This window comes from Anolis carolinensis, chromosome 2, assembly GCF_035594765.1.
Source record: "Anolis carolinensis isolate JA03-04 chromosome 2, rAnoCar3.1.pri, whole genome shotgun sequence".
In the NCBI taxonomy this organism is placed as follows: domain Eukaryota; kingdom Metazoa; phylum Chordata; class Lepidosauria; order Squamata; family Dactyloidae; genus Anolis; species Anolis carolinensis.
The window spans coordinates 35373744-35618638 of record NC_085842.1 but is presented as its reverse complement, the minus strand read 5'-3'; the positions used below and the strand labels follow the sequence as shown (position 1 = coordinate 35618638).

The 244895-nt window shown below is 40.4% G+C and overlaps 4 protein-coding genes, 1 long non-coding RNA gene and 1 pseudogene across 7 annotated transcripts; 4 read left to right on the top strand and 2 right to left on the bottom strand.

Annotated features, from left to right (window-relative positions):
* The first annotated feature begins 11482 nt into the window (after positions 1-11482).
* Positions 11483-61409, top strand: LOC134295971 (uncharacterized). Of its 2 annotated transcripts, XR_010002505.1 has the most exons (5): positions 11483-12678; positions 16063-16124; positions 35316-35486; positions 38991-39186; positions 60959-61409. It is a non-coding gene; the product is annotated as an uncharacterized LOC134295971 (long non-coding RNA). The 2 variants fall into 2 exon arrangements; XR_010002504.1 differs by lacking the exon at positions 60959-61409 and having other exon boundaries at positions 38991-40477.
* LOC100560507 (monoacylglycerol lipase ABHD6) lies at positions 18804-31116 on the bottom strand. The gene is made up of 9 exons (XM_016991692.2): positions 30503-31116; positions 28013-28165; positions 26036-26192; positions 24636-24749; positions 23890-24022; positions 23132-23292; positions 22214-22268; positions 21840-21940; positions 18804-19006 (listed from the first exon to the last, which is right to left on the bottom strand). The coding sequence occupies exons 2-9, from the start codon at positions 28132-28134 to the stop codon at positions 18833-18835; spliced, it is 1017 nt and encodes a 338-aa protein (XP_016847181.1). The 5' UTR covers positions 28135-28165; positions 30503-31116; the 3' UTR covers positions 18804-18832.
* Positions 41685-41768, top strand: LOC134297212 (U2 spliceosomal RNA; annotated as a pseudogene).
* A 273-nt stretch (positions 61410-61682) lies between the features above and the next one.
* On the top strand, positions 61683-86844 carry LOC100557615 (monoacylglycerol lipase ABHD6). Its single transcript, XM_062969635.1, has 9 exons — positions 61683-62184; positions 70942-71092; positions 71400-71556; positions 75237-75350; positions 76038-76170; positions 76916-77073; positions 79837-79891; positions 80910-81010; positions 83670-86844. Exons 2-9 carry the CDS (start codon positions 70971-70973, stop codon positions 83844-83846), a joined length of 1017 nt encoding a protein of 338 aa, XP_062825705.1. The 5' UTR covers positions 61683-62184; positions 70942-70970; the 3' UTR covers positions 83847-86844.
* A 7563-nt stretch (positions 86845-94407) lies between these two features.
* Positions 94408-111765, top strand: LOC107982480 (monoacylglycerol lipase ABHD6). Its single transcript, XM_062969636.1, has 8 exons — positions 94408-96085; positions 98782-98938; positions 103044-103157; positions 105177-105309; positions 106374-106531; positions 106632-106686; positions 108041-108141; positions 111158-111765. Exons 1-8 carry the CDS (start codon positions 95973-95975, stop codon positions 111332-111334), a joined length of 1008 nt encoding a protein of 335 aa, XP_062825706.1. The 5' UTR covers positions 94408-95972; the 3' UTR covers positions 111335-111765.
* Positions 111766-120216: 8451 nt separating this feature from the next.
* On the bottom strand, positions 120217-231486 carry prkar2a (protein kinase cAMP-dependent type II regulatory subunit alpha). Of its 2 annotated transcripts, none has more exons than XM_008105436.3 (11): positions 231044-231486; positions 185641-185676; positions 156111-156163; positions 155541-155624; positions 142582-142688; positions 136403-136556; positions 130509-130610; positions 129750-129824; positions 128104-128169; positions 126585-126723; positions 120217-124140 (listed from the first exon to the last, which is right to left on the bottom strand). In XM_008105436.3, exons 1-11 carry the CDS (start codon positions 231306-231308, stop codon positions 124007-124009), a joined length of 1215 nt encoding a protein of 404 aa, XP_008103643.1. In that variant the 5' UTR covers positions 231309-231486; the 3' UTR covers positions 120217-124006. The 2 variants fall into 2 exon arrangements, with proteins under 2 accessions (XP_008103643.1, XP_062825704.1); XM_062969634.1 differs by lacking the exon at positions 231044-231486 and adding an exon at positions 230714-230878.
* Positions 231487-244895: the final 13409 nt, after the last annotated feature.

Sequence of the window (244895 nt, the reverse complement as noted above, 5' to 3'; positions counted from 1 at the left end):
GTCTCTGTTATCCTTACGTACAATCTGAGTAGATGGAGGGGTGGTTCTCTCTACTATTACCTTTGCTGCAATTTATTACTCACAAAATGAGAGTAGAAAGTCCTAATTTGGATAATAGTTCCCAGAAAACTTTGACATTGATGAACTTTAGCCAAACTGGCCACAGTATTCAGGACACTAGATTCCCAAACAGGAACTTTTCTAAATTATGAAAATAGACATGAACCTAATCTTAGGTCTTATAGTCAGGAGCTCTAACAATATCAAATATAATCTTTTATCTCCTTTCTGGGCAGACTTTTTAGACCTCTCCAGTGCAAAGTCCAAGTACAGCCTTCATGATAACATGAGTAAGATCAGAGCTCCCACCCAGATCATTTGGGGAAAGGATGACAAGGTAAAGGTCCTCAAGCCACCTTCTTGCCTGAAAAGTTTCTTCTCTATTTCATCCCATCCTTATTGTATTGTATTATATTGTATTGTATTAGTTTCTGAATCCCAGTTCGCAGGGAATGGACATTACAACATCAGAAGCAGAGGAACAATAACAATCCTGTCTTATTGTTTTTCAGGTGCTTGACCCTTCAGGGGCTGACATTTTAGCCAACGCTGTCGTCAATTCCCAAGTCCATATGTTGGAGAAATGTGGACACTTCATAGTGCTAGATAGGCCCAGAAAATCTGCAAAACTCCTCTTGCAATTCTACCACTCAGTCTGTGGCAACGTGGACAGTAAGATATGGACATAAACACCATTAAAGAATCAAAGTGATAGCTTTTTCGAGAAACATTTCTCCTCTGGAAAGAAAAATATGGATAAAGCATTACTGAGCTGGTTTTTATCACTTGTCACAAGACCATATTTGAAAGCTGTTCTTACCCATTTTGGATATCTGTTGTCAAGCCAATTTATTGCTTGGGTGTTCACCAGCGTAGGAAAAGGATTAAGATCTTAGCATCTGTTGACAGGTATCATTGGGATCTAGTAAAGCCCTAAAAGTTCAAAGAAGAGGATTGTTAGGGAAAGCAGTGAGCGGGCACATTAATATAGCTTTAATATACCTTCTCCTAAATGCTTAGGACCAGAAGTGTTTCGGATTTTACATTTTTTAAAGGTTTTGAAATACTTGTATTTGCATATACATATACAGTAGAGTCTCACTTATCCAACACTCGCTTATCCAACATTCTGGATTATCCAACGCATTTTTGTAGTCAATGTTTTCAAAACATCATGGTATTTTGGTGCTAAATTCATAAATACAGTAATTACTACATAGCATTACTGTATATTAAACTACTTTTTCTGTCAAATTTGTTGTATAACATGATGTTTTGGTGCTTAATTTGTAAAATCATAGCTTATTTTGATGTTTAATAGGCTTTTTCTTAATCTCTCCTTATTATCCAACATATTCGCTTATCCAACATTCTGCCGGCCCATTTATGTTGGATAAGTGAGACTCTACTGTATAATGAGATAAATTATAGCTGGGGCCCAAGTCTAAATATGAACTTTACTAATGTTTCACATACACCTTATATAGAGACTGAAGGCAATTTTATACACAACATTTTAAACAATTTTCTTCATAAAACAAAAATTGTGTCCATTGAACTATCAGAAAGCAAGGTGTCATGACTTCAGACACTCATGTGAACAATTTTGAACTTTGGAGAATTTCAGGTTTCCAAACAGGAGACGCTCAATCTGACCAAAGAAAATAAATCTCAGCATGTTGCAGATAATTTCTCATATAATTTCATCCCTACTAGATATAAAGCAAAGGATTAAGATTTTTTTAAACTCACTATCTACTTCTCTTTGTTTTATTTTTAACTATAAGTTTGTCTTCATGTGTTTCATTACCATGCAAACCATCTTGTAATGCAAGGTACCCTGCAAGGGGGAGTTTTACATTTCTGAAATAAAATAAGATAAATCCTATGTTAGTATATTTGAATTTACCTAAACCTAGAGTCATAGAGTTGAGGCCATGGTAGCACATGTTAAAGTTTTAGCTGCAGGAAATCTGTCCACTGGAGGGTTAGCAGTTCAAAGCCACGAGTCAGAGTGAGCTCCTGACTGTCAGCCCTAGCTTCTGCCAACCTAGCAGTTTGAAAGTATGCAATGAAAGTAGATCAATAGGTACCACCTTAGTGGGAAGGCAAAAGGGCACCCTGTGCAGATATGCAAAACATGCCGGCAACAGATCGGAGATATCTACGGATAAAAGGCTCATAGGCATGGAAAAATGGAGCACCTCCCATGGCTGGAAGTTGAGCATCACCTCCAGACACTGGAGATGAAATAGGGGGAAGACTATTACCTCTGTCTGTGTATTCTGTGTTGTTGTGTAAACAGCATTGAATGTTTGCTTCATGTGTTTTTTAATTCGCTCTAAGTCCCTCCGGGGAGATAGAGTAGAATATAAATAAAGTATATTACTATTATTACTGACACAAAGACATAGTATGGCACAGCAAACAAGATAAATATGTTGGATTTCGTATCACAAAATCACAAGTCGAACACTTCCCAAGCATTTAGGACCGTGTGATGTATTTTTGGATGATGCGTTCCTATTATTATTTGAAACACAACAAGATGAGTCCACAGCAGACACTCTGCTGGCTGTTGTATTGGATCACACGTCGGACACTTCCCAAGTGTCTAGGACTGTGAGATGTATCGGCAAATAATATGGGCAGATCCCAGTAAGGTGGCCTTCTGCAGCTGGCAGCTGGTAATTTTGTTAGAGCCAATTGTGTTTAAGTGCAGGCCAAGGTCTTTAGGCACTGCACCCAGTGTGCCGATCACCACTGGGACCACCTTGACTGGCTTGTGCCAGTATTTGCAATTCAATCTTTAAATCCTCATATTGGGGCCGGGCTGTGGCGCAGGCTGGTGAGCAGCTGCTGCAATAAATCACTCTGACCATGAGGTCATGAGTTCGAGGCCAGCCCATGGCGGGGTGAGCACCCATCAATTAAAAATAAAATATAGCCCCTGCTCATTGCTGACCTAGCAACCCGAAAGATAGTTGCATCTATCAAGTAGGAAATAAGGTACCTGTTCTGCCTCCATGCTTAATTAAATGAACTGGAAGGACTCATAGCACGAAGGACAGATTGGAGACTGTAGTTGTGAAACAAAATATTTTATTAATAGACAAAATTGATCTCTTTTCCTCTTGATGCCACTATGAAGTCTCTTGTGAGGAAAGAAATCTTTGAGTCTATGCAGTTCTGGATAGATATTGCCACAGAGTATAAAGTCTTGTTATGACTGGATTCTTTGTATCTTTGAGATGATTTCAATGCAGTGTTGTTGACATGGCTTTCTCTATTGCTGTAGTCTATGGCTTTTTAATCTAATTTGAATACAGTTCCAACGTGACGTGAATTTCTGTGATCCTTTTACTTCCTACACTTCCTTCCAGTGCTTCACCAACTGACAAATTCTAACTGACAAAAAATAACTGCCATTTCAGGCTGGCAGGGGCCAAGGCTAAGCTCCGCCCCTTTGGAACCTTAAAGAGACAGGGCAGCAGGTAATGTTTTGCCTGCTCGTGGCATGACACTCCCCACCTAAAACTTATCAATAAGTTTTACCCCCTTATTAATAACAAATAACTAATACAAACTATCAACTAATCTAAAACAAACTATAACTGTTCTAACTCGTAGATTCATCATCCCTTGGACTTTCTCTGGTGTTTCATCCTTCAGCTCTCCTACAATCTCTGCAGATTGATCTGGATGAAATGGCGGGATGAAGTATGTGGTTGGCCTTTCAAAGTCCCACACTTCGATGTCCTTGTGATCCTCCTTCATGTGGACTAAATCCTCTTCGGTCAAAGCTTACCTTTAATTCTGGAACATGGAAGGCAAACCTGTTCTCTGCGATGATGCAACACCCGTTCAGGCTCCCCTGGACTGGTACAAGCTCTTGTCCCAACTCCAATACTTTCGCTCTCTGCTGGGCACTCCTCCGAAAGCTCCGATGATCCTGGCACTGCTGCTTCATTCCATTTAACTGTTGCTGCAGTTTGGTTACAACTGCTGCTATCTCCTTTAGCTTCTCCTCAGAATATGAAGGCTTTATTTGAAGATTAGCAACCTGCTGTTCTTTGACCAATAGCCTTTTATTAGATAACTGTTTCTGCTCTTTTAGCTGACCATGAGCTTCTTCAAGTTGATACTTTGTCTCCGGAAGTTTTTGAAGTTCTTGCTCATATACAGCAACTTCTCGGGGTTCTTTGGCAAGCTCAGCTCTTAATCGATTGGTGGTAGCCTGTGAGGTCATATATTCTGCTTGCAAATGATTACACATATCTGAGACATCAGAGTGGAAGTTTGTATGACTCACTATCATTTGTGATAATGCAGGATCACTTCCAGTGTTCTTGTGGCCATCTATATTATGCTCACTGTCCTTTTGAAGTTGTACTTGGCTATAATTTAGACAATTAATACTCTCTTTGTGATCAGCCATCCATTCTTCTTTGGTAACCTTTGCTGGTAGGGCGAAAATGTCAACACCAACATTGGTGGGTGGTTGCACTATTGGAGATATCATTGCAGCATCTATAGCTTGCTGTACAGACTCTTGAGCTTCCAGATGGTCAAAAGGTATATCTGATTCTACCCTCTGAGTTGAGGAATTGGTTTGAAATGCAGTCTGCGATGTGGACATATCTTCATTTTCATCTTTTATGACAGACTTTGAAGCACTAGGCTGCTCTGAACTTCTATTATCAGTATGATTGTTTTCTTCATATTCGATAATATATGACTTGCCTGCTGGTTCTGGGGCGCTAACACTGTTTGCATGTGAGAGGAAACCTACAAGAAGTTCCTTCTGTTGATTATTTTCTTTGGACAAAACTATTAGATTATCATGAACTGTAGTCCTAAATACTGAAGATTCTGAACTCTCGGTGTTTTGGAAACGTATTTGGATGTGATTCGGACAATCTAACATCTGTATAGGATGTCCATTTGGCATGAAGCCTGTGCAAAAGGTTCGAGCATGAGAAGGCAACCTTTTGCGGTTTAAACATACTGGACCTAGGATAGTCCAGCCTATCTCTAGTTCTTGAGCTATTGGTGCTCCTGGTCGACCTTTTATTTGCTTTTTAACTGAAAACAAGTCTGGACAGTCTATACCAATAAGCAAAAGAATCTTTGCGCCAGGATCGAATCTTGGTAACTTATGTGCCATGGATCTTAGGTGTGCATGACTCATAGCTATTTCTCTTGTAGGGATTTGTCTTTCATCTTTAGGTATATTTTGGCATTCTATGAACGTTGGTAACCTAAATTGTTTCATGCCATCAATAGTCCGGAGGATGAATCCAGATGCTACTCTCCCCACCATGACCTGATCTCCACCACAAGTAGTCATAACGTATTCTACCTCTTTTGATTGAATTTGAAAGATGTTAAAGAATTCAGGTGTTGCTAGGGAGGTGTCACTTTGAGAATCTAAGGCAACGTACATGCGTTTAACTTGATCTGGAGAGTTTTCAGGGTAGACATCTACCAAGCAAATAGGATGACATGTTCGTTCTTTTCCTGCTTCTCCACACAAAGCTGTGCAAGTTGATGTTGCTATCTTAATCTCCTTAGGTTGTGGTGTTTCCACAAGAATACATTCTGACTTTTCAGAGTTCTTTCCTTTCTGATGAGGTGTTGTTTCGCGGTGTAGTGCAGAGCAATGTTTTTCACTAAAGCATTCTTGACATTTCACTTTTCTCCTGCACTCCTTGGCTATGTGGTTTCTGAAAGTACCACATTTAAAACAAAGTCTTTGATCTCTGGCAAAGGTTAAACGCTCTTCATAAGGTTTGCTCCTGAATTCTTTGCAGTTATTCAGATCATGTGCTATTTGGTGTACTGGACATATTACTCCTGCTGATGTCTTTGTGTGATGTTCAACTGATTTGACCTTGGTTTCAGTTTTTCTAACTGTGACTTGTGGTTTGCTTTTGGTTTCTATGAAATGTTTCTTATCCTTTTTATTACTTTGATATAAAAGAGGGAACCCCGTTTGCAAATCATTCTTCTCTCTAGCTGATCTTAAGAGAAACTTCACTAAATGTGTAAATGGTGGGTATTTCCGTTGATGAGTTTCTTTATAAGAGAAAACTTCCCGGCCCCATACCTCCTTCAGTGAGAAAGGCAGTTTATCAATAATCTCTTGTTGTGTTAAATATTGATCTAAACATGCAAGCCCTGGTAAATCTGGATTTCCCTTAGCTGCCTCCAATTCTTCAAGCAAATCTGCATAATCCCATAATTTCTCATATTCCCCTTTTGTAAATGCAGGAAACGATTTAAGCTTTTGCAGAAGCAACGTTTCTATCTGTGCAGATGATCCATAACGTTCTTTGAGACGGTCCCACACTCGATTTAAGGCTGCATGTGGGTTATTTATGTTTGCTGCATAAATTCTCTTCACCTGTATGGAAGAAGCAGGTCCCAACCAAGCGATCAATAAATTTAACTCTTCCTCTACAGGCAATTTTAGTTGCTTGAGAGCTGACTGAAATGTATTCTTCCACAACATATAATCCTCTGGCTTATCAGAGAATTTCTGAATGCCTCTGTCTGCTAAGTCCCTTCTTGGGTTTCTGTAGGAGGTGTAATTTAAAATATCAAGTGGGACTGAGGACTGTTGCAAAGTTGTTTCAGAGTTAGTTTGGATCTGGGGGTTTTCTGGAACCCAACTAGCTGCTTTGGGATTGAGACTGAATGCAGTTGTTGGCATTGTGTAGTTTGACTGTATTGAATCCTGTGTGTCTACTGGAAAACTGTGCTCTAACTTGGTTTGAGATATATCATGCAATGGAACTGCTGCTTGACTTGCTACTTCTGCATACGGCAAATAATGTTCTTTGGGTGCAGAAACCTCTATAATTTCTGGTTGTGATACAAAAGAATTATTTGCTACTGCACTTTCTCTTGTTAGCACAGGAGGGGCTGCAATATTGATAATTTGGGTATTTAAATAAGAATCCACTTTTGTGACAGGATCTTCTGTTGTAACATCTGGAGGGAATGTATTTCCTAAGAGACCTTGCTCTAGGACTGAGGCCTTTACTTGTAACACCTCAGCCTTTGCAACCTGTGCTAACGTTGCTAGAGCAGCTTCTGTTTTAACTTGACGGGCCTTATTTTCTGCATCCATACCTGCTTGCTTGGCAGCGGCTGCTGCCTGCTCGGCGGCAGCTGCGGCATCCAGTTCTGCCTTCTCTGCAACAATTTGCTGTCTTTTCTTAAGAAACTCTATTTGTTTTACTGCGGCAGCTGCCTCGGCCCTAGCCTTTATGACCAGACTAAGGGATTGGCCAGAAGAACCACTATGAACAGAAGTCCCTCTTGTTCTTTCTGTTCTATGGGATGTGTGAGATGATCTTGATTTGCCTGCTAATGTACACACAGACCTGTTTGACTTTGTATCTGTGTCTTTACTAAACATGTGTTGCACTTGTTCTTCATCAACAGTTTCCATAAGGGAGGCAGGATCTTCTTCTGCCTGACCTTCTGATATTTTGTTAGATAAATCATTCATGATAGTATCAAATTCTAGTTCCCTTCTCTCTCTCTCTGACAACATTTCTTCCTTATTTATTAAAGATTCTGAAGTTTTCATATGCTCAAGCAAAGAGATTATATTATCTGAATATGTTATCCATTCACAGTATTGATGTTGTAATCTTTCCTTACAATCTAATATTTCTTTCTGCTGCCTGAAGCGATGGCTTGCTTGACTCATATCTAAAATTCTCTGCCATGACTTCTGATATTTAGGTTTCAAGGAATCTAGTTTATCTTGCCAGAAGGACAACATTTTTGAGGTAGGTTTAGATATCCTGCTCTTTTGTGAGGAAGAAGCAGACATCTTTAAGTCTTCTGAAGTTTGTGTCACTTTATATTAGACTGAATTGCTTTTGGACAGAAAGGACTGAATAGCCTATTCTCCGTTACTTTGGAATGTAGGTCTTTATTCTCCTGTTGCTGTCCGTTACTAATAGTCCCTTAAATAAAGTGATCACTAACTTTTAAGATTCTCAGTCCTTTTACTGAGACTTAAAGCTTTTTAGACTTAAAAATAACTATTGTGGTCCTGAAAGCCACATTTTCCTCCGAAAGGGCTTCCCTCAGGTTCCTTCAAAATGGCGCTGCCCTCTATGACTGCACTCTCTCTACAGTCAAAATGGCTGCTTAACTCCTTCTTCTTCTGAGGTAGTTTTCACTTCTCCTCAGGAAGGTCAAAAGAAAGAAATCAACTGCTACTTGGGAAGCTTAAAGAAAATACACTTTTACTGGGGAAGCTCAAAGGAAAATAAATTCACTTTTATTCAGGAAGCTTGAAGGAAAGAAATTCACTTTTACTTGGGAAGGTCAAAGGAAAGAAATTCACTTTTACTTGGGAAGGTCAAAGGAAAGAAATTCACTTTGAGAAATTCACTTTTACTGGGGAAGCTCAAAGGAGAGAAATTCACTGTTCTGCCTCCATGCTTAATTAAATGAACTGGAAGGACTCATAGCACGAAGGACAGATTGGAGACTGTAGTTGTGAAACAAAATATTTTATTAATAGACAAAATTGATCTCTTTTCCTCTTGATGCCACTATGAAGTCTCTTGTGAGGAAAGAAATCTTTGAGTCTATGCAGTTCTGGATAGATATTGCCACAGAGTATAAAGTCTTGTTATGACTGGATTCTTTGTATCTTTGAGATGATTTCAATGCAGTGTTGTTGACATGGCTTTCTCTATTGCTGTAGTCTATGGCTTTTTAATCTAATTTGAATACAGTTCCAACGTGACGTGAATTTCTGTGATCCTTTTACTTCCTACACTTCCTTCCAGTGCTTCACCAACTGACAAATTCTAACTGACAAAAAATAACTGCCATTTCAGGCTGGCAGGGGCCAAGGCTAAGCTCCGCCCCTTTGGAACCTTAAAGAGACAGGGCAGCAGGTAATGTTTTGCCTGCTCGTGGCATGACAGTACCACTTATAAAAAGTGGGGAGGCAAGTTAACTAATTCACAACGTTGGAATGAGGAAGTGAGGAAGTGCTATCAGAGTGGATGATGAAGCAGCTGCTCCCCCCTGTGGCCAGAATTGAACATCCCCTCAGGAGAAAGTTAAATTGCCTCTGCTTCTGTCTGTCTGTCTGTCTCTGTTCAATGTGTTTATGGGCATTGAATGTTTGCCCTGTATGTGCATAATGTGATCTGCCTTGAGTCCCCTTCAGGGTGAGAAGGGCGGAATATAAATACTGTAAATAAATAAATAAATATCGTGTCAGCTTTTGTTTCTCTTCAATCCTACTGTCACCTGAGATTGCAACGTCGACAATCCTTTTTTTTTAATTTCTTCATACAGATAACAAAACTATACACTGCAAACCTTTGCCATCTAAAAGATAACACAAAAACTGATTACAAACTTTATGCCTGGGATACAGGTTCCAATTGTGATTCCCTTTACCATATATCTTAATTAATTGCCCCTTTAAACCCCCCATCCCACCCACCCTTACCACCCTCTTCCAACCCCCCCTCCCACCCCCATCGGGGTTACTTGAATCAATACATTGATTTAATTGTCTGGAAGGCCTGATTGAAAGTTCTGTACCTATCTTTTCCTTCCGTTTTGTCGAATAAACAAGACCATTTCCTATGCCAATCTTGTCTTGACTGAGCATTCAAATATTTATTTTTCTTTTCATGGATGAAATCATTAATTAAATATTCAGAGAGATACGACCACCAGGTTTTCAGGACAATCCATACTTTGTTTTTGAACACGATTGTGAGGTCAGGTGTATTGTGCTCCAAAACTCTGTCTGTCTGAATTCGGAAGTCCCAGAGTAGCTTGACATGTTCATTCTCTGTAACTTTTTCTGGCTTGTGATCCCACCAGTTCTTTGCTGCAGGCAAATGGTATTTATGGACAAGTTCCAATGAATCATCTGAGCAACGGTGTTATACCTCTGCTTGTAGTCTGTCTGTGTGATCTTCTTGCAGCAGCTGAAGATGTGATCTATTGTTTCATCGGCTTCCCTGCAGAGTCTACATTTGGGATCTGTCGTCAACTTTTCAATTTTGGCTTTGATGGCATTGGTTCTAATGGCTTGTTCTTGGGCTGCCAGAATCAGGCCCTCCATCTCCTTTTTCAAAGTTCCATTTGTGAGCCATAGCCATGTTTTTTCTTTGTCAGTTGTTGTTGTTGTTGTTACTATTATTATTATTATTATTATTATTATTCATAAGGGCCATCCAGCCCAACTCCCTTTTGCTATGCAGGACACACAATCAAAGCACTCCTGGCAGAGGGCCATCCAGCCAATGTTAAAAACCTCCAGAGAAGGAGACTCCATCACCCTCTGAGGCAGCATAGTCTAGCATGGAACAGCTCTTATTGTCAGGAAGTTCTCTTTTCTTTCAACTTGAATCTATTGCTTTGTGTCCTAGCCCCTGGAGCAGCATAAAACAAGCTGGATTTCTTCTCCATTGTGATATCCTTTCATTTGTTTAAACATGGCCACCATGTGCCCTCTTAACCTTTTCTTCTCCAGGCTAAACACACCCAGCTCCCTAATCTGCTATCCAAAGACTACTTGCATGAAGTATACCGGAGTCTATACCAAACAAATCTACTGGAATAAAGAGTAATCTGAATACAATTGATATTCCCAGACTGAATCCAACCGTTGAATAGAATTTACATAAGAATTAATTGATTAAATTCCCATTCATTGAATTGGATTATACCAGTTGGCATTAGCTCCAGTTGGGATTAAGACAACTCATGCAAACATCAGGGTTCTTAAGAAATTCAAATAGACCTCCTGTGCTAATAATAGATAGACAATGAATGAGAACTCAAAAGTGGCATTGATGATCCAGGTTTCATGTTGTTTAATCATGAAACTAACATCCAAGAGGTAACTGTAAATAGGAGTGGCCCATATAAATAGGAAAACCAGGTGCCAGAAGTTACCTTAGGAGATCAAGGCTGGATATGATGCAGCAGAATTTACTGGATGCAGAAAGAAGTTGCTTCTGAAGATGTCTTCTGTACAAAGTGATGGGATGCAAGAAAATCCTGGCACTAGTTTTGAACACTCAAATGACAACAAAAGTAGAGTAGCCAAGACCCGAAATTAACTATTGGCATCTGGAGTTCAAAACATGATCTGTGATGCAAACCTTTAGACTTTGTTATATACGATAGAAATGAACAGATTAATTATAAGGTTAGATATCCGATATTAGCATAAAGTATTTTAGGGCCTTAAAGAGATGCATGTCTGTAATATTAAGAATCACATATAAAGGCTCAGATTGAGACACAAAAGCAGAGAATGCAAAAGGTCCTGTGTAGCAAAATGCTTAAATTATAATGTAAATTTTAAATATGTTTGTTAATGTTGGAACATGACCTACCTTGCAAGCGGCCATTTTGTGGTTCTTAGAAGGTAGCAGCAGGAGAGGAGCCAATTTGCATAAAGGCGACCTGATTGGCCATATGCAAATGAGCGAGTGCCAGGATTTTAAAAAGGAGTTAGCCAAGGATGACAGTTGAAAGAAAAAAAAACTGAACATTCTATGGGAGAAAAAGTCAGTTAGGAAGAGATGGAGCTAACTGCAAGGTCATGGTAGTTTAGTTGTCGGTGAATAAGAGTCAGGGACTACGTTAATAAAGAGTATTTGAAGAAATAGTCAAAAGAATAAGTGCCACATAGTCAAGAGTCTGCCTCTATGTAATAATAAGCAAGTCTTTCTGTGTGTGAAGAAAAGATTGAAGGAAAGATGTAATCAGAGAATGTTACTCAACCAAGAAACTGTAGGGGCAAAGATGTAAAAATACTCCTCTTAATCCAAAGTCAAAAGCAGGAGGCCCCTTTTCTGTGGAGAGGGCGAGGAAAAACACCACAAAAAGTTGGATCTTCAAACTGCAAAAGAACTATTTATTGCGTGGCCATAGCAATACGACAAATACGTGCATTCATGCAATCAAAGGATTTGTCCAATTTTCAAAATGGTTGCAAGGGTTTTTATCACTTCCACAGAAAATAGCAAGCATATCCTTATTGGCTTACAAAGATTATTTACCCCATTCGTCTAATATTGGGTACGTCACAAGCATCTTAACCATCATGCAATTCCATTGGTTTTCTATGCTGTAACAACATGTGACTCTTTAGACAATGGTGCTTTCATGTTATTGACCCTGACTTGTTGCAAGTATAGGTTCAAAACTGTATGAGAATCCTAGGGAGTAGTGGGTAACCAGTTCTGACTTGATGTATTGTTATTATTGAAAGTAACTTCTTTTTCTCTGGAACAACTCTTTTTCCAAACATCAGCATTTTTTCTCAAGCGCAGGCCTTTCTCAAACATAGGCCTTTTGCAAGTTAGGTCAATCAAAACATATGGGACTTGTAGTCATTACTGTTTCTCCACACACTTAATACAATTTAAAGAGTCACAGAAGGTCCCTGCAGGCTTCGTTTAAGAACAAGTGTGCGTTCCATCCAGCCCTAAACTACATTTCCCAGAATTCTGCTTACATCAGAAAGCACCAGTCAGGAAAGGGAAGAGAGTTCCAATGAATGGCTGAATCTGCAAAGAGGAGGACTGACTGATACTTCTAGTAAGTAATAATAATAATTTTATTATGGGCTGGAAAGAAATCCCTAAATCAGTGGTTCCCAACCAGCAGTGGACCACACAAATGAAAATCCAGTCCACAAACCACCTTCCTCCTTATTTATTTTATTTTATTTTATTTTGTTTCCACTCCTTTCCGCAATTTTCTGAATCAGCACCCCAAATAACCAAACCAAATCTAAAGTTGACCAAAAACTGATTCATAGCCCTTTTGGTACTAATGTTGGAGAGTGGTCCCTGGTCAAAGAGGTCAAAAAAGGTTGGGAACCACTGCCCTAAATGGATGACCCTTGGAGGTCCCTTCCAACTCAATAGGAGAAGCATATTAGTCAATTTAGAGGCCACCTGTTAAGAGAGTTTTGATGGTCCCCTTCTGCCTGGAAGAAAATGGTAGGACTAGATGGCCCTTGGGGGTCCCTTCCAACTCTAAGATTCTATGAACATGTAGAATTGGTTAATATTGGTTTCTATTGGTTCATATGAGAGACAGTCAGTGAGATAGCTGTTGTGGCTTAAAAACGTTTTTGTCAAAACTTTTAAAAAATCCCTAAAAACAGTAGATGTATAAATATTTCTGAAAGTTGGAGTTGTGAAGGATTATAAAAGAGACTCCATATTAGAAGATGAGTTAACTGGAAAGGACTTGATGTTGGTGATAGCTGATTGGCTGAGCAAGCCAGGATTCTGATTGGCTGAGCCAGCCAGGATTCTGATTGGCTGCTGCATCTAGCATAGCACGGAGACCAACGGTTTTCCAACTGACACTTCTATTCTGGAGAGGAAGAAAGTAGCTGACAGGAATTTGGTCAGGAATAAAATGGCTGTCATGCTCTCCTAAGATTAATTATTTAAAGAAGGAATGAGGCATATTTAAAAGGACTGTTATATACAGTAGAGACTCACTTATCCAAGACTCGCTTATCCAAGAATAAGAACCTTATTCAAGGTTCTGGATTATCCAAAGCATTTTTGTAGTCAATGTTTTCAATATATCGTGATATTTTGGTGCTAAATTCGTAAATACAGTAATTACGACATAACATTACTGCATATTGAACTACTTTTTCTGTCAAATTTGTTGTATGACATGATGTTTTGGTGCTTAATTTGTAAAATCATAACCTAATTTGATGTTTAATAGGCTTTTCCTTAATCCCTTCTTATTATCCAAGATATTTGCTTATCCAAGGTTCTGCCGGCCCGTTTAGCTTGGATAAGTGCGACTCTACTGTACTGTTGCCCTGTGTGTGTTTTGAACCTGAATAAAGATATTGTTATTGTTACATTCAAGCCTAAGTAACAATCTTATTACACAGCAGAGTTTATCTTGATTTAAAGACTGGGATAAAGCTTTTATTTACCTATTTATTTATTTCTACAAACAATCACAGGGGGAAGGATCTCCTGTTATCTTGTGTCATTGTATAGAACATTTAAGGAGATAGCTCTTGTAGTTTTTTTCAAATGTTGTTCATAAAAACTTTGAAAATTCCCCAAAAATCCATGGATAAGTGAAATGTTCTGAAACTTGATGGGCCAGTGGTAAATGTGTTCTACCACTGTAGGAAGTTTCACCCCAATAGCTATAAAATGAGGGAGAAAGGAGCCCCTGAAGTTTCCCCAATTATAGTAATTATTAAGCTCATTACTATAACGAAAAAGTAACAATATTTCATTATTCTTGTTATAGTAACAGCATTTTCACTAACCATACTTTAGAAACACTTTGGAAACAAAATTTTATAATGACTTTTGAAACATTTTTATCTATCGCACATACCTCATATTTAAGCAACAAGTTCCAGGCCTTTTCAGAGCATCTCCACTGAGAGGTGCTCTTGAGACATTTATACAGATAATAGTCCATAATTCTGGTTCATAGTATGTTGAAATGCCCACATTATTCATAGGAAAGTGCCATTTATTGCTAAAAGATAACCTGAATTTTTCCTTTAATCAACTGCAGGCTTTCTTTTCTCCTTTCTATTTTGAGATGGTGTTCATGGTTTAACAAGCAATAAACACAATTCATTTCTCAAGCAGATAGACCAAATAAAATATGACTGAGATTCCTGTAAGGATGGCTGTTCTTCACAAATTCAGTGTCCATGAACTTCTTAAAATTAGATTAGCAAGAATGGTTGTTAAAAGGAGATTCCACCTAAACATTAAGGCCCCTTCTCCACTGCCATATAATCCAGATTATCAAAGCAGATAATCCACATTATCATACTTCAATTGGATTATTTGAGTTTTCACTGCCATATAAGCCAGTTCAAAGCAGATAATCTATCTGGATTGTATATGACAGTGTAGAAGGGGCCTTTGACAATAAGAACTATTTGATGGTGAAATTTACTTCCCCAGGGCCCTTCCACACATCCATATAACACAGAATATCAAGGCAGAAAGTCCCACAATATGTGCTTTGAACATATTAGGTTATCTTAGTCTATACTGCTATATATTCCAGTTCAAAGCAGAAAATGTGGGATTTTATTCAGCTGTGGCCACCAGGGGCGTTTAGTGGCGTCTCCTTCTCTGGAGATTTTTAAACAGAGTCTGGATGGCCATCTGCCAGGGATGCCTTGATTATGTGTTCTTTGCATGCTCCTTGCATGGCAGAATGGGATTGGATTGGATGGCCCTTGTGGTCTCTTCTAATAATATGAGATAATTCTCTTATCTTCCATACATGTTTATATTCTTTGCCACAGATGTATATCATGGTCAAATTCTACAAGTACCGTGTTTCTTGTAAGATATACTATCCTTAGAAACTATACACTGAAACTATACATTGTTTGTGAAAGGCCAGTAATTTCAAACATTTGAAAAAATTCAGGAATTGCTATTGTACTGTTGTGATGAGTGTCATTAAATGTCTTAAACTCTTTTTAAAGAGAGACTAATAGGTGTGTTTCTTTGTTTGTTTGTTAGTTTAATGTTACTTATTCTGTATCTAGTGAGAATTTACCATTTTGGTCAGAAGAACATCCACATTCTTATGGGAAATGTTGATGCTCTGCTACCAAAGAGCTATCCCTTCCAGATCCCTATTTACCATGAAGTCTCAGCTGCTGCCCATTTCAGCAAACCGTCTCAGGTTTCCTTGAGAAAGGAGGCCAGATGAACCCTTTCCAAACTTGCTGCAATACTGGTAAGAGTCTTCCTCTGCTGGAGACCTGCCTCCCAGCGGCAGCTGAGCCAGACCAGCCAAAGTGCTGGCCATGACAGTATGGGTGAAAGAGAGGTATACGCAGTATATTGTGCTGCTTTTAAATAGAGTGATATGTTATATTGCAAATGAAAATTATTGCTTTTACAATTTGAAAACAAATCTAACAAAAAACCTTGCTATTTTTAGGAAGGCTTTGATGTAGGAGCCCCCGGTGGCACAGCTGAGCTGCTGAACTTGCTGACCAAAAGGTAGGTGGTTCAGATCCGGGGAGCAAGGTGAGCTCCTGCTCTAGACCCAACTTCTGCCAACCTAGCAGTTCAAAAACATGCAAATTTGAGTAGATCAATAGGTACCGCTCCGGTAGGAAGGTAACGATGCTCCATGCAGTGATGCCGGCCACATGACCTTGGAGGTGTCTACTGATAACTCCGGCTCTTAGAGTTAGAAATGGGGATGAGTACCAACCCCCAGAGTCAGACATGACTAGACTTAATTTCAGGGAAAACCTTTACCTTTACCTTTGATCTACATCAAAGGTATCTTTTAGGAGATGATTGATATATATTTTTTCATACTTGTATAGCCTTGTTAGAAAAAGTTGAAAAGCCTTTACAAATAAAGTCTCTAATTTTTAGATATGACAGGATTGCTCTTCACCAGTAGTTATGAATCTTGAAAATATACTGTCCTTGCTATACTTTTGAAGTATGTTGCACTTCACAGACATGTATGCCTTACTTTATTAATATAAATGCTTCCTTGGCTATAACTTCGATAAGACTCCTTACTTGTCTATCAGTAGACATGCATATATGCTGGATTGTAACTTTAATAAAAATATATTTGGCATAAGAAAGAAAGGCTCGTTGTTTTAGGGAGTTAGTTCAGGCGTCTACAAAGATTTGTAACTTTCTGTGAAGGGAGGGACCAGCCCCAATGAAAGGGGAGAGTATAAAATTATGCTGAGTTTTGTATGTGTTAGAAATAATGAGGTGTCCCACCCATTTCTTCAGAATCAGGTGCTCCCAACTTGGGAGCTGATCAACATTTATGCCAAATAATGTCTCTAATCATTGAGACGGGGAGGGGGGAGAGAGAAAGTGACTATTTTTTATTATTTTGATGAAGAGGGAAATCTGATAGCAGCCCTGGCTGCAATTGTGGCCCCAAAATGCATTGCTTTCCCCATTTCCTCCTCTTTCCACTGACACAGGTGAGAAGCCATATAAATGTATAGAATATGGAAGGGGCTTCTCTCAGAGTGAACATCTGCACTATCATCAAAGGACCCATGCAGGGGAGAAGCCATATGGATATATACAATGTGGAAAGAGCTTCTCTCAAGAGTGGATATCTGTATTCCCATCAGAGCACCCACACAGGGGAGAAGCCCTATAAATGCATAGAATGTGGAAAGAGCTTCTCTCAAGAGTGGATATCTGTATTCCCATCAAAGGACCCACACAGTGAGAAGCCCTATAAATGCATAGAATGTGGAAAGAGTTTCAGTTCAAATGACCTTCTGTGTTCCCGTTAAAGGACCCACAAGGGAAAAGCCATAAAAATTCATGGAATGTGAAAGAAGCTTCACTAAAAGTGGACATCTGTTTTCCCATCAAACAATCCACACAAGCGAGAAGTCATAGAAATGTTTAGAACACGAAAAGTGGTTTTGCTAGACTAGCAATCTAAATTTACGTGAAAGAACCCATACTGGTTCACTTGGTCTGCCTCACTCCAGGTGTGAGTCATTCCAGCTTTCCTTTGCTCGCTTGCCCTCTTCCTGGCTGCTGGTTGACTCTCTCCGCTTCCCTCTCCCCTAATGCTAGCCCATCCTCCTCTTGCTGTCCCCTTTCCTCTCTGGGAATCCAATCCCCTTTATCTAATCCAGTGGTTCTCAACCTGTGGGTCCCCAGATGTTTTGGCCTTCAACTCCCAGAAATCCTAACAGCTGGTAAACTCTCTGGGATTTCTGGGAGTTGTATGCCAAAACACCTGGGGACTCACAGGTTGAGAACCACTGATCTAACCCTTCCTTACCAAACCCTGAGTTTTCTCTTAGGCTGGATCTACACTGCCCTATATCCCAGGATCTGATCCCAGATTATCTGATTATCCCAGATTATCTGGCAGTGTAGACTCATATAGCACAGTTCAAAACAGATAATCTTGGATCAGATCCTGGTATATAGGATAGTGTAGAAGGGGCCTTAAAGACCTCAAAGAGGAGCAACCTCAGCCGCAGATACGACACCCCATGAAATGAAGAGAGGCAGGAGTTTGTGTTAATTTGATTTGTTTTAAGTGGTCTTAATACTATTAAAAGTGTAGATTTTACATTCATAGCTATTACGATTTTCCTGTGTTTTGCTGTGTTTTCTCTACTCCCTTTCTGCCATCAAGCAACAGCATTTTCACCCGGAGGGGCCTTTGGTTGTTAACTGCTTGTGAGAGAAGGTCCTTTTTACCAGTCATGGTGTGCTTTTCGCTTATCTACTAAGAACACTATGTAGGTAATTAAGTATCTGTTGTTTGAAACCATTAGAAATAAATGAGTGCTTGGGACAATCTCACTAGAAGAGTAATTAGTTATCAGCTTGACTTGGAGTGCATCCTCACTGTAGAATTAATGGAGTTTGATACCACTTTATCTGTCATGACTCAATGCTAGGGAATTTTGAGTTTGGTGAAGCACCGGCACTTTTTGGCAGAGAAAGCTAATAGCTTTGTAAAGGTATAGCACCCCAAACAACCAAACCAAATCTAAAGTTGACCAAAAACTGATTTGTAACCCTTTTGGTACTAATGTTGGAGAGTAGTCCCTGGTCAAAGTGGCCCCTGGTCAAAAAAAAGTTGAGAACCACTGTTATACACAATCGATCTAACACAATCACAGTGACATTTCAGTGTTTATTCCCTTTAGATCATTTGATACATGAAATGTTTGATTCTTGAGTTATACCAATTTCTTATCCATTGTGAACCAAACTGAAGTGTGGAAGTCCATGATAAGGTCTATGGGTATTTTGGGCAAATCAGATAATATGAAATGTCCACAGTTATCCAATAAGTGCACTTGCGTACCAGGAATAGCTCTGGCTAAAATTTCTGCCCCAGACGGATCCAATATCTGAAGAACAAGAATTGAAATACAGGATATTTCAATGACAGACTAGAGAGATGGGCCAAAACTAACAAAATGAAGTTCAACAGGGACAAATGCAAGATACTTCATTTCGGCAGAAAAAATGAAAATCAAAGATACAGAATGGGGGACGCCTGGCTTGACAGCAGTGTGTGCGAAAAAGACCTTGGAGTCCTCGTGGACAACAAGTTAAACATGAGCCAACAATGTGATGCAGCAGCTAAAAAAGCCAACGGGATTCTGGCCTGCATCAATAGGGGTATAGTGTCTAGATCCAGGGAAGTCATGCTCCCCCTCTATTCTGCCTTGGTCAGACCACACCTGGAATACTGCGTCCAATTCTGGGCACCACAGTTGAAGGGAGATGTTGACAAGCTGGAAAGCGTCCAGAGGAGGGCAACTATAATGATTAAGGGTCTGGAGAACAAGCCCTATGAAGAGCGGCTTAAAGAACTGGGCATGTTTAGCCTGCATAAGAGAAGGCTGAGAGGAGACATGATAGCCATGTACAAATACGTGAAGGGAAGTCATAGGGAGGAGGGAGCAAGCTTGTTTTCTGCTGCCCTGCAGACTAGGACATGGGACAATGGCTTCAAACTACAGGAAAGGAGATTCCACCTGAACATCAGGAAGAACTTCCTCACTGTGAGAGCTGTTCGACAGTGGAACTCTCTCCCCCGGGCTGTGGTGGAGGCTCCTTCCTTGGACGCTTTTAAGCAGAGGCTGGATGGCCATCTGTCGGGGGTGCTTTGAATGCGATTTCCTGCTTCTTGGCAGGGGGTTGGACTGGATGGCCCATGAGGTCTCTTCCAACTCTACTATTCTATGATTCTATGATTCTATGATATCAGTACTTGGTGGCCATGTATTTTTTTTTTAAAAAACTTTTTTTATCCCAAAGTATCTGTGGAATTTTATAATGTGTCTGTCCAGATGGCATTAGCCTCCATATGATTATTAGTTTCAACCAACATAGACCCATTAAATCAACAAAACTGACATAAGTGTGGCCCTGAACCTGTATTGGGAGATGTTGCTACAAGATGTACAGTGGCAGTATCCCCACAAACCCGTCCATTTCCTGGTCAATGGACAGCAGGGAGCATCAAACAACTACGGAGAAGTGTAGATCCAGCCTCATATAATCTAGTTCAAAGCAGATAATCTGGGATCAGGTCCTGGGATATAGGGCAGTGTAGATCCAGCCACAGCCACCCATGTGGATGATTTTGTAGCATTTGGGGTTTCAGAATTCTGGATAAAGGGATGTAGCAAATTCACCTATAATGAATCCAGACTACCTCAACGCCTGTAAAGACTTCCACATTAACCCCAAGTGGCCTGAGTTTGATCATCAAAATCCACCAATATGACGCCAGTCACTATATTCATAGGAACCAACTCCATAATACTTTCTGCTTAATGACCATGAAGCTGACCATGTGGAACCACTCCAGAATATGAAGATCTATGTGAGAGCTTGGAAAATGCTTCTATTTAGATGACTTTTCCCAGATTTTTGCAGTCAGCATGGCTGCTGAAACTGAAAAATAACTTTTCAAACTTATGCCATGTACAGATTTTGCAAACAATTAATGCGCACCCTATATGATTTTGTATATTAAAATGCCTTTTCAACTTGTTCCTTTTGAGGAAGTTTCAGGTTTGATGATTGCGGGGAAGAAGATGGAGATATAAATTACTGAAGTCCAGCTATGACCTCTTTTACACTGCCATATAATCCAGATCATCTTCTTTGAAGTGGATTATATGGCAGTGTAGACTCATAATCCAGTTCAAAGCAGATAATGTAGATTATCTGCTTTGATAATCTGGGTTATATGGCAGTGTAGAAGGGACCAATGTCTTTTTTGGGCAATTTCATTATTTGTCAATTGTAAAAATGGTTGACTTTAAAAAAAAATAATATTGACATAGAAACTTGTAAATCCTGCATAAAGATTTTTAGCTGGCAAAGGTTCAAAATTGCTTCTGGTTAGGCCAGAAAAAGAAGTTAGGTTCCTCGGGAGTATCTTTCCCAGCTGTCAAGGGAAATGGCCTGGCTCTGAGAGCAAAGTGTCCTCCTGCATCCAAGGCCCCTTCTACACAACTCTATAAAATCCATATTGAACTGGATTATATGGCAGTGTGGACTCAGATAACCTAGTTCAAAGCAGATATTGTGAATTATCTGTCTTGATATTCTGGATTATATGGCTGTGTGAAAGGATCCCAACTGAGTCTGACTCAAGATTGCTCAGGAGATCCTTCCTTATCTCCACCTCCACTACCACAGTTATTGACTCATCCCACCACCCTATTATAGAAATGTTGCAAATATGCTCATTTTGGAGGTCGAGTGGGGAAGTGGATCCTTGGGGTCAGAGAGAGAGCAAGAGAAGAGTTCATTCCTCAGATCCTTCTCCATGCAGCAGTCTGGGACAGCAGGCTGGAGGCAACTTCATGGATGACCTGTGGTCATCAACCATGTTCTTCACCCACCACACAAATCTGGTGTTGCTGAACCAGTGTGGGAGCTCTCTGAATTCTCTCTCACCCCTCTCCCAAATTTGGAATCTACTCTTAGCAGTCCTGGTTATTCCTGTCATTACAAAGTTGATAAAAATAAAAGAATGTGGTGTGTGTGATTGTAAGTACAAAATAGAATAAAGCCCTCTGTTCAATGTCACTCTTTTAGACCCCAACACTCCTTTAAGAAAGGAATTGCCAATTGAACCAAATATTTCCCTGATATATAGACGTTTTTCCTGTATATCAGTCTCACAACTAAGATGTACTACAGCTTTAAATAACTTACAATGTCATCCTTTCCCCAGATAACCTGCATTGGAGTTGTGATCTTGTTTATGTGGTCATGAAGGCAGTACAAGTTGTCATCTTGGGCCAAGTCTATAAAACCTTTGCAATAAAAAGTAGATTTATTATCAAAAAGGCTTACATAAAATTTCATTCAAAGTAGTCCCATAAGATCTCTCACATTTTCCTTTTCCCTTTCTCAATTTTTCCCTGAGCTTATCTGGACCAACACCACAAAATAAAAAACATAAGCGCCCCACAAAAATGGGAGAGGGGGAGAGGACGTGAATTTTAAAAAAACCATAATTTTGTTTGGAACTAAGAGAACACAACTTTGTGTCTGCATTCTCACATCACTCCAATTGTTGTACTTACATTTTGAGTAAAATTGGTTGTCGTATTCTCGCAGTTTGACTAGTCCTTTCAAAATCTAGGAAGGAAAAAGTGTGCATCATGGTCAGCTAAGATTGGGCAATTCATATGTAGGGTTCTTATTTGACATCAGTGGTCAAAATCCTAGATGAAATCAAGTGAAGTGTAGCCCTCCGCTGATGCAGCTTCGCCCCTTGCCTCCTAGGTGGCTACCAGGCCCTAGGGCAGGCATGGGAAAACCAAGGCCCTGGGGCCAGATGTGGCCCCCTGAGTGATTATCTCAGGCTGCCTCGTTTTCCCTGTCCTCTTGGCAGAAGGACATGGCAGCCTGCCATGTCCCTCTGCCAAAAAGATGGAGGAGGAAGGTATATAACAGCTAAGAGCCCTCTGAAGCGTTCTCAGCCACTGCCAGGAGGACAGCTCGAGGAAGGCATGCGGCAGCTGAAAACTCTCCTTGGCACTTTCAGCCACCATGTGTCTTGCACTCCTCCCAGATTAGAATGGTATGAGTGGCTCAACCTTATGCCAGGAGGATGGCTCGAGGAAGGCATGCGGCGGCTGAGAGCTCTCTGGAGCACTCTCAGCCGCTGCCTGTCTCAACCTCTTCCCACCCAGCATAATGACAAGAGAACAGCCTGAGGATCGGGAGAGGAGGATCAGATTGGGGCAGTCACCATGTGTCTTGTCTGTCAGCAGTCCTTCTGGCACAAGGCTTGCCACTGTGCCACCAGGGGCTCTGTTAGAGTTGATGGGAGTTGCAGTCTCCTACATCAACTAGAGTGCCAGATTTGCCCACTCTTAATCTAAAGACCAGCCTGCTTACCTTGAACTGTAATTGGGTTAGATGCCTTATGAATTTTAAAAATAAATCCACAATCCAACAAAGAGCAGCATGATAATCTTTACATTCTTGATTTTTACCTGATAGGGTATGAACATAGACCTGAACATGCCAGTTTTGAAAAGGTGTCTTACTCCCTTTACATCCAAAGGTACCAAAGGATTATCGCAATCAAGTTTGTGGTTTTTATTCAACTCCTTCAAGTGCTTCATGAACACATTATCTTCTGGATACTTCACACCTAAAAAGAGAAAAATGAAAAGGAGCTGAGGACAAGTAAATACACACAATCACAATGTTTAGATTTGTACCCAACTGAGGGAGGGAAATATTCTGTATGTTCTGGAAATAGGGTGCTTCAGGGGAAATTATTGCAGCCAGGTTCTCTTTTAGTGAACTGCTCTCTTTAATCTCCCTCCTGAGTCTCACCTTTGCCATGCCAATTTCCTTTGACTACAGGAGTATAATCTAGAGCAGGTATGGGCAAACTTCGGCCCTCCCAAGTGTTTTGGACCAACTCCCACAATTCCTAACAGCCAGTAGGCTGTTAGGAATTGTGGGAGTTGAAGTCCAAAACACCTGGAGGACTGAAGTTTGCCCATGCCCAATCTAGAACAATGTTTCCCAAATTCTTCTCCAAATGTGTTAGACTTCAGCTCCCACGATTCCTAACAGCTGGTAACCTGGCTGGGATTTTTGGGAGTTGAAATCCAGAACACCTGGAGAAGTCGAGTTTGAGAAACACTGATCTATTGATTACACCAGACATTTTGGCTCCTTCACCTAGAAATAAAGTGTTCCAGGAGTCCCTTGAAATAACTGAACTGAAGATACTCACCTGCTGGGCAAAGGAGGGACAATGCACAGAGGTCTGATGGATAGAGAGCAGCATAAACCCCAGCAATCATTCCGCCCATGGAGATGCCAACTAGGTGGAAAGGCGTTCTGCACAAACCCGTACACTCAACAAACTGAAATGCAGAATACAAATGAAGAGATGCATTGCACTATCTCGTAGCTATAAAAAGTAATTTTCTGTAAAAGCTTTCATCAATCTCTTTTGCATTAACAAATGCATTTTGCATTTGATACAATTTTAACAATTTTACTTCATCCTCTAAAATCCAGGGATTTGTAGATTTGTGAGGTACTTAAAATTCGAAGCCAGGGAGCTCTAGTATCTCTCCAAACTACATGATGATTTTATAGCCTAGAATCATGACAATTAAAGAGGAATTATGACACCATAATTATGTAGTATCAAAGAGACCTTTTGCTTTGAAGCAACTGAGAAGGACAGAGAGGGAAGAAGGCAGCAGATGGTGTGCCATATCCTCACTCCTTCATAAAACGAAGTGACATGAAATGGAGAAAAGTGTGTGTGTGGGGGGGGGGGGGGAGGGTTGCAACATGTCCGGCCCAAGATTTTCTCTTCTTACCACAGAATAGCTTCCAGAAACACCCTGTTGCTAGAAAAACCCATTTCCAGGAGTATACAACAACATGCCGTTTCACTTTCCCACTCCATTGAATGGTAACCTAATCGATCTCAGTCTTGAACAGGGTTTGAGATGAAGGACTTACCTGGTGTAACCTTTTGGCTTGATCCACTGCCTTGTAACGGTCTCCTGGCAAACAAGACGTTTCCCCATGTCCGGGCAAGTCCACAAAGATCGAGTGGGTGCCCTTAGGAAAATACTGAAGAGGAGAAAACACACAGAAACATTGCAAATTGGGATTTTTGGAAACAAAGTGGTTATAATTTTCCAAAATTATCTTTTCCCGAAAATAAGACATCCCCTGAAAATAAGACCTAGTAGAGGTTTTGCTGAATTGATAACTATAAGGCCTCCCCTGAAAGTAAGACCCAGCAAAGTTTTTCTTTGGAAGCATGCCTGCCGAACAGATCACCAGAGCATGCAGAATCGGTAAATGTACATACCATAGATTGTTGTACATGGAAATAATGGTAGTAACAAAAAAATCTTGATAGGATTCAATTTGTCTGGTTATGCTGGTTTGTGATGACAACTACTGTACAGCACATAATAAATTTTCATTTTTTTTGTTCAACAATAAGTGTGAATTCTTCTTCATGGAAAAATAAGACATTCCCTGAAAATATGACCTAGCGTATCTTTGGGAGCAAAAATTAATATACGACACTGTCTTATTTTCTGGGAAACACGGTAGTACAAAGCAGATTATCTGGATTCAGAGGAGCCTTCTACACTGCCATATAAAATCCAGATTATATGCTTTGAACTGGATTATATAGCAGTGTGACTCAATCCAGTTCAAAGCAGATAATGTGGATTATCTGCTTTGATCATCTGGATTAAATGACAATGTAGAAGGGGCTTCATATAATCCAGTTGAAAGCAGATAATCTGGGATCAGATTTTGGGATATTGGGACAGATAAAAGGACAATGTAGAAGGGGCCTTAGAGTGGACTAGCATGAGGCTAAGTACAATGTGTTCAGCCCTGGAAATATAGCTGGGGAGGAGAAGACCAAGTAAATGTCACAGTTAAACAATGTCTGCAAATCAGCAGTGACTGGTACTTTAAAGACCTCTACACACGTGCCATTTTAGCAGCAGGCTCCGGTGAAAGGACAGGTGTGCGGGGCACCTTGTGGCGCCCTGTGCACCCTCGCTCCTTTCCCCATTACATGGTGGGGACGGGACAAGGTGCGTTGGTGTTACCCTTTCCCCCATCAGATGGAGGAAAGGACAACAAAATGCGAGTAGCTGCAACAGATAGATACACACTTTCCTCTCCGTGTAGCTCCAAAATACACTTTCCTCTTCCGGGTGGCAGAGGAAGCATCTTATGACACTTCCCCTCCACTTCAGGAGGAATGGGGACAGGGCGAAGCCAGCATCATCTAAATGGCTCTCGTCCAGCCCCATCCAAAAGAGGCAAAAGGGGCAATTTGAACCCCAATGTGATGAGGTTGTAAGAGAAAGAAGGAATCATACTGGCATGCTCATTAGCCACATGTCCTTGTTGAGCGAGAAGCCGTGCAGCAACAGGATGGAGGGCTCGAAACCGGGTTTTCCTTGGGAGTAGTAACAGAACTGGTAACCCTCATGCTTGACATAGTTCTTCTTTAACCCATATTTCTGAGATAAGAACCTAAAGACAAAATGAATGTCCAGATACATGAACACAAGAGCATAAACATATGGCGCCATTATCATCCTCAGAATTTGGAAAAGATAGTGTTTGAATTCCCATTTACATAATCCCTTTGCCAGCATTTTGCTGAGCCTTTGTTGCTTTGTTCCAATTCCGAAGCTAAAAAAACAACCATTAAAAACTGTACAGTTGGCTGTTTTTTTAAAAATTGAGTCACTACTTCTCTAGGAATGTTCGGGTTCTTCACTGGAAGCTGTCCATCAAATGGCACTTAGAGAATCTATGGCCCCTTCTACACTGCCCTATATCCCAGGATCCAGTCCTAGATTATCTTCATTGAACTGGATTACATTTATTTATTTACATCATTTCTATCCCGCCTTTCTCACTTGAGGGGACTCAAGGTGATTTACATGGCAGTGGAGACAAATGTAATCCAGCTCAAAGCCTAAATGCAGCCAACATTCCACCTTTGTGAGTTTAATTTTTCCAATTTGATTAATACGGTCTCTGTAGAAATCACTAGGTCTTCTAGTACAACTCTATGGTCAGCTTCTGCTGTAAATGCACAAAAAAAATCACATTGAAGAACCTAGAGATTCTCAGGCTGGATCTACACCACTATATAATCCAGTTCAAAGAAGATAATCTGGATTCAGAAACTGGATTATATGGCAGTGTAGATTGGGTCTTAGAGAGGTGTTCTATCAGCTCCTAAACCCACGTTTTAAATCTAAGACAAAAAATTCTGGGACTTGACTGCAGGTCCCCACACAGACCTGTTAATTCTGGGATTGGGTTCTCTGCCATCCTCACAGGCTTCCTCTGTATCAGAACAAGATGGAGAGTGGACAGAAGAAATCCAGTGGAAGTTTTTTTTTAAAAAAAAATCTCTATTATGCGCTAAATTGTATGTGCACACATGTGAATATCTTGATATAAATATAAGCCGATTTGCATGTGCGCATATGAAATCCAGAGCATAACGAAGGGATTTTTTTTTAAAAAAACTTCCATCTGATCTCTCTCTTCTCCCAATTGTTAATTCAAGCTCTGATTAAGATTATAAACTGTAAAATAAAGAGTTTCAGTGAGTTCTAATTGCTTTCCATTTGTGCTTTTTAAAAGCACATGTGCACTGGAGCAGTCTACACAGGGGAAGGAAGGAAATCATGTGTTTTGCATGACTGCAGGGATATACAGTGATGCAACTATGCACATTTTCCAGCCAGAACTGGGATATAAGCGAATCTTTTAAATGCCTTTTTTGTCTGTTGCTGTAAATCAGTGTGAATTTACTGGTAGTGTTATTTAGCCACCCCTCCCCCCCCCACACACACACACCTTTTAACCGGTAACTTCCATATTTTAGGGCCTGTGTAGAAGGGCCCTAAAACTCCCCCGATCTTCTACTGTGACTGGAGGAAGTTGATGATAGAATGACATTGGAGGACCTAGAGTTTCCTGAAGAGGCATTCTCTCTAGAAAGAAGTCCTCCAACATGGTTAGAAAAAGTTAACCATAGAGTCATGCTGGAGGATCTAGAGGTTCTGAAGCAGAACATATTAAGTAAAACACCCGAAAAACACTTACCCAAGCATGGTGGCCTAGGAAGCATCTTGTGATGCTTTCTCAGCACTTCCAGGATCAATGGTCTGTCCTCAAAGTGCTGCAAAGGGGCAAAATGCCCCAGTGTAATGAAGTGGTAAGATTGGAGAATGTACATCCTTGTCTCGCAATACAAAAAGATACACAAAAAAAATCTGCACTCCCCCAGCATTCTTTACAACACTAAACCCTCCTAGCTAACCACTCACCAATTTGTCATCTCCATCAGCTTTGAAGGCCACAGGAAATATATAGTGAGAAGACTAATCAATAATAAAGTGAAGCATGTGACCAGGTTGATGAGAAATATTTTGAGTAAAATGAGATCCATTCTGCCAAGTTAGTATATTTCTTGAGCCTCTCTATGGAAATGAATAACAAACAAAAATAAATCTATAAATAAACAGTAGACATTCTCTAGATTAAAGGTAATGAAACATGGTCATATCGAAATCAATAACTTTAGCCCCCAAACCAGTCCTCGGTTTATACATACAGTAGACTTGTAGAAGAGTATATAGGGATACTTTGAAAAGAAGTTACTATTGGTTTCATCTGTAAACTTCATTGTTCTCGCTCTCTTTCCAATCAATCCAATGAGCTTAAAATGCAAAAATGCTCTGCTAGAGAATTACATCTGTAGTATACTGTACACGATTCCTTTGCCTTACTTCCCTAAACAAAAAGCCAGGCTGACAAAATGAGATATCACATTGAAGGGCTTGACAGACAGAATTTGGAGAATTTGCTCACCACCATTTTAGCTAAGCATAGAATCACATATGGGTAGACTGGGGCCCCTTCTACACAGCTGAATAAAACCCCACATTATCTGCTTTGAACTGGAATAAATGGCAGTGTGGACTCAGATAACCCAGTTCAAAGCAAGATATTGTGGGATTTTCTGCCTTGATATTCTGGGTTATATGTCTGTGTGGAAGGGCCCTGGGAAAACTACGTAGTATTGATCACTGACTGGAGGAGAGAAAGTGGGGCAGAGTCGAGAAAAAACAGAAGAATGCCACTCTTTGGAAATGCAGATCACATATAAACTAATACATCCTTTGTCTGCCAAGACTGCAGGCTCTGTGAATTATTATCACACCTATATGCAAAGTTTTGTAACAAATTCTTGTTTCCTAACCATCATCTGTTGGGGAGGTCACAAAAAGCTCTCAACATTAAAAAAACATGCCACAAGTAGAAAGTTGCCGGTTTGTAAATTTGCATCGGGAAGCCTGAATCACCAGACCAAACAGTCCATAGCAAATGAAAATTCTCAGTAGCATCCAATCATCTTGTGCTTCCCTGTGGGCTACTGGAAGGACACTTCACCCATCCCCAAGCTGCTTTTCCATCTATAGGGGGAAATATGGGGTTCAATCCACAGCTGCACAAAGATTACTGCAGACGCAGACTGCAGCCAGGAAATCAGAAGACATTTAATTCTTGGGAGGAGAGCAATGACAAATCTCAATAGAATAGTGAAAAGTAGAGACATCACACTGGCAATGAAGGTCCACATAGTTAAAGCAATGGTATTTCCCGTAGTAACCTATGGATACGAGAGCTGGACCATAAGGAAGGCTGAGCAAAGGAAGATAGATGCTTTTGAACTGTGGTGTTGGAGGAAGATTCAGAGAGTGCCTTGGACCGCAAGAAGATCCAACCAGTCCATACTCTAGGAAACAATTCTCAACTACACACTGGAGGGAAGGATATCAGAGGCAAAGATGAAGTACGTGGACCACATAATGAGAAGACAGAAAAGCTTGGAGAAGATAATGATGCTAGGGGAAATGGAAGGAAAAGGGAAGAGGGGCTGACCAAGGGCAAGATGGATGGATGGTATCCTTGGAGTGACTGGTTTGTCCCTGAAGAAGCTGGGGGGTGGCCACGACTGACAGGGAGCTCTGGTGTGGGCTGATCCATGAGTTCACGAAGAGTCGGAAGCGACTGAACAAATAAACAACAACCATGGTTGCACATCCTCATCTCACATTTTCTCTTCTAGGATGCTTTTCCTCTTGGGTGAGCTGTGTTACCGAATCAACAGGTTGTAGAGCTGTTTAAGAAGAAGTGCTGCAGAAAGATTAAATTGTAGGTCTAGCAAGGAAGCTTATAAAAATGGGAATCCCTGTACCTTTTTGTTTGTTCCACGATGATGATAATGATTGCAGTGCCACTCCTCTCTTCCCACACCTCTTAAGCCTTGTTTTAATTCTGAACTTTTGGCACCAACCTCAAATGAATGCCCCAAAGGTCAAGTACTTAGACGAGTAGGTTGCCTCTTCCTCATACAACTCTCTACCTTGTTTTCTTCCTTCTTTCCCCCAATTCTTACAAAATCTTTTTCCCCCCAAACCTTTTACCCAAATTCACACATTGTTCCACTCCCTTCTTTTTAAATTTGCCCTCCCATCAGCTCTGGCAAGGGATCTGCTTCATTGCCTGGGTGGAGGCAAATAGATCAGATGTAATCCATGAAGCAGTGCACATATCTCATCTTTTCCTGATGAAGTTCATGTAATGTAATTTTTTCAATTATCTTAATATTTGTTTCCAAGCTTTTACCAGGCAACTTAAAATTGAGTTAGAGTCTTGGTATTAACATTTCTATTCCTTTTTTTTTATAATGTCAATTCAACTGTCTTTACTCAAGTGGAGCTTCATTGTCAGAGATAACAAAAGTTACTTACCTGTAACTATTGCTGCTGTTCAAAGGATGCTGTGGACTCAATATGCATGACTGATTACCTTATAAGTGCTGAAGGTGTGGTGGAACACCTTTAAGAGGAACTAACTAGATTTTGTGATTGCGGTTTGATCAATGATTATTCCCGTAATAGGGGTTATGGTGTTTCATCACAGCTGATGATTGTTGCAAACATGTGTGAGAAATGCCATCTCACTAGAGCAAGTCCAGAAACTATACACGTGTACAAATTCTTCTATGATCCCCTAGCTTAAGAACATCCTCTTAATTCCTGTGTTAGACCCCTTCAACACTGCCATAAAATCCAGGTAATCAAATCAGATATTCCACATTATCTGCTTGAACTGGATTATATTAGTCTACACTGCCATATAATCCAGTACAAAGCGGTGTAGAAGGGGCCTTAGATTATAGCAATCTTTCAGTTTTGCTTACTGCTACATTTGACATTTCTTTTTAAAGCTCAAGGCCATTTTGTCCTAAAGAAGTAGTCTGCAATTTTTTTGCAAGAAACAAAAGTGAAAATTTCATTTATCTATAATGGCCAAAGTTAATAGGTATGGCTATTTGGGGGGATAGAGAGATCAATAGTTTGTCTGCCTTAAAATTACACTTCAAAGACAGTGTGTGGTGTAGTTGTTTGAGTGTTGAACAAAGATTCTTGGAGTCAAGGATTCAAATCCCCAGTTGGCCATGAAAACCCACTTAGTGGCTTTACACCCTCTCAGTAGGCAACAATATATTTGGAACACAGATATCTATAACTAAGATACACAAAATATTATGTTATTGTTATGTTATTATGATATTGTTATCCTTGAAAGATCAAATGTATTATCGTATGACACGTTTATTGTTTATAAACACAATATAAAGTTACAACTTATCTCTATCCTGAATAAATGTTCGTATTCATATAGATTTCAAATGGGAGACATGAATCTCCTCTACATAAACACAATAGCCCAATATATTGAAGATTTTAAAAGTCACTTATAGGTATCTTGAAGGACCATATGTGACATCTGAGGTTGTGGTTGTGTCAGAGAAGAGTTCTACACGGTGACCAAGGTTACAACAAGGTATCCCAGGTAGTTTTCCTTGTTTCGGTGTTTGGAACACCTTCTTCAGGTGATTGATTCTTCTCTGTTCCTTTAGATATACCTTAGTATTCCAGTAAGAGATAAGTCTCTGGCACTATATTTACATGTATAAAAAGAACAACAACATACATAAAATAGATATGCCATGTGGTCTTGTGGGCATCATTTTCTCCACTTCACTTCTCTATTCCCGAGCTGTAGCCATTCAACTTCTTGGAAGCAGGTGGAGAGGACCTCCAGCTACTACATAGTCATTACTCCCTGCTTTTGCCCTTTTTAAATTATTGTTGTTGTTCAAGGTAACTGTGATTTCGTAGTTTTATCCTAGTGCTGATATGGATTCTATTTGTTGTATAAAAGACCATATGGCTCCATGTGGATCACAGTCACTACAGACCCACCGCCAAGACTCTTTAGAAGATAACCATACTTGGCGACGAGTGATCACCTATGATGATGATGATGATGATAAACATTCCTATATTGGTGGAAATATGGCTGAAATATACTTTTAAAAGCCACTCCTTTGTGTCTCCAGCTATATTCACACATGTGCTAACATTCTGGTTCCCAGTGTGGGACACATGCGCCATGGGGGGGGCAATTATATTTTAAGGGGGCAATTTGAGAATGAGTTATTAACAGTGTTTTTTTAAAAAAATTCTTATGATTCTAGAGGCCTCATATATAGTACATAAATATATATTGTGACATACACATTAAAAAAATTAAAATCAGAATATACAGGGCAGTCAGCCGGTGACAATGGAGAGGGGGAAAGCCCGTTCATAAAGAGGAGTGGAGAGATCACAGAGGGAACTAGAAAGTGCATTTGCCCAGAAAAGTGAGGCAACTTTCATTCCAAACACCCCACTCCTCTCGGTGTTCTTTTAACATTACAAGCTATACAAAACAGATTAAAATGATTTTTTTTTGTTCTGTATATGAATCAGTGGAAAAATCCAAAGCACAATTATTACTTTCATAGGTAACTGAGTATTTTTGTACGAAAAAAATTAAATTAAAAAAAGATTATCAACCACAAGAAAAGTAACGTCAGGTGACAGAATATTCTTGCATATTCTCACCAAATATCCAGTCAAGGTGGTCCCAGTGGTGATTGGTACACTGGGTGCAGTGCCTAAAGACCTTGGCCTGCACTGAAACACAATCGGTAAACACAATTACCACCTGCCAGCTGCAGAAGGCCACCCTAATGGGATCTGCACGCATTATTCGCCGATACATCACACAGTCCTAGACGTCTGGGAAATGTCCGACGTGTGATCCAATACAACAACCAGCAGAGTGTCTGCTGTGGACTCATCTTGTTGTGTTTCTAATAATAATAATAATAATAATAATAATAAAATAATAATAATAATAATAATAATAATAATAATAATTTTGTGATATGAAATCCAGCATGTCTATCTTGTTTGCTGTGTCATACAATAAAATAATAATAATAATAATAATAATAATAATAATAATAATAATAATAATAATAATAACAACTTTATTTATATTCCACCCTATCTCCCTGAGGGGACTCAGGGCAGATTCCAGCATAAACAAACACAAAGGCAAACATTTAATGCCTGGAAACAACCATAACACAGATAAAGGTAAGAGCTTCCCCTTTTGGCTCTGAGGAGTGGTGCTTATCTCCGACTCTGGCATGGAGCGCCATTACCTTCCCGCCGAGGCGGTACCTACTGAGCTACCCACATTTACATGTTTTTGAACTTCTAGGTTGGCAGAAGCTGGGGCTCACAGCAGGAGCTCAACCCCATCCCGCGGATTCAAACCACCAACATTCCAGTCAGCAAGTTCAGCAGCTCAGCGGTTTAACCTGTTGTGCCACCAAAGCCCCTATACAATCAATAAAATCAAGTTACCCTGAACACTTAACACTTAAGTTATTCTGAACTCAGTGCAGGTTACGCAGATCAATTGTGCCTATTAGTGCCGACGTCATAGTTGTTCTGTTTCATTTTTTAACTTTATCAAGTGCAAGTGTTTTCATTAGCAAAACCAGTATTTGTCAGGAGCAAGCATAGAAATCTCACATTTTCCATTCCTGCAAATTTTACCTGATATCTTGCTGGCTATTAAAATACTTATGTAATTTTTTAGGGAAAAGGACTTTTTGAGTAGACAATGAGCATAGAAAGAATGTCATTAACTATCAACAAATGATGTCGACCTTAATGTCAGAAAACCCACAAGCTGTAGTTTTGGACCTAGCTGCACTTCCTGTGTCTCTTTATGATAGAAGAATACCAAACGTGCCATTGAATTGCTAACAAAAAAGACTTCCTCTACGTCAGTGGTTCTCAACCTATGGATCCCCAGGTGTTTTGGTCTACAACTCCAGAAATCCCAGCCAGTTCACCAGCTGTTACGATTTTTGGGAGTTGAAGGCCAAAACATCTGGTCTACGTGAGTAAGAGTTTACTTTTTAAATAATAAGAATTATATACTATGACAGGTGTGTGTGGGGGGGGGGAGGGGGAATCAGGATTTTAAAGATGCTTAAGTGGGGCCTGGACAAAAAAAGATTGGAAATCACTGTACTATTAGCTTGGATTGCCTTTTGGATGTGAACACACAACTAATTGTGATGTTTGTGTTGTATTCAAACTGCCAGACATTGTCACATTTCCAAAACAAGGTTTGGCATTGATAACTAGAGGATTGTAATTAGTTTATTTATATCCGTATTTATTATGCTGAGAAGTGTAGAGAGATTTACATGTATGCGGCACCCAGGAAGTGTGTTACTCTGCAACTGTGAAATGGTACAGTAATGAAAACATGAAATGGTGGGCGCTCATGATAACAACCTAAATTACCAGTTCTTCTGGTAAAAAAAATAAAATAAGGAACATGATATATGAAGGGCAATGCACAAGTTGAGAGGAGTAGTCTATGAGAAGGTGAATTAAGCAAAAAGCACAATCTGTATTTGAGATAGCTATTAGGACAATTGTGTGATACCAAGAAGGGGGATATACCAGAGTGTTTTACCTTTCGACAAGGATGGGTTTGCAACATCTACATTCGCTATCAGACTGTGGTGCATTAATGTCCTCAGAATGAAAGAAGATCAATGTTATACCTGTTCTGGACAATTCTTGCTAAGAAAATCCTTGAAGGCACACAATAACAACAACAACAACAACAACAAGCCTAGTAATGTCGCTACTTGAATGGATAGAGATGACCTGTCACTCCCTTAGTTATACTTATTTCAATTTCTTTCAGCCACCTGATAATTAAGGTTGTCAATTACCTTTTGATGTTTGGTCATGGCTGAGAAAATCTTTCCTTATGATGATAGGAGCAAGGATTTCAACACAAGCCTTCAATATGTACTGGGTTGCAATTACTTTGAGTACCAGCTGTCCAGAAGCCGATTAGAAGATCAATTTGCAGATTTGCTTGGGGCTGTGAGGTCTATCAATGTGCAAATCGTTTTGAATGTCTTCATCTATGAGTCTTAATTTTAAGGTTCACATGAGATAATTTCACTTCCTTAATATGTATTTTACAAGATAATTTCAAGACACTGACCACTGGTTACATATTGTAATAACTGGACAGACACCGTATTCCAGGTGAAGTCTGACCAAAGCAGCATAGAATAATTCTATTTCTTCTTTCTATCTTGATTTTTTTTCATGTCAGGAGTGACAGAATTGGCTGTCTGCAAGGACATTACCCAGGGGAAGGCTGGATGTTTTGATGTTTTCACCATCCTTGTGAGAGGCTTCTCTCATGTCTGTACATGGAGCTGGAGCTGATACAGGGAGCTCATCTGCACTCTCCCTGGGTTGGATTTCACCCAGCAACTTTCAGGTCAGCAATCCAACCTTCAAATCAGCAGTCCTGCCCACTTTTTAGTCCAACATTTTGCACCTTATCGCTATACCATTCCACAAGAAGTAATGCATTGCACCTTGTTAACCTTATTCCTCGCCCTTAGTCTGAAGATTGAAGTACCAACTCTACCGCTCTAGGGCATTTAAAATGTTTTAATTGTTTTAAAATTGTTGTAGTAGTAGCTTTTTTCATGTATTATTTGCTTTGTTTGGATTTGTTTTTACTGTTGTATTTTTATATTGTTTGGGCATGGTCTCTTTGTAAGCTGCCCCAAGTCTCCTTCGGGAGACGGGGCAGGATATAAGAATAAAGTATTATTATAATATTATTATTAACCTACTGTGTCACCAAAGGGTCCGGTAATGCTATATTTCTGTTGATGCAGCTTACTTGCATTGGTTATTTTGACTGATATACGACACTGTTAGCTTATGTTTAACTTTTCTTTTCTCAATGCATATCGTCTTGTTATTCATCACCTGACAATGGACCTCCTGGTATGTGATACCTTCAGAAAAATCTGCTTGCACTATGTAATCAGTCTGAGACTTTATAGGACAAGAATGCATTAAACTTGTACTGCAATATGTTATTTAATGAAACAAGCATATAATCTTCAGTGACAATACAACCTGGATTGCTGAATTAATTAAAATTCGCCTAGTATACCATTCCTTCTTGAACTAATATTTTATCTCTTTACCTTAAGGATGAGGAAGATGCAACTTACAGGTCAAATGCATATCCTGGGACCCCATTTTGTGGCACAAGAAAGAACCCAAGAAATTGCTCAATCTCTACTCCCCTTTAAACATTGACTCATTTCCCAGTCTGAACTGTCCCCACACTACCACAAAACATGGCAGTTTGCATCTCCTTACTATCTGATTCTTTTAAAAAGTCCTGGAAAATTGGCCTTTTCCATCCAATACCTAGAACTGGAAGCGATGTGATGTTACTTCTGGTTGCACCTGCAGCAATTCTGTGGTCAAGAGATCCAACTCTGCTCTATGGGGACTACAGCACTGCCATAGGGTTGATGGGAGGATGTGCTGCTCTATTTTTCAGTTGCCAGTGTTTCTTGAAGCCTTTCTATCCAGAAATTATACTGCTCTGTCTACTGCCAACTTCAGATCCAAACATTTGTCAGATCCAAACATTTTCTAATGAACCTCCTCAACACTCATTTTTCCCCCACCACCTTTCTACAGTCATACCTCTCTTCCTCTGGCTTTAACAATTTCTATTTCCTTGCAAGGCAGTTCTCTCGGCAGTGCTTTCCTAGGCAATATTCTCCCTGTCATCCAATTCAAATAAAACTTCATGTATTTGCAATGTAAGTCAATAATATTTTTTTTCTATATAAGACCGAGAGCTTTAGAAACATACTTACATGGCGACAGCACCATCACCACCTCATTGCTAGTTATGGGTGATGCTGAGAATCACACTCCAAAATCAATGAGTTCAGTTTTTGACAAGCTTTGTCCTGGTCTTGGCTTCCTTATCTGAACAACTTGTTGGCCGAGAAGCCACGAAGCACTGGCAACTAGTTTCTGCTTGTGGAACAATGGTTTCCCTCTGGAATTTCATCTGCATTGCAATGGAGCTAACCAAGATATATCCCAAAAGCTACATCCCAAAAATGTGATATGCACTTTGCATATTATTTTTGAAGTTCAGACTTGGAGTGTGTTCTCTGCCCCAATGACATTGATGTCAAGAGTCACTGACATCAATCCCTCCAATCTGCTGTTTTCCAGAACCTGGTCCCCTCTCACTTTAACCACATGTCTTGTCTTACTGATCTTGACCTACCTATGCTTTTCTGGAGTTATTGGGATTCAGAAATGAAGGAACAAATGAGCTATTGATAAATACATATGCAGTGCTTCAACATAGTTGTAAAAATAATGGACACTTTTATGGAAGAAGGAACAAGATTCACAGTTGAAACAGGGTCCTGTTCTAAGGTGTGTCTGCCTTTCATTTTATTTCCAAAACTAGGGCAAAGCCAGATAAGTAGAATACAGAGGTGGGCCTATGAACCTCATGTGACACCAGGGCTACATCTGTGGCATCTAAGAGATTTTTTAAAAAGTTAAAAATGTTCTGAAATGCCCCTTAACAGTGTCGAGTGAGCATAGGGGGATTTTTACTGTTTAGATCCCAGGACGTAGGAAAGCTTTTTCTTCCTAAAGTAGAAAGTGATCAGGAAATGATGCTCAAATGATTTCTTCTTGCAAAAGAAGCTTCTCCTCAGCCTAAAATGGCACAGATGGCAAAAATATCGTTTGAAAAAGAGTGTAATCCTTGGTAGTTTGAGAGTATTTGGGGAGAATTTATCTGGTGGTAGGATTCAGTAGCATACATTCACCCAAGTTCTCCTGGGAGACTAATGTAGCTCCTGTCTCCCCAGCACCGACCTATTGTTGGTCTACAGAAATATACTGAAGCCAGGTATATCCTGCAGACAACTGGGCCACTGAAACATTTCATTTGATGCCATACCTGTCTTCTACATCAGCAGATCACAGCAACCACATATTCCCATGTCCAGGGCTCATCACTGAGTATTCAGTTTGCATCACAAGCTATATTAAATGATTATCTGACCTAAAAAGATCAATATAATCATTGTATAATCAGAGGTCAGCAATCCGTAGTTTGTTTGCTTGTTTGCGCAAAAGTTGCTTAATATAAGAGGGAGAGCTCTGTCATGTGGAATTTTTTTATGGCAGCCCTGGACCTTGACCTGTCCTCCACCTTATTTCCTGTACTCAGTTGTCTTTTCCTGGTTTCATTATAAGGCTCACATGGACCCTAAATAGTATATTGTCTGAATGCAGCAGAATCATCATATTCTGTCTGACGTTGAAAGCCAAGTTTTTTCCATTCTGCTTAGCAATTTAAAGAAAAAATGCTACTCAAAATGGTGGTCCACAGACTGATGGTGGTTCACTGGCTCTCTGTTTCTGGTTCCAAGGAAGGAAGAATTGTAAACAATGGGCACAAATATGGCACATCCCTTTGGATCTGCAAACGCTGGGTTATCTGTAACCAGGGCCGTAGCCAGAAAAATTTTTTGGGAGGGGTTTTGAAAATTTCGGGGGGGGGGGGGTTAACCCCTAGCACACACCCCTCCCCGCTACAAAACTGTCAATATCTGCTTGAAATAGTGCCTGGAGAGACTCTTAATGTTTAATGTTTAATGTTTAGCATGGGGATTTGGTTAACCAGTTAAAATTCATGAGTAAACCAGGTTTTTTTTTATAACCTGAAAAATTTCGGGGGGGGGGGGTTGAACCCCTAACCCCCCCCCCCTCGCTACAGGCCTGTCTGTAACCCTCCTTTCTCCTCCACATTCTTTTCAGTCAATCCCTAGCCTATTCTCATGAGAATTGCTGTCTGTTTCTCTGACAATAGATCTACCCAACACGTTCCCATCATCTCAAAAAACACTTTCGCTTTCTCCCACAGAAACACCAGGCTCAACCAGAAAATCCATATCCTTATCCTCAGAGGCTTCACAGGCCTCAACACAAATTGAAGTCCAAGTCCAGAAATCAAAGCCAGGAAGGCAGTCCAAGATTCAGATTCAAGCGTTCCAGAAGCAACAAGGTCCAAGACAAGGTTACAGGAATGGCAGAGTCCAAAACAGAATTGCAGGGACAAGGTGAGACTCCAGAGTTCTAATGCAGGGACCATAGGCAAGGTCAAAGACATGAGTACCAAACTACGATGTTATCTGCTACAGAAGAACTATCTCTTCTAGATCCCTTATTTTTCCCGAGACTTGAGCTGCTGCTCATTTCATCTAGCTTGTTCATCACAGAAACCTGTGAGGCGTTCCTCAGGGAGGTAGGTCAGTTTGACTCCTTCCATGCACACCACAGCAGCTGAGTCAGGTCAGACAAATCACTGGCCGTCACAGTCAGGCACATTGGGATCTAAGGATATTACCATTGATAATCTTCTGGTTTTTTACTTGTAAACATTGGCTATTCCTCTCTGGGTGGATATGTGCATAGTACACAATCTTTCAGGCTCCTAAACTGTTTCAAATGTTGCATTATTGCACCATCACCCAAACTGAAGTAAAATTCAGTCACCCAATCTATCTTATCTCTATCGCTGGAACTGAGAAGGAATGCCATCTTATCTTTTGCCTCAGGCAACACAATATTTCAGCAGTAGCTGGTTGATCAGAGACAGGAAAAGATATAGGATAAAATGTACTTGTCTTATCTGGAGAGTTGCTGTAGTCTAATTGAACTTTGTCACAGATTAGGTAAGTGATAAGAGAAAGAAAGTGGGAAATTATCTTCTCCTTCTAGTGTGTTTCCTATTTTATATTTTATATTATATGATCCTCTCCTCCCCCCCCCCAAAACTACAATAAAATAAAATTTAAAAGAATTAAAATTAAATTCCTGCCTTCCCATATAAAGACATCTTTAGTGCACCATTGTGTATCATCCCATTTATCATAATGGGTTAAAATCTTTCATTCTATTTTTTAACTTCAACAATTTATTATAATAATTTAATCTCCACATGTGACTTCATATTTTTCCTTTTTAACCTAAGTCATAAAGTGTCCCCGTCATTTTAAAGATTGTCTGTTTATTTCCCTTTTATCAAACAAAAAGTTTATTCATTTTTCCTATTACCATGTAATGTAATATTTTAGCAGTCAGCCTTTCAGTCTGTTCATTCAGTAAATCCAAGGATGATAAGCCTGGCCAACAGCCAAAGGATTTGGCTGGAGGAAAGCAATTGAAGTCCCCTTGAAAGACCAGTTAATACTAGTCTTGTGCATTTGTATGGAATCACTGCCCGTTTCTATTTGTACCATTTGTATAACCCAATTTCCGTTTCCGTTTGCCTCTTACAGAAACGGGTGCCTATACAAAGTTGGCTTTTTAGTCCAAGATCCAAAAAAAACAAAGATTTTTTAGAACTTGGCTGGCAAAGCGCCAGGGCCTGTCAGTCAGGGCCTACATCCAAGCGGACATGGCGCTCAGCTGTAGGCCCTACAAACCAGCCCTATAAGCCATTGATCACTTGATGGTTTGTAGGCCCGGCAGGCAGGACCTTCAGCTGAGTGCTCAGTGTTCGTAGGCCTGGCAGGCAGGGCCTAAATGCATTGAGTGATTGATGGCTTGTAGACCCGGCTCCCAGGGCCTACAGTCAAGCACCAAGCTCTCAATGCTCGTAGGCCCTGCGAGCCAGGCCTATGAGCGTTGAGCACCCGGCGCTTGGCTGTAGGCCCTGCCAGCCAGCAGCGACAGCCAAGTACTGAAAATCAGTTGACCAAATGGCTACCGTGCCCTCCCTTTTTTTTTTGTTTCACTGCTTTTTCCGTTTCGGAGGGGGTTGTATTGTTGCATGCTATCCAAATGGATGGACTGGTACAAAGCCATGAAAAAAAACAGATGAAACAGGATTCGAGCCCAACTCTAGTCAAAACTATGTTGACTGGTGTTTCACACGAGGCTCAGCAGGAAAGAGAGGCCTGGGCAGGAGCTGCCCCTCCCTCCTGCTTCCACCTTGGCACCCTCAATTTGGGGGTGAAGGGGAAATCTGGGATGGCCCTTACAAGTTACGGGACTTTGTGGCATCATGAGATTTTTTTTCCCCTTGGTGCTGGACTGGGGGGGGGGGGGGTCCCGTTTTCTCTTATAGGGTTTTGGGGCTCTGGAGGGAGTGCCCCTGGAATGGCCTTCCAGTAATGACCATTAAGTGGACTGCCCCTGAGGTCAGGTGTTTGTCCAGGGGTATATGAGGAGGTAGTCATTGGGTGATACCTATTCCTCCGTCATTACTTATTTCTTTGTTGCTCCCTCCAGATCAGTTTTTAGTGCTCTTGATTGCAGTTTAAATAGGTCAGTAAATGCCCCTTTGTTCCATATTTTGTCGTCTGATCTCTTATTTCACAGTGATACTTAATATATCCATTACCCACCTCCCCTCATGGCTTGAGGGGCACAACATAGTTATAATACATAGATAGAACAAAGGACCATAAAATACATACGTATATTAAAAACACAGCAGCAGCAACAACAACAACAACAACAACAACAACAACAACAACAAAAATTTTTGATTAGCCAGTTGGCCTTATCAAGAACAGACAGTACAAACACAACATATAACATATATCATACATTCACTTCTCGGCCTTTTGGCTAAGATCAAGTGTAGTATCTGTTCTTATATTAAAAACACAGAACAAAGATTAAAACACCAATATTAATAAAATACAAAGTTAAGTGCGTAGTTTAAAATTGACGGGATAGGACTGCCAAGAAGATATAGATCTTCTGTTGTGTTTTGAATGATATCAGTTGAATGATATCAGCTGTCAGAACTCTTCCTGCCAAATCTGGACAGTTGGTACATCTGAGTCACACCTCTGATTCCTGTCTTACAACAAGCCACTCCCTTCTGATCTTCCGTAAGAGACTGAAAACGTGGCTTTATGACCAAGCCACGTTTGGTACAATAGGCATATATGGAATGGTGGAATGACTTTTGGAATGGCCCGGATAACGCTTGCGGATTATGTGTTTAATTGTAATTAATTGTGAATGTACTGTTCTTACACATTAATTGTTTTAATGTATTTAATCATTCTTTTTAATACTCATTTGAATTGTACATTGTTTTTAAGGCATTGAATAGTTGCCTATGTGTAAAGCTGCCTTGAGTGCCCTCCGGGGTTGAGAAAGGTGGGATAGAAATGTTGCAAATAAATAAATAAACAGGTAATGCCAGAGTCTTGGGGCAGCCAATGAAAAGATCCTCTGGGTGACAGCCGTCAGTGGGTTCTGGCTGATTGGAATAAGCATCCCACAAAGAACCTAAGTGTCCTAAGCATAGGATTGTATGCGAGAAGGTGATCCTGTAGGTAACCTGGACCCAAATCATGTAGGGCTTTAAAGACCAAGATTAACACTTTGTACTTTGCCCCACAACCAGTGAAGTAATTTTAGTATGGATGTAATATACTCACTCCAGATATACCTGTAACCAGTTTCGTTGCCCTGATTTGAAGTAACTGGAATTTCAAAATTTGGTACAGAGGTAGCCCAATGTACAGAACATTGCAGAAGTTCAACTTTGAGGTTATCAGCACATGCACTACCACCTTTAGGTAAGAACAAGGTTGAGAAAGGTTTGGCAATGTGTTTTTTTTTTTAAAAAAATGAATCAGCTTCTATAACATGTTATAATAATTATGACCTTTAGAACAAGTTCACTACATATGGTCTCTTGATGAGCTTCACATTCCCAACAAACATTCTAAGGACCTCATCACATTGATGAGGTCCCTGTGCCAATTCACCAGCCTCAATAGCGAATCAGTGGGGCAGAGGAGCAATCCTGGCACCCCACACCCTGCCTGGTCAGCAGTGACGCTTCCTCATCACACACGGGGATACGTCGCTGCACAGCTTCCCCCCACAATAGCCCCGTTGTTCCCAATGGGACATGGGGAAGCTCCCATGTTGGCGGTGAAGCGTCATATCACACTGTCACCCCAACTGAGCAACGGGGCCCTGCCGGAAGTGAGGCAATGGCATGTGATGGGCGGCATGGAGCTCTGTTGCACAAATAGAGTGGCAGCATCCTAGAATGCAAAAATTTGTTGTATGATGAAGTCACAATATCTTGAATGCATTTTGTTAGCTTTGTCAGAATTAAGATATCCTCCATAAATCATTTTGTAAAGATTTAAGATTTCTTTTAATCACCTTTTCCACTTCTTTTCCCATCACTCTATTTCAATATTATGTCCAGTTTTGAGAACCATTTTACCATACATCCATTGACTTGTTCTTCTAATTTCTATCTATCTCTGAGGAATGTTTGCCAGTCTACCACAGAGCCCCTGTGCAGTGCAATGAACTCTGGTGACACAGTAGTCATTTAGAGCATCAGTTCCCAACCATTGGCCCTCCAAGTGTTTGGGACTTCTGTTCCCACAAGTTAGTACAACTGTCAGGATTCTGGGATCAGAAGTCCAAAACACCTGGAGGATGAAAGCTTGGGAAGCACTGAATTAGAGAGTTCACTGTTCATATGGAGTGTCAGCCAGATCCTACTGGTCCTCACCACTGCATCTCATGAATCAGAAGCATGTTTTTCGGAAACACTAATTTGCTTTTGGGGGATTGGCCATATTGGGCATGTTGGCCAGCAAACTGTGGGGCATATATTTTTCTCTACTCAATATTTACTTATTTACTTACTTACTTAGGTGATCCCTTGTTATCCGAGTATGATGGTCTACCAAGTGTAGTGTCTTGGCGGTGGGTATGTAAGTGACTGTGTAGTCCTATTCTTGACCCGCATGTTCTTCCACAGTGAAGGTATTGGATTCCAGATGGAAGGCGGTCGCAGTCAGGGTTGGCTTGGTGCACCTTCCTCTTGGCATGTTTCTCCCATTTGCCCTCCATTCATGCCTCTTCGAATTCCATTGCACTGCTGGTCACAGCTGACCTCCAGTTAGAGTGCTCAAGGGCCAGGGCTTCCCAGTTCTTGGTGTCTATGCCACAGATTTTAAGAGTAGCTTTAAGCTCATCTTTAAATCTCTTTTCCTGTCTATCAATGTTACGTTCCTCATTCTTCAGTTCAGAGTGTAGTAACTGCTTTGGGAGATGGTGATCGGGCCTTTGGACAACGTGGCCAGTCTAACAGAGTTGATGGCAAAGGAGCATTGCTTCAATGCTGGTGGTCTTTGCTTCTTCCAGCATGGTGACATTTGTCTGTCTGTCTTCCTGCAAATCACTACTCAATAAATGTTTGCTAGATTGAAAGGAATACATGCTGCATGGGAGAGACAGTAGCAATTGGCAATGGGGTCTTTCTCTGAGTTACAACTAAAAAACAGAAAAGAGTTTGCTGCAATTTTTTCTACAAACCTGGCCTGAGAAGCATTGTCTTACTATTTTGCCAGGTTGTCTCCAGGGATATAATGAGGAATCTTATCAAATAATAATAATAATAATAATAATAATAATAATAATAATACTTTATTTATACCCCGCCACCATCTCCCCAATGGGGAATCGGGGTGGCTTACATGGGGCCATGCCCGGGAAAAATACAATATAACACAATATAAAAACAACATATCATAATACAATTACAACAATACAATAAAGAATCATATACAGTAAAACACAAAATCCAAAGAACAATATAACAGGGCAGGCCGCACGAATACTCAGTTAAAACTCGGGGTGAGAAAAGGATAAGAAAAAGGATAAGAATAAAACCACAGGGAACTAAGGAAAAGATAGCAGACAGTCTAGAGGATAAATAATGGGGGGCGTAACAAAAAGCATGTAACAGTTACTCTCCGAAAGCACATCGGAAGAGCCATGTTTTTAGATCTTTCCTAAAGTCTGAAAGAATGGAGGCTTGCCTGATTTCAATGGGCAATGAGTTCCATAAACGGGGGGCCACAGCAGAAAAGGCCCTCTCCCTTGTTCCTACAAGGCGGGTCTGGGATAAAGGCAGTGGCGACAGGAGAGCCTCCCCTGACGATCGCAGAGATCGGGCAGATTTATGGTAGGAGATACGGTCACGAAGGTAGGTGGGTCCCAAACCGTTTAGGGCTTTATATATGATGGTCTGCACCTTGAATTGGGATCGGAAAATGAACGGAAGCCAGTGGAGCTCCTTAAACAGGGGAGTAGATCTCTCCCTGTAATTCGCCCCAGTTATTAATCTGGCAGCCGAGCGTTGGACCAGTTGTAATTTCCGAGCCGTCTTCAAGGGAAGCCCCATGTAGAGCGCATTACAGTAGTCCAGTCTAGAGGTAACTAAGGCATGCACCACCGTGTTCAAGTCAGACTTCACGAGGTATGGTCGCAGTTGGCGCACAAGTTTGAGTTGTGCAAAAGCCCTCCCGGCCACCGCCGACACCTGAGCCTCAAGCGTCAACGCTGAATCCAGGAGGACCCCCAAACTGCGGACTTGTGACTTCAGGGGGAGTGCGACCCCGTCCAGAACAGGTTGCCACCCAATACCCCGATCCAACGAGCGACTGACCAGGAGGGCCTCTGTCTTGTCAGGATTGATCCTCAGCTTGTTCCTCCTCATCCAGTCCGCCACAGCGGCCAGGCACTGGTTCAGCATCCGAGGGGCTTCCTTGGAATCAGATGGGAACGAGTAGTGGATTTGCGTGTCATCTGCGTAGAGATGGCAACACCCTCCAAAACTCCGGATGACCTCTCCCAGTGGTTTCTTGTAGATGTTAAATAGCATGGGGGATAGAATAGACCCTTGCGGGACCCCACAGGTCAATGGCCAGGGGTCCGAGCAGGTTTCCCCCAGCTTCACCATTTGGGAACGGCCCTCCAGGAAGGACCGAAGCCACAGCAGAACTGTGCCACCGATTCCCATCCCGGCGAGCCTCCCCAGAAGGATACCATGGTCGATGGTATCGAAAGCCGCTGAGATGTCCAAGAGAACCAGCAGGGTCACACTCCCCCTGTCCAGCTCCCTGCGGAGGTCATCCACCAGGGCGACCAAAGCCGTCTCGGTGCTGTGCCCAGGCCTGAAGCCAGACTGCGAGCGATCCAGAAAATCGGTGTCATCGAGGAACTCCTGGAGCTGCGTAGCAACCACCCGCTCCAGAACCTTGCCCAGAAATGGGAGGTTGGAAATTGGCCTGTAGTTGTTACATACAGATGGGTCTAACGAGGTCTTTTTAAATAATGGTTTTACTACCGCCTGCTTAAAGCAGGATGGAACTGACCCTTGAACCAGGGAGGCATTTATAATAGCCACAAACCAATCCAACAACCCATCTTTGGCCAGCTTCACCAGCCAAGAAGGACAAGGATCCAGAGCGCAGGTGGTCGCCCTCACAGACCCAAGAATCCCCTCCACGTCATCAGGAAGGACAAGCCGGAAAGAATCCCATAAGATCGCACAGACAGGTACCTCGGTTACCTCCGCTGGGACCACAGTTAAGCTGGAGTCCAACTCACGGCGTATCTGAGCAACTTTGCCTGCAAAATGGTGCGCGAAATCGCTGCACCGAGTTGCCAAGTCATCAGGAAACCCCTGGGCCTCGGGAGGCCGCAGGAGCTCCCCAACAACTCGGAACAACTCCGATGGCCTGTTGGCTGCAGACGCTATGCGGGCAGTTGTGAAAACTTTCCTGGCTGCTCGCAGAGCCACGGAGTAAGCCTTAATAGCGGCTTTAGCCCGTGCTTGGTCGGACACGTCCTGAGATTTCCTCCAGATGCACTCTAGTCCCCTCCTCCTACGTTTCATCACAGCCAGCTCCTCAGTGAACCAAGGAGTCGACGCGATTCTACGCAGTGAGAGGGGACGTTCGGGAGCGATCGTGTCCAGTGCCCTTGATAGCTCACTGTTATAGCGATCAGCCAGGACATCGACAGGATCGCCAGTCTCCAGGACAGAAAGATCCCCAAGAGACCTCAGAAGTCCATCCGGATCCATCAGTCTCCTGGGGCGGACCATCTTAATGGGTCCACCACCCCTGCGGAGGTTAGAAGGCACGGCGATACTTAAACAGATCAGATGATGGTCAGACCATGACAATGGAAGAATGTTTTGCTCTTCCACTCTGACTGTCCCACCGTCCACAATAAAAACAAGGTCCAAGGTGTGTCCTGCCTGATGTGTGGGCCCAGATATAACTTGAGACAGCCCCATGGTTGTCAAGGCAACCATGAAATCCTGAGCTGCTCCTGTCAATGTGGTCTCGGCATGAATGTTAAAGTCTCCCAAAACTATCAGTTGTTGGGAGACAAGGGCCGCATTGGAGACCACTTCTGCTAGCTCAGACAGAGAGACTGCTGGGTCGCGGGGTGGACGGTACACCAACAGAATCCCCAAGCTGTCTCGGGCTCCCACCCTCAGGAAAACACACTCGAACCTCGGGGATTGCGGAATGGCGCATCTGATCAGGGCGATGGACTACCGAAAGATCACCGCAACTCCTCCTCCCCGCCCCCCAACCCTGGCCTGTTGATGCACCCCGAAACCTGGAGGACACAGCTGGGTGAGATTCACACCTCCCAGCTCATCCAGCCACGTCTCGGTGATGCATGCCAGATCCGCCTCCTCATCCAGGATTCAGCTGTTTTACCATTGACGGATCTGGCGTTCAGAAGCAGGACCTTAAGGTTGGGGGGTCTGTCCTGAAGACTACCACACCTAAACCTCTCCAGGGTCGCAAAATCTCTGTTGCGCTTCTCCCTGGGTTGATAGTGACCGTGCTTTCTCCTCCCCCATATTACTTCAATGGGGCCACCTCCATGAGAGCCCTCTTCCCCCTGATGGAAGAACTGGGTGGAGTTGCCAATTGCCGGGACTAGTCAGCTGTCCTGGAAAGGAAAGCCTCCAAAGGTACTTGTTTGTTTAAAAAAGGAGCTTCTCTCCACTGATGGGAGAGAGGGGTCAGTTGATTTGGCATCATCATGAATGGGAAGGTGACTAAGCAAGAGTGGGGTCTTGTGGGACTGGGAGGTAGAACAAGCATGACTTAGAGTTGGGGAATCTTGAATATCAATGCTCAGCCCCATGTCCAAGGGGCGAATCAGTGGGTCTACTAGAACCCTCCTGAGAGTGATGCCGCATTGTTGCAGTTTGGGCCCACACAAAAACAATTTTTCCCTTAATATTTTATCTTCCAAGCCAATGATAAGACATAAGGAGCGGTTCCAGGATTGGTACTCTCTACAAAGCCAGTCGATAGTCTTGATCTTCACTTCCGACCAGCTTATGGATAAAATTTGTGCAAGAGATATCTGGACTGCTCGCTTAGAAGTCCACCTGCCTCTGTTCAATAATGAATCTGAAACTTCCACTGCAACCTTATTTGTTCGTAAAAGATGCTGAGAATTGCAGGAAGTATCCAAATATTGTCCGGCCAATTCAGAGGGCAGCTCATTGTTCGGCTTCTGCAGGACATTGTTGGTTTCCTTCCCATCCACCCTCCCCAGACCCACTCCCCCAGATAAAAACCCACCCTCCTCTCTAGTCACTCTAAGGCCTGATCCGACAACTACCTTCTGCTCCTTGAGCTTAATTTCTCCCTGGCCTTCCGGAGTGCTTAATTCCTCATTCAAGTTAATAAGCCTGGTTGGTATAGTTGTTATAGTGTCTGTAGGAAAAGGATATTTCACAATCAGGGAAATTCCTTTGAAGAGATGGTCAAGTTTCGCGTTCAGTATTTCCAGCTGCTGCAAGACGGTACCGAACGATTTTCCCAACAGATCACATAAGTGTGAGAGTTCATTATTGCCCGGAGTTTCCTTCCAACTCATTTCTTATTACCTTCTCAGAAAACCTTCCTATAGTATACCACTCTGATCTTTCAAAATTAGCACCTCATTCCTATTGTCTCTTTCCGTCAAAGCTTTCACTCAACAGTACATCCACCAACATACACAAACCATCAATTCACATTCTAAACCATCAATTACCAATCAGTAAACTCACGGTACTCTCAAATCCTATGTGATCGCTTCCTATGACATTAATACCAGGTTAAGAACCCGCTACCTATCACGGTCAATACTGTTTCCCTGAGTAAAGATAAAAACTTTCTCACTCCCGACTCTGTATAACACACATACACAAACACCCACACAAAAGGAGGGGGAAAAAATTGGCAGGCTGCAAACTGTAAGGATCTTATAGATGCTGCTTCATACAAGTCCACCCAATTAAAGATGTCTCGAGGCCACCTAGTTTGATGTAGGTTCCAGAGGCAGGAGAGCAGAGCTGGCGAGAGTGTCTTCCCCAGCAACACGAGGTCAGAAAAAGACCGGTGGAGGCCACCCGGTCCGGCGTGGCCTCCAAACGCCTGGTTCTGTTTGTGTAGCCAATGCAGCCGATGCAATGGGCCGAGGGAGGCCGCCCGGTCCGGCGCGGCCTCCAGAGGCTAGAGTTTTCTTTGTAGGGGCCAAAGAAGACTGAGGCAGGTCGCCCAGTTCGGCGCGGACCTCCAGGGCCAAAGTCTCTTCAGCGCCGTTGCAGGGGCTAGGAGGCCGCCCGGTTCGGCGCGGCCTCCGGAGGTCTAGACCCTTCTCCCCGAGCAGCCAGAAAAAAGGCCAAGGCCAATGACCGGAAGCCTCCCGGTTCGGCGTGGCCTCCAAAGTTGTCTCCACGAGGGCCGAGGGGAAGGCCCAGGGGGGGGAGGGGAGGCCGCCCGGCTCGGCGCGGCCTCCGGAGGTCTAGACCTTTCCTCCCTGAGCAGCCAGCAAAAGGCTACGGCCAATGCCTGGAAGCCGCCCGGTTCGGCGCGGCTTCCAAAATTGTCTTTATGAAGGCCAAGGGGAAGGCCCGGGGGGGGGAGGGGAGGCCGCCCAGTTCGGCGCGGCCTCCGAGGCCTAACCCTTTCCGTGGGAGCTGACAAGGGCTGAAAGAGGACGCCCGGTCCGGCGCGCCCCCCACCGCCGAAGAGAAGCCAGCTGGAGCTGAGATGGAGATAGGCCTCCCAGGTCGACGGGCCCAGGCCGGTGAACAGACCCGAGGAGGTCGCCCGGTCTGGCGCGCCCCCAAGGCCGAGGGTGGAAGGAAGCCCAGCAGAGGCCGCCCGGTCCGGCGCGGCCTCAAATACACCAACAACAACGCTGGGGCAGTCGTCCAACGCTCACCCCTCCTGCCGCTGCCAGCAACTCCACGCTGCAACTCCCCGCTGCAAGCTCAAGACGCTCTCCGATCGCACCGCTGGAATGGCGGACGGGACTCCTCTCTCCTCCTCCTTTCCTCGCCGATCCACCACAGCCCTCGGGATAGTTCCAACAGCTCTCACGGTAGGCCGAAAAAACCCCAAGGCAACGTGCCAATCTCACCCCTCTGGTTGGTGACGAGGGGGGGCCCCAAACTAGAAACTAGCAGCGGTTCAAGATCCTCCCCAGCGGAGCTGATCATGGAGGCTGTTAGCGCGCCGCCATCTTGCCCAGCTATCAAAGGATTTTCTGATAATTACAAACACACTGCACCTACAATGTTTGCTTGATCTAGCAAGCTAGTGAGAGGAGAAGTACAATTAGTCTGGTGTAAGCTGTTTTTGAGAAACCCCTGCAGGCTCTTAGTAATCACAGCATTCTTTTCTGAAAGATCATAAAGGATTTTTTGATTATGTATTTTAGAGCCTCTCCTTGAATTAAGGGCAAGCTGACCCTATTTTTTCTAGAAACACATTCACCTTCATCTAGGGATATGACTTATTCAAGAATTGTACAATTGACTGTAGAGATAAATGCTGTGAGATTACATCTGGAAGTTCTTTTAATACCCTCGGATTCAGTTCACCTTGTCCTGAAAATATGGCCACATTTAGAGTAACTAAATATTTCTCTACTGTCTTGGGATCGAACCCCCAATGTACCATTTATTCCAAAAGGATGCATGTGGCCCTTTGAGGGGTCCATAGTGACCCTTGGGCATCCCATTAGCCCCAAGGCACCATCAACCCCTTTATAGCAAAAAAGGGCTATAAAGAAGACCTAAGCAGACACAATACTGAGATGGGAGGGCTCTCCACCTCAAAGTCATCCCTCTCAAATAGTCAGGAGGATGACTAGATATGTTGTCACTTCTATCTTCCAAAAATGATGGCTTTGTATAGTGGGTCAGAATACTTTATCTGTCTGACTTAGGTTGCAACTACACTACAGAATTAATGCATTGACACCACTTTAACTGCCATGGCTTGGTGTTATGAAATCCTGGGATTTGTTGTTTGATGAAGCACCAGCATTGTTTTCAGAGAAGGTTAAAGACCTTGTAAAACTGTTAACTCTCAGGATTCCATAGCACTGAGCCATGGTAGTTAAAGTGGTGTTAAACTACATTAGTTCTATATTATAGGTGCATCCCCAGGATTATCTGTTCTGATTGGGAGCAGTTTCTCACACCCTCATTCAGTGAGAAGAACACATTCTGTTTCACTTTACCAACAGATAACACTTTATCTTCCCTCTTTCCCCCCAAAGACAGGCTGACCTTCAAAGGACCTGTGATCTATTTTTATTTTTATTTATTTCCAATATTTATATCCCGCCCTTCTCACCCAAAGGAACTCAGGGCGGCTTACAACACTGGCACAAAAGTCTTGTTGTCTATCTGCAAGCTCATTAATTTCTACATCTGCATCTGACGACTCCTCCTCAGAAAACCAATGCTCAGGAATGTGGCCTCCCTCTGTTCTGCAGAAACCTCAGACTTGAAGGCAGGCCTGTCAACAGGTTCAAAGGCAGGCCTGTCAATAACTCCATCATCCCCATTGCGATCAGACACAGGACCAGAAACCTTATTGACATCAGACACTACAACACTATGCCATTGGTTTAGAACTTCTTTCTGTGAAGCTTGTGTGTTGGTCGCTGTGCACCAATCCCCACAAATAAAACAAATCCAGGCACAGGTGTCTTCTAAGCAAAACAAAACCAACAAAAGTGATTCTTAACTTTTGGTCCTCCAGGTTTTTTGGACTTCGACTCCCAGAAGCCCTAACCAGCTTTACCAACTTTCATAAGTTATGGGAGCTGAAGTCCAAATTACTTGGGGTTGGGAACCATTGCTGTAGAGCATCTAGAGCAGTAGTTTCCAACCTTTGGTCATCTAGGTGTTTTGGACATTCCTGACAATTGGACAAGTTGGGTGGATCTTCCAGGAGCTGAAGTCCCAAACACTTGGAGGACCAAGGTTGGGAACCATTGTTTTGGAGCAGTGGTTCTCAACCTGCGGTCCCCAGATATTTTTGGCCTACAACTCCCAGAAATTCCAGCCAGTTTACCAGCTGTTAGGATTACTGGGAGTTGAAGGCCAAAAACCTTTGGGGACGCTAGGTTGAGAACCACTGTTCTAGAGTCATAAAGAGAACTAGATGCCTCTTTGCTCACCCCCTTGGCCCTTTGGTGACACAGAAATGGCTGAGTGGGAGGGGGCTGCACTGCTGCAAATGTAGGGGTGGCAGGGGCCTTTGGTGTTGCATGAACAACCATAAAAGTGATGGCATAAGGCAGACGTGCAACATCATCGTCACTGAACAAGATACCAACCACTGTCTTTTCCCAGTGGCTCCTGACTCCTTCCCTTCATTGTCTTGGTAATCCTTTTTTTTTTTTTTGGCTTGTCAATCACTAATGATCTTTTCAGCAACAGAAATCCATCTGTGTGATCAGAACTGGAAAAGAATAATTTGTTCTAGTTTCCTAGAACACGAACAGTAATAACCAAAGCCGGTACTTAGTTGGTTTCTTTATTAACCACACCAATGCTAATGCATTGCTCATGTATGTGTAATTGTGCCAATATGTAATCATGGAAGGCTATAATAACTGACCGCACAGCTGGATAAGACTTAAAAGGTTTATACAGTCACCTGCAGCCATTTCCCCCTTGCATCTACTAATATTGCCAGCAGTTTCATTGTTGCAGTTCCTAATAGCAGCACACTTCTGAAAATGAAATACAGTGTTCCCTCACTTATTGCGGGGGTTATGTCCCATGACTTCCCGCAATAAGTGAAAATCCGTGAATTAGAAGCACGGTTTTTAAAAAATATATATTTTTACTTTCTTTTAGCAGTAACAATATACAGTACACCAGCAGAGAAGAAGAATGGAAGCAAATAACTCTTTTTTATTTAAAACCTTTTCCTACCCTCCCCATCTCCCTTTCTTTCTCTCTCTCCCCCTTCTAAAACCAAAACTTGAAAAATCTTCATAAAAATATTTTTAAAATTAAAAATATTTTTGGGAAAAAATACAGTATACAGTACTGTAGACTATTTTAAGTCTTTATAAACCCTCCCTAGGTACTTCTGCTGAAGACGTTGGCATCACAGACGTCTTTATGCGAGTTATAGTTATGGGGAGTTGCTGGTGCTGCTTCTTTGCCTATTTGTATCCCATTCTTCAGCAAGTTGCTGAAGTTCTTGAGCCTTTTTTGCCAAGGTTGCAAAACGTTCAAGCGTTAAGCCAACCACCGCCTCTTCCTCATCCCGTTGTTCTTCTTCCTGCTCCTCTTCTTCACTTGCTGACTTGACCAGCTCCTCCAAGTCTTTGTCTGTCAATGGTTGACCGTGCACCTCATTCAAATCTTCGGCAGTCATATCACTAAAACCCTCTCCACCCAGTATTTTTGCCAGCCTCACAGCTTTATCGACTTCAGAATGATAGATTTCATCCAGAGAGAATCCCTTGTGATCATGCACCATTTCCAGCCACAATTTTTTCCAGCGCGCATTTAAAGTCTCAGTTTTTATCTTAGTTATGGCCTTCTGAATATTTTTCAGGTACGATGCAATCATGTAGTCATGCCAGTACACCTTTAGTGAGAAGTCTTCCTGTACATCCATAGCTTCAACGAGGCTTTGCAGGGAATTTATTGTGTAAAATGCCTTGAAAGCGTGAATAATGCCTTGATCCATCGGTTGAATGAGTGATGTGGTGTTTGGTGGCAATAATTCAACCTGGACCCCTTCATATGTTATGTCGACAGCATGGCCTCCTGCATTGTCCATCAACAGAAGAACTTTAACTCAAGACCTTTCTGTGCCAGATAAACCTTAACCTCTGGGATAAAGCACTGATGAAACCAGTTCCTTGTGAGGATTTTCGTCATCCACGCTTTGGGGTTATGTATCCAATGCACAGGCAACACATTCTTATATTGTTCTTTGAGGGTCTTGGATTTTTGGACTTATAAATAACCCTGGCTTTATCATAAATCCTGCAGCATTTTCACACATGATCAAAGTGACTTGATCTTTTTAAGCTTTAAAACCAGGGGCTGTGGCTTCCTCCTTCATTATAAAAATATGAGATGGCATCCTCTTCCAAAATAACCCTGTTTCATCCATATTAAAAACTTGTTCTGGTAGATAGCCCCCTTTTTATTATTTCCTTGAATGTGTTGCTCACGTACTCGTCGGCAGCGGCTGTATCTGCAGAGGCAGCCTCTCCATGCAGAGAAACGCTCTTAAGGCCATAGCGCTTCTGAAATTTATGAAACCAGCCCTTTCTGGCAGAGAATCCCGATGTGGTGGGAGAACCAGTCAATGTGGATGGTCCTGCCTCATCATCCCCATCGTCCTCCTCTTCTTAGTCCTCCACATTCTCTGCCTTGCAGTCGTAAAGTTGCTTTTCCTTAGTCCTTATGGTGTTCATATCCAAGGGAATATTTTTTATGACACTCATTAATCCACAACGCTAATGCAGATTCCATCTTTACGATCGACTTATTACGAGGAGTAATCATCCTTTTCGCCATCTTGTTGAAAGTCACTGTTGCCGTAGACCGGATATTCTTCTCTTCCTTCTTAATATAACAAACTGTTGATTCATTCACCCCGTAATAGCAGCCAACTGCAGCATACGATCTCCCTTTCTCGAGCATGTCGAGAAGCTTGACGTTCTCTTTTATTGTAAGCATCTTTCATTTACACTTAGGGTCGCTGCCAGCAACCATTGCCGAACGTTTGGGTGGCATCATAGGGCACACAATAGCGCACACAACACTGGAGATGGAAATGGAAGAGCAGAGCGGGGTTGCTGCATGCGCACACACCGCAAAAACCTGCAAGACAGCGAAAATACCGCAATAAATGGTAACAGTATTTTTTTAATGAATATTTTTTGAAAACTCGCGAAACATTGAGGGAGCAAAAAGTGAACCTCAAAGTGACACTGTACCTCTGAATCCAGAGAATCAGCAATAAAAATATGTCATTTCATTTACCTTTCTCCCCAGCTCTATCATGAACTGTCTGGAAGGTTTTGCTTATGTTCCCAAAAAGGGTTTGTCTTGGAGAAAGAGACCTGTACAAATCTTGCATATCATTTCATGCCATTCTTACTTTTACATGTTTATAATCAGATTTGACTAAAACTATCAAATTGCAGGTTGAGTGTGTAACTATAGGGGACTGAGGGTATTGCCCTCCTAAGTAAGATTTCTAACCTTTTATCAGATATATTGTATGACAAATCATGACAATAAATGACACAGTCCAACAAAAACAATTCTTGATGTCTTGGTTTTTAGGCCTGTTACTGGTGTTATTCGGGGTGTTGATTCAGAAAAAAATGTATTACACAGAGCCCCAGGTGGCACAATGGGTTAAACCCTTGTGCTGGCAGGACTGCTGACCAAAAGGTCATCAGTTCGAATCTGGGGAGCAGGGTGAGCTCCCGTCTGTCAGCTCAAACTTCCCATGCAGGGACATGAAAGAAGCCTCCCACAGGATGGTAAAACATCTGGGCGTCCCCTGGAGAACGTCCTTGCAGATGGCCAATACTCTCACACCAGAAACGACTTGCAGTTTCTCAAGTAGCTCCTGACACGGAAAAAAAAGATTGTATTAATTTTTGAATGTGAACACTTAAAGTAAATAATCCACCATGTTCAGCTTTGTAGGGTTTTATAGGTGACTAGCTGTGCCCGGCCACACGTTGCTGTGGCGAAGTCTGGTGGTATGGGAAATAAAGTATTGAGGAATTGGTGGTAGTTAAGGTCAAGGGTAAAGGTTTTCCCCTGACATTAAGTCCAGTTGTGTCTTACTGTGGAGGTTGGTGCTCATCTCCATTTCTAAGCCGAAGAGCCAGCGTTGTCCGTAGACTCCTCCAAGGTCATGTAGGATGACTACATGGAGCGGCGTTACCTTCCCGCCGGAGCAGTACCTATTGATGCACTCACATTTGCATGTTTTCGAACTTCTGGGTTGGCAGAAGCTGGGGCTAACAGTGGGGGCTCTCTCCGCTCCCCCAATTCAAACCTGTGGCCTTTCGGTCCAGAAGTTCAGCAGCTCAGCATTTTAACACGCTGCGCCATCAGGGGATATTATTTCCTAAAGGTTGTGAATATACAATATTTCTGATTGGGTTTTTTTGTTTGTTGGAGGCAAGTATGAATGCTGCAATTAGGAAAAATGATTAGGATGTAATGGCCTTGCAGCTTTAAAGCCTGGCTGTTTCCTCCCTGAGTGAATTTTTTTGTTGGGAGGTGTTAGCTGGCCCTGATTGTTTCCTGTCTGGAATTCCCTTGTTTTCAGAGTGGTGTTGTTTGCGATATTTTATGTGCTTCTACTGTCTGTGGCCCTGAGAAAACAGAGGATTTTCCAGACTTTGATGATGGGAATACTTTGTTGGGAGGTGTTAGCTGGCCCTGATTGTTTCCTGTCTGGAATTCCCTTGTTTTCAGAGTGGTGTTGTTTGCGATATTTTATGTGCTTCTACTGTCTGTGGCCCTGAGAAAACAGGATTTGCCAGACTTTGATGATGGGAATACTTTGTTGGGAGGTGTTAGCTGGCCCTGATTGTTTCCTGTGTGGAATTCCCCTGTTTATTTACTGGTTTTAGAGATTATATTGTTCTGCATTATTCTATCCCAGTAATTATTTCATATTAAAGAAGAATCTCACTTATCCAACATTCGCTTATACAATGTTCTGGATTATCCAACGCAGTCTGCCTTTTCATAATCAATGTTTTTGTAGTCAGTGTTTTAAATTCATTGTGATATTTTAGTGGTAAATTTGTAAATACAGTACAGTAGAGTCTCACTTTTATCCAACATAAACGGGCCGGCAGAACGTTGGATAAGCGAATATGTTGGATAATGAGGAATTAAGGATAACCCTATTAAACATCAAATTATGATTTTACAAATTAAGCACCAAAACATCATGTTAGACAACAAATTTGTCAGAAAAAGTAGTTCAGTACACAGTAATGCTATATAGTAATTACTGTATTTATGAATTTAGCACCAAAATATCACGATATATTGAAAGCATTGACTACAAAAATGCGTTGGATAATCCAGAACGTTGGATAAGCGAGTGTTGGATAAGTGAGACTCTACTGTAAATACTACATAGCATTACTGCGCATGGAACTACTTTTTCTGTCAAATTTGTTGTATAATATGATGTTTTGGTGCTTAATTTGGATAACGATTACCTAATTTGATGTTTAATTGGCTTTTCCTGAATCCCTTCTTATTATCCAACATATTCACTTATCCTGCCGGCCTGTTTACGTTGGATAAGTGAGACTGTACTGTATATTTCTAATCTTATATTATCTGCTCAGAACTGGATTATATGAGGCTCCTTCTTCACAGCTGTATAAAATGCACACTGAAGTGGATTATATGGTAGTGTGGAGTCAAGATAATCCAGTGCAAAGCAGATAATATAAGATTATAAATGGGTTATATAGCTGTGTGGAAGGGCCTTGAGTCTACACTGCCATATAATCCAGTGCAAATCTGATAATCTGTGGAAGAAGTCTAAATGAGGCCTAAATCTGCCTGTCCCCTAACTGAAACCTGGCTGTCCCTTGGTTGCTAGGCAACCAAGTGGGCAGAGATTAGCCTTCTAAATTGGCAGCAATTGGATAAAAAAATTATTGCTCTCCCTCTAATTAGGACTTTATTTTTCTTTTCTTTTTGTTGTATCAACCTTGAGGCGTGGATGATGGGTTGTGTTGTCAAATTTTGAGGTTGGAGGGCCTTTACTTTTGTTGTTTTGTGAATTGCCGTGATGAAATCACTCTTTTATATATATAGATAACCTGAACTTTGAATTGAGTCCGGAAATTCATTGGCAGCCAGTGCAGCTGCTTTAAGTAGGGGCATGGTGTGCTCCCTATAACCAGCCCCAGCTAGTTATCTGGCTGCTGACCTTTGCACTAACTGCAGTTTCTGAGCCTTTTCGAGGGACAATCGCAGCTGATGCACAAGTTTTAACTGTGCAAATACCCTCCTGGCAGAATCTGAAATTTGAGCAATCAGAAATCTAACATTGCAATAATATGTGGTTATGGTTATTAATAATTGTAGTAATATTATGAAGATTTTTTTCCTTTTATACTTTTCATTACAGTCAAAATTGAGAGGTCAGAGCCTTATTGTATACTAGTTGTATATCACTTTTCTCCTTTTTCTTGTTCTCCGTTTCTTCTATTTCTTTTTCTCTCATTCATCTTCTGTTTCTGAGTGTATATTTCTTTGGTTGTAAATTAGAGTGTTCATCTTTAAAAATAATTTTAAAAAACTAAGGCAAAGAATATGTTGTCGAAGGCTTTCATGGCCGAACTCACAAGGTTGCTGTGAGTTTTCCAGGCTGTATGGCCATGTTCCAGAAGCATTCTCTCCTGATGCTTTTCCCACATCTATGGCAGGCATCCTCAGAGGTTGTGAGCTCTGTTGGAAACTAGGCAGGGAGCAGCCAGGCTTTGAAGCTGCAAGACTATTCAATGCTAATCAAGGTGGCCAATTGCAACATTCACACTTACCTCAAACGGACAAGAGTTCTCTCTCCCACCCTGGACATTCTACAGATATATAAACCCCACTTGCCTAGTTTTCAACAATTAAAGACCTGTCTTGAAACACAAAAGAATCGATACAGCTAAAAACAGGAATAAGAATAGAAAATAAAGTGAAATATCTAGGGGTGACATTAACACAGAGTAATGCAAAACTGCTAAAAAACAACTATGAGCAACTTTGGCTAAAAATAAAAAGAGATTTGGAGAAATGGAAATATAAAAACTTCTCGATACTAGGACGAATAGCTATTATTAAAATGTCAATCCTGCCACAAATACTGTTTCTTTACCAGACAATTCCAATAATTAGAAATAACTTCCTTTTTAAAAAATGGAATAGGGAAATCACAAAATTTATATAGCAAAACAAAAAACCAAGAATTAGGCTAAAAATATTGACAGATGACAAAAAAAGGGGAGGGCTAGGCCTACCTGACTTTCAAACATATTACGAAGCCTGTACCCTGTCTTGGGTCAAGGAATGGGCCACACTAAAGAATGTAAAACTACTGGAATTAGAGGGCCATGACCTGCGCTCAGGATGGCACAATTATTTATGGTACAACAAAAGGAAAACTGAGAAAAATTTCGGTAATCATTATATTCGAGCATCTCTAGTAAGGGTGTGGGGAAAATATAAAGACAGACTGTACGCAAGAACTCCATGTTGGATATCCCCAATAGAAGCCAAACACAAAAGAGAATTAGCGACAGAAAATTGGCTAACATACAAACAAATTTTGAGAAAATCAGACAACCAAAACTTTAATATAAAGACACATGATGAACTTAAAAAAGAATTTCCAAAAATAACATGGTTTCAATACTATCAAATAAAACAGTGCTATAAAGAGGATACAGAAAAGGGATTTTCACAAAATCAAGGCCCTTGGGAAACTATAATGCAAAAAGGAAAAAAAATTATTAGGATATTATACCAGATGTTATTAGAATGGTCAACAGAGGAGGAACAAACACTGTCAGGTAAAGTGGGCCCAAGATATAGGCCACAGCATAAACATAAACAGTGGGAGGAAATCTGGAATAAAAAAATAAAATACACCATAGCCACAGAAATCCAAGAAAATTGGTATAAGATGTTTTTTAGATGGTACCTCACCCCTGTCAAACTAGCAAATTTTAACAAACACAATACGAATAAATGCTGGAAATGTTACAAAGAAGTAGGAACTTTCTTACACCAATGGTGAAAATGTAAGAAAATCAAAGAATACTGGAAAAAAGTCCACAAGGCGTCACAATCAATACTAGGACTCAAGTTCCCTCTATCACCAGAGACTTATCTATTAGGAATATCAAATGTAAAAACAAACAAGAATCAAGACAAATTACTATTTCTTATTGGAACCGCAGCAAGACTAGTTGTAGCTAGAATATGGAAGGAAAAGGAGGTACCGTCCATCAACGATTGGATTCTAAAATTGTTTGATATAATACAAATGGATATGTTAACTCAAAGACTAAGAGAAGTCAAAGAAAAAACAGACTGGCTGGGCTTCAGAGACTTCATTCAGAAAGAAGGATATAATTTAACAATAGACTTATTTGGTATGTGATATACACCAAAACTACAAGTCTGTTAATACCTGAGATGAAAACAGACTACAAGATTTTGAAACCCTCAAGAGGTCAATGGGAAGTCATCCACATTTTTTTTGTTTTTTGTTTTTTTCTCTTTTTAAATTTTTTTTACACCTATTTTTTTAAGTTTATTATTTATTTATCTTTCCTTTGCTGGTGTTATCTTCTTTTGCTATTTTGGTCTCTGGTCTCTACTTTCACCCCACTGTCTACACACAATTGTTTTCCTCGCTTTCACTGTAATAATAGATAAAAGCACAATAAAAACTATTATTTTAAAAAAAACAATTAAAGACCTGTCCTTTCCAACAAGTCTGCAATCATGTTTAGACTCTCTTATAATACTTACGAGGACCTTTAGACTCTTTTTTAGCACTTTACAATTCCAAGGTTGAATACTGCTGTTTTGTCTACAGCAGTTGCTGTATTTTATTGTTTTTACCAGAGGGTACTGTGAATTTATGGTATTGTGTTGACTGTTTCTTGCCTGCTTCACAGGCGCAACTGGCAGGGATGAGAGACAGGGCCTTCTCGGTGGTGGCCCCGCGGCTATGGAACTCCCTCCCCCAGGGAGATCAGATCAGCCCCCTCCATCTTGATCTTCCATAAGAAAGTGAAGACATGGCTCTTCAATCAAACTTTTGAAAACCTGGTGCAGCAATAGTCATGAAAGCCTCAGAATTTGATCAATGGAACGGCCCGGAACTTGCTCTTGGATCATGTGATGCTGGTGGTTTTAAGCGTGTTTTATTGTAAAATGAACTTTCTGTAATTATTTGTAATTGTTTGCCATGTTATAAGCCACCCTGAGTCCCCTCCAGGTTGAGAAAGGCAGGGTAAAAATATAGTAAATAAATAAATATGTTTTGTTTTGCACTTGTTGTATTTTGTATTTTGTGTCACACCTTGAGTGTTTTGTGAGCCTCCCCGAGTCCCTCTGGGAGATGGTGGTGAGATATAAATAAATAAATTATTATTATTATTATTATTATTATTATTATTATTATTATTACAGACCTCACAACCTCTGAGAATGCCTGGGCAAAACATCAGGAGAGAATGCTTCTGGAACATTGCCATACAGCCCAGAAAACTCAAATAACTAAGAGAAAGAAGATATTTAGTTCTCTGATCATATGGCAAAACCTTACAATCAGCACACAACACAAAAGACCATTTATATGTTAGGCATGTGCTTTCAGAACATAACCACCTTTGACCTTCTCAGTCAAATTAAGTTAGTCATGGCTTTACAACTGGAGGTGGACTTTCAATTCTGGTCCTTCCAAAAGTGTCGTAATATTCATGGGCATTGTGTTTCTCAGAATGGCAGCAAAAGTGGGAAAGGAATTTGTACTCTCTGTGGGAGGCAGAACATTATTCTTCGGTATACCTGAAAGACTAGTTTAGACTTCTCCACCCAGGTTCAAAATCCAGGTGCTAACAACAGCAGTGAAAATTTCGAATGGCAACACCTTCACTGCAGCCTGTTTCAGGTAAGATGAAATATAAAAACATATCTAGCTATCTGCATATACGTCTACATATATTAAATCTTAATTGTTGTAAAACTTTATTTCTAAAGAGTTCTAGGTGTCTCACAACAACTAGACGATTTCTCCATTCCGAACACGGTAAGAGAGTCACAATGACGAAACACCTGGCAAGGCAACAGGTATAAGGAAGTGAAATGTGTGTGTGACAAGCACCTAAGTCAGCAGAAGGTAAGCACTTTTGATTTATCTTTCTAGTTATTGATTGATATCGGTGCTCATTTCACTTATAGATAATTAAGAGAGCAGCAATGGGATCCAAATCCCAGGATGAAAGCCTTTTCAAACTTCACCTTTGCTAAATTCCACCTTTATGAGTATTTACAGGTCTTGCAGTCTTGTTCTCACCAAAAATACAGGTGGCTGTTAAAAACGGGGAAGTTTGGGAGAAAAGCAATTAAAAAGAAAGTCCTGGGTCTGTGCCAGGTATGGGCAAACTTGGGCCCTCCAGGTGTTTTGGACTTCAACTCCCACCATTCCTAACAGCCTCAGGCCCTTTCCTTTTCCCCTGCAGCTGCTTAAGTGGCTGCAGGGGAAAAGAAAGGTGCCTGAGGCCATCAGGAATGGTGGGAGTTGAAGTCCAAAACATCTGGAGGGCCCAAGTTTGCCTATGCCTGGTCTATGCTGACAAGGGCCACTGGAGAGACCTAGAGAATAGAAAGATCTGTTTATTCACAACAACAACAACAACAACAACAACAGCAGCAGCAACAGCAACAGCAACAACTTTTTATATATCAGGAGAAAGGTGGTGTAAGATAAAAAGTAAAGTGAATGATGATGACAGCAACAACAAATTATAAGCTTGGTTTTCATTTAAGGTTCAGTATAGGATCAGTCTGCGGGTCTTTACAACTCATGAATTCAAGTTTTGGATACAGACCTCAACCCGAAAGTTCCGCATTTAGTGCCATTTTCAATTCAGACACCAAGCCTTTGTGTGAATTCTTTGCATTCCTAGACAGGCTCAAACACCACCTTTTCTTTAATCATCTGGTCTTTCCCCTTATTTAAATTCTCATTTCCAGAGGGAAAGGCAGGGCTAACTCACTAATTTCCACTCACTAGGCCAGTGGTTTCTACAACTCCCAGAAATCCCAGCCAGTTTACCAACTGTTAGGATTTCTGGGAATTTAAGGCCAAAAACATCTGAGGACCCACAGGTTGAGAACTACTGCACTAGGCTATATATGTGTCTGTGGCTTCAAGTTGCCTGTTGAGGAGAAGCTTAAAGAACTGGGCATGTTTAGCCTGCAGAAGAGAAGGCTGAGAGGAGACATGATGAGGACCAGGTATCAAGATGTGAGGGAAAGGCATAGGGAGGAGGGAGCAAGTTTGTATTCTGCTGCCCTGGAGACTAGGATGCAGAACAATAGCTTCCAACTACAGGAAAGGAGATTTCACCTGAATATGAGGAAGAACTTCCTCACTGTGAGAGCTGTTCAACAGTGGAACTCTCTGCCCCGGGGGGTGGGGGGGTGGAGGCTCCTTCTCTGGAGGCTTTTAAGCAGAGGCTGGATGGCCATCTGTCAGGGGTGCTTTGAATGAGATTTCCTGCTTCTTGGCAGGGGGTTGGACTGGATGGCACATGAGGTCTCTTCCAACTCTACTATTCTATGGTTCTATGATTCTCTGTTGACGTACAGCAACACCATCAATTACTTTGGATTTTCTTGGACAAGAAATGCTCAGAGGTGTTTTTTTTTCAGGCCCCTTCTACACTGTCATATAATCCAGATGATCAAAGCAAATAATCCACATTATCTGTATAAGAACAGCGAAAACACTTGGTTTAATGCTTACAAAGCTCAGCTTGTGCTAGACCTTTGATATGTTTTAATCACCTGAAAGATTATTTATATGTATATGTTTTTACAGTTTTATAATTCTGTGTTTTACTGATATTGTAATTGCCTGAATCTGGCACTGGATTACTGTATTGTTTGTAAGCCGCCCTGAATCCCCCTTTGGGGGTGAGAAGTATGCGGTATAAGTACAGTAAATAATAAAATAAATAAATAAATCTGCTTTGAACTGGATTACATGAGTCTACACTGCCATATAATCCAGTTCAAAGCAGATAATCTGGATTTTATATGGCAGTGTAGAAGGGGCCTCGGTTCTTTTCTCTGAAATACAGGTTGAGTATCCCCTATGGAAAGGCTTGGGTCCAGCAGTGTTAAGACTTTTTTCCACATTTTGCTATACCTGTATTTGCATAAATGTATATTATGAGGCATCTTGGAGATGGGATCCTACTCAGAACACCAAATTCATTTATGTTTTGCATATACTTTCTACACATAACCTAAAAAGTATACACAATACTTGCAATAATTATATGCATGAAATGAATTTCTATATACTGAATAATCAAAAAGCGTAGGTGTCACTCTCCCAGCCACCCAGGTGGACAATTTCAGCTTTAGGGTTCTGTCATAATTTGAAATTCCAGCTAAGGAATGCTCAACCTTCATAGCTTCAACCTTCATAGCTAGTATTTGTCAGTGGGTGGCCATCCAAGTTTTACCAGGGACGGCCTTCTTAGCTTCCAAGATAAGATGGAATCAGACATCCTGTCCACAAGCCTTGTCTCTAAATCCAATCCCCACTCTCCTGCAGGACAAACTTCAGCCTCCCAGATGTGATTGTATCACAAATCCCATCAGCTCTAGTCATGGTGCCTAATGATGAGGAATATAGGAGTTGTAGTCCAACATCTGATGGGCCACATAAATGACACGGCTGGCTGGATTTGGCCTTGAGTTTGACACATGTGTACTATATATAAAACCTGTAGCGTGGCATGGATGAGTTACCCAGAAAGGCATGATTCATTTATTATCATATTCTGAACTCTCAGTCACTTTATTCTGAATGTCTATGTTCTTTTCTCCAGAGATGAAAGGCATATCCTTGGGGCAGTAAATAGGGGAGGGGGTGCAGGTGGGATTCGAAACTAAATCAGGAAAGTAAGAATGGGATTGGAGGAATTGGCAATTTATCAGTGGCTTAATTATTATTAAGCCTGCAGGTCTGAGAAATATATATTCAAATGCAAGGGTGGGGAAATTTATTTTATCTTCGGGGATGAATTCAGATTGAGATAAAAAAAAATTCCCAGAAGTGGTAGGAAGGGTGAAAGTTGTAAAGATGTAACCGGAAAAAATGAATATATTTTACTGAGTTGCTGTGAGTTTTCCAGGCTGTATGGCTATGTTCCAGAAGCATTCTCTCCTGACGTTTCGCCCACATCTATGGCAGACACCCTCAGAGGTTGTGAAGTCTGTTGGAAACTAGGCAAGTGGAATGTCCAGGGTGTGAGAAAGAACCCATGTCTGTTTGAGGCAAGTGTGAAAGTTGCAACTGACTACCTTGATTAGCATTGGATGGCCATGCAACTTCAAGGTCTGGCTGCTTCTTGCCTTTTCTTTGTATTGTTCTGTTTCTATGATTACTGTGACATTCCCCTTATCTCCTGGGAGAATGATGATTTCTGGATTTGAGTTGAGGTCTTTGATAACTTGTCTTTCTTTCCTTGTTATGTTGCTGGGAGAAGTTTTGCCTTTCTCGGGATCTTCAATGTTTCCCCTCTTACTTCCTCAGTTTCTTCCTTGAAGTGGCAGTAAATCACCGATTCGACATTGGTAATGATGTTTTCTACTGGGATCCTGGTAGTGGCGACTACACAATTGCCTCCTTTTGCTAGTATGGATACTTGGACTTCAGAGAGTTGTCTGTCTGTCAGGTTGATTATGGTCCATGATGTATCCAGCTGCAAGGCCATTTAGTGCACATTCACGCTTTTCTCAAACAGGCAAAAGTTCTTTCCCCCACCCTCGACATTATTCCACAGATATATAAACTCCACTTGCCTAGTTTCCAACAGACCTCACAACCTCTGGGGATGCCTGCCATAGATGTGGGCAAAACCTCTGTCCCTTCTGCTGATTTAATTTATCCTTGTATTTTGAACTCATTCTGCAGTAATTAAGACAAGCAAAGAAGAACGTGACAAAGCAGAAGAGAGAAAAATTGAACATTTTAGAATGAAAGTGCAATGAGTGAGGATTAATATGGAGTACAGGACAATTGGGGGTATGTTTGTGCAGCTACACTTTAGAATTAATAAAGTTTGGCACCACTTTAACTGTTACAAAATCCTTGGATTTGTAGTTTTATAAAGTCTTTAGCCTTCTCTGCCAAAGAGTGCAGATGCCTCACCAAGCGTATTCCAACAACACTACAAAAGCCAGAATTCCACTGCATTGAGCCATTGCAGTTAAAGTGGTGTAAAACTGCATTCATTCCACAGTATACATGCACCCTACGTCAGTATCTTATGGTATTTTACTGATGTGGAGTGCATTTTCTGGATTTCATTTAAGAATCTCTCCCATCTCTAAGTAGAGAACACAGAGATTAAAATTGGGACTTTCTACATGCAAATTGTGTTCTCTGTTTTTGAGCTCCACTTCTCCTTTTAAAATACAATAATATTTGTAAAAAGTCTGATCTCCTGCAAACTTTACATAATTTGGAATTCCCCACTATTCCAAATTTGAACATTATGTGTAGCAAAATTACTCATGTTGGTTTCAAGCTCTGTATTAAGTTTATAGCAACCTGACAGTGGAGCCCTGGTGGCGCAATGGGTTAAACCCTTATACTGGCAGGACTGCTGACAGACAGGTTGGTCATTTGAATCCAGGGAGCAGAGTAAGCTCCCTATCAGCTCCAGCTCCCCATATGGGGACAAGAGAGAAACCGCCCACTGGATGGTAAAACATCTGGGCTTCCCTGGGCAATATCCTTGCAGATGGTCAATTCTTTCACACCAGAAGCGACTTGCAGTTTCTCAAGTTGCTCCTGGCATGAAAAAAATAGAAATCTGATTTAAAAAAATAGCTCAGCCATCATATAAGAATCCAGAGTCCTTTTTGAGTCCTAAGGTGGAATACTGTACTTGCCAAAGGCATTATCTCTTTACCAATATAAAGGGGATGTTCCATCTGCCAAGAATTATACTCTGTTTCACCATTTCAATGACTGGTCTGATTAAAGAAGGGAGCTTTCATGGTTCAATCCATGAGAACAATAGATCTTACTATTAGAATACCTAATAACTACAAGCTTAACATACAACTGCATATTGCAATTGTGTGAATAATTCTTATAATCCTAATAATTATAATGTGATATAACAGCACAAAAGAGTTTAGGGCAGCCAGAGAAAAGGTCCTTTGAGCGATAGTTGATAGAAGTTAGACTTGAACCAGAACCTTCCTGAGTTATAGCCCAGGCACTACACCAAGCCGACCTGAATATAAGCCGAGGCACCTAATTTAACCACCAAAAACTGGGAAAATTTACTGACTCGAGTATAAGCCAAGGATGGGAAATGCAGGAGCTACTGGTAAATTTCAAAATAAAATAGATAACAATAAGATTACATTAATTGAGGCATCAGTAGGTTAAATGTTTTTGAATATTTGCCATATTTCAAAGAAAAATAGTAAACTAGCTCTGTACGTAGAATCATAGAATAGTAGAGTTGGAAGAGACCTCATGGGCCATCTAGTCCAACCCCCTGCCAAGAAGCAGGAAATCGCATTCAAAGCACCCCCGACAGATGGCCATCCAGCCTCTGTTTAAAAGCCTCCAAAGAAGGAGCCTCCACCACAGTCTGGGGGAGAGAGTTCCACTGCCGAACAGCTCTCACAGTGAGGAAGTTCTTCCTGATGTTCAGGTGGAATCTCCTTTCCTGTAGTTTGAAGCCATTGTTCCGTGTCCTAGTCTGCAGGGCAGCAGAAAACAAGCTTGCTCCCTCCTCCCTATGACTTCCCTTCACGTATTTGTACATGGCTATCATGTCTCCTCTCAGCCTTCTTTTCTGCAGGCTAAACATGCCCAGTTCTTTAAGCCTCTCCTCATAGGGCTTGTTCTCCAGACCTTTGATCATTTTAGTTGCCCTCCTCTGGACGCTCTCCAGCTTGTCAACATCTCCCTTCAACTGTGGTGCCCAGAATTGGACGCAGTATTCCAGGTGTGGTCTGGCCAAGGCAGAGTAGAGGGGGAGCATGACTTCCCTGTTTGCCAGAAGGTTTTGAGGGACTTTGTCGAAGGCCTTACTGAAATCCAGGTACGCTACATCTACGACATTCCCTGTATCGACCCAACTCGTAACTCTGTCGAAAAAAGAGATCAGATTAGTCTGGCATGACTTGTTTTTGGTAAATCCGTGTTGACTATTAGCAATGACCGCATTTGTTTCTAAGTGTTCGCAGACCACTTCCTTAATGATCTTTTCCAGAATCTTGCCTGGTATCGATGTGAGGCTGACCGGACGGTAATTGTTTGGGTCATTCTTTTTTCCCTTCTTGAAGATAGGGACCACATTCACCCTCCTCCAATCTGCTGGGACTTCTCCCGTTCTCCAAGAACTCTCAAATATGATCGCCAGTGGTTCTGAAATAACTTCCGCTAGTTCCTTCAGTACTCTTGGATGTAGTTGATCTGGCCCTGGCGACTTGAATTCGTTTAGAGCGGCCAGGTGTTCCTGGAAAACTTGTTTCCCTATTTGGGGTTGGATTTCCCCAAATCCTTCGTCCATTCCATGTTGCTGAGGTTGAAGATGGCTTTCTTTTTGTGAGAAGACCGAGGCAAAGAAGGCATTAAGCAGTTCTGCCTTTTCCCTGTCCCCTGTCGCCATCACCCCATCACCCCATCTTCTCCTCACAGAGGCCCTATCGCCTCCTTTTTCTTCCTTTTTCTACCAATGTAAGCAAAAAATCCTTTTTTGTTGTTTTTAATGTCCCTGGCAAGCCTGAGCTCATTTTGCGCTTTAGCCTTGCGAACCTTTTCCCTACAGGAGTTGGCTATACGTTTGAATTCTTCTTTGGTGATTTCTCCCCTTTTCCACTTCTTGTGCATGTCACTTTTGAGTTTTAGCTCAGTTAGAAGTTCTTTGGACATCCATTCTGGCTTCTTCGCATGTGCCATATTTTTTTTCTTTGTTGGCACTGTTTGCATTTGCGCCTTGAGTATTTCACTTTTAAAAAATTCCCATCCATCGTTAACTCCCTTGTCTTTTAATATTGGCATCCATGGAATGCTGCTCAGTACAGTAGAGTCTCACTTATCCAACATAAACGGGCCAGCAGAATGTTGGATAAGCGAATATGTTGGATAATAAGGAGGCATTAAGGAAAAGCCTATTAAACATCAAATTAGGTTATGATTTTACAAATGAAGCACCAAAACATCATGTTAGACAACAAATTTGGCAGAAAAAGTAGTTCTATACGCAGTAATGCTATGTAGTAATTACTGTATTTATGAATTTAGCACCAAAATATCACGATGTATTGAAAACATTGACTACAAAAATGTGTTGGATAATCCAGAACGTTGGATAAGCGAGTGTTGGATAAGTGAGACTCTACTGTATTTCCTTCATTTTTTGGAAGTCAGCTCTCTTAAAGTCCAGAATGCGTGTTTGACTTGTCTTAGTTTCAGCCTTCCATTGTATCACAAACTGCAGGAGCACATGGTCACTTGCCCCTAAGGATCCGACAACTTCTACTGTATTGATCAGGTCTTCCCCATTTGTTAAGATTAGATCAAGAGTTGCTGATCCCCTTGTTGTCTCCTCTACCTTCTGGACCATAAAATTGTCTGCAAGGCAAGTGAGGAATTTGTTGGACTTTGTGCTCTTGGTAGAAAGGTAGGGTCAACAAAAACAATATAGTATTAACAATAACATGATGATGATGATGATGATGATGATGATAAGAATAATAAGAATAATAACTTCATTTGTACCACATGGGGACTCAGGCCGGCTTCCAACATAGTAAAAGCCAAACATGTAATGTCCATATAAACAATGCAGATATATATCTACAATTATATATACTATTTTCACATTTGCATTTCCCCCTGAAATGTTTGCAAGTCCTATATATCATTCATATCTATCTGTCTATCTAGACATCTCTCTCTATATAATTATATCTGTATAGGATTTGCAAAGACTTGCAAACATGTGAGGTGAAAATTCATATATAAAAATAATGTATACATATAGATACAGATATACAGGTACATGAACATCTCTAGATATCTATATGTATACAGGATTTGCAAAGACTTGCAAACATATAAGGGGAAAATTCATATATAAAATTAATATAGATATATAGATACAAATATTTAGGTACATAGAGATTGCAAAGGCTTGCAGGGGGAAATGCCAACATATCTATAGCAGAGATTAACAAATATTTCAGGGGAAAATGTTTTTATAAGATTAATGGAGATATATATATATATATATTATATATTCTTCCTGACTTGCAAGGCCTTCTTTCCTTTTCAAAACATTCCCTTGGTTAAGAGCAAGGGAGGCTTTGGAAAATAAAATACACTGATAAGGGAGGAGAGAAATATATCATATACAATATTGCAAGCAATGGCCTCCAGGCTCTGCTGCCTGGCTTGACCTTGACCCTATTATAAGCTGAGGGAGGCTTTTTCAGCTCATAAAAAGGGCTGAAAACCTCGGCTTATCTTTGAGGATATATAGTATTTTTCTTGTATCCGTGTCACCCGATTTGTGCTTGATATTTTTAAAAACATAGGGGAAATAGGCATAAGAGCAAAGAACCCAGTTTTGTATGAGAAATAAAACTCAAGAAGTAGAGTGTGATTGTCTTTCTTTGTGGGCTTAAAGCATTTTACATTTCAAAGTCATACTATATCATATACCTCCCTTCATTCATCATAGTTCATCATAAGTAAAAGTAAAGTTTCTCCCCTGACACTGTCTAGTTGTGTCCGACTCTGGGGGTTGGTGCTCATCTCCATTTCTAAGCCAAAGAGCTGTCAGTTAATCATATTTGATTTAAATCTTTTCTTTCTTTGCAGGCAAGAAAGAAGATTCTTAGCTAGCAGACATGGATCTATCTTTGATACAGATACCCTTGTTGATCATGGGCTTCTTTGGAGGCATATTACTGATTTCTTTTCTTGCAGTGTACTATTTGTGGCCATCACTACTCATCAGGATTGGTATATGGTAAGTATGAATCTTAGATTACTTCCCCAAGTTAGTGCCTGAACTATACTATATATACTGTTCCATATACTATATACTTGAACCATATTATATGTTGGCTATAACTTAAGGAAGGCGATAGTTTGCCCCTTAAGAAGTGCCTAGCTGAGAGATCAGTAACTTCAATAGCAGAGTTTACCAAAACAATGTCTGAGCAACATTTGATGAAGCAACACAGTTGGCTCTCCTCATTTGCTGATTTACTTCTAGATATCTTTTCCATGCAGAATCTTTTGACCGGTCATCTTTCTTCTCCCTTTGCCTATAGGTACAAACGTCAGAAAAATGGTGCTGAGATCAAATATGCCAAGTGCAAGGACTACACATTCTGTTACCTCTGCCGAGGGAATCCTGGACCCCAACCATCTATGTTGCTGCTTCATGGGTTTTCGGCCAGCAAGGACATGTGGTTGGAGCTATTCAAAGTACATTTCCATTCTTTCCCATCCTGATTCAGCCATTATTGCTGGTGAAGAGTGTTACGGATTTTCTGTCAAGGGAAACTCCCAAAAACACAGCAGAACATCCCAAAATAAAAAAGCAGGATACTTATAGTTGAGAATTGAGCTCACAGCAAGCAGAGTGTGAAGTGCCATGTGGCTGTCAAAGAATTTAGAGCTTAGGAGGCAAAGATCTAGAGTTCTGTCTTTAAAGATTACAAAAGCTTTGTTTACAAAAACAACTACATTTCTTAATACTAAAGAAATGGGCCCTCGCGAATGTATAATTCCATCTCTTCTAGGGTTTCAAAGAGAGGGAACAATCTCCATTTACTACATCTCTCTGGCACACAAGCAGCAAGAGGTCTCAATAAACACAGCACACACAAAAACGTAACAGTAGAAAGTCAAAGATTAAAGGCATGCATTAGAAAAGTATCCATAATATAGCCAATCAGAATGAGAGCAGAAACAGAGAGGAGAAAAGAAATAGATATATTCCAACTGTCATTCAGGAGTCAGGGGAGAAGAGATTTCCCTTAGCCTATCCTAAGTTAACTAACTACTCCTCATTGAGGACTGCAGACTTGGGCAGTGTGGGGTTGAATTCCAACAATGAGAAACAACGATGCTCATGCACAGTCCTCCTTTCTTCCAATGACAACTATGCCAGAGAACTTTCCCGTGCATTGTGCTTGTACTCATTGTATACTTTTAAAGTAAATACCATATTTCTTCCATTGTAAGGTGCCATTAATTGTAAGACACACCCTAATTTCAGTACCAACAACCACTACAAAAATAGATTAGATACACCTGCGATTTTAAGACACACCCCATTTTAGATATGTTTATATAAGGAAAAGTGTGTCTTAGAATTGAAGAAATACAGTATTATTCCAGCATTTTTTTCTAACAGTTATCAAGGTGGCACACAACTCCAGATGGGAGCACGCTGTATAACAATTAATAAAATAACTCATTTTTTAAACAGCCAAAATCCTGTTAGGCTTCCGCATTGGCCATTGCATTTTTGCAGAATTATACAGCAGTGGCTATGCTATATAAATGATGACCAAGATCTACACTACTTCTGTATTCATCTGCCAGTAGAATGATATTATGGAGCCCTATTTGATTCCCCACTTAGCAATGAAAACCCACTGGACCGCCTTGGGCAAGTCACATTATCTCAGAGGAAGGCAATGACAAAACACTGGGAATGTTTGGTATCTTTATGAAGCAGAGTGCAGCAGAGCCATTGTAACATGAGCTTGTAGAAAACAGGAGAATGATACTCAGGATAATCTTGTAAGGTTAAAAAAAAGATGCAGTTATTGTTGCAGGAAATCTATCTGAGTTAGAAAAGGAGATCGATAAAATATCACTTATATTTTAGGACTTCATCATATGTAACTTAGAAGCTCTCGGTGGCACAATGGGTTAAACTCTTGTGCCGGTAGGACTGCTGACCAAAAAGTTGGCAGTTTGAATCCTGGTAGCGGGGTGAACTCCTGTCTGTCAGTTCCAACTTCCCATGCGGGGACATGAGAGAAGCCTCCCACAGGATGGTAAAACATCAAAACATCTGGGCGTCCCCTGGGCAACGTCCTTGCACACAGCCAATTCTCTCACACCAGAAGTGACTTGCAGTTTCTCAAGTCGCTAGTAACATGAAAAACTGAAAAAAGTTTTTTTCAGTTTCTACCTGTTTCTACACTACTCAAAGATGAACTCTCAGCGAGCCCATCAAATTATGTAGGGTTACTTCCAGCAGTTGTTCATGAAATCATGTTTCTGCAACATGTTGAAATGGGAGGATTTCAAAGATGGGCAGAAATTGACTCCAATTCTCTCCCTGCACATAGAAATGCCAAAAAACAAAAAATTTCCTTGGGATGGAGAGTAGTGGATTTGTCCAATTACTTTGTGACGTTTCAGTGTGGGCATTCATGTGGGCAGTCTGCTAATGCTCCCTCTGTTTCCATTAGTGGATTAAAAATAGTGGGGGTCCCATTGAAAGAAGTGTATAAAAAAGTGTGCCTGTCTCCTTTAGTGTAGGGGCCTCAGAGGAACGATCCCATGAAAAAGGGTGTTTCCCAAAGGATGCCCGTCTCCTTTAGTGTAGGGGTTTAAGGGGAACAATCACATGGAAAGTAGTGTTTCCAAAAGGATGCTTGTTTTAAAAAGTGTACTGGTATCCTTGAAATTATAGAAGGTAATCCTGTGTGATAGGGGTGATTAAATTCTCAGTCTTCTTTATGAAATGCCACACAAAGAAGATGATTCAACCCACTCTCCCCGCATACTTTGTGGGATGAAGTCCTTAGCACAAAAGACTCTAAGCTTGGCTTTCATGAAAATCGCCCTGAGGCCTGATCCAACCCTCCTTGGTCAAAGGGTCATAAAATACTAACTACAGTACATTTTTGGAAGAAGGGGAAATTACCTCTGCCAGCAGGAAAGACGCAAAAATGTCTTGAGTACTTAGATCAAGGAAAGAAACAGAGAGATCAAACAAAATGGGATGTATATGCTCCAAAACTACTCTCTGCCACTAATTATTATACACAGGCAGTGATACCTCTTTCCTTCCAACAAAATATCTCTCTGAACAAATCTTACCAAGAAAATCCCATGATGGATTGGAAATTATTTGGAGGTGCACAACCAACAATTCGGGATGCCAACATAATGCAATGTATGTGGATTAAGGGTCAATGCACATTGCAACCAATGGGCAGATAAATGGAGGTTGTGCCTTATTATGATCACAATATTAAATAATAGTCTTACATTTTTATTATGGAAGGAATTAATTATAAGCAACTTGTTATTTGTTTATGACTACAGATTGAGCATCCTTTGTCCAGAATGTAAAATCCAAAATGTTCCAAAACCCCAAAATTTTCCGCATAGGTGACTCCTGTGCTCTCTGATGGTTTGGTGTACACAAATATTATATGATGCACATTATTTAAAATTTTATATAAAATTATATCTAGACTATGCATATAATTATTGTGTGTGTGTGTGTGTGTGAAATATGAATGAATTTTGTGCTAGAATTTGGGTCCCATCTCCAAAATATCTCATTATGTATGTATATGCCAATAGAGGTATTCCAAGATGTGAAACAAAACAGAAATTCAAAACATGTCTGGTGCCAGGCATTTTGGATAAGGGATACACAAACTGTAGAACCAGCATAATGTAGCAGTTTGAGCATCGGACTATGACTGGAGACGTTCAAATTCCCATCTTGCCGTGAAAACCCTCTGGGTGGCTTTAGGCATGCTACATTTTTTCCATCCCAGATGAAAACTGAAGCAAACTCTGAACAAATCTTACTAAGAAAATCCCATGACAAGTTTGCTGCATCAGAATTACTCGAAGGCACACAACAACAATGTATTAGGCCTATTTTGTGTGTTTGTCACCTGCAGTCACGTGGAAACATCACCCCAGAACATCAAGGCTTCTCAGGACAAAAGCCTCTCCCATGTTTTGATGTGGCATATCCTTGTTCTGAAGGCAAATCAGATAGGCTTAGGCTAATCAGAATATTTAAATACATGGTATTCACTCTGCACTTCGATACTAGAAGGAACCAATTGTTATTGCTTTGAAGCCTTTGCTTCCTAATCAGTGCTATCTTTCCACAGGGCTTTCCAAAGGATCTCCACGTGGTCTGTGTTGACATGCCTGGTCATGGAGACACAACCCGACTGGAGGGTGAAAGTTATACAGGAACTGATCAGGTTGCAAGGATACACCAGGTAAGGCCTTTTTCTAGCTGCCCACAGAACATTTTGCACATTGAGGGCAGGTATTGAGAGCTCTGCGAAGAAAGCCACCCTCCCTACCCTCCTGCTCTCAACCAGCCTTTTTTTAACTTACATAATTTTATGAATGCCAAAATGACCATGATTTTGAGTTGAAGTAATTAGACTTCTGAATGGTTTCAGCATTGGACTATGGCCACTAAACCACTGACCTGCTGAATTTGCTGACTGAAAGGTCGGCAGTTTGAATCCGAGGAGCGGGGTGAGCTCCTGCTGTTAGCCCCATCTTCTGCCAACCTAGCAGTTCGAAAACATGCAAATGTGAGTAGCTCAATATGTACCGCTTCGGCAGGAAGGTAACAGCGCTCCATGAAGTCATGCCAGCCACATGATCTTAGAGGTGTCTACGGACAATAGCGGCTCTTCGGCTTAGAAATGGAAATGAGCACCAACTCCCAGAGTCAGACATGACTAGACTAAATGTCAGGGGAAAACCTTTTCCTTTATTTAGTATTTAGCAGTAGTCCAGAAGGAAAACTTTCTCAAACTCTGCTGCTATCCTTCTCATATCACCCAAAAAGTCTTACAATAGACTCAGCAAGAACCTTTCAACCATTCCCTAAATGAGTACTGAAGAAATGAAATCTCTAGCACAAATCTCCTTATTCCTTCTCTTTTCAGTTTGCTGAATGTGTTGGTCTGAACAGAAAGCCTTTTCACTTGGTTGGCATCTCCATGGGTGGAATGGTTGCTGGGCTTTATGCTGTATACTATCCATCAGAAGTGCACTGTTTATCCCTCTTTTGTCCAGCTGGTGAGTACTGAAGGCCAGAATCCTTTGCAACAGCATCCATTAAGTTCAGTGTAGTTTACTACTACTATAGGAGATCACTCCTGGCACTCAGAGTCTTGGTGAGGGGTCCACAAATGTCTGTGGAAACCTCTTCTGAATCTACATGGCCTTTGGCAATGAGGACATATATTTCCAGATGGAAGGTGGTTCCAACAAGGGTTTGCTTGACGCATCTTCCTCTTGACACATTTCTCCCTTTTGCCCTCTATGTGTGCCTCTTCAAAATCCACAACAATATTGGTAACAGCTGACCTCCAGTTAGAACCTCCAGTGGGTTGAGAGCCAGGGTTTCCCGATTTTAGGTGTTTATTTCACATTTTTAGGTTAGCTTTAAGCTCTTCTTTAAATCTCTTTTGCTGGCCACTGACATTCCATTTTCTGTTCTTGAGCTGAGAGTAAAGTAACTGCTTTGGGTGACTGTGATCGGGCATTTGGACAACGTGGCCAGTCCAGTAAAGTTGATGGCGAAAAATCATTGCTTCAGTGCTGGTGGTCTTTGCTTCTTCCAGAATGTTGACATTTGTCTGCCTGAAGCAATGCTGGTACAATCTTCATAAAGAAAGAAATGTGTGCATTACATAATGTATGAATGTGGATGAGATGTTATTTTGCAGAGAACAACATGTAGAATGGCACTAGGCACCTTCTTGTCTCACTTTTTGAATTCCTTTTCTTCAATCAGTGTATCTTGTCTCCCAAATCTTAGGTCTGCAGAGCCCAACTCCTTCTGAGTTCATGCAGCACATGAAGAATCAGGGAAAATCAAGTGCCGAGAACAATCCTCTCATTCCTTCATCCTTGAAGCAGACGAAAGATCTCATCAAGTTGGGAATCTACCAGCCCCCTCCAAAACTAGGCAAGCAGGTGTGAAAGAAGGCATCCTGTCACTAGTAGCCCTCTGCCCCAAACATAGGGGCATTTCACACTACATAACTTTTTTTTTCCGTGTCAGGAGCAACCGAAGTTGCTTCTGGAGTGAGAGAATTGGCCGTCTGCAATGACGTTGCCCAGGGGACGCCCGGATGTTTTGATGTTTTACCATCCTTGTGGGAGGCTTCTCTCATGTCCCCGCATGGAGCTGGAGCTGAGAGAGGGAGCTCATCCGCACTCTCCCCAGGTGGGATTCGAACCTGGCAACTTTCAGGTCAGCAACCCAACCTTCCAGTCACTTAGTCCACTACGCCATCTGGGCGCAATGGGTTAAACCCTTGTGCTGGCTGAACTGCTGACCTGAAGACTGGGTTGCTGTCCTAAAGGTTGCCGGTTCGAATCTGCGAGATGGGGTGAGCCCCCGTCTGTCAGCTCTAGCTTGCGGGGACATAAGAGAAGCCTCCCAGCCAACACATCTGGGCATCCCCTGGGTAATGTCTCTGTAGACAGCCAATTGTCTCACACCAGAAGTGACTTCTTACTTCTTAGGTCTGCGGAGATCTAGAATCATCTCCCAGGGAGTTCTACATTTTTTATCGCTTCTGACGCGATAAAAAATGTAGAACTCCCTGGGAGAGGATTCTAGATCTCCATCCCTAAAATGGTGTTCCACAGGGCAGAACTATGGAAATTAAAGTGGAATCATAGCACTGCAATTTATTTAGATATTTATTTATTGTTAAATATATTAACAAGACAACACCTAAAACAACTTTGAAAGCTACAGTAATGTAAAACTAGGGTTCCCAGAGACATGTTGTATCCTGGTGATAGAAACACAGTCGCCAGTCAAACGTCTTAATGGAAACTATCCCACAATTGGGGTGTGATGTGAAGACCCTTGTGTCCTTTTTCATATCTCTGCACATCTATGCTTGTCATTCTTTTTCTCTCTCCCACTTAAACCATCCTGCCTATGTAGGCAGAAGAAGCACAGATTGAAATCTGTGCATTAGAGGAAAACTGGGTCATAGGCTTTATTTGGGCAACCTCTAACCTTTCACCTGGAACTGGGATAGAGTTTGTGGGAACCAAATGGGCGCAGCCCTTCTTAGAAGCCCATTGGGGCACACTTTGATACTTGGCAGCTCTTGCATCAATCCCTGTCTTTATCTCATTATGGTTTTAGATGCCTAGCAATTGACACACCCTGCACAAAAAGAAAGGGTGGCAGACTGTCCTGTTTAAGAGCAGATGAATGGACAGCAAATGCAGTAATATACAAATTAGCATGGAATTATTAAATTGAACTAAAATCAGAATAGCTCCTCCATTTAATGTGTTCGTTGCTAGCTGTTCTCAAAGCAGAGAAAAATCCATCATGTTTCAAGAACATAATCTTGCTTTGTTTAGAGGAGAAATCAGGGAGAATTAGGACTCATTGATATGGATGTGATGATTATTATTAAGTTTATTTATACCCTGCTTTCCCTACAAAGAGACTCAAAGCGGCTTACAATATTCTAACCCAGACTAATCCTGACGTTTCTCCTCTTTCAGTACACATCACAGGTTAAATTGGGTTAATCAGGAGGAAAAGTCAGGGAATCCTCTGGAGTTTAGCTAAAACAGTGATGTAAACTTATGACTTCAGAGCAGTGTAGACAGCAGAGCTGTATCCAATTTGGACTGGTTCATTGTCCACGTAGGACATCACTCTTTATCCCCTTTTTCCTGTGTTCATCAGTATAGTGAAAACAAGATGGATTTTCACCAGATATATCTGGTGCTTTTTCACCAGATATACACAGAGCTCTAGGTGAGCTGGTTGTCATGGCTCCATGTGCTGACATTAGCAAATGCATCCATGTAATCGGGAAGAAGGTATCGAGATAGGCTCCCTCCTTCTTCCTGGTCATGTGGGCTCCTCTGTTGATGTCAACACAGGATGCCCACAAAGAACAGTGGGTCATATGAACTCTGTGGCTGGTTGGGAACAGCAACTGCAATGGTCCAGTGAAGCCAATGTAGTCTTATCCCAGCTGGACCCTTCAGACTCCAACCCCCCATCGCAGCACATTTGAGAGATACATGTGGGCACCTCCAGGGCTGGTCCAAAGCATTTCTACTCCAGACTGGTCCCATATTTACCAGCTCCAATAGACACAGCCTAAGTCTGCTTTTTAGCTGGATTTTGTAACTAATGTTTTTAAAAAACAGATTACTTATTATAAGTATTCACTGTTTGAGCCTCTTTTCATCCAATGGCATCCTCTGCCTCTCAGCCCATGATTGTTCTCTGTCCATTCCATCTAGTTCTCAGGAATGATGTTGTATATCTATCATTACAATCCAAGTAGCCTCAAATTTGTGCACTTTGGAGATGTTTTCTATTGCGTCAGATGATGTGAGAGAACTGGCTGTCTACAGAGACATTGTCCAGGGGATGCCCGAACCACGTACCATCCTGCTGGGAGGCTTCTCTCATATCTCCCTCCCCCCCCCCCCCCGGCGCAAAACTAGAGCTCACCCCGTCTCACGGATTCGAACTGCCAACCTTCAGGTCAGCAGTTCAGCCAGCACAAGGGTTTAACCCATTGCACCACTACAGCTCCTATGGGAGATGAAATACCATGAGAGAAGTAAAAAGAACCATTGTAGAAACAATGGTCCCTATTGCCTTCAGAAAGGAATGATTTCATACAATAGTCGGGTTCTTGTCCTGACACTGACTTCTATTTCTCTTCTCCTCCTCAGTTAATAAAAGGATATCTTGACTATCAAAAGCCAAATAATGCTTTCTACAAGAAATGTAAGTATTCGACTTTCGTTGCTTCAAAGAAGCAAAATGAGTTTCTCTGATAAAATCACATCAAATGAGAGATGCAATTAAGGGAAACACACATGTTTTTCTTTTAAACTTTCAGTCACCTTAACTCCTTGTTCAGAGGGAGAGGTGGGATATAAAAGTAGTTAATGAATGGGTGGATGTTTGTATGTTTGATTGATTAATTGGTTTGTGGGCGGCTTCTTTTGTTTTTGTTTTATCTTTTGTTTCTATATGTTTCAGTTTTAGAAGTGCAATTTAAAAACTATGAACCTACTTTTGCGGAGCTATTTGCTCTCTTTAAAAAAGTAGGTTATTTGAATGAAAATAACTATGAAAACTATGAAAATAACACTAGCATTTATAATTCCATAGTTCATACAGGTTGAGTATCCCTCATTCAAAATGACCAGAAGAGTTTGGTAATTTTATTTATTTATTTATTTAGATTTTGGAATACAGTACCTGTATTGGTGTAATAAGATAACCTTGGAGATGAGGCCTAAGGCTAAACTCAAAATTCAATTTTATTCCATATACATGTTATACACATAGCAGAAGTTAACATTTTAAATAATAAACAAAGTTTATGTTGTCAAAGGCTTTCATGGCTGGAATCACTGGGTTGCTGTGAGTTTTCCAGGCTGTATGGTCATGTTGCCCAAAGAGAAATGATCAAGGTGAGCTGGTGATGCATCAGCCTGGATGGTCTTTCTTGGTTTTGTTCCTTCTCCTCCTCTACTACCACTGTTAGGGTTCCCAAATTTTGGTCTTCCAAATGTTTTAGACTTCAGCTTCCAGAATTCCTGACTGTCGACAAAGATGGCTGGAGCTTCTGGGAGCTGAAGTCCCAAACACCTAGAAGACACTGACCACTGTCATAGTTTGCTAAGCTACAAAAGAGACCCACATCTGATCTCTGGTACATCTCAGGATGCAACTCATAAGTAAAACGAGGGAAACAGACAAATCTTAATTTTCCTCTCTTTTTTGACTGACAAAGGTTTTGCAGATATAAGTAGGGAAGAGTCCATATTCCTCCTCCATGACAACTTGACGAAGATCAAGGCTCCCATGCAAGTTATTTGGGGAAAGGATGACAAGGTAAGATATATGCATTCAGATTTGCTTTTTTTGTTGTGACTTTCATTTTAAATTATAGTAAAAGGTAAAGGTAAAGGTTTCCCCTGACGTTAAGTCCAGTCATGTCTGACTTTGGGGGTTGGTGCTCATCTCCATTTCTAAGCTGAAGAGCCAGCGTTGTCCGTAGACACCTCCAAGGTCATGTGGCTGGCATGACTGCATGGAGCACCGTTACCTTCCCGCCGGAGCGGTACCTATTGATCTACTCACATTGGCATGTTTTTGAACTGCTAGGTTGGCAGAAGCTGGAGCTAACAGCGGCCGCTCCCGCCGCTCCCGGGGTTTGAACCCGGGACCTTTCCGTCTGCAAGTTCAGCAGCTCGGTGGTTTAACACACTTCGCTACCGGGGCTCCATAAACTATAGTAGTATAGTATAGTATTCACAGATGTGGGTTCAACCAATCATGGCTCGAAAATACTTTTTAAAAAACCCCAGATGCAAATCTTGGTTTTGCCATTTTAATAAAGAATATTATATTACCGTGTCATTGTAAAATGACATTTCTTATATAAAATGTTCATTCATGAATTTTGGTATCCCTGGTGTGGCCTGGAACCAAACTCCTGTAAATGTTTTATCTAATATTCTTTAATCATTTTATTACATTATGAATTGCTTTAAGGCCTCTTAATTACCAGCTGGAACTTTCACATTTTGATAAGAAATCTCCAGAACATGCAGAGGCAGGGATCCCTATAAAATTGCAAAAAAAGTGATCCAATCTAAACATGAGAAACAACACACTGGCCTCCAACAGACAAGAGTTCTTTCTCCCACCCTGGACCTTCCACAGATATATAAATATCCCTTGCTTAGTTTTCCAATATACCTCACAGACTCTGAGGATGCCTGCCACAGATGTAACAATATTGTTACAGCAAGTTCATTTTATGCAATTCTATCTTTATTTGTAGTCAATTTGTTAGAAGCCAATGCTTTTGTAGTCAATGTTTTCAATACATTGCAATGTTTTGGTGCTAAATTCATAAATATAGTAATTACTACACAATATTACCATGTATTCAACAGCTTTTTCTGTCTATTTGTTGGAAAACATGAAGTTTTGGTGCTTAATTTGTAAAATCATAAAGTAATTTGAGGTTTAATAGGCGTTACCTTAATCCCTCCTTATTATCCAACATTTTCGTTTATCCAAAGTTCTGCTGGCCCGTTTATGTTGGATAAGTGAGATTCTACAGTATAAAAGGCTTGTGGATACAATGTCTGATCTTAAAATGTCCTTCAACCTATCCCCAACTACAGAACCACAAGTGCTGTTGGGTTGCAATTCTAATTATTCCTGGTCCACATAATGGATAATCGAAAGTGATGAGAGTTGCTCTTCCATAACATTTGGGGACCCAAACTGGGTAAAAATTAAAGAACACTGACCACTATGTAAAAACTATATAAATGGCCCTTAGTATCCATGGATTCTCCATTCATGGCTTCGTTGTCCTCAATAAAAGGCAACCACAAGGCAGATGTGGCCCTCAATGCACATGAGTTTGATACCCCTGTCCAAAGTTTTATTATTTTTATTGTGCCTGTGTGTACAATACATTTTTTAATAAAAACAAAAACAAAATTCAAATAGAATTAAATGAAACATACAGCATTAGAAACATACAGCATTTTCACTATCCTTTATATCAGTGGTTCTTAACCTGGGGTCCCCAGATGTTTTTGGCATTCAACTCCCAGAAATCCTAACAGCTGGTAAACTGGCTAAAATTTCTGGGAGCTGTGGGCCAAAAACATCTGGGGACCCCAGGTTGAGATCCACTGCTTTATATTGTAAATTAGGGATGTAAAGACCAGTCTACATTACAACATATTTTTGCACCAAATAATCCCATCTCTGCAAAATTGTATTTGGTGCAAAAGACATTGCATGCACACAAAAATCTGGGAATTTACCCCTCTCACAGTCTCAGAAGTCAAAATAAAACAAAAATATACAGAAGTCTAATAAACTCCCCCAGCAAAGAGAAAAACTTTTGAAATTTGTATTATGCTGTAGACTTAATGCAATTGAACATCATTTTCACTACCACGGTTCAATACTATGGAGTTGTGGGAGTTGTATATTGGTGAGGCACCAACACTGTTTGGCAGAAAAGGCTGAATATCTAGTTGAACAATAACTCCCGTAATTCCACAACATTGAGCCATGGTAGTTAAAGTGGTGTGAAAATGCATTAATTCCTCAGTGAAGATGCACCCCTACTGAAGATTTACAATAGTGTTGTTAATCTAGTTGTCACTACTATAGGAATTAAATTCTGTATTGAAATTTACTCTTGGTAACTCTCTGTTTACATCTACTCCATTCATATCTGATCATTATATCTCAACAAGGAGAGTCAAAGCGACAAAATATAAACGTCAACCTCCAAGACTGCACTCCATTTGTGCATCTGAGGATGTGTTCTGTGGTCTATGACAGCTGTCACTTTTAATGCTAACTCTTTTTCTGGGTGGATGGGGAGGTTCCCTCAATAATGGTCAAGGTCAACTGCCATTGAAAGGTTTCCACTTCTGGCCAATAGGAGTCCTGGGTCTTTCTTTTCCAAATGAAGATTTCAGACATATTACTATGCCAATTCTTTCTTTAGATCATTGATCCTTCTGGTGCTGAAGTTTTGGCAGCTGCTTTTCCCAGCTCTCAAGTCCATATGCTGGAGAGATGTGGACACTTCATAGTAGGTGACCGACCCAGAAAATCCGCCAAGCTCCTCTTGGAATTCAACAATTCCTTTTGTAATCCATCTGAGAGTAAGAAGATGGCATGATCCACACTGAAGAGCAAACATCTGGAAAATATTCAATGCAACATTCCACTCTGGAAACAAGAGGGAAATGGGAATCCACGACGTACTTCCCACTGGTTTTTACAGTCTGATTTTTGGATGTTGGATTGATTGGCCTTGACTGCCCAGCCTCAAACTGAACCTCTTTTCTTGATAATTACAACCTATACCTCTCCTGAGTACCTGGGATAAATGGATACATGGGTGGGTGACAAACAACATGAAACATATACTCCTCTGGTTTATGATCCCAGAACCACCATAGAGTAGGCAGTTGGGGGAACTTGAGTAATGAAAAATAATGTCTGGCATCTTTTCCATGAATTATAGTGCTGTAAGCCAGACCTTTGCCATCGCAACACACTTTTTATTGTTGCAGAAGTTGGAACTATGTTCTATCCATGCAGTGACCAGAATCCCCATCAAAACCTGCCCAGCCACAACAATGGCACAACCATTTTCCTGTTGTTGGAGGGAAGAAGGATAAGTAAAGAAGCTGCCGGGTATTTTCCTGCATCTGTCTACATTGCAAGGATGACATCTGCAAAGAGTTCCTGAGAAACCCTGGAGGTCTCTTGTCATTGCCTGCTGCAACTTTTCCAGCGCTGGAAAAATGTCTGGACACATCGTCACTCATTCCCTTGCTCTCCAATTTCTAATCAATTGTAATTTTAAAGGACTGCACTGCTTAAAATGTGAGATTTTTTGGGAGTCATAGGCTATCTTCCAAAAGTAGTCTTGGTGGTGGGTCCAGCTGTGAAGTCCTATTGCTTATCCACACAGCCTTTCACACCGAGGACCTAGATTTCCAAGTGGAAGGTGGTCCTGACAAGGGTTTGTTTGATGCACCTTCCTCTTCGCACATTTCTCCCTTTCATCCTCTGTTTGTACCTCCTCAAAATCCACAGCACTGTTTGTAACAGCTGGCCTCCAGTTAGAACTCTCAATAACTAGGGCTTCCCAGTTCTTGGAGTTTATGCTACATTATAAAAAATTATCTTTAAGCCCATCTTTAAATCTCTTTTGCTGTCCGCCGACATTCCGTTTTCCATTCTTTAGCTGAGAGTATAGTAATTGCTTTGGGAGACCGTGATCGGGCATTTGGATAACGTGGCCAGTTCAACAAAGTTGATGGTGGAGGATGATTGCTTCAATGCTGGTGGCCTTTACTTCTTCCAGCACACTGACATTTGTCCACCTGTCTTCCCAAGAGATTTGCAGGATTTTTCAGAAGCAACGCTGATGGAATAGTTCCAGAAGTTGAGAATGACATTTTGGGAATAGCATCAGGACCCATTGCTATTGAAGGGTAGACATGAGTCTCCCTGTAGAAGAACTTGACTAGCATTTCCAAGTTCTGTTGTGAACTTGAAGGTGCAATAGAAAGCCACCATGCCTAATGGCCACTAATCTACTCATCCAACAAAATGATCAGGAATAGAGTTGTTTCCAAATCTTGTGGCTAATGTATTCCACCAGATAATTTTGCTGTATAAAGAAATGTTATTAATCAGTTTGTTTTATTGAATTGACTGCAAATTCTGCTCTTGTAAAAATCCTCCATTTCCCTAATCACCTTCTCAATATGATATAATTACCAGACTGTGAAGCAAAACACCCTCAAACAAGTTAATCTTTGTTTATAGATTTTACCAGATTTTTTTACACAGAGGTAGAGCTCAAGTTCCAGCCTGGACACCACCCTTAGGTATTTGTCATTTGTTTCTAGGTGGCAATATTATTATTTGATCTTCTCAGTAGCCCATGAAGTCAGTGACTCCTGCTGTTATTGTATTCTGTGTGCACATCCCTTTTAGCTATCTGCATTGTACTCAATACTACATTCATTCACACTTCTGTCCATCCAGTATTTGTTCAGGGGATTATACCAAAGCTTCTTGAGCAAAACCAATATTTACAAGTGCCTGTGGATGAATGTAGGGCTATACCAAGAGTGGGGAGTTTTTAGTCCTTCCTATGTTTTCAGCAATAACATCTGGGAATGCCTTACTACTGGCCACATTGACTGGGGCTGCTGGGAATTCAAATATGGAAAATGTGGGAGCGGGATGAGGTTTCCCCATTCCTACTTTATAGGTCTAGTGTTTTGAGGCCTGGATTATTTAGGATTTAAGGATTATTAAACAGAACAAAAAGGACTACATAGCAACAACAAAGCAGGAAATGCACCTGAAAGCTGATTACTGTCATCCCTGGCACAGTTACCCTTGGGGCAATCATTATATAATTCTTATTTGCATTTTCTTGAGCTTATGCTTGTCACGTGATTCATATTCCCAATTAGCTTGAAGATCATGTATTTATGTTCTAAGCAGGTGGTGAAACAAAATAAGATAATCCACCAAGGATGCTAGGAATAGTTTGTTTAGAGATGAGATGGTAGATATCCATGGTTTGGAATTATACTAGAGAAAGGAGTGAAAAACAATAAGTAGAAAAGAATTAGAATAAACTTCTAACCTAATTTATCATTTGGAGTAGAGATTTCTTAGAGAAAAGCAAGCTTTTGATAACTGTGAGAATAAAAAAAAACTGCAAAATGTAATTAGAAATATCTTTAGTGTAAATTGGGAAGTTTGGGGTGAGTTACATATGTAGGACTCAGTTTTACATATATGACACAATTAGAGGAATCAGACAAAGGCTGAAATCAAGGATTGTCAGCCAGTCCAATGGTACTTCGCCTTTTCTTTAACATAGTCTCCTTTCAAATACGGTATCTTTTGTTGCCCTGGACTAGCAAGACTGAACTCAATTATTTTCACTGGGATCTTCTTTCATCCCTAGAGTAAATACTGAATACATAAGACAAACACTGTCTTTTTCTTTCCTGGCTTCTTTACATATCTGGTTGCCATAACAGATCCCTAGGCTGTTCATACTATTAGAATATCAAATCAGTAGAATGTCGTGCTTTTTTTCAGTCACAAAAATAAAGTGCTTACAATTTAAAAACCTGCGAGCATTGCAAAGTTTTCAGTGGATGGCTTAGAGCAGTGGTTCTCAACCTGTGGGTCTCCAAGTGTTTTGACCAACAACTCCCAGAAATCCCAGCCAGTTTACCAGCTGCTAGGATTTCTGGGAGTTGAAGGCCAAAACATCTGAGGACCCACAGGTTGAGAACCACTGCCTTAGAGAGTGATATCAAAAGATAATAACGACTGGGGTCTTGTATGATTTCCGGGCTGTATGGCTGTGTTCTAGCAGTTGCTGCACAATACCCCAGTGATTCTGGCCATGAAAGCCTTTGACAATACAGAGAAGATGACAAATTGGGGGAAAAAATTCTTAGTAAGGTAGAAGGTAGAAAGGAAGGAAGAAGATGGCCTTGCAAGCAGAAATACTCAATCAAGCCACAGCTCTGCATTTTGCAAATCCTGAGCAGGGTTATTGGTGACCGGGCCTCCTGGAGGCCTCTCATCTATGAGGTCACCATAAGTCAACTTGATGGCAAATAACAACAGGAAGAGGCATTGTTCCTGGCTTTAGTCAGAACTTTATATCAACTAACCAAGTTCTTCATTCTTGATAGACGTGACTAGTAAGATGTCTCAGGATTCTGTCCTGGACCGAGTATTGTTCAACATCTTTATAAATGACTTTGCTGCTGGGACAGCTAAATGAATTTGACTACAGTATCTAGATAGAGAGAAGTAATAGCACCACTCATACCCTGCTTTGATCAGACCTCACCAGGAATATGTGTCCATTTATGGGCACCACAATTCAAGAAGGATATTGACAGTGGAACATGTCTAGAGAAGGCCGACCAAAATGGTCATTGGTCTGGAAACCAGGCCCTATGAGGAACCAGATGTTTAACTTGAAGAAGAGAAAAAAGAGGGGATGAGAGAGAAACAATCTAACAGCATCTTTGACAATATATAATTTATCTTAGCCAGAACTTTCACAGATAGCAATCCACTTCATCACTGATGGAGAGATATTAAAACCACAAGCATTGAAGCACAGTTGCCCTGGGATAGACTGTAAGAGGATAGAGAAAGTTACAAACTGTGAACCTGACCATAAATCTTCAAAGAGCTATGTAAGATTAGACAGGTCTTTCAAGTAGCTGTTCTGTTAGCAATTCAGCAAGAAAGCAATAAATCTGCTTTGTAAATGTCAGTCAAAGGCCTTCTCCAGTTATATGAGTAGTTGGTGAGGATTTGCATATTAAATCCTACACCTTGGGGAGCTCCTTTAGAGTTTGAAGCACTGTCTCGCTGCACCATCTATAGTCTGAATTAAAACCCAGGATGGATCTATTACACCCCACCCTGGAAGGTAGCAACTGCCATGGCAATAACATGGAATTATCTGTGTAAGAAGGGCAACCCCTTTCTCTTTCACTAGACTTTGGGCTGAGTTCTCCTTTCCTTCAATGAATTTAGCAGAGCAATAAGGATAATGGGGCTGCGGAGAAACTAGTAGGCTGGATAAAGAAACACTACATATTCAATTGCTTATTCTGATCAGTTTAGCAGATTCAGGTTTTCATCACCTAAACAGCAAGTAAGAGGAATCTGTTTGGGGATGTAGGATTTTCTCCTGCTTCTGAGCAGGCGATGGTAATATAAACTATTGCTTCTTAAACGGTGGGTCCTCTTAGCTCAATGTTGTGGTCTGGAAACCTTTACTTTTAACAGTTTCTGAACATCACCTGGTGGCTGTTTTAGATATTTACACAAATCAATTAGCAACAATATGCAGTATTTAGATTGGACCCTGAAGAAGATGCTTCAGCTATGCTACATAAAAAGAAAAACCAGCTTGTTCGGCAAGCCTTGCAAATGCTCATTTCTTATCAGTAAAATGTTTGATTTTATACCTATTTTATATACCTATATACCCAGAGTTACACAAACATTTCTTGAGCACAAAGGGGTCACAAGTCGAAAAGTTTAAGAAGCCCTGATCTAAACTACCTCCACCTGACAGTTTAGCTGGGTGCCCCAGCTTTTACCTGCTCTACTAGCCAAAAACAGACACACGTTAGAAAACAAGAATTTATTAGAATCTTTTGTAAAAAATAAAATAAAAATGAGTCCATGCATTGAGATCAATCCACTAAGGCTTATATTCATGCCTTGATATCAGACTTCATCAAGGCATTCAAAAAAGAGACCATTCTTTGCTGCTTCCCACTACTATTGCTGATTTCTTTCTTCTCCCTTTCCAGTTGTTGATGTAATCAACTTTTCTTCCTTCTCCTGCATGAATTTATCAGTAGAGGTATAGGATCTTCACCTTTCCTTTCCACGTCCATTTAGCTATCTGCATTGTACTCAATACTATATTCATTCACATTTCTTTCAATCCATGAAGACCCCAGAACATGCACACCTGAATTGCAAGTGGAAACTGAGGAAACTGAGGTGTCTATCATCAGTTCATCTAATCCAAGCCCTGCCAAAGAAACCCTGGGACCATCAGATCAACTTGTGCTTGGCTGAAAACTTCTTGCTAATTCACAGTAGAAAACAACTTTATGTAACCCATAATCATGATAAAGTAAATAAGAAGAAAACAGTAGAAAACAGAACTGGGTTTAAGAGGGAGCAATGACACAGGGCCTATTACCTATGAAGAACCTTTGCACAATGATGATAATTTCAAGGCCTTGTTTTGATCTTGGGCCAGATCAGGAGACACTTGCCTGAAAAGTCAACTTGAAAGCCCAGTATACTAGTCTTCAAATGTAAAATGAACTAATACTTTGTGGTGACAAGATAGTTCAAAAATGTTGAAAGAGACAATGCACCACAGTGTTTCTCTGTTTTGGCAGATGAAACTTTGGATGTGAGTACCTCAGAACAGTCATGGCTCTTAGTAAGATACGTTGATGTTGAAGCTGCAGGAATAAAAGAAGACCATACAGGCTTGGTGAATATTGGTGATATAACAGGTGGAGGACTTTGCAGTGCCATACTTGTATTAAATATTATTTCTATCCCTTAGAATCATAGACTCATAGAGATGGAAGAGACTACATGCGCCATCCAATACAACCCCATTCTGCCATGCAGGAAAAGCACAAAGTACCCCTGAAAAATGGCAATCTAGCCTCTGTTTAAAAGTTTCCAAGGAAGGAACTTCCACCACACTCCGAGGCAGAGAGTTCCACTGTTGAACAACTTTTACAGCCAGGAAGTTGTTCCTAACATTCAGATGGAATTTCCTTTTCTGCTCCACATTCTAGTATCCAGGGCAGCCAAAAACAAGCCTTCTCCCTCTTCCTTATGACACCCTTTTACATATTTATTCATGGCTATCATGTTTCCTTTCAACCTTCTCTTCTGCAGGCTTATTCTAGTGTATATGTCTCCTAATGTATCCAATGCTGATGCATTTTTTAAAATTAGTGTTCACATTAATTCCTCTTTGAGCAAACCTTATGCACACTGTGTTGTTGAAGGCTTTCATGGCCAGAATCACTGGATTGCTGTGAGTTTTCTGGGCTATATGGCCATGTTCCAGAAACATTCTCTCCTAATGTTTGGCCCACGTCTATGGCAGCCATCCTCAGAAATTGTGAGGTCTGCTGGAAACTAGGCAAGTGGGGTTTGTATATTTGTGAAAAGTCCAGGTTGGGAGAAAGAACTTATGCACGCTTTTAGAAATATTCATTTTTAGTTGTGAAGATGTGATTGTTGAACTCTCCATTGCTCATACACTGTGCTGAATCCTTCTCATCATCCCAAGTACAATGGCTCACTTGAATCGATATGATTTACTTAAGTGTTGGCTCAGCATTCATGCACGAAGTCCATATATCTTCACTAGGAACTATCAATCAGATGTAAGCCACAGTATCTGCTTAATGGAAGGCTGAAAAATACATCCTTTTTCTAGTAACAGTCTCACAGGCCACAAATTAGATAATTTTGCTTGTATTAAATTCTATGTTAATATCCATTTTATTTCCGTTCCTTTAGTTCTTCAACATAAATTAGCAGAAAGGAAGCAAACAGATAGCTTCTCAGATAAGTGGAATATTGCTCTTCATTCGCTGGGTGTGCCCTTCTTTTAAATTAGGTGTTGTGCTGTTTAAGAGGCAGGATCAACTAGGTTGGAGGGTGTATCTCCCAATCCAGAGAAAGCAGCCAGATCGAATATCTCCATCTCTGGCCGTCTAAAAGGCACAGCATCTGTATCAGAAGATGCAATTTATATGACTTTTTGTCATCATTTTCCTAAAAGATACTTTTTATGACCTCTTGATGGGAGACCTGCATTACATACCAAAACATAACCTGTATTTCAGTTTGCATACATTTTATACTTCATCGCAAATGTTACAACCCTAAATTAATTTCTTCCCCTCCTAAATGTGGAGTAATAAAACTAATTTTCCATATCAGATGCGGCCTGATCAGTGAGCGGTAAATGACTCCTAACAGTGCCACATTTATCAAGATGAGTTAGGGTTGGGTACATTTGCCCTTTTGCTGATTCATTGTCATAATAATTATTATTGTAATTATTTTCACAATTATAATTATTCATTAATTGGTTGTGTTGTCTGCCTTTGAGGTATCATTACAGAACAAATCCTTCCCGTGTTGCCTCATCTGTTGTAATTGAGGCCTGTGTATAGATTACACTGGCCAACACACATTTTTGTGCCTCAGATGTTAGCCCTGCTTCTGGATATATTAGACCTGATGATAAAAAAAATTGCACCAGTTTCCCCCTATCAGCTCTAGTTTTTGAAATACAGAATGTATGACATCTGCCAGTCGCCATCTACTCGCCCATAGAGAATCATGATTTTTTATTTATTCATTTTGTGTCAAAAGCATTGCATAAATATATAAGTTTAAAACTAATAAAATAATGGGACCATAAGCCGCTAAATAGTTTTAGACCAAAAACGGGCAACAGTGACTGCATTGTCTGTAGCTTTAAACAGTTCTTCCTCTGTGCATGAGGCCAAGCATACAGATGCTGAGTTGTTTGTTCTGCTCCACAGTCACACAAGGTGGAGGATTCTTCTAGGTCAGTGGTTCTTAACCTGGGGTCCCCAGATGCTTTCGGCCTACAACTCCCAGAAATCCCAGCCAGTTTAACAGCTGTTAGGATTTTTGGGAGTTGAAGGCCAAAAACATCTGGTGACCCCAGGTTGAGAACCACTGTTCTAGGTAGTGCCATTTTTCCAGGTTGTCTTTTGATCTGCCAACTCCGCTTCTGAGTCTGTTCATGGACTTCCAAGTTGCCCATTTTTGGTTTGCCCCTGGAGGAAGACCCTCGTGGGAATTGTTGGAATTGCCTGATTTTGCTGCCCACAGGGATATTCTTGCTGTTGCTGGAGGAACATTTAGAGGAGTGGTAGTTCTCATGAAACTTTTCCTTGATTTAAGTCTACTGCGAGGAGGTTGATATAGTCATACAGTGGGTGGTTTTCACTGTGTTCAGCCTTATTTCTCTTGCCATTGGCAGCAACTTACCATCACGCATCGGGGAGGGCAATGCCAGCTAGCTTATAGAGTCTATCAACAAGCGTAGGTTCATGATGACCATGTATAAGAAGCTAGAGCTGATGTGGCCTATCAATGCAATTTTCTGAATCAGTGCTCTAAGCAATCCCTGGAACAGGCCTAAAAACCAAGACACTAAGAAATATTTTGCTGTTGGGCTGTGTTATAATAGAAGAGCTACAAAATAAAGGCAATTTTGTGAGTGAACCTTCAAATCTTTAATATACCCCATGAATTCTGTAGGGTTTTTCTGGGCAAGGAATACTCAGAGGTGGTTTTGCTAGTTCCTTCCTCTGGAATATAGTTTGCAGCATTCACTATTCTTCGGGACCTATCCTAACTGTGAGAGCTATTCAGCAGTGGAACTCTCTGCCCTGGAGTGTGTGGGGGGGGGGGGGGAGGGCTTTCTTCGGAGGCGTTTAAACAGAGGCTGAATGGCCATCTGTCAGTGGTACCTTGAATGCAATTTTCATGCTTCTTGGCAGGGGGGTTGGACTGGATGGTCCACAAGGTCTCTTTCAACTCTATGGTTCTATGATTCTATGAAAACCTTGGGGTGCATCTATGCTGCAGAATGAATTCACTTTAATTGCCTTGATTCAATGCAATGGGATCCTAGGAGCTGTAGTTTGACAAGGTATTGTGCCTTCTCTACCAAAGGATTCTGAAGCCTCAACAAAACTACAAATCCCAAGACTACATAGCATTGGGCTGGGCTGTCGCCCTACTGGTTAGTAGCCAGCTGCAATAAATCACTATTGACCAAGAAATCATGAGATCGAAGCCTCAGATTGAGCTCCTGACCATTTAATAGCCTAGCTTGCTGTTGACCTAAGCAGCTCGAAAGACAGTTGCATCTGTCAAGTAGAAAATTTAGGTACCGCTTTATGTGCAGGGAGGCTAATTTAACTAATTTACAACATCATAAAAACTTCCAGCAGCCTGCGGAAAGGAATGAGGAAGTATTCCATCAAGGACTCAGTGTCACAAGTGGACAATGAAGCGGCAGCTCCCCCTGTGGCTCGAATCGAGCATACCCTCATGAAGCTGGCTGGAAAATGTTAAATTGCCTTAGTGTCTGTCTATATGTCATATATATAATGGCATTGAATGTTTGTCATGTATATGTGCATTGTGATCCACCCTGAGTCCCCTTTGGGGTGAGAAGGGTAGAATATAAATACTGAAACTTTAACTAACTAACTAACTAACTAATTAAGAGTTGGCATCCTGCAAAGAGGAGCTCCAGGTGCAGCTCCTGTAGCACTTTCTCCTTTTGCTTTGGCTCAGCACTAACATGTATGATGCAAATCTAATGTGTACCCCAATTTTGGCAAGGTTGTTTAGCCAAACAAGGTGAGCATTAGATTTGAGTAAATATGGTATTTTTGCACCCTAAGGGTGTAAACTGAGGACAAGGGAGAAAGTGTGAGGAGGAGGGAGAAAGTAGCTGAAAATATGGACCAACAGAGGAGTAATCAGAAGTGTCTGTGCCAAATTAGAACAGTTGTAAGGTATATGATGGGATTTGTACTCTGGCAACCTCTGGAGGACCTCACGTTTCCACTTCTAGATAACAAAACATCCCTCTTTAGGTTTTAGGGAGAAGGTCCTTTGCCTTTAGGATTTCTTTGCTGGAAGAAAAAGGGTAGAAGCTGTACAAGACTCATAAGCGTCTCAAAGATTTCAGACTAGTCTTAGGCTTTGGAAGTTTCATCACAGAACTCTGTTGGTGTTCAAGTGGGAGGACAATGACTATAAACCAGATTCTAGGATGCTTCTTTAGTGGTCAAAAGATCCCAAATGTGGGAGGAAGAACAGGTTATCTCCACTCCTCCACCTCAATGAAGAGCATTTTTAAAGATTCCTCCACCCAGTTTCAAGATGCGGATTTGAACAGCTCTGTCGGCAGAAAAGTTGGGAGTGAAGACCACTTCATGTTGACCCAGGTAAGGCTCCAAGGAGGCAGCATAGATATTTCCAGGTAGGCTACAGATTTAGGAATGAATCTGGGTTTTTGGGGTTGCAATCCTAAACCCTCTGAGAAAGCTATTTCTGTCTCTGGAGACACTCATAGGATTGCAGTGTAAGTAATTCAGATCTGGGGACGGAAAAAGAGACTAGGAGTGTATCTACACTGTAGAATTAATGTACATTGACATCACTTTAACTGTCATGACTCGATGTTATGGAATCATGAAAGTTGTAGGTTTACAAGGTCTTTCTCTTTCTCTGCCAAAGAGTGCTGGTATCTAACCAAAATACACTAGGAGCCCCCAATGGCGCAATGGGTTAAACCCTTGTGCCGGCAGGACTGCTGACTGAAAGGTTGGCAGTTCGAATTCAGGGAGTGGGGGTGAGCTCCCATCTGTCAGCTCTAGCTCCCCATGCAGATACATGAGAGAAGCCTCCCACAGGATGGTAAAACATCAAACATCTGGGAGTCCCCTGGGCAATGTCCTTGCAGATGGCCAATTCTCTCACACCAGAAGTGACTTGCAATTCCTCAAGTCACTCCTGACACACAAAAATAACCAAACGGTGCCTCCCAAAATTCCACAGCATTGAACCAGGGTAATTGAAGTGGTGCCAAACTGCATTAATTCTACAGTATAGATATGGCCTATAATTTGAGAGTAGCTAAAGAACCCCTACTTTGTACACAGCTTTAGACAGCATTACTGGTTTTTCTTTTTTAATATTACCATGTGTTTTAGAGCTTGTCTTTTACATAAGAAAATAAATATTGACTCAACAGAGCAAAGCTGATATAAAAACTCAAAAGGATGAGATCAAAACAAAAGATGTCAAAGGAATAGTTGCATCTCAGGACAACTAGATGGAGAAGCTGAATTTTTAAGATACATTTTGTTAAGAAACCTGCTAAATGTGGTAGAGGACAAATGGTTTTGTTATCTTGGGAGTTGCCTGGAACTGTTTGTTTTGTGTGTGTGTGTGTGTGTGTGTGGAGTACTATTCCTTCTTTCTATATTTGTTTAAGATCTAGAGCAGTGGTTCCCAACCTTTTTTTGACCAGGAACCACTTGACCAGGCATCACTTTGACCAGGGACCACTCTCCAACATTAATACCAAAATAATTACTAATCTGTTTTTGGTCAACTTTAGATTCAGTTTGGTTATTTGGGATGCTGATTCAAAAAATTGCATCAGATAGACCACATCAGGTCATTTCTGATACAGAACATATGCCATCCAGTAGTCGCCATCTGCTCGCCCAGTGGGTTTGGCCATGCTCCAGAACCACTTGAACTGCTATGTAATCCCAGAAGTTGTAGTTTTACAAGGTTTTTTAGTCTTCTCTTCCAAAGAGTGTTGCTTCCCCACTAAACTACAAATCATAGGGTTCCTTAGCACTGAGTCATGAAAATGAAAGTGATGTCAAACTGCATTAAATTCTAGTGTAAATGCATCCATAATCCAATGCTCCAACCATTACAACACACTGAAAAAAAAAGGAATCTAGCCATTTAGACTGATTTATTTAAGCTTTTATGAATTTCAGCCCATTTTCTCAGATGCTGTGATGGAGTAAAATATTCAAGCCATATCTTGTATTCCACATGGTGTCAAATATAACTTGCAAGTATGGATTTCACTGTGATCAAGACAATCATCCGCATTGCCCTGAATATTGTGTCAACCTCCTTCATCACCAAATATGATAACTTGCCTTCAATGATATTTAGGTTCATGATATGGTGAGTATATGTCTAGTAGGATACATGGTATGATTATCTTCATTCTGGGTTGGCTATGGAAGTACCTCCAAACCAGGAAACAGTATGTGATTGAAGGTAAAAAAAATCTGGAAATACAGAACATGGAGCACTAACAAGGCAACATCTGTCTCTAGCTAGAAAGGTTATTTGTTGATAAGTGCCTTCAAGTGGCCTCTAATTTAGGGTAAGTCTTATCATGTGGTTTCCTTGATAAGATTTATTCAAAGGACGTTTGCCACTGTTTTCTCTAAGGCAAGAGAGCAGCTTGCCCAGAGTCACCCAGTGAGTTTCTATGGATGAATGTGGATTTGGACTCCAGAGTTTCAGAGTCCTAGTCCAGGACCAGAGCCGGTCCAACAATGAGGCGAATTAAGTGGTCGCTTGGGGCACAAAACATACAGGGGCGCAGTCGAGACTGCTTTTCTTTTTCTTTTAAAACATGATGTTTTGGTGCTTAGTTTGTACAATCTTAATGTAATTTCATGTTTAATAGACTTTTCCTTAATCCCTCCTTATTAGCCAACATTTTCGCATATCCAACGCTTTTATTTTTCAGTGATTGGTTTTTGGGGGGGGGGGTGCCAAAATCTGTTCGCCTACACTTGAAAATTACCTAGGGCCGTCTCTGTCCAGGACTCAAACCAGGACTCTGTCCAGGACTCAGATCACATTGACTCTCAGAAAGGTCTAGCATTGGATAATATTATATACAGGGTGACCAAGTGGAGCCCTGAACTATTAGAAGTCTCGTCTCTTTCTTTTGCCCCATGACTCACATAAACCAGTGGTTCGCAGCCTGTGGGTCCCCAGATGTTTGGTCTTCAACTCCCAGAAATCCTAACAGCTGGTAAACTGGCTGGGATTTCTGGGAGTTGTAGGCCAAAACACCTGGGGACCCACAGATTTAGAATCACTGACATCAGTTCATCAGAGTCCATTTAGTTTTATCTTTCCAACCCCTCACTAAAACAATTTGTGCACACACTATTAATTTGTCAAAAAAATTCTCTTTGTATATTCTTTACGCCTGTTATCCTTGCATGTAATACATTTCTATTAACTGTTACAATTTGTAGATTTAACATTCTATTGATTTCTCCTTCAATCGTTCTCCAGTATTCTTGCACTCGATTACAGTCCCATATCATGTGACTAAATGCCCCTCTTTGTTCACAACCATGCCAATACCTGTCATTTATCCCTAGTAAAAAAAACCCGAGAAAGTTGTGCAGGAGTTCTGTACCATTTTTGTAACATTTTCCTTCTTTCCTCCCGTCATTGTACTTTTCTTTTGCTATATTGCTTATCTGATAAATTGGTACAAGTATATACAGTAGAGTCTCACTTATCCAACATAAACGGGCCAGCAGAACGTTGGATAAGCAAATATGTTGAATAATAAGGAGGGATTAAGGGAAAGCCTGTTAAACATCAAATTAGGTTATGATTTTACAAATTAAGCACCAAAACATCATGTTATACAACAAATTTGACAGAAAAAGTAGTTCAATACAAAATAATGCTATGTAGTAATTACTGTATTTACGAATTTAGCACCAAAATATCACGATTTATTGAAAACATTGACTGCAAAAATGTGTTGGATAATCCAGAACATTGGATAAGCGAGTGTTGGATAAGTGAAACTCTACTGTAGTTAATATGTTAAACATGGAAATAACAAATTGCAAATGGAACGATATAGATAAAACTTATAGGTTATAAGGTTACAATAATTAAGAGGATGTGGGAACCAGTTAGGAATTATTTAGAGAATGTGCTAAGATGCAGAGTGGAAAAATTAAGACTGAGATTGATATTTCAGATGTAACTTCTGTAGTTTGCTGCATAAATTGCATGTACAAGGAGGGGAGGCTGGGAGTGGGATAAAACAATAAAAACAATAAAAGAGAGAGAATCATTGACATAAACAGTCATAGATGGCTCTTTTTCTGGCAAGAAAAGGTTTGAGTCTAAATTAGACACCTGCAGAAATAGCAATCCATCTTTCAAAGTTGTAAGAGCCACCTGCCCTGTTTAACACTTTGAAAAATCATTTCCAGTTCCAATTGTCCCAAACACACACATTTAGGGGGCATTTTTGACAGTCTGTGCACTCTACTCTGCAGAAACATCCAGAACCCAAAATAATTTAAACATAGCTATCATGTCCCCTCTCAGCCTTCTCTTATCCAAGATAAACATGTCCAACTCCCTAAGCTGCTCCTCATTCATGGGCTTGGTTTCTAGATCTTTTACCATTTGAGTCACCATCCTCTGGATACATTGCTGCTTTTCAATATTCCCCTTGAACACGGACAAGCTGGAACTTGGAAATCTTTAAACTTACCTTTTATAAGTTGAGTATCCTTTATCCAAAATGATTGGAACCAAAAGTGTTTAGGAGTTCAGATTTTTAATACCTATATCCATGTGTATATACATGCCTAATGAGATATCTTGAAACTGGGTCTAAAAACAATATTTGTAATAATTTTGTTCATGAAACAAAATCTGTTTACACTGAAGAATCAGAGCAAAGGTGTCACTGTCTCAGACAGTGGATTTTGGATGATTTTGGATAAAAGGTGTTATATCTGTACTAGAAATCACTGGGGGAAAATATTTCCAGAGCATCCTCCATCTATTAATCTTGAGTTTCTGCATTCTTTCAGGTGCAAACGTTTAAAAAGGCATGTAATACTGGAACACGCTGACCAGGAAGACTATAGTTTCAGTTACTTCTCCAGAGGGAAACCTGGACCTCAGCCATCCATTTTGATGCTTCATGGGTTCTCTTTCAACAAAGATATATGGCTTGATACACTTGAGGTAGCTTTCAATTTTTTATTCAGTTGACCCTGAAGAAGGGGAAGTTAGATGGTCACCAGGAAGTTGATGGATTCTAGGCCTCACCAACCCTACCATTGTTAGTGCTAATAAATTATGGGAGTTGTAGTTTAGCAACATCTGGAGGGTTCAATTATTTCCTCTCCTATTATAGCCCTAGCAGGGCTGGCCTATTTGAATGCTGAATTGGAGCATTATTTACTTATTTATTTACAGTATTTATATTCCGCCCTTCTCACCCTGAAGGGGACTCAGGGCGGATCACATTATATACATATAGGGCAAACATTCAATGACCATTTATTTATTTATTTATTTACAGTATTTATATTCCGCCCTTCTCACCCCGAAGGGGACTCAGGGCGGATTACAATGAACACATATATGGCAAACATTCAATGCCAACAGACATATATAGACAGACACAGAGGCATTTAACATTTTTTTCCAGCTTCACGATTCTGGCCACTGGGGGAGCTGTTGCTTCACTGTCCACTAGTGGCTGTACTTCCTCATTCCTTTCCTCGTGTTTTGCTGGCAGTTTTTATGATGTTGTAAATTAGTTAAATTAGCCTCCCGCATAAAGCGTACCTAAATTTCCCTACTTGACAGATGCAACTGTCTTTCAGGGCTGCATAGGTCAACAGCAAGCTGGGCTATTTAATGGTTGGGGGCTTAACCCGACCTGGGCTTTGAACTCATGACCTCTCGGTCAGTAGTGATTTATTGCAGCTGGTTACTAGCCAGCTGCACCACAGCCCAGTTCTATACACATAGAACCGAGAGAGAGACAGATGCAGAAGCAATTTAACCTTCTCCTGAGGGGATGTTCGATTCTGGCCACAGGGGGGAGCAGCTGCTTCATCATCCACTCTGACGCACTTCCTCATTCCAGATCGTAAATTAGTTAAACTTGCCTCCCCACTTTTATAAGTGGTACCTTATTTCCTACTTGATAGATGCAACTATCTTTCGGGTAGGGGTTATTTTTTATTTTTAATTGACGGGTGCTCACCCCGCCACGGGCTGGCCTCAAACTCATGACCTCATGGTCAGAGTGATTTATTGCAGCAGGCTGCTCATCAGCCTGCGCCACAGCCCGGCCCTACTTTTCAGCATCTACTTTTCAGCTGGTTTTAAAATGCCCCATACCTCTTTCTCACACCCCCCTCCAAATGACTTCAAAGTGGAAAAGTAGTTGGCCGTCAGTTAATTCAGCTGAAGAGAAAGAGAGAAGGAGGAAGAATTCTGCCCCTCTCCGTAGACTCAGGCAATAGGAAACTGCTGCTACCTCTCCTTGCCTGTGTTTTTTTCCTCTTTCATCACTTTGTAATCTTGACCACATTCTGGACCTCATCCCACAAGGGGGGCGGGGAAGCAGGTGGGATTGTCTTCTTCCTGTAGCATTGCGTTCCCAAAGGAAACGGAGAATTTGTTCACTTCCATCACACGGGATCGCCTCCTCCCATTTCTAGATGAACCGTCCACTTAATTTCCCATCATAGGGCAAGTGTAGTTTCCCCCAAGTCTCCCCCCCCCCCCCCCCGTTACGTGCACATCACCACAGTTCTCCGTGGAAGCAGTAACAAAAACAAAAATGCAGATATATAGGAAAAAGAAGTTTCCCATCAACTACATCCTCACCTTCCTTTTTCTCAACTATAGCAAGAAACCACTACCATGGCTGCAAAAAAAAGGGAAAGATTCAATTTAGCAAATTGGCATATATTCGAAATTGCGCCATTACAGCATTTAAAAAATAATAAAAATTGATCAGTTATTTTCCATGTCTGATGAGTAATGGCTACAGAAGGACCATAGAGAGGGATTTAAAAACCACCCACATAAACAGGCACACATAAACATTGCAACAGTTCCCATCCTACCTTGAAATCCAACAGTCCCCATCACACCTTAAAATACCTGGTTTTAGCCATTTTTAATGCATAGGGAGGCCCCGGTGGTGCAGTGGGTTAGACCGCTGAGCTGCTGAAGTTTCTGACCAAAAGGTCAGTGGTTTGAATCTGATGACTGGGGTGAGCTCCTGCTGTTAGCCCCAACTTCTGCCAACTTAGCAGTTTGAAAATATGCAAATGTGAGTAGATCATTAGGTACTCCTCTGGTGGGAAGGTAATGCAGCCACATGACCATGGAGGCGTCTACGGACAACGCCAGCTCTTCGGCTTAGAAATGGAGATGAGCACCAACCCCCAGAGTCGGACACGGCTAGACTTAATGTCAGAGGAAACCCTTTACCTTTACCTTTACCTTTAAATGCATAGGGAGAGCAGTGAAGTCAATTCCTGCCTGACTTTACAATCCTTTCATTTCCATACACTTTAAAGATGGAATACCACAAGCAACCCATGGAACTATATCATTTGTTAGGCTCCAGGGAACTCAGTCTTTAACGTGTATAAAAGAGAAGGAGCCCTGCATCTGATGAGGTCATCTGATATTGCATGAGTTCACGTGTCCTTGTTTTCATAGAATCATAGAATCATAGAATAGTAAAGTTGGAAGAGACCCCATGGGCCATCCAGTCCAACCCCCTGCCAAGAAGCATCTGTGAAGGGTTTTAAGGATGAAGAAATCAAGCTTTAATTAGTGATTACTTTGTATCCTTAGATTTATAATGAATCACAAAATCATAAAGTCACAGAATTGGAAGGGGGTGTTAGGTCCAACTATAATGCCGTTTCCCCGAAAATAGACATCCCCAGAAAATAAGACCTAGTAGAAGTTTTGCTGAATTGCTAAATATAAGGCCTCCCCAGAAAGTAAGACCTAGCAAAGATTTTGTTTGGAAGCATGCCCAACGAACAGAACACCAGAGCATGCAGGATCGGTAAATGTACGTACCATAGAATGGTAGTAATAAGAAATTTACTAGTAATGTAAATTCTTCTTCATGGAAGAATAAGACATCCCCTGAAAATAAGACCTAGCACAACTTTGGGATCAAAAATTAATATATGACACTGTCTTATTTTCGGGAAAACAGGGTATAATACCGTGTTTCCCTGAAAATAAGACAGTGTCTTATATTAATTTTTGCTCCCAAAGATGCTCTAGGTCTTATTTTCAGGGGATGTCTTATTTTTCCATGAAGAAGAATTCACATTTATTGTTGAACAAAAAAATGAATATTTATTATATACTGTACAGTAGTTGTCATCACAAATCAGCATGACCAGACAAACTGAATCTTATCAAGAATTTCTTGTTACTACCCTTATTTCCATGTACAATACTCTATGGTACATTTACCAGTCCTGCATGCTCTGGAATTCTGTTTGGCGGGCATGCTTCCAAACAAAATCTTTGCTAGGTCTTACTTTTGGGGGAGGCCTTATATTTAGCAATTCAGCAAAACTTCTACTAAGTCTTATTTTCTGGGGATGTCTTATTTTAGGGGAAACAGGGTAATAACTTTATTTTTGTATCCCACTTCCATCTCCCAGAAGGGACTCGGGGCGGCTCACATGGGGACAAGCCCAATCAACATAGATTAAAACATAAAACAACATCAACAGCGATTTAGAACCTGAACAGTAATAATTACTGGAAATTCAAAGGGTAGGAATTGCATAAAACCTCCTTTTCAATGAAAGATCTCCAGCTAAAGCAAGCCCAGCAGTTAGAGGGCAAGTCTCTTTTGAAGACATCCAGAGAAGGAGACCCTCCACCTTTCTAGGCAATTGGTTTCATTGCCAAACCAATCTAACTGTTAAGAAATTCCTTCAAATGTTCAGCCAAAGTGTATTATCCTGTAACTTCAAACCATCAGACCTGGTCCTATCCTCTGAGGAAGCAGAGAACAAGCCTGCAACCTCCTTTTTGTGGCAGCCCTTGAAATATTGGAAGAGTATGACCATGTCAACCCTCAGTCTTCTCTTCACCAAGCTGAACAACCCAGATCCTTTGACTGTTTCTCTGAAGATGCCAGCCACAGATGCGGGCAAAACGTTAGAAGAAAATGCTGCTGGAACATGGCCATACAGCTCGAAAAACCCAAAGCAACCCAGTGTTTCTTATATGTTTTGTCCTCTATACTCTGTGTAATTCCTTCTTGCTCCTTTTCCAGCTGTTTCCTCACGATCTCCATGTGGTCTGTGTGGACATGCCTGGTCATGGAGATACCACTCGCCTCCTGCAAGAAAGTTATACAGCAACTGCTCAAACTAGAAGGATACATCAAGTAAGTCTTTTATTTAGCTGTCCTAAAAGTTGACCTAAACATATGAAGGAGTGATGGAGAAGACGGTAAGGTCTGGGATCCTTTTCAGAACAAAAAACATGATATATGTAGGACCCAGAGATTTTATTCTCTTTTGTATTCCATGCTTGATTCATTGGGCTTTCAGTGGAAAAGAAATGTGTGTGGGTTACCCAGTTTTCTCAATGTAATGAGCTTGTAAGGTAGGCTAAGCTGAAATAAGACCTCACTTATGATCACCCAGAACATGTAATGACTGAGCAGAAATTGAACCTAAAGGCTTCCAAGTCAAATCTTAACGAATGATATCTAGTTAGCAATAGATATTAACTAATCCTATGGAACTGGGCAGTGGAGAATTCAGTACTTGGGAAGTATGCAATGAAAGTTAATGACACCCATGACTTTGAACCCACTCTGGCCATTACTCTGAACTTTCAAGGAAATATCCATGGTGCTGAACTTACTTTGGGGATAGGATTCAGCACCTTGGAGCCACACTATGAAGATAATAGAACAGAATAACTTTATTGCCATTGTTCATCATACAATGTGGGGTGTTCATGATGAGCATCTATGCACTAACATTTGATATTACGCTATTGTTACCCTCAAAATTTACCGCAGTACTTGCTCTTGAGATTTTTATTTTTCCCCATGGCTTGGGATATCCTGGCCCAGCAACTACTTAGACCTTTTGTTACATAACGGTAGAACTTTCTATCTGTTGGATATCATCATCATAGGTAAAGGTTAAGGTTTTCCCCTGATATTAAGTCTAGTCATGTCTGACTCTCGGGGTTGGTGCTCATCTCCATTTCTAAGCTGAAGAGCCGGCGTTGTCCATAGACACCTCCAAGGTCATGTGGCCGGCATGACTGCATGGAGCGCCGTTACCTTCCTGCCAGAGCGGTACCTATTGATCTACTCACATTTGCATGTTTTCAAACTGCTAAGTTGGCAGAAGCTGGGGCTAACAGCAGGAGCTCACCCCACTCCCCAGATTAGAACCACTGACCTTTTGGTCAGAAAGTTCAGCAGCTCAGAGGTTTGACCTGCTGGACCACTGGGGGCTCCATGTTTATCAGGTCTTGTATCTATTCAGTATAATCAGTGATGAGAATGACCATTATTACAAAGGAATAGAGATACATTTGACCTTTCGTATCTATGGATTCTGCATCCAGAATCTAGCCATCTACAGCTTGAAAGTGTGTGTAATAAATCTAAAATAAAACCTTGATTATGCAATTTTATATAAGGGGTGCCATTTTTACTACACCATCAAGTATAATGGGACTTGAGCAGGTAAAGATTTTACTCTCCACTGTGTCCTGAAACCAAAACATTGTCAATATCAAAAGCCTGCTGTATACTGGGGGTGGTCTCTAATTGCAGAGAAAAATATGGGATTGGTAATAAAAGTGAGAAGCTAAGTATACAAAGGTGATACTAGAATGTGCAAGCCACTGAGATTAATTTGCTCCACTTGGAGTGCCACCAGGGACACTCTTTTTGGGGCGGAGGTTGTTGATAAACCTTTCTAGATGCTCTTGACATCAGCTAGCATTTCCCATTTCCACAAATGAGAAATGACTTATACCAGCACTTCAGAATGTTATCGAGGCGTTGTTACAGGACCAGGGGATTCCTTCGACAATAAAAATCCTCTTCAATGAAATTTTCCTTCAATCTTCAAATGTTCAACATTCCAGAGAAAATGGCTAACACTTCAAACTCTTACATTTGCTGTGTTTGATCCCCGTAGTCCCTTTGCTTGTCCCTTTTCTTTGGTTGCCTTAACTGTATTCGAATCTAAACATTCAAGTGGAGCTTTGAGTTTCTGTAATGCTTCAAATTTGGGGAAATTGAATGGGAATTTTATTTTACGGGACAAATTCTTACACATGGGGGAGATGGAGTGTTTTAATTTCCTCCCCCCAATAGTCACTTATTATAATGTATCTCACAATTTCTCTTCATTCATGTTTCCTGTTTCAGTTTGTGGAATGGATTGGTCTGAACAAAAGCCCGTTCCACCTTGTTGGCATGTCCATGGGAGGGATGGTTGCTGGGCTTTATGCTGCTGAGTATCCATCAGAGATCTGTGCCTTGTCCCTCCTTTGTCCAGCTGGTAAGTACTTGAATCCATTTGCCATGTATACTTGAGTATAAGCCGACCCAAAATATAAACTGAGGCACCTAATTTTACCACAAAAAAAACTGGGAAAATGTATGAACTTGAGTATGAGACAAGGGTGGGAAATGCAGCAGCTACTGGTAAATTTCAAAAATGAAATTAAAAATAGATACAGTAGAGTCTCACTTATCCAACATAAACGGGCCAGCAGAACATTGGATAAGCAAATATGTTGGATAATAAGGAGAGATTAAGGAGAAGCCTATTAAACATCAAATTAGGTTATGATTTTACAAATTAAGCACCAAAACATCATGTTAGACAACAAATTTGACAGAAAAAGTAGTTCAATATGCAGGAATGCTACGTAGTAATTACTGTATTTATGAATTTAGCACCAAAATATCACGGTGTATTGAAAACATTGACTACAAAAATGCGTTGGATAATCCAGAGTGTTGGATAAGTGAGACTCTACTGTACCAATAAAATTACATTAATTGAGGCTAAATGTTTTTGAATTCTTACAAAAAACTGTAATTTAAGATAAGACTGTCCAACTCTGATAACTGTATATACTCGAAGATAAGCCGACCTGAATATAAGCCGGCCAGGACCCTCACTCAAGTATAAGCCGAGGGGGGATTTTTCAGCCCTTAAAAAGGGCTGAAAAACTTGGCTTATACTCGAGTATATACGATACTTCAAGCTCTTTCCCAATGTTATTTTCAGTGAAGGGGCCAAGCTGAGAGGTCTATCTTAGAAGCTATTGAGACATGGATGAGCAGGAGAAGGGATTGTTATACTACTCCAAATAATATAACATTTGACGAGATATAATAGAAGCATGCAAAGCTCTGCATCTCCCAGCCCTTTCTCTCCTTGACCTCTTCCAAGATCTCACATTTCCAATGGACACAGCCTATCCTTGCATGCAAACAGCATGGAGTGATGAAGTAGCCTCTGCCATGTCTTAGGGTGCATCTACACCAAGAGTTGCCTTACTATGTTTGTGATACACCATTTTGACCATTGTGGCATTCTCTCTTAACTCTTAGGGCTAAGATATCCAACAGAAAGTGAGTTCTTCGTGTTCTTAAAAGAGTTGGTCTTCTCCAAGGACCCTTCAGACAGTACTATTGTTTCAGTCGATGAAAAAGAGGGAGAAAAGTTACTCCAGATTTGTTTGTATGATCCCAGCTTTATAAAGACACAGGTGAGGTAGTGCAATTTCAAAGACTGCATTGCAATGTCTAGGACTATCTCTCCCCTACATCTCCTGAACTCTTGCTCTCTGTTTCCTCTTCCACTTCTAGCTGGTGAAGGGATATCTTGATGACCGGAGGCCACATAAGATGTTTTTTGTGAATTGTGAGTATTAGAGGGTATATGGGAGCAAAAATATTGCACAGGGAATGTGAAGAGCATCCCTCCAAGATCTAAGATACTAGTATCACTTTCTAGCCTCCCACATTTCCCACCCTTCCTTTACTACATGTATGTGCTTTAATAAGTGTATGAAATAATGTTGTGATACTTAATTCTGCATAGCATACACTTAATGGGCTTCTAGGGCTTTCCTCAGCTGGCACACATACTAAGGACCTCATCACATTGGGTTTATTCTGTTTATATCAGCATACATCCCATATTTTCTTAGGACTGGATGCATACTGTATTCAGACGGAATGCATACTGACCCCATCACACCTGATTCTTACAATTTAAAAATATTGATCTTTGACTTATCACACCACGGAAGGCTGGCTCCTCCCAATCTATTCAAATGCCTCCCTCCAATACTTTAATTATTTATTTCCCGCTAATATTGTGCAGTGACGCTAATATTGTGCAGTCTCGGACTGTTCTCACAAAATTTTAGCTGACGGAATATATACTGATTTTACGATCAGATGTAAAAACAGCACATCAGAACTGAATTAATTTTTTTTAATGATTACAATCCTGTGTGCAATTAGTCCATTTTGCAGATGAATTCAGACGGATTACTGACCGAATGGCACAAACATTATGTGATAGGACCTATTCAGAATCACGTTCAATGAGTCTCAGAAATGAAGTAAAACACAATGTGATGAGGTCCTAAGCTCCACTTGGCAATGGTTTAAAGAAGAATTAGTTTTCATGATACAGCTCCTTGAATCTAGCCACATTGTCATGTCCACATTTGGAGCAAATTCTTGGATTTAGGGCTTTTTTAAGGCAAATTTCCTCCCTCTGATTTTTAAAAAAATATTGGAATTAGAGTACTACAGTAGAGTCTCACTTATCCAACGTTCTGGATTATCCAACTCATTTTTGTAGTCAATGATTTCAAAACATATTTTGGTGCTAAATTTGTAAATACAGTAATTACTGCATAGCATTACTGCGTATTGAACTACTTTTTCTGTCAAATGTTTTGTATAACATGATGTTTTGGTGTTTAATTTGTAAAATCATAACCTAATTTGATGTTTAATAGGCTTTTCCTTAATCCCTCCTTGTTATCCAAGATATTTGCTTATCCAACGTTCTACTGGCCCGTTTATGTTGGATAAGTGAGACTCTACTGTTTTTGTAAGGTTTCCATTATGGACAAACAGAAGCTTGGGATGAGTTTTAGACAAAAAAGGGGGTGGCTGCAGAAAATTGTAACTTAGAATCATTTTTTACACATTGAGTTAAAGTTTCACTCTCAAACTCTGCTTCCTTACCGAGAAAGGCTTCTTAGATGTTTCCAGTGCCCGATCCAGGTATAGCTTTCACGACAACTTGAGAAAGATCAAAGCTCCAACACAGATCATTTGGGGAAAGCATGACAAGGTAAGAGATGGGTGTGCAATGTGGTTGTGTGTGCATGTGCATACATTTGTAGGCACAGTGTTTAGAGTTAGAGCAATGTAACAAAAAACTGTTCCAGAAATGAGTGTCAGTCCATTTAAGTACCCTTTCATGTGCAAACATCCCTAAATGTTGGGAGTGGAAACCTGCGGAGCAGGTAACTCAGGGCTTCCAGAGGTTGCTGGACTACTAATTCCAGAATCCATAGCCAACTGTGCCAAGGGTGAGGGACCATGGGAGACAGTGTGGTAAAAGACTTGGAGGAATCTAATTGCCCCTGGTGGCAAAGTGTGTTAAAGCACTGAGCTGCTGAAGTTGTGGACCAAAAGGTGCCAGGTTCAAATCCCAGGAGCGGAATGTGTGCCCGCTGTTAGCCCCAGCTCCTGACAACCTAGCAGTTCGAAAACATGCAAATGTGAGTAGATCAATAGGTACCGTCTGGCGGGAAGGTAACGACACTCCATGCAGTCATGCCGGCCACATGACCTTGGAGGTGTCTACGAACAACGCCAGCTCTTCAGCTTAGAAATGGAGATGAGCACCAACCCCCAGAGTCGGTCACGACTGGACTTAACGTCAGGGGAAAACCTTTACCTTTTAACCTAATGGTCCAGCCCTGCAGTTGTATGGCATTGTTGATGGAAGGTTTCTGTAAAGACAAAAACAAAATGAATAGCTATTCTGCCAAGATGCTTTAAAGCAGTCTTTGGTCCTCCAAATGTCACAGACTCAGGGCTGGATTAACCATTAAGCAAAATAAACCCATAAAGTGAATAGGGATGCCACAGAACTTTTTATTGCTAGATTTACCATGAACCATATGGCGAAAAGCTGCAAATGATGCAGAGAAACAAGGCCCCACAAAAAGGGGTTCCCACAAAGAAAGATTTTGCTATAGAAAAACTAGGAGAAAAACGTTTCAAATATAGATAAAATGAAAGTATACAAAAATAAACATTATTTTCCATCTTACTGTAAGTTCATTACAGTTTATTATTACAGTTTATTATTGCTTATATTTTGATTAAAATTTATATGAGAAGACAGGAAAATGTGTTGCCGAAGGCTTTCATGGACAGAATGACAGGGTTGTTGTGTGTTTTCCAGGCTGTATGGCCATGTTCCAGAAGCATTCTCTCCTGACGTTTCGCCCACATCTATGGCAGGCATCCACAGAGGTTGTGAGGTTTCGCACACATCTATAGTAAGCATCCTCAGAGGCAACCTCTGAGGATGCCTGCCATAGATGTGGGCAAAACGTCAGGAGAGAATGCTTCTGGAACATGGCCATACAGCCCAGAAAACACACAACAACCCAGAAGACAGGAAAGCATGGAGAAGATAATGATGCTGGGGGGAAATGGAAGGAAAAAGGAAGAGGGGAGGACCAAGGGCAAGATGGATGGATGGATGGTATCCTTGAAGTGACTGGTTTGTCCCTGAAGAAGCTGGGGGGTGGCCACGGCTGACAGGGAGCTCTGGTGTGGGCTGGTCCATGAGGTCATGAAGAGTTGGAAGCAACTGAACAAATAAACAATAACAAAAAGTTATTGAAGTGCTTAGGGTCTCTAAAGATTTGTGAGCCAATTATTTTAAAGGATCACTTGGACTGTGAGAGAAAGCTGGAGGCAAATTGTTCTCTCCCATCTCTGCCAATAGTTGGTCATTCAGTTGCTTTCTCAGTGATTTGAAGCAACCTGACCACAATTTCAAAAGCCCTGGTCAAGCCTTCAGGTGTCCTGGCAGAGGGAAGAGGCTGGAGAGAGAGGGAAGGAGTTGGCTGAGGAAGCAGGCAGGTTACAAATATGCAGTCCTCCCAAAAATGTGGCTCCTGACCAAAATAATAATAGTTTTTCACACATGCACTCCAATTTATATTGTTAAGTACAGTGTACTCTTATTATCAGCTAGGGTTTTGGTTCCAGAACCTAGAATCATAGAATCAAAGTTGGAAGAGACCTCATGGGCCATCCAGCCCAACCCACTGCCAAGAAGCAGGAAAACTGCATTCAAAGCACCCCTGATAGATGGCCATCCAGCCTCTGCTTGAGCATCCATGGATGCTCAAGCCCCATTATAGACAATTGCACAGTCTCCTATATAAAATGGCAATATAAAAGTTTGCTTTTAGGATTTTTTTTGCTGGGAGGTGGAATATTTTGATGCTGTGGATGATTAAATTTGTAGGTACATGGATATGGAGAGCCCACTGTATGCTGCACACCTCCATTGCTTTTTATCACCATTTCATGCTGGGAAGTGGGATTTGTAATGGCACAAAGGCACAGCTACTGATCTCTCAGATAATTCTCAGCATTTTCAAAATAACATTGGCAAGGTGGTTGTGAGTTTTCCAGGCTGTATGGCCATGTTCCAGAAGGATTCTCTCCTGACGTTTTGCCCACATCTGGATGTAGGTGAAATGTCAGGAGAGAATGCTTCAGGAACATGGCCATACAGCCTGGAAAACTCACATCAACCCAGTTTTTCCGGCCATAAAAACCTTCGACAACACATTTAACACTGGCAAAATTATTTGAGGGAACATCACAAAGGTCTCTCTAGCACGGTGGTTCTCAACCTGTGGGTCCCCAGGTGTTTTGGCCTACAACTCCTAGAAATCCCTGACAGTTTACTAGCTGTTAGGATTTCTGGGAGTTGAAGGCCAAAACATCTGGGGACCCACAGGTTGAGAACCACTACTCTAGCAGGTGTGAAAATTGATTTAATATCATGTGGGCACCTCTTAAGTGATGGAAATCTCTCAGTACAAATGAATGCTCCCCATGGGCTTCCAAACCCTCTCCTACACTAGAAGATTTCTATTGCTCCATCATAACACAGTTCTCAGAATGTTTGGCTTCTCTATTTGAAACTAGAAAGCACCTGAGAGTTGAAAGCAAAACATCTGGGGACCCATAGATTGAGAACCACTGCCCTACATCTCTTTACAAATGGGAATATCAGGAAAAGAAAACAACTTGTTTTTCTTACTCAGGTCTTTGATTCTTCTGGTGCAGACATCTTAGCCACCACCATTCCCAACTCCCAAGAGCATTTGTTGGAGAAATGCGGACATCTCATAGTACTTGAGAGGCCCAGGAAATCTGCTCAGCTCCTCCTGAAATTCTACAATTCTTTTCGTGACCTTGCAGAGAATAAGAAAGTGGCATAAAGAAAGCACTAAAGACTCAAGAAGCTGAAGAAGTAATTGCTTCCTATTCTGCAAAGAAAGTTGGAATGGACATTGTGGATGCTTGCTGATTTCCACCCATCGTTATACTATAATTGGTGATCTATTTTTTAAGGGGTGCTGCCCCAATTTTCAGGCCAGGATATAAAAAAAACATTCAAGTCAACTTTTTTCTCCCAAATATTGTAACATGGAATTAGATTGTGCTAGGAAAATTAGATTGTGCAGTACAAAATGACCAGATATACACAGTCAGCCTGATAGATAAGTCGAAAGCCGCTCTGAGTCCCCTCGGGGAGAAGGGCGGGGTATAAATGCATGTAATAAATAAATAAATTTTGGTGCCAGGATGATGGATTTTGATACAACCCATGGATAAGTCATTGTGCAGAGAGAAGAAAGCACAATTCCACCCGTGAGGCAAAAAAAAAAAAATCCAGAAAAAGAGAGAGGCTCAGTGCTTCTTTGAGATTCTCCAAGGACAGAGTAAGCTTATGCCTTTTGCCACTCTACTCAGAGAAGGATATGGTTCCTTTTATTGTTAAGAGTTACGGTAACGTACTCATATTATCCCATAGATAAGTCAACCCAGGTTTATTGGGTTGACTTTTTGATTAAAATTTCTAGACTCATACATTAGAAGAGGAAAGGAGATATTAACATGGCAGGAGATATTAATAGTACAGATCATCTTCTTCACAATATCAAATCATTTCTCACGCTGTGAATAAATAAACACATCCTGCTATTCCTTATCCTCCTGCTGTTTTCCATTCATCTGTCTAAAACTCTGGTCATTTCCTGCTTTGTCTATAGGCGGTCTTTGCCATTGTTGATCTTCCAGAGTCTCCAATGACCATGTTCAAATACTTACACTGACTGTGTTTCCAATGTACCTCTTTATACAAAAGAATAGCTGGGGATATCCTAGTTGGATTTCCTGCATGGAGCATGGGGTTGAATTTAGTGCCCTATGGGGCCCCTTCCAACCCTATGGTTCTATAATGATAAATTCTCTTTGGGATCAGAGCCACTACATACAAGTTGTTTTTTACCTGCTGTATGAGTGTTATGGGAGAGGAGAGAGAAATTATGATTGAAGCTGATCTACAAATGCAACTCAAGTGTCATATAAACTTGAATGCATTAAGAAATGCATTAGTGTAATGAGAATGACAGAAATCTCTTTTTCAATGGCTGTGGTGAGCAGCTTGCATTGTTTCTCTTTGTTTCAGCATTGTTCTTTTTCTGATCCTAATCCTAATCCCTAAAACCTGAATTAATCTCTATTTAAATACACCTCCCCGTAAATAAATAATTGGCAGTATAAAAACAGTGATATTTGCAAGTTTGAGAATATGTGTTGGGTTCGATGCAAGGCACCCAGGACTACCATGGGGTGCGGGGCCTCCAGTGACTCCGGTGAGTTTGGGATGGGGTGAGTTTAGAAATGGATTCACAAAGTAATAGAACAAAAGAGGATTAGCAATAAAGCTTGTGAGAATGTTCCCCATAATATTCTTTCAGATGTTGGTATCCTGCTGTCTAGAAGACAGTGTTGCAGTCTGGTATATCTGTAATTGATGGACAGACCAAGCGTAGAGACTGGTCAGCAATGTTTGCTCTTCATCCTGGGGAAAAGTGACTGTTAAGATGCCATAGGGTTCTTTCCTGGCCCCGGTGCTATTCAACAAATTTATAAATGATGCAAATGATTTAAAAAACATGCTTATCCAATTTTCAGAAATCACCAAAGCAGAGTGTAACTAAAATTCTGGAAGAAAAGAAGTCAAAAGGCCTTGATAAATTGGATAGTTCGTCAAAACAAAAAAAAATAATTTCTACAGGGATAAGTGTAAAGTACATCAAGGCAAGAATAATGAAATCTGCCATTATAAGCTTTGTAACACTTGGACTAAAAGCAGTACATGTGAAAAGGTTCTAGAGCAATGGTTCTCAACCTGTGGGTCCCCAGATGTTTTCGCCTAGAACTCCCATAAATCCTAACAGCTGGTAAACTGGCTGGGATTTCTGGGAGTTGTAGGCCAAAACACCTGGGGACCCACTGGTTGAGAATCACTGCTCTACAGGTCTTAATAGACCTGTCAGTTCCTGGAAGGTGTAGGACACAAAGACCAGGAACTGACAAGACCACTGACTAAGCATGAGACAACAGTATGATGGAGTAGTAAAAAAAAAAAAAAACAACCACTGCAATTCTGGGCTGTGTCAACAGGAGTATATAGTATCTAGATCAAGGGATGTAGTAGTGCTCTGGTCAGATCTTACTGGGATACTGTGTCCAGTTCTGTACACCACAGTTCAAGGAGGACATCATGAGAGTGCAAGAAAGGGAACAATTCATGAAAAAAAGGTGGTATTGTTGAAACTTCTTGTCACATTTTGGATGTGATGAAATCTTCAATTCTGGATAGAGGAACTTGCAAGATATTAGCCAATTGGTGCTCTAGTTTCTTCTGAAGTTGCTGTTGTTGTGTACCTTCAAATCATTTCTGATTTACAATGAACTCTAAGGTAACCCTATCATGGGTTTTTCTTGGCAGAATTTGTTCAGAAGTGGATTGCCATGTTTTCCTCTGAGTCTGAGAGGGCGTGACTTGCCCAAAGTTCACCCAGTGGGTTTCCAGGGCCAAGTGGGGATTAAAACCCTGGTCTTGCAGTGTCCTAGTCCAACACTCAAGCCACTACATAGTGGTTCTCAACCTGTGGGTCCTCAGGTGTTTTGGCCTACAACTCCCAGAAATCCCAGCCAGCTTACCAGCTGTTAAGATTTCTGGGAGTTGGAGGCCAAAACATTTGGGGACCCACAGGTTGAGAACCACTGCACTACATCATGATGGCTCTCTGAAACTATAAGGTAGACAAAAAGTTTACTAGGCACCACTGAACCAGTACTGAGACAATAACTTTTTTTTTTTTAAAAAAAAACCTTTGATAGATAATGCACAGGTGTGCATTTGTTAAGCCGCATAGTTATGTTTCCTGTACTGATAATAACCTAGGAATGGAGGCAAAAGACAGGTTGAACTGTACTGGATCAAAACTCCTACACAGCCAAGCAGTTGCTTAACCTGTTGAAGCTGGTTCAAAAACAAGGGCAGAACAGCATGATGAAAATGAAATAGAGGCTGAGACATAATAGACCACATACATTGGTTTTCATACATATAAAGGGAGGAGGGCGTGTAAAATGCCATTGGTTCTTGTTATTTGCCGTCCAGTTGGCTTCAAATTATGGTGACTATGAATCAGAGCTCCAGTCATCAACAGGCCTGCTTCGATCTTACAAATTGCGGGCTGCTGGGACTTGCGTCTCAACCATTTCTTGAGAGCTGCACAATCCCTAAACCTGTTGTTTGGTAGCTCAACGGACTATCGTAGGACCTTAATGGATTACTTCCCCACTACTCATTCACATTATATCAAACTTATTTTCCAGGCCCTCCAGAGTGCGAAGACCGGTAAGATATTGTTTCCTATTGATGGGACATGGCAATTGAATAATCTTAGTTGACTGATGAGACATGGTGGCTAAATAAATCTTAGTCTTAATTTAAAATGCAATTTATAAATACAAAGGATTTCAAAGCTCACATGTATCAAAGCATATACCATATCAGAGGTATCATCCCTTTCTCAAATACAAGGGTGGAATGACACTTGAAGTTAAAAGGTTAAAAATGCTTCTGTTGACAAGCACAGCCCAACAACAAAAGATTTATGGTGTCTTGAGTTTTAGGCCTGTTCCTGGGGTTATTTGGGCAATGATTCAGAAAATTGCATTGGATAGACTGGATCAGCTCTAGTTTCTTAGATATGGTTATGATTTATATTGGCAAGTAGAAAGTGATTGGTAGATGACATATGTTCTGTATCTCAAAAACTGGAGCGGATAGGGGGAAACTGGTGCAATTTTTGGAATCAGCAGAACAAATAGACCCAGAAACAGGTCTAACATTTGAGGCACCAAAATGTGTGTTGGCCAATATGATGAATACACATTATGGCAGGACTTGAAAGTCAATTAATATCAAACATTCCAATTCAAGCAAGTGATAAAACTATGAATATGTATTGAAATGCTTTAATACTATTTTATCTGCTTTTGATTGTTTTTAAAATATTATTGTGGATTTTTAATTGCTTTGGAAGCTGCTTTGCAGTCCACTCTTGGAGAAAGGCCACATACAAAAACAATAAAACAAAGCAAAATAAATAAATTGCCACTTCCTGCAAGATATAATGTGTACCCTCACATTTCGGTACAAAAGCTTTTGCATTGATATTTAAACACTTTCATAGAATTCATTTAAAGTTATCATGTGGAAGCGATCACTAATTAAATTGTCATTTTTATTTTGTTTCAGGGCAGAGAGTGAGGGCAGGTAAGTCCCTTTGTTAACGAGCATGGTTAAAGTCAAATACACATCTTTATAGATGTTGAAGTGACTAATATTTGCTCCATTTAAAAAAATAAAATTTAAAATATCTTAAAATAATATACTAAAAATTCTCAGTAGGATAAACATGGGACAAAAGATATATAACACAGTGGCCAGATATAAGAAAAGGTAAATGTTTCCGCTTGATACTAAGTCTAGTTGTGTCAGACTCTGGGGGTTGGTGCTCATCTAAGCTGAAGAGCCAGGATTGTCCGTAGATGCCTCTGAGGTCATGTGCCTGGCATGAATGCATTGAGTGCCGTTACCTTCCCCCTGGAGTGGTACCTATTGCTCTACTCACATTTGGCTGTTTTCGAACTGCTAGGTTGGAAGCTGGGGCTAACAACGGGACCTCACCTGCTTCCCGGATTCGAACCCCTGACCTTCAGCACAGGAATGATGAAATCCAAGCCTGGAAGTTCTTAACAAACCACTCTTGTTGACCCTTAGTTCTTCTAAGGATCAGTAAGGGAGGATATTAGTACTGACCTAACGTCCAAAGCTGTTGAAAGGGCTAGAACACTACATTGAACACTACATTGGATCCCTGTATCCAAAGATTCTGAACCCAGATTCAACTATCTGCAACTTAAAAATCCAAAAAGTAAATCTTTATTTTCCATTTCATGACCTACCATTACTATGCCATGTTATGTTATAGGACTGTAGCAACCATAATTTTTTGTATCCACGGCAGTTCCGGGAACCAACCCTAGACAATACCAAAGGACCACTTTATTAAGAGCTGGGCACTGAATTTTGGGGACTTTTCGATTTCACCAGGCTGCCTGCCATTCATAGCCAGAATCTGCTAGTTACTGCATTACAGTATACTTGCATAAATTATTCCCATGTTGAAGACTTTTGCTTCAAATGTTAGGTCTTGAACAGAGACGGCAACTATGAAGAGGGCAAGGACCAGACGTGATGCAATATCACTTTCAGTTGTGCCAGGAGTGATTTCACAACCACTCTGGCTCTACATTTCAGAAAAAAATAACAAAACTTATTTGAGGTGGAGCAAGGAGTGATGTTTCTGTAGTGGACAGGGGTTCCCATTCCCCTCTCCCCTCCAAACTATGTCCCCATCCTTGGCGGAAGCTAATTTGTGCCGATACTACTTTTACTCATGTGGATTTCTCTAGTTAAAAGCACAGGATTCAAACTAGTGCAAGCTTCACTCAGATATCACAGGGTTCTTGGTCCCATCGCTGCACTTCCTCCAAAATGAATTATAAAATATAACCTTTCCTTCCTTCCATCGCAATACAGGTGGACTCTTGGTCATGAGGACATATCCTAACCATGCCGATAACTGTGTGTGAATGAGTGAGGCAGGCAGACAAACTTAGAGAGATGGGGGGAATGCAACATTCAAACGTCAGTATCATGTTGGCACTTTTAATGCCCTTTCATTATATTTCTTCTCTCTACCAACAAATGATCTGCTTAGACCACCAACACAGAGCACTTACATTGGGCAAGGATCAACAGCAGACATTCAAGAAGAAATAAACAAGTGAGTATTTGTCTCTGTCCTAAGCAGCTATTTCCCTTTTCTCCAGCACACCTTCTTCTTCCACGCTGCATTATGTCTGATAACTTCATTACTTATGGCTTTATAACTGATAATAATAATAAGGAATGGTCTAATGCACATTTGTACCTAGCTGATAGAAATGATGATCTGGAACTAGGTCATGAAATGGAAGCTATTTTCGGAACTCCTGACCAAATACAATTTGCATGACATGGATACAGGTTGAACATCCTTTATCCAAAATGCTTATAATGGAAAGTGTTTTGGATTTTTTTTAATTCGAGGGGGTTGGGGTTCCTGTATTTACATATAATGAGATATTCTGGAGACAGGACCCAAGTCTAAACACTGAAATGTACATAATCATAAAACTGGAAGAGATCACGTGGGCTATCTAGTTCAACCCTTTGCCATTCAGCAAGACCCAACTCAGTCATATACACATATGCATAACCTGAAAGAAATGTTAATAACTTTGTACATGAAACCAATTGTGTGTACAAGGAACCATCTGATGGCAAAAGATGTTGCTATCTCAGTCACCCATGAGGACAGTATTGGTTTTGGAATATCTCAAGCTTTTTGAATTCCAGATAAGAGATGCTCAACCTGTGTACACAAATATATACTGTCCAGAGAATTGAATCCAAACCCAGCTTGGCATTTTGTGAACCGTAAGGTGGGTGAGGGGGGAAAAAAAACACTTGGATTTCCCAAAAAAACAAAACCCTTTCACAATCTTGTTAGGATATATTACTGAGCCAATATTTCCTTTTCATTGTTAGCCTGGAATAAAAGTACCAAGAATGGACAACCTGACCCCCGAATTCCTTCCACCCAGAATGCTTTGCATTTCCCATTTACACAAAGAAGGACTTGTAAGTCTGCATAAGCCTGGATGAATGTTTTGTATCTACAAAATGCTTTTTCACCTTCTCATCATGTTTGGTAAGATAGCCTTCACATGGGGTTGTTCCAAGACTGTGGAATCTTCCCGATTCTCCTACCCACAGCTACATTTAAAAAAAAATTTAGTCAGAACTTTGATTCTGAATACCTGTGGCAGAAGAGCTTTTAATGGAGTGTGCTATGTTTTATTATTTTTAAATGTACTTTCAACTTTTTTCATGTAATAGAATTATTTTAAACTTTAGTACTAACGAGCGGTTTTAAACTGTACTTTGTTTCAATTTCTTGTAAGCCACCTTTGGTCCTATACTGGGAAAAAGGTGGGGTATTTGGGGAATAAAATAACTAATTTTGTATTTACTGGCATAAAACGTGGTTGGCCATGGCATGGTGGCAATGGCTCTCTCCATGATACAACATGAGACACTGAACAGACCAGAAAGGAATTTTAAAAGCTCTAAGCTATGTTGTAATGTCATGTGGAGACATGGCCAAATAGAGGTAATGTCAGTTACAGCTGCCTTCTCTAATCTGCTTTGGGTTGTATTTATTTATTGTGCTTTTAAAATGCTGATGTAATCTGTCTGGGAAGCTGTGGCAGAACTTTGAAAACAAATAAATAAAAGGATCTACCATGGTTTAAAAACAATCTCGCAGTGACAGCATGTGTTCAGAATCTGGACTGCCTCACTGTTTGTGTAACATTTTGGCCTCCGAGGAGACTCCAGTACTGGCCTTTAACTGGATATGCTTGAAAGGGGGAATTTCAAAGGGAAACTCCAAGGAGAAATGCCAAATTGCAACTCATCAGGAGTTTGGTTTTATGAACTAAGACAACTAGTTTATTATCATACTGTTATCAGTACACAAATGTCTGGACATGTGTGTTATCAACACTACCTTTTGATGACTTAACAGACACTTAAACTTTAATATAATTGTCAAAATATGCATTTGTTGCATCACATTTCTCTCTGGCCTGGTGGATATATCTGCTTTTTCTACATCATGTGTAAATATACCTGTTAATTTGGGAGAATTCTTCAAATATCTGATGAAGAGCACTTTAGTCCATAAAAACTATGTAAGAAGAATGGGAGTAAATTTTAGCATGTCAGAAAATGATCATGATTCACCTAATTTATCCTCTAAAATGTCAGTTAACTTTTTTGGAGGTGGGGGATGAAATCCTGCCACTAGGTAACCTCAACTCAGCAGCAGGTATAAGTTGCTGAAATATTTATTCTAACTACACATTTTGGAAATTCCTTAGGGGTGGGGGGCAAATCCAAACTCTCAACAAATAAATAAAGTAACAGAAGAAAGCAGCACAAGACTTGAAGAACAGCAGCAGGAGGGGAACAGAATTGCTCCCAGGTGGGAGGTTTTACTCAGAAGGTTTCTAGTGACACATATAAGTTTGGCCATATTCAGGCTTCTTGAGGTTAGAAGTTTCAGGCTAAAGGATACATTCCAAAATATGTCCTTTCTCCCCCCAACACGCCAATTACCTATGTGCAAGGATTCTGATATAGAGGACCATTCAACTGTATCATTTCCACCTGCATTTTGAACTGGTCTGGCTTCAGAAAGACTGGACTATGCAGGACTATAGGAAACCATATTAACTCAGGATAGATTTGCCTATCTAGCCCAATACTATCCTGACTAGCAGTAATTCTGAAGGTTTTAGGCAGGCAAATGCAGTTCCTATGACCTGCCGGAATGTTTTAAACTGAAAATGTCAGGGCCATCATTCAGGGTGCTGTGCTCTTTTTCTGGCTTCTCGTCCTTCACATTGGAAGCAGTAACATTCTTGCATCACATAGAGCTGTTTTTCAGTGTTCTCAGTTCTCACTTAAAAGCCACCATGTCTTGTGACCTGTAAGGACGGAAAAACCTGCATTTTCTGAAATAGGATTAAAAAACACACTCACACACATACACAAGTCTATAATCAAGGCTTGGCAATGGCATGTCAGTTTTTATTAGTTGGAAGTGAAATCAAACCCCAGATCAGACCAAGACCAGCATCTTATATGGTAGATGTTCTCTCCCCAATATGGGCAAGAACTGCTCTCCTCTACAAATCTATCCACACTTGTTAAGGGGATGAAATTAAATACTAGTCAAAAGGTGAGTTAAAATGAGCCCCTCCCCAACAGATTTTTTAAAAGAGAACATCTCACATACTTTATGCAACAGAACTAATTGCTGGAACCAACTTGTGGAATTCTCACAGGCAAGACACATTTAAAGCACTTGGAGCCTTGAGGTAGCATCTTTACGCAAAATTAAAATGATGTTTGTGACTAGAGGGAAGTATTCATAGCACATAGATTACGTTTTAGTTAGGCTCAGCAAATCTGTGTCATGCTCCTCAGAGTTAAGGGGCCACTTTTTTTTCCCTCGGTGATCAAGCTTCGGTGCAGCCCAACAGCCTGCCCGGGGAGAACCCACAGAGAAGGCCTCTTCAATGAAGTACCTGTTTGGAGCAACTCATTCAGCAACTCATGAGTTTGGAGCAACTCATTCAGCAGTTGTACTCATAGCAAAGGATAAGATAGGGGGAGAGAGACTCAGAAACGTTGGGATTTTTCTTTTTCTGGCAAAACCAGTTTACAATTATATGTCAAAAACGAGAAAGGGTTGTCCTGCTTTCCTTCACAAAACTTTCTTGCTGATTTTCTTTTCATAGACATTGTGTTTCATACATTTTGTAAAAACTTGTGCTGTGACATTAATAGAAATATAGTAATATCAGGACACTGTAAGCGCTTCCTGGCAACCTCAGAAATGACACACATTTTTTAAATCACTCATTAGCCACTTTGCTGCTGAGTTCTCTTATTAAAGCTAGACATTTCCATTGAACATAGGCAAGCTTATGGCAGATTTCATTTCCTCTTAACAAAGAGAGACACGAAGAGTAGAAAGAAAATTCTTGAGAGCTGTTCATACAAGCCATAGGGAATTAATGAAGCCAAGGGACCCAGAAAACTGAGCTGAAATAGTTTGTGTGTACAAGACTGCTCTAACTAGTTTCCATTCTAAATTTTGCACACAAAAATAATTTTATACAACAGTATACCAAATCATCTTATACTTTGACAAAGTCTGTATGTTTTAAAAATCAGTGCTGATCTCTTCCATGTGAGGAGCAATCCACACAACCACAAATTGGCCTATTTAACTGTAGCTGAAAAAAAAAACTATCTGTCCTGACTTGAATGTACAAGTAGAACTTTCACACTAATTATTACAGGAATGCCACTGAATTGTGCTCATGATAAAGTGATTCATATAACCAGTTCATCATCCATACACACAGATACATAATAAAGAGTTTGTACAGATTGAAAAAATATGCCCAATTTGGGGTTGTGCAATTCAGCCTTTCAATGGCCCACTTTTAGGATAGAACAGAACATTATCTCGAGCAGGAATTCTCCCTAAATCTGTAGCAACTAACATAACTCCAACCATTTTACGCATCTGCTTTCAGTTCTGCGCATGTCTCCCTGGCCAATGCATGCGTTGCTCGAGTCTTGCCAGGGAAAGAAGATGCCATACTTTAAGCACTGGGCAATCAGATATGAAACTGCACCCAAAAGACACCAAACCCTCCAGGAGCAGGGTCCGATGAAGGACTTGAGGGGGAAAACCTCTGCTAGCTGGCCATTGTGGATGCAGAATTAACTTTTGTGGTTCAGATGAAATTTTAACCAAGTTTTAAAAAAGGATCTCAAGAACAGCTTTAACTTGTACCAGCTCTACAAGCTTGTAGAAGCACAACTTCAAAAAAAAAAAAAGCTTACATAAACAAAGAAATGTACAATAAAAACAATATCTTTGGTGCAAAATATCATGATGAGTGGAGTGTGTTTGTTTCTGGGCTTTCAAGTCTGTAATAAATCTGTCTCCTAACATATGGCTGAAATTGAGATACTAGGGAAAGAAAGCCAGGATGTGACCACCAAGGCTTGAACATTATTTCCAGTGGTATTCATTTACAAAAAAGGACAATTATTATCATTCCCTGATTCAGCAATGTATTAACAATTAAGTCTTAAACTATGAACAGAGACATTTGTAGCACGTTGGAAAATGGTTACTGGCTAGGAGCCAATCAGTGAGCAGGGCCTTTGACAAAGCCAATAAGAATAAATTCAGAAAGGGTAGAATTATTTCATGTTTAGAGGGCAGAGCTATCATGATTTTTTTTTTTTTTAAAAATTGCGATCCCATCAGATGAAAAACCGCAAGTAATGAAAGTAAAGTAAAGAAATCTATTTCCAAACCAGACATGGTCTTAACATGCTTAGAAAAACTAATAATGAAACAGGCAAGTCACATTACTACTTATCAATTTAGGATCTTATCGTTTGAATAATGTTTTTGCTAATGCTATGAAAAGACCACTGCTAAGGTCCAATTCATTCAGACATAATGCTTGCATAAAATTTAATCAAGATATTATCTTGAGTATGAAGAACTATAGAAACAATTTTCTAAAAAAAATGCGGATCTAGAAGGCATTTTAAATGAAAAGAAACTGAATGGATCTGAGTACAGAGTTACTGCTTCAGATGTTTCAATTGCCTGGCGTGTAAATGAAAGATTTCCATTTTAGATTTTTTTTATAAAAACATTCATTTTGAAGTAAAATGCTGCTAATTTTCACAAGAGATTTAGCAAAGAGACTTGGCAATTAGAAAGTATAGACTTGTGTTAGAATGTTGTAAAATATTAGTTGAAGGGAGCCCACTTTAGTACATAAATATTAAGATACCCAAAAAATCAACTCTTTTCTTTAAAAAGAAGAGCATTAAAACTCATTCTGCCAAGGGTCATGCAAAATCTAGGAGTATAAAGAATCCCTATGTGCAGGAATTTGCATTATGTTCTATTGTTTCCGTCAGGCCACAAAATCAGTCCAATTTAAGAAACACAAAAAGGACAATACAACTGGAACTCTTGGGCCATCAAACCCCATGGCCTATTCAAATTCACTGCAATCTAAAATGTAAAAAAAAAAACATTCTGTTTACTGTTACATATACTGCTCATAATTTGATATTTTGCTTCAGTACTCACTTAAAGGTCCCTTGAGACTTTAAGCATTCAGCATTGCAGTGCTTGCCAAGTCCAGTAGGTGGCAGGAAAAGCTCAGACCTAGCTACTTCTAGATTTGAAGCCTTCCCATCCCCTTTGACATTACCAACTATTTCAACTTATCATCATCATTATTATTACAAGCCGATTCTGATACTCTAGTCAGGAAATTCAGTGTCAAAATGAAGTCATTGTTAAGGAGGTGGCTGTCCCTGAGGGAAGGAAGAGCCACCTGCTATCCAAAATCACTGATTACAAAGTCCTTTCTTTCCTCTTTGTTTTTAAAAAGCAAGAACAACCAATACAGGGCTCCACATCTTTTGTATCAGGCACTTGAATTGTTGGAGAGACATGCCATCCTGAACCAAGCAATAAGAAAAGAGGTCTAAGAGACTCAGCAGTAAGCTAGGTCTAATAATGAAATTTCAGCAGCAAAGTGGAGATCTGGGGTAAGCCTTGACCCATCCAGCTTTGCTGAGACCTATGAAGGTTTCTAAAAAATGCCCAAGAAGACACCAACAGCCACTGTCCCGTAGTGTCCTTTTTTTCATTTGTGTGATGCTGCTTTGTTGCTATTAGGAGACTTCTCTGTATCTTGAACTGAGAAGGCACTTAGGTATTCTGTGCCTAATTGCCTGGATTTGTCAGGTCCATGCTCGAACCAAACAATGCCACCAGCTGCTCCTCATAATGTGTTATATTCCTCTTCATAATGTCCATGCAGGGGCCAAGTAGCCGCTCAAATGCTTGCACATCCATAACTGAAGAGAAACACAAAAGATAGGAAAGGATCAATACTGACTTCAAAAGAAACACTCTAGTCCCTTTCAAGGGGCAACAAAACAAGGGAAAAAGGAACATGGGAAACCTTGTCCATGGGAATGTTAAAAGTAAGGCTGCAGGAATAGCTCCCAAGTTATTGGTCTTGCCTGCAGCACTAGAAGCAGGGCTAAGAACTGGACCCCAGAGGACAGGTAGTAACTAGTTTATTCAGAGGGCTCTTTCCAAATAGGTTTTGTGTACTCTAGTGCAAAGCTTCTTAAAGTGTGATTTGTGATCCCATTTGTAGTCCCTTGACTAATCTTAAAGTGGCAGAATATGCTTGGTTGCTCCAGAATATGCTCCTTTTTCTCCTGGATTCAAGTAAATGTCTAATAATAATAAATAATAATGACAACAAGCTTTATTTATATCCCACCCTCACCCCAGGACTCGGGACAGCTTACAGGAAGTAAAAACACAGTGCAGAACACAGAATTACAATATAATACATGAATGATAGTATTAAAAAAACCCTAACAGCCTAACAGAAAATAAACCATAATATAAAAACCAAAGCAAAAATAAAAACATAATACACAATGACAATATCAAAAGACCCAACAGAATGATATAGCAATAACACAATAGAATAACACAAAGTTAAAATTGTTGCTGGATTTAAAACATATTATCCACCACCAGAGGCAAAACCAGTTCAAGCCAGTTGGCACTGGTGCAGCTATAAACCATCACAATAGAATTATGATCAACCATTTTCGAATGCTACCAGGTGGCAAGCTATGCCTTTTTTTCAGCTTGCCACCTAATAATAATAATAATAATAATAATAATAATAATAACAACAACAACAACAACAACAACAACAACTTTATTTTTATACCCCGCCCCATCTCCCCGAAGGGACTCGGGGTGGCTTACATGGGGCCTAGCCCGATAAAACAATCAAATATCAATAACACAGCAATAAAACAATTATACCAGTAAAAACATCAATATCAGTAAAACAATCGTTAAAATTGACATGAAGCATACAATATTAAAACAGGAGACTAATTCATAGAACCCAGAGAATGTGCTGAAATGGGGAAGGTAATTTCACAGTTGAAATGGACAATAAAGTGCAAAATAACATTGGCAACACCTCAAGAATGGGGCTATTATAAAATGGGCAGATAGATCAGTCCAACAACAAATTAAGTGTCAAAGGCCCTTTGGAAGAGCCAGGTTTTTAAGCTCCTTCGGAAGGAGAGGAGGGTAGGGGCCTGCCTGATCTCTCTAGGAAGCGAGTTCCAAAGCCGGGGGGCCACGACGGAGAAGGCCCGCTCTCTCATCCCCACCAACCGCGACTGCGAGGGTGGTGGGAGCGAGAGAAGGGCCTCCCCCGACGAGCGAAGAGAACGTGCGAGTTCATAGGGGGAGATGCGGTCTCTAAGGTAGGTGGGTCCCAAACCGTTTAGGGCTTTGTAGGTGATAACCTGCACCTTGAAACCTAGAGGCTGCTTTAGACATTTACATGAAGCCAGGAGAAAAAAGGATAGTCAACAGAGTATATTTTGCCATTTGAAGCTACAAACCAAAGCATGCCAGAATGGCATGAAAAATGTTGAAGATGCTCTCCATCCTGCAGTATTAGATATTCAGCCAATATTTAATTCTTTATATAAAAATAAACAAGTACATCCATCGCATTAGTATGCAAATTTGCTTTAATCTTTAATAAATAGTAAAATTATATGTATGTCAAATAATTGTTTTAAAATAAATCACTTTATAATTTATGATCAGGAAATGTTTTATTTATATATCTATGTTTTATACATATATACCCAGGGTCATATACAATATTCTCAGGAAAAAAAGTGGTCACAAGTAGAAAACGTTTTAAAAGCCCTGCTCTCAAGCATTTAATGTACAGAATTGGCTTTTTTTCTATTAGCTTTGGGCACCTGTAACATAGTTGTGTCTACCAACTATAACTTTCTTCTTTTAGGAAACTCATTTTCAGTAGCACTGTTCTATGGAAGTTTTGAAGTGTTAAATTGAAGTACTTTGGGTTTTTTTTTTTAATTTAGGCACTTTAGAGATGGCAAAGGGAGCTTGTTGTGATATTAATGTACTTCTCCAAGAGGTAGCAACCGGAAGTGCTATTATTTTAACAATGAAAGACTTGGTTTTCATACCTCAGTAGCTTATGGCCCACTTACATGTCACTAAAACTTTCAAGAAAGTTTATTTGTAAGATCTGTACTCTGGTATGAAGGCAGATAATATTCTAATCAAACAATAAAAAATAACTACCGGTATACATTCTAGTCTGTATATATCCAGGGTGGAAGAGAAAGGAGTAAATGAACAAACAAAAGACAGATTTGGGAGTATTTGATCAGAAAAAGACATGGAAAAAGAAAGAAGGTGTCCTTACCTAAACATTTTACTTCTCCAACTGCGTAGGCAGAGGCTGCTCTGGGTTTGTTGGTAACAAGTGCAAGTTCTCCAAAATACTGTCCTTTTTGACACCGAGCAATCTCTATCTCCTGGTTTGCATCCTTGCCAGTGATAGTCTAAATAAGAAACGTTACACTTGGGAATGATCCTTGCTTGCAGACATAAATTATACTCCAAATTTCCTTGGTTAACATTAATTTCATGCACCAATGAATGTTAACCATGGTGAATGGTGGTACAGGGATTACACAACTTTATGGTTATAATAATAATAATAATAATAATAATAATAATAATAATAATAATAATAACAATAATAAAACGTTATTTATACCCCGCCACCATCTCCCCAACGGGGACTCGGGGCAGCTTACATGGGGCCATGCCCAGGACAATACAATATAGCAAAATATAAAAACAACATATCATAATACAGTTAAACAATACAATAAATAGTCATATACAGTACAACACAAAATTTAAAAAAAAGCAATATAACAGGGCGGGCCGCATGAACACTCAGTTAAAACTTGGGGTGAGAAAAAGATAAGAATAAAAACCACGGGGAACAGGGACATAAGATAGAAAAACAGTCTAGAGGATAGATGTTGGGGGGAGTAACAAAAGAAGTGCATAACAGTTACTCTCCGAAAGCACACCGGAAAAGCCACGTTTTTAAATCTTTCCTAAAGGCTAAAAGAGTGGGGGCTTGCCTGATTTCAATGGGCAGCGAGTTCCATAATCGGGGGGCCACAGCGGAAAAGGCCTTCTCCCTTGTTCCCACAAGGCGGGTCTGGGATATAGGCAGTGGCGACAGGAGGGCCTCCCCTGATGATCGAAGAGATCGGGCAGGTTTATGGTAGGAGATACGGTCACGAAGGTAGGTGGGTCCCAAACCGTTTAGGGCTTTATAAATGATGGTCTGCACCTTGAATTGGGATCGGAAAATGAACGGCAGCCAGTGGAGCTCCTTAAACAGGGGAGTAGATCTCTGAACAGATTGTTCCAACGATCCAGAAGTATTTACTCTTCTGTGGTTAAGTTGCCAATTCACTGAACATTAAGCACAGACTAAGACTTTGTGGCTCCTGTATAACTTGAAATTCAGAGACTGAGAGGGAATATCCTTTGTTTTTTGTTATGGTGATTTGGGGCATTTGTAGCCATTCCAGAATTTCTACTAAGCCATCCATCCATATGACTTGGTTATCTTTGTGAAGAATTCATCAAGATTTCTTCTATATAAAATTCTACTGGGTTGTTCATTTATACTTAAATATTTTGTTTATTGATTCACCTTTGTCTATAAACATGATTAGGATCACTGTAGCATTAAGTATTGTGGCCTCAATTACAAAGCTGCTTCCTTTGCTGCACAATGGGGATACTTACTTCAGTACAATATTTACATTTTGTTATTTTAACTGGCTATTTTTCTTGATATATTCCTATCCTGAATTGTAATCAACCATTACCATAAAAATATTTGAACCTACCTTGCTTTTAATCAAGATTTTTACTTCACCACACTCGACAATGTAAAAGCTGTCTGCCTTATCACCCTATGAAGACAAGAAATATTGTGATATGTTTACAAAAACTGTAGTTAAACATTTGCTTCGAAGCCGGAATTGTGCCATTTCTAAAGCAGCTGCTAGAAAAGACAGACAACAACACAGAGGGAATAGGACTGGTCTGAAAGGGATCTACGTACATGATGTAAAAACACCCAGAAAGGAATACAGAACTGCTCTTAGAAGTGAAAGATGGATTTGAACAGAAATCACTCAAAGATGTAACCTCACTTTACTTTTCATAATCTAGTATAAACAATAAAGTATTTTAAAAAGTGAGCAAACAGTTTTGTGATGTGGCAAGTATCTCTTTAAATTACTTCTTCATAAAGGATCGACAGAGCACTTCAGGATATTTTAAAATTACACCCTTCCTAATTTTCCATGAGCATGCCCTTTGACCTTAGACACACAATCTGTGTATTATGTACTCCCAGACCCTTACTAAAGAACAGAATGTAAACCATCAGGCTTCCAGCAATGGTTACTAAGTTTTATAGACCATGTTTTATAGACCATTTATGCAATTCATTTGTCTAAATTAGTTCTTGACTGCGTTTCAGTCATAGTATTTTAAGTCTGAAACTGTTGGAAGCACTCTCAAGCTTTGGAGGGGTTGGGGCATATATGGTTAAATGAATAGCTGGGATATCCTAACAGCTGGGAGGGAGTTCCAGATGTGTGTGAAGCAGACAAGAAGGTACAACTGTATTCCCATGTTGACCTTCTGACAGTTCTGACATGGGTATCAGCGGCAATACACACCAAAAAAGTAGTGCAACAAGAATTTCATACTGATTTGAACAATGCTGCTAAATTCCATACTGTTTTGAATTAGCTGCCAGTGATACCAGTGAGAGAATTTGGCAAGTCTATCAAGTCCCATCCTGCAAGAATTCCAACACCTATCAGCTATCTAAGGAAAACAACTCTGTCCTCTTGACCCAAACGTTTCTATTTATCACTTTAATTTGGGCTGTAGTGTGTGTGAGGAAGGGGGGGTGTGCTTCCTGGAACAAAATGTCATCTGTCCAACTAGCTAGGCCAAGACTATAAACCTGAACAGACCAGAATTATCAAGTGAGAAATTAATTTTTTTGTTCTTGGGCAGAAAATCTGCATGTGGATGCTTTTGAAAGCATGCCTGCAGACCTAAATGGTGATATGAAGACTCAGGTGGTGGAAAAGAGAGTTATCTGTCTAATAGCGTACTACAATTAAACAATATGCTGTTTTAAAGAAGAATTCACTGCAGCCTAAAAAGGAATGCTCAGCATGTGAAGCTTTGATGTGTTTGGTCTATTTCCAGAGCATCAATAAAACACATCTCTAGATCAGTATGTCCCTGCTGTTTCCAAGAAATAAAAACATTCAGTCATAGTATTTTAAGTCCCCCCCCCCAAAAAAAATACACCTTTTGTTCTTCTCTCATAAAAAATGAACATTAAATGTATTAACTGTACAGTAAAGGGTAAAATATATCAGTATTTATCAATCACTATTAATGGAACCAAGGAACAACAGTTGAACACGGCCATCTGTGTTGCAGGCCAACAGTGTCTACATACCTGACAAATGATACGCTCCCCATCTTGAAACACCTTCTCCCCTATTACATCAACAATTTTCATTCGCTCTGATGGCTGTAACAGAAAGAGAAAGTGAATCCCACCTTTCTTGAATAATCTGTTGACATAAATACTTTTATAATAAGTCAATGCAAATATTTATGAGGACAAACACAAAATGCTCTCTGCATTTTTTATATGCTTGGGGTATTCCAATAATTCATAATTATGGCCCAAATAGTTTTGTAGTTTATTACTGCAGGATTGTTTGGCTACAGTCAACTATGTTTGGTTTTCATCCATATTCTTATTATGGTAACACTCCTCTCAACGCTAAGTACAGCAACTCATGCCTATCATTGCTTCCACTGGAGCTGAGGGCCAAACAGAAGCAATTATGGCAGCCACAACAGGCTTCAGGGGCAGTTCTCTGCCTTCATTTTTAATGAACCAGGCATTCGAAGAATTATGTTGAAAGTGTTCCTTATTAACCATTAGCTAGTTATACATCACGAAAGCCATACATTTAGGTTGAGTCAACAACCAGGTGGCTCTACATGTAGTTCATCTTTTTTTACTAGAATCTCATTAAAATGAGACACAAACTACCACATAACAAGTGTCCACAGCAATTTGTTGCTCAGGTACTTACCTGGAAAATGATACCAAGACTAGTAGCAAGTCTATAGCTTTCAAAATATGCAAAGCAAAAACTCCCAAAGCAATCATTTTTTCTAAATGTTATTTTAAAAATATTACCTCCAATGACTTTAGAAGTGGTACTGACTCAACAAATAGTTCATATGTCTTCCTTTTCTTTGCATTGTTTTTGAGTATAATTCTTCTGAATGTCACCCGGTCCTTTAAGAAACAGAATGAGAAGGAAGGTTATTGCCTTTGATCATTTCCATCTGGACTAGCCAAAACAGGACCCCATAAAGAATTCATTTACTTTAAAATTGGAATCGTTTTTCAATTATTACTTTGAGCAAGAGTCATGAGCATCTATAGTCACCAGCAGTATTACTAACTCCTGAAAATGCCAACAGTAATATTAAATTTTTGGAAGGGAAAAGGGAAAGGAAGTGAGAAGTTAACATGCTCTTTTCTATCACTTTTTTCACACATCCATATATTTGATGAAGAGAAAGCAGTCAAGAAACTTCCTTTTGAGATCGCACAAACATTTATTTAGACAAGCAATGTTGTCTAACTGGTTTACTCTACGGCAAGCTTAGGAAGCAAGAGCGTGTTCAGCTAGAACAAACCCAAACCTAGGCAAGTACATGCAGAAAGACTGACCTAGAACACATTAGTCTGCCTTACTGCATTCAGTGTTCTTGCATTATTGAACTGGTTACTGTTTCTAAAATGTATTTTTAATTTATCCTTCCTCAGAAATTCAGTAATGAACTACAGCATTTTAAAAACAGAAAGAACCAATATATTCTCACATACCAATTTTCCACATAAATCACCAAAAAAGCTTTGTCCACTGTAAAGTAACTACCCAAATCAGGATCCACTAAACAGTCTTAGAAAATAACTTTGTAACTTATATAAGAAAGTCATGTGTAGTGGATTGAGTGTGGGATGATGACATAGACTAGGTTTGTATCCCTGATCAGCCATGGGAAACCACTGGCTAACCTTGGGCAAGTCACACACACTCAGCCTTAGAGAAAGACAAAGTTGAATAAATTTTAGCATGAAATACTTGTGATAGGTTTGTCTTAGGTCTCCCTGACATTAGAAATGACTTGAAGATACCCAGCAACAACAATCCAAGTGGGGCACAGCAATCTAGAGTTTTCTAAATGTATCAACTACAAACAGGGAAAATAATGGGTAGCTCCAGCAGTGTAAGCTGCCATAATTACCTTCACCTGCAGATAAGCATCCATGTTTCTGCATCCACTAGGTGGTAGTATGAAATAGATTAAGTAAGATTGACATTTTCTCTAAGTGCCACTCAGATTCTTATGTTAACTTTCAATGTTAATTTTCATACCCATGCCCAAATAATGTTACCAGTGACAGTCAAAAATCTGCAATTTATTTTGCCTGAATATATTCACAAAGGCTAATTTTTCAAAAACACGTTTCAGACCACCTGTGTTATAAAAATGCACATGTCTTTACTCATGCTGTGATATGTATAAGAATCAATGCTTACAGTGTTCCTGACCGGTCTTGTGCAAACAGGTGCAAATTTCATTTTAATCTTTCCTAAGTTAAAGGATTGGCATTCCACATATAACTACTTCAAAAAATACACTGTGCTCTGCACCTATTCAATTAATTTCAATTTAATTTAATTTTAATATATTTATATCCTGTTCCTTCTCACCCAAGGGAACTTGGAGTGGCTTACAGTATGGCAATATTCAATGCCACATATGCAACAATAAAATACAATATATCATATACATAAAACAACAAAAACATATAAAACATATAAACACCATAAAAGTGTTAAAAACCATATCTAGTCCAGGAGTCATTACTTATGTTGCTATAATTATGCCAGTGCTATATTGCACTAACCAAACGCTTGATCCCACTCATATCTTCACTATTTTTCTGAAAACCAGGAGGGAGGGGGGCAGTCTAATGTCACTGGGGAGGGAGTGCCACAGCTGAGGGGCCACCACTGAGAAGGCCCTTCTCTTGTTTCCACCAATCATGCTTATGAAGGAGGTGGGACCAACAGCAGGGCCTCCTCAGCAGATCTTAATGCTCTCATTGGTTCTTAGGGAGAAATACGTTCGGACAGATAAATTGGGCCAGAACCATTTAGGGCTTTATAAACTAAAGCCAGCACTTTGAATTATGCTCAGTAGCAGGCTGGCAGCCAGTGGAGCTGGCATAACAGGGGGGTTGTATGCTCCCTGAATATTGCTCCAGTGAGTAGTCTGGCTGCCGCCTGTTGGACTCACTATTCTTCAGCATGATTTTCATCTTGTTCCTTCAGTGCACTTAGAATTCTTATGACAATAATAAAAGAGTCAGAAACCAGGAATAAAGTGTTCTTTGTGATAGTTATATAATGGCATGCTTCACATGCAATATCAGCTAAGATGCAAGAAAAGTCCTTTGCAAATCTGCTAATCATTTAATATAACTAGACAAATGAGAAAATATGTGTAGTATGGCAATCTGATTAGAACAAGGAGAAAGTAGTTGATTTTTCTTTAAAATACAGTAGGCACTTGGTATTTGAAATTATAGCAAAAATTCAAATTGCAGGGGGGAAAAAACTTCCACCTGAACATTAGAAAGAACTTCCTAGTGGTAAAAAAACAAAAATAATGTGGAAAGCAAGAATAGAAGAATACATAGGGTTACGGGATTTCTACAGATGTAGCAAACAGAACACTGAAGGAACCAGAAGGCAATATCTAGCTGTGGAAGAAAGACTGAAAATAGTACTATTTCCCATTTTTACCTGCACAGGCACGTAATACTGCTCATAACTGATGGTTTTTGGATCTGATGGGGGAGGAAGAGAGGTATGCCATTCCAAAGTGCCCCAGGGTTTTAATAAGGAACGGTGAGTATGGTAATTGAGAGAACTATTCTAAGGCAATGGAGATATTATGAGAAAGGAAAGGGGAAGTGATGTAAATAATCAAGTGGAAATATGCTTATGCCCAAGGAGCAAATGAGCTGCTTAAATCTCTTGCCGGAATTTTGATCACTCTACCTTAAAAATAATGAGCACATTGACCACAAAAGGGATTAACAGATAGCATCTTGCATTTGAAATAATATCTAGAATAAATTGTCATCACTCATTTTGCCTTTCACTGATCACTATACTTACATTTCTTTATAGCATTTACCCTTATTTATTTTAATTGGCACTTCCAGTGAGGAGCAATGAAAGGGAGAGCAAGCTGCCAATCCACACTGAAGGCTGCGCAAACATAGGGATGTAAACCACATGATTGAAACTATTGCATCGATTTAATAATGGCTGCCATGCAGCCTGGAGAATATAGTGTGCATATAAAATCCACAAAACTTCAAAGCCTTTCTGACGTCAAGTCACTAAGATAAATGACTCCAGGCAACGATGAAGGGCTCAGAGATTAGCAGCTGCATCGATACCACAGATTAAGGTTTTCCTCATTTTAGGAAAAAGCAATAACATTGTTAGTCAACGCTCTTTTCACTCTTTTGCAAAGAAGAGTTTCACCACATACAGATAACTACTAAGGCAACAAAGTAATTAGCATAGATAACGCTGGCTGAGATGTAAATTTGGTATGCTAAGGGGGCTTCTGTTTCTGGAAAAACAAACCCTCCTGCCATAAGACAAGAAGTTTTTGACAATAAGGAGGCTTTTAAAAGCTGGAATATTACATAAGCAAATCTGATATTCAAAAAAGATACAATTAAACATGCAAAACTGCAGTCATCCCTCCACATCTGTGGGGGTAAGCATTTGCAGATATGATTATTCATGGATTGCTGTATTTACCACAGATTCTACTGCCACTCAACACATAACCCAAAAAAATCTAGGCATTTGCCAACACTCCACCACTGGGGGACATACATATGCTTAGATAAGAGTTCTCCCACTTAAGAACAATAGGATATGCGGTTTTTATTTATATTCACTTTTTTATTTTCTCAGAAACCCTACACTTCCAACCCCTGCACAACCCTATCTAGGCATCTTTGCAGTCATCTTGTTTTTTATAGGCTGACTGAGGTGTTAATTGTTGTTCAGAAGTCACATGACTTCAAAGAGGTTTTTTTTTTCCAAATCTTCAGGCAGCAGTCAACATGGACACCTTGGCCACAATTTTATGTGGGTAAGCTGAAGTTCTAGACAGTCAACCAATCAATTCCTCATGTACAAAATGGGAGAGAACAAGTATGGTATAGTAATTTGAGAGATGGAGTAGGACTCTGAGGGACCAGTCCTGAACATGATGGACAAATCACCAGCTCTCAGCTTTCAAGGAACACAAAAATTAACACAAATAAAACACACCTTGTCAAGAAAACCCTTTGAGAGAGTCTTAGAATCTCTATAAATCAGAAACACCTGGAAGGTACACACAGCAGCAGCAGCAGCAACGAAGAAACTAACCGTACTGTCTGGGGCTGACAGGAGTTACAGTCCAACACCTGGAAGACCACATGTTCTCCTCCACCTTAGTGTTAGAGCTTTTGGTTCAGAGAGGCAGCTGCTAGGTGAGATTATTAAGGCTAGCAAAACAATATTTCTACAATCACAGTTTGGGGAGTTTAATGAGCAGGTAACCATATTCCCTGTATAATCTCAATATTTGAAGCTGTAAGCACAGAAAGTTTTTTTATGGTGAGGCTCATATTCTTGTAGTACTTATTCTCCTAAGACTGCATAATGGGGGTATGCTGAGGAAAGGCTTGTGAAGGGTGTGGCACAAGACAAGAACAAATAGGAACCATACCAGGAAGGCACATTATCATTTCCTTCCCATCTCTGTGCCTGCTGGAAATAAGCCCTTCCTGTAAAAATTAGAAGCAGCAGGACAATACTTGAGCCAAACTGGAAAGCACATCACTTCTTTTTTTTCCACTCTAAATAAATAAATAAATAAATGAATAAAAACCACCATAAATTAGCACAATATATGAAAATGGGTGTAAAAAGAGCTAGCAAGAATGGAGAATCCAAGAGTATTTACAACATCTAACATCTAACCCAACCCTAACCCTAACCCTTAGACCGAACACTAACATATAGGAAACACTGCATGAACATCAAGCACAAAGTAGCTGCACGCAATAACATCCTGCGGAAACTGACTGGCAGCGCATGGGGAGCAGACCCACAAGTAATAAGAACATCAGCCCTGGCCTTGTCTTTCTCAACTGCAGAGTATGCCTGTCCTGTTTGGCACAAGTCTGCCCATGCAAAGCAAGTGGACATAGCACTGAATGAAACATGCAGAATCATCACGGGATGCCTTAAACCTACACCGGTTGATAAACTGTACAAGTTAGCTGGCATTGCCCCTCCTGACGTGCGACGGGAAGTTGCTGCTAACGGTGAGAGAAAAAAGGTCGAACATTGTGAAAGCCACCCACTGCATGGCTTTCACCCTCCTCCCACCAGACTCAAATCAAGGAAGGGTTTCATGAGAACCACCACTCCTCTTGATGTTCCTCCAGCAACAGCAAGGGTGTCCCTCTGGGCAGCTAAACCTGGCAATTCTAACTGGATGGCCCCCCAAGAGGGTCTTCCTCCAGGGGCAAATCAGGAATGGGCAACTTGGAAGTCCCTGAACAGACTCAGAAGCGGAGTGGGCAGATCAAAAGACAACTTGGCAAGGTGGCACTACCTGGAGGAATCCTCCACCTTGTGTGACTGTGGAGCTGAACAAACAACTCAGCATATGTATGCTTGCCCACAATGCCCTGCCTCATGTACGGAGGAGGAGTTGTTTAAAGCTACAGACAATGCGGTTGCTGTTGCCCGCTTTTGGTCCAAAACTATTTAGTTGCTTGTGATTTTTTTTCTTTTTTATTTTATTTCCATTATTTGAAATGTATTTGCTGTACCAATGCTTTTGACACGAAATAAATAAATAAACATCTAACATTGTAGAACATAGGCAAAATGAAAGCAAATTTCCCCTAAATAAACTTACCAATCCCCAAAGGGCTCCTTCTGTTGTGGCAACAATTGTCGCAGCTCTAGGGGTGTTGTACATCAAGGCCAGCTCCCCAAAACTGCCATGATTATCATAGCGACCAACGCAGCGGGTTTGCCCATCTCGCGCTACAAAGATATCATACAATCCCCTAGAATAACAGGAAATACAAACCCTGGGCATTAGAACAAATGACAAACACTACTAACTGAAAATTCAAGTTTGGCAAAAACACAAGAAAGGAAGAATCTTTTATCCCTGAAAAAATATCACTCTTCTGCGGTTGCAAAAGAACGTGTTCTGTCAGCACGTATCCTGACTTACTTTCAAAATAACTTGGAATTTTCATTTTCAATATTCTAAATGAAATACAAATTTATTCTAAATATTTTACAACATATGTTTATTAACAGCTTTGAAACAGTATTATATAACAGAGACCACCTAACTCCTTAGATATGGTAAAACTGAGAGTGAGAGAAGAAAATAACTTGCTGAATAGTTCACCAAAAATGGTTGAAATGCTATTTGAACCAGAATTACCAGAATTCGGCACTGAGCAAAATTCACTGAATTTCTTTCTTCAGTGCCACTAAAAGCTGTAATACATATTCCTTGTATTAGATACTCTGATCAAATTATATTTGGTCATTTGATATCAAATGTTCATATCATCTAAGAAGACAAAGGCTTTTAGCTTACAGTGTTACCTGGATGGGAAGGAATGTTTTCACCTCCCTCAGCAAGAGCGCTTCTTGTTTTCTGACTTCAAAACAAGTAATGACTTAGAAAGAAGGCCAGTGTCTTTGTCTTTACTGCCAGTCTGGTTTTGTCAAATATAGATGTGCTATTCAAAAACTTTCGAACTGTGAACCAAATATTTACCTCAAAATCTCATTCTAATTGCCTTGGTTTTATACATACAAATAAGCACAGACAAAGATTGAATGTCTGTAGATAATATACTGCACTACATTTTGTAGTTTGTCAGCCTTCAATCTGACTGGTTCCCCAAGGCATAGAACTAAGAAAACACTCCCCTACAGAAAAAGATTATGATCACTACAAAAGAGCAATACCTCTTATCCTCTAGAGATTTTGTATCTTCAAAGTGTTTATAAAGACTGGAATGAGCACAGAGTTGCCAGTCTCTTATTGATTACCTCAAACTTTTGTCTTCGCTTTTTACATTTTTTTTGACATTTCTTTCATTAAGTTTCAGCAAGAAAAAAAAACATACACCACCAAAGGAAATAAGGAAAATAGACATTCATAAACCAAGCAAACATAACATAGTCCAGTTAAATAATAAAAATAAAGACACTACTTCAGTGTTTTGTCTAGACTTTCTTCCCTTTGAGGTAGATGTTCTTCCTTAGCCTTCTTGCGTTCCATTTGGTGAAAAGAAAACTTAAATACCTATGTTTTTTTTGTTCATGGAGACTACTACTGTTTCCTTATTTCCTCTAACTTTGAAGTTTTTAAGACTTTTAGAGTTCTTCTTTTTATATAGTTATTCACTATTACCATGAATTCCCCATTCATGTTTTATTTATAGGTAGAAATTGTCTACCCTTTCTATTATTCCTTAAAATATTTCTCTACTTTCTCCCACTCTTTCCACACCTTGTTTAAAGAGCTCCCTTTCATTATCCTAGTGAATTTGGTTCATTTCTATTACTTTTCCTAATTTCAGTTGCCAGTCATGGATGGAAGGTATTTCAGCTATTTTTCACTTTTTTGAAAGAACTATTCTTGCTATTGTGATCATGTACATAATAATTATAATCCTTATACGTTATTAATCCATACATCAATCATGTTGAGAAGATACAGCTGTGGTATAAATTCTAGTTCTAATTGTAAAATACTATTAATTGTATTATTTTATCTTCTTCCAATAATTCTTAACCCTTTTACATTTCCGTAATATATGGTAGAGGGTACCTTTTTCACATTTCCAGCATAAATATTTCCTGGTTTTATATATTTTAGCTAAGATCTGTGTGGTTAAATACCATTGATAGTGGACTTTATAGCAATTTTCTTTAAAACTGCTAGAATACCTAAAACCCGCCATGTCTTCCAAGGCTCTTTCCCATTGATCAATGTCAAATACACATTCAATATTTTTGTCCTAGTCAGCATATATTCTTTTATTGGTTCTAATTCTTGTTCTTTCTGTAGCAGAAATTTACATTGTTCCCTTATCACATATCAACTTATCCAATTCTGTTTCTACCAGTTGTATTTCTTCTTGTTTACTTTCCATTTTAAAATGCTCTAGCCGTATGTAAAAAAAAAAAATCCACAGCACTTTGACCCCCTTTTTTAGTTCTTCTCTAGTTTTTTGTCTTACAGATCCTTTATCTTTATCAATACAGTAGTCTCACTTATCCAACCTTCTGGATTATCCAACACAGTCTGCCTTTTAGTAATCAATGTTTTTGTAGTCAATGTTTTCAATATACTGCAATGTTTTGGAGTTAAATTCGTAAATACATTAATGGCTACATAACATTACCGTGTATTGAACTGCTTTTTCTGATGATTTGTTATAAAACATGATGTTTTGGTGCTTAATTTGTGAATTCATAACATAATTTGATGTTTAATAGGCTTTTCCTTAATCCCTCCTTATTATCCAACATTTTCGCTTATCCAACGTTCTGCTGGCCCGTTTATGTTGAATAAGCGAGACTACTGTATATCTTTATATCTCAATTGTGTTTCAGTTCTCATTAATGCTTTGTGTGGCAATAATTTTTTTGCTGTTGTTATTGCAATATTTTAATCCAAAATCTTAACATTTTCTTCTCTTTTTTTAATGAAAGTAGGAAGACTTCAGATTATATTGCAAGTTACCTATGTATGTTATAATATAGAAAGGCAGAGCTACTGGGTAATAGGTCAAAGTAACACTCTCAAACTACAACTCCTAAATAAAATGGGCCCTGGTTAGCCTCTGAGATTTAGTTCTAGGATACGCACACCCCTATGGATGACAAAAGCTTTGGATGTTCAAGTCCCATCATATACAATAGCTTAGTAAAATAGTGTGCCTTATATAAAAGAGCAAACAATTCAAACAAAAGATGGAGAGCCTGAGGCTCTTTGAAATGGCAGGAGGCTACAGCATGCCTACACATCAGCATAATGCTTGGCCTGTGGCAAAATTAAGATTTGCTTTCATCTGCATATTTTTCAGCCATGATGGGTTGAATCTGTGAATGCAGAACCCATGGCTATGCACACATATATGATTTGGGGCTTTTTACTCTGACCATTTCAGTTTTGAAGTTTTATAAAATTAGTATTAGGCAGGACTCCTAGGTTTTTAAACAAGGCAACTATGGTCACAAAGCTAAACTAGATTTACAAATTACTTTCTATGTAAATCTGAATATGCAATACACATCATTCACTTTCTTTCCATAAGTCTAAATATTGACACATTTTCAGCAGTATCCAGAAATCATCCATGAAGCATAACATGGACACAGACTTTTATTAACATGTCTTAAGTAGGTGTCACTGTTTTTGAGAGATAAGAAGCAGATCTATATAAAGTAGTATCTGTAAGCCAGATATACAAAATCCTACTATGTGAAACAAGCTAAACACTACAGAATCCCAGCTGAGGTAAAAATCAGCATCAGAATTCCAAGCTGCTGCATTTTAAAACCTTTTACATTTTTCAAATGCACGCTTCAGTGGTTTAAAAATCTCTATGATATTCTTAGCTACTGTTTTTAGAAAATGGATTCTACCACCTTTCCTCTGCACAGATGCTTTTTAATTTTTTATTGCACCTTCTATTGTAAGCCACCATGAGTATTTATTTAAAGGACAGGATATGCATTCTGATATTAATGAAAAGAATGACATTTATCTAGAAGTCCCCGAAAATAATCTTGCAGTGACTCAGATTATGGCTGGTTTGGGATCCTGGGGGATTCAATTCCCACAGCCATGTCTCTATTACATTCCTCTGGCTTATACTTGTTTGCATTCCATTTCCAGAGGAAGTCATAAACATACATTTTTTATTTTATTTTATTAGAATTAGATAAGTGTTTACTACTGCGCGAATAGTGCAAAAATATTTAGAGGAAATACTAGCATGATTATTTATATCTTTCCAAACAATATAAATGTTAAGCTTGTGTGGTCAATAAAAAATGTTTTACTACTCATAATTAAATTAGGGGGAGGGGGTGGCAAATCATTTCTAAAGTGTTTCTAAAATATCGTTAAAGGTATGTATCATAACTATAATGATATAATGAAAATTTTGTTACTTTTTCATTAAGTAATTGCAATAAGGGAAGGGTAACTTCCAGGACTACTTTCTCCCTCATTTTTAGAGCTGTCAGGATGAAACTTGTTACAACAGTAGAACACATTTACCACTGTTACCCCCCCCCCCCCCAAATTCAGAACATTTCCCTCATCCACTGATTTTTGGGTTTTCAAATAAGTTTTTATGAACAACATTTTTTTTTAAAAAAACTACAAGTGCTGTCTCCTTGAATTTCTATTTTCAATGATATAACATATCATTGTTGGACAACATAACCAGGGCATTATCCCCTCAAGTTTCAGAAAGAACTGAACATCCACTAATTTTTAGAGAATTTTAACAAACATTGGGGCCATCCAGTCCAAATGCCTTCTGCCAGGCAAGAAAAGCAGTCAAACCACCCCTTCAACAGATGCCCATCCAGCCTTGAAACAACAATTATTCTTATTATTAGGAAACCTACTAGGTAAACTTTGGATTACTGCCTCTCGACCTTGCCTACCTCACAGGGTTTATTCATTCCCCTTTTATCTTAAAATCCCTCTAGAGAATGAACACGGGTTTTCCACAACCAAACCTTTCAGACAGGAGGGGGCGAGGAAGGGGAAGAAGGACGAAAGTAGAATTCTGGGAAATGTACTTTGGGAAGGCGAGGACCCCTGTATCAGACAATTCAAAAGGCCCCATCCTGAACTACATTTCCCAGAATTCTGCTCACTTGCTGCATCATAGCCTCAATGTGAGTGTGGTCACTGCCTGCTTATTGAGCAGTTGGCTTGTCTTGACTGCTGCCAAGGCTTTCTAGTCTTCATTTCTACCAAGACCCATTCTATGGATTTGCTAATACAGTTTTGTGTTTTTCAAAGGGTTTGTGGAGGTGATGTTGTGTTTTGCCTTGGAGTCACAATCTGCCAATGCTTCAAATGAATTTGACTAGAGATCAGAATCATGGCTGTATGTACTCTTTGCAGACAACTAGATAAATGAAATCTTGGATAGTATTTGTCATAAAGACTGATGTCTTTAATAGTTTCTTAATGCCCCATTTCAGTTTCAGCTACAGCCTCCTAATCCAAGCAAGCTGATGGTACTTGAAGGAAGAGAATGTAAAGTTCCTCATCAATTAATATTCTCCTCACCCTCTTTATATTCAGCAGGTACTGCTGGAGTCAGGGAGGGATGAAGGAAAAAAGAAAGGCTTTTTGCTTTTAGTTTGGAGAAAAGGGAATTCCTCCACTACATGGTGGAGGAAGGTAACGGCTGTTTTATGTATTAAAAGGTAAAGGTTTCCCCTGACGTTAAGTCCAGTCATGTCTGACTCTGGGGGTTGGTGCTCATCTCCATTTCTAAGCCGAAGAGCCGGCGTTGTCCATAGACACCTCCAAGGTCATGTGGCCGGCATAACTGCATGGAGCGCCGTTACCTTCCCGCTGGAGCAGTACCTATTGATCTACTCACATTGGCATGTTTTCGAACTGCTAGGTTGGCAGGAGCTGGAGCTAACAGCGGCCGCTCACGCCGCTCCCGGGGTTTGAACCTGGGACCTTTCGGTCTCCAGCTTAGTGCTTTAATGCACTTCTTCACCAGGGCTCCTCTTGTTTTATGTATTACAAAACCCATTTATCTACAAATTCTGCTTACTAACAACAAAAATAATACAAATGCAAGGCACCTACACTCCATGGGTTTCCAATGAGCTGTCTGCAAATGTCATTTCCAAGGGATTAATGAACCATAATGAATAGTATTTCCCCTTATTATGCTTTCTCTCAATCGCAGGTGTGCATTCTTGGCTACTAAATTAAAATAGTGATATAATATTTGACCCTGTAAGTCCTAAAACCCATGACAAAGCACAACTTTGATTTCTTACCGTTCAATGACATAAAAGTTGTCACCATCATCTCCTTGGTCAATTACATGTTCCTGAGGTTGAACCTTTCTTTCAAACATGGCATCAAGAACTTGAGACAGCTGTTCCTGAAAGCACAATAGTACTTTGATTAACACTGTTTTCTATAAACATTGGGCATGCTTATTTTATGACCCAAATCCTCTTGTTTATTACTAGAGTTTCGTTCTTTTGTGTATTGAAGTCTACTTTGAATGCAACATTCTTTGCCAATAGTTTGTTTCATATAATTTTTAAACACATCTTTAAGAACAAGTTTTTAAAAAATATTAAAAATTATTTTAAATCTAGTGCAATCTTCTTTCCAACACACATACACACCACATACCACCAAACGTGCTTATCTTGTTCTGAATTTCACCCATTGCAGGATATACACAAGATATATACATTTTCCTACACACAAAATAATGTAAAGCAGTAAGCAACCCCACTGTTAAATTTTATTTATTTATTTATTTACCGCTTTTATCACCCCTGAGGGGACTCAAAGCGATTTACAACATAATAATGGTAAAATTCAATGTCAAATATACATGTAAACCAAATCATATATCTAAACAATAACCATATAACTATGCATTAAAACAATAATGCCTTCTCTGCCAAAGAACGCTGGTGCCTCACCGAACCACAACTTCCATAACTCCACAGCGCTGAGCAACGGTAGTTAAAAGTGGCGTTGATCTGCACAAATAAACTACAACTCCCGTGCATCCATAGCATTATACAGTGATGTCAAACTGCCTGCACCCTACAAGGTAGATCAAGCATGGGCAAACTTTGGCCCTCCGGGGGTTTTGGACCACTTTTGAAGTGACCACTTGTTTTAAGTCAGAAGAGAACACTTAGATCCTCTGGGGGGCAGCTACTACAACCAGAACCTGACTGGCAACTGTCACCCAGAGGACCTTTTCTTCAGCTGCCCAAGACTGTGGGATAACTCTGTGTATCTTGCTGTATATCTTTTAATAATGTTTTAACTCTTATTTTAATGATGTTGTATCCCACCTCATGCCTCAGAGAGAGGCAGGTAATACAATTATTATTATTATTATTATTATTATTATTATTATTATTATTATTATTATTATTATTGTATGGCACAGCAAACAAGATAGATATGTTGGATTATTATTATTATTATTATTATAGTATTATTATTATTATTATCATTAGGACCTCCAGATGTTTTGGCCTACAACTCCCATTAGCCCAAAGATGCCTAGTATCACACACAACTTTATATACATTTTACTAGTTATTAAGATTTTGGTTGATGTTGGCACTTCACAGCTGTTGCTTTATTTCATTACTGCCATCTTTTGAATTATTAAAACCCTAAATGCTATAGTGAGGATTATCCCAGTGCTCTCTAAGAGCTGTGACATAAACTCTAGGCCTACTTCTGTAGCCACTTTGAAACTATAGTCCACTTGGGGAACTGATATTCTGTCATAAAGTCGCTTCTCCCCATTTAAATCCTATCAAAGAAAGTTCCAGGTTTTTCATGATAGTAGGATTTCCCATGATCGTGCTGGCTGTTTTTTTCTGAATCATCACTGAGAGGCTGCATAGTGTAGTTAAAGACCCTATGATAACATAAAAGAAAAGCTAAGGGAATAATGGGCTCCAAACATTTAACAAAATCATCATTTTCTAACAGCTAACAAATGAAATAGATGTTTCTCTTCAGGTCAGGAGAATGTCTGTGTGCTGCTGGGAACAAAGTGGCCAGTTAAGCTGATCAGTTTTCAGTGATCAAGACCAACATACTGCCTATCAACTTTCCTGGCAGACACCACTCCAGTTTCTAGCTAACTTTTTTTGCAACATAGATAGGTTCACCTCAAGTATCATCCTATTCTATTACTAGAAGAGGGTAATCAATGCCATGCTATGTCTCTCTAGTCCATTTTAAGATAATACTATCAGCAATAACACTTTTCTGTCACTGCAGAAAAGCAAACATGATTCTCCATAAACAGGACTCCCATTCACTGCACTGAAATAATGAAACAACATGACTCCTATCTGAAAAAGAGGACATGATGACAATCTTCTCTCTGCGTGAAGGTTTCATTGAACTGGTAAAAATTTCCACCCAATCCCCTTTATATCTAGCATAAGTGACCGCTAAGTGCAAATAAGGACTATAATAGTCAGTGTGTGAGGTTTTTTAAAGATAATGCAGAGCTCTTTTTAAACATATGTTCAAATTTCTTAACTTCTAATTTGTTTTCTTCTCATTTAAAATTGCAAAGTACCATATTTACTCAAATCTAATGCTCACTTTTTTTGGCTAAATTACCTTGCCAAAATTAGGGTGCACGTTGGATTTGTGTAATATGGTAATCTTAGTGCTGAGCCAAAGCTGCCTCAGGATCACCTGGAGCTCCCATTTGAGGGACATAATCTCTAATTTAATTGTCATGACTCAATGTTATGCTATCCTGGGATTTGCAGCTTGGTGAGGCAATTAAAGTGGACTCATTCTACAACATATATCCATCCCAAGATTTTCCTTTCCATCGCTGAAAGTTTTGATAGTGTTAACACTTTTGTGTTTAAAGAAGGAATTCTAAAAGCATGCGGGAACTATAATTACAAAGAGTGCATTAGACTTGAGTAAATATAGATATACATTTTCATGTTGGTCAAAAGGTTAGAAACACTGTAAGGAATAATGTAGCTATACTGCACAAACAAAATTATTCACACTCCTAGATTCTGAAGTGTTCAAACTCTAAGTTCAATTATCCAGAAACGTGAACATGCACCATCTCTCTTCTTCATTCATGCAGTCGTTTCCGACTCTTCGTGACCTCATGGACCAGCCCACACCAGAGCTTCCTGTCAGCCGTTGCCCCTCCCAGTTCCTTCAAGGTCAATCCAGTCACTTCACGGATACAATCCATCCACTTTGCCCTTGGTTGGCCTCTCTTCCTTTTTCCTTCCATTATCCGCAGCATCATGATTTTTTCCAAGCTTTCCTGCACCATTTAGCTCAACAAGAAGGCCCAAGAAATAGCTATGCATACATGACAGGATTTTGGAGACAGAGTAAGTTTCTGTGCACCAAAATACAATTTGTGTTTCATAATTCAGCTATCTAGCGGAATCATCTAAACTCTGAAAGGTATATGTGTAGATACGGTAATCCTAGATTTGTTTGCTGCTCTGCTCCCACACTGCATACTGGCTTCAGTAGTGTAGACTCATCAGCACACAGCATACTATCCCCAATATTTTCAGCAAGCTAAGATAAGCAGAAGTTCAAGCAATATCACTTTGAATTTCATCTCCCAAATATGTTACCATTTGGACACTCTGCTGAGAGAAATAAGAAATCTGAAACCATAAAGGAAGCACCCAACAAGATCTAAATTGACTCCTTCCCCTCAGTCATATTTCTGCATCACCCAAATGTGTATTCCTGAAAGCCTCTTCTTACTCTAAACCAATAAATAAACAACAGTCACATATAATTACAGTATGAATAACTCTCAGGCTTTACTTATAAGAAATTCAGCACAACTGGGGATAGTGAATTCAAGGACAGTTTGTTCCCATTAGGTTAAAAAGCCAATTCCCAGAGTTCAAATTCTTCTGGGATGTGTAAAAGAACAGAGTGGCAAGAGAGGCTGGAGAACATTCTATTACAAGATTTAATTGTTGTATGAACTCTTATGCAGGACAATACATTATCCAAACATAAATGGTAATTAAGGAACAGAATGAACTCTGTGCTCATACAAACTAGTAAAAAGGTGCATCTGACTTGGATTATGACAGAAGAAAGCAGTTATGGCCTTCCAGCCTTGAATCAGGAAACTCTAAGTAAGCATCCATCTTGTACTATTCTACCATTTCAGTGGTTTTCTCCACCACTTTCTAGATCGCTAGACATGTTGTTGTTGTTGATGTTGTTGTTGTTGTTATACCCCACTTTCTTACAACTTTAAAAATTATACAATTTAAAAACCTACAAATTTAAGTATTAAAATAGAATTAAATGTTAGAATTATTAAAACAGTTCAGTTTAAATATCATTAAATGAATATACAACAACACAACAATAATGATAATAAAAACTATTTCTATTCCACCCTATCTCCCCGAAGGGACTCAGGGCGGATTCCAACAAACAATGGCATACATTCAATGCCTTCATAAAACAGATAGATATTGGCATAAAATCCCAACAAGACCCCACATATAAAAACAGCATTAAAAACCCAACATCAAATTAAACCTAATATCAGTGAATGGAATAATAATAATAATAATAATAATAATAATAATAATAATAATAATAATAATAAAAAAACTTTATTTATACCCTGCCACCATCTCCCCAATGGGGACTCTCCCCAATGGGGCCATGCCCAGAGCAAACAATATAACAAGTATAAATACAACATAACATAGAGCAATTAAACAATACAATAAGTAATAATATACAATATACACTACAACGCAAATCAAAGAAACAGTAAACATAACATAACATTAATAAATTAAACCAATATAGTCAGACAGGATCAAACAAGAATTCTATAGTAACATTATCTATATCTATATATGTATATATATAAAAGAGTGATGGCATCAGGGCAGCGGACAAAACAACAAAACTACAGGCCCCCCAACCTCGAAATTTGACAACACAACCCATCATTCATGGCTCTAGGTTGATACAACAAAAAGAAAAGAAAAATAAAGTCCTAATTGCAGGGAGAGGAATAATAGTTTTTATCCAATTGCTGCCAGTTTGAAGGCTAAGCTCCGCCCACTTGGTCTCCTAGCAACCTACTCAGCCCAGGGGACAGGCAGTTAGGCCTCACTTATGCCTCTTCCACAGATTATCAGATTTTAACTGGATTATATGGCAGTGTAGACTCAAGGCCCTTCCACACAGCTATATAACCCATTTAGAATCTTATATTATCTGCTTTGAACTGGATTATCTTGACTCCACACTGCCATATAATCCACTTCAGTGTGCATACTAAACATAAAGACAACCATACAACAGACATTCAATACCACCACCACCTCAACAATTTCTCACCAACACTACCAGACAACGCCACAGCAACGCGTGGCCGGGCACAGCTAGTATATATATAAATGTGCTGTTTTACTATGGAGTAAACAGCAAAAGCACTGAACCAAATCACACCAAATTTGGCCACAAAAAACATAGTCATCCAAAATATGTCTTTCAAACAAACAAAAAACCTAGAAAAATAAAGTCTAAATTAGAGGACGAGAAAGAGCCATTTCCCCCTTTAGAAACGGCTCAGAAAGGTAGGCCCCGCCCACTTCATATCCTAGCAATTCCCTCAGCCAAAATGGAGCCCAGGGCACAGGCAGAGTGCACTTAGGCCTCATCCACACTGTCTATAAAATACAGATTATCTGACTTGAACTGGATTATATGGCAGTGTAGACTCAAGTCCCCCCCACACAGCTATATAACCCAGAATGCCAAGGCAGATATAATCCACAGTATCTGTTTTGAACTGGAATATCTTGAGTCCACACTGCCATATAACCCAGTTCAGTGTGGATTTTATACAGCTGTGTAGAAGCGGCCTCATATAATCCAGTTCTAAGCAGATGATATAAGATTATAAATATAATACGTAATATTTATTGTGGTATAATAACACAGAACAATATAATATCTAAAATCAGGACAGTAAATAAAGAACAACACTCTGAAAACAGGGAAATTCCAGACAGGAAACAATCAGGGCCAGCTAACACCTCCCAATAAAGGATTCCCCCAGGCAGGAAGTATCCAATGCTAATCAAGGTGACTAATTGCAGCATTCATACTTGCTGCACCAAGACTATCAATTGCTATTCAACCTGGGCAACCAAGGATTCCACAAGGTATTTTAATGATGTATTTTTATAGTTTTAATTGATTATATGTACTGTTTTTTGTTTTATTATTATGTTCTTGGCATTAAATGTTGCCAACTGTGTAAGCCGCCCTGAGTCCCCCGGGGTGAGAAGGGCGGGGTATAAATTCTGGAAATAAATAAATAAATAAAGGTAGAAAGCGGCAAGGCTTTTAAGCTGCAAGACTATTCAGTGTAATTCAAGCTGGCCAAACAATGATTCCTCTATAAAGGAAGTAGCCAGGTTTCAAAGCGGCTCTTTGATTGAGGGTGCTACTCCAACTCGCCAAACATGGATTCCCCTACCTATAACACAGCCAGGCATTGAAGCTGCAAGACTATTCAGTGCAATTCAACCAGACCAACAAAAGATTAACCTTGGTAGAAGGCAGCCAGGCTTTCAAGCAGGGATACTACTCTGTACTATAGAAGCTGACCAACCAAAGATTCCTCTAGGTAGCAAGCAGCCAGGCTTTGAAGCAGTGAGGCTATTCACTGCAATTCTAGCAGCCCAAAAAACCATTCCCCTAGAACGCAAGTACCCAGCCTCCCAAGCAGCGAGCCTATTCCATTGTATTCCAGCTCACCAAACAAGGATTCCCATAAGAAGAAAACGGCCAGGCTTTGAGGCTGCAAGGCTATTCACTGCTATTCCACCTGGCCATCAAAGGATTCCCATAAGCCATATCAACATGTGGCCGGGCACAGCTAAATAAATGTAATTTACAAAAGCCAACATACAGAGTGTTCCAGTAGTCCAAGGGATGTGACTAAGGTGTTGATTACCATGGCCAGATCGGGTATCTCAAGGTATGGGTGCAGCTGTCGCACAAATTTTAATTGTGCAAAGGCACTCCTAGCCACCACCAACACCTGGAGTTCCAGAGTCAACAATGAGTCCAGGAGCACCCCCAGACTGTACACCTGTGTCTTCAGGGGGAGTGTGACCCCGTCCAACGCAGACTGTAACCCACACCCTGATCTGCCTTCCAACTGACCAGGAGTACTTCTGTCTTGTCTGGATTTAATTTCAACTTATTAGCCCTCATCCAGTCCATCACTGATGACAGGCACTGGTTTAGGGGCAAGACGACATCCTTGATATTAGGTGGTAGGCTTGCTCAAATAATTCGTTTTCCCCGTTTACCGTTATTGATTCGTTTTTTTCGATTGTTTTGAAGCAATATCGAACCTTGGTTGTCCACACGTGTGGATATCGCGGTTTCGAATCGCGAGAGGCCGTTTTTTCTTATTTCTTCGGTTTTTTCGAAAAGAAAAAAAAGCTTTTGCAAAGCACCCAAACTCCTTTCCTTTTGCCCCTCAGCCAATGGGAGGCTCAGCCAATGGGAGGGGGCGAGGGGGAAGGAGGCCGAGGAGGAGGAGGAAGACGGAGGGGGGAAATGGCCGCCGCCGCCGCCTCGCCTCAGCTCAGTGCATTAATTAATTGGGCCTTAATGAGCCCCCTTCCAAGCCAAACCCACCAGAGAAACACCCTCAATGCAAACCTTGCAACGTCCTTCTCTCCTTCTTGGACACAAAGGCAAAGGGAGGAGGCACTTCGGGTTCCCAAGCGACCTGAAAAGAGCCATAGAGAAAGGGAGAGCCAGTGCGCATGCTCCACCCTCCAAGGCACACAAGGGGGGAGTTCGCATGGGAGCCGGAAGTGTTGGGGCCTCCGTCCCTCCCTTGCTTTTCCTCTTTGGTCTCCCTATCTTGAACACAGAACACGCATGAAAAAAAACACACCATAATTTCACAATATATAGTTTAAATAACAAAAGGAAGAGGAAGGAAGAGGCCCGGGATGCGAGGGGGTGTGGGCCAGGCCCGTCCTCGGCTGCTCCCAGGGGCCCAGATTCGCACCCTCCCTCCCCCCAATACAGGTCTCCAGTCCATACTACGCTACATGAACTTGAATGGATACTGTGGTTGTGTTGTCGAAAGCTTTCATGGCCGGGATCACACTGTTGTGGTATGTATTCCGGGCTCTATGGCCATGTGCCAGAAGCATTCTCTCCTGACGTTTCACCCACATCTGTGGCAGACATAGAGGTTTTGACGTCTGTGCGAAGCTAGGCAAGTGGGGTTTATATATCTGTGGAAGGTCCAGGGTGGGAGAAAGAACTCTTGTCTGTGGGAGGCAAGTGTGAATGTTGCAATTGGTCACCTTGATTAGCATTGAATAGCCTTGCAGCTTCAAAGCCTGGCTGCTTCCTACCTGGGGGAATCCTTTGTTGGGAGGTATTAGCTGGCCCTGATTGTTTCCTGTCTGGAATTCCCATTTTCTGGGTGTTTCTGGGAAGGTAATGGCACTCCATGTAGTCATGCCGGCCACATGACCTTGGAGGTGTCTATGGACAACACTGGCTCTTGGGCTTAGAAATGGAGATGAGCACCAACCCCCAGAGTCAGACATGACTGAACTTAACGTCAAGGGAAACCTTTACCTTTACCTATACACACACACACACACACACACACACACAAGCAGGGACTATATATATATATATACACAATATATATCACACACACACCAATTTAACAAAGTTTCAGCCACAAAAACAAAGTTTCTGAAGTAGAACAATGACTTTCACAGTAAAGACAACCCAATTTAACAGGAAATAAGACTTTCAAACCAGGAACAGATTACTGCAATTATTAAAAAAAGGTTTATTATAAAAGCTATGAAAATTTGCCAAAAATCAGAGGATAAGGGAAACGTTCCACATTTTGGTGAGCTATCAGTGTTAAATGTGTTCTACCACTGTACCAAGTTTGAAGAAGATCACTCAAAAAATGAGGGCGGGAGAGCCCCCTAAGTCCCCCCCCTTCGGGCTGTTTTTGGGCCACCGCGCATGCGCGTCCGCCATTAACGAATTAATTTAGAAAATAACGAATTTTCGTTAATTTCGAAAAATTTTGGGGGCCAAATTCGTTATTAGCAACAAAAACGAAAAAACTGCCCCCTCTAGTATTGAAACGAGTTTAGAATCAAATTTTTCATGGATCGATCAAGCCTATTAGGTGGAAATGAATAATAGAGTTGGGTGCATAAATTTAACACCAAACTCCAAAACTCCGGATGATCTCTCCCAGAGGTTTCATGTAAATATTGAATGGCATGGGGGACAGAATTGAACCCCGAGAGACTCCACAGGACAATGGACAAGGAGTCGACAAGGAGTCCCCCAGCTCTACCTTCTGGGTCCGACCCTTGCCTAGGTCTCTTTGTAGACCATCCACCAAGGCAACCAATGCCGTCTCTGTCCCGTATGTTAGAACAACCAAACTAACAGGTATTACATTGCAGTCACAACACATTCTCTGCTCTCTTTAAGATTTTCGGGCTTCTATGAATGAAAGATCTCTCCACTGGATGGCCCCCCTCTATTCATAGACAGGCTCAAGATTGAGATAGTCTCAATACTAGAAAATGCAATTTTGTCCTCTCGTTTTTGTCTGTGAAACCTTTATACTGTTTTAGAATATCTTTTAATCATCTAGAGCAGATTTAGGATGGGAATACTAAAGACTATATATAGAATCAGTGATGGTATCCCATTCAGGGATTGATACTCCTGTGAATGGGAGAAAACTCAGGATGCTATTTATGAAGAAAATAGCAAGTCTGTCTAATATTAGATCTCCTATCTAGCCAGTACAGGGTGAAATCATTGGTGTTAAGCAACAATTATTTGGAATTTCAGTAAGGGAAACGGTTCTCTGCACATCTCCTTCTATCTCTATCAGGACTGAGTGGTGAAAGACATTAAAAAATTACTCTCCCTGCAAGATTTCTCCTTTGTTCTTTTTCTCACTAGAAAGAGAGCACAAGAAAACTGGGGGGTACATGACCCACTACATCCATTCTTCCTTTTCCAGTTAATGACAAGGATGACATTAGTAAAACTAACTACTTAAATACCACTACAACCCTAAAAGGCATCAGCAAAAGAATGTTTACTTTTGAAGTAGATGCACTGGATGAATCTCAAGGCTTAGGAAGAGCTCCTCCTTCTCTCACTGTTTATCCTAGGCTTAAATATCTTTCCTGCTTGGCATATATAGAATAAATAACAAAGATTTTGTTCGAAATGTCAGTTGAAAATGTTTTACTGCAGTAAACAGCCATAAATAATAGAAGGGATGTATGTAGAGAATTTTAAGGCTGTTAAATAACAAGTTTTTCTTTTTCTGTTAGCATGGCACATTTCAGTCTGTAATAGTTAATGGCTTTCTCCTGGGGAATGCAACTTTAAAACCGCCTGAAACTTTACAAGCATAACATATAATATATAAACATTTTTGGGGCTCCACGAGAAACTTTTGCGTTAAATAGGGGTCTGCGGCTGAAAAAGTTTGAGAATTCCTGCATTAGAAGATAGCTCACTGCTGTTGGAAATGTGAAAGGAACTAACTTTTTCTTCCACTAAGGTAAATGACAACAGAAACAGGATAACCAGATAATCTCTATAACACATAATAAAACACATGGCTAAAAATGAGATGATACCCCAACAACTTAAATTGTTTCAAGAAAAAAAATCCTTCCCCACTACAACAAAAAATTTAAAGAAGAACTGCCACTTAATACAAGGTCATGGTCAGCTTAAAGCAAAAGACCTTTTTTGAAGTTTTGTATAACAGAGAACTATATCTTTGTTATCAGTACTATCAGAAAGGTTACTGGGATTTGTCACTTCTCACTAGCATAGCAACTATTTATAAATATCACCAGCAGTATAAATTCTTCAACAGCTTTTTGGCAGTTTGCTAACAGCTTTAGTGTTAAAATTTCAAGGTAGCTGGCAGTGGTTTGGAATTACATCAGAAAACAACTGGCAACACTGTTAATAAAAGCCTCCTCTCATGGTTTGGAACTGACCAAGTAAGTTGCCTTATGCATGAATTCTAGCTTTGGCAGATTAAATTATATGCCTACAATACCAGCAATTGGAGAAGCAATCCCTAAAACACAATTCTTATTTTCTTCACTCCCAGTGGCTAGGGAAGAGCTGCCATGCAATGACCAATTCTGATCCTTTTTCCCTAATAAATGTTTGAATCTGGAGAGGGGGGCTGCTAACATGAATAGCTTCCTGCCATGTTGTGAGACACTTCATTTTATCAAGAGACATTTCTTACAATGCTTCTTGGAAAAAATAGCTTGGGGCTCATTCAAGATCACCAAAGCAGATATTTGAGATGGCTGCTAAACCTGTAATTCTGTAAAATAAATAAATAAACCTGTAATACGGACAATAGTCAAGGGCACATAGTACACACAGGCCTGACACAATGCAGTCTAATTAGTGCAGTAGAGTCAACAAAAAGTCTGATAGAACTGGCAATGTATCCCCCCCCCCCCCAAATGAGAAAACCTGCTGACACATTAACACTGGTAAGTCCTACTAGTAATATAGAACACTTGCAACACAAACTTTCTCACTACACTCTTTTATTTAGTCAATTTCTTTATTGCTTTAGGAAGACTATAATTTTACCAAAATTTGGTATAGCATAAAAACATATGGATCAAACCATATCAAATGTAACAATAACAACAACCAAAACAATTTCTGGAAAAAATAATTCTGGAACATCATCAATAATTCACAAATTCAAAAATTAGTTTTTAAACCCTCCTACCACAGACACAGGTAGAGCCAGTTGTACCTCTCTTGGGATAAAATATTATTATTTATTTCCCACATTTGTACCCTGCCCTTCTCACCCTGATGGGGACACATATAAATCCGAAAATAGATACAATTAAAATCCATACAATTAAACATAAATTATTAAAACACCAATTAAAATCACACAAATAACATGGGATAGGGGCACTGTTCTAAAGACCCAGTCGTTACTACTTGCTAATCTTGTTGACCTTAGTGAACAGGGTCTCCAAATCTTATCTTTAAAAAAGGGCGCATTAATAGATCTGCAAAAAACCTATATCTCTATATTTATGATTTTAACTGTAAGCAATTTTAACTAGGCATAAATACCACTGCTGCAGCAAGGAGAGAATATGTGCAGTATCACCTGACTATCTGATCATCAACAAAGGCTCATGTTTCTAAGCTATATTCAATTATAGTAGCCCAGTCCAGTTTAATTAGGGCCATGTCCATTTTCTTTGGATCACATCACAGCTGCTTATCAATGAAAGCTAATAAAAAAAGCATCCTGGTTACTGATGTCAATCAGTTATGAGTCAACAAGAACCACTGGATCACAATACCAAAGCTACAAACCAATACAAATTGCATAATTCTATTGAGATCAACAGAATTCCCCACCAAAATAAAATTTGGGTGATATCAGACAGTCACCATTTTTGTTTCAGATTCTGTGGCATTGCTGGGGATGGACAGGAGCTGCTGTCCCCTGGAGATGCCAGCACCGCAGAAGCAGGTGCTATGTGTGGGGACTCACAGCATTCTGCTGAGAGCTCCCTCATCCCTACAGTCACATCCAACTCCCCTACTCTTCTTTTAGCGAGAAAAGCACTCTCTAGGTTTTTAGGTTTAGACAGTACTTCACCTAATCTTTCACACACTTGATTTCATAATTACAAACATGAGTTGTAACCAAAGCTTCATGTTTAAATCAACCTGCTAGGTTGTTCTAAGCAAGTCATTATGCACTCTCTCATATCAATCTCAGGTACAAAATTAGTATTAGAATGAAAAAAATTACAGGGATGTGAAGTATTGCCATAAAGAAATGTAAGATAAGTACTTAAACAACCCAAACTACTGTGTAGGTTTTTCCTTCTCACAGAACAGTTTTTAACATTTTGTGGGATGGGGGGCAAAGAATGGAGATACCTGTTTTTGCGATGCTTTGGCAAAACTGAAATTGGTTAATTCTACTTTGTTCTCATATTACTATAAAATTAATCAACATTCTCCCACATTTGCATATTAATAGTTTTGCAATGATTAATTTAAAAATCACTGATCTGCAACATCAAATGAAATGAAGAAGTAATGCTACCTGATCTAGGTTTTTGAACAGGAGGATATCTTTACAAGCTTCCTGCAACCTGCACCTTTGCTCATCTGTTTTGGGATGGACTACCTGCAAAACATAACAAAATGACATAAATATCTGAACACTGGAAGATTTATTATAAGTAGGAGAAATAAATAAATTAAATACCCCTTATGATTCTGTGCTCCAAGCTTATTTGGGAATACGGAGGGAGGAAATTCCAAAGTGTAATTTTATTATAACTTGGACAGTAATTGACAGAGCAATATGTGAATCATCTAGGTGTTATCACAGTTCTGCTCTGCCATAAATAACACAAGTAGGATGATCAAGCTCATGCAGTCAAAAAGCCTTGAGATATAATTTCTGGAAAGATTTTGCCCTGATTTTGTAACAATATACAAATATGTGGAATAATAAACCATTATTGTTTCATTTTGTTTTGTAGTTGAGGATGTCTGATATTAAAGAAAAAAACAGCCTGGGTATAAACTGCATATTGCAGAAGCAGAAGGAAACTCTATCCCATTAATCTATGCAGGAAAATGCTATAGTTCATTTATTTTCTCTTACCCTTGGTTCTGTGTCTTCATCTTCTTCATCTGGGTTATATGCTTCTGCACAGACTTTAAAGAGAAGGAAAGACTTGTTTAAAATGTGCCTTTAAAATTGATACCATGTACATGTCAGCAATAAACTTTGTACCCATATGTCAATCCAATATTACACTTAATACAATGTGTATGGCAAGTGTAGCATGGACATTACTTCAACAGCATTATTTCTATGTTAAGTTAAATATCTTAATAAGGCAGAAAAAAGGAGAGATATTTCTCTTAGCTATCAATATTCCATGTCACAATTATGACAAATGAACTAGGAGCAATACGTTGGAATGCTCTGGTGAGTTACGCTACAATGCCTAGTCCTGATAAAAGTGAAAATAAAGTATTATTATCAGATGCAAAAGTCATGGTCTAAGGGGAACATGAATGTCTGTACTTTGAACTATCTGAAATATTACTGGCACTAAATGCTGTATCTTTATAATATTATTGTCCTGGAGAACTAAAGATTAACGGTAATTAAACATCTTCTCCATGGATGTGTCTAACTATGACAAATCAGGCTTGACACCTAGGTATAAATAAACTGCTAGAGAAATTGACATAAGTTGCTTACCATGGTACAACACTGTGTGCTTCCCAGGAATATATGGTTAGGTAATGAGACAAAAGCAATGGCTTAAATGGCTTTTTGGTCTGAACCAGAATGGCAAGCCTTAAATTAAGTTGTCATACTGACTTGGGAAGTGTCCTCTCTTTCTTAAATATTCTCCCTGCCTTCTACAACAATGCACAAGGCAGTACAGTTGTAAAAAGAGAATAATATAATATTTCCTGCCAGTTATTTTGCAAGGACAAAATGTTTCTGATCTTTTCAAATGCTACTTTTCCCTAACCAATATTTTTCTTTTCATTCTTTATGAACTTTGCTTACATATTAAATGGAAAATGTCCTAAGGATGGTCAGAGTTGGAAATCGTATTTGTTTTCATCCTATTCTTCTATTCTTCTTCTCTTTAGCCGTTGCTACTGTGTCTGCGCCATTAAGGATTTCACAGAAACCCTAATTTGTATTATATTTACTGATCTGACAATACAAAGGTCTTGGCAAACTGCCCAGTTTACTGCAGAGAATAAGCTTGAGAATAAGGAGTGGAGGAAAGTCTCTTTCTGAAAATCTGAAAAGAACTCTACCATCCAGAAGGTTAAAAACAGATTGCAGTTTTGATAAGTTAGAAAGATGTACATGAAGGCAGATACGTTTTTTCAGTGTTCATATACTGTATACTGCCCTATGGAGAATAATGAAAGAACTGTCAATCTGTTAGCCAAGAACTATTCGTTCAGGAAATAAAGCAAATACAAATAATATCAACAAGAGAGAGAAAGATATTAAAAGTAATCATCTTACTAAAAATTACTGACAAGATATAACAAGAAACTGCTTTTTAGGTAAACAATTATGACTATAATCACTGTGGTTTCACTTACATACATAATTTTTGTATGAGTGCAGGAAAGATACAAGAACAAACATAATACCAATTCATGATCTAGCAGAAAGGTAGATACTGCCATTACTGCCATGTAAAAATGGGTTGAAGAATTAGAATCTTTCTAACAGTTATCCTAAGTGGAACAGCCAAAAACCAAAACATTTTCTCACTTTGTTTTTCCCTCCCTTTCACACAGACTGTAAAAAGGTAAATACCTTTTAATCTGAATAGATAGGTGGAAATAATGTGGCTACACAACAAGGCCATTTAGTGGGAAGCAGGTATGCTGTAATCATTATTATAACCATCATTTTTGAAAACTAATTTTATATTGTTTAAGATCAGGCCAATTGCGGAAGGACTTTGAAGGCCACACTTGCCCTACAATGAACAAGCAAACATATAGAAATTTTGCCCCAACACTTTCTGTGGGTGGTGTCAATGTGTGCCTTCAGGTCATTTCCATCTCCTGGTAACTGGTACAGTACAGCTATCCTAACAGACCTAACTATTGGAAACGAAGAATTAATTTTAGTAAACTAAATCATTCTTAACAATGAGGTGAGAGTGCCATAAAAGAAATGAAAGAGCAGGGAATCAATACGTTAAAAAGGGGGGAGTTCAGATGCTGATAAAATAATAGGTGACAAAGATGGAATAGATAGAAGAGAGAAGTGGAGGGGGTTACAATGCAGACACCACAATATTTAACTGAACCAGAAGATGAGAAATAAAAAAAATCACTCCTAACTGGATATCAAAATTGGCCACATTTTCCAAAAGCCCAATCATCGTCTCTGAAAGCAGTTTCTTTATTCTCAACTGAAGAACAGAAAACGGAATGTTGGTGGACAGTGAAAGAGATTTAAAGATGGGCTAACCTTAAAAACAGTGACATAGACACCAAGAACTGGGAAGCCCTGGCCCTCGAGCATTCTTAACTGGAAGTCAGCTGTTGGATTCTGAAGAGGCACGAATAGAGGGCGAAAGGATAAATGTGTCAAGAGGAAGGAGCATCAAGCCAATCCTTGTCTGGACCACCTTCCACCTGGAAATTGATATCTTCACTGTGAGAGAACATGAAGACCCAGAATAGGTCTCTATAGTCACTTACAAACCCACTGCCAAGACTCTACACTTGGAAGGCAATCAAACTCGGCCACAATTGATAGCCTATGGTGACGACTTCTGGTGGTGATGGGCTGTATATAGTTGGTCTATAGTTCCCCTAACCCAGTGGTTCTCAACCTGTGGGTCCCCAGGTGTTTTGGCCTACGACTCCCAGAAATCCCAGCCAGTTTACCAGCTGTTAGAATTTCTGGGAGTTGAAGGCCAAAACATCTGGGGACTCACAAGTTGAGAACCACTGCAGTCTAGCCAAAAATAAGTTGAAATACAGAGTCTTGCCAGATTTTTCCTTCTACAGAGAATTTTCCAGCATAACACTGAAAGACACCACTTGCTTCCTAATATGTTAACTTCTTGCCTACCTCTGATCCCTATCCTCAGAGCTGAAAAACTCACATGACAGTCACAACTCGCTTTGGCTTTGCAATTTCAAAACATGCTCCTGTTCATGTGGAACCTGAGCCTGGGGCATAATTGATACTTTGCCAGCATTGTTATTCTTCTTAAAAATAAAATAATGCTGTAAAATACAATGATAGACTAAAACAATTCAAAATAAACAAAACACAGCATTTGACAAAAGAGCTTTCTCCCCCCTCCCCCCCTTCCACAAATTTGGCAGTTGTTCATTCCAACAGGAAAGCACAAAGGGAAGACTGGCTAAAGCAACTTGGCTTGCTTAGAAATGTATGTAGTAAACTATATAGCGACAAAAAGCAACAGAAAAGGATACAACAAGAGTACATGAATTAGCAGTTGAACTACCTAAACTAATAGGTAGTATGCTTCATGATTAGACTGATCTCCCCATGAAGGCTTGAGATTAGCCAACTTAAATGTTTTGTATGTGTCAGGACCCAGGCTGCAGAGCACCAATAACCATGCGCAGAGACCAGAATCTATCTAATATCTTTATTAAAGGATTATATAAAGTCAATAAAAATAAGTCAAGAATAAAGTTCAGAAATAGACCTTTCAGGAAAGGTCAAATATAGTCCAAGAAAATAATGTCCAATAGGAGATATTAAGGTCCAAAGTTATAATCCAATAACCGAAACACACACTCTGCCGAGCAAAGTGTGGGGAAATGACAAGGTCCTTTAGTCCATTGAAGCTTGACAACAGGGCTGGAAAACAAACTAGATTCTTGGCAAACAAGACTTGATACAAGGCAACAAAAAGCAAGAACAAGGTCCGTGGCGAGGTCCGGGGAACAAGGCAGGCTTGGAACTAGAACAAGGTCCGTGGCGAGGTCCGGGGAACAAGGCAGGCTTGGAACTTGGTCCTGGAAACAAGGAACTGGAGTAGCGTAGTCCACACACGTTCTCACTCCTCAAGCTGACGAATTGACTCCGCAAGGATCTCCTTGCGGTAAAACACCTATATAGGATCTTGTTTTCCCGCCAAGGAACACTTTCCCTGGAGAACAAGAAGTGAAACCCAAACTGTGTCCAGATGCATGACTCCTTAGAATTTCCCAAGGGAAACAGGCTTAATCAGCTAATTGTCTGGCAGCGATTCTGGCGCTTCGGCGATTCGCCTCCCTAGCGCCTCTATCTCTATTATAATTATCCTTACGAGAGAACGGGGGAGAATTCTGCCCAAGGCTTGTTTGGCTGACTTCTTGAGGGCAAACATCCTGCAGGTGCAGGGGCTCCGATTCTGGCTGAATCGGTGGGAAACCCAAGTTTTCCTCTTCGTCTGCCACAATAGTACTAGGAACGGGACTACATGGCCCATGAGACATCACAGTATGTTATCCAAGGGTGGTGGTGACATTACAGCAAGACAGGCATTTACAGATGACACTCCACATCTGCAGGTTTCACTTTTGAGAATTTCTTTATTTGCAAATTTGCAGTTGCTGCTTAACTATTTCAAACTCCTCACCACAATCTTTCTGCTGCCCCTCCATTTTTCCACTATTGTCCTGTCAGCCCCATTTCTTTAAATAAAATAATAAAAACTTCTTTCCCCCACCTTTCCATCGAAAACTCATCCCTGTTTTAATCTCTCCCTTCCTCACTTTTTTTGCATTTCTATCGAAACCTTATTAAGATTTTAAACTGTCACTATCTTCCTTTACTTCCCATTGAAGTTCCATCCAGATTTCAAACTACTTCTTTGTCTCTCCCCTCCCGGCTTTTCATTGCCCAGCATCCCACCACGAGCCTCATTCTGTATATAAACCATGCTTGATCCCTTGGACTTTACTGTGCCTTAAATTAAGGCTGAAGCTTATGCAGGGATGATGGGCAATGGAGTATGGGGTGTCCTGGTGGGCAGGAGAGGAGCTGACAAAAGGAGTCAGATGGACTGGAAAGGTCTTTAAATTTCAACTGATGAATCAGGGGAAGGAAGTGATTACCCAGAATGTTGGTGGGAAAGGAGTCTATAGCATATGTTTGTAGGGAGTACTTGAGTTATCGCATTTTTTTACTTTCATGGCAGTCCAGTGTCCCTACCCCACAAAAGCAGATGGCTGACATCTTCCAAGAAAAAACTCCCTTTAAATCAAAGAGGAATTACTTGAAATGGATGTCTTCTACACTACGGATGGATCTATAGTGCAGAACTAATGCAGTTAGGTACCACTTCAATTGCCATGGCACAAAGCCATGTAAATTGTAGTTTTACAATGTCATTAGTCTTCTCTGATATAGTGCCAATGCCTCTCCAAAGTACAACTCTCATTATTCCACAGCACTGAGCCATGGCAGTTCCCCTGATATATCATACTTTAATTCTATTATTTAGATAGGCCGGGGATTTTTTTTAATGGTTGTAATTCCACGATATATAAATGGCTACGAATTGTAGCTTAAATCCAACAGAATTGCTGTTGACCAAGAAAATGTGGAGATAGAAAGAAGAGATAACCCATTTCTGGATGGTTTTGCAAGCTCTTTCTGAAACTGCAGATATATAATGTGAAGCCTTCTAAAATCCTTTCAAAATAATTTTGTTAAATCTGGCTCTGCAAGTTTATGTTAATTCTTAACTGTTCCTCTTTCTTCTGTTTTTAACAGTGCCATTTGTATTGTTTCATGTATTTCTGCTTTTTTCTAACAAAAAATAAAGAATACAACTACAGTAGTGTTTCATTTATCCAACCTTCACTTATCCAACGTTCTGTATTATCCAACACAGTCTGCCTCTTTGCTTGGATCCACAACTGTTTCTCTAGGCAGCAATGCGCATCGGGCCAACACGCCCAACAATAATACAAGTGCAGCCATGCTCCCAAACAATGTTTTGATGTTTAATTTGTAAAATCATAATGTGATTTGACGTTTAATAGGCTTTTTCTTAAAGCCTCCTTATTATCCAACATTTTCGTTAATCAGACATTCTGCCAACCTGTTTATGTTGGATAAGCGAGATTCTACTATACAAATTTTTATCTAGTATAGTCACATTTTAGATAAAGTAAGTCTGTTTTATTGTTCCTCTATTCAGAAAGGAATGACTTTAAAATGAAAAAGAGTCTCTTTCTTCTCACATCTGCCCACTACATCACATCACTGTAGGAGCTGTTGATGCATTGTATTTTTGGTGCCCAGCCACCAATGTAGCGTGAAAAGACTAAGGCATCCTTTCAATGGATAATAGACTGCCCAAGTTGCACTACTCCACAGCTGTGCCTCTCACTAAGGTGGACATTACCACATTTTTAAACCCTTTTTCCATGTATATGTGCTTTCAATTTGTCTGCTGACTTATGGCATGAATTTCATATGGGCTTCTTAGGCTGGGAATACTCTGAGATCATTTTGCCTCTTCCTTCCTCTAATACACAAATTTCATAAAATGGAAAAGGACAAGGAATAATATAAGGCTCTGTCTGAATGAGGAGCACAGTCTACATCTCCCTGTTTTTTTTTAAAAAAAATTGCATTCAGTACTGCAGTAAGTGAACTTTAGGCACATATTCATAAGAAAAAATAATGTGTGAAACCACAAGAGATAGCATATTCATCATCAACTGTAAAAACAAAGCTTACAAAATTAAGATACTTTTTTCTTTTTCAAAGTTGTCATTTAACCTTAGCACTCAAACTGCTCATTACACATAGCATACTTACACGTTCACTCAAGAAGTGTAACAATTTAACACGAGGCCTTTCTCACAGGCATTTATGAAATGCATATGGACTATTTTCTCTAATTTCCTCCTGGGGTAACTCGTATTCCAAATTCCCAAACTATTTTTAGTATTTTATTGTACACATACTAAACCTACTTTCTGTTAACACCTGTAACATAGAGACGTGACAGTCAAAAATAGTCATTTGAACATGTTCTGCACAATACATTAAACAAGGCAAGAACAAAGGTAAACATATTTGTTGATCGTATGCCAGGTCACTCCATCGAAGGAGAATTTCTGAAGAGGACTTTGGATTAGATATCTAGCCACTGGAAAATATGAGTCAGGTTCGCAACCACTGCTTTACAAACTGAAGGCATGGTCTTCACTTTCAGCAATCTACAATATTTTATGCTCTATATTTACATAAGAGTTTAAATATGCATGACTAAGGAAAATTCAGTATTGCATGACTGCAGTTTATCTCAAAAATAAAGTCCAATATTTGAATAAGTTTTTAGCTGGAGGACAGAAGAAGAGGGTAATATTACTTTAAGCTTTTTTTGGGCAGTATAGTATACAGTATTAAGATTGTTCATCCAACACATGACTTCAGTTCCAACATATGATTCAGGGTGCACTGCCAAAGTCCTGATAAATGCAAGTGCTAGATGGGAAATAAACTTCAAAATAGAAACAGCTAAAATCTACTTTTACACACAGGAAATCCTATTCGGAAGTCAGTTTTGAATTAAGCTATACCTATTGCTTAAAGAAACTATCAATTGAAGGGCTCATTTGAGTTATTAACAAGGATTAGATAGTCTTCAAATCCTGGGTAATAAAAAAGTTACTAAAACATAGAAATCTATTCCTAAGTCATATTACTGAAGAAAACAAGACTTCCCACACAAAAATCAACTTGATAAATTACTGAATACCTTCACACCCCACAGAAGACTTAGCTAGTATGTAATGAACTAAACATCTGATAAAAAGAAGATTGCTGGTTGATTAATTTATGTAACAATACTTTCCTAATTTAAAATCACTGTATCCTCTTTTTTGTAACACTTGTAACAATATTGTTAATGGTCATCAAAATGCAGTATGGACTACTACCACAAGAAGAAAGATAGACTTGTGTAATACAGAAGAATACAAAAATCTTTCATCGCTGTTCCATCTCAAGGCAAAATTATTCCAATTTAATGGACTACAGTGGTTGTAGATTAAACCTCTGTAGATCCCAGAGTCCAACCATTTATTTCTGAATTTGAATCATTCCTGGCTCACATCCTTTCATGATGCATTGCAACTGCAAAAAGTACCAGTAATTAATATTGTTTGATTCATTTCCCCCCATTTTAGGCTCACTAATTTGTGCAGTTTTTACTTACCTTCATTTGCTGCAAGTTTAGTGAGAGCCCCAAAATATGTTTCTATTGCTGCACTTACATTTGTTTCAACAGGGCTAAAACAAAACTGGTTCAATCAATTTCTTTATTTTTAAAGTACCGTGCAGCTACAATTCTTTCAAACTAATGTTCAAGGACACTAGGATATATCTAGCAAAAGACCACATCTTACAAAACCTTTATAATACTGAAGAAGGTTTTTTTTAAGTATGCATAATTTTTAGCCAGATAGAAGATCTATCTTCCATGGAGGACTCTGCACATAGGAAGTAATCCTAGCTAATTTTCAAATAACTATCTCCCCCTCAGCACAATTCATCCCATTCCACAGGACCCCCAAGTTTTGGTATACGACTAGGACCCTGGGAGACTAGGATAAGAATCCCTGCTCAGCTGGGGAAACTTAAACAGTGACCCTTGGACAAATCAAAGTATCTCAGCGTAGGAGGAAGATAAGGGCAAAGTTCATCTGAATAAATCTTGCCTTGAAAGTTCTGAGTTGTCATAAGTCACAGTTGACTTAAAAGCACATAGTAACAATTTCTTGTTATTACAGTACCGTGCCTTTGCTTCTAATATTCTTGAGCCCTAGACTTAACTGCCATTGTTATGTCAACCAATACGGAATAGGTATTTGGGGAAGTGTTTTATTTTTCTTTTGAAGTGTATACTACGCCTAAACTCTGGGGAGTGGCAACCTGCAACAGTCAGGTTTCTGTAATGATTGCAGATAATGTATCTTTGACCTGAAACTACATATACACAAAATTGCAATGATTAGCTACAAAATTTGACAACAGTGTTAAATGGATAAGGAGGTCAGGGAGGAACAACTAATAATTCTTAAAGGTTCTTATTTTCAAATGGTAACAATTTTAAAAGAGCCAGCTCATTTCACATTTGAGGGTAACAATTAAGAATAATATATTTCCTAACTATTGTTTGGTAACTACCAACCCCAGTGAAATATTATGCAAAATTAGCAAGTAGATGCAGGGAAATATGTTAGATACTGATCTCCAACTCACTGAGCAATTTGGTTAAAGTGTGTCAAAACTAAACTAGTACCTATTCCCAATTGATAGCTACTTTTCCTTTTTGGCATTAAAATAAACTGCAAATGTGAAATTGTCAGAAGAAAAGCTGTTGCTTTATGATGTTCCTAAACTATTCATCTAACCTAAACTCGAAAACTTCAGAAAGAAACAGCACAATACCCTTGCTGAATTTGTGGCAAGCCCTCAAGAAGAATTTGGTTGCAATATGAACAAGATCTTTCGCCAAGAATCCTATACAGTGAGGCAAAGAAATCTCCTCAGGGATGTGGTGATCATCTCTGCAAGAACCTATACACAATCATAGAATCATAGAATCATAGAATAGTAGAGTTGGAAGAGACCTCATGGGCCATCCAGTCCAACCCCCTGCCAAGAAGCAGGAAATCGCATTCAAAGCACCCCCGACAGATGGGGGGTGCAATCTTAAGATGCAATCTTAAACAGCACTACATGAACAACTTGACAATTGATGGCCAAAAGGTGATATTATTCAAAGATATCTCTTCTAGAATCTTAAAGAAAAAACAAAGACTGACACAAAAGCTGAAAATGAAAGGAATTCCATTCAGATGGGAGAAGCTGGAAGGCATATCCTTTAGACTTAATCAAAAGAGGTTTAGATTAAACACAGTGCAAAAAGTGATAGAATATGTGAGGAAATATGAAGAAAATTGGGCTTCAATCAAATGGAAAGGGGAGAAAATGGACCAAGTACAGGAAAAAGAAATGGAAAAGGGTGAGGAAAAGATAAACAGTGATGGATCCGGGACTGCCCTAACTAGACAAAACAAAAGATATATGGACTTGGGGGGGGGGGGGGGAGGCTAGAAAAGTATTATTATATGGATAAAGGACTTTTTTTTTTCCTTTTGATGGGCATAGAAAATGGAGGGAATAAAACCATTTATATCTGTTTGTAGATTTTGTGTTAAGTTTTTTCTGAATAAAAATTATTTTAAAAAAAGAAGGAAGGAAGGAAGGAAGGAAGGAAGGAAGGAAGGAAGGAAGGAAGGAAGGAAGGAAGGAAGGAAGGAAGGACCTCGTCTGAACTGTCTTTCAAATGGAATAGATCAAACTGTATTATCTGAGGCTCCTCATGTCTTCAAAAATCAGTAGTTATCCAAAGCGAACAGGAATTGTGTGTGAAAGGAATGCTGGATTAAGAAAATGTGACAGCAAGAAATAATATCTTTACATATACTCCTCTCAACATACAACTTTTCTGTATAGGACATTTAATATGTTTACGAGCAAGAACTACAACAGTTTAGCTCTTAACACTGAGATCTTTATGAAGGTTACCATGACATTTAGAACAGTCTGGCAAGCCAGCTCAAAAGTACAAGGATGCATTGCTTTTAGTTTTTGTAAGAATACCAATCACTAGTTGAAATACAAACTTGGATCAGACTTTTGAAAGCTAAGTGATTCATCAAATGCCTTTCTGAAAGAGAAGGTCACCTTATCACTGGTACATGACTGTATGCAGCATGATGGATGTTTCTACAACACAACCTTGGCCTTAACAATGCAAAATAAAAGCAGTTTTTGTACTAATGTGCAAAGTGAAAAAATACTCCAATATCTATATTCTGCCCTTTAAAAAATTACATTTATATAGTGTATTTAAAACACATGAACACACTACAATTTCAAGATCTGTCTCAAACCTAGTCAAACAGCAGGTGCAAATGAAAGAAGAGGAATAAACTGGAACTGGATTCACAGCATTACCTCTGAAGTACATGCAAAATCATTCTATGTACTGCCAACCAAACTGGTGAGATGAACCTCTAAAATCAGAGCTTTCCAAACTGTATGTCACAACACCCGTGTGTCACCTGTAGCTCTTAAATGTGTTGCATGAAAAATGTTGTCCCCCCTCCTGCCCCCACAAACAAAGGCTGACTGGCAAGAACAGTCAGGTGTCCTTCCTTGAAGAGGTTTGGGAGCTGCTTGAGCACAATGTGTCAGCCTCTCCTGTAAGGGAAGAAGGCAGTAGGAACAATGGTGATAGCAGCCACTCAAGCCCAAGCCTGAGGCACCACCATCCTCTTCCTCCTCCTTGTTGTCCCTAGCTCTCCGCTTCACCCTTGATGGCAGCCAGCGGAAGCAACAACATTGCTGTGGCCTAAAGTAATTTTTTCCCTATTTTTCCTTTTTCACCTCTCTCCTCCTCCTCAGGAATAATAATGATGATGATGTGTTTTCCTTCCTTTCCTCTCCCTTCCCTTCGTTCCTTTCCCTTTCTTTCCTTCATTTCTCTCTATCTTTTTCCCCTTCCTTCCTTCCCGTTCTTTTCTTCTATCCTTTCCTTTCCCTTCAGTTGTTCCTTCTTTTCTTTCTTTCTTTCCCCTTCCTTCCTTCCCTCCCTTCTCCATTTCTGTTGTTCTCTTCCCTTTCTCCTTCCCTTCGTTCCTTTCCCTTTCTAGTTAAAGCACTGGCTGCTGGCTCCATGTGTGGGAAAGGTGTGTTGTGTGCTCTTCTCCCTCCCCATTCCCCCCCCCTCTTCTTTCCGGGGATGTGGGGTGGGCTCCCTTCTCTTTATACATAGCTGCTCTCCCCTCATCAGAAGGATGAAATGCCCTTTTCCCTGAAGGCCGAAGGGGAAAAGGGCTCACGTTTGGGCCTCAGGTGGTTCCCCACACTCCCTCCTTGGCTCCAGCTGCCTTTGGAGTCAGCCTTGGGTGGGGAGATCCTGCGGACGAGAATCCTTGGGGCTGGACTAAGGTGTTGGGAGATACTTGTCTGCAGTCTGGAGACGGCACTACACTGCCAGCTTCCCTACCCTTCTGCTGACCGCACACGCACTCCTTCCCTCCCTCTCTCCCTCCCAGAGGCAGACGGTTATATGTCTTTCTGATGGGTGGACACGCGCGACTCTTCTGAATCCCTTCGCGTCACCACCTCACTTCGAAAAGAAGAGGGGGAAGTGAGAGGGATAAAAGTGCCACCTTTCCCTCCCTCTCTCAAGTGGCCCTTATCTCGGCTGTTTGTTTTTTTTTTTTTTTTTTTTCCCTCGTGCAAGTGGGGGGAAGGGCCAGGGGAGTCGTTCTAGCACATGCGCTGTAATGCCTTTTAGGTTTTCTGGGTTTTTAAGTCCATGCCACTGTGTTTTTTTGTGTTTTTAGGAGTGATGGTCACTAGTTGGTCTGTTAGGTGTATTGTGTCTAAATTTCGTGTTAATCCATCCAGTGTTTTTTGAGTTATATTGGTCCCACAAATGAACATTACATTTTACTTCTATAAGAATATATATATTATAGTGTATGTGTGTGTATGTGTATATGTATGTGTATACACACACACACACACACACACACACTATATGTTATATATATTGTATGAAACACTTATAAGGGGTTGGTTTAACCTCTGGTTTGCTAATAAAACTGAATTATCATGTTGCGAAAAGAAGCATGTCTAAAAAAGTGTCACTAACATGAAGTTTGGAAAGTTCTGCTCTACATACTGTATTATAAGCTTGTATTCACAAGCAGCTTGATGATTTTTAAGCAACTACTAAAACTACCCAGAGAACTACAAATGGAAGATCAACCAAAATTAGCACAATCCGCCAACAACAATACTGAGAAGGGCTTTCTGCAACCTCTAATTGTATACATTTATCCATTTTCTAACTATGAGTAACCGAACCTGACAGGCTGCTCAGTGCCAGAATGGCATTTTATGTAACATAGAACACCCAATGCCCATATAGAAATTACCCTTAAGTTGCTTTAAAGTTGTTCACACAAAAACAATGCAGCATATTTAATTAAAACAAATGTAACTTTTTTTTATTAAACCTGCCAATATTTGTATGCATACCTAGTTCAGTCAATCCAATACACAAATTAATTTTAGTTTAGCACTGCTGCCAGAATTTTCAAAATGGCACAGACGTGTTTACTAGAAACATCATGTTGTACAAACAGCTGAAGGGAATGTAGATAGAAGAAGAGAAGCTTTCAGCATCAAAAAAGCAATAAATGGTCTAAGTTTAATTTTTCACTCCACACTTTTTAAAAACATTTTGAATTTAAAATGTGTAGTGCCCATGTATGTATTATAAAGCAGTCCTCATTTCCTCATTACTAAAGCAGATAATGTGGTTTACACAAACACTGTACTATTGTTAAATAACAGAAGCTAGCATATACTCAGAGGCTAGTGTCACTATTAAAGGCCTTTCAGAGGGAGTCCTGGAATTTTTTCCATTTCTTTTGGTCTTCATCAGAGATAGAAATCTACCGACTCCACCCTTGGATTGATTTTGCCCCCTCCCAATTCTGATGCTCAATAGTGGAGCATGTCAACTGGTACAGGCTGATCCTTTCCTTCTTCAAAGATAGCCTGATTGTCAACCAATTCCCTTTGGAGCACAGCAGTTTCCAATTAGAAAAATAAATATGCTACTCTACAAAAAAAAAGCCAGTATGAGAGGGTCAGAAATGTATAGTTATAGAACAGTGGTTCTCAACCTGTTGGTCCCTAGATGTTTTGGCCTTCAACCCCCAGAAATCCTAACAGCTGGTAAACAGGTTGGGATTTTTGGGAGTTGTAGGCCTGGGGACTCACAGGTTGAAAACCACTGCTATAGAAGGATACTTTTAACATGTTTTGTGTTAGGGCAGCCATTTGTACTTCATTATGTACTTTCAGAGGGCAATTTTTCAAGAACCAGAAAGTAAAACCATAATTTTCACTCTGTCTTGCCCTGTGATATGTGGGAGAAAATTATGATAAAGCTGGAAACCTAGCCCATTTACGTTCTCTAAGAAGTTATGCACCTCAAAACGAAACATACAAATAAGTTCTACCAACATTGCATTTTTCTGTTCCCTCTCTATCAAAATTGAACATTCAAGTATATGCAGATACCTTTCATTCCATTAACTTCCATTCTAATAATGCATAAAATAGAAGGCCCCAGCCAAAAACAGAATTTAGTTGACATTATCCATAGGGTCAATGTCAGTGATGTAATTTAACCTTATCAAAAAAGAAGCCATCCCTTTCTCTGAGAAGATTGGTGAAAGGTGAGAGTTTAGTGTATACTGGGAGAACCTAAAAGAAGCACTAACCCCCTCTACTCTTGCTGCCATGGTACCACTTATGGCCTTTTCAAATGCATGAATGGGGAAATGGCAGATTGACCCCCCCAGATTGATCCACAAGTCATATCAAAATCCATAATATTACCCGAATGTCAACTTAGTTGACTTATGAAGTCAACTTAAAAGATGTTTGTCTCCATTCACAGATTTTTGTCGAACAACCTGCCATTTAAACATCTTGATCATTAGCCAGAACACAGACTAAAGAGATATCGGTATTCAAAAAGTGCAACTATAACATCTTCCAATAGCAAAGAGTGTCTACATGGTTAATATTTCACTTGAGTTTGATGAAGTGCCCTAATGCTGAAAGAAAGACCACACGTGCTATTGAGAAGAGTTCAAGCTGAACAGGCTATCACACCTGAGCAAATACAGAAAAAATGTCACGTCTCACTCTACTTCATTTTAAATGCACAATTAACCTTTTGTTCAAGAAATGCCAGAAGCAAGTTCTCTCCATAATGTAGATATGTTGCCAAGATTTTCTGCAAGGCAATTATTAATGGCTTCAGCCTTCCTTTCATGAAGAAAATACCAGGATACCATTTAACAGCTTCTTTCAGGCTAACCTTTGGGTTGATTTGTGTAAGCCTACTATAATACAATATAATAATATTAATCATGGATCATTCCAGAGCAAGCATGGGCAAACTTCAGCCCTCCTGGTGTTTTGGACTTCAACTGTTAAGAATTATGGGAGTTGAAGTCCAAAACACCTGGAGGATCGAAGTTTGCCCATGCCTGTTCTAGAGCATTTCAGCATGCTGGCTTACTACTTCAACAATTGCCCTCAGGGGACCTTTGATATTCACTGAGGCTTAGTTCCAGAAAACATACATCTCTGTGCATGCCAAAAACTGTGGATGTGCAAGTCCTATGATATACAATGGCATAGTATAAAATAGTATAAAATGTATAAAATATAGTATAAAATGGTGTCACTTACATAAAATGGCAAAATCAAGGTTTGTTTTTGAAAATTGCTCTTTAATATTTTCAAGCTATGCATGGTAGGATCCATGGATAAGGGTTGACAACTGTACGTAGAAAACAAATTTCAGATACTAGATAGTTACCTTTTGAAACTTTTGGGGGATTCCGAGGCTGTTAACGTAATGCAATGACTTATACATTGATAACAAGTAGCTGTCTTCATTAACATCTTAGGACCCTTTCAGACAGACTCTATATCCCAGGATCTGATCCCAGGTTTTCTGTATATCCCAGATTATCTGGCAGTAGGGACTCATATAATTCAGTCCAAAGCAGAAAATCTGGGATCAGATTCCAGGATATAGGGATTATCTGGAAGGGCCCTTAGTTTTAGCCATGAAAATCCTTTAGTAGAACTTGGATTGTCATGGATTCAATTAAGGCTAAAATTCTAAGTTTGGTCCCTGTTAAGAAAAAGAATATAACCTGTTGTAGATGGGACTGCAATTCACATTCTCAAACTCTGGGGGTATTTTAGGGGGTATTTTAGATCCACTTCTGGTTACTGGAGGCCCAAATGACTTCAGAAGCTTAGATTACATGTTCCCAACTTAATCCAATATTCCAGGTACTCTAACCACAATGGCACATATGCTGATAATTTCTAAATTAGCATTATGTATGTTGATGGCCTCAAGATCTGCAGTGTAGGATATTGCACAAATGCAGTAATTAAAATGTAACAGTACTTTCTTTACATATTGACCCTTGAGCACTGAAGCATTGAGACATTCAATTGTTCCGTTATCAACAGTACGGAACCAAATACAGGAGGAGAGGATGTACCCTGGGCAAAGCCAATAAAGAAAAGCCAGAGAAACCAGGAGTAATTTAGGTGGTAGTAACTTTCTAACAAGACTTCAGATATGTCTATCTGGGACAATTATTCTAAATATATGGTTCAATAAACAGTAATTGTCTACAATATGTTTTGAGATCTCAAGATAAAACTAGCTGGTTCAAACATGACACGACACTGACTCAAGTTAAAAATATTTTTCATTGTTTTGGAGAATATTTGGTAACTAAGACTGCTCTCAACTTTTTCTTGACACACATACAAACCCGGAAATTGTAAAACTTCAACATTTATCTCAAAACAGACTGAAAAAACAGGAATGTCTCCTAAAAGAGAGGCAATTTAATAATTGAGAAAGAGCATGTCGAATCAATTTGTCTCCAGTGTGTTATACTCTGTTCTATATTCAGTGGAAAATAAATTCATATTTTTAGAAGCCTCAGATTAAGAGCTCACATTTTCAGCTACATCTATCTATACAGATAATAAAAGTGAAAATCTGTATGTGTGTATGTGGCAAAAGTATCTGCTCACATAGACAGTCTCTGGCCTCCACAAACAGGCTATAGTTCCCAGTGCTGTGGAGCCACCAAGTCACTCCCTCATCTGACTTTCCAGGTTATAGTGAGCGCCACAAACATCCAGCCCAGACCTTGCCAGTGTCCCCCAGAAACACCATTCTGCCCCCCACCCAAGTGAAGGCTTTCATGGGGGGACAGTTTTACTCCAGAATGGACATCCCAGGGTTCCTTAATTTGCATGACCCCGCCCACCACCTCTACCTTAACCCTTTCTACCCTTTCCTATGGCACACAGTTAACAGAGGAATTGATCAGCAATTGAACATACTGGAGAAATTTGGGGAGAATTCACACCATGATTTACAAGAGTTGTACTTTACCTACATCCAGTGGGTAAACCCAACCAACGATACATCTGGACCACACTGGCCATGTGAACCCAACCAACGATACATCTGGACCACACTGGCCATGGATGATGGGACTTCAAGTACCTTCACTGATAAGACAAACAAACAATGCCCTCTTCTCTCCCAGATCTAAGAGTGTATCACGAGGCCTGTGCCTTGGACTGGGTAAAAGACTGGACAAATCTCCAAAAAATAAAAACTCTAATTTTGGAGGGCCATGATCTACGTAGAGGGTGGCACGGTTATTTGTGGTACAATAAAGCCAATGTGGAAAAGAATTTCCGAAATCACTTTATCAGGTCCTCCCTGATAAAAGTTTGGGAAAAATATAAAAATTATTTATATACTAAAACACCATTATGGCTATCCCTCTTAGAAGCCAACCAGAGAAGGCTTCTAGGGTGGACAGAGTGGCCAACCTACAAGGAAATTTTAAAGAAAGATAGTTTAATTCAAAAATCACCTCAAATTAAGGATCTGAGTGAAATACAAAAAATCAATAAAAATGTCTCATGGTTCCAATACATGCAAATTAAAGAAGCTTTTAAAAATGACATAAAGATAGGCTTCACAACGGAAAATGGTTTTTGGGATATCTTGATCCAAAGAAAGAATAAAATAGTATCAGTCATATATAAAAAATTGTTAGAATGGGAAACGGCTGATGCTGAGATCACCAACTCAATGATAAAATGGGCACAAAATATAGGCAGACCAATAAATTTAAACGAATGGGAAGAAATTTGGACCAAAAAAATGAAATATACATACGCAATAGAACTCAAAGAAAACTGGTTAAAAGTAATTCACAGATGGTATTTGACACCCAAAAAAATAGGACTAATGTGGAAAAATGTTAAAAACCACTGTTGGAGATGTAAGGAACAAGTTGGTTCCTACTTCCATATGTGGTGGAATTGTAAAAAGCTAACTAGTTATTGGAAGGCAATACAAAAAGAATGTAACAAAATTTTAAAATCAAACCTTGAGTTGAAACCAGAAACCTTTTTATTAGGCCTAGTAGATCAAAAAGAAAATTTGGACGTAAATAAAGATAAACTTTTTACTTATTTTATAACTGCAGCGAGAATAATAATCGCCAAATATTGGAAATCCGAAACCCCACTTACAAAAGATTTGTGGATAGATAAAATCATCGAGATAAAAGATATGGACAGATTAACCTTTCTAGTCAAAGAAAATACAGGTAATAGAATGAAAAAAGCGGGCTGGACAGATCTAGAAGAGTATCTAAAGGAAAACTACGCTTAAGAGAAGCTAGAAAACTGGAAGAAAGAAGAAGGGAAGTCAACCACCCCCCACCCCCCACCCCCCAACCATTAGTTTATTCTTTTCCCCTCCCCTATTCCCTTCTTCCTTTAAACTATCTGTTTCAGGGAACTTACCTTTTCCCCATTCCCCACACCCCACACCCACTTTCCCACCCCCCCCCCCCAAGTCGTAGTTTAAACCTTCTTCCCCCGGCTGATCCTTCCCCAACCTCCCTGTAGGGCTACCTATGTAACTCAAAAGCTTTAATAAAAAATTATTTTAAAAAAACAAACAATGCCCTCTTCTAATAAAGCAGTTCTCAGATGTTTTGGCCTTCAACTCCCAGAAATCCTAAAGCTGGTAAACTGGCTAGGATTTCTGGAAGTTGCAGGGCAAAACACCTGGGGATCCATGGTTGAGAACCACTGTTCTAATAACCCGGGCACTGCCTGGTTCCCAAGCTAGTGCTTAATAAAAGACAGATTTTTTTTATGAGCAACTGAAAATATCTTTTAAAAAACCAAAGGAAAAAAAGGCAGCCAAATTAGGTGTTCAAATCACAGAAAGCAATTAATTTGACAGCTGGGGTCTTTTTTTACACAGCAGGAGACAAGAACAAAAATGGAGGGAGGTTCCTGAAGATTTCTAATCATTTTAGGTTTAAGAACAGATGCTATACATTTTGTTTGCTGATATCCTGCCCTTATGCTAAAAGACAGGTAATTACATTAGACGAATGTAGCAAAAGTAGATGGAAGCTTACTTACTTTATGAAATGATGCAAGGTACAAAATTCACACTGGTGCCAAGCTCATTACAATGCTATACAGTTCTGTTTAAACCACCAACTACCATGATGAACATGCATAATATAGTAATATATGTCTCTTGCAAACAGATTGCAAACAACCTATGAGTAAATGACCGAAGAAAGCCAGGCTACTGAAGTTTTAAGTGTTCAATCTCCATTCACAAAAGGAGTTTCTAAAGCAGGCACCCATTCATAACAAAACATGCAACTGTATTTCTGCAACTGAAGTCTGTCTGCCACCCAGACAGCAGTTTGCCTACTGCCCACCTCTCCTCAGCTTTTCTCAATGTAGATGCTAGTAAGGCTTAAGCCTGAGTTTCTCAGATAATTTGATTAACTACGGGTATGTCTTTTCACACAATAAAAGCGTGAAGAGTTCAAACATACTGACTACTGTTAAATACAGTAGTCTCTCGCTTATCCAACATAAATGTGCTGGCAGAACACTGGATAAGTGAAAATGTAGGATAATAAGGAGGGATTATTAAACAGTTGTTTCTCTAGGCAGCAACACGCAGCGTACTAGATGCACTACAGTGGTCTGAGTATTGGGCTATGGATCTGGAGGCCAGGGGACATTAATCCTGGAATTTAGACACACCCCTGATCGCCACAACCAAGCACTTTGTACATGCCAAGAGACACTCTGTTGTTTATTTTGCGCACGCTGGAGATAAAATATGGAGAAGCCTGGCTCCAATGAAAGCAGAGGGAGGAGATAAAAAAGGGGAGGCTCGAGGGGGTCCACTACCTTTGGGAAGCAGCAGCAAAAGACATCCTTGGAGTGAGAGGGCGCCTTTATAAGCCTAGAGGGAGGACCGCTGTGGGAAGATCTGACCCAAGAGGCGAGAGGAGGAAGAGAAGGGGAAGGGGAGGTTGCCTGCCTCCCTCCTGCACTCAAACTCCCCTCTCATATCCCATGGCTGTGCCTGGAAACATACAGCGGCCCAAGCACTGAGCATCCTCAAGTGAGTGCGGCCGGAGCCTCTGCACATGAATGGAGAGGCCTGCTGCATGTTCCTGAGAAAGTTTTTTTTTCTGGGTAGCAACGCACAATGGGCCTCTCCAAGCGCCGAGAGCTTGCCAGGAGGGAAAAGTCTGCATTGGATACGTCTTGCCCCTATTGACAGCCACCCGGCACTTTGAGAGGCTTGCTGCGCATTGCTGCCTAGAAAAACAGTTGTTTCTCAGCAATGTGCAGTGGGCCTCCCCAATCACTAGCACAGACTCTTCCCCCCAGCGAGCACCCGGCGCATGGAGAGGCCTGCTGCGCCAGCCCCGGCGCATGGAGAGGCCCGCTACACTAGCCCTTCGGATAATATGGAGTGTCGGATAGTGTTGTGACTCAGCTGGATCCTCGGGTTGATGAGGATTCTGGGGTTCAGGTTCAAGATCACTCTGATGAGGATTCTGGGACTCAGGTTCAGAATCCAGTTCTAAATGACTCTGTTGTTGATGAGGATAAGCACTGTGTGAATGTTCATTTTCCCACAGCCAGGAATGTTCTTGTTGAAAGTGAAAATAGCCAGGTGCAAGATTTAGACTCAGAACAGGATGGTTCTCAGACTGATACCACTAAGCAAACTGCTTGCACTAAAGAGCTGTTTGACCTTGATAGCAATGATGAGATCGGAGCTTTGGATTGTGCTGATCGTCTGGAATTCCAGATTAGACGAAGTGCAAGAATAGCTAATAAGCGAGAGGTCAGAAGTCAGAGAAACACTTTGATGCTTTGTTATTAAAGCTAGGGGTTTGGAGGCAGATCTTTGTCAAAGCAACTCTTGCCAACCAAGTGTTCTCTAGTTCTCTTGGATTACCTTGCCGTCTGTGTATTGGGACTTTGCTGTTTGCCTTATTATTCATGTTATGGGACCTTATATACTCTGGTGATTTCCTGCATTGTTTTGGGTGGATTTATTTTGCAATAATCTCCTGGAACTATTTTACAGCTAATTCCTTGGAACTGTATTTTTGCCTTTCAAGAACTTTTTCCTTTTATATTTTCTAATAAACTAAAAGGACTATGTTTTGTGTGCAGTCTGGTGTATTTAGCAAGGTGAAGCTATCCTGAGGTACGACACATAGGTGGAGGTCAGATAACCAAGACTCTACTATACCTTAAAACAGATATAGTTCTACAGGTGCCAAAGACTTTTGAAACACAATGTTGTAATAATACATGGGGACAGAGCCCATGTTCACATCCTATGTAATTTCCATTCCCTCATTTCCCTTTTCCTATCCTTTTGTAATAATATATGTATGAATCAGACAAGACTTAAATGGACTTGCTTTGGACCCAAGTTTTACAAAAAATGTGGGCATACAGTTTGTTTTAATAGGAAGGATTTTGTGTCTAGATCAGAAAAGTGAACTCTAAAACAATGACTAGGGAAACAGTGTAGTCCAACACATTTCAAGAATGCATTCAACACAGTGTAAGGTTACTGCAATGAGTTTTATATATTAAAACTAGCTATGCCCGGCCACGCGTTGCTGTGGCGAAGTATGGTGGTATGGGCCAGCTAACATCTCCCAAGAAAGGATTCTTCCAGAAAAGAAGCTGAGAATGGAGTGAAGCAGTGTGTATTACCAAAGTCATTATTATTATTATTATTATTATTATTATTATTATTATTATTATTATTATTATTATTATTGTCTTGCTGTGAACTGTGAAATTGAATACAATCTGGCTCCAAGTATTCAAAAACACTAAAATCTGAATATATGAAAATTACTGTGGTATAATAAGGAAATGGCGCTCCATGCAGTCATGCCAGCCACATGACCTTGGAGGTGTCTACGGACAACACCGGCTCTTCGGCTTAGAAATTGAGATGAACACCAACCCCCGGAGTTGGTCACGACTGCACTTAACTTCAGGGGAAAACCTTTACCTTTACTAATAAAACAGAACAATACAATCTCTAAAATCAGAACACTAAATAAAGAACAACACTCTGAAAACGGGAATTCCACACAGGAAACAATCAGGGCCAGCTAACACCTCCCAACAAAGTATTCCCATCATCAAAGTCTGGCAAATCCTCTGTTTTCTCAGGGCCACAGGCAGTAGAAGCACATAAAATATCGCAAAGAACACCACTCTGAAAACAAGGGAATTCCAGACAGGAAACAATAAGAGCCAGCTAACACCTCCCAACAAAAATTCACTCAGGGAGGAAACAGCCAGGCTTTAAAGCTGCAAGGCCATTACATCCTAATCATTTCCCCTAATTGCAGCATTCATACTTGCTTCCCACAGACAAAAAAATCAAAAGTATTGTATATTCACAACCTTTAGGAAATAATATCCCGATTGCACAGCGTGTTAAAGAGCTGAGCTGCTGAACTTCTGGACTGAAAGGCCGCAGGTTTGAATTGGGGGGCCGGAGTGAGCTCTCACTGTTAGCTCCAGCTTCTGCCAACCCAGAAGTTCCAAAACATGCAAATGTGAGTGCATCAATAGGTACTACTCGGGTGGGAAGGTAACGCCGCTCCATGCAGTCATCCCACATGACCTTGGAGGAGTCTACGGACAACGCCAGCTCTTCGGCTTAAAAATGGAGATGAGCATCAACCCCCAGAGACAGACATGACTGGACTTAATGTCAGGGGAAAACGTTTGCCCTTTACCTTAACTACTACCAATTCCTCAATACTTTATTTACCATACCACCATACTTTGCCACAGCAACGCGTGGCCGGGCAGAGCTAGTTTATATATATATAGATGGAAACGTATAGCATGAAAGGTATCAAACACTTTAAGGCACTATGCAAATTCTCATTGTTTGAATGTGTAGAATGATATGTATTATGATGTATTATGCATCTATGTATTATATAATTATATAGTGAATTATGAGTTGGGCTTTTTCCAAATTAAAAATAGCCAAACACAGTGCACTTGGTCATGATTTTCTCCTTTTTCATTGGATACCTTCCAGTTGTTGTCTTTGCTGTTTTACTGGACCAATCAGAATGTATTTTATACATTTTGGAACTGGTCAGAGATAAGAACTTAAAACATTTTAAATAATCTTTTGTAGTTTTATTGAATTTTTTCTCTATAAAATTTGATTGTAAAGTCATATTACTTAAAGCTATACAAACAATAGCTGCCATAAAAGCAATCTACGGTTGAAGCATAAAACATACCTACAATCCCCATTAACCAAAGCCAATTTCCGTTACTTGAACAAAGCAGTTTGATCTAGTTCTAGAAACATTAACAAAATAATTCCTTGACAATAATTTGTCTGTTTCTTCTTGTCACTATCACTCTGTCTTGCAAGGGGAATAGATAAACAAACCATGGAGTTTCACGCCAAAAATGCCTTATAAAGTGTCTAAAGAGACAAAAATGGGAGAGCATCCAATGTAATCCCCAGAAAACATGCGAGACACATCTCAAAGATGGGTGGCCATCTGTTGGGAGTGCTTGGATTGTGTCCTGCATGGCAGATCGTGGGAGGTGTTCGCTGGCCCTGATTGTTTAGTGTCTAGCATTCCCGTGTTTCAAGAGTGTTGTTTTTTATTTGGTGTTGTGATTTTAAGCTTGTTAAAATATTAGGAGAGAGATTGTGTTGATTGTCATGGTTCATAGCATATATTTAAAATATAGAGTATTAAAATGGGTTGGATATTGTAGAAGGTTGGAGTGGAGATAAATGGTTTGGATGATGGGCGGGCGCTAGGACCCAGGGGACAGCTTTTTCCCATTGCCTGCCTTCCCTGTTGCCGGCGGCCATGAGGGCTTCTCTTTTTCCTCCCGGGCATGGCTCCCGATGGGGCGTTGTGGGTTCTCTCCATGTGGAGGTGCGTGAAGTGATTTTGTGTTGTTTCAACCTTAAGGCGTGGATGATGGGTTGTGTTGTCCAATGTCGAGGTTGGGGGGCCCGTAGTTTAGTTGCTTTGCTCGGTGCCGCGATTCCATCACTCTTTTATATATATATAGATTACATTAAAAGTTATTTAAATTTTTGTACACTGTCTAAATCTACTAATTCAAAATTTCTGAAGCAAAGTTTAAATGTTTCTTTTGAACCCATTCAGATGTGTCTCCAGTTATTCTTATAAAGTATCCACCCATAAGCATCTTCCCTTACCAAAAAAAGAAGATAATTTTCTCATGACAGACCACAGTTCCAAAATTACTTGATTATCAAATCATGCAAAAGTACACAATGTACAAAAAGAACATGGAAAAGCATGTATCCTTTAGTTCCATAGACTGTTACAGAACAGTTAGAAAGATGGCATGCGTAACTGCATAGTTCTAAGAATCCAAACCCTTTTAATCTTTTTTCTTCATTTATGAAAATATATCTATTCCACTCTATAGGGAAATATATGAGGGCAGCAAATCCTAAAAGATAAGCAACTGTGACATGTTCTGAGCATATTAATATGCTATGCCTACTACAGTAGAGTCTCACTTATCCAAGCTTCGCTTATCCAAGCTTCTGGATTTTCCAAGCCATTTTTGTAGTCAATGTTTTCAATATATCATGATATTATGGTGCTAATTTCGTAAATACAGTAATTACAACATAACATTACTGCGTATTGAACTACTTTTTCTGTCAAATTTGTTGTATAACATGATGTTTTGGTGCTTAATTTGTAAAATCATAACTTAATTTGATGTTTAATAGGCTTTTCCTTAATCCCTCCTTATCCAAGATATCCAAGATATTCGCTTATCCAAGCTTCTGCCAGCCCATTTAGCTTGGATCAGTGAGACTCTAGTGTTTTCAGTCCTCAACAAGATAGTGTTGAAGGAATTAGGACAGAAAAGTCATATAACTTCAGGTGGATGCTGATTGCATGCTGCCCTGAGATTTTTAGAGATAGGGCAGGATATAAATATTTTTTCCTCCTCGATGGATTGTCACTTTGTCGTGGTGAGGGGGCTTGCGTGTTCCGATGAACCTGCGGGCACAACCACTGGAGTCATGCACTCCCAGAAGTGGCCGCAGGTGAGGTTCCAGACCAAGCACAATCCAAAGACCCAAAGACCTCAACGGCGGAGCAGGCGGAGGATAACATGGTACATGTTACAAAAGCTGTGAAGGCGGAAGGAGGCTGCAACAGACTGAGAAGCCACTCTCGTTATGTTAATCGCACCACTGCTGGAACCTCACTCTGTGAACACTGTGTGTTGACCGGCCGTGCACCAACCTCTACACATTAAAAAAAAAATCACGCACAGGCGTCTACCAAGAAAAATAAAATCAAACCTACAAAAGTCCCATGGCGATCAGCAAGTGGCGACGGGGGCAGGACTGTGAAATCTGGAAGCCCCTAGTCACAGACTGGCACATGGGCGGTGGATATGGACTCAATCGCTTTACCTCAAGGACTGAGGCAGTTGAGTAGCTCGGCAGCTGTATCCATGACTGAGCAGCCCTTTTTAGGATCCGCTCTGCTCACCCCACATGGGGAAGGGGCTAGAAAAGGTGCCCTAAACATAGTCTGCCTCTCTTATCCCTGATGGACTGCCGTGTCCAGAGGGGTCACCACTCTGCGGCCAAAAAAGAGAAATGAACTTTGGAACATGGAACGCACGGACACTGTTGGATAACACTGACAGTGAACGCCCCGAACGCAGGACTGCTATCATTGCTTCTTTTTAAAATGTGTATTTGGATACAAATGGAACTAACAGATACTGAGCAATAAGAAATATCTTTGGTGTTGTCTGCTGAAAGGTAGAAAAATAAAAACAAAAACACCTACATTAGAGAAACACAGAAAAAAATGTAAAGTAGACCTAAAGCAAACTAAATTAAGACCAGGAATAACAATGATTTGATGATGTACGTAGTCTCCAATAAAAGGCTTCCTATTACATCATTTTTAGGGGGGAAATTGGGGGAAGCAAATATATGAAAGGCTTATCATGATTCATCATTCTAAAAGAAAATAGCCAGTGCAATTTTCATTTTCAATTTTTCTGGTGGGGAAAGGACTTGGAGGGAGGGGAGAAGGACACTCAAACAAAACTGTACTGTCTGAATTAGAGCTACCAGAGAACATAATCTATCCATTCAATTAGGTGGCAGACAAATTGTTTTTACACAACCAAAAAGATTTACTAACACCTCCCCCATTTCTCAGGCAATAGAAAAACACAACCAATTAGATAGAATCATAGCATCACAGACTTGAAAGAGGCTTGATGGACTATCAAGTCCAACTCATGCAAGATCTTCAGCTAAATCATCTCCAGAAGGTAGCTATCAAAGCTTCTTTTTGATGCTATCCGGAAAATGTCAGGAGTAATGCTTCTGGAACAAGGCCATACAGCCCAGAAAAATCACAGCAACCCAGCTGTCCCACAATTTCCCAACTTTCCTTCCATCAACCTGCTGCTGCTGTTCCTCTATATACTCAGCTGGCTCATTCCCAAAAGGGATCCAAAGTGCAGCAGACTGTACAGTTATCCCTTTCATTGGCGAGCGATCAATGGTACTATTCTAATCCAGACGGACCAATTCAAACTCTGACATCTTCTACTCCAGAGCATCATTAGGCTCCCCAAGTGTCAGGACCCAGGCTGCAGAGCACCAATAACCTTACACAGAGGCCAGAATCTATCTAATATCTTTATTAAAGAATTATATAAAGTCAATAAAAACAAGTGAAGAATATAGTTCAGAAGCAGACCTTTCAGATGAGGTCAAATATAGTCCAGAAATGTATTGTCCAATATAAGATATTAGAGTCCAAAGTTTTAATCCACTTGACCGAAACACACACTTTGCCAAGCAATAGTGTGGGGAAAACAACAGAGTCTTTAAAGTCCAATGTAGCTAGACAACAAGGCTGGAAAATAAACTTGATTCTTGGCTGGATCCGTGACTAGAAGACGAGGTAAACATGAAACATGAACAGAGTCCAAGGAAGTCCGTGAGACAAGACAAGGCTGGAAACTTGATCCGGGAAACAAGGAACTGGATTACGAAGTCCACACACGATCTCTCTCCTCAAGCTGAACAATTGACTCCGCAAAGTATCCCTGGCGCTAAGCACCTATATTGGGTCTCGTTTTCCCGCCAACAGAACTCTTTCCCTAGAGAACGAGAAGCGAAACCCAACTCTGTCCAGATGTGTGACTCCTTAGAATTTCCCAAGGGAAGCAAACCTAATCAGCTTGATTTCTGGCAGCAATGCGTAAACTCCTCCGATGAGCCTCTCTGTTTCCCCTTTCCCGGGAATAAGATTCTTTTCTGGGAAACGGGGGGGAGTTCTGCCCAAGGCCTGTTTGGCTGAATTCTTGAGGACAAACATCAACATCCTGCAGGTGAGGATACTCCGGCTCTGGCTGAACTGGCAAAAATCCCATGTTTTCCTCTTCGTCTGTCACAATAGTACTAGGAACAGGACTACAAGGCCCATGAGTCATCACACCAAGGTAGAGATGAATACTCCTCCCTAAGTACTGCAAACATTACTCATTCCTGTCCAATGCTGATTTTGAAACTAAATCTTGCCTGTCTCTACTAAGCAGAAGTGGGCAGGGTCTCAAAATAGTAGGAAACTTTTGTTCTATTTTATTTTACACAATAAATGTACTGGTGTAACCAGGATCAAATTGAAATCATTTCTGGAAGCAGACTTGCCCAGCCTTTCCAATCTTTAGCAAATGATTTCTAAGAAAGTAAGTGCAGGAGTCTTTTAAGGCAGCAGCGGCTAGGGACATTATTTTCATTGCAATTGGGCCCTCTCTAAATAAACCATTCTTTTGCTCCAACCTTGTGCTGAAGTGATAACCAGTTTGCCGGTAGAAATTCACATCTGGGTCAAAGGACAGGTAAGGGCACATGGAGGTGGAAGAGGACAACTCGAGCTACTAACCCTTAGGACTGAATGAAAGAGATTGCCATGAGAAGCCCCAGCCACAAGCTGTGCACTCCTAACAAAATCCCCTTTAATTAACCTGGCACAGTTTCCTTTTTTGGTCTTGTCATCTCTCGACAGAGGGCCTTGGAGCTTGTTTTGGGTTTTAAAAGAAAGTGTGGGAGCTCCTGCATATTTTGGTGTATATCAGCCTTGGGAACAAACTGCCTAGGAAATATCCCCATCTCTGAATGGCATAAGGCGATTGCTTACTAGTAGTCCTTCAGGGAGAACCTAAAGGATGCAGTGATCCTTCTACTCTACTACAGTACCGCCATCATTTTTCTATCTAGGCATTCCAAAAAGCCAGAAATGGCACTACAGCAAACAGTAGAAGGGGGTTGGTGCTTACTTAAAAGTTCTGGACTTATCCATCAGTCATACCAAATCAATACTTTTAGACCCAAAACCCTCAATTCTTACATTAGGCAATTTATATACAAGTATATACAGTAGGACTTGAAAAGGATGCTATAAAGGAACTAGACATGACTCTGAAAATGATTAAACCAATACTGTTGTACTGTGGACATACCATGGGAAGACATAACTTACTAGAAAAGACAGAGAGAAGGCATTGGGAAAAGAGGAAAACACCATTACACGTGGATAGACTCAATCAAGGAAACCACATTCCTGAGTTGGCAAGACCTCCGCAGAGCCCCTGATGACAGAGTGACTTAGGGTCTCTCAGTTAGTTTTAAGTACAAATGGACTTGATAGCACTTAACTGCATAAAAGTTGTCATTTTAAAATAAAAAGTCACTGTAGAGTGATGACAATTGAGGTTGAGATATGAAAGAGCTTTTCTACTGTCGTCATGATCCAGGTCAGGAACCTAAAATTATTATGTGCAAAAAAAAAATAAGCTTTTCTCCTAAAGAGACATTTGTGGGTGGAATAGATTCAAACTTCTCAGTGCTGACTGAGGCCACAAAGTAGATAAAGAATTAATACCCTCTTCTCCTTCCTCACTTTATGGCAGTGCAGTTTACCACCCCCAATTGGTAATTATTGGGAGAACATTTGCTAACAGTTGTAATTACTAATTGCACAAAGAATATCTCATCCACTTATCTGAGCAACATTAGCACAATAACTGATTGCATAATGAATATTACATCTTTTTAAGTCCATGATCAATTTCTAGGAATTCGCTTCATGAAGTGCAACATGACTGCATATAACGGGCCTCATTAAATGGTTTTTAGCACTCTTCACAATTACAACCTTGATTCCTCCCTCTCTCAACTGTCTTTCACTCTAACCTACCACAAATCTGATGTGCTTCTCATTTTTCTTCACAAATACATTAAATCCCAGAAAATCAATTCAAAGAGAGGTAAAACGGCCTTCTATTACCTTTTTTTTTTTTTTTTTAGAAAAACAAGAACCAACATATAATATACCTACTAACCTTGCCAACAGAATAAAATGCATATTAATTTGCTGTGGAGTAAAAAATATTTAACTCTTACTGTATGTGAAAATGATAAAGAAATTCTTACCTGATACTCTTCTGTTATATCTGTTGACAACAGGAGCTATAACAGAAACAAGAAAATGGTATAAGCTAGGGAAAATTTGCTTGTTAAAATAATTAAAAACACAAGTATAGATTTGGAAAAACTCAGATTCTTGTCTCTGTCGGTAAAGCAAATATTCTTTTAATTACACATTGGAAGTTAGGCTTCCTTAAAATCAACTGTTTTAAGAACTGTATGCATCAAAAGCAAACAAAACTTATACATGTGTGGTTTTATTCAACATAGAAGCAGAATATTTAATCAAGGGCTGCATTTGAGAAATAGTACTCAAAATAGTGATCCTGTAAATTGTGCTGGTCTGTTTGTCCCTAGTGGTTTTCCGGGGAAAGAAAAGAAAGAACTGTAATAAGTCACTACAAATACAGTAGCAATCACTGCCGCACCATGAGAAAAATTGCCAGGGCTCAACATCAGAAAGCTTGATATGCATTGCATTAAGGCACATAATTCAGAGCATCTAAATCAGCCTGGTAAAATAAGAACACAGAAGAACACACCCTGAATATGGGTTTTCTTGACCTAATGGGAGGGGATTGACAGAGCACCACATTCTTCTTTCAACAGCTAATTCCGCCTATACTTAAAGACAACAATTTGGGACTACAAGAGCAGAGATCACCCAGTACATTTGGAAATAAAGCTATTTTGGCTACTACTACTCATGAGTTATGACTGCAATTATTTAAAATCCCAGAGGCAGTATAACTGCTACTACAAGAGTGGCAGGATGCTACCTCCCATTTCAGGAATAGAATGCTCGACTGGACAATAATTCACACAGTTTAAATACTTAACAGATTCTGTTTAGACAATGAAATGTTGTGGATGTTTGAAGTGTTATAATTCCATAACACAATCAAGTATTTCCAAGTAAAACATTATTTCCTTTCCTCAGCATTTTCATCCATGTTTCACAAGATGCTTGCTTTCCCCTAAATAAGGTTTCTACCACCAACTGTCTACCAGGAATATCACTTGGCATACTTTCGAATGCCACAAAATGAATATGTACAATTTACTTGTGTTACTGTCTACCTCTCTCTTGGGTAAAGTACAAATTTGTTTAGTAGAATTCAGCCCACCATTTTTGTCTTCATCAAAGCAAACCTTACTACAGATGGGGGTATCTGTCTGTCAGAGAGTAATAAAGTTCAAAATCATCATTCTAGGATTGAGTTTCGTCACTGCCTTAAAAATCAACAACGTAAAATCTCCAGATAAAACATTTTGAAAATGTTCATGCATTGTTCAAGTTTTCATTATTATTATCATCATCATTTATTTATACTGTCTAGCTTTTGGGAAATGATTGAGAATTTGAAAAGTGAAACATAATATTGTTAACCTGTAGATTTTGGACTAATTATGTAACAGCATCCCCAGCCTCACAAAATCATTTCTGCAGTATCTATATTCAGACTCTTAAGTGGCAGTACTTAACATAAACATATAACCAAATTCAAATAAAATGTAGAACTTTTTGGTTAAAAATTGGAAAAATATATTATGGAGAAGGATGGATCTTAACCATGTTACATGGAATAGAAAACTTATAATATGTATTATTGGTTGCATTCACCTCCAATTTTAGCAAGGAAATTATTTTTGCCTTACAGTCACTCATGCATTTTCAATGCCTGACTTAGGCTAGAGAAACTGGAGACAAAGACTGTAACATTCCAAGTCCAAATTTTAAAAAATAGTTTCGTTTTACTGCTTGTATCATGTTGGATAGCTCAACTAATGTTCCCTGCTTTGGATCTAATTACAAATCAAAAGGATTTCAACAGCCATATCTTTTCTTCTAGAAAAGCTACTCCGAAACTGAAAATCCAATTGACAAAATGAGCTTCTCCATTTTCAACTTTTAATCTCAAAAATGCTAGCCCAAAATCATGAATCTGCACTCACAAACATGACTGGAAACCGATAAGGGAAAAATCAGGTGAGGAGTTCAACAGAGGTATTGTGTGTGTTTTATGTGGTATAATGATGTACAGTAGAGTCTCACTTATCCAACATAAACTGGCCGGCAGAACGTTGGTTAAGCAAATATGTTGGATAATAAGGAGAGATTAAGAAAAAGCCTATTAAACATCAAAATAGATTATGATTTTACACCCAAACATCATGTTACACAACAAATTTGACAGAAAAAGTAGTTCATTATGCATTAATGCTATGTAGTTTACTGTATTTAGTGTATTTACGAATTTAGCACCAAAATATCACAATGCATTGAAAACATTGACTACAAAAATGCATTGGATAATCCAGAACGTTGGATAAGTGAGACTCTACTGTACTTATAGTTGAACATGGCCATAGTATAATTAATTGTTCAAATTTTTAACCTGACCAGAGCTGTGAAAGTGAATGTTAGCACTGCTGCTATAAATCATGAATGTAACTCTGTGCAACTATAGAACATGAGTAACAGGATGATAGCTACAAATCTCTTCAAAAAACAAAACCTAAGGTATGCAAACAGGCTGCTTTGAAAGACAGATGAATATCAAATATCTGCACATATAAGAAGCAGCCACCTCCTGGCAATATAATAAATTTTCTTTGAATCCCATACTGGAGGAAAGTGAGTTTTAAATAAAATAAAAATTCTTAAAAAGTTAGACTTGAGGCTGACTTGCAGAAGAAGCCCCATTTCAATGTGTTGTAAATACAAATCCATTACTCCTGCAACATGGAGTAAAAAGGTTTTCTGACATATACCAACATTCTTTACAGAAATGTTACTGAGCTAAAACTATGCAGTTCCAGAGGGGAAAAAACAAACAGCTGACTGGAGCCCTCAAGAAATGCTATATTGTTTCTAAAATTGCTGTTTCTCAAAATACAGGAACCACACAAAAGCAGAATGCATAAGCACCAATATTTCCTTGAAAGCAATTACTTGTTCCTCAGAACTATTCTTGGAAACAATGTTTCCAGGTAATTGAGAGGAACGTCTCATCTTTGAGAAGTCTAAAACAATTAACATTGAAAAATATGTAGAAACAAATATTTTTCAGAATCACAGTCCGTGTTATTTCTATTTATAAGTAATCCACATAAGTTTGTGTTTTTTTGTCAAGAAGCCAGTGTTCAGGGTGCGCGTTAGTGGGTTTCTTCAAACACTATCCATCAACAGCTCTGAACCAGCACCCTGATGAATTGGTGAACTTCTGCCCTCACCAATTCCTCCAAAGTCAGACTCAAAGACATCTGCAGTCTGAAGTTCAAACAGCTATTTAATATTTATAGAGATATTTACAAAACAGCAAAGTCCATCGCTCGAAGCCAGCATTCTTCATCTCGACTCGTCTCTCACAGAGTACAACAGAGATAAGAAACACACATTCCTTAGTTGGAAGGAAGTTCTGACCTCCAAGGCCGGAAATTGTGTCTCATAGGTCACAGCAAGCTGTCAGTCAAACTGGCCTGCTGTTAACTGTTTCATTGCTGAAAAACATACTTGCAAAACAGCAGAAAAACTTGATTTATATTTCATATACACACAACCAAAATCCAACATTTTTTCTTGTCAGAGGAGTTAAACCCAGAGCACAGAGGAATATGGTGATATGTCTCTTAATAGTGGTAGTTGTTGTAGGCCTTCAGGTAACTTCCAACTTAACGGCAAACCTAACATAAACCTATCAAGGATTTTCTTCGCCAAATTCATCACTGTAAAGGTCACTGAAAGTATCGCCACTACAATCCTCCTGGCCAGAACAATCTTCTAACAAATTATTCAAGCCTACATCATTCATATATACTGAAATGGAGATGAGCACCAACCCCCAAAGTTCGAAACGACTAGACTTAATGTCAGGGGAAAACCTTTACCTTATGTGTGGAATTTTGCTGGTTCCTTCCAATATAGCCTTCAGCACCTATTTATTTGCAGACTATTATCCAAGTACAAACCATGCTTAGCTTTCATGATCAGACAGAATGTGAATGGCAATGGTGGCAATGATGATAATGATTATTATGCATTACTTGAGAAAAATATATGGTGGTGGTGGTAGTTGTGATGGCAATGATGATCGTGTACTGCCCAAATGCACTGTTGCTCATTATTCACTAGAACACTGTGCCATATTACACTGTAGAATAATTATATTTTTGTAGCCAAGCACAGAATTTACATAATTTTCTGTACTTCAGAACAGCTACCAATGAAAGAACTGTAAACTTGATTGTCTCACTGTTTTTCCCCCACCACCCCCACCACCAATGTTTTGTTGAATTTCACTCCAGCAATGGACCGAAAGGGCAATTTAGTCAATAGTCCCCAATGTTTTGTTAAACAAGGAAGACAAAACAAATCCACTATTCAATTTCCTTAAGAATTAATTTAACTTATATGAAAACTTTGGATTATATCTTATGTGATCAAAGAGATCACCTAAATAAGGAACTGAAAGACTATTTACAATACAGGGAATAAAAACACTTCAGTAGCTGTCACCCTCCCATTTCATCATCAAATTGCCCTTCTGATCTTATACACCATTCCTCAGTTTATTTAGAGAATGGCGTGACATGCACAACAGGCTATGTCAGAAGCCTTCTCACTTGAGAGATGCCCTCTTCATGCTCAGCTACAGAGTGAATCAGTACAGCAAGGAGCATTCCTACTGCTTTTCATATTTCTATTGTGCAGCTGTGGGGAATGGCTAAAGAGTAAAAAAAAAAAAAAGCTGTGAATTTGAAAAGTACATCAGTTCACCATGCTATTACATTTCTAACCCCTGCCCCAAATAAATCTACACTGCCAAAAGTGGTTTGTATTGGTAACACTACTGATTCATCAACTAAGACGTGACATATCAAATTATGCCATAAGCTTTTTTGGTATTGAAATAAAATCTATTAAACAGGCAGCTTTTGGGAGTGAGGAAGAGAAAAAAAACCAGAATATAAAACATTCTGGTTCTACTTTAGAAGGGAGAAAATGGGGGGCAAGTTGTTTCAGAGCAAGTAAACAATATTAAGATATATTCTGACACTTCAGAAAATCACAGTGCCAAGCCTGTAAGCACATACATGTAAGCTAAAGAGGGTCTATTTATACTCTGGACCCTCATTCCAACTGTGAAAAAGGCTTATCTACAATCCTTCTCAATTACCTGCTTGAAAACACAAAAAGGAGGTTCTTGCATATAAACTTTGCCTGAAGAAATCCATCAAAGTATTGATACTGATCCTCATTGATAATGACTGATAAAAGGCTATTATTGCACATAAGCAAATATGTAAGATATTGAGAAATTAGCTAGTCTAACACCTTCAAGCACAATAGCTTTCTAGTTATATAAATTGTATCATATGAAGCTGTACTATTCCTAGTAAGACATACTATGTATCCCAGGCATGATGGGCAAATTTTGGCTTCGGTAGGCTGTTCGGTAGGATTTCTGGGAGTTGAAATCCAAAACACTTGGAAGGCCGAAATTTGCCCATGCCTGATGTATACTGTTAGGAGCATTTCAGGTGGGTACATTTCCAACACTATCACCCAGAATCCTAAGAAGCAAATGAGTAAAATGGGAATTATATCAAGATAGAGCTCAGACAAAATTAGCTCTTGTTACCCTTGATCACTGGTCGTACTGGCAGGGCTGATGGGATCTGAAGTAAAAAATATCTAAAGCGCTACCATCTGTCCACACCTGCTGTAGTTCACTAGTACATTACATACTAAACTTTCTACAGATCTCAGGTTCAATCTTTGGCACTTCTAAATAGGTTGGGAAAGATCTATCTCTGAAACTCTAGAAAGTCACTGTCAACCAATTCAGACAATACTGAATTACCAGATGAACTCTGGTCTAACTCCATGTTGTTGTTTATTCGTTCAATTGCTCCCGACTCTTTGTGACCTTATGGACCAGCCCACATCAGAGCTCTCTGTTGGCCGTCGCCACCTCCAGTTCCTTCAAGGTCAAGCCTGTCACTTCAAGGATACCATCTATCCATCTTGTCCTTGGTCAACCCCTCTTCCTTTTTCCTTCCATTTTACCCGCATCATTCTCTTCTCTAAGCTTTCCTGTCTTCTTATAATGTGGCCAAAGTACTTCATCTTTACCTCTAATGTCCTTCCTTCCAGTGAGCAGCCGGACATTATTTCCTGGAGTATGGACTGGCTGGATCCCCTTGCAGTCTAAGGCACTCTCAGAATTTTCTTCCAACATCACTGTTCAAAAGTGCCTATCCCACCCCAGTATTCTTGCCATGAAAACTAAATGGATCAGTACAACCAGAGATATGTCGGTATACCATCAGAAGATAGGATTTCCAGGTTGGAAGATGGTCAAAATACTACTGGGGAGGAACAGAGGATAAGTTCAACTAGCCCCAGATGTGATGACGCAGTTAGCTCAAAGCTGAAAGGAAGGCTAACGGCTGACGGTGCTGGAGGTGAACGACGAATCCGATGTTCTAAAAATCAGCACACTATAGAAACCTGGAATGTAAGATCTATGAGCCAGGGCAAATTGGACGTGGTTACTGGTGAGATGTCAAGATTAAACATAGACATTCTGGGAGTCAGTGAACTGAAATGGACAGGAATGGGCCACTTCATAACAGATGACCACCAGATCTACTATTGTGGACAAGAGGAACATCAAAGAAATTGAGTAGCCTTCATAATTAATAATAAAGTTGCAAAATCAGTGCTTGAATACAACCCAAAAAATGATAGAATGATCTCAATTCAAGTTCAAGGTAAGCTGCTTAACATCACAGTGATCCAAATATACGCCCCAAGCACAGCTGCTGAAGAAGCAGAAGTAGATCAATTCTAACTCCATGCCAGGTAGTAAAAGATAGGACTTGGTTACACATGGAAAAACTTAACATCTGCCCTAGAACTATATATTCTCCTAATTATTTACTGTATAGTAATATACTGTATTTAATGTACAGACTAACACAGTCTGATTATACCTTTGAACTCTGCAAGCTTAAACTGTGAACTAAATACAAACAAGATTTAACGAGTAGCTACTGTAACCAACTTGTCCAAGATCATGCTAAAAGCACTTCACTTTGCAGTTAAATATCACACAAAAATTGACTGGATCACAACCAGATACAGTGAAAACATCTGCCCTTGCGCTTTGCTACTATGCTGCTAAATACACATGCCCAGTATGGAATACATCTCACCACATTAAAATAGTGGAAGTGGCTCTTAATGAGGCATTATCAAAGGATGTCTATGCCCTACACCACTGAAGAAATTATAATGTTTAGCCAGTATTGCACCACCTGATATCCGTCGTGAAGTAGCAGCCAGTTATGAGAGGACCAAGCCCATCCTCTGTTTGGATACCCGCCAGCACGCCAACGTCTTAAATCAAGAAACAGCTTCTAAATCTACAGAGATACTTGCAGGAACACCCCAGCAAGGGAGAGTGCAAAAGTGGCAGGCAAAAACTCAGTGGCTGATACAGATGAGAAACTCCCTCCTAGGCACACAGAAGACTGGGCAACTTGGAAGACTGCAATCTGGTACCACGAGATACAGAGCCAACCTTAAGAAATGGGGCTATGAAGTGGAGTCCATGACATGCGAGTGTGGAGAAGAGCAAACCACAAACCACTTACTACAATGCAATTTGTACCCTGCCACATACATAATGGAGGACCTTCTTACAGCGGCACTCCAAGTGGCCAGTTTCTGGTCAAAGGAAATTTGGTATAATGCCAAGTGGTTTTTTTTAACTCTGTTTGTGGTTTTTTATAAATTATAACTGTATTCTCAATTTGCTTCTGACACGATAAATAAATAAAAACAGACAAAGGCCTGTCAAAACAAAAACAAAAACTTATTTGACTGCAGATGAAAGAAGACAGTTAAGGAGCCAACCGATTCTCCAGGGAAGGAATTCAATCTGAAACTAGCCACCAAGAAGGTTCTCTCTGACGAAACATCGGGCCAATAAATGTCTTCTCCTGAAGATCCTAAAATGTGAGCAGGGATCACACACATAGATGAGGTCGTTCAGATAGTATTGGATTTACAATATAAGGATTTACAATATAAGGATTTACAAGTAGTAACAAGTATTTTGAATTCTTCCTGGAATCCAACCACCAGTTAGTGAACAAGGGAGCTGTGCGATTCTTGTAGCCAGACCCAGTCAAGAGTGTGATTACACCAGTTTGTACCCTCTTAAATATCCAGTATCCAAAAAGAGATCCATGTGGAGAATGTTAAGCAATCCAAGATAGATGTAATCAAGGCAAATGTCACTGTAGTCAGGTCTGATATCTCCATGAAAAAGTACAGCACCCAAACTTCTTTTAACTGTGCAAAAACACTTTATTAAATTCCCTAAACCCTGGAAACCAGGCTTTGATTTGGCCTAAGAATATGCCCAAGCTGCGGAATTGAAATTTTAAGGCGACTATAACCCTAATTGCTTGAATCCCTATTACCTAATCTGCCTTTTTACTAACCAAGAGCACCTCTCCATATCCGGATTAAGCTTCAGTTTGTTTGCAAAGCTTTATTTAGTTAACTAGTAACAGTTAATACCAGTTTAGTATCAAAACAGTTTTCTTGGAATTAGATGAAAAGATAGAGGTGGGGGGTCACTCAATCAACACTTCATTAGAACTCTATAAAGCAGGAGAGCTGGCTTGAGGAAATGTCAGTATTTCTGTGCCAAGAACTGATAAATATAAGTGAACCATGACTGTCAACTGATTTTCCACATGCCAGTGGATTGCTAAATGTCTAAGCAAATGCAGTGAAGAGGGTGAGAATATCTGACCAACAAGTTAGGCAGTTCTCAGATACTAAATGAACAGGTCCAGTCATTTCACACCACTTACAAAAACAAACATTTCTGTCAGGAGCAATACAATTTTCTGGGAGCCCTTTTAATCAAGTGAAGTACAAAGAAAGTCTTTTCCTGCTTCTTGGCAGAGGGCTGGACTGGATGGCCCGTGAGATCTCTTCCAACTCTGTGATTCTATGATTATGTTTTAAGAACAGCCAGCCACGATTAAGATTAAATGCTGTTACTCCTAATTCATGAGTTATACATTAATACTTCAATGACGTCAATTAATTTAGTTTATTTACTTTATTCTTATTCTGCCTTTCTCCTGGTGTAGGGGCTCAAAGTAGCTAAGGGTAAGAATTTACACAGATGGAAAGTTAACAGAGGAAATTCAAACAAAAGGAGTCAGACAATGATACTTATTAGCACCTCTCCTGTTTAATCTTTAAACAGAATTATTAATACTGTAACTAAGTTAAACTGCCCTGATTACCTCTTTAGTAAGAAGTAATAAAACAGCAATCCTAAAATATGCAGACAATATTATTTTATTATCTGTGAATAAAATTGATCTAAAGAGAAGTCTAAATAAACATTAGGACTTCTGTCAAACAGAACTTAAAATAAACTATGTTAAATCTAAAATATTTTTGGCAAACTGTAATCTAAATAAAATTGTAATTTAGGTGGAAATACAAACCCTTACCTTTGCCCTTCTGTGAATTACATTTACAGGACTATGTTTCTAAACCACACCACTATCTGTTTTGGACAGCAGATATAGAAACTCTGTGTTTCTGGCATGGGTGAGGTAAAAGAAATTGTACATTTCTCTATCGCCAGCTTTATCAAAATCCCAGGAAGAGATTTTTGGGACAAATTCTGGTTTCTGTACAGGGTAAGAGCTCTTATACAAAACAATGCCAGCTGCTAGCAGACTGTGGCTCATACGTTACAGATAAAACTGCCATATTTAATAATGCTGTGAAAATTATTTCCCCCTCGATGGATTGTCACCTTGCCGTGGTGAGGGGACTTGCGTGTTCCAATGAACCTGTGGGCACAACCACTGGAGTGATGCACTCCCAGGAGTGGCCGCAGGGGAGGATCCAGACCAAGCACAATCCGAAGACCCAAAGACCTCAACGGCGGAGCAGGCGGAGGATAACATGGTACATGTTACAAAAGCTGTGAAGGCGAAAGGAGGCTGCAACAGACTGAGAAGCTACTCTCGTTATGTTAATCGCACCACTGCTGGAACCTCACTCTGTGAACACTGTGTGTTGACCGGCCGTGCACCGACCTCTACACATTAAAAAAAAAATCACGCACAGGCGTCTTCCAACAAAAAATAAAAACAAACCTACAAAAGTCCCATGGCGATCAGCGAGTGGCGACGGGGGCAGGACTGTGAAATCTGGAAGCCCCTAGTCACAGACTGGCACATGGGCGGTGGATATGGACTCAGTCGTTCTACCTCAAGGACTGAGGCAGTTGAGTAGTCCGGCAGCTGTATCCATGACTGAGCAGCCCTTTTTAGGATCCGCTCTGCTCACCCCACACGGGAAAGGGGCTAGAAAAGGTGCCCTAAACATAGTCTGCCTCTCCTACCCTGACTGGACTGCTGCATCCAGAGGGGTCACCACTCTGCGGCCAAAAAAGAAAAATGAACTTTGGAACATGGAACGTACGGACATTGTTAGATAACACTGACAGCGAACGCCCCGAATGCAGGACTATCATTGCAAGGGAGCTGGGATGCTTTAAGATCGACATAGCAGCCCTTCAGGAGACCCGGAGAGCAGGAGAGGGACAGCTGAAGGAAGAAAAGGGAGGCTCCACCTTCTTCTGGAAGGGACTGCCTGAAGAAGAGCGAAGAATACACGGAGTTGGCTTTGCTATCAGAAATGACCTGGTGAAGCACCTGACTGAAGCACCCACTGGCATCAACGAAAGACTCTCAACCCTCCGAATTAACCTTGCCAAAAACCAACAGGCAACCATCATATGCGCCTATGCACCAACTCTAGATGCTGACGAAGACATCAAGGAAAAATTTTACTGTCAGCTGGACATCATCCTATCGGAGATACCTAAGGAGGACAAAATCATCCTCCTGGGGGACTTTAATGCCAGAGTTGGAAGGGACTCTGACCTGTGGCCAGGGATCATAGGAAAAGACGGGGTTGGAAACTGTCAGGACCCAGGCTGCAAAGGCACCAATAACCAAACACAGAGGCCAGAATCTAACTAATATCTTTATTGAAGGAATATATAAATTTAATAAAAGCAAGTATATGAAATTGTCCAAAAGCAGACCTTTCAGGAAAGGTCTCAATTAGCCCAAAAAAGCGATGTCCAATATGAAATATTAAGGTCCAAAGTTGTAATCCAATAACCGAAACACTCACTTTGCCAGGCAAAGTGAGGGGAGATGACAAGGTCCTTTAGTCCATAAACTTGAGCAAGGCTAGAAAATAACTTGATACTTGAAACAAGGCTTAAAACGTGGAACAAGGTAACAAGGAACAAGAACAAGGTCCGTGGAAGAACTTGGTAAAATCCGTGATACAAGGCAATGTTTAGTCCTGGGAAACAAGCAAGGTCCGTAGGTAAACAAAGGCAAAAACAGGAGCGAAGGCTGGAAAGCAGGGCAAGGCTTGAGCAGGAGCGAGGCTTGAAACGGAGCGCGCTGTCCAGACACAACTCGCTCCGGAGGTTGACGAATTGACTCCGCGAAGTTACTTCGCGGGTAAATCACCTATATAGAGTCTAACTTTCCCGCCGAAACAGTTCTCTGGGAACCAGAAACGAAAGCTAATCTTTGAGACCAGATGTTTGACTCCTTAAGGATTCTCACGAAAAAGGAGACTTAATTGGCTGAATTCTTGGCTGCTATCCTCGCACTCCTGCGCGAAGCAGCTTCCAAACCTCTCTGTTGTTTACAAAACTCATGGCGGGAGAACACAGGAGAAGTGGGCTCCGGATTTGTTTGACATACTTCTGGGTCACAACTTTCTTGCAGGTGCAAGGTTCCCAGATCTGCCTGGGAAAGATCTGGCTGAGAAAATTCCAGTTCAGACTGGGAAGGTAAAAAACCCAAGTTTTCTTCATCATCAGGCATTACAGTGTCATAAGCAGGACTACAAGGCCCATGAGTCATCACACTATCCCCCTCCTCAGGGCCCCTCCCAAACTGGGACTCTCTCCCCGAAGCGCGAGGCCGCGGTTTGGTGGGATAGGTCTGATGAAAGCGACGGGTTAGATCAGGAGCGTGAACTGTGGAGGCGTCTTCCCAAGAGCGCTCCTCAGGGCCAAAACCCACCCAGTCAATGAGATATTGCAGGCGGCGGCGGTGAAAGCGAGAATCTAAAATGTCCTCAACCTCGAACTCCTCCTCCCCATTCATCAAAACAGGAGGGGGAGCCGGTTGGTCTGTATCAGGACGCACACCATCCGCCGGAAGGAGCAGGGAACGGTGAAACACTGGGTGGATGCGCATTGAACGCGGAAGTTGGAGTTTGAAAGTCACGGGGTTTAATTGCGCCACCACTGGATAAGGGCCAATGAAACGGGCATCTAACTTCCGGCAAGGGCGGTGGGAGGGCAGAAAGCGAGTGGACAGGAAAACCCGATCTCCTACCTTGATTTCGGGGCCCGGCTGGCGATGTTTGTCAGCGTGGCGTTTATAGTCCTCCTTGGCTTGGTCCAGTTGCTGGAGCAAAAGTTGTTGTACCGCTGTGAGTTCCTGCAGCCAATCCTCTGCTGCGGGAACTTCTGAAGTTTCAATGACAGGGGGAAAGAAACGTGGGTGGAAGCCGTAGTTTGCAAAGAACGGCGTTTCTTTTGTAGAAGCTTGAACTCCATTGTTATAAGCAAACTCTGACAGTGGTAACAGAGAAGCCCAATTGTCCTGTTGGTAGTTTACATAACAGCGAAGATACTGCTCCAAGGTGGCATTGGTGCGCTCCGTTTGCCCATCTGTTTGAGGATGATGAGCTGAAGATAAGCGAGAGTCTATGCCCAATAGTTTTTGTAGTGCCTTCCAAAAACGAGAGGTGAATTGAGATCCACGGTCTGAGACTAAACTCTTGGGCAATCCATGTAGTCTAAAAACATGTTGAAGGAATAGATCTGCAGTCTCTTTGGCCGTGGGGAGACCTTCACAGGGTATGAAATGGGCTAACTTGGTGAAAAGGTCCACCACCACTAGGATCGTGGTGAATCCACAGGAAGGTGGTAGGTCAGTGATGAAATCCGCAGAAATTATTTCCCATGGGCGAGATGGGGTAGGAAGGGGATGTAGAAGCCCTGAGGGTTTCTCCCTTCTTATCTTGGAGCGCTGGCATACTGGGCAGGTGTTGACATATTTTTCCACATCCTTGCGGATCTTGGGCCACCAAAAATCCCTTAGGATCAGATGCATGGTTTTAAATAGTCCGAAATGCCCTGCTGGTTTGCAGTCATGACACAGACGAAGCGCTTTTTCCCTGCCCGGTCCGGGTGGGATATAAACATGATTTCTATAGCAAAGCAGTCCATCTTTAAGCGAAAAGGGAAAATGCAGACCTTGACGAAGTTGGTCCTGCGCCCAGGTATCTGCTTGCTGACTAGCCCTGATTTCTTGAGCACAGATGGGTCCTGGAGTAGAGGAAGTTGAACCAATGGGAGTGGATTTGGTGTTCCCCACTGTGAGCGTGGCAAAGTTCTCGGGTTGTAGTAGTTGGGATTCAAAGGTCTCCTTGCGTCCTGCAGCGTATTCCGGTTTACGTGACAGGGCGTCTGCTTGCTTGGTTTGGGCTGGGGTCACATAATGGATCTGGAAGTTGAAACGTTCAAAGAATAAAGCCCAACGTTGCTGCCTCTGATTTAGTTTGCGGGCAGTTCTTAGATGTTCTAGATTTCGATGATCAGTGTGGACTTCAATGGGAAATTTGGCCCCTTCTAGCCAATGTCTCCAAGTTTCAAAGGCTGCCTTTATGGCCAGTAGTTCCTTTTCCCAAATGGTGTAATTTCTCTCTGGTGTGGTTAGTTGACGGGAGTAAAAGGCACAGGGATGAAGGTGGTCTCCCACCGGTTGTAAGAGTACAGCCCCAATTGCCACATCCGAGGCGTCCGCTTGCACAACAAAAGGGGTTCCAGGATCTGGGTGATGTAGAATTGGCTGGGACGTGAATAATTTCTTTAGTTGCTGAAACCCTTTCTCTGCTTGATCAGTCCAGCGGAAGGGCTGTTTTCCACGGATGCAGCTAGTGATTGGGTCAGACCAGCGGGCAAAATCTGGAATGAACTTGCGGTAATAGTTCGCGAACCCCAAGAAACGCTGCACCTCTTTCTTGTTAGTTGGCGCCCGCCATTCCAATACTGCTGAAACCTTGGCTGGATCCATGGAGAGCCCTAGAGGCGAGATACGGTAACCAAGGAAATCTACCTCTTGTAGATCGAAAGCGCATTTTTCCAACTTGGCATAAAGTCCATGATCTCGCAAACGTTGTAACACCATTTTGACGTGGTTCTCATGTTCTGATTGTGATCTAGAAAACACCAAAAAATCGTCCAGGTAGATTATCAAGAACCGATCTAGATAGTCCTGAAAAATATCATTGACAAAATGCTGGAACGTTGCGGGGGCTCCGCATAATCCATAATTCATAACTCGGGACTCGAATAATCCGAATTTAGTCTGAAAGGCAGTCTTCCACTCGTCCCCTTCTCTGATGCGAACTAGATTATAAGCCCCTCGAAGATCCAGCTTGGTGTAGACCTTGGCTCCTCGAAGTCGGTCCAGTAGATCCGAGATTAAGGGCAGGGGATAACTGTTCCGCTTGGTGATATTGTTCAATGCTCTGTAGTCCACCACCAAGCGTAATTCCCCTGACTTCTTCTTCACAAACATCACTGGGGAGGCGGCTGGGGATTGAGAGGGTCTGATGAATCCCTTGCGAAGGTTTGTCTCTATGAATTCCCTGAGAGCTTCTTGCTCCGGTTCAGTCAGGGAGTATAGGTGCCCTCGCGGGATCGGGGGCCCCTCCACCAAGTCAATGGCACAGTCATAAGGTCTATGTGGGGGTAATTTCTCGGCTTCTTTTTCATTGAATACATCCCAATACTCGGAGTACTTCTTGGGCAGGGTGATGATGGGCTCGGTCTCTGTGGCATGGCAGACCTTGGCTACGAGGCAATGGTTTTGGCAGTACTTTGAAGCAAACTGCAGTTCTCTGTTGGACCAGGAGATGTTTGGGTCGTGGAGAGTCAGCCACGGGATTCCCAAAATCACAGGGAAATGGGGAACCTCGGTAACAAAGAAAGAAATCTCTTCCATATGTTCCCTTATCCACATCCTGGTGGGTTCTGACCACTGGCTTACGGGCCCCGTCTTGAGGGGGCGGCCGTCTATGGCTTGCACCACACGGGCATTCTTGAAGTCATGATATTGTAATCCCAGAGAGTCGGCATACTCTCTGTCAATGAAGTTGTTGGTGGCTCCGGAGTCTATCATGGCGTGGATCATGACGGGTCCCCTTTTTGCTGACCATAAGGTGACCACTAGAAGGAACAGGACCCCGGTTGGCGGCTCTTGAATGGGTTTTCTGACCGGGTTGGCGAGCCTCTCTACGCCCGGTCGTTGGCTTCCCCCGCCGGCTGTGTGCCAGCCGCCTCAGATGCCTTCGTCTCCGTGGAGGACGCCGCCGCAAGACGGGCGGCGGGCTTCCCTTTGGCTGGACACTCTCTGGCGAAGTGGCCCCCATTTCCGCAATACCAGCAGAGATTTAAGCGTTGGCGACGGGCCTTCTCGGCGGCATCTAACCTGGGTCGCACGTTGCCCAACTGCATCGGCACCTCCTCGCTCCCTCTGGGGTATGGGGTTGGTGGTGGGGGTCTCCACACTGGACGCGGCTGGACGCTGGCGGGAGCGGGGGGTTTTGCCCCAGTTCTACCGCTCTGACCACGTACCCATTGTTTCCTGTTGGCAATCAAGACTTCAGCCCGTAAACATTGGTCAATGAGTGCTTCGAGGGACTGGGGAGGGTCCACCTTGGAGATTTCTTCCAGCATTTCAATGTTGAGACCCTCCCGAAATTGCCCCCTGAGGGCTACATCGTTCCAGCCGGTGCTGTGGGCCAGCACTCGGAACTCAGCTATGTACTGAGACATGGGTCTGTCTCCTTGAAAGAGGCGCCGGAGTTTATGGCCGGCTGCCTCCAAATTGTCCTCGATTCCCCAGGTCTCCTTAAGGTGATCCAAGAAGCGTTGCGCTGTTCTTAGGTGGGAAGAGGCTTGATCGAATAGGGCCGTCGCCCAGCTGGCCGCTGGCCCGTCTAGAAGGCTGTAAACCCACGCCACCTTGATGTCTTCTTGGGGAAACTCGGCGGCACGGGCCTCTAGGTAAGCCTGGCACTGGCGGCGGAAAACTTGGACCTTGGAAGCTTCTCCAGAAAACTTAGTTGGCAACGCCATGGCCGGGAGGCGGACTCCGCGCTCCCTCAATCCTTTTATTTCTCCATCCTGCGCGTTGAGTCTGTCACGGATGCGATCCACTTCATCTTTGCTGATGGTGTAGCTGAGCGGCTGCCCAGCCGGCGCGGCTCCGGTCGACATTCTGGCTTTGGTTAATTGGTGCTTATGGTTGGCGGAGTCAAACTGTCAGGACCCAGGCTGCAAAGGCACCAATAACCAAACACAGAGGCCAGAATCTAACTAATATCTTTATTGAAGGAATATATAAATTTAATAAAAGCAAGTATATGAAATTGTCCAAAAGCAGACCTTTCAGGAAAGGTCTCAATTAGCCCAAAAAAGCGATGTCCAATATGAAATATTAAGGTCCAAAGTTGTAATCCAATAACCGAAACACTCACTTTGCCAGGCAAAGTGAGGGGAGATGACAAGGTCCTTTAGTCCATAAACTTGAGCAAGGCTAGAAAATAACTTGATACTTGAAACAAGGCTTAAAACGTGGAACAAGGTAACAAGGAACAAGAACAAGGTCCGTGGAAGAACTTGGTAAAATCCGTGATACAAGGCAATGTTTAGTCCTGGGAAACAAGCAAGGTCCGTAGGTAAACAAAGGCAAAAACAGGAGCGAAGGCTGGAAAGCAGGGCAAGGCTTGAGCAGGAGCGAGGCTTGAAACGGAGCGCGCTGTCCAGACACAACTCGCTCCGGAGGTTGACGAATTGACTCCGCGAAGTTACTTCGCGGGTAAATCACCTATATAGAGTCTAACTTTCCCGCCGAAACAGTTCTCTGGGAACCAGAAACGAAAGCTAATCTTTGAGACCAGATGTTTGACTCCTTAAGGATTCTCACGAAAAAGGAGACTTAATTGGCTGAATTCTTGGCTGCTATCCTCGCACTCCTGCGCGAAGCAGCTTCCAAACCTCTCTGTTGTTTACAAAACTCATGGCGGGAGAACACAGGAGAAGTGGGCTCCGGATTTGTTTGACATACTTCTGGGTCACAACTTTCTTGCAGGTGCAAGGTTCCCAGATCTGCCTGGGAAAGATCTGGCTGAGAAAATTCCAGCTGAGGTCCAAAGAAGGACCAGAGAACTCAAGAACATCTGGTGGACAAAGAAGGCTGAAGAAATCCAACACCTTGCAGATACCCATGACGCTCAGGGATTTTTCAAAGCCACAAAGATCATCTACGGACCAAGAAACCATGGCATACAGCCTCTACGCTCATCAGATGGAACCAAAATTCTGAAGGACAAAACATCAATTGCACTACGTTGGAAAGAGCACTACCAGAACCTGCTGAATCGCAGCTCCAATGTGGCCGAAGAGACCCTCTCACAAATCCCACAACAACAAACCAGGGATGAGCTTGCAGCACTGCCTAGTTTGGAAGAAGTCAGCAATGCCATCAGCCAACAAAAAAACAACAAAGCCAGCGGACCTGATGGGATTCCTGCTAAAATCTTCAAAGAGGGTGGACCTGAGCTGATACAACAACTCCACCAGCTCATTGAAAAGGTGTGGATTACCGAGAAAATCCCAGCTGACTTCAAGGATGCCACCATCATCACCCTTTTCAAGAAAGGGGACAGAACAGACTGCGGGAACTATCGTGGTATCTCCCTTCTAACCTCCGCTGGGAAAATCCTCGCAAGAATCCTTGCAAACCGCCTTCTCCCTGTCTCAGAAGACACCCTCCCAGAATCCCAGAATGGCTTCCGCCCCTCCAGAGGAACAGTGGACATGATCTTCACTGCTCGACAGCTCCAAGAAAAATGCAGGGAACAAAACCAACCACTGTACATGGCATTCATTGACCTTGCAAAGGCATTCGACACAGTGAATTGCAGCGCTCTCTGGACCATCCTCCAAAAAATCGGGTGCCCTGACAAATTTGTGAACATCCTGCGGCTCCTCCATGATGACATGATGGCAACAGTCTTGGACAGCAATGGCTACCAAAGTGACCCATTTAAGGTGGAATCAGGTGTCAAGCAGGGGTGTGTTATTGCCCCTACCTTATTTTCCATCTTTATCGCTATGATACTTCATCTTGTTGATGGGAAGCTTCCCACCGGAGTGGAAATCATCTATCGGACAGATGGCAAGCTATTTAACCTCAGCAGACTGAGAGCCAAAACCAAGGTCACCACAACATCTGTTATAGAACTCCAATATGCTGATGACAACGTAGTCTGTGCGCATTCAGAAGAAGACCTACAAGCCACTCTCAACACCTTCGCAGAAGCAGACGAGAAGCTCGGCCTCTCACTGAACATCGAGAAAACCAAAGTGCTCTTCCAACAGGCACCAGCTAATCCCTCTGCAAAGCCAGGAATACAGCTTAACGGTGTAACATTAGAAAACGTTGACCATTTCCGCTACCTTGGCAGCCACCTCTCCACAAAAGTCAACATCGACACCGAAATACAACACCGCCTGAGCTCTGCGAGTGCAGCATTTTTCCGTATGAAGCAGAGAGTGTTTGATGACCGGGACATCCGTAGAGATACCAAGGTCCTTGTTTATAAAGCCATTATCCTCCCAACCCTGCTCTACGCCTGCGAAACGTGGACGGTCTACAGACGTCACACCAAACTCCTGGAGTGTTTCCATCAGCGTTGCCTCAGGAAAATCCTGCAAATCTCTTGGGAAGACAGGCAGACAAATGTCAGCGTGCTTGAGGAAGCAAAGACCACCAGCATTGAAGCGATGCTCCTACACTTGTCCGAATGCCCGATCACCGTCTCCCAAAGCAGTTACTCTACTCCGAACTCAAGAATGGGAAACGGAATGTTGGTGGGCAGGAAAAGAGATTTAAAGATGGGCTCAAAGCCAACCTTAAAAACTGTGGCATAGACACTGAGAACTGGGAAGCCCTGGCCCTTGAGTGCTCTAATTGGAGGTCAGCTGTGACCAGCAGTGCTGCGGAATTCGAAGAGGCACGAACGGAGGGCTTAAGGGAGAAACGTGCCAAGAGGAAGGAGCATCAAGCTAACCCTGACCGGGACCGCCTTCCACCTGGAAACCAATGTCCTCACTGCGGGAGAATATGCGGGTCAAGAATCGGTCTCTTCAGCCACCTAAGAACACACACCCAAGATGGAAGACAATCGTCCTCGAGCTACGAGGGATCGCCTAAGTAAGTAAGTAAGTAAGAAAATTATTTCCTTGAAATACATTGCTATAGACTATGATTTTGCAACTCCTGGATGAGACAAATTATCTAGATACATTTCAGTCTAGTTTCAGACCAAATTTTTTGATAGACAGTTTTGGTCCCTTTGGTCAATGACCTACCCTAGAAATGGAACAGGAGGAGCATGTCTCAGTGCCTTTTAATACCATTAACCATAGTATGCTTCTGGTTTATCTTACTAGGATGACGCTTGGAGAAACTGTTCAATGGTGGGTTTCTTCTTTCCTGGAGGGGTGCTCTCAGGAGGATTCCTATTTGAACATCTGGACATTGGCCTGCAGAATCCATCAGGGTCCTGTCTTGTCCTATACGCTATTGAACATCTACACAAAGCTGCTGGGTGAGGTTATTCAGAGTTTTGATATTAGGCGTCAAGCAGTATGCTAATGACACCCAATCCTATTACTCCTCTGTAGAAATCCAACACTTGGCAGATACCCATGATGCTCAGGGTTTGTAAAGCCACCAAGGTCATCTACGGACCAAGAAAACATGGCATATACCCTCTACGTTCATTAGACGGAAACAAACTTCTGAAGGACAAAAAATCAATCGCACTACATCGGAAAGAGCACTACCACAGCCTCTTGAATCGCAGCTCCAATGTGGCCAAAGAGATTCTCTCGCAAATCCCACAACATACCAGGGATGAGCTTGCAGCATTGCCTAGTCTGGAGGAAGTCAGCAATGCGATCAGCCAACAAAAAAATAACAAAACCAGCAGACCTGATGGAATCCCCGCTGAAATCTTTAAAGAAGGTAGACCTGAGATAACACAACTCCACCAGCTCATTGAAAAAGTGTGGGCAACTGAGAAAATCCCAGCAGACTTCAAGGGTGCCACCATCATCACCCTTTTCAAAAAATGATAGAACAGACTGTGGAAACTATCGAGGTATCTCCCTTCTAACCTCAGCTGGGGAAATCCTTGCAAGAATCCTTGCAAACCGCCTTTTTCCTGTTTCAGAAGACACCTCCCAGAATCCCAGAACGGCTTCTGCCCCTCCAGAAGAACAGTGGATATGATCTTCACTGCACAACAGCTCCAAGAAAAATGCAGGGAACAAAATCAACCTCTGTACATGGCATTCATTAACCTTGCGAAGGCATTCAACACAATGAATTGCTATGCTCTCTGGACCATCCTCAAAAAATTGGGTGCCCTGACAAATTTGTGAACATCCTGCGGCTCCTCCACGATGACATGATGGCAACAGTCTTGGACAGCAATGGCTACCAAAGTGACCCATTTAAGGTGGAATCAGATGTCAAACAGGGATGTGTTATTGCCCCAACCTTATTTTCCATCTTTATCGCTATGATACTTCATCTTGTTGATGAGAAACTTCCCAACAGAGTGGAAGTCATCTATCAGACAGATGGCAAGCTATTTAATCTTAGCAGATTGAAAGCCAAAACCAAGGTCACAACATTTTTTATAAAACTCCAATATGTTGATGATAACATAGTTTGTACACATTCAGAAGAAGATCTACAAGCCACTCTAAACACCTTTGCAGAAGCATACGAGAAGCTCAGACTCTCATTGAACATCGAGAAAACCAAAGTGCTCTTCCAGCAGGCACCATCCAATCCCTCTGCAATGCCAGGAATACAGTTTAATGGTGTAACTCTAGAAAATGATGACCATTTCTGCTACCTTGTCAGCCACCTCTCCACAAAAGTCAACATTGACGCTGAAATGCAACACAGACTGAGCTCTGCAAGTGCAGCATTTCTCCAATGAAGCAGAGAGTGTTTGAGAATCGGGACATCCGTAGGGTCACCAAGGTGCTTGTTTATAAAGCTATTGTCCTCCCAACCCTGCTATATGCCTGCAAAACATGGACTTTCTACAGACGTCACGCTCAACTTCTGGAAAGATTCCATCAGTGTTGCCTCCAAAAAATCCTGCAAAATTTCTTGGGAAGAAAGGCCAACAAATGTCAGTGTGCTGGAAGAAGCAAAGACCACAAGCATTGAGGCAATGCTCCTACGCCATCAACTCCGCTGGACTGGCCATGTTGTCCGAATGCCTAATCACCATCTCCCAAAGCAGTTACTATACTCCCAACTCAAGAATGGGAAACATAATGTTGGTGGACAGGAAAAGAGACTTAAAGATGGCCTCATAACCAACCTTAAAAACTATGGCATAGACATCGAGAACGGGGGCAGGGTTGAGCTTCTATCCTTGTCCTGCGGTGCCTGCCAGGACACAGGAGGCGGGGCTAGAGGAGGGGGCAGGGCCTCTTCCCAAGTGCCTGACGGGGCTGAACCTTTATACCCCGCACCTATGTTCTAACAAGCGCATCAAGGGAGATATACAGAGGCTCAGCCCTGTCTCATGCTCTTGGGAAGAGGCTCTGCCCCCACCCCAGCCCCGTCCTTTAGTCCTAAAAGGCCTCTCAGGAGAGGTATAGAGGCTCAGCCCTGTCTCGGGCTCTTGGAAGAAGGCCCTGCCTCGTTCCCTAGCTCCACCCTCTGTGTCCCAACAAGAGCCTCAGGAGAGGTATAGATTCTCAGCCCTGTCTCGGGCTCCTGGGAAGAAGCCATGCCCACTCCTCAGGTTCCGCCTCCTGTGTGTCCTAGCAGGCGCCTCAGGTGCTCAGCCCTGTCTCTGGAACTTGGGAAGAGGCCCCGCCCCTCCTCTGGCCCCACCCCCGTGTCCTAATAGGTGCCATCACCGCCCCCCTGGATCGCTCCAGCACCCACCGGGGGGCAGTAGTGCTCACTTTGGAAATCACTGCTGTATATCCTCCTCCCTCTCTTTCTCCTTCCCTTCTGCCTTTCCTATCTTTTCTCTCTGACCTTCTTTCTCTCACACACACCTTCCTTCTTTCTCCATTCTCTCTCACCTTTCTTTCTTTTTCTTTTCTTCCCTTCTCTCTCTCCTTCCTTCTTTCCTATCCTTTCTCTCTTGCCTTTCTTTTCTTTCTCCTTCTGCAATTCCTTGCTCTCTTTCCTTCTTTCCTTCTCTCTCTCCTTCCTCCCATCCCTCCTTTTTTCATCCTTCTCTCCTTCCTTCGCTCTCCCCTTCCCTCCCTCCTGCCATCCCATTATTTCTTCCTTTCTTCTCTCTCTGTCCTCCCCTCTTTCTTCTTCGTTCACTCTCCCCTCTCTCCTTTTCTGTTCTCCTTCCTTCCCCTTCTTAGTCCTTCCTTCTTACCTTCCTTCTCTTTCCTCTCTCTCCTCTTTTCTCCTTCCTTCCCCTTTTCTCTTAGTCCTTCTTTCCTTCCTTCTCTCTACTTTCCTTTTCTACTTCCTTCCCATTCTCTCTTAATTTTTCTTACGTTCCTTCTCTTTCTTCTCTCTCTTCCTTCCCATTCTTAGTCCTTCCTTCTTACCTTCCTTCTCTTTCCTCTCTCTCCTCTTTTCTCCTTCCTTCCCCTTTTCTCTTAGTCCTTCTTTCCTTCCTTCTCTCTACTTTCCTTTTCTACTTCCTTCCCATTCTCTCTTAATTTTTCTTACGTTCCTTCTCTTTCTTCTCTCTCTTCCTTCCCATTCTCTCTTAGTCCTTACCTTCCTTCTCGTTTTTCTCTCTCCTTTTCTTTTCTCCTTCCTTCCCCTTGTCTCTTAGTCCTTCCTTCTTTCCTTCTTTCTCTCCCCTTCTTTCCTTTTCTTCCCTCCCTCTCTTTCTCAGAGGTGCCAGAAAGTTGTCTATAAGGTTCCCTCTCCCATTCCCTTTCCTTAATTTACCTCTGCATTTCAATTTCTCTTCATCCCTCCATTTTAGATATATATTTAAAACACTAGCTGTGCCTGGCCACTCATTGCTGTGGCGAAGTATGGTGGTATGGGAAATAAAGTATTGAGGAATTGGTGGTAGTTAAGGTAAGGGATAAAGGGTTTCCTCTGACATTAAGTCCAGTCGTGTCTGGCTCTGGGGGTTGGTGCTTATATCCATTTCTAAGCCGAAGAGTCGTAGACTCCTCCAAGGTCATGAGGTATGACTGCATGGAGTGCTGGTACCTTCCTGCCGGAGCAGTACCTATTCATCTACTCTCATTTCCATGTTTTTGAACTTTAGGGTTGGCAGAAGCTGGGGCTGACAGTGGGGGCTCTCTCCGCTCCCCAATTCAAACCTGTGACCTTTCGGTCCAGAAGTTCAGCAGCTCAGCGCTTTAACACGCTGCGCCATCAGGGGATATTATTTGTCTGTTGGAGGCAAGTATGAATGCTGCAATTAGGCAAAATGATTAGCATGTAATTGCCTTCCAGCTTTAAAGCCTGGCTGTTTCCTCCCTTGAGAGGTGTTAGCTGGCCCTGATTGTTTCCTGTCTGGAATTCCCTTGTTTTCGGAGTGGTGTTCTTTGCGATATTTTATGTGCCTCTACTGTCTGTGGCCCTCAGAAAACAGAGGATTTGCCAGAATTTGGTGATGGGAATACTTAGTTGGGAGGTGTTAGCTGGTCCTGATTGTTTCCTGTATGGAATTCCCGTTTTCAGAGTGTTGTTCTTTATTTAGTGTTCTGATTTTAGAGATTGTATTGTTCTGTTTTATTATACCTCATTAATTTTTATATATTCCGATTTTAGTGTTTTTGAATAGTTGGAGCCAGATTGTATTCATTTTCACGATTCACAGCAACACAACAACAACAATAATAATAATAATAATAATAATAATAATAATAATAATGACTTTGGTTATACACATTGCTTCACTCCCTTCTCAGCTTTTTTTCTGGAAGAATCCTTTCTTGGGAGGTGTTAGCTGGCCCTGATTGTTTCCTTTGTGGATTTCCCAATTTCCCTGCTTTCAGAGTGTTGGTCTTTATTTACTGCCTTGGTTTTAGAGATTATATTGTTCTGTATTATTCTACCATATTAATTATTTCATATTACAGTAGAATCTCACTTATCCAACATTCGCTTATCCAATGTTCTGGATTATCTAACGCAGTCTGCCTTTTAGTAGTCAATGTTTTTGTAGTTAGTGTTTTAAATTCATTGTGATATTTTGGTGGTACATTTGTAAATACAGTAATTACTACATAGCATTATTTATTTATTTATTTATTTACAGCATTTATATTCCGCCCTTCTCACCCCGAAGGGGACTCAGGGCGGATCACATTACACATATAGGCAAACATTCAATGCCTTTTAACATAGAACAAAGACAAGACATGGCTCCGAGCAGGCCTCGAACTCATGAGTGATTCATTGCAGTGATTCATTGCAGCTGCTCTCCAGCCTGCGCCACTGCCCGAGCATTACTGTACATGAAGCTACTTTTTCTGTCAAATTTGTTGTATAACATGATGTTTTGGTGCTTGATTTATATAATGATTACCTAATTTGATGTTTAATTGGCTTTTCCTGAATCCTTTCTTATTATCCAACATATTCACTTATCCAACATTCTGCCGGCCTGTTTATGTTGGATAAGTCCAAGAATGGGAGAAAGTATGAACAATAACTAATAATTAATTAATAATTAATAATTCTTGTTGGCATCCTTTCAGTTCCATTCTGCATTTCTGTAAGGTCCATTTGTTTGAGATGGCCTCTGCCCCAGAGTTTCAAGCTTCAGAGAAGCCACACTCTTTCTGCCTCTACAATAATAATTTAATCAGAGTTGGACAGTCTTTTCTTAAATTACAGTTTCATGTCAATATTCAAAAAACATTTAACCTACTAATGCCTCAATTAATGTAATTTTACTGGTATCTATTTTTATTTTGAAATGTACCAGAAGCTGCTGCATTTTCCACCCTCGGCTTATATTCGAGTCAGTAAGTTTTCCCAGTTTTTTGTGGTAAAATCAGGTGCCTCAGCCTATATTCGGGTTGGCTTATACTCGAGTATATATGGTACTTGATAAAACAAGTCCACTGGTCATTTCTCAGCATACTTCAGTGTGTTGGTGATGACATACAAAGCCCTACACAGCTTGGGGGCAGGCTATTTAAAGGATACTATCTCCCTTTATGAGCCCATTAGAGCTCTAGGATCTTCTGGGAAGATCTCACTGGTGAGAACAAGGAAGAGGGATTCTTGATGGCTCTCCCAATTTTTTTAACTCTCACTCTCACAGGGATGGGGGCAGGCCACAGTGATTCCTTCCTTGCTCTCTTGTCAGCAACTGAAAACATTATTGGACCACAAGGTTTTTAGAAACAACAAGATTGCCCTTTAATAATGTGCTTTGCTGTTATATGGTTTGCATAGTCTTTTTAATGAATTTTAATATTTAATGTTAATTATTTTAATTTGATAAATTGTGTTTCAAATAATTTTTACATTTATATTTTTATCACTGTGTTTACAGTTTTAATCAGGATTTAAAACATGTTAGATACATTGGTCTCACAACTAGGAGAAATATGGTATACAAATACTGTATATACTCGAGTATAAGCCTAGTTTTTCAGCCCTTTTTTTAAGACTGAAAAAGCCCCCCCCCCCCCGGCTTATACTCCGGTGAGGGTCCTGGTTGGCTTATATTTGGGTCAGCTTATATTTCAGAATATATGGTACATTTATTATTTTTCTCTATTATTATTGGTATTATTACATTTATTATTTTCTCTATTATTGTTGCTACTATTACATTTATTTTACTCTATTTTTATTATTATTATTAATATATTTATTATTTCACTCTAATCTTATTATTATTGCATTTATTATTTTACTCTATTTATTATTACTTGTATTATTTTCCTGTATTTATTATTATTATTATTATTATTATTATTATTATTATTATTATTATTACATGTATTATTTTACTCTATTATTATTAAAAGGATACATAAGCACATTTACATTGAAGAAGATGAGAATAATGATTGGGTCAGAGTTGGACAGTCTTATCTTAAATTTGAGCTTTATGTAAATATTAAAAAACATTTAACCTACTGATACCTCAATTAATGTAATTTTATTGGTATCTATTTTTATTTCTAAAATTTACCACCCTCGGCTTATACCGGAGTCAATGTTTTCCCAGTTTTTTGTGGTAAAATTAGGTGCCTCGGCTTATATTCGTGTCGGCTTATACTCGAGTATATACGGTAACTAAAATTATAATTATCATTGTTATACCATTTTTTCCAAAGTAAGAATTATATATAGACACAACATCACATCTGTAAGTGGACAAATCAACACCAACATATCACTGGCTCTATGTCCAGCATTACATATTCCATGGGATTAATTTTCAAAAACTGGTGAAATACTTAAAGTAGCAACATATGCTTTCATCTATCCCTAGCAAATCTGTATATAAAAAGTGATGCAATGCTTTTTAAACTTATTTATTACGCAATGCTTTTGACAGGAAATAAATAAAAATGTATAGAAAACACTATACAAAAAGAAGCCCTTTCCTGTTGCTTTCAGATATGAAATAACCAATATTTTATAAAATATTTTATCTTTAATTGTTTCTGCAATTGTTTGGTTGTTTGTGTCTTTAATTTTTACATCTTTATGGCTAAATGATATATGCAGAACTTGCTCTATATACATCTGAATATTTGTCACTAATTAATATTTTACGTGGTTGATTTTTCTTCAACAAAATTAAACATAACACTGACAGTATTTTTCTCCAGGGTTTATATTACTCTTTGACAAAGACAAATTGTGAACTCAGTTGCACACATTTGCACAGCATTTCCCTAACTTGTTTCTCTTGAAATACTTAATGTTAAAGGTATTTAGGAAGTGTTTTAAAAGGCTGCAACAAGACAGGGTAAAACAGCTGTTAAAATGAGATGATGTCAATTGGTGGTTCAGGAAGTAAGTAACCTACATGCTGAATAGCAATGCACTCATCCTGACGGAGCATATGTGTGGCTTGGAAATACTGTTAGATCGTTTCTTGTCACTGAAAGTCCAAGTGAACTTTGAGACTGGGAGTGTTTGGGTCTATGTTTGACTAGGATACCCAGGTGTGTCCTTTCCTGGACAGGGATAACTAAGTAACAGTAGTCCAGGCATTAACCCTTGTTAGATTAATATAATGTATTATGAGCTTCAAATCTGCTGGAGGAGCCCTACTTTGTGTTCCATCAGTTAGTGTACTATGTTGTACTTGAGGATAGATGGGTAAGAAATAAAACTATTATGTGTTATTACTGAGGAGGAGAACCCTAAAAAAGTCTTACAGACAAGGGCTATGGTTCAGTTGAGGAAGAAAAGCAAGAAACTATCTGTTATCAAACACAGGGAAATGTGCATATTAGTTTAATCATGTATTTTGGGTGAGGAGATGAAGTACATTTAGGCTATCAGACAGAACAAATAGAAGGACAATATTTTCTGTCAAAACACAAACTCAAAGATATTCAATGATTGATACTTGGTATTTACCAAAAAAATCCCCTTCAAAATTGGAGCACAGAAGTAAATGTCACAAAATGAGATGGTGACCATGTTACAGTAACATGTCAGATTTAGGGTATATGGGCAGATTCAGAATGAAAAGAAAAAACAAAAAAGAGCCTGCTTCTCATTCTACTCAAAGAAGCTGGGTAATACACAAAAATGGCCAAAATGGTGGTGGCTGTACTTCACATACCCAAATATTAACTAAATCTTCTAATATTGGATCCATCAATACCATATATATGTAACAGAAAATCAATTTGAGGACAGGAATAGGACAAGAAACAATACATTTTATTCCTCCTTCATTACAAATAGATTTTAATAGATCTTTGAACTATCAATAGCTGTTGACAAGATCTGAGACTGCAGAGAAGAGGAATCACATCTTAAACAAATACACAAGAACATATTCTGTCTTGCTTGAATAAACCACAGAGTTTAGCTGTCCTAATAAGATTAGAGATTAGGGGAGAATAAGGACATGTAAACAGAGCTTGGTACAAGTGCTTAAGAAACTTTCTAAGCAGCCTCTCTACCTCTTTTTAGTCATTCAAAGCTGAAAAGTTTTCACATTAATCGTAGATCTATACTGTTACCAGGCCTAGGAGGAACTACCAAAAGCATAAAAGCAAGGTCTCACAAAGAAATGACTCTTGATTTTTCACAAACAGTCTTCTTGTTTAACCTTGTGCACATAAATGAGAAATACACCAAAATTATGCACATCTCATGATCATCTGAATCCCTGCAGCTAAACAAAAAAGTCACTTATCTGCCAATTTCTAGCTGTATGAACTCGTGGTAAAGTAGTCATAAGAATCTTTAAAAATATTTGGGAAAGAAAAAACAAACTGTCAGCCCCTAAAAAAGGAAAGTTGTCCTACATATTCCACTATATAAATTACTGGATAAAATGCAGAAGCAGAATCAACTAATTACAATGTAAACATAATTCAGAAAAGTATTACAAGAAGCAGGAGCTAGTTGTTGTTTATTTGTTCAGTCGCTTCTGACTCTTCGTGACCTCATGGACCACCCCATGCCAGAGCTCTCTGTCCACGGCCGCCACCCCCAGCTTCTTCAAGGTGAAGTCAGTCACTTCAAGGATAACATCCATCCATCTTGCCCTTGGTTGGCCTCAATTCCTTTTTCCTTCCATTTTTGCCAGCATCATTATCTTCTCTAAGCTTTTCTGTCTTCTCATGATGTCGTCAAAGTACTTCATCTTCGCTCATCTTTCCTTATAGTCCAGCTCTCGCATCTATAGATTACTACAGGGGATACCATTACTTTAACTATGCGGACCTTCGTTGCACTATTTTATCGAGATTGGTCATTGCTCTCCTCCCAAGAAGTAAATGTCTTTTGATTTCCTGGCTGCAGTCTGCGTCTGCAGTAATCTTTGCAGCTAGAAATACAAAGTCTGTCACTGCCACCACAATTTCTCCCTCAATTTGCCAGTTATCAATCTGTCTAGTTGCCATAATCTTGGTTTTCTTGATGTTTAACAGAAACCCAGCTTTTGCACTTTCTTCTTTCACCTTGGTTAGAAGGCTCCACAGCTCCTCCTCGCTTTCAGCCATCAACGTAGTAGTATCTGCATATATTAGGTTGTTAATGTTTCTTCCAGCAATTTTAACTTCAGCATTTGATTAGTCAAGCCCCACACGCCGCATGATGTGTTCAGCTTACAAGTTGAATAGGTAGGATGACAGTATATAGCCCTGCCATACTCCTTTCCCAATCTTGAACCAGTCTGTTGTTCGGTGATCTGTTCTTACTGTTGTTACTTGGTCGTTATACAGATTCCTTAGGAGACAGACAAGGTGACTTGGTATCCACATACCACCAAGAAAGTGCCATAATTTATTATGATCCACACAGTAAGAGGCTTTAGAATAGTCAATAAAACAAAAGTAGGGTTTTTTTTCTGAAACTCCCTACTTTCCTCCATTATCCAGCGGATATTGGCAATTTGGTCTATCATTCCTCTGCCTTTTCTAAACCCAGCTTGTACATCTGGCAGCTCTTGCTCCATGTATTGCTGGAGCCTACTTTGCAGGATCATGAGCATTATCTTAATGGCATGTAAAATGGCCACTGTATGAAAGTTAACGGCCACTGTATGAAAATTTCAGCATTCTTTAGCGTTTCCCTTTTTTTGGCATAGGGATATCAGTTGATTTTTTTTCTAATCTGATGGTCATTCTTGTGTTTTCCATATTTGCTGGCATATGGCATGTATTACCTTGACAGCATCATCTTTCAAGATTTTTAACAGTTCAGCTGGGATCCCGTCGTCTCCTGCTGCCTTGTTATTAGCAATGCTCCTTAAGGTCCATTCAGCCTCACTCCTCAGGATGTCTGGTTCTAATTCACTCACCACACCATCAAAGATATCCTCTATATTATTATCTTTCCTATACAGATCTTCTGTATAGTCTTTCCACCTTCTCTTGATCTCTTCAGCTTCTGTTAGATCCTTGCCATCTTTGTTTTTGATTGTACCCATTTTTGCCTGAAATTTACCTCCGATGTTTCTAATTTTCTGGAAGAGATCTCTTATCCTTCCTATTCTATTGTCTTCTTCCATTTGCATGCATTGCTTGTTTAAAAATGGTTCCTTATCTCTTCTGGCTAACCACTGAAATTGTGCCTTTAATTGGCATATCTCCCCCTATCACTGTTTCCTTTCGCCTTCCTTCTTACTTGGGCTACTTCCAGTGTCTCAGCAGACAACCATTTTGCCTTCTTGGTTTTCTTTTTCTTTGAGATGTACTTTGTTCCTGCCTCCTTAACAATGTTGCAAACTTATGTCCATAGTTCTTCTGGGACACTATTTTTTAAATCGAATCCCTTAAATCTATTTTTCACCTCCACTGTATATTCACTAAGAATATTTGTGAGATCATATCTAATTGATCTCTGTGTTTTCCCTAATTTCTTTAGTCTGATTCTAAATTGTGCAATAAGAAGTTCATGATCTGAACTACAGTAATCTCTAGGTCTTGTTTTCACCAACTGGATGGATATCCACCACCTTTGGCTGCAAAGGATGTAGGACCTAATATGAACTAAAAATCACCTGAGTAGTATTATATATTTATTTAATAAATTTATATCCCGCCCTTCTCACACCAAAGGGGACTCAGAGCGGCTTACAAATTAAATTTACATAGGTAGAGGTAAAGTTTTCCCCTGACGTTAAGTCCAGCATTTCTGACTCTGGGGGTTGGTACTCATCTCCATTTCTAAGCCGAAGAGCTGGCGTTGTCCGTAGACACCTCCAAGGTCATGTGGCTGGCATGATTGCACGGAGCACCGTTACCTTCCCGCCGGAGCGGTACCTATTGATCTACTCACATTGGCATATTTTCGAACTGCTAGGCTGGCAGAAGCTGGAGCTAACAGCGGGCACAGCAGCAGCAGCACTTCTAAGGATGGAAAAGGAGGACTGAAGAAACAAAAACTTTTGGTGTTGGATTGCAGCAGTGTGGCTACAATAAAAACACTGTAATAAAGCTTGAACTGTAAAAAAAGTGCCAGTCCTGCTGCTATATGTAGCTACCTATAACAGGCAGAGTAAACACCAATTGTTTCCAGAATCCCTGTCATACCCCAGCCACCTTTGACTTCTGAACCTGATCCAGAAATGAACTATGACCAGGATGAAGCTTATTCTGACTTTTTACCTAGTCCACAGAGCTCTTTCCAATTACAGCTGCCGGCTCTTGATAGCTCAGATGATTCCTTAATTGGGAGAGAAAGTGAAAATATTACTCCCATGGCGGAACCAGATGTTCTTAGTTCCCCAGAGAATGTGTCCTTCAACAGAAGGGAGTTTCTGCATCGCCAGAGATCTGAGAAACAAGAACTCCGTAGGAGTAACCGCTTGGCATCTCGAGGGGATAATGGATAGAAGGTTTTCCCTTGGGAACCTTTAGGGAGTTTGGCTTTCCTTGTTTGTGATCAATCTAAGTTCCATAAAAGTGTTTTGCACCGTGGACACTTTGCGGTGTCAACTTTGCTATTTCCTGAGAAAGGTTCACCGACTCTAGCTCCCGTTTCTTCCAAGCCAAGTTTTTGAGATCCTGGCGGCCAAGCCGAGCCGTGACTCCCGAGTAGAACCGGATTAAGTCTACTTCCTTGCCTTGTTCCTGAACCAAGTTTTGCCTCAGCTTCATCACGTTCCTGCCTTGATATCAAAGACTTCCTAGTAACTTTGGGCTTTGTTATGCAGTCTTGCTTCCTTGTTTTTCCCCGCTCAAGAACTTTCCAACAGTTTTGAGCGTGTTTCGGTTTCTGGACTTTGGACAATAATATTGGTCATTTCCCTTCAATTATTTGGACTAATTCCTACCTTTTCATAAAGGACTATTATCTGCTCAACCTTTCCACCTATTCATTCCTGGATTTATAATTGCTTTAATAAAGATATTATATGTTTGTCTCTGGTTTTCAGTGCTCACCCTGCCCTGGTGCGCAACAACCCCTGTGTGAACAGCAAAACAGAAAGGTTGAAAAGAGTTAAACCTGCCTCAATAATTATCTCTGGCATATTTTTAAACCATACATGAACAGACAGAACAGACAGAAAAGTGGCAGCTGGTAAAATAAAAAATAATCCCTAAATGTATTTTTGAAAAAAAAATAAAGTGGTTTATAGGAAGTTCAACACATTTTTGTTTACTTGTGCAACAACTTACCTGACCTAATTGTTTCACTTCACATGTGCATATTGTTTAGATTGAAAGGTTTCTTCTGCTGAACTACTCTTGTATGGGGTAAGATCCTATAGCTATTCTCCCTGATGTACCATTGGAAATTCATTGGAAAAAGCACTAATACCTTCTTGTGCTATGTCCAAAGTATAGCAATCTCAATTAATTATTTTAGGTCCTAGGGAAAGTTCAGGCTTGATTTACTCTAAGAACCCTTTATTGTCATTTTTAATAGTTCGTAATATCCACAGAGCCTTTCTCTTGCACATTTCAAGGGAATTGCTTTTCTTCCTACCAGTTTTGTTCACTGCTCAACTTTTACAGTCAAAGAAACTGGAAATATGTTGGCATGGACAATTCTAGATTTTAATAATGTACCTTCACATTTCAGGATCTTGTCTATTTCCTTCAAAGCAGAACTTTCAAATTCTAGCCTTCTTCCAGTTTCTTGACTTTGGTCTCTATTCTGATTAATATATGAACCTGAATAGATTATGAAAACAATAAAATATTTCCTTGTCTTCATCATCTACATCAAAGTTATATAAACCATCTGTAAACCTTCATTTGCATTTTCTTTAGTAATCGTTGCAAGTCTTTGCAATTTTCTGCTAGTAGTATGGTGTCATCTTCATATTTTAAGTTGTTGATGTTCTTTCCTTCAATTTTCATATTTCCTTCCACTGTTTCTAATCCTGCTTTACATATGATAGGTTCAGCATACAAACTGGATAGGATGATAAAACGCTGCCTTGCCTTAGTCTTTCCCAATTGGAACCCATTCAGTATTCAAACTTGTCAGTAGCCTCTTTTTCTGAGGTCCAGGTTATGTATCATGACAACTAAATATTATGGTACACCCATTTCTTTAAGAATGATACATAGCTTTTCCTGATCTGCATAATCAAAGACAATCTTCATCTATATATATAAAAGAGTGATGGCATCACAGCGATTCACAAAACAACAAAAGTACAGGCCCCCCAACCTTAAAAATTGACAACACAACCCATCATCCACGCCTCAAGGTTGATACAACAAAAAGAAAAATAAAGTCCTAATTAGAAGGAGAGCAATAATTTTTTTTTATCCAATTGCTGCCAGTTTAGAGGGCTAATCTCTGCCCATTTTGTTGCCTAGCAACCAAGGGACAGCCAGGTTTCAGTTAGGGGACAGGCAGATTTAGGCCTCACTTAGACTTCTTCCACAGATTATCTAATTTGCACTGGATTATATGGCAGTGTAGACTCAAGGCCCTTCTACACAGCTATATAACCTATTTATAATCTTATATTATCTGCTTTGCATTGGATTATCTTGACTCCACACTGCCATATAATCCACTTCAGTGTGCATTCTATACAGCTGTGAAGAAGGGGCCTCATATAATCCAGTTCTGAGCAGATAATATAAGATTATCAATATACAGTAGAGTCTCACTTATCCAACGTAAACAGGCCGGCAGGATAAGTGAATATGTTGGATAATAAGAAGGGATTCAGGAAAAGCCAATTAAACATCAAATTAGGTAATCGTTATACAAATTAAGCACCAAAACATCATATTATACAACAAATTTGACAGAAAAAGTAGTTCCATGCGCAGTAATGTTATGTAGTATTTACAGTAGAGCCTCGCTTATCCAACGTTCTGGATTATCCAACACATTTTTGTAGTCAATGCTTTCAATATATCGTGATATTTTGGTGCTAAATTCATAAATACAGTAATTACTATATAGCATTACTGTGTACTGAACTACTTTTTCTGACAAATTTGTTGTCTAACATGATGTTTTGGTGCTTAATTTGTAAAATCATAACTTAATTTGATGTTTAATAGGGTTATCCTTAATTCCTTTTTATCCAACATATTCGCTTATCCAACGTTCTGCCGGCCCGTTTATGTTGGATAAGTGAGACTACTGTACTGTATTTACAAATTTACCACTAAAATATCACAATGAATTTAAAACACTGACTACAAAAACATTGACTACTAAAAGGCAGACTGCGTTGGATAATCCAGAACATTGTATAAGCGAATGTTGGATAAGTGAGATTCTTCTTTAATATGAAATAATTACTGGGATAGAATAATGCAGAACAATATAATCTCTAAAACCAGGACAGTAAATAAACAGGGGAATTCCACACAGGAAACAATCAGGGCCAGCTAACACCTCCCAACAAAGTATTCCCATCATCAAAGTCTGAAAAATCCTCTGTTTTCTCAGGGCCACAGACAGTAGAAGCACATAAAATATTGCAAACAACACCACTCTGAAAACAAGGGAATTCCAGACAGGAAACAATCAGGGCCAGCTAACACCTCCCAACAAAGTATTCCCATCATCAAAGTCTGAAAAATCCTCTGTTTTCTCAGGGCCACAGACAGTAGAAGCACATAAAATATTGCAAACAACACCACTCTGAAAACAAGGGAATTCCAGACAGGAAACAATCAGGGCCAGCTAACACCTCCCAACAAAAAATTCACTCAGGGAGGAAACAGCCAGGCTTTAAAGCTGCAAGGCCATTACATCCTAATCATTTTTCCTAATTGCAGCATTCATACTTGCCTCCAACAAACAAAAAAAACCAATCAGAAATATTGTATATTCACAACCTTTAGGAAATAATATCCCCTGATGGCGCAGCGTGTTAAAGCGCTGAGCTGCTGAACTTCTGGACCGAAAGGCCACAGGTTTGAATTGGGGGAGCGGAGAGAGCCCCCACTGTTAGCCCCAGCTTCTGCCAACCCAGAAGTTCGAAAACATGCAAATGTGAGTGCATCAATAGGTACTGCTCCGGCGGGAAGGTAACGCTGCTCCATGCAGTCATCCCACATGACCTTGGAGGAGTCTACGGACAATGCCGGCTCTTCGGCTTAGAAATGGAGATGAGCACCAACCTCCAGAGTCAGACACAACTGGACTTAATGTCTGGGGACAACCTTTACCCTTGACCTTAACTACCACCAATTTCTCAATACTTTATTTCCCATACCACCAGACTTCGCCACAGCAACGCGTGGCCGGGCACAGCTAGTAACCTATAAAACATGGGATGCTGTCAAATATGATGCCTTTGTTGTACAATCCTTAGTGCCTCTTTCTTTCCTGAACCTAGCTTGAAAATTCCTTTTTTGTTGTCATATTTTTATGCATTGGTTATGATAGTTCTTTTTGTCCCTGTGTATAAGCTGCTGTACAATTGCATTCAGGATCTGTCCTTAACTGCTTGAAAAGTTTCACCTATCATTCATTGATGCTTCTCTTTATTTTTAGGGGCAGACTGGCTTCAGTCCAAAGTTCATTTGGTTTCTGGTAAATAGCAGTTAATAGTGCAAATCTGCAGTATCTTTAAATTCATGGGAGACTTCAGGTTGTATTTTGGCACAATGGCTGGTTTAGTGTTTTTTAGAATTACTCTAATTTGTTGGTGTTTTGTAGTGCATAGTCTGTGGCACAACCTGGTTTCTGCAGAAAAAAATTGAGCTTCTCCAGCTTCTTCATCCAATTATACAGTTTATCTGATTTCTATGTTGGCCATCAGGTGATGTCAATAGTTGCTTCTTTGGTAGCTTAAAGAATGTGTTTGTGCTGAACAAACTGTTTGCCTTGCAAAATTTAGCCAGAAACTCTCCAGCTTCATTTCTTGATCCTAGGTCATATTTTGTACAATCTTTGGTTCTGCTGTTTCCAACTTTTGAAATACAATCACATATGATTAACAAGAAGTCCTGTTTTGGTGGTAATCAATTCCTTCCTGGACTTCAGCATAAAATCTTTCAATTTTTCCTTCTTCTGCCTCTGCTGTCTGAGCATAAACCAGGATGATGGTAATACTGATGGATTTTCCCTGAAATCCTATTGATATGATTTGGTAAAACTTTCTATTATATCCTTTGACTGCTTTGTTATTTCTCTCTTTAGTCATATCATATCATCCCATCCCATGTTTTATATTTTCATTTCCTGAGTAAAATACTGTATAGTTATCTAACTAAAATTTCCCATTTCTCTCCACTTCAGTTATCTCACTCCAAGTATTGTGATGTTTCTATATCTAGATTTTCTTGATTCATAGTTCATGTTCATGAAATATGCATTGAAAAGCTTTGGACTTTCTTCTCACTCTGAACATGTCATTAGCTGAACATCCTTTCATCCAGTTGGGTCATTAGCCACAGCACTACTGAGTTGTCCCTTGCCCATGCCTACTCTAGCTTGTTGAGCACCATGCACCCTAAGAGGGTCTCTTCTTCTGGGACTAACATTTCATTTTGGACTGTGACATCATAGGTTTTTCCTGACAAAAGATATTCAAAAGAAGGTAATACGTATCTATGTTGTCACTACCATTGCATTTAGAGATCCTCTGTCAGTATTACATACCACAGTTTGGCACATTTGGTCTCACCCTGACTGAAATGCTATTATAAGCATACAGTCTCTTGCATCAGAGGAGCACACAATCCCACCACTACAGAGATAGTGCCATTAGTGAGTTAGCTGACACATATGTGTATTATCTGCCATAATATTAGAAAAATGCACATTGAAACTTGATTATTTGTGCATATCATTCCAATATAGTTTAAAATTCCATATGCTTTTCATTATATTGTATGCATTTATTTTAACATTTTAAATGTAAGTATTTTATGTGCAAGTCTTCAAGGGCACTAATGACTTGAATTTTCATAACCTTAATTTAAAAAAAACACACCTCCTGCCAGTGTATGAGTATTAATAGAGTAAACTATATTTAGAAAGTATGAACTATGCAAATGATAGGTTAAAATGATATTTTGTAATATTCCCACATACATTTCTAAGGCATGGTATCATATGACTGAGATTTTAAAAACTGTTTTTAATTCTATAGAAAAACACCAGAAAAACAGCCACATTTCTCGCTTCCTGTTCTCGAAAGCTTTGCAGATATCAAATATATCTATTGCTGTTTCCATTTCACTCATCTGGAATTAGATACCTAATCTAATGGATTAAAGAAGTCAGAATAATGTATGATGCTGGTTGACTAAACAGGATATTAAAGTTCTGGATTACAATGCAGTTTTACATTTCGCTACACTACACAGTTCAGCACAGGAAACATTCTAGATAAAACCAGGAGAATGGTCAGCTACCTCTTAAAGTCAATTATACAATATTCAATGAATTAATATAAAATTACTGGGGGGGGGGGGGGAGGAACATCACCGCAAACTTATAATTAAAATTCAGGTAGGTGAGTCTGTATTTTTAAACTAAACATGGGATGCTATTTGACATACCTATGATCACACAGATCACAAAAACTCATGGTCGAAGAATCGAGCAGCAACATTTGTACTCATTTGGTTTCAATATAGGCAAGTCTCCAGGACATCAAAGAATACCACTCATTTTCAAAAGCAAGAACTTGGGTTTCGTTTGAACTGCCATGGTAAAGAAAGCAACTCAATGCATCAACTGGACAATGTTATGGATGGGAATTGTGTCAATATAAGTTCCCTGGACCCCTCCTGACCTATAAATACATCACTTTAAAAATGTATGTATTTATTTAATACGGCACCATTACAAACTGCACTCTGAGATGTCTTAAGAAACAGGTGTAATTAGTCTTTTAAAGATTGTAAAGGAAGCCTAATGGCCCTTTCAGTTCCTAAATAGCCTATGAAAAATGGGGTAGACATGGTTCACATAATTCTAGTGGTGAAAATGGAGTGAAGGCAATCCCTGTACCCTTAGATACAGTTCACTTCTGATTGGGGTATCTTGGCCAGTCACCATTTCTTACTTGAAGCAATCACACATAGTTACTGTGAGAATAAAAGTGGTGGGAGGCAATTCATGCACAGGCTCTTCCATTTGCTTGAAAAAGGACCAGATAAGAATATAAGCACTTCACAAAATAGTAACAGCTCTTTTCCTGCTGAAGTGTCAAAACTGTAAACCACGGTAGCTGATAATGCAACCATTATTTAGAAAATCCGGTTTCTAGGTAGAATTTAACTCAAAATTAGTAGATGTTTCGGATCAATTATTGGTGCAGTGATTCTCAGTGATGGCTATTTTATTATGAGAGCTGCATACTGCTACTTAATGTTTAAATCAAATCTTTTTGTATACACCCTACTAGATGAAAAATGATGTATTTTTCAGAACAGAACAGCATATATTTTTATTAGATGTAACAAATAGGCTTGGGCTTCATATCTGGAAGTCTCGTTACTCAGAAATAAAGTTGGAAGTTTTTTAGATCCAAGCTGGCTTCCAACGCGTGCACGCACATCAGAAGCACACTTCCTATTTTGAACCATTTGTGCCTCTTGATCAGAAATAGCTTGGAACCGCTCGGAAGTCAGGCTCAGCAAACTGTGCACTCTCAGTCAAGCGTGATGGCTGGGAGGCGAAGCCTAACTGGGGCTTGCCTCCGAGCCAATCAGGGCCTACGTTTGAGGGAGGGGGTGGGGTTTGCTCACCATACCACTAAACCCTACTGCATGGCCGGAAAGGCTCATTGCGGCCAGGAAAGGGACTGTGGTGGGTGGTTTGGCTGGCTGTGTCTGGCTGCCAGGCTCGTTGCTGGCTACCTGTGTGTGCTGCTTCCTTGTTTTTTTGTTGTTTTTTTGGTTTTTTGAAGAAGGAAGGGGGAAGAAGACAGGGAGAGAAGGGAAGAAATTGAGAGATAGAACAAAAGGAGAAAGAAAGCTGAGCTGTTTTCCAGGCTGTAAGAGAGAGAGTTTGTTTTGGGGGGCAAAAAGGGGAAGCGGGCTGTTTTTTTAAAACAAATCCCTAAAAATTAGTGGATCATCCAAATGTTCTGAAATTCTGTGAGCTAACAGTGGATGATGTGTTCTACTCTGTAGCAAATTTGATCAGGATAGCTGAAAAAATGAGGACAGGAGAACCCCCTGAAGTTTCCCTCCCAGGAGTGCTGTTTTTCCCTATTGCACATGCGCATCCGCCATTAATGAAGCACTTATGAAGATTCAGAAGTTTCGTAAAATTTTGAACTTTTTACCTTCAAAAATCAGAAATGACTTTAGAAATGAAGCGCCAACACCTCCTACTTTCGAAGAGTGTTTAGAACCATTTTTTCCTGAATCGCACATGCCTAGTAACGAAACACACTGAAATATCTTACATACTCATGTATAAGTGGCCTTCATGTATAAGTTGAGGGGAGGTTTTGAGGCCAAAATTATGGATTTAATTCTTCTATTATAGTGGCTTTTTATTTACATATTAGCCTCTAGTCATAGGTGAGGAGGAAATGTGTGTAGACAAGTGCATGGAATTCTATGCAATGTGTAGGACATTTCAGATGGTCTCCATTTCCACATTTATTTCCAGCATATGGCAAGAATCAAATTGCTATAGAAGAGAGGGAAAGATCTTCTATCAATCCTCAACAGATTAGTAAAAATTTGTTCAGGCTAGGAAATTTTTTGGATTTATTTGTATTAAAATAACAGTCCTAGAAATAATGTTTTTTCTTTACTCCAAAAGCTTATACCAGTCTGCAACCAAACCACATTAACAGTTACTAAGCAGCTATGTATTTTTCATTCTCCAAAGCAAGCACTTCCTGTAACAGTTAAAACTAAACCATATTCAATAAATGCACCTGCTTTTTCCATAATATTTAATTGCTAACAGACAGAGCTTTTCTAACAGCTACACAAGCTTTATTTTACCAAATGATACACAAAGTATCCAGGAAACCATCCTGATGTTATTACCTATCATTATTTGTGGAACTACTTGGCTGCTAAGATGCCAGGGATCATCACTATCTGTTCATTTTGTTTTCCTTATTCTAAAGTTGAGAAGTCTCCAACTCCTTAGGCCTCGCTATGAAGTCCAGGAAGCCTACTACAAAGCCCCCTACTCACAGAGAAAAATAGAATAAAATAGCTTTGTCATTCTGCTATTGCACAACGAAATTACATGCCTTCCCCCACACACACCACAAAACATACCCATCCCTACACACCCTACCACCACTACACAAGCCCACAATGCCACATCAGCACGAAACCACGGAGTTCAACATAGCCACAGCTCTAGGATAAAAGCTATCCTTCAGTCAGTTTGTACGTGCTTTTTTCATCCTGTACCGTCCGTCAGATGGCAATAATTCAAAAAAAGAATATGCTTGATGAGATGAATTCCTCAAGAATGCCCTGAGCTTTCTTAAGGGAGCAGGAATTATAAAGTTCTTCCAAAGAGGGGAGAGGGCAACCAATGATTTACTGTACCAAAGTGGTGACCCTTTGGAGCGCCTCCCTATCTTCCACTGTGCTGCTACCAAATCACGTACATATGAGATTAGGACACTCTCAATAGCACATTGATAGTCACCAGTAGGTTTTCATTCAGTTTGTGGTTCCTTAGGAGTCTCAGGTAGTACAGTCTCTGCTGAGCTCTCTTAACCAACACTGTAGTATGGGTGCCCCAGATCAGATCCTTCTTCATAGTGACAACTAGCTACCTGCTCCACTTGGTCTCCATTTATGACCAGGGGCTGAATTTCTGGTCTGTTCTTTCTATAATCCACTATGAACTCCTTGGTCTTACTGATGTTAAGAAACAGATTATTGTCCCTGCAACACGAGAGCAGCGGACCCACATCATCACAATAGGCAGACACATCCCCTTCAGAGATAAGCCCCACCACGGTTGTATTGACTGTGACTTTGGTAATGATATTGCTATGGTGGACGGGGGTAGAATAATATGTGTACAAAGAATGTAAAGGACAAATCTTCCAACCCCAGCGACTCAATCTACATTTCACTCCATCCTGGCAGTTTACAGGAACAAAAGGTGGGAAGGAGCTAAGCCAGCTCCTCAACATAGGGATGAGATGGAGAAGTGCTTTGCCAACCAACACCTTGCAAAAGGCAAGCAATAGCATATGGGTACAGTAGCACTCCACTCTCCCATAATGAAAGGGGAAGGAAAGTCCAGTTCTGGGGACTACAATTCAAGGATATTGACAAGCTAGAATGTGTCCAGAGAAGGGCAATTAAAATGAACAAAGGTTTGGAAACCAAGTCCTATTGAGAATGACTGGATATGTTTAGCTTGGAGAAAAGAGGGCTTTCAGGGGACATGATAGCCATATTTAAATATTTGAAAGGATATCACATTGAGCAGGAGGGAAACTTGTTCTCTGCTGCTCTGATGACTATGACATGGAGCAATGGATTCAAATTGCAAAAAAAAAAAAAATTCTACCTAAACATTAGGAACAACTTCCTGATGTTTAGCTGTGGAATATTCTGCCTCAGAGTATGGCAGAGTCTCCTTCTGCTGAAGTTTTTAAGCAAAGGCTGGGGGGCTCTTGTGGTCTCTTCTAACCCTACGATTCTATGACAACATGACATTTTAAAGCATGGTTTTGCAGACTTCACTTTTTCGAAAACACTGGAGGAAGACAATTAAATGCTTTTGTAAATGGTTACATAGGCACCATCTGATTATGGAAGTTAAGTAGAGTCAGTCAGCCCTGGTTAGGACTTGAACTGGAGGCTGCAAACAAATACATAGTAGGGGCCATTTCAGAGGCAAGAGCTCCCAAAACCATTTCAAAGTGCTCCTTGCTTAAGAAAACCCTATGAAATTTATGGGATCACCATAGGTTTACAGGCAACTTGAAGGCACATAGTTGTAGGAATTGGACCACAGTCATGTCATCTGTACACAAATCTGGGAGACAGTTTGGAAATATCATAGCTAGCCTCTGCATTTTACTTTGTCCATTAGGTATCCATTTATTACATTTCCATTCACCAGAAATGAAAATCAGTGGCTACTTTTCTAAGTCCTAGGGAATATTACTGTCATGTTCATCTGTCAAATTCTATCTATCAGTATCTTTTTATTAAAAGAGTACAGAAAGTGTATGGGGAATAAAGGCACAACCTGTACTACATAACAACACAAAGCATAATTCCTGCCAAATCCTCTCATCTTGCACAGACTCTACTGCATCTCTTAAAGAGAAAATGTACCCTAATGAAAAATGTAAAAGGATAGTTCATTCAATACTAATTATAATTCTGTAAGATCATGATGTTTTTCCTCTGAGTTTAATTAATGTGCATTTTAAACATGCAGCACTGTACCAATCACACTAGGGAATAAAGTCTGTAGCATTTCAATTCTCCAGCTTGAAAACTGATTATATCCTGATTATATGTTTTTAATATTTTACAGGACTTTCTGCAGAAGCCCTTCTTCAGAATATTCCAATAAGAGAAGAGATATGGGGAAAAATTAACACAACTGTTCCCTTTTTAAAAAAATCTGCCCAAAACACTGTGTTAAAGGTTTTCCTAAATGCTCAAAAGTACAACTTCCAAGAAGTTCCATTATTATAAGCCAGAGCAAAAGAACAATTAAAAACAAAGGGAAGTATATTATCTGACATGGGAAGTGAAGACATTCCCTAGCTTTTCAACCTTTCTGCAGATTAAGAAAGTGCTACTTGTGGATATTTCTGCTCCAAGAATTACTAACCTTCCCAATCTCTCTTCAAAGACTAACCACATCAGTGCAAACCCTGGAGGAATGAAGTCTTCTCTACTACACATGCAAGAAGCAGAGAGAGTATGAGGCTTTTTAAAGACACTCCCCCCAACTACCCATTCAGTTATCAGGGATTCCCTTGCTTGCATCCAGCCATCTCCTCTCCTCCCATCCAAAATAAGCACGTACTTGGTCACTGAAGATTTAAGGAAGCCAAAACATCTATTATATACACACCCGTCCAACAGGGATTAGGACTACTACACAACATGCAGGACCACCATACCACACACAGGGATTATTATGTACTTTACTGCAGCAGTGGGATTAAGATTCCTCACTCTGCAAAAAATGGGTGACAGACAGGCGAAAGAACATGCATGTGGGTGTGGAAGCAAAATCCACATCACACACAATGAGAGGACTACGGAACAAGGAAGGCATTATTCCCTTGGACAGAATGGAGGGTCAAAAAAAATAAAGCTTGTTAGCTGGCTGGAGCAATAAAGGGGGACATACACGCGCGCACACACAAAGCATCCATATTCCCTGCGCTTTTTCTCATCATACAGACAAGGTCACACCTTCTATTCCCTGCGCAAAGAAACCACTCACACAACCATCTCGAGATCCTGCAGTCATTCCTCGATATTAGTCAGCACCTATATGTGTGATGTACATATACCCCCCCTCTCTCCGAAATATATACTATATACACACATAGCCCTCTCTGAACATATATACAAACCTCTATATATACACATGTACACACATCTCTATATACATTCATACACATATATTCTCTCTCCCTATACATATATGTTTATATACATATATATACACCTAAATACATATATAATACATATACATACTCTGCTCTATTTTATACAATCATAAACATACCTCCCTCGCACTTTCTCTCTATACATACAACTCTCTCTATACACACCTCTCTCGACTGACATATTCTTGCACGTACCTCTTCTCTCTATAGATATACACAGACACCTCTCTTTATATACACATAAACAGCTTCCTCTTTCAACATATAAACAGACACACAATTATCTATATATTGACGCACACAACTCTATTCCTCTAGTTGATCTGTCATAGATCCATTTTTTGGGTGTCACGCAAATCTACCATTTGTCAAAATATATGATCTGGTGCTATACATCTCTATAGGTCTTGCTGTACACACACAAACACTTCTCTATATAAACATATATATACATATATAAACACCCACATACCTCTCTATATATATACAGTAGAGTTTCATTTATCCAAGCCTCGCTTATCCAAGCCATTTTTGTAGTCAATGTTTTCAATATATCATAATATTTTGGTGTTAAATTTGTAAATACAGTAATTACAACATAAAATTACTGCGTATTGAACTACTTTTTCTGTCAAATTTGTTGTATAACATGATGTTTTGGTGCTTAATTTGTAAAATCATAACCTAATTTGATGTTTAATAGGCTTTTCCTTAATCCCTCCTTATTATCCAAGATATTCGCTTATCCAAGCTTCTGCCGGCCCATTTAGCTTGGATAAGTGAGACTCTACTGTATATGTATATTTATATATGCATACACCTCACTGTGCACATACACCTCTCTCTATATATATAAATACATGCATACCTCTCTATATATACATGTATATGCATACAGCTCTCTATATAAATACATACATACACCTCTCTCTCTCTATATATATATATATATATATACACACACACACACGTTATAATATATATAATACAACTTTATTTCTCAGGGCGGGTTCCAACATACATACATACCCTCCCTCTATATATATAAATATATCCATAATCCCTCTCTCTCTATATATATATGCACACAGACATACAACTCTCCCTGTAGATATTTCGACAGATACATACACCCTCCTCTCTCTACACACACACAAACATCACCTTCTGTCCACCGTAGACCTTTTTTCGTTGAAAGCCACCAATACAGAGAAGGAAACCGAACTCTCATTGCTTCCCCTAGGCACATTTCCGAGGCGACCCGTTTTGCTCAATGACATGAAAAGGACTGGCTCTATTCCGCCCCCCTCCCTCGCCCGCCTGAAGCAAGACGCAATAATGAGAATGAAGACGATGAGGATAACTACAATAATAAGAGTGCGCCATGAAATAGCAGCGAGGAGGGGAGGGAGGAAAGCAAGCAAGGAAGCAAGCGGGGCTGTTTTCTATTCTGAGAGCCCTAGGCCCTCCGCCTCCTTCTCCGCCCTGACTCACGCTCAAAGTCCGAGTCCGAGTCTTCGGCTTCTCTGTGTTCCTCCTCGCCGTTGGACTCGGTCTGCATGGGCTCCCCATCGAAGAGGACTCCTTTGCCCCGGGCAGAGGCCGCCGCCGCTTCCCTCAGCTGGAGGTCGCGGTTCTCCCTCAGGCGGCAGAAGTAGTCCGCAGCGAAGCCCAGAAGGTCCGGCGGCCGGTGCCTCAGCACCTCCACCGTGTAGCCCTGCAGCAGCTCCGTCAACCCCGGCGGGATTTCGATGCTCATCTTGGTGCTGTCGAAGAGAGGCTCCGCTCCTTCTTACCGCCGCCGCCTCGCTGCCCTTCTTTCCTCAGACTGAGCCGTTACTGGAGCCGACACGCACGCGACGGAGAGAAAGGGACGGAGCGGGGGAGGGGCCAAGCGCGCGGCGGGGTCTGCGCATGCCCAGCAGGAAGCCGCGGGGCGCGCCGAGGCCGGGAGGAGGAGGAGGTGTGTGAGGTGGGCGGGGCTAGGGAGGAGGAGTGGGCGTGGCCTTAGAAATGGAGAAGCGCGTTCACGCTGCAAACACCTCCTATTCCTTCCTAGCCCCGCCCCGCACACGCAGCACTGGGCTTTTTAGTGACGTGCGCATGCGCACCGCATACAACTCGCCGTCTATTGCGCTCACGTCTAAGGCTTAGTCCTTTTACAGCGTGACGCCCTTTTCTCCTTCGAGGCCACGCCTCCTATTTCTTCCTAGCCCCGCCCACCATAAGCACCACTGGATTTTTTGGAGGCTTATTTCTGCGCATGCGCAACGCAAACCCACTCGCCGTCTATAGCGCTAACGCCTTAGTCCTTTAGCAGCTTCTCCCCTTCGAGGCCACGCCTTCTATATCTTCCTAGCCCCGCCCACCACACGCCACAGAACTTTTTTGCGGCTTCTTCCTGGGCATATGCACCGCAAACACACTCGTTTGTAGAATTCTATAGACGGCAAGTGTGTTTGCGGTACGCATGCGCAAGAGGAAACCATGGCTAAAAGTGTGTGGTGGGCGAGGCTAGGAAGAAGTAGAAGGCGTGGCCTCGAAGGGGAAAAAGAATACGCGTCACGGGACAAAATGAGGGGTGAACGCCACAGACAGGCGCATGCGTAGACGGAATCCGCGGGGAACAGAAAGGGGGCGGAGAAGAGGTGTGTCTGTGGGCGGGGCTAGGAAGAAATAGTGGGCGGGGCCTCAAAGAAAGCATGAAATGGACAGCGGGGAAGGAATGTGCGTCACGAGACAAAAGGACTAAGGCCATGGACAGAGCAACCTTGCGGTGCGCATGCGTGGGAGGTTTGACTCCTGGCTCAATCAATGCTATTGTATTGGAGTCATTTTGCAAGGTGTTTAGTCTTGTCTGTCAAAGAGTACTGGTGCCTCATAAAACTACAGATCCCGTGATTCCATAACCATGGCAGCTAAAGTGGTATCAAAATACATTCATTTTGCAGTGTGGATGCACCCTAAGAGTGTCCATTTTTAGAGGCCTTAACAGCCAACTAGTTATCAAAAATAACTTTATTTTTAGTTGTCTGCCACCCAAGCTCTCAAAACTCAAAAAGCATTGTATTTGTAACCTGTAATACGAGCTACATGATGGATTGGGAACCAGAGCACTGTCAGATAGTGACATCGGTTGAAAAGTGGATTATTAACTGGGAAAAATTTAATACTGTTTATATTTAATCCTGTTCTAACGTTGGTGTAAATGGTTATGCTGATGCTTTTATGTTAAGCAGCTTTGAGTCCCCTTCGGGGGAGATAAAGTGGGGTATAAATAAATATAATAATAATGATATTTTACCTTCCAGTTTCATTTTGGCTCTTGGAAAAGGCAATACACTATATAGCAGACATGGGCAAACTTGGGTCCTCCAGGTGTTTTGATATTAATATTGAAATGCAGTCATTCAAGGCAAATAAAGACAAGCTCTACTTCTTATAACATTTCTACTTTAAAACCTTATTTTAATGTTTGTTTAAAGTACTACCATGTTTCCCTGAAAATAAGACAGTGTCTTATATTAATTTTTGCTCCCAAAGATGCTCTAGGTCTTATTTTCAGGGGATGTCTTATTTTTCCATGAAGAAGAATTCACATTTATTGTTGAACAACAAAATGAACATTTATTATATACTGTAAAGTAGTTGTCATCACAAACCAGCATAACCAGACAAACTGTGAATCCTATCAAGAATTTCTTGTTACTGCCATTAATTCCATGTACAACAATCTATCTTATGTACATTTAACAATCCTGCATGCTCTGGTGTTCTGTTCGGTGGGCATGCTTCCAAACAAAAACTTTGCTAGGTCTTACTTTTGGGAGAGGCCTTATATTTAGCAATTCAGCAAAACCTCTACTAGGTCTTATTTTTTGGGGATGTCTTATTTTAGGGGAAACAGGGTAGCACAGTGTTTCTCAACCTGGGGGTCATGAGGGGAGTTGCCAAAGACCATCAGAAAACACATATTTCTGATGGTCTTAGGAACCCCTTTGGCAGAGAAGGCTGGATGTAAGTGAACTACAACTCCAAAACTCAAGGTCAATGCTCACCAAACCCTTCTGTTGGTTTGGGAGTTCTGTGTGTCATGTTTGGTCCAATTCCATCGTTGGTGAAGTTCAGATTGTAGGTGAATTATAAATCCCCAAATGACAAAATCAACCTCCCCAACCCCACCAGTATTCAAATTTTGGCATATCGGGTATTTGTGCCAAATTTGGTCCACACCAATAGTCGTCTGGGTTCATAGTGCTCTCCAGAGGTAGGTGAACTACATCTTTCCTGCATCACTGTCATTTCCTCCCTGTATTTTTTGTTGGTCATGGGGGTTCTGTGTGGGAAGTTTGGCCCAATTCTATCATTGGTGGGGTTCAAGGGGCTCTTTAATTGTAGATGAACTATAAATCCCAGCAACTACAACTCCCAAATGTCAAGGTCTATTTTCTCCAAACCCCACAAGTATTCACATTTGGGCATGTTGAGTATTCATGCCAAGTTTGGTCCAGATCCATAATTGTTTGAATCCACAGTGCTCTCTGGATGTAAGTGAACTACAACTCCAAAACTCAAGGTCAATGCCCACCAAACCCTTCCAGTATTTCCTGTTGGTCACGGGAGTTCTGTGTGCCAAGTCTGGTTCAATTCTATTGTTGGTGGAGTCCAGAATGCTCTTTGATTGTAGGGGAACTATAAATCCCGGCAACTACAACTCCCAAATGACAAAATCATTCCCCCACCCCCACTCCACCAGTATTCAAATATGGGCATATCCGGTATTTGTGCAAAATTTGGTCCAGTGAATGAAAAGACATCCTGCATATCAGATATTTACATTACGATTCAAAACAGGAACAAAATGACAGTTATGAAGTACGGTAACAACAAAAATACTTTAATTTTCTGGTTGGGATTCACCACAACATGAGAAAGTGTATTAAGGGGTCGCAGCATTAGAAACGTTGAGAACCGCTTTACTAGTAAATATGTTGCCAAGTTGCCAAATGTTGCCAAGGTTTGTATTTTATTTGTGACTCTCTTTCATCCTCCCCTTTCATGCCCTTTCTTTCTCTTTCTTCTTTCTTCTTTCTTCTCCCTTGTTTTTCTTTCTTTCCTCCCTTTTTATCCTTTCCTTTTTTTTTTGTTCCCTTCTTTTTCTTTCCTCTCCTAGCTTTTCCTTTGCTTTCTCTTCCTTCTATCATTTCACTTTACTTTTTCTCAGCTCTGGCCCCGAAAGAGGTAGGTTTTTTCAAATGCAAAACCCCCAATTATTATAAATTGTGTTGAGTGGAATGGGTTATTGAAGGCTTTCATGCCTGGAATCACTGGGTTGCTGTGAGTTTTGTTTTGTTTTGGAATGTTGGATTTTAATAACTGTGTTGCATTTTGATGTTTATGTTTTATTGTTTTATCTGGGCTTGGCCCCATATAAGCCGTCCTGAGTCCCTTCAGGGAGATGGAGGCGGGGTATAAAAATAAATTATTATTATTATTATTATTATTCTTTTTACACTGTCTGCCAGGACTTTAATTGTGATTCTTTTTTGATGGTTCCATACTTTTATATACATAGACTACTACTATTATTATTGCTACTGAAACATGGCCATACAACCCAAAAAACTCACAGCAGCCAGTGATTCCAACCATGAAAGCCTTTGACAGCACATTATTATTAGTATTTTTTTGAATTTGTTTGCCAGTTGCTAGAGTTCTGGTTAACTGAGAATCTACCGTGTATAATTTCTGAATATGTGATTAAGCTAAAAGAGCTTTTCCGTGCATTCAAAGGAGATTCAAGAAAGCATCCAGCTTTTTATTAAGGATTGTACAAAAGCAGTCTTCATAAGCAAGAAACAGACCAAATTAATGGCACTTGACTATAATTTGCAAGCATTGTAAGAGCAAGGAATCAGGAAACAGAGTATTCAAAGACTGGAGGAGGTTTTACCTGAAATTTAGACATATTGGAAGCTCCTAATTTTATAGATTTATTTCACAGTTTTAAAATCTGAATTTTTATCTCACAAGAGGAGACTTGCCTATGTTTTCCCTATAGCCTTTGACGTGAGGATGACACGTTGGCAAGCTTCTGGTTTTTAATCACTAGGTCTCAGAAAAACCCTTTGAAATTCATGGAGTCACCATAAGTCGACAAGCGACTTGAAAGCACAGTAGAGTATTAAAATCAAAATCACTCTTCTTTGTATCCTGTTTTTTTTTCCCACTTCCAGACCTGGACTCAACTATTGTGTATTGATGGATGCCAGATCTTCATCGTGAACCAAGCAAACAGAACGGGTGCAAAATATATATCTATATAAATAATTCTATGTTAATATTTGTATTCTGCAGGTTTTTTAATTGTGCCCTTTTAAAAGGTTGTGTGCCATTTGGGGTCTTCGTTCCTGAGATGAAAACATTGCATAAATACATATAATTATGATAAGGATAAACTCATTTCTTAATAATATAATCCCAGCTCAACGCTCAGAAGAGAGATTTTTGAACTGTTTGCCATGACACATACGTGTATCTGTTGCAGAGTGTAGGTGTGTCACACAAACATTTGAGTCTGTGGGAAAAAAGCCATACATATAAACAAATAAACATAAATGAAAGGTTTTCATGAGATATGTAGTTTGACGAAGCACTAGCACTCTTTGGCAGTGAAGGCTGAAGAGCTTGCAAAACTACAACTCTTATTATTGATTACGGTATATAGCATTGAGCTCTGGCAGTTAAAGTGGTGCCAAACTGCATTAATTCACATTGTAGATGAATCCTATGACAGTTTTAAAAGGCTGGATATAAAAGAAATATATCAATACATGTATGTAAATGAAGAAAATGTGTTTTCATGCTGGGAATGAGATCCCACCTTGTTTCCTGTAAAGACGGCATCTTGTTTAATTGTGCCTTCTACCTCAGTTATGCAAGCACATTACTCACTAAAGCATATACTTATCTCTATCTCTGGAGGCTTAATGCAGACTTAGTAGGCTCTAAAGGAGCCCCCGGTGGTGCAATGGGTTAAACCCTTGTGCTGGCAAGACTGCTGACTTGAAGGTTGAGTTGCGGACCAGAAGGTTGCCAGTTCGAAAACCGTGAGAGCATGGATGAGCTCCCTCTGTCAGCTCCAGCTCCAGCTCCCCATGCAGGGGCATGAGAGAAGCCTCCCACAAGGATGGTAAAACATCTAAAACATCTGGGCGTCCTCTGGGCAACATCCTTGCAGATGGCCAATTCTCTCACACCAGAAGCGACTTGCAGTTTCTCAAGCCAATCCTAATACAAAAAAGTAGGCTCTCAGTTAACCAGAACTCTCAAGCAACCAGCAAAAAATGGAAGAAATAATACTGCATTCACAAAGCTGTCTTTATAGTACAGTAAAATGGTGTTATATTTAATTTGCCTTTATTCCTTTTAATTTGCTTTTAATTACTGCATTTCAATATTCATATCATGTCACTACAGAGTTGATGGGTATGGTTTAGTATGCAGTACAGTAAGACATTTTTAATAATAACTTTCAAGCAGCCAACAATTATATTAATTGGGCGTCTACGTATCCTCATGGGTGCCGGATAACTGAGAGTCTACTCTATATGCAAGTGCTGCTTCCCAAAGAGAGTGGGAAGTGATGCTACAGAATGAGGTCTGAGCCGTTCTCCACGTCTTCCTGGGAGCCTTTGAAACAGAGTTATGAATCTTATTAGCCCACAAATGATTTTTACTGGGTCACTTGCCCACACATAACTATGTCGCTCATTTGCAGGGTATGAAACAATACAGCTAATAAAAGCATCACAGCAGGGGTTGCCTACAAGTCTGACTCACTGCCCGACTCCAGCTGCCACATCAAAGGGATCCCAAAATTGGAAATTCAAGAGGTTGGGCTTGGCGATGTCATAAAGGAAGTACTGTGATGTCATGAGTTGCAAACAATATTTTTCTCTCTCCTTTTACCATTTATCTTTTAAGGAAGATAAGACCTCAAAATACTGTCAAAATACTCAGTTATCCATGGGCTTTAGTAATGTAGTTTCTGATTGCTTGAGAGTGACTATTAAAAATAGTCCTAACTAATGGTATACATCATACTATACCATAAACTCTGTGTTGAGTTGATATTAATATTGAAATACATTAAAAGCAAATAAAGACAAACTTCACTTAGATTTCTGCAAAATTGGATTTATTTCTTATTTAAAGTCTTGGTTTTTCAATTTTTTGCTCTTGAGTTCTGGTTAACTGAGATCTGACTAGTTTACGTCAATATACATTTTTAATAATAAGTTTCATACATATTTTCTACTAAAACCTGCTTCCATTTTTCCTATTCTTCCTTCTGCTACAGTCCTATGCATGCATTTATATATGATGCAGTGACATTATTTATTTGCCATATTTACATCCCGCCCTTCTCACCCCGAAGGGGACTCAGAGCAGCGCACATCAAGGCACAATTTGATGCCATACACACATATCCATCAAATGAAACATATACTGTATATACTTGAGTATAAGCCTAGTTTTTCAGCCCTTGTTTTAAGACTGAAAAAGCCCCCCTCGGCTTATACTCGGTTGAGGGTCCTGGTTGGCTTATATGTGGGTCAGCTTATACTCGAGAATATATGGTACATTTATTATTTTTCTCTGTTATTATTGCTACTATTACATTTATTTTACTCTATTTTTATTATTAATAATAATAATACATTTATTATTTCACTCTGATATTATTGTTATTGCATTTATTATTTTACTCTAATATTATTAAAAGGATACATAAGCACATTTACATTGAAGAAGATGAGAATAATGATTGGATCAGAGTTGGACAGTCTTATCTTAAATTTGAGCTTTATGTAAATATTCAAAAACATTTAACCTACTGATGCCTCAATTAATGTAATTTTATTGGTATCTATTTTTATTTCTGAAATTTACCACCCTCAGCTTATACTGGAGTCAATGTTTTCCCAGTTTTTTTTTGTGGTAAAATTAGGTGCCTCAGCTTATATTCGGGTCGGCTTATACTCGAGTATATATGGTACATTAAAACAACCACTAAAAACATTTCAACAATTAAAATAATTAAATCACATAATCCAATATCATAGTCCAGGCCAATATCATAGTCCAATGATAATCCAATTATCATTGTACTATTCCACATTCACATATTGCACTGATAAGTTATCCAAAAGCTTGGTCCCACATCCACGTTTTCAGTTTCTTCCTAAAGGTCAGGAGAGAGGGGGCTGATGTCCCATAGACATGTTTTTAGCTTTTCCCTGAAGGTCAGGAGAGAAGGCGCTAATCTGATCACAACCTAGAGGCCACCACTAAGAAGGCCCTGTCTCTTGTCCCCACAAGTTGTGCTTGCGAGGAGTGTAGGACCAAGAGCAGGGCCTCCCCAGATTATCTTAATCTCTGAGATGGTTCATAGAGGGAAATACGTTTGGATAGGTAATCTGGGCCAGAACCGTTAAGGCCTCATAGGCTAAAGCCTATTGCGCTCAGTAGAAGACTGACAGGCCTGGGCTGTGGCGCAGGCTGGTGAGCAGCCAGCTGCAGCCAGCTGCAACAAATCACTCTGACCAAGAGGTCATGAGTTCAAGGCCAGCTTGGAGCCTGCGTTTGTCTTTGTCTTTGTTCTATGTCAAGGCATTGAATTTTGCCTTATATGTGTAATGTGATCCGCCCTGAGTCCCCTTCAGGGTGAGAAGGGCGGAATAGAAATACTGTAAATAAATAAATAAGTAAGTAAACTGGAGCTGAGTAGCAGTGGGTTTGTATGCTCCCTGTACCATACTCCAGTGAAAATTCTGGCTGCTGCCCGTTGGACTACTTTAAGCTTCTGAACAGTCTTCAAAGGCAACCCCACGTAGAGCCTGTTACAGTAATCTATTCGGGATATAACAATAGCGTGGACTACCGTGGCCAAGTCTGACTGCCCAACAACTGGCACAACTGCCGCAGAAGTTTTAATTGTGCAAAAAAAGACCTAGCCACCGCCAAAACCTGGGGTTCCAGGCTCAGCATTGAATCCAGGAGAACTCCCAAGCTGCAAACCTGTGTCTTCAGGGGGAGTGTAACCCTGTCCAGCACAGGCTGTAACTCTGACTTATGTAACTTATGACTGACCAGGAGTCTTGTCTGGATCCCATTTCAATTTGTTCACCCTCATACAAATCGTCACAGCTGCCAAGCGCCGTTTCAGGACCTGAAAAGCTTCCTTTGTAGCAGGTGGAAAGGGATGATAGAGTTAGACGTACAGATGACATCGAACTCCCAAACTCCGGATGATCTCTCCCAGCACCTTCATGTAGATATTAAACAACATAGGGGGCAGTACTGAACCTTGCAGAACCCCCCCAGAACACAAAATGCACATCATATGGAACATAATTCATCAAGTAAAGAAAATCAATAGTATAAAAGGGGACAGAATCCATATCAATTCAGCAGATATTAAAGTTCAGACATGAAACCCAATGGGTGATCTTGGGCAGCCACACTCTCGCACCCTCAGAGAAATCGTAGGATTGGAAGAAACCTTAAGGGTTATCCAGCCCAGCCCCATTCTGCCAGGCAGGAACACACAATTGAAGCACTCTGGACAGATGGCCATTCAGGCTCTGCTTTAAAAACCCAAGAGAAGGAGACTCTGCCGCACTCCAAGGCTGCACATTTCACTGTCAAACAGCTCTTACTGTCAGAAAGTTTTTCCTAATGTTTAGGTAGAAAACAAGGGTGAACCTTTTCTGAACAAACTTTGTGATAAGGTTGCCATAGACAGGAAATGACTTGAAGGTACACAACAACAACCTGATTTTCATTTATCTGGGGAGTATCTGAACTGTATGGTTACACATATATCATACTAATTTTCACACAGAGGATTAAAACATTTCAGCTTCTTAGCAAACAAATACAAGGTAGCAAAATAGCCATAATGCAAATGAAGAAAAGGTTTGACCGTTCTCCTAGGTGAGATCTAAATATTGCCTTCCAAAAGTTCAGTTGACAATCATACTATAGTCAGACAGATTGCTGTATTCAGGACTTACTTTATCAATAGAATGCCTATTAACAGTATTATTTATCATGTCAAAAGCGAATTGAGGGTGCATTTATAATGTATTTTAAAACACAAAGTTAAAACTTGACATTATACTAGATTTCCTTTGACCAGTAGCTGGCCATTTGGAGTGCCTCTGGTGTCGCCGTAAGAAGGTTCTCCATTGTGCATGTGGCAGGGCTCAGGCTGCATTGCAGTAAGTGATCTGTGGTTTGCTCTTCTCCACACTTGCATGTTGTGGACGCCACTTTGTAGCCCCATTTCAGATTTGCTCTGCACCTCATGGTGCCAGAGCACAGTCTGTTCAGCGCCTTCCAAGTCACCCAGTCTTCTTTGTGCTTGGGGCGGGGGGGGGGGGGGTATCCAATCCGGTATCAGCCATGGATTGAGGTTCCAGGTTTTAGTCTGCCACTTTTTGACTCTTGCTTGCTGAGGTGTTCCAGTGAGTATCTCTGCAGATCTTAGAAAGCTATTTCTTGATTTAAGACGTTGGCATGCTGACTGATATCCAAACCGAGGATTTGCAAAGTGGGGGGGGGGGGGCATGAGAGAAGCCTCCTCATAGGATCGTAACACATCAAGGCATCCCTGAGCAACGTCTTTATAGATAGCTGATTCTCTCACACCAGAAGTGACTTGCAGCATGCAACCTATTAACAGTAATAAGTAAGGATTCCCAAAGCTTGGCCACCACCAGACCTATCTTAACTTACAATTTTATATTGTGAAGTGAGGTGCAATTGTAGGATCAAGGAGAAACAAAAAGGAATAAAAAGAGGTACGTGTTTTTTATGTTTATCATTAGCACAAAGTGACATTTACAGAAATAGTTTATAAAATCTTAGGAAGGTAATTCGGAGGGGCTTTGTCTTATGATATTTTTGGCAGGAAGATGTTCTCCAACAGTTTATGCAAGCCCTTAGTATTTTTTGGTAAAGTGTCGTGTGTTATACAAATGTAGTTTGTTTTCCCTATAAATTAATATTTTCTATACAGGTGTGTCTCCAAAGGAATGATAATACTCTTTCTAAGGTGCAGTGTGTTATTTCTGTACACAGTGTTAAGAAATGAAAATGACTAAACATTAATACAGATGTGTTAGATATACGTACAAGGGTTTGGCACCTGCTTGTCCTTAAGACTCATAGGGATCAACCTAAGGACAAGTCGTGGGTTTGATGACGTTGCCCTGTGTTTTGGATGTAAATGTTGACGTGTTGCTGCTTTTGCTTCAACAATAGATCGGTTTTAAGTTCCACCCACAAATATAGCTTAGGCTGAACTTGTTGACATGCCTTGTTTTTCAGGTTATCACAAAGCTTATAGTCTTCTATCTTCCAATTAATAATCCTACTTGCTCTGAAGAAATAAAAATCCTGCCTTACACTCCTTGATCATGCATTCAAGAGTTGAAGGGCGCATCTACACTGTAGACTTAATGCAGTTTGGCACCACTTTAACTGCCATGGCTCAATGCTTTGGGATCCTGGGATTTATAGTTTTACAATGCCTTGAGCTGTCTCTACCCAAGAGGGCTGGTGCCTCACCAAACTACAAATCCCAGAATTCCATAATAGCCATGGCAATTAAAGTGGTGTCAAATTGCATTAATTCTATAGTGTAAATGCACCCTCAGACTGAGGGGAATATTCACTTCAGCTTGTTTTTTTGGTACTTGTATTGGATCTGATGAAAGAGTGGCCAACTGGGCATTTTCTTGGCATCACCTGCAGAGCCAGTACCCTTGTCATTGTGTTCATTTCCTGTGTTATTTTCATTGCACCGTGTCAGGTACATTTTCTCAAAACAAGACAGAACATGCCTTCGTTTTTCTGATGTCATGGAATATTTGCTCAGCTTGTAACCACTGAGGGAGAACATAATGTTTGCAGCACAGTTGAAGACCCAGAAGTAAGTGGAAACCAGACAAAACCAAATGCATCCATTGAGTTTGGGAATTAAACCTCTCTTGATACAGCTTCTAGAATTCCTCTGCCATCGTAGTTCTACTTGACGGATTTTCACAGTTATAGTCTGGAAAAGTAATTTTTAGAAGTTCTTTCTTGTTGATGGTAGTAATGAGGCGAATTAGAAGACCAGAAGACGATTTTATTTATTATTTACCACCATTCTCCCAGGGGAGGACCCAAGGTGAGCTTCAAAAATTACTAGGTTAAAAACTTTTTTTTCCTCGTGTCAGGAGCGACTTGAGAAATTGCAAGTTGCTTCTGGTGTGAGAGAATTGGCTGTCTGCAAGGACGTTGCCCAGGGGACACCCAGATGTTTTACCATCCTGTGGGAGGCTTCTCTCATGTTCCCACATGAGAAGCTGGAGCTGACAGACAGGAGCTCACCCAGTTCCCCGGATTTGAGCCACTCACCTTTTGGTCAGCAGACCTGCCAGCACAAGACTTTAACCCATTGTGCCACTGGTGGCTCCTGGTTAAAAACATGTCTTGTACAATATAAAAACAATTAAAACTATATAATTAATTTTTAAAATCAATAAAAACATCTAGAAGTTAAAAGATACTGAAAATATGGCTAATTAAAAAGACCTTGCCTGCTTATACATTAACATCTTTCTTTAATACCAATGTCTTCATCTGCCGGCAAAAGGAAAGCAATATACTATGAATCATAAGATAAAAGGCAAAGTGGGTTCTTCATATAGTAATTGTTTTGAATCAGCAATATGTTTTTGCCCAATCTAGAGCAATGCTATAAATTCCAACATGTTCAGTGGAACTTATTTCCAGGTTAATGTGGGTGGAATTTTAGCTTAAAGAGACATATTGAAATGCTATTGGAAATGTATCCGTTTTATTTCCTCCCCGCCCACTATATATCATTCCATTTATTTCCTGTAGTTGACAGTATTGTACATTAATTTGTACATTACGTTAACATTCATTGTTTAAAATCAGTTAGGTGGGTAGACTGGAAGAGTTTAGCCTTCAGTTGTGCTTTAAATTTAGACAGCTCATTTAGCTGCCAGAGCTCTTCTAGCAGATTGTTCCACTGTTGTGGGGCAGCCAATGAAAAGATCCTCTGGATGACAGTCACCAGTCGGGTTCTGGCTGGTTGAAGTAGACATCCCCCAGAAGTCAGATTATACGAGAGAAGGAGATCCTGTAGGTAACCTAAACCACCACATATGGCTCCCAAGGTCAGAACCAATGCTTTGTACTTTGCCCAGAAACTAATTGGCAACAAGAAGAGTCACTATTCTGACATGCTCCAGCTCAAACCCTAGACTGGTTTGCAACACCAAACCTATTTTTAGAGCCTGGTGTGATATTGTCTTTAGCATACAAAGCAAAACTTCAAGGCAAAAGCAAGTCAATTCAGAAAATTCAGAGACTTTTGGTTGACATTTCCTTAGTATTTCTACATTTTGTTTCTGGTTTGTTTCCTCTTTGCATTTGGAACCATTAAATATTTAAACTGCTTACTTGGAAGTCTTTGTGGAAGTACCCTGCAGTTTTCAAATGACATGTCATGGAAGCACTCTGTTTGGAAACCAGGAAAAGAAGCAGAGCCTTTTTGTTCAATCAAAAGCCAAAAAAATCTCTTTCTAAGTCTCTTACACAGAAGGCAGTTACTTGGCTATTTCATTTTTGGCATTTGTCCATGCTTGCATCAGGTCTGTATGGCTGTTAATGACTTCTGTTTATTTGTATTTTGTATCTAAGTCTGGTAATGTATAATAGGGAGGAAAATATGTGTTGCCAGGAAATATGAGAAAAGCTCTGGTGAGCAGCCGTACTGTGTTCTCTTCTGGTGTTTATATGTCCATAGGTGGGAAGTGATGCCAAGCAGTGAAGCAGCAAACTAGACATAAACACCACTTTTCTGAAGGTTATTTAAACACAAAGCAATGTGTACATATTATTTCAAAGGTGTTTCACTTCTTGTATGCCCACCTGTTCACAGAAATCACTGAAGCGGTGGGAAACTGGTGAAATTTGTGCAGGTTGCACAGAGGCCGGGCTGTGGCCCAGGCTGGTGAGCAGCCTGCAGCAATAAATCACTCTGACCATGCGGTCATGAGTTCGAGGCCAGCCTGTGGCGGGGTGAGCACCCATCAATTAATTTTTTTAAAAAAATAGCCCCTGCTCGTTGCTGACGTAGCAACCCGAAAGATAGTTGCATCTATCAAGTAGGAAATAAGGTACCACTTATAAAGTGGGGAAGCAAATTTAACTAATTTACGACATTGGAATGAGGAAGTGCCGTCACAGTGGATGATGA

Excerpts from the sequence above, each read along its gene's own strand:
- LOC100560507 (XM_016991692.2), bottom strand. The coding sequence starts at position 28,134 with ATGGATCTCATTTTACTCAAAATATTTCTCATCAACCTGGTCACATGC. Across the intron at positions 23,293-23,889 it reads GTCCCTCCTTTGCCCAGCAG|GTGTGAAGTATCCAGAAGAT; the intron begins GTGAGTATCTTC and ends TTCTCTTTTTAG. Across the intron at positions 21,941-22,213 it reads CAACCAATTTTACTCAAAAT|GTTTTATAGACTTGGCCCAA; the intron begins GTAAGTACAACA and ends TTTATTGCAAAG.
- LOC107982480 (XM_062969636.1), top strand. The coding sequence starts at position 95,973 with ATGGATTTCACTGTGATCAAGACAATCATCCGCATTGCCCTGAATATT. Across the intron at positions 106,532-106,631 it reads CCAGCTTTATAAAGACACAG|CTGGTGAAGGGATATCTTGA; the intron begins GTGAGGTAGTGC and ends TTCCACTTCTAG. Across the intron at positions 106,687-108,040 it reads TAAGATGTTTTTTGTGAATT|GCTTCTTAGATGTTTCCAGT; the intron begins GTGAGTATTAGA and ends TTACCGAGAAAG.
- LOC100557615 (XM_062969635.1), top strand. The coding sequence starts at position 70,971 with ATGGATCTATCTTTGATACAGATACCCTTGTTGATCATGGGCTTCTTT. Across the intron at positions 77,074-79,836 it reads CTCCAAAACTAGGCAAGCAG|TTAATAAAAGGATATCTTGA; the intron begins GTGTGAAAGAAG and ends TCTCCTCCTCAG. Across the intron at positions 81,011-83,669 it reads TTTGGGGAAAGGATGACAAG|ATCATTGATCCTTCTGGTGC; the intron begins GTAAGATATATG and ends TTCTTTCTTTAG.
- prkar2a (XM_008105436.3), bottom strand. The coding sequence starts at position 231,308 with ATGAGCATCGAAATCCCGCCGGGGTTGACGGAGCTGCTGCAGGGCTAC. Across the intron at positions 129,825-130,508 it reads CACTTCTAAAGTCATTGGAG|CCATCAGAGCGAATGAAAAT; the intron begins GTAATATTTTTA and ends TTTCTGTTACAG. Across the intron at positions 128,170-129,749 it reads GGGAGCGTATCATTTGTCAG|GGTGATAAGGCAGACAGCTT; the intron begins GTATGTAGACAC and ends TTGTCTTCATAG.